The 230,649-nt window shown below is 42.9% G+C and overlaps 1 protein-coding gene across 1 annotated transcript; it reads left to right on the forward strand.

Moving 5' to 3' along the window:
- Window positions 1-14,911: 14,911 nt before the first annotated feature.
- ATXN10 (ataxin 10) lies at window positions 14,912-184,219 on the forward strand. Its single transcript, XM_012449460.2, has 12 exons — window positions 14,912-15,257; window positions 31,626-31,817; window positions 35,158-35,240; window positions 43,459-43,555; window positions 45,422-45,580; window positions 63,198-63,278; window positions 74,938-75,103; window positions 84,409-84,517; window positions 86,005-86,174; window positions 147,983-148,046; window positions 179,695-179,882; window positions 180,368-184,219. The coding sequence occupies exons 1-12, from the start codon at window positions 15,142-15,144 to the stop codon at window positions 180,368-180,370; spliced, it is 1,428 nt and encodes a 475-aa protein (XP_012304883.1). The 5' UTR covers window positions 14,912-15,141; the 3' UTR covers window positions 180,371-184,219.
- The last annotated feature ends 46,430 nt before the right edge of the window (window positions 184,220-230,649 follow it).

A 230,649-nucleotide genomic window follows, 5' to 3' on the forward strand; every position in this document is an offset into this window, starting at 1 on the left:
GCTACTCAGGGGGCTGAGGCAGGAGAATCACTTGAACTTGGGAGGCAATGGTGAGCCAAGATTGCACCATTGCTCTCCAGCCTGGGCGACAGAGCGAGACTGTCTCAAGAAAAAAAAAAAAAAGAAGGTGATGGACATCTTGATTTTAGCCCAGTGAGACCCATTTCAGTCTTCTGAACCCCAGGACAGTAAGATATTAAATGTGTGTTGTTTTAAGCCACTAAATTTTTGGGTATTTGTTACTGCAGCCTCCAGGAACTAATACACCAAGCAATTCCAACTGTGAACAAAGCCTGCTCTTTTTCCTTCTTCCTGTGATCCTAAGGCATTCCTGTCTGGTGGCCATAGGTGCATGCTTAGGGACACGTACCAGCGCAACAGAGGTGGATGACATGAGTTTGGGTCACTGGCTTGTGTGACTTACTTCTGCCCTCTGGCCTTGCCAGTTCTCAATCCCAGAGGTGCCACTTCCATCCTCTGGTGAATTGCTGCAGCACCTTGAAGGGTGTGATAGAATCCAGCTTGTGATGGGCAGTACTGGTCACATGGTCACTTGACAGCAGGGTCATGGTCTCCATATCTATCAGGGCTTGGTAGCATGCCAGGGTGCTTGTTTTCTTTAGAAGTTTGCTGACTGGGGCTGGCCACAGTGGCTCATGCCTATAATCCCAGCACTTTGGGAGGCCAAGGCGGGTGGATCACGAGGTCAGGAGATCGAGACCATCCTGGCCAACATGGTGAAACCCCATCTCTACTAAAAATACAAAAACTAGCTGGGCGTGGTGGCACACGCCTGTAATCCCAGCTACTCAGGAGGCTGAGGCAGAATTGCTTGACCTAGCGAGTCGGAGGTTGCAGTGAACCGAGATTGCGCCACTGCACTCCAGCCTGGCGACACAGCAAGACTTCATCTCAAAAAAAAAAAAAAAGTTTGCTGACGGGCTGGGTGTGGTGGCTCATGTCTGTAATCCCAACACTTTAGGAGGCTGAGGCGAGCGGATCACCTGAGGTTGGGAGTTCAAGATGAGCCTGGCCAACATGACGAAACCCCATCTCTACTAAAAATACAAAAATTAGCCAAGCATGGTGGCACATGCCTGTAATCCCAGCTGCCCCAGAGGCTGAGGCAGGATCGTTGCTTGAACCCGGGAGGCAGAGGCTGCTGTGAGCCAAGATGGCACCACTGCACTCCAGCCTGGGTGACAGAGTGAGACTCTTGTCTCAAAAATAAAAGAAGTTTGCTGACTACCGGTAAATTTACTCAGTGGCACAATCCGCATGTTCTAGAGCACTTCCATCACACCTAGTATTTCCATTTGTGGTCATTTGCCCTCTATCCCTGCTCCTACTCCCAGCTCCAGGCAAATACAGATCTACTGCTTGCCTGCATTGTTTCTGGTCTTTTCTAGAGATTTTATATAAATGTAATCATATGATATGTAGTCTTTTTCTCTGCTGTCTTTCTTTTATCATAATGCTTTTTGGGGATATCCACGTTGTATGCATCTATCCACTCCAACAGTCAGAACACCAGTGTCCCCTAGCCCTTGTGAGCCCTGGGAATCGTGAAGATTAGAGTTTCCTGACAGTTGTTCTTTGTCTTGCTCTGTGGACTCTCCCCCAGTGCATGCACAGTTTAATATTTAGTCCGAGACCCAAGCAGATGCCTATCTGATTTCTGGAGTTCATTCTCCGCAAAGCTCCCACCTCCGGAAATTCCAGCCACTTCGATTTGCAATCTGTGATCTCTGCCTCCTTAATTCATTGAGATTGTCTTGCTATCCTGGGCCCCTGCTTTCTGTGCTGTGATGTGGAACGTGAGTCCAGGCAGAAAGGCTGGGCAATCGTAGAGATCACCTGGTATATTTCCGTTCTCTCAGGGATCCCAGTCCTACGTTGTCTATTAATCAATGTCTGAGAAAGGGTTTTGTTTCTCATGCATTTTGTCCAGTTTTTTAGTTGTTTATAGCAAGAAGGCAAGTCTGTCACTAGTTTTCCTTCATGACCATTATTGTTGTTGGACTTGTTTTTTTTTTTTTTTTTTTGGAGAGAGAGTCTTGTTCTGTTGCTCAGGCTGGACTGCTGTGGCATGATCTCAGCTCATTGTAACCTCCGACTCCCTGGTTCAAGCAATTATCCTGCCTCAGCCTCCAAGTAGCTGAGATTAGAGGCACATGCCACCATGCCCAGATAACTTTTGTATTTCTAGTAGAGACAGGGTTTCACCATGTTGGCCAGGATGGTCTTGATCTCCTGACCTTGTGATTTGCCCTCCTCAGCCTCCCAAAGTGCTGGGATTAGAGGCGTGAGCCATCGTGCCTGGCCCTGAATTTTTTTTCATGATCTATTATTTATACACAATCAAATTCACCTATTTTTATTTTTTGTTTAATTAATCAATTAATTTTTGAGATAGGGTCTCACTCTGTCATCCAGGCTAGAGTAGTGCATACACTGGTGCAATCACAGCTCATGGCAGCCTCCATCTCTTGGGTTCAAGAAATCCTCCTGCCTCAGCCTCCCAAGTAGCTGAGACTACAGGCATGTGCCACCATGCCTAGCTAATTTTTAAATTTTTTCTGGAGACAGGGTCTCACTGTGTTGCCCAGGCTGGTCTAAAACTCCTGGCCTCAAGCTGTCTTTCTACCTTGGCCTCCCAAAGTGCGGGGATTACAGGTGTGAGCCACCAGCATGTGCTCAGAGGGTAACTGTACAACTGGTAACCACCATTACTATCGAGAGAACAATTCCCTTACCCTAACCCGTTTCCTCCTGTTCCTTCACGCTCCAACCTCTCCCCTCCCCTACCCCATGCAACTGCTTATCTGTTATCACTATAGTTTTTTTGTTTTGTTTTGTTTTTGTTTATTTTTTTGAGATGGAGTCTCCCTCTGTTGCCCAGGTTGGAGTACAGTGGCATGATCTCAGCTCACTGTAACCTCTGCCTCCCAGGTTCAAGCGATTCTCATGCCTCAGCCTCCCAAGTAGCTGGGATTACAGGCACCCGCCACCACACCTGGCTAATTTTTTATATTTTTAGGACAGACAGGGTTTCACCATGGTGGCCAGGCTGGTCTTGAACTCCTGATCTCAAGTGATCCACCCACCTTGGCCTTCCATGTTATCACTATAGTTTTGTCTTTTCTATAATTTCATACAAAAGAAGTTATACAGTACATGATTGTTCTTCATTTAGCATGATATTTTGAGATTCACCCACATTATTGCATGTGTTAGTATTTTGTTTCTTTTTATTGCTGAGCAGTATTTTATTATATGGCTATATCACAATTTGCTTGCCCATTCACCAGGTAATGGACGTTTGGGTTGCTTCTGTTTTGGGGCTATTATTAATAATGTAACTATGAGGATTCATGTACATGTTTTATGTGGACATATGTGGAAATGCTGGGACATGTTGTAAATATATGTTTAGCTTTTTTTTTTTTTCTGAGACAAGGTCTCACTCTGTTATCCAGGCTGGAGTGCAATGGTGCCATCATAACTCACTATAACCTCAAACTCTTGGGCTGAAGCAATTCTCTTGCCTCAGCCTCCCAACTAGCTGGGACTACAGGTGTTTACTACCACACGCAGCTAATTTTTGAAGCTTTTTGTAGAGAGGGGGGTCTCCCTATGTTGCCCAGGCTGGTCTTGAACTCCTGGGCTCAAATAATCCTCCTGTCTTGGCCTCCCAAAGTGCTGGGATTACAGGTGTGAGTGACTGTGCTTGGTAATGTTTAGTTTTTAAAGGTATTGCCATACTGTTTTGCAAAATGGCCATACCAATTTGCATTCTAGCTAACAATGTATACGAGTTCCAGTTACTCTAGGCCAGGCGTGGATTACAGCACTCCAAAAATTACAGCACACTCTCACGTGAGAATGTGACCAAAAAGGGAGAATTTTAAAAGAAAATTATGGCAGCCCATTGTTTTGGACTGAGCTCACGAACTAAGCCCCAGTGGACCAGACTAAACCAAAATGGAGTTATGCATGCTAAATGTGATGTAATCAAACTAAGACTTTAAGAAACACACAGATCCTAGAAAAGGCCTGATTTTATCTTTTTCCTGTGAACAGTACATTCCAGGATGTACCCTCTATTCTAACCTTTACAAAAAAATAACCTGAAGTCCTTGTTCCCAACTTACAAAACCCACTGTTTTGCTATTTCCCAGTGGGTTTCAAGACTAAGTACATTTATGATGGCGATAGTGACATCAATGACTAAAGTTTTGGTTGATCTCTCAAAATTGAGATGATGACCAAAGAGGGGAATTGTTAAATCAAGTTTAGTCTAAAGCTGCCTCCTTACATATTTTAAGTTTGGCCTAAAGGTTTCTCTGTACATCGTCAACTAAAGCCTAAATAGAGTTATGTGCCTACTGATGTGCCAATCACCAAGTTTTAACCAATCAAAGGCAGCCAACTGTTCAAGTCACGTCCAAACAAGGCAAACGCTGAGCTGTAACCAGTCTGGCTGTTTCTGTCCCTCACTTCCATTTTCTGTCACTTTCCTTTTTCTGTCCATAAATCTTCTTTCACCCTGTGGCTTTGCTTGTGTCTCTGAGCCTACTCAGGCTCAGGAGGCTTCTTAATTCACAAATTGTTCTTTGGTCAATTTAATTCAGCTTAAGTTTTTCTTTCAACACTACATAAGTGTGTGTTTATTTCTGGACTGTGTATTCTATTCCCTTGATCTATATGAAAATTTCACACTATCTTGATGACTAGTTTTATAGTATCTTGAAATCAAATAGTTTAAGTCCTTCAACTTTTTTTTTTTTTTTTTTTTTTAGATGGAGTCTTGCACTGTTGCCAAGGTTGGAATGCAATGGCACAATCTCAGCTCACTGCAACTTCCACCTCCTGGGTTCATACGATTCTCTTGCCTCAGCCTCCCGAGTAGCTGGGATTACAGGTGCACACTACTGCACTTGGCTAATTTTTTGTATTTTTAGAAGAGACATGGTTTCACTATGTTGGCCAGACTGGTCTTGAACTCCTGACCTCGTGATCCGCCCACCTTGGCCTCCCAAAGTGCTGGGATTACAGGCATGAGCCACTGTGCCCAGCTAACTCTGTTCTTTTTCAAAATTGTTTTGGATATTTTGGGTCCTTTGCCTTTTTGTATAAATTTAAGATCAGATTTTCAAAATCTTTTCACAAAGTGTGTTAAAATTTTAATTGGAATGACACCAAATCAATAGGTCAATTTGAAGAGGACTGACATCTTAACAATATTGAGTATTCCAAGCCACAAACATGGTGTATCTTTCCATTGATATAGGTCTTCTTCAATTTCATTTTGTAATGTTTTGTGTTTTGAGGTTTTTGTTCACTGAAGTCATGTTTTGTTTTACCTCATTTAATTTAGTTATAATCGTTGCTTTAAAATCTGTTAGTTCTCACATCTATTTCATCTCATGGATAGATTTTTCTTTTCTCTTGAGAATGTGTTCCAATTTCTTACTTGTATTTCAGGTAACTTTTGGATTGTATTTTGATATCATTAATAGTAAGCTGTGGGGATTCTGGATTCTGTTATTTTCCTCTGTTGAGTGTTGTTCTTTTGTTTTCATAGGCAATTTTCTTATGTGGGCTTGGACTGAAAACTATTTCTTCAGGGTTAGTTCCAGTTTTGCTTCAGATCTTTTGTATTTAGTTGAGCTGCTTTGTGTCTATACCACATAATTTGGTTTATTTAGTGGGCACTCAGCTATATGGATAGAATTAATTTGGGGGTCCCCTCTAAGTCCATTTTCTGCTGCTTGTAACAGAATCATCTGAAACTGGGTAATTTATAAAGAAAAGAAATTTATTTCTTACAGTTATGGAGGCTGAAAAGGCCAAGGTTGAGGGGCTGCATCTGGCAAGGGCCTTCTTGCTGATGGGGACTCTCTCCAGAGTCCCAGGGCAGTTCAGGGCATCACATGGTGAGGGGGCTGAGGGTGCTGGCTCCGGTCTCTCTTCCTCTTCTTATAAAGCCAGGAGACCCACTCCCAAGATAACCAATTAATCCATTATTCCATGAATGGATTAATCCATTCATGAGGACAGGTCTCAAAACCCAATCACCTCTTAAAGGCCCTACCTGTCAATACTGCCACATTGGGGATTAAAATCTCAGCATGAGTTTTGGAGAGGAGAAACATTCAAACCATAGCACCCTCTCTGAATATTTCTCTTTTGGGATTTTTCCATTCTCTTCAGTGTTCACATTTTCATACGTTTACTTTTATGTTTCCACAGGCTAGAAAGAATGCAGAGTTTTGTACATATGCCCCCAACCACTGCTGTGCACATCCATGTACTACAATTAGTCCCAGGCTAAAAGCTACAGAGATGTGAACTTACTTGTATGGCTCCCCATCTCCCTTCCTCCAAGTAAGCAGGTACTCCTTATCAGAGTCTGCTTCTGTTCACTCCCAAACCCTTCAGGTGGTTGCTTTTTTATAGTATGTCTAGGTTTTATGACCATTTACTATGGGGTACATATGCGTGGGGGTCATCAAGTAAGGTCTTTGTCCATCTTACCCAGAAGTGGAAGCTTGTCATGAATTGGTCCTCAGAGCACTTTGAATAGTACTGGCCTAAACCACTGTCTCAATGATGGCCCTATTCAGAATGACATTGCAAATTTCTCTTCCACAGTTTTCTACCAGATGTTTATCATTGAGGTTCAATACCAGATAGTGTCAGAACTAATACAGTAATTCCCAGTTCAGGCAGAGAGAGCACAAAGAGTACTAATATCCAAATACTTCTTGATATGGATTGACTTGAAAAAGCTGACTTCATAAAAAACAGTTCTGGCTTTTACAGACTGTTCTCAGTGGATTTCTCTTCTTTCCTGTCAATGGATTTTCTTTCTTTGCTGACCTTTGACTTTCTGTGATCTTGACTGCTGGGAAGTGTAAGGCAGAGGAAGTCCTTAGGCAGGAGATAAACCTGGGCCTGTGCCCACAGAGATGGTCTTTTGAGAGGCCTGAGAGCACTAGCTGGGACAGCAGAAGGCAAAAGTCCCCAGGTAGTGTTATGATGGTTTGGAGCAGAGCCATGTCATGAGTATTTTAATTTTTTATTTTAAACCTTATGAGACATTGTTGCTTTATGATTGTATTGTACTTTGGATGTTCATTTAGATGAAGTTGATGGTGAATACCATTCTCAGTGTTCTTTATTCCTTACTGTGTCTCTCATCTTCCATCTGGGATTGTTTTTGTCTCTAATTCATACTCTTTTGTATTTCCTTTAGCATGGATCTGTTGGCAGTTAGTTATATTTTTCAGCACATTGAAGATAGCATTCCACTATTTTGGTTTCCAGTGTTTCTGTGGAGAATGCAGCTTACTCAATTCTCACTCCTTTAAAAATAACCTGTCTTTTTATTCCCCTGTGGCTTCTTATCAGATTTTGTCTTTGTCTTTTTCCATAATTTCACTGGATGTGAATATATGATGTGTCTATATGTATTCTTTTCATGTACTCTGCTTTCTATTCATCGAGCTTCTTGAATCTGTGGTTTGGAATCTTTCATCAGTTTTGGCAGATTCTCAGCTATTATCCTATGTATTGCCTCTGTCCTGCTTCTCTCTCCTTTTGAGACTCGAGTTACATGTATTAGACTTTCTCAACTTACTTTCTGCATCTCTTGGCTCTTCTATTTTTTTTGTATTTTAATTTCTTCATTTTGGCTAGTTTATCTTCCAGTTCATTTATTTTCTCTTTATGTCTCTCTAACCTGTTTTAATCCTATCAATTGAGTTGTTACTGTGTTATTTCTCATTTCAGTTCCAGAATTTCTATTTATTTATTACATAAATACATGATTTCACTTTTTATAGTTCAATTCCTTGTTTGGACTTTTGAATTATTTCTTTGAACATAAGAAACTTGTGTCATTGCCATGTTTCATTCCAGTATCTTAAGTCTCTGTGGGCCAGTTTCTGTTGTATGTTGCTTCTGCTGGTTCTTATAATTTCCGTTTTCCCTGTAGAGTGAGTTATTTTTGTGTTGTTCATTCTATTTGAGAATTATTTGTAGGAATAATCTGATGCTTAGGATGGCACCTTCTTCCAAAGATGGTTTTCATCTGCTTCTGCCATATGACTAAGTGTGCCACCATTCTGGTCTGTCTTAATGTTTTGGTTGCTTGGATCAACCAGGTAACCATCAGATTTTTGAAATATTTCATTTGGGTTAAAAGTTTTCCTTATTCAGAGGATAGCTTTAAATAACTTGGCCTGACATTACCAGAAGTGAAGCTTTTTCTATTTTATGAAACTTCTTGTAAAAGGCAGGGATTACATCTTTCTCCACATATATATGGAGAAAATCATAAATCATATATAAAGCAAGCTGGTTTGAGGCTATATTTAGGTGCTTCATTTTCTGGAATGTATTTCCACCTTTGTCTAGTGCTCATATAATTATTTAAGATTCAGCTTACATGGTTTCTCTAGTTGTATTTCTTCATCTCTTCAGTTTCCTAGCTCTTTACACATCTTTTTTTCTGGCTTTATTTATCATGCTGTATCATCAGTATGTATTTCTGTATTCCTTTAATAGACTCAGAGATCATTGATGACTGAGGTATTATATTACTTGTCTTCATAAGACTAGGTTCTAATACAGTCCATGACAGATTCTCAAAAACTTCTGGTTAAATTGAAATACGAAAAATAAAATGTAAAATGGATTGGTAACAATCATAAGAAATAGGTTATTAACTTTACAAATTATATAGAAATCCTTGATCCCTACAATGCAACTATTACTAACATCAGAATGATCACCTCAAATACCAGTAGTCTATTGTCAGTCACTTATACCAGTTATATCTTGACCCAATCCACAATTTCCTAAGTATTTCCTACTGTTTCTCATTTGCCCAACCACCTAACAGCTTTTTTTTTTTGAGAGGAGTTTCGCTCTTGTTACCCAGGCTGGAGTGCAATGGCGTGATCTTGGCTCACTGCAACCTCCGCCTCCTGGGTTCAGGCAATTCTCCTGCCTCAGCCTCCTGAGTAGCTGGGATTACAGGCACGCGCCACCATGCCCAGCTAATTTTTTGTATTTTTAGTATAGACGGGGTTTCACCATGTTGACCAGGATGGTCTCGATCTCTTGACCTCGTGATCCACCCGCCTCGGCCTCCCAAAGTGCCACCTAACAGTTTTTGATCTCCTTGGCCACTTCATTCTTCCTATTTTCTCACTTTTACACCACACAGTTCAATGTTAATATGTATAGAACTAAGCTAAATATATGACAGACTCTGGATTGACTATCATCAGATCTTCACCTACTTAATTAAGTAGGTGCTATTACTATTCCATTTTACAAATGAAAAAAAAAAGGCTTAAAGAGATGATTACTTGTCCAAGTGCTAAGAGATAAAAGAGGGATTCACATCACCCAGGTCTGTCTGATTCCAGCGCTCATGTTCTTTACCAGAGGTTGGCAAACGTTTTCTATAAAGAACTAAATAGTTAATATTTTCAGCTTTGGAGATCATACAGTCTTTGTAACAACAAGTCACCTCTGCCACTTTAGTGCCAAAGTAGCCATAGACAATATGTAAATGAATGACTGACAGTTTTCAATACAATTTTATTCATGAAAATAGGTGGCGGGAAAAGTTTGGCTCATAGGTTATAGATTGCCAATCCCTGCTCTGAACAAGTATACTACTCTGTTATTTTTCTCTCCTGTTTCTCAATCTCCAGAGTTCTCTGTTCAACACATATTTACAGCATTGCTTCTAAGCACAGGGCTGTGATGAAGATGAGAAAATACCTGTCTCGAGGGACCTGAGATGTGAAAGGGGAGTATATAAACGAACATCTATAGCACAGGCTGACTATGGAAAGTCAGTGCCAAAAGAGAGGCACAGGCTGACCAGATATTTTTTTGATGAACACATGAGGTCTTGTGGAGTTGGTGGCATATGACAAAAGTTTTCTAGCAAGAGCATCATAGGCAGAGATGCTAAGAAGGAAGTTTCCAATAAAAGAGCCAGCATAAACATACATTTTTCTATGTACCTGTCATTCATCTTCTATTCTCTTTACCAGTATTCACTTACTTCTCTTTTCCTCGCCAAAATCATATGCACTTTGATCCAAATCTCTTTTTGCCTTGCACCTCACCTACTTTCTTCTCTGAATTTCCTTTTTGCCTTACTTTTTTTTTTGTATTTACTTCTTTCTTGATTACTGAGTCACTGCTGATTCATTTCTGCAGTGGGCTCAAGGTACAAATTTATATCATAAATTTCATTTGAGTTGAATTCACGTACCTCAACATGGTGGCATGTTCATCTGGTTCATCTAAGTCAAACAGCTATATAATATTAAAAAGAAGTCATTTAGCCCTAGTGAAACATTAACTTGGTTCTGTCAATTCAGTCAAGGTTGAAATCCTCTAGTCGATTTTGGGCAGTCAATAACAGCCACTGTTTGAGCAGTTGAATTTTCTTTTGTTTCTCTTATGCATATTTCTACTTTTTGTCTGTCCTGTTAATCTGTCTCTTTTAATCTTCTCCCTTATAATTTTTTTCTTTTTCTTTTTCCATCCTCCTCCTTTCCTGTACTTTTTGGATTATTAAACTTCTTCTACAGGCATGCTATTTCCTTTCTCCTCTCTGCAGATATATATATATATGTTATATATATATATATATAATATATATATATATAAAACATAATATATATGTTATATATATATAACATAATATATATGTTATATATATATAACATAAATATATAACATCATAACACATATGTATATATGTTGTATATATAACATTATATACATGTTACATATAACGTTATATATTTATGTTATATATATATAAAATGTTACACACACACACACACACGCACACAAAATGTTATTTATTTATGTATTTGAGATGAAGTCTTGCTCTGTCACCCAGGCTGGAGTGTAATGGTGCACTCTCAGCTCACTGCAACCTCCGCCTCCCAGGTTCAAGTGATTCTCTTGCCTCAGCCTCCTGAGTATCTGGGATAACAGGTGCCTGTCACCATACCTGGCCAATTGTTTTTTTGTTGTTGTTTTTTTAGTAGAGATGGGGGTTTCACCATGTTGGCCAGGCTAGTCTCAAACTGCTGACCTCAGGTAATCCACCTGCCTCCGCCTCCCAAAGTGTTGAGATTACAGGCATGAGCCACCATGCCTGGCCTCTGCAGATATAGTTAAAAAGATTCTTTGTTCATTAATTCAACTTTTATTGAGCAATTATCACATAGTAGGGCTAGTTTCTAGGTGCTGGGATGGAGATACAAAAATAACCAAAAGAGACAAACATCTATACCCTTGTGGAACTTATATTCTAGTAGTAAGGGAAATAGAGAAGTAACAATAAACAGAATAGAAAAGTAAATTATGTAATATAGCAAGTATTACGTGCTATGGGGAAAATTCCTGGGAATCAATCAGGAATTTGGGTAGGCTGTTACAATTTTAAACAGATTGATCAGGAAGGTCATTAAAAGATCATTTGAACAGGTAGTTGAAGGAAATAAGGAAGCAAGTCATGAAGATGTTTGTGAGGAAGTGTTCTATGCAAAAAAAAAACCCAAAAAACAAAAAACTCCTAGCATATACAAAGTCCTAAGGCAGGAGAGTACCTTTCCTGGTGGAGTTGTGGGGTTAAAAAAAAAGTAACAAATAAACTTTATCTGAGGAATATGAGCTCCTTTAAATGACCAGGCCCAGAGAAGCACTGGAATGAAACAGTGGTCATATCACTCCTCCTTGAGCTAAATACTTACCTCTTTTTAAAAACAATAATAATTATTTTTTAGAGACAAGGTCTCACTCTATCACCTAAGCTGGAGTGCAGTGGTAGGGTAATAGCTCACTGAAGCCATGAGCTCAACAAATCCTCCCATTTCAGCCTCTGGAGTAGCTTGGGACTATTGCCATGTGCTGCCATGCCTAATTTTAAAAAATTTTTTTTCAGAGAAATGGAGTCTCACACTATGTTGTCCAGGCTGGTCTCAAACTCCTGGGCTCAAGCAGTCCTCCCACCTCAGCTGCCCAAAGCACTGAGACTACAGGCATGAACCACCATGCCTGCCCCAATTACCTCCTGAAGCCACATTCTATTTGGGCTCTAGACTAACTGATGTCAACTAGCCACAAAATGGCTCACAACCTATAGTACAGCCAATCACTAACCAACACTGTTTCTTAAACCAATGAGAATTCATGACAAACAACCTTTTAAATCACCTCTCAACTGATTCATTCTTTCTTCTTGAAAAAGTTGAGCTTCTCTTTTGTTCTCCATAGCACTCCCCAGGGCAACTTGGATGTGTGTCCTGGGCTGCAGTGCTCACGTTGTCCCAAATAAACTCTTTATATTAATTTTACCTCAGCTTCTTCCTTTTAAGTAGACAGAGGACAATAGGACAATTTCATGGCTGAAATGCATTGGAAGAGGAAGAGGCTAGTAGATGTGATCAGAGCCCATGGGGGCTGGGGGTGATAGCGAAGGAGGAGGCAGGTCATTTAGGGGCTTTTCTATTGGAAGAGCTTGGCTTTTACTCTGAGTGAAGTGGAAATCCATTAGAGGGTTTTGGGCAGAGTTAAATGTTGACATATTGTTTAAAGGATCTAAAATGTAAGGAAGTAAGAGCAGAGAGGCCAAAAGACCAATCAGGAGTATGCTGCAATATTCCAGGCAAGAAGTATGAATATTATGGGGAATGTTTTTCTGGGAATGTTTACTTTTTTTACGTTAGATGGTAAGAAAACTAAAGTTCAAGGGTTTTGGTTTTGGTTTTTGAGATGGAGTTTCCCTCTGTTGCCCAGGCTGGAGTGCAGTGCAGTGATCTTGGCTCACTGCAACCTCCGCCTCCCGGGTTCAAGTGATTCTCCTGCCTCAGCCTCCCGAGTAGCTTGGATCACAGGCATGTGCTACTATACCCAGCTAATTTTTGTATTTTTAGTAGAGATGGGGTTTTGCCATGCTGGCCAGAGTGGTCTCAGACTGGACCTCAAGTGATCCACTGCCTTGGCCTCCCAAAGTGCTGGGATTAGAGGCGTGAACCACCGTGTCTGACCTATAAAGGTCAGGATTTTGATGCACAAGTACATTTTACCATCCTCTGCTCCTCAAGGGAAAATTGGGAGATCTTGCCCTGCCAGCTTAAGGATTGTTAAACATTTTGCATTGTCTTGAGCATTGCTATTAATAGGTGATCTAATGGCTAGCACGTAGCACACAGAAATATTCATGGAATGAATGAATATATAGTCAATTAAATGGATAACCTAATGACCCTATCAAGTAACTTGCTTGTGCAGCATTCATTTCTTTTCTTTCTTTCTTTCTTTTTTTTTTTTTTTTTGATACAGGGTATCATTCTGCCACCCAGGCTGAAGCGCAATGGTGTGATCACAGCTAACTGCAGCCTTGACCTCCTGGGCTCAAGCAATCCTCCTACCTTGGCCACCCAAAGTGCTGGGATTATAGGCATGAGCCACCATGCCCCATCAGGATTCATTTCTTCTGCATGCTCTGGTGGTGTTTATTGTATCTTTACATTCTATTTAGCAAAGAATGTTAAAATGCCATGTTATAAACACACTCCTACCCTCCCAGCGGAATGGAGAGGGTCTGCGTGCATTCACATATTTTAAGTGGTCCCACAGCAATTTGTCAGCCATAGCAGTTAACAATTATACTCAGTTATGTTTGCTTGTCTCCTTAATAGTTTGTGAGGTTCCTTCAGGTTTCGAACTATCTTTAATTGATCTTTATATCACCACACCTAGCACAGGGCTTAGCAACAATTTTTGTTAAAATAAAGAATATACACTGTAATAAAGGGCAGTGGAAAGAAAATATGTGAGTTATCAACACCACCAGCTAGAGAAGTCTTGTCTGATTGCTGTGAAATATATTCGTTTCTCTTAGGAAAAAACAATTCTTACCCTACTGCTGTATAACTTGGCTTCTTGACTCGGAACGGTATTTGAAGTCTTTGAAGAACTGGAGCAATGTATTCTCCCCCTAGGCAGAGTGCCTGGTAAGTGGTCTGGTATTGATTAGCAAGTCACCAGTAAGTACTGGGAAGTGAGTTGTCAGGGTCTGAGACTTGCAAGCTGGTGACAGACTGCTCCAGCTTCCAGTGGGCCCGGGGCCGGGGGCACTGATCAACTCACTTGAGCGGTGGGATCAAGGTCTTCAGCCTTAGTAGGGGGAGCCTCTGCCTGGCCCCCTTCACTCCAGAGCCCTTCAGCCAGCGTCTCCTCCCAAGAGGGTCCCTTCCACCCAGAACCTCCTCCCTAGGGGAGATCGCTCTGTCTGCGGGCCCCCTCCCATAGGAGGGCCCCTCTTTCTCAGGATGAACCTCTGTCCCTGATACCTGCTCACAAGACCGAGACCCAGTTAGGACCCCACCCCCACAGGCCCCTCCCTTCCCCCCGGGATCCCCTCCGCTGGAGGAGACCCCTCTATCCTCGGGCCCCATCCCATAGGACGCGCCCTTCTTTCTTAGGATGAACTTCGGTATTCAATACCCGCTCCCAAGACCGAGACCCCTTGGTCCGCAGGCCGCCTCCCATAGGACGCGGCCCTCTTCCTCAGGGTGAACCTCTGTCCCTGGCACCCGCTCCCAATACCGAGACACTGTTACGGCCCCCGCAACACGGGCCCCCTCACCCTGGCGTCTCCTCCCCTTAGAGGAGCCCTATCTGCAACGCCTCCCAGTTAATCATTCCCCGCATCCCTCCCCGCCCTCACACAGCACTTCCGCCGCGCCCCCTCCCCTCGGGCGGGACTTCCGCCGCGCCCCCTCCCCTCGGGCGGCACTTCCGCCGCGCCCCCTCCCCTCAGGCGGCACTTCCGCCGCGCCCCCTCCCCCGCGGCGCCATCCCCTCCTCCCGCCCGGGGCGAGCTTGTGCTTAGCCTCGAGCTCTCCGGCCGCGGCGCAGCTTCAGGGCAACGCGGGCTGCAGCGGCGGCGGTGGTCAGGGCTGTGTAGGGCGCGTCCTCCTCCTTTTTCCTCGCTCTCTTCCTCCTCACTCCTCGCCATCCTCCTCCCTCCTCCTCGCCTTCCTCCTCCTCTTCGTCAGGCTCGGCAGAGCTGCGAGCGGCAAGATGGCGGCGCCCAGACCGCCGCCTGCCCGGCTGTCGGGCGTCATGGTGCCGGCGCCCATCCAGGACCTGGAGGCCCTGCGCGCGCTCACGGCACTCTTCAAAGAGCAGCGGAACCGGTAACGAACCCGGCAGGGGGCTGCCCCGGGCGGGGGAGGGCAGCCGGGACTCCCGCGGCGGCCTGGCCTAGACCCAGGCGCCGCCCCCTCCTCGTTGGAGACGCGAAGGGCGAGGCCTGCGCGGGCTGCCGGAGCGCCACCCAGGCCTCCCGACTCCCAGGCACCGCCTCGTCCTCGTGGGTCCCCGCGGGGCCTGGAGCGGGCACCCGCTTACCCCCCGCAGCTCGTCCGGGTGTGAAGCCGCGACCCCGGGAGCCCTTGGCCGTAGCGTGCCAGTGCTGTTGACCCAACACACGCTTAGGCCGCCCGTGGCAGGTGCGAGGGCTGCGCCAGGCCCTGCTGCGAGCAAGACCCACGCGGCCCCCAGAGTCATAGAGCGTGTGTTTTAGTGGGGGACGACGCGTGTTAGGGGCGTGGGAATTGGACATTTGTAGGGATGCCAGTCTCTAAGCGTGGAGTTGGGACTGACACTCCTTCCTCCTAGGCGTTTGAGCCCAGGCTGCACTGTCCCCTCTGAGGGCAGCGCTCTCTGCGGTGTGGAAGAGCACGGGCCTGGAGAGACCAGTCCAGCCCTGATGCCACTGAGGGGCAATTGGTGGTACCCCATGTGTCAGCTCTTGTGCTAGGTGTTGGGGTGGGAAGATGGCAAGTCCTTGCTCTCTCCTGTACTAGTATGTACAAGATAACATACAGCTGTGGGGGTATATATGTGCGAAGAGCAGAGGGAACATTGAAGAAAGAAAGACTTAGATTTGAATTGGTCTAGGTGATCACTAAAGGACTTCCTCTCTTTAAACTAGACATCTGGTCTGAGCACTTCCTTTCCCTCAAATCACAGTGGGAAATGTGGAGCTGCTGAAAGAATGCCATTAATAAAAGTCCCTGGTACTGCTCCATGAGCCTTTGGGGAAGATGCATTTATTGATTTAATGCTTAGGCATATCTGTACCATGATAGACCCTCCTTTTAGTTAATAACCCAGTCATCAACCATTTATTGAACACCTTCTATGAAACAGATTTTTTGTTAGGGGCTGAGGGTACAAAGATGAATGATGTAATCCCTTTTATCAAGTATATTTGGGAAATTTTTTTTTTTTTTTTTTTGAGACGGAGTTTCGCTCTTGTTACCCAGGCTGGAGTGCAATGGCGCGATCTCGGCTCACCGCAACCTCCGCCTCCTGGGTTCAGGCAATTCTCCTGCCTCAGCCTCCTGAGTAGCTGGGATTACAGGCACGCGCCACCGTGCCCAGCTAAGTTTTTGTATTTTTAGTAGAGACGGGGTTTCACCATGTTGACCGGGATGGTCTCGATCTCTTGACCTCGTGATCCACCCGCCTCGGCCTCCTAAAGTGCTGGGATTACAGGCGTGAGCCACTGCGCCCCGGCCGGGAAGTTTTTAAATAAACACATTCACATTGTAATGGAAATTTATGCAAGAGGTGGTGGCAGAGGGGAACATGTGGATCTCTTGGAAGATTGGTGAGCCAGGAGAGGCTTTAAGATTATTTCAGGTGCGTGGGTTATATAGATGAGAGGACTGGAAGAAGGAACAGTGTCTGCAAAGGGGCCATATGTTAATTTTGCAAAGCCGATGAGACAAAATAACATAGATAAGGTTTCTGGTACAGAGGAGACGTTTATTCAAACATCAGTTCCCTTTTTATGACTTGAAGAAAATCCAAGCCCCTGAGCCAGTTTAGAAGACCCTTCTTGACTCTGTCTCTTGTGAGGGAAGAAGTTTCTTATCTTGAAAACGGGATGATGGTAGCCACTTTGAGGGATTATTGTGAGGATCTGTAATATGTGTAGCACAGTGGTTTATACATAGTAGATGCCATTTATTTAGGACCTGTTATTAAAATATAATAAGGTTATAAGTGACCAAGAGCCCATTTGTGTTGAATCTCCTGTCTTATCAAAAACAAAAGTTGAAGCTATTTCTGGAAGACAATTCTAATTTTGGGGTTTTCAGAAAAAGGGATCCCAGGATCTCATTACCATTTTAGCAACCCCCAAGTAAAAGGAAATTCTTACATCCCATTGTGGTGATTTTAAATATGTCCACAAATTCTTTGATACTCTGACCTTCAAGTGGAGGAAGTTAATTCTTTTCTCCTTGAGTTTGGGCTGAACTTAGTGACTTGCTTCTGAAGAGTAGAATATGGCAGAAGTGACAGTGTGTGACTTCTCAGACTAGGTCATAAAAAGCATCGTAGTTGCCTTTTTGCTAGCTCTTTCTGGGATCGCTCACTCTGACTAAACCAGCAGCCATGTCATGAGGATACTCAAGCTCCATATGCAGAGAGCTGTGTGGTGAGGAGCTGAGGCCTCCTGCAACAGCCATGTGTTGAACTACCTTGGAAGCAGGTCCTCTCAGCCCCAGTAACATCCTCATCCTCCTGAGACACCCTAAGCCACTCAGAACTGTGTGAGATCATAAATGTTATTGTTTTAAAAATGCTAAATTTTGGGCTAATTTGCTGTATAGCAATAAATCATTAATACACCAGTCTAAATTCTCCATGCTCTGTATTAAATGTATTCTGTAACCCACTTCTTTTTTTGTTGTTGTTGAGGCGGAGTTTCGCTGTTGTTACCCAGACTGGAGTGCAATGGCGTGATCTCGGCTCACTGCAACCTCCACCTCCTGGGTTCAAGCAACTCTGCCTCAGCCTCCTGAATAGCTGGGATTACAGGCGCTCACCACCATGCCCAGCTAATTTTTGTATTTTTAGTAGAGACGGGGTTTCACCTTGTTGACCAGGATGGTCTCGATCTCTTGAACTCGTGATCCACCTGTCTTGGCCTCCCAAAGTGTTGGGATTACAGGCATGAGCCACCGCGCCCGGTTTGTAACCCGCTTCTTAAACAGTGTCTTGGTCAGTAAAATTATTTAAACATTGCCTATGGTCATATAATGTCAGTATTAAGATATTCCTCAGCTGTGTCTTCTCTGTGTAAGGTAATTCTTTTTTCTCACATTTGTTTTATACTTTTTGTTTAATGTAGATATTGGTGTATTTCACATTTGCTTAACAAGTTGTCTTGCTGTGAGTGTTTGCAAGTCATGTTAAATTCTTTTTGAATAAGTAAGACGTATACATTTAAAATTCCATTTTAGTTGCTCTTTTATCTTTTTGTTTGTTTGTTTTGTTTTCAGACAGGGCCTCACTTTGTTGCCTCAGCTGGAGTACATTTTTCCAGAGAAGGGGTCTCACTATGTTGTTCAGGCTGGTCTCGAACTCCTGGCCTCAAGTGATCCTCCTGCCTCAGTCTCTCAAAGTATTGGGATTACAGGCATGAGCCACCGTGCCTGGCTAGTTGCCTTTATGATGCTTTTTTGAGGGCTGTTCAGACCCCACAAAGTGTAGAGCGAGGCGAGATTGGTTGTCATACTTCATATTTTTTAATTTTAAATTTTATTATTATATTTTTAGAGACAGTCTCATTCTGTTGCCCAAGCTGGAGTTCAGTGGCACGATCGTAGTTCACTGCAGCCTCGACTTCTGGGCTCAAGCAATCCTCCTGCCTCAGCTTCCCCAGTAGCTGGGACTACAGGTGCACACACCATGCCCGGCTAATTTTTTTGTTTATTTTCTGTAGAGATGGGGGTCTTACCATGTTGCCCAGGCTGGCATTAGCCATGTTTTAAGAGCTCAGTGGCAACATGAAATTGTGACAGTGCAGGTATAGAATATTTCCATAGTCACAGAAAGTTCTGAAGATAGTGCTGTTCTGTAATTTATTGTTTTCTATAGGGGAGATTGTGTTCTGACTTGAGTATGAAATAATGGAACATTTGGATATGTTTCTATAAATTCATCTCTTAAACTAATACCTCATTGCTTCTCCACCTCATAAGCTTCTTGAATAAAGTGGGCACATCACATTTACTGTATGCCTGGCATCTAGCATAGAGTTGATAGTGGCAGATGCTTAACAGTTTCTTGTGGAGTTGCTGCTATTTCTGTAACTTACTACTCATTATGCTTGCTTGGTCTGTTACTTAGTCACTTAGACAGTAATTTCTTTTTCAGCTTCTATCAGTATAGCTCATTTTTTCTCTTTTAATCTGTTTAGACAAAACGAGGTTTTTTGGTTAGTGTTTAATTTAAAAGTTAAAAAAAAATAAATTCAGGCCAAAAGGTCTTAAAAAAAAAAAAAGAAAATGAAAAGGCGAGTCCTGGACTTAGAGAAGTATTTACAATATGTATGACAAAGCAGTTCTTTCAGAATATATAAAGTTCTCTTATAACTTAATAAGAAAGACTCCTATCACTCAATTTAAAAATTAGGCAAAAAAGTCTGTGCTTTACAAAGAAAGAAAAATGAAGGCCAATAAGCATATGATAAAGTGCTCCAAATCATTAGTCATTAGGGAAATGCAGTTAAAACCACAGTGAGAGACTACTGCATACCATTTAGGATGGCTATTATCAAAAAAACGGAGAAGAACAAGTATTGTTGAGGGTATGGCGATAGGGAACCCTTGCGTGTTGCTGGTGGACATGTAAAATGGTGCTGCCACTATGGAAAATAATTTGGTGGGTCCTCAAAAAGCTAACCACGGAATATAGCCAAGCAGTTTTACTCTTAGGTATATAGCCGAAGAAAATGAAAAAGGACAGATGTATGATTCTGTTTTTATGAAATACCTAGAACAGACAAACTTGTAGAGACAAAGTGGATTAGAGGTTACTAGGATTTGGAGACGGGGGAAATGGGGAGTTACTGCTTCATGTTTACAGAGTTTCTATTTGAGTGTTAAAAACATTTGGAAATGGAGGTGATAGTTGTACAACATTGTGAATATAATTAAACCCACTGAACTGTAGACTTATAATGGACAAAATGGCAAATTTTATGTTATATATGTATTTTACCGCAGTTAAAAAAATTAATAATGTAGCAAAATCCATTTAATTGTACACTTTAAATGGGTTACTTGTGTGCCATGTGAACTCTTATCTCAATAGTGCTGTTACAAACAAAACCATAATAAGCTACCTCTGCATGCCTATTAGAATGGCTACAATGAAAATGACTGACCACTGAATTTTGGTGGGCCTGTGAAGCTATATATTTACAATGAAAAAAGTCACATTGTTTGGAGTGGAGGGGAGGTGTTGTAAAGTATGAGCTCTTCCCTCACTGCTATTTTTGCTTCATAATAAAATAGCATTTTATGTATCCTTTTTCCTACTCAATAGTGCTTTTCTTGAAAGCAGAGACTTTATGGTGTTTCTTAGCAGGGTGCCTGGCCCATTTTGGATACTTTGTAAATGTTGAACTGAACTGAATAGAGCAGTGAGGAGCTACTGCAGTAGCTCCAATGAGCTGATCAGTAATTACTCAAATTGCTAAAATGCTATTGATTTACTTCCTATGTAATTCATTCATTGAGTCATGGCACACATGATATATGTAAGATCTGTGCTTGGTGCTGCAGCTGTGGTCCATATGATAAAATGAACTAGTGTGGCTTACTTTGAATTACTAACAGGAATAGCTCAAATGCTACTATTAAATTTAATAAATTTGTAATTTGTTAAAAATATATATTTATAATTTATATTTACAACATAAATCTATAAATTTGTAAGTATAACTGTCTTAAGCCTTCATTCCTTTGCTTATACACACTCTCCTGATTTTTCCCTCGTGGTCAAATTATTTCACTTCCTTTTGAAAGTGGTTTCCGACCTTCAGGTGCCTTTGCCCTGTGTTCCCTTGGCATTCTGTGCTTACCTCTTTCGAATAACTTAACATAGAGTATTACGGTCACTTAATTACCTACCAGTCTCACTAGAGTGAGAGCAGCCTGAAGACAGGATTCTTACTTATCTCTGTTTTCAGTACCACTTTCAGACCTAGCACGTAATGAGCATTCAATAGTATTTTTATTATTTTAACACCTAATTTTCTTGAGCCATGAGAGATAAAAGGAGAGCATAGAAGAAAGACTTTAATTAGGAGGGGACAGGAAAGGTTAAATATGACAGATGACTGATTTCAAGGGGTAAAAAAATGACTTGGTGTTGTTACTTGCTTCTGTAAATATGTTGACTAACCTTCATAAAGAAAGTGAATAGATTAAGCACTTTTGAGGTCAGCGTACCACAGAGGTAAAAAATAAACCTATCCATCTGTGTATACACACTTATATGGGTTTCCCCCAGACATTACTGAGCCTCCGGCCAGCAAGTGTCTTTGACTGCACCGAAACACACAAAAACCTAAAAAACAAAAACCCACACGAGTCATCAGCTTGGCTAAGGATGCCATATGGCGTTTTGACTCAACCATGATTCAGCTCAACTTTGTTGAGAGAGAACATCAATTAAGTTACACTATAAAAAGCACATTTTAGAGTGTGATGGCAATTTCCTTTATTTTTACCTATGCCACGAGCTGAAATACTACATGGAATTGTTTGGTAAGGTGTTCTGACTCAGCTTCAAAATACAGAAATGGTCAGTGTAAGCCACCTCTTACATTCAATTATCTTAAATGCATGAAGAAGACAGGAAAGAGTTTGAACCAGCCAATGAAAATAAGTAAGGGTAGGATTGTGACCACCAGTACCCTCAGAGCAGTTTCTCAGCTCTTTCATTCTTCCAGTCTTTCATAGCAGCCACTGGTCACTGGACTGTGAGCAAGGACACTGCAAAGCAAAGGAGCTGTGAGACTACCACTAGGCTGAGCTGGGCCCTCTGATGGCCACAAGCTTAGAGAAGTTAGATTAGATTAACAGGATGATCCATAAGTGAGGGATGCTCTCTCATTATAGCTGTTGAGGAGTTTGTGTGCTGCTTAGAACGGTGCTTGGCACCTAATAGACACAGTTGAAAGTGTTACCGTTGTTGGTGTCATTGTCATCATCATCAATGAGAATATTATAAAACTATCCAAAGACATTTAAAAAGACTTAAATGGTAAGAAACAACTTTGTATTATAGGAAACCTCAAAGACATCAATACTTCCCAAATTGATCTATGGATTCACTGCCATTCAAATTAAAATTGCAGCAGTGTTTTTGCTAGAAATTCACAAACTAATTTTTTAAGTTATTTGAGAAACTCCTAAATTTTCTCTTACTCTCGGAACTCTCATCCCTTTAAGGGTTTGTTTGTTTGTTTGTTTATTTGTTTTTGAGATAGAGTCTCACTGTGTCACCCAGGCTGGAGGGCAGAGTACAGTGGTGCTATCACAATGCCACCATGCTCTGCTAATTGAATTTTTTTTGTTGTTGTTGTTGTAGAGTTTAGGTCTCACTGTGCCCAGGCTGGTCTTGAACTCCTGGGCTCAAGTGATTCTCTTGTCTCAGCTTCCCATAGTGTTGGGATTACAGGTGTGAGCCACTATGCCTGGCACCCTTTAAGGTTTTTACATGAGTCCTTTTCTGACTCCCCAGTTCTTAAGATTCTTCTTTGTGCCCTCAGCAAAATTCCCTGTATCCTGAACTCTTCTGTAAACACCCATTTTCATCTTCTTGATCTAAATGACGTATGGCTCACTTCTGAGGAACACGCCTTTCCCAGAGTTCTTGAAAGTGGGAGACTGTTTTCTCTCCTGCACTCAGTATTCTGCTTGGCTTAGAGGTATGGTAGTTCTCCTTGTCATTGTTGCTTTCAGACCTTTTTCCTCCATAGACCCCTCCAACGCTTAATCTCCTGACATCAGAGTATCACTGGTTTAATCCCTTTTGTAGTTAAAAGAGATCTGTGGGTCAGTCTACCTCATTGCTTGAAGAGTTTAGCTCTGGTTCACTTCTTTTCACTCTATTACGTCTCCTGTCTTAAATCTTGGTTATTTCATTATTTATGTAGATTATCCTTATATTATCCTGGCCTGGAATTGCTTTGACTTTCTCTCCTTCAGTGAGCTTGACCTCCATCTCATCTCAGCCACATACTGCCATACTTTACTCAGGCCTTATCCGTAACCATAGCCGCCTTTCCCCACAATTTCAAGAGTTCCACTCCCTGTTTTGTCTTCTCTTTAGGGCCCCTGCTTCTTCAAATCTTTTTTTTTTTTTGAGACAGAGTTTCGCTCTGTAGCCCGGGCTGGAGTGCAGTCGTACGATCTTGGCTCACTGCAACCCCTGCCTCCCGGGTTCAGGCAAGTCTCCTGCCTCAGCTTCCCACGTAGCTGGGATTACAGGTGTGGGCCACCACACCCAGCTAATTTTTCATTTTTCATAGAGACAGGGTTTCACCATGTTGGCCAGGCTGGTCTCAAACTCCTGACCTCTGGTGATCCACCCGCCTCAGCCTCCCAGAGTGCTGGGATTACAGGTGTGAGCCACCGCGCCTGGCTGGCTCCATCAAGTCTTTAACCTCACCAGGACCTACAGTCTTTTGACCCTGCTTCCTATTTACTACCCCTTTTGTTCTTTATTCCCTTCTTCATGTTCACATTGCTGTCTTGATCTGGCTTAGATCCATGGATGAGTAATGAGAGCATTTTCTTGTGTACATCCTCAACTCCCCTGCCTCCTCTCTAAACGTTGTTATGCTTGCCTGGTAAAACTCCAGCTCTGCTTAAATCCAACTTGCTGTTTCCCTCGTGCCAGTACCCAAATAGCTGAAGAAAGCTAGAGAAAAGCGTACAGCCACGCAGACTGTCTCACTTTAAATTGCTCATCACTAAGGTGGCCCTTACTGCGACCTGTCCGTCCTGCTGTTTTCCCTAGTCCCTTAACTCTCTTGCCTACCTAGTCAGGTATTTCATGCCCTGTTCTCTTCAAACCTCCATCCCCTCTCACCCTCACTCTCAGCTTTCTATTTACTGAGAAAATAGGAGCAATTGGAAGATAATTTCCAGGAACTCTTGTCACCCTCTCTGCCCACCTGCTTGTATCTGTGCTATCATCTGCCTTTGCTTCTGTTCCTGTGGATGAGCGGTCTTGCTCTGAATGTACGTTCCCCATAGGTTTGCACTGAATTCCACTCGCTTTTGCACCCAGCTCTAGCAGTCTTCTTTTCTCCTCCTTTTAAAAAATCATCAGTTTTACCCTTTCTATGGGATTGCACTCATCAGTTTATAGATCTGCTGTTAATTTTTCCCATCCTAAGAAAAATGTCTCCCTCCATTTCCCTGAGTGATAATCCTTCCCAGATCTCAGAACTCCGTCCTCAGGCCTCTTCTCTTTTCTGCCTGTATTTACTCTCACAGTATTCTCACTCAGTCTTGTGGTTCTAGTAACTTAGTTTGCTGGTGACTAACATTTTTCTCTAGCTGGACTTTTTTTTTTTTTTTTTTTTTTTGAGACAAGGTCTTGCTCTGTCACCCAGGCTGGAGTGCAGTGGCATGATCATCACCCACTACAGCCTTGACCTCCTAGGCTCAAGCAGTTCTCCTGCCCCAGCCACCCTTGCAGCTGGAACTACAGGCGCGCAGCACCACACTTGACTAATTTTTAAAATTTTTTTGTAGAGACGGGGTCTTACCGTGTTGCCCAGGCTGGTCTTGAACTTCTGGGCTCAAGTGATCCTCCTGCCTTGGCCTCCCAAAGTGCTGGGATTATAGGCATGAGCCACCGTCCCTGGTTTAGCGAGACTTTTCTCCTAAATGCTAGGCTTGTTTATTCACCTGACTACTTCACGTTCTACTTGTATTTCTCCTAATCCTCTCATCCACCGGATATCCTCAGATTAGGCTTTGTTTCTGTAAACAATCAATACATCTTTCAATTTATGTCTCAGGCTGAAGTTTTGGGGTCATCCTTCACTCCCCTTTTTTAGACACCCCTCGTAAGAATTCAGCGTGAAGATAGAATTGGCTCTATCTTTAGAATATCCAGAATCTGATTTCTATTTACCATACCTGCTGCTTTCCCTCTGCTCTAAAAACAGCCTCCTAACTGGTCTCCTGCTGTTTTCTCTTTTCTCTTTAAGATTGATTCTTTACGGAGCAGCCAAAGGGATCCTTTTAACATGTAAGTCAGATGCTGTCACCCTTCTATTCAGACCTGTAATCCCAGCACTTTAGGAGGCCGAGGCAGGCTGATCCCTTGAGGGTAGGAGTTTGAAAGCAGCCTGACCACTATGGTAAAAACCCATCTCTACTAAAAATACAAAAATTTGCTGGGCATGGTGGTGGGTGCCTGTAATCTCAGCTACTTGGGAGGCTGAGGCAGGAGAATTGCTTGAACCTAGGAGGCAGAGGTTGCAGTGAGCCGAGATCCTGCCACTGTACTCCATCCTGGGCTACAGAGCAAGACTGTCTCAAAAAGTGAGAAAAAGAACCTTCCATGGTTTCACACCAGGCTAAAAGCCAGCGTCCTTCCACGGCCTCCTTTGCCTGTGCTGGGGGGCTCCGTCTTCTTTCTCTGAGTGGCACTTCTCTTTTGTTCTCTCACTGGGGTTCATCCAGGCCAGCCCTGACCTCCCTGTGGCGTGCTGTGTAGGCTTTTGCCTCTAGTCCAAGCTCTTCTCCCAGGAAGATGCATAGTTGGCTCCCTCACCTTTGGATCTGTGCATAAGTAATACTTTTAAAATAGTTTATCCCTGGTGGTCTAGTGGTTAGGGAAAAAAAAAAAATAGGGTTAAAAAATGTCTTATATACAGCATCTTTCTCTAAGAATATAAAGACATTCTCCATGTATTTTCTTCCAAAGGCTTGCAATTTTGTCTTCCATATATTCCTAAATCCATCTGGTGTTACTTTCTGGGTAGTTGTAAGTAAAGATCCAATTCAGTTTTTTTCCTTGTAGATTAACAGTTGTTACAGCACCTCTTAGAACACAGTCCATCTTCCCCAGGAGGTCTTGAATGCTATTGATAAATGCCATGTATCAAGTTACCACGTATGCACACTTCTGTCCCTGGATGCTCTATTCTATTCCAATGGTTGATTTTCTGTCTCTGAGCTAATTTCACCTTTTCTTAGCTTCTCTTTCTTTCTTTTCCTGTATTTTTAGAGACAAGGTCTCGCTCTGTCACCCATGCCAGAGTGCAGTGTTGTGATTGTAGCTCACTATAGCCTTGAACTTGTGGATTCAAGCAATCCTCCTGTGTCAGGCTCTCAAGTAGCTGGGACTATGAGGCACAGACCACTAAGCTCAGCTAATTAAAACAAGTTTTTTTTGTAGAGATGGGGTCTTGCTATGTTAGGCAGGTCTTGAACTCCTGGCTTCTGCCTCCCAAAGCACTGGGATTATAGGCATGAACCACTGCGCCTGGCCTTCTTAGTTCCTTTCATTTAACACAGTGCATTTGTTCTGATGAGAGATGGATTTTGAATGTGATGAGGACAGTGGGAAAGAGGAAGCATGTGGTTTTTGGGGAGTGGGGAGAGGACTGGTATGTTTGAAACCCTTTAAAGCAGGGGTTGCCAAACTATGGCCAGATCTGGCCCACTACTTGTTTTTTTTATGACCCATGGGGAGTTAAGAATGGTTTTTTACAGTTTTAAATGGTTGGGGAGATAATAAAATTCCATGACACATGACAATTATATGAATTTTAAATTTTGGTTTCCACCAACAGAGTTTCGTTAGAGCCCAGCCATGTTCACTCGTTTAGGTGGTACCTGTGGCTGCTTTTGTGCACCAGGGATTGAGAGTGTGACAGAGGCTGTTTGGCCATCAAAGCTTGAAATATTCACTCTATGACCCTTTACAGAGTAAGTTTGTGACCCTGCAAAATGGATTGATCTGGGTTGTCAGGAACCGCTTCAGAATCCTAGATGTGACAGAAGAGGAGAGAAGAGTCTAAGAAGAAGTTTGCGTTCTGTGCAGATTCCAAAATGTCGCCCTAGGCTGTTTGTGGCAGGAGATAAAAATGTTTTTATTTTCTGTTTTTGTTCAGTCCTGTCCAGTCAAATCAACAAGATTTATGGTTTTAAGTAACAACCAGTGATTGTTATTTTAATCTCTGAACTTGTGTGTATTTTAATAGTTTTTCTCACTGGCATTTGTTAAACTACTCTAAACCACATATGCCAATTTTTAAGTAAATCTAAGGTATTAGAATAAATCTTTTAACAAGTAGGAAGATCTTAGTTGTGGCATTACAATGAGTAGCATGTAGCTTTCTTTTTCAGTAGGAGGTCCCACCTGATAATTTAACTGTAAAATGTGTATACATACAGTATATTAGACCTATCTAACCCGTTACATAGAATCACAGGTAGTTTTCTTTTAATTTTTCTCAAATAGGACTTGCCAAGATTAAACCCTACAGATCTGTTCAGACTTGAAGGAAATGAAATTCTATCTCTTGTATAATTCAAAGGATTTTTTTTGGTTCTGTAATGTAACATTTCATCTATACATTGTCTTCAGGGTATGCATTCCTTTCTAATAGGAATGTCTAACGGTTGAATTTTAATTGTCCTTGTAAGTACTTTCTGTCTTCTGTGAATGAAGTAGCTAAGCTTTTTAAAGTCTCTGCGATTATTTTTTGTTAGTTTGGTTAAAGCAGAAATGACAGCAGTTATTATTAATAACATTTGTGATACCGGAGTATTGGTCTTTACTATTTCATTGTTGTTAGTCATTACGCATATTTAACTGCATTGCCTTACAGTGAACACAGATTTTTACAGACAAGACATTAGGACTACTACGGATCTGTAATGGCAAATAGTTTTCTTTCAAGGCTGTAGAGAAGGTAAAAATGTATAGAAGAGTTAAATGCTTTCATAGTATTTACTGTTATTGAATAAAAGCTGTTTGTCCTCATCTACTGAAAGTTGTTAATGTGTTTGTGGTAAATAGAAGCTATAGCTATTTATTGTATGACTCTAAAGGAACAGTTTTTACTGCCATCTTTTATAAAAGGAAACAGACATCTAAAACATGTTCTTTGTTCTTAAGATATTATTAAAATACAGTTAATTGGGTTACAACTCCTCCCAGACCTGCAACCACTGTATCATTTAAAGGGGAAGGAGAAATTCAATATTTGCTTAATAGCAATCATAAAATATCTACATAATATTCACATCTAGTTTCCGAGTTGAGGTTATATGGATTTCTTAATGGGAAAGGGAGAGTTGAGTGGATGCCTCAGTTTTCCCTTCTTTCAGTTGCTGACTCAAAGAGCACTGATCTCACTGCTCATGTCAGGCCTGATGCCTGGGTCTGAGCACAGGCTCGGTAAGTGCTTGGATTAGCAAGGTGGTGATGCAGTCAGGGGCCACTGAGTGTGCGAACAGTCTCCTCACTGTTTAAAACTTGAACAAAGTCAATTAGTGGGTGCCAGTTCTGGGCCCTAAAGATAGAGAAAAGAATAAAAGATAGTCTCTATTTTTCAAGGACTTACAATCTAGCTGGGGAGATAGGATAAGTAAATATTATCTGATATGGACAAGTTATTCCAGTCTTATGAACAGAACTCCAGGGAGGCATAGAGGGAGTCTCTTTGTCTGGAAAAGAGGAGGAGTTTCACCAGGCCTGTGAGTTTTCCAAAGGTTTAAAAGGAGATGCAAGTTTCTCCCAGGCAGAGAATTGGGAGATTTAGAGAGGACTTTCTTCTGCTGGTGGGATGTGTTTGAGCAAAGACCAAAGATTGGCGGTATCGGAGTTTTCAGGAATCCATGGTGTACAACCTAGGGAGAGCATATGACAGTGATCACAACCCCACATTAGTTTTCCTTTATACCACAGACATGAATTATTGTGTGCCAGATGGATGCTGTCATGATTACTCTTTAGTCGCTATTAATAGTTATTTGGATTTCAGGAATCTTTTGGTTGGCCTTAGCTCAGTTAAATGCTTTTCATTTGGTTAAAATTATAAAGGCATGATGCATATATAACAAATTCACGCATAGCATTGGGAATTATTCACAACATAATTCATAAACTTAGTATTTATTCTGTGGTCGGGATATCATTTTTCCAGTTTTCTTTAAGAATATTGCTTTTCTTCTGTCTTGTTTAGTCTGCACCATAGTTTGATTCCAAAGCTTTTGCTGTGCAAGGTACCAATTTTGAGTGAAGCAGACATTAAGATCGCAAGGAATGACTTCAGGGAAGACCACTCCCAGGGGAAAGGTGGTGCCCATGTGAGAGGCAGATGGCAGAGGATCAGATGAAAGAAAGAATTCTCACTGCTTTACTACAGCTGTGAATACACTTTTCTTAGTCATCTTAGTAGGAAAAGAGAGGCGTTATTGCAGTTTATTCAATTGCAGAGCTCTGCTTTTATTTGACTACAAAATTAATACATGGGTTCAAAACTTCATGCAGATGGGGCAGATAGAGGTGATTAGATTTGTTCTTTGTCCTAGAAATTGTGATCAGCCTTAGCATTCTTCACAATGTTTTAAACTCCTGGGTATTTTCTTAGCTTATTAGTGTCTACAATGTATTTAGTACTTTTTAAAGCTACCTTAAGAGTGTTAGTGACTTGGCTGGGTGTGGTGGCTCATGCTTGTAATCCCAGCACTTTGGGAGGCCAAGGCCGGCAAATCCTGAGGTCAAGAGATCAAGACCATCCTGACCAACAGGATGAAACCCCATCTCTACTAAAAATACAAAAAAAATTAGTTGGCGGTGGTGGCATGCACTTGTAGTCCCAGCTACTTGGGAGGCTGAGGCAGGAGAATTGCTTAAACTTGGGAGGTGGAGGTTGCAGTGAGCTGAGATTGCGCCATTGTACTCCAGCCTGGCAACAGAGCAAGACTCCATCTCAAAAAAAAAAAAAAAAAAGAGGGTTAGTGAATATTCTTCTTCTTTGGTCACTAAATATTCTTTAGTGACAATATTGTCACTAAAAATGGCTTATATACTTGTTTCATACAGTTTATTTAGGCAAGATTAGTGCTGTGCCCTTGAATTTTTATTTTTTAATTTGGTCACATCACTCAGTTGTTGAGACGCTGAGTCAAAATTTCATCATCTACACTCAGAGGGCTGACTAGGGGAGACATAGACAAATTATTTTATGTGTGGTTTCCCAGTTTTTAATTAATTTATACTCTGCCTCTTTCCAAAACCGAATTTAAGATGCCTTAAAAAATAAATACAATGAGAAAAAGATAAGGGAGGAAATTAGGGAGAGTGGAAAAACCAGACAGAAAAAGTAAGGATTCATATTGTTGTTATACATGGTCATAAATTTGACTCCAGACTTAAGAAAGGCCCGGACAGAGAGAAAACTTAATGAATAATGTGAATTCTATTGTCTATTTGTAAGATAAAAACCCACATCACTTGGTGTATAAGAAGTCGTGGTACTGAAGTTCAGGGAGAGAAGTATTTCCTCTGGCCCCAGAGAAGGGGCCTCCATAGGTGTCTCCTGCAGCAACTGAGCAGCTCTGTAATCTGGGCAGCTCAGTGTCCGAGTTCTAAATGAACATGTGGCTCCCTGCTGGTCTGGCTCAGTCCAAGGGCGAAATACCTTTTTCAGAGAAACAGCACGGTGATTCTACAGCAAGAGCAAAAGCAGAAAATTCGTATGATCCAAATCATTTGCGAGATACACTTAAATTGTCCAGTGTAGCAATTTTCCTTCTAACATTAAAACAGATTGCTGTTTCTTTAGGGGATTTATGGAATGAGGAAGTTGGCTTGCATTTAGGTGCCATGTTGCACAAAAAAATTCTTATCTTCAGAGCTCTGGAATGATAGCCAGTGTAGGCAGTACTCCTGGCATGAGAGGCATGCAGAGACTAAGATGCCCAGAGGGAACAGCCACGGGCTCCTCTTTCTCCCTGGGCATACATTCTTGGTGGAAGAACGGGCACACTTTACATTCTCTCTCCCTCCCTCTTTCCCTCCCTCCTTTCTCTCCCATCTGTGTCGCTGACTGTAGAAGTCAGGTGTGTGTGTTGTCAGCCTCACAGTGTCTCCAGAGTAGATAGTATCCTTGTCCTGTAGGAATATTGTCTTACAACTGAACTTAGGTACATATTGGGTGACAGAGGACCAGGCTATATTCTCTGTCTAGAACATTAAGTATAGGTACTGTGTTCTGATTAAGGGCAGATCCATAAGCACGAGCAGTCACCGGAACTGGGATTTGAGTTGTCATGGGTAGTGACATGACACTGCAGGCCAGAGTGCCTCAGTTAGCTTTGTGGCTCTGCCAGTTATCGGCTGATGATTTGGGCACGTTACTTACCATCTCTACTTCACTTACCTTTTCTGTAACATGGAGAGAATGGTGTTGGCTTCATAGGCTGTTGCAAAGACCAAATGAGAAAATACATGAAAAGGGACAAGAACAGTGCCTGGATGCGTAGTAAGTGCTCAATATATGCAGATCTTTTATTTGGTGTTCTAAGTTAAGAAGCTAGATCAGATAAGCCTAGTCCCTCTCCCCGCAATAGTAGATCAAAGCAGTTTTCTGAACAGGACATTTGGAAATTATAGTCTTTTTTCTGGTTTATAACAATTTTATCCTTTTTCAGAGAAACAGCACCCAGGACTATCTTCCAAAGAGTTCTGGATATCCTAAAGAAATCCTCTCATGCTGTTGAGCTTGCCTGCAGAGATCCATCCCAAGCAGAAAATCTGGCTTCCAGCCTGCAGTTAATAACAGAATGCTTCAGGTGTCTTCGAAATGCTTGCATAGAGTGTTCTGTGAACCAAAATTCAATCAGGTAGTATTCCTTGTAGTTACACATGTACCTTTGATTCTGTTTCTTTGTATATGTACATGCTGGTTCTGTTATTTGGCTTATCTGTTAGAAGTTGTTTGGGCTGGGCAAGGTGGCTCATGCCTATAATCCCAGCATTTTGGGAGGCTGAGGCAGGAGGACTGCTTGAGTCTAGGAGATCAAGATCAGTGTGGGCAGTATGGCAAGACCCTGTCTCTACAAAAACAAAAACCACAAAAAATTAGCCGGACATGGTGGCATGCATCTGTAGTTCCAGCTACTCAGGAGGCTGAGATGGGAGAATTGCTTGAGCCCGAGAGAGGCAGAGGTTGCTGTAAGCTGAGATTATGCCATTGCTGCAGCCTGGACCACATTGTGAGACTCTGTCTCGGGGAAAAAAAACAACAATAAAAAAAGAAGTTGTTGTTTTGATATTTTAGTATCAAACACTGTTATTGCAGGATTGTCCTTTACATCTGCAGGAAACAAGAGGACAGATGTAAACTACTGATTAAAACTAGTAGAAAAAGTTGTTTATTAAAACTACAAGGAAGTTAAACTTTAAAACAGAAAACAAAGAAGTGAACATCTAACATACTGATTTTTTTAAAAAGAAACTTAAAGTCCACTATGTCTAGCAGGAAGAAGTCCGCTGCAGGTCCTGCCATTGGAGTCTTTTCAACTAATATATAATGGGACAACATGTAATAGAGTCTGTTTAACAGTAGGGGCTACATTTCTTATTTGTATTTATGTTTTGAGGTATTTGGTTCTTTATAGTGTTTTGAAGCTGATTTTGAGTCCTTGTTCCTAGATTTTACTTGCTTAAGTTTACATGCAGTCGTTGACCTCACGTTGTAAATATTTTAATTACTTTCAATGTTTTAATTTGTTCCTCTTGTCTTTGAACAAGAAGCATATTTTGTAAATGTACAGCATGACTTGTCTTTCCTAAAGATCGTGTAAAGTTCCAAGCTATGCTTCCTCTTATTTTATGATGTGCACATTTTTAAAAGTAGTTAAAACATGAGCAGGCAAGCTGTCCAGTGCTGTTCTTTGCTTTTACATGTTGCTCTCTCCTCCCAGAACCCAGAATCTTTCTTGTTTGATTTTATGGAATCTGCCTTTTATTAAAAATTTTTACTTGAAGTCAGAAGCCACAAACAGGATGCTCACTTTCTTTCCTGGAATTGAATGTGGACAGAGCCTCCAGGCTTCCCTGTCACCGCTGTGACGGGTGAGATTGGGCTGGTCCAGAAGCCATTTGAGGGACTCCCTTCGTTTAGACACATATACCCGAGGCTTTGATATGATTAATGAGATTTTTAAGATCAAACGAGAGGGGGTAAAAAGTGAGTCATGTAACTTCAGTACTGAACCAGACTGGCCATCCATTTGCAGATACATGGATAGAAACAATAATAATCTTGATAGTAATAGTCAGCATTCTAAAATGTAACTAGTTATAAGCTAGAAGCATTTGACCAGAAGGCTAGTTTCTTCTGTCCTTTTCCAGTCAGGAGATGCTGTAGTGTGATGGAGAGGGAAAGGAGAGCCTTAGAAGTAACTTTGGACTGTGGCTGTCAGGTATACCTTTGTGCCTGGCTAACCTTGGTGGGGAAGGGAGCAAGCGTTTGGTGAGCCTGCCTTTGGCATCGGGCTTTGTCTCAAGTGCTTTACCTGTAGTATCTTCTTTAATTCTTAGAACAAACTCAAGAAATTTTTCCATTTTTACAAAAGAAAAAACTGCGACTTGGAGAGGTTAAATAACTTGTCTGAGAGTCACTTGTTAAGTGAGAGAGACTGGGAACATTCTCTCCATATCCAGACATCTGACTCTAAAGCTTAAGCTCAAAAGCAGTCTGCACTTACTGTCCTGAGCTTAAGCTCAAAAGCAGTCTGCACTTGCTGTCCTGAGCCTTACACACTGGTCCTGTTGTGGATGACTGCTCCATCCTTACATGGCCATGTGACCCTGGACAGGTGACTTGGTCTTCCTGAATATCAGTTTTCTACTCTGTAAAACTGGGTGAGCAATGTCTTCCAAACAGGCTGGTTATGGGATGCAAATGAGATTACTTATGTAAATGCCTAATGCACATAGTGTGCTCAGTAAATGTTAAGTGCACATAGTGTGCTCAGTAAACATTAAATGTTTCTGCCTCTGCCTTAGGAATGAATATATAATACAAGTTTATGTTAATACTACTTTCTTTCAAGGCAGTCAATTTTTATTTTCGGTTTTGAGTAATATGTGCAAACTATAAAAATTTAAACATTACAAAAATAAATACTATGGCAAATAAGTTATCAGTGATCTTTTGGTAGGGCCAGCAAAGCAATGGCTATGTTGTTTGTGATAATATCTTCTTATTGCATGCAACTTATGGTTGGGCTGAAATGAAAATGAACATTTAAGGGTGTTAGTTTTTCTGCCTCTTCCCTTCTAGGATTGTGTTATTATTCACTATTGATTTTTAAAGGAAAATTTCAACCATTTAGGGCAGCAGTTTTCGGAACGTAATTTTCTAGTTAGAAATACAACACAGAGGCCGGGTGCGGTGGCTCACACCTATAATCCCAGCACTTTGGGAGGCCGAGGTGGGTGGATCACAAGGTCAGGAGTTCAAGACCAGCCTGATGAACATGGTGAAACCCCGTCTCTACTAAAAACACAAAAATTAGCTGGGCATGGTGGTGCACACCTGTAATCCAAGCTACTCAGGAGGCTGAGGCACAAGAATCACTTGAACCCGGGAGGCGGAGGTTGCAGTGAACCAAGATCTTGCCACTGCACTCTAGCCTGGGCAACAGAGTGAGACTTCATCTCAAAAAAAAAAAAAAAAAGAAATACAACAAAGATTCTAGTAAAGACTTTGTGGACAAGCTTAACTAAGGCCAGTATTTCTGAGCCAGTCAGACTGCGACAAGTACATATTTTTCTGATGTTTTATTTTAAGTTGTTAAAGAGTTAATCAAAAGGTGTGATGCTATTAAGGCCTAGATCTTTCTGCATCTTTTGCACTTTGTGTGGACTGGGATTGTTTTTGCCAAGAATGCATGGAATGGGGCATAATACAATAAAGCAAAGAATCTGAGTCATAGGAAACTTCAGGAAGTACTTAAAGAAAACTGTTGAAGGCAGTTGGCTCTGCACATAGATATAACCCGTGCTGATAGGATTGCTGTACTTTTCCTGTAAGGAGCCAGATAATAAATAATTTAGGCTTTGTAATCTCTGTCAGATTTCTCAGCTCTCCCAGTATAGTGCAAAAACAGCCATAGACAATATATGAATGAGTGAACATGTCTAATTTTGTCTTTTTTTAAAAACCTGATATAGGAACTTGGATACGATTGGTGTTGCTGTTGATTTGATTCTTCTGTTTCGTGAACTGCGAGTGGAACAGGAATCTCTATTGACAGGTAGCATGCAATATAATTCATGGATTATTTATATCTTTATAAAGGATTCAAAACCGGTACTTTGAGTATTAACAGCGTTCATTAAAGCACATGTTCTCTATTTCATGAGATCGGGAAACTTTAATATTAAAGAATTATAAAGTTGTAGCAAATTCCGTTCCTGAATGGCTGAATTTTGTTCCTCCCACATTTGTATGTTAAAATCTGTCTGTTCTGGTTGCTATAACAAAATGCCTTAGGCTGGGGAGTTTATAAACAACAGAAATTTATTGCTCACAGTTCCGGAGGCTGGAAAGTCCAAGATTAGGGTACTAGCAGATTGGGTGTCTTGTGGGGGCTGCTCTCTTCTTCCTAGATTGGTGCCTCTTGCTTTGTTCTCCTGTGGTGGAAGGTGGAAGGCAGAAGGCACAAACAAGCTCCTTGGGCCCCTTTTATAAGGGCACTAATCCCGTTCACAAGGGCTCCACCATCATGACCTAGTCACTTCCCAAAGGCCCCATCTTATACTAGCATGTTGGGGATTAGATTTCAGCATATGAATTTTAGAGGGGCACAGATACTCAGATCATAACATGGTCCTAACCCCCAGTACCCAGAATGTGATTGTTTTTGGAGGTAGGATCTTTAAAGAGGTAATTAAGGTAAAATGAGGGTATATGACTAGTGTCCTTATAGGAAGAGGAAATCAGGACATGGCCATGCACAGAGTAAAGATCATGTGAAGACACAGGGAGAAGACGACCATCTACAGGCCAAGGAGAGACACCTCAGAAGAAATCAGCCCTGTTGACACCTTGATGTCGGACCTCCAGCTACAACTGTATACAAATAAATGTCTGTTGTTTAAGCTGCCCAGTCTGTGGTAAGACTAATACGCCATCTTTTATATTTATGAATGTGGCAGGCCCAGGCCCTAGTCTAGGTTTTGGATGTGAGCCAAACAGTGACCAAAACTGCCAAAAAAAATCTCTGCCCTTAGACAGTTCACATTCCGTTGAGGGGAGCCACATGTTAAGTGTCTAAGTCAAGTATCTAGTGTGATGAAAAGGGAACTTGGCTCTGATTGTTAATGGTTGTTGACTTGGGATTAAGAGAAACACCAAGCTTTTCTTTAGACTCATTGGTAGAATGGTTTTGGTCTTTGTTCTTCTAGCATCAACACCTTTCCATTGAACGGGGGTTATTATCTTAACATAATGTTTTGAAAAAACATAGATTTTTAATGTATGATCTCTTTGTCCCAGGAATTGAAATACTCTATGGGTAAACCTAAATTATTTGATAATAAAATCTTTTTTTTTTTTTTGAAAGAAAGAAAGAAAAAGAATAAAGAAGAGGAGGAAAAAGGAAGAGAAAGAGAGAGAGAGAATGGGAGTATTGCTTTCTTGCCCAGGCTAGAATGCAGTTTAGTAATGGGTATTGAAAACCTCTTTTATGCCAATAATTATACTTGATGTAAACAGGAAGGAATAAGGGAAGAAAATAACAAACGAGCAGCCAACCAATATTTCATTTAAACCTATGAAATGCTATGCGATTACCGAGGAGTGATTTACTTCCAATTATGTAGTCACTTATGGAATAGGTGTGAGGTGGTAATGTATGTTTTATGTATTTGAAGTGGAGAGTTCTATAAATGTTTATTAAGTTTACTTGTTCCGGGTCTGAGTTCAAGTCCTGGATGTCCTTGTGAATTTTCTGTCTCGTTAATCTATAAAATTGTTAGCTCTTCTTGTTACATTGATCCTTTTGCCATTATGTAATGTCCTTCTTTGCCTCTTTTGCTCTTTGTTGCTTTAAAGTCTACTTTATCAGAGGCGAGAATTGCATCTCCTGCTTTTTATTTGTTTATTTTTACTCTCTGATTGGTTGATAAATCTTCCTCCTTCTCTTTGTTTTGAGTCTTTGTGTATCGTTGCATGTGAGATGGGTCTGGATGCAGCATACCAATGGGTTTTGGCTTTTTATCCAATTAGAATATATATAACTTTAATACTGGCATTTGATGCTAGCTGGCTGTTTTGCCCATTAGTTAGTGTAAATTTTTCGTTGTGTTAATGTTCTTTTCTTTTTGATATATTTTTGGAAAGGCTGATATTGGTTGTTCCTTTATATGTATAGTGCTTCTTTCAGAAACTCTTGTAAAGCAGGCCTGGTGGTGGTGAACTCTCTAAGTACTTGTTTGTTCGCAAAGGATTTAATTTTTCCTTCGATTATAAAGCTTAGTTTGGCTGGATAGGAAATTCTGGGTTGAAAGTTCTTTTCTTTAAGGATGTTAAATATTGGTCCCCACTCTTTTCTGGCTTGTAGGGTTTCTGCTGAGAGATCTGCTGTAAGTCTGATAGGTTTCCCTTTATGGGTAACCTGACCTTTCTCTCTGGCTGCCCTTAGTATTTTCTCCTTCATTTCAACCCTAATAAATCTGGCAATTATGTGCCTTGGGGTTGGTCTTCTTAAAGAATATCTTTGTGGTATTCTCTGTATTACCTGGAGTTGAATATTACTCTGCCTTGCTAGGTTGGGGAAGTTTTCCTGAATGATATACTGAAGAGTATTTTCCAACTTGGATTCATTCTCTTCATCACATTCAGGTACACCTATCAAACGTAAATTAGGTCGTTTCACATAGTCCCATATTTCCTGGAGACTTTGCTCATTCCTTTTCATCCTTTTTTCTCCAATCTTGTCTTCTCGTTTCATTTCACTGAGCTGGTTCTCGACTTCTGATATCCTTTCTTCTACTTGATCAATTCGACTGTTTAAACTTGTGCATGCTTCGCGAAGTTCTCGTGTTGTGTTTTTCAGCTCCATCAATTCACTTATATTCCTCTCTAAATTGTCCATTCTCATTAACATTTCATCAAACCTTTTTTCAAGGTTCTTAGTTTCTTTGCATTGGGTTAGAACAAGTTCTTTTAATTCACAGAAGTTTCTTATCACCCACGTTTTGAAACCTGCTTCTGTTATTGGAACACACTCGTAATCTATTAAGCCTTGTTCCGTTACTGATGAGGAATTGCGATCCCCTGTAGAGGGAGAGGCATTCTGATTTTGAGTATTCTCTGCCTTTTTAGGCTGATTTCTTCCCTTCATTATATATTTATCCGTCTGTTGTCTTTGTAATTACCGACTTTCTAACTAGGTCTCTGAGCAGACGTCCAACTTTTGATTCCCAGCGCCGAAATCTGAGCAGTCCACTGCGCCGGCCAAAATAGCGGTGTTAAGATTGATGGTGCTTTTCTGCCCGGGAATCTCCGGACTCTGCACCAAAAACTGGCGCGCTAAGGCACCAGCAAAACCGCCGCGCCGGCCACAAGAGTTGCCCTGGCGACCCATGGGGCTCCTCTGCTGGGAATCTCCTGGTCCGTGTGCAACAAATATTCGTCTGAAAGTGTGGCGTCCTCTCATTCTCTGCGCTTTCACTGGGAGCTAGGAGCCCGAGCTGCTAGTGATCAGCCATCTTGGATCTCTCTCTTCGGGGTTTCTACCTGATAATAAAATCTTAATGTAGGCTGGGTGTTGTGGCTCACGCCTGTAATCCTAGCACTTTGAGAGGCCAAGTTGGGCAGATTGCTTGAGTTCAGAGGTGCAAGACCAGCCTGGGCAGCCTGGTGAAACCCTGTCTCTAAAAATATACAAAGGCCAGGCGTGGTGGCTCATGCCTGTAATCCCAGCACTTTGTAAGGCCAAGGTGGGCAGATCACTTGAGATCAGGAGTTGTAGACCAGCCTGGTCAACATGGTGAAACCCCTTCTCTACTACAAATACAAAAATTAGCTGGGGTTGGTGTTGCATGCTTGGAATCCCAGCTACTCGGGAGGCTGAGGCAGAAGAATTGCTTGAACCCAGGAGGCAGAGGTTGCAGTGACCCGAGATCATGCCATTGCACTCCAGCCTGGGCGACAAGAGCAAGACCCTGTCTCAAATAAATAAATGAATACATAAATAAAATTTTAATGTAAATTTCCAGGTGGATAAGTTAGATGTACTAGATTATATGTTAAATTTTGTTGTTGCTGTAGTAATAACTTTACCTTATAAGTCAATGAATATATCCTTTAAATGATAAATCGCGTTTAATTTAAAATATGATTTGACTTACAATTTGTTTTGTATACAATTTTAATGCCTGTACTTTGCATGTAACATGAGGCATATTCCTATTAATGTTAATATGTGTGCTTCTCTTGGTAGATAGATAAGAACTAGAGGTGATGGTCTTTTTTCACAGGTGAAATAGGCTAAATTAGCATGTTAGAGGCACTGCCTGACTTGGTTTGATTTCTGTGATTTCTTAATGTTTTCATTTTAAACTCAATTTGCTAAAAATTTTTGGATCTCGCTATTTGATTTTGAAGCCTTCCTTTGGGAAATGGTAATTAAAATGAATTACATCATTTAGGAATTTACACACACAATACATCTCCAAGCATCAGTAATTTTAAAAATATTCTCAAGAAATTGAAAGGATGTAGGATTTAGCTGTGAAATGTTTTTGCGATACTATATATTTAAAGATAACTTCTGTAGTTCCATTTTATAATAAAATGGAAGCATCAGTACTCAAAATTGGGGAATTATAAATTAGCAGTAAAGTCTGTGTTTCACCGTGTCACTTGGGAGGGCAGCTATTTTGAGATCTCTGTGTGGTATGGTAATTCAGTAAGAAAGTTCAGAATGTACTGTGTCTTATAACTGGTAATCCTGATGGGGCAGGCAGTGTGGCACTCCAGAGCTGAAGCACTGTGGTGGGCAGAAGGAGGCTTCTCTTTGAATGATACATCCTAAATAAAGAAGCAAAGGGGAAGTGCTGTCCAAATGCTGTGATTAAATAACTATTAGAGGGGAGCCAGCCCCTCCAACATGTCCTGGATTTCATCACCGCTTGCCCACGCAGAAGCTTTTCTCCTGAAATTATCCCCTTGCTCTCAGGCAGCCTCTTTTTTTCCTCTTTACTCCATCATTTTCATAAGCATATAATATGCTCTCCTATTTTTCATTTAAAAATACCTTCTTTTGACTCCATATCCCCCTCAGTCCATTATCTCATTTTTCTGCTCTATCCTAAATGTGCTTCAAAAGATTTATTTAGTTTTTACAATATATGGTAGAAGATTACTTCATCCTTTCTTCACAGGATTAATTTTCACTGAAGCAGGTAGATGACCTAAAAAAAAATTTAAAGGAACAGATATCTGAAACTGCTTTTATGAACCAGTTTGTCATTGAGGAATAAATGGGTTGTTTGGTTGTTGGCTTGACTGTTTATTCACTCATATTCACTAGTCAGGGTAGATTCTTACAGACCTGTTACATGTTAGGTGTATTAAGAATTGTTCTCACTTTGGGAGGCCGAGGCGGGTGGATCACGAGGTCAAGAGATCGAGACCATCCTGGTCAACATTGTGAAACCCCGTCTCTACTAATACAAAAAAATTAGCTGGGCATGGTGGCGCGTGCCTGTAATCCCAGCTACTCAGGAGGCTGAGGCAGGAGAATTGCCTGAACCCAGGAGGCGGAGGTTGCGGTGAGCCGAGATCGCGCCATTGCACTCCAGCCTGGGTAACAAGAGCGAAACTCCGTCTCAAAAAAAAAAAAAAAAAAAAAAAAAGAATTGTTCTTAATTTAGGTAGTTGCTTTTGTATGAGTTTAATTATTTTTTATTGATGTGAGATTCATATAACATTAACCATTTTAAAGTAAACAGTCAAATGGCATTTAGTACATTCACACTGTTGTACAACTACCATCTCTACCTAATTAAAAATATTTTTATCATCCTAAAAGGATACCCTATTTTCATTGAGCAGTTGCTTTCTTTCTGCCTCCCTGTAGCCCCTGGCAACCACCATTTTGCATTCTGTCTCTGGATTTACCTACTCTGGATATTTCATATAAATGGAATCATAGAATTAATTATGTGACATTTCGTGTCTGACTCCTTTCACTTAGCATAATGTTTTTAAGGTTCATCCACCTTGTAGCGTGTATCATTGCTTCATTCCTGTTTATGAGAGAATAATACTCCATTCATCATTTGTTGGACATTTAGGTTGTTTCCACTTTTGGCTGTCATGAGTATCAATGCCCCTGTGAACATGCTGGTACATGTATTTATTTATCTGTTTTTAATTCTTTTGGGTGTATACCTAGGAATAAAATTGCTGCGTCAGATGGTAACTCTGTGCTTAACATTTGAGGAGCTGTCAGACTGTTTTCCGTAGCAGCTGAATCATGATTGTTCCCATTTCTTGCATCCTCACTGACTCTTTCAGGATTGTAGTCATCCTGGTGGGTGTGAAGTGGGGGCACTTCATTGTGGTTTTGATTTGCATTTTCCAAATGCTCAAGTAGTTCTTGGCCATTTGTAAATATTCTTTGGAGAAATGCCTACATGAGTCCTTTGTCCAGTTTTTAATTGGGCTGTTTGTCTCTATTTCTTGTGGAGTTGTAAATGTTTTTTATACTGGGAGATACTAGGGATCATACTGAATCTATAGATCAGTTTGGGGAGAATTGCTGTCTTAACACTATAGAGTTTTCAAGTTCATGAATATGGAGCATCTCTACATTTATTCAGGCTTTTTCAAATTTTTCAGTTGTGTTACTGTTTAGTAGATGGTTTGTGTTTAGTGACAGATAGTATCGGAAGGATGTTACTGAGGCAAGAAGGAAAATGGAAAGGAAGTAGTATTTCTCATCACCTTCTTGAAAAAGTCAGCTAGTGAAATGTCTGAATTTTAGTTGGAATTCAACAATGAAATTTGGATTCAACAGTGAAACTTAGAAAACATTTTATGGTGTGTTAGTTCAAACTTAATACAAATAATCTTTTAAAAAGTATTCTGGTTCCTAACAAAGCGCATATACTCTTTTGACTCTGTGAGAACTTTATTCTAGGTAGATTTTTAGCAGGGTATGTGTGCCAGTTTTTTGTTACCACACTTGAGGTAAGAACTGTAATTACATTGTCAAAATAATATTTAGAGTATTATTTTCAGGGAATAATTGCAGTGGTGTGACGAATATATTATGCTCATCAAATTTTTTGTAAACACAAGCATGAGTTATTTTAATTGAGTTATTGGTGTTGTTTTTGGCCTTTATTCTTTCTTAATCTGTAAAAATAATGTTGGGATTTTTGAGGGTCTTTATAACATTTGTGGTATTTACATAAAGATCAGTTGGTAAGCTGTTTGGTAAGGTAAACTGTCATTTGTACCTGTCTGGAGTTTTCTTTTCTTGTGTCTAGGACATCTTGAAGTCTTTTCCTTTTCAGAATTGTGTTCTGATCCTGAGTATTAATCTTAGGTGCCTGATGATTTCTTGGGTCAGTTGGTTTTCAGATCAACCTATACTATTGGCCTTTTCTGCATGTTAAGTTTTACACAGATTTGAGTGTTAATATTCTAAAATATTCAGTAGAAATTTCTTTTTTTTTTGAGACAGAGTCTCAGTCTGTCTCCCAGGCTGGAGTGCAACAGCTTGATCTTAGCTCACTGCAACCTCTGCCTCCCAGGTTCAAGCAATTCTCTCTGCCTCAGCCTCCTGAATAGCTAGGATTCCAGGTGCCCGCCATCATGCCTGGCTGATTTTTGTATTTTTAGTAGCAATGGGATTTTACCATGTTGGACAGGCTGATCTCGAACTCCTGAACTTGTGATCTGTCCCCTACCCTTGTCTTCCCAAAGTGCTGGGATTACAGGTGTAAGCCATTGCACCCTGCCAATAAGTTAATTAATTTTGTATGCAGATTATATTGTTTTGGTAAGGCATATTAATTTTTTTTTTTGAGATGGAATATTACTCTGTCACCCAGACTGGAGTGCAGTGCCATGATCTTGGCCCACAGCAACCTCTGCCTCCTGGGTTCAAGCAATTTCATGGCTGAGTAATTTTTTGTACTTTTAGTAGAGATGGGGTTTTGCTGTATTGGCCAGGCCGGTCTCGAACTCCTGTCCTCAAGTGATCCACCTGCCTCCGCCTCCCAAAGTGCTGGGATTACAGGTGTGAACCACGGCGCCCAGCCACGGCATATTCATGTTATTTCCAAAGTGACGTTGTGGAGAGAGACCTCAATTTTTAAAAGAAACAAAAAAGAAGCAAGCAGAAACTTTCTATTTAATAACATAGAGAATATTTCTTAAGATGTAATTATTTATTCATCGTGTTTAATCATTTATCTTTTTTTTTTTTTTTAACTTTTATATATTCTTAGCTTTTCGCTGTGGCCTGCAGTTTTTAGGCAACATTGCTTCACGGAATGAAGATTCCCAGTCTATTGTTTGGGTGCATGCTTTCCCAGAACTGTTTTTGTGAGTATATTGATAAGGATTTTTCTAACTTGAGGAAGATTGTGGTTATATTTTTCCATTTTATATAAAGTTCGAAAATAGGAAAAACTAACCCACTGTAATGGAGTTCAGGACAGTAGTTGTTCCTGGTGGGTGGGTACCAGCTGGGAGAGGGCATTAGGGAAACACCTGGGTCCTGGAAGTGTTAGTCTACATCTTGACCTTGGTGGTGGTTACATGGATGTGTACGTATCTAAAGTTTGTTCATTGAGCTGTATGTACACTTAAGATTTGAGCCCTTGAGCCCTTGATTGTATGTCAGTTTAATTTTAAGATAATAAAAGTCATGGATAAAGTAAGTAATATTGTTAAGGACACTAAAATTTATGAGAAACATTAAACATAAAACATCAAAGTGTGGGCAGTGAATTAAAATTCTTTATATATTGAATACCTATATGCTCAGCACAATGCTGTATGTTTGGAAGATAGGGAGAATTGTAAGATATGGATAAACAATCAGTTTATCAGTGTAAGAAGTGGGTAACCAGTTCGTTTATCAGTGTCAGATGTGGATAACCAGTCCATTTATCTGGATTGGATTGAGACCATCCTGGCTAACATGGTGAAACCCTGTCTCTACTAAAAAATACAAAAAATTAGCTGGGTGTGGTGGCATTCACCTGTAACCCCAGCTAGTTGGGAGGATGAGGCAGGAGAATCGATTGAACCCTGGAGGTGGAGTTTGCAGTGAGCTGAGATCATGCCACTGTACTCCAACCTGGGCGACAGAGTGAGACTCTGTCTCAAAAAAACAAAAAAACCCGATTTTGGACAGCTAATATCTGCCAGGTTTTGGGATAGGTGATTGGAATATGGTGGTAACTTATATATTCATTATTCCTGAAGATATCATTCTTTTGGTTGGGGAAATAAAGGAACAGGCACGTAGGTTGTGATGTAAGAACTAAGGTAATTAGGGTAAATCCAGGGTGTAATAGAAAAATAAGGGAGAGGCTTAAGTGTAGGACAGTCAGAGAAGTCTTACATATTGCTTTTAGTTGATCTCATTTGATCATCACAAAAACACTGTGAAATAGAGAAGGTTTTGTTATTGTATTTCATTTTTTATATCAGAAAACATATTAAGAGAGGTTCTTTGCTTTCACCCTTTATGCATTTATGGGACAGATGTAACCAAATTTGAATTCCAGTTTTGTCAGCTGCTGGCTTTGTGCTATTGGGCAAGTGAAGCTAACAGATTCTTTATCTGAGATATATGAATAATACCCCCTTCAGAAGAGTATTATGAAATTTAAATGAAAACAAAATTCTGCCATCTTGTGTAACCCATGATATAATTGACAATCAATGTGTCAGTGACCTTCCCCAGGTCACCTGGCTGATAGCCAGAGGAGCTAGGAGTTACAGCGAGGCTCTGGACTCCAAATTCTATTTCTTGCCCCACTGTACCATCTCTCCTGTAGACATCTTGCTCCCAAGGACTATTAAAGCAGTGCCAGCAGTCATTAAGGTATCATTTTGTACCTGTTGAATTTTTTCTTCCTAACAAGAATGAACATTATAGTGTTTTATAAATGTAATCATTTTAATCTTTTTCTCTAATGGTTAAGTTATTTGCTTTTTGCCTTCTGAGTTCTAAGTCAACTTCAACTTTAATATTTTGGATACTTTTTATTGTGACTAAGTTTATATTTATTATTTTTACAGTAAATAACCTACTTATTTTAAAGTGGTAAAATTCTTCCATAAATCCTTAAAAGTATTAGTATGTAGTGAATTTGCTAATGGAATCACTGTTATTTTTGTGTTTTATTTTGTCATGTTACTAAATTGGGCTAACAATCTCATTTCCTTGTTTGGAAGGTCTTGCTTAAATCATCCAGACAAAAAAATTGTTGCCTACTCTTCAATGATTTTGTTTACATCCCTTAATCATGAAAGAATGAAAGAACTGGAAGAAAACCTCAATATTGCAATTGATGTCATAGATGCTTACCAAAGGCATCCTGAATCAGAATGGCCGTAAGTATCTTGTTAGAAGTTTGATTGCTTTAGGACATCCTGACAGATCACGTTCCTTGTAGAGGTTTTAAGTAAAAATTTGCATTGTGATAATTGAACAATAAATTAAAACTTAACACGTGTTGACAAAATTAGAAACAGTTTTGAGCAGAATCTAGAGAACTTGTAAAAGAGGTGAATGAAGTAAGGCTTGAGTTGGGCCTTCAAGGTCAAAGAGAATTCTTTAAGGGGGTGAGGAGTAGGAAAAACATTCTTGGTGTACGAATAAACAGTTATGAAATGCCCAGGCACCTTTGGAGTATACAGATCAGACTGTTGTGGCTGCAGTAGATAGTTCATTAGATCAGAGGTTGGTGTGAGCCTTGTGAGCATCTGTGCAGATGAGATAGTCATTGCCATTTAAATTGCTCCCCCCATACATAATACACTGCCACCCCTCATACATAATGTATTATTTCTCTCTGATTGCTTTTAAGATGTTTCGTTGTCTTTTCAGAGGTTAATTATGGTATTGGCACAGAATTTTTTGGGTTTACTCTTTGGGGTTTCCTCAACTTCTTCAATCAGTAGATTTACGTCTTTTGCTAAATTGGGAAAGTTTTAGTTGTTATTTGTTTGAATACTTTTTTCAGGCCCTTGTTCTCTCTACACTTCTTCTGGGACTTCATGTTTTAGGTCCACACACAGTCCAAGGCAGGGCCAGGGCTGTGCCTCAGCTGTTGGGACAGTGAAAATTACACAAGATATAACAATCTACTTTTAGGTTTAGACAGTTTGTTACTTATATAGACAGAAAAGAAGAAGCCAAAGGGGCTAGCTCCTCCTGATTCTTGTCCCAGACACCACAAGGACATGGATGATTAGGATGTGAATTGTGAGATACCCCATTCTTGAGGAGCCCTTCTTGACTGCTTAAAGATGCTTTATATGCTGAAAGGGGCAGGGCAGAAAGCTCTGTACCTCATTAGCGCAAAACTTATCAGAACCTGTCTCACGACAGCCTCCCTTAGGAGACAGAAGAGCAAAAAGGAGACAGCCCCAGAAGCCTCAGGCCTCCCATCTCGTGTTCCAGGAGGATTACAAGGTATTCATGCAAGACTCAGATTAGCCACTGTTCAGGCTCTGGCATGCATGGTATATATGGATATGGCCAAGGTCACCAGGGCACTATGTAGAGCTGTTCCCCTATACTCTGAACATACAAGTGTTAGTCTTCTGTTGTTGTGTTGCAAGTCCCAGAGGCTCTGTTCAGCACTTTTTTTTCTAGTCCATTTTCTCTCTTCACCAATACCACAGTGTCTTGATTACTGTAATTTTATAGTAAAATTTGAAATCAGGAAGTGTGAATCTTTCAACTTTGTTCTTTTTCAGTTTTTTTTTTTTTTTGTCCTGGATCCCTTGTATTTCCATATTAATTTTAGGATCAACTTTTTAATTTGTTTTTTTTAAAAAAAAAGGGCTAGAATTTTGGTAAGAATTGCATGAATCTTTAGACGAATTTGGGGGGATATTGCCATCTTACCTCGATTAAGTGTTCCTATCCATGAATAGAGGATATTTATCTATTTATTTAGGCCTTTTAAATTTTCTTCAGTTATGTTTTGTAGTTTTTAGTCTATAAAAGTATTGCATGTCTTTAGTTCAGTTTATTCTAAGTATTTTATTCTTTTTGATACTATTGCAAATGGAGTTGTTTTCTTTCATTTTTGGATTATTCATTGCTAATGTGTAGAAATATCACTGATTTTTGTATATTAATCTTGTATCCTGCAGTCTTTCTCGCTCAACTTATTTATAGTTGTTAGTATTTGTGTGTGTGTGTGTGTGTGTGTGTGTGTGTGTGTGTGTGTGTGATTCTTAGGATTTTCTCTGTACAGGACCATGCCATCTGCAAGGAAATAATACTTTTTTCTTTCCGGTTGGGTTACCTTTTTTTTCTTTTCCTTGCCTAGTTGCCCTGACTGGGAATTCCAATACAGTATTGAACAGAATTGCTGAGAGCAGACATGTGTCTTATTTAAGATTTTAGTGGGAAAGTGTTCAGTCTTTCAGTCTGTTACTGCCTGTGGGGTTTTCATAGAAACCCTTGCTCAGGATGAGAAACTTTTCTACTTGTACTGATTTTCTTTTACCTGTTGAATGTTTTTATTATGAAAGTCTATTGTATTAGTTATATTTTGTGTCTGTTGAGATGCTCATATGGCTTTGTCTTTTAGTCTCTTAATATTTTGTCCAACAGTTATTTTTATACTTTAAATCAACTTTGCATTCCTGAAATAAATCCTGCTTGTTCATAGTGTATAATCCTTTTTATATGTTGCTGGATTCGGTAATATTTTGTTGGGGATTTTTGCATCTATATTCATAAGGCATATTGGTTTGTAGCTTTTTCTTTTTGTGATTTTCTTATTTTGGTATCAGGTAAATACTGGCTTTACAGAATGAGGTTTGGTTTTGTTTTGCTTTTGCAAGATTGTGAAGGATTGGTATTCATCTTTAAATATGTAGTAGAGTTCACTATTTAAACACCATCTGGTATTGGGCTTTCTACATGGAAAGAGTTTTGGTTACTAATTCCATCTCTACTTGTTACAGGTCTGTTCAGATTGTTGTCTTCTTGGGTCAGTTTTGGTAGCTTGTTTGTTTCTAGGAATTTGTCCATTTGGTGTAGGCCAGGGATCCTCCAGCCCCCGACCTGTGGACTGACACCTGTCCGTGGCCTATTAGGAACAGGCCCACACACCACAAGGTGAGCAGCAGGGAAACGAACATTTCCGCAGGACTTCACCTCTTGTCAGATCATCAGCCACGTTTGATTCTCATAGGAGCACGAGCCCTGTTGTGAACTGCGCATGCGAGGAATCTAGGTCACACACTCCTTATGAGAATCGATTACAACCAATGCCTGATGATCTGAGGTGGAACACTTTCATCCTGAAACCATCCCCCACCCCGGTCTGTGGAAAAATTGTCTTTCACGAAACCAGTCCCTGGTGCCAAAAAGGTTGGGGACCACTGGTCTAGCGTATCTAATTTGTTGGCACAAATTGTTCATAGTAGAAAACTCTTAGACTCTTTTTTATTTACGTAACGTTGATAGGAATGTCCCCTCTTCATTCCTGATTTTAGTAATTTGAGTCTTTTCTTTTTTCTTCTTTGCTTTAGCTAAAGGTTTGTTAGGGTTTTTGCTCTTTGCAGAGGATGAACTTTTGGTTTTGTTGATTTTCTTTACTAGTTTTATATTCTCTATTTGATTTATTTTGTCTTTAATCTTGATTATATTCTTTTTTCTGCTTGCTTTGGGTTTGGTTTGCTTTTCTTTTTGTAGTTTCTTAAGGTGGAAGGTTAGGTTATTCATATGAAATCTTCTGTCTTTTTTACATAGGCATTTACATCTACAAATTTCCTGGTAGAAACTGCTGTAGCATCCCATGATTTAGTATTCCATAAATTTTGATGTTTGTGCTTTTATTTATTTCAAATTATAGTCCAATTTCCCTTATGACCCATTGGTTATTCGGGAGTTTGTTTAATTTCCACGTATTTGTATATTTCTTAAATTTCCTTTTGTTATGGATTTCTGATTTTATTCCATGTGGCCAGAGAACACAGTTTATATGATTTCATTCTTTTTGAAATTACTGAGGCTTGTTTTATGGCCTGACAGATGGTCTGTCATAGAGAATGTTTCACATACACTTGAGAAGAACGTGTATGCTGCTGGTTTTTGTGGCATGCTCTGTAGATACCTATTAGGTCTGGTTGGCTAGTTGGTTGGTAGTGTTGTTTAAATCTTCTATTTCCTTGCTGATCTTCTGTTCTAGTTGTTCTCTTTGTTATTGAAAGTGAATTATTGTCCATTTTATTCCTTCAGTCTGTCAGGTTTTGCTTCCCCTATTTTCAGGCTCTGTTAAGTACACACACACATAGACAGACACGTACGTTTGTATGGTTGTTATGCCTTCTTGATGCATTCACCCTTTCTCAGTATAAAATTTATCACAAATTTTGTTGTTTATGTTTTAATAATCTCCCTTTTTAAAAACATCTGTTTTTACATATGTTTTGCACATAGTGGTTAGGTTGTGATTAGGGCACAGATTTTCTCCAGGGAGTAATCCCGGAGCTGCATGTAATCCCACTTGCATTCATAGGTGAGGTATGAGCTTTTTCAATTTTGGCTTATTTCAGTGTAATCTTCTGTCATTCTGTTGAAATTATACCTAATTTTAAAATTATTTATTTTTCTGATTATTCACTTGTATTTCAATTACAATTTGCAAACAAACAGAAGTTGGTACATAAATATGATGTGTTTGACTTAGAAAACTTCCCTTTGTATGCAGATGTAACATGACAGGATCAACCATTAGAGTCCGCTTATAGAAATTTTCTGTAGCTGAGTTCTGTTTTATTTGTTAAGTACCTTGCGTCTGTATTTTAATTATCTGCAGTTATTTATTTAGCAGCTTGGAATAAAGGGCAAAAGGTCATAAAGGGCAAAATATAAAATCTATTAATAGCTTAAGTTAAAGTTATCAGAGACCACTGGAAGGAATTAAGAAAGGGACAAATGATGAATGTAGTAGCCAAATGATCACTTCTGCAGGTGCAGAATACTTTGATTTTGTAGTGAGAGGAACTCTGCATTTTGTAGTAAGCAATGAGATCACAGAATATCCAGAGGCTTCTGACAAAATTGTTTTTGCTGTTAAATATAACCTCATCCCTGGAAATTGGAGAAAACCCACTTTCTGCCTTTTCTCTCCCCTGCATTTTATGAGCTAGGTGGCAAATGGTACAAAACTACATGGTCTTAGAATTCATGGTTTTGTTATGTTTTCTTTCCTTCCTTTGCTTGTTTCTTAGAAAAGGGCAAATGTGATTCCAATAACTTTGGGTTTTTTAATTTGAGTATGCTAGAGACACAGGAAAGTGTAGGCGAGAGAGTCTTTGGCACTACTTGGTTTGTATTATTGGGTTAATGTCTTTCTAAAAATGTCTGTTCTTTTGTTTGTAGGTGTCAAAGATGTTTTCATGCTCTTAGATAACCCTGGATGAATCCAAGGGTTCTATTTTGAGTTCATCTAAATCTGAAAGCCCAGTAAATGTGCACTGGTAGGTTAGGTCAGTCAGTGCGGAATTACATAGTAGAGGAAGAGGTAGGACTGCCTCGTGCTGATCCTGTGATGTGTTGGTTGCTTTGTCTGTGTCATCTCATTCTCACATTGCTGTCATCCTGTGAATTGTATTTTACCACTATGTACATATGAAAGTTAAGCAGAGTAAACCAGCTTGACCAAGGTCACACGACTAGCATATAGCAGAGACCGGATTGCAAGCGATGTGGAACTCATGGGCCTGTTCTTTTTTTATTAATACCATGTCATGTATTATGAAAATTATCAATTTTCAGAGAGGAGTCTGCATTTCAAAGGTGAGGCATGAACTCTTTCAGTTTTAGCCTCTTTTGATATAAATTTTTTTTTTTTTTTTTTTTTGAGACAGAGTCTCACTTTGTTGCCTAGGCTGGATTGCAGTGGTACAATCTCGGTTCACTGCAACCTCCACCTCCCGAGTTCAAGTGCTTCTCGTGTCTCAGCCCTCCCAGTAGCCGGGACTATAGGCACACCACAATGCCTGGCTAGTTTTTTATATTTTTAGTAGAGATGAGTTTTCATCATGTTGGCCAGGCTGATCTTGAACTCCTGACCTCAGGTGATCTGCCCACATCGGCCTCCCAAAGTGCTGGAATTATAGGCGTAAGCCACCGCCCCCAGCCTAAACTTTTATTAATCCATTGAACTTTTACTCAGTTTCACTACAAAAATGAAGTTTTAACTGGGAGCAAAGCCTTCTTTTTTGTCAATATTTGGTTTATCTAGTTGATTTATTTCGTATGCCCTAGGAATGTGTCTTGCCTTATGCATATACATTTTATTATCAGCTTAAGTATAAAGATATTAGGAAGATAACATAATTGTCCATCCTCTTGCAGTCTGAATCTGTTGCCCCTCTTTTGTTCACTCACAACAGCCATGCATTCCACTTTCATGGCACTTAGCACATTTAATTGTTCATTAGACTGTGAGCTCCCTGTGACGGAGGATTTAGTGTTGTTTGTTATTAGATCCTTAGCAAGATAAATCTGGTATGTGATAAGCATTATTTTAGTCATGATTCTTCTGAATCTAAGTGACTGAAGTCCACTTCAGATGGTTTATGCACATAAAGGAATTTATTGGCTTATACAACCGAAAAATCCTAGGGTCACTGGGTGAAGGCACAGTGAATCCAGGGGCTGAAAGATGTCGTATCTGTCTCATCTTTGTCTCGTTTTTCTCCCGTGCTGGCTTTGTTGTAAGGCACGTTTCCTGCTTCCTGTGTTGGCTCCTGTTCTTGCCTGCTCAGGGTTGGCATGGCCCGCGGCTGGTCCTCAGACCACTCTTCATTATTGCTCGTTCTCTGGGTGATCTCACCTCATACCACAGCTTTAAATACCTCTTCTGAATTGATGATTTCCACATTTATGTCTCTGGCCTTGACCTCTTGCTGAGGCTCCAGATTTACATTACAGCCTCCTATTATGTGCTGCTAATTGGCATCTGAAATGTATCAAGGCTGCATCCAAACTTTTGATTTCCCCCACGCATAAAACCTGCCATTGCTCCACCAGTGTTTATCGTTTAGTAACTGGTATCATCATTTACCCATTTGCTGAGGCCTGGAACCTGAGTCCTGATTTTCTTTCATGCTCATCCACTTAAACTCATTAGCCTTATCTTCAAAATGTGTTCCACATTCACCTACTGCACACCTCCTCTGCCATAGACATCTTTCATTACTACTGCCAGAACTTTCTCACTCATCTTTCTGTCTCTCCTCTTGCCCTCTGAATCATCACACAGTAGACAGAGTGACCTTTTAAAAATTACTGTAACTCTTGTCACTCCTTGCTTAAATAAACCGTCCAGTGCCTTCTTATTGTAACGTAGAAGCAAATCCAAAGTACTTGTCGTGTCCTGGCTTCTGACTGATGACCTCATCTTATTTCTTACTACTTTTACTCCTGCTCATTAGTTCCACTTGGTCTTACTGTTTTACTTTGAATACCCCAAGTTTGTTCTGTCCTGAATCTTTACACCCGTTATCTTTCTGCATGGAACCTTCTTAGATCTTTGCGTGGCTAGCTCTTTTATGTCTCTGTTGAAATATCTATCATTTCTACTGAGAGACCTTCCCAGCACTTTATGTTCAGTAGTGTTTCCTCTAAGCCTGTATCTTTTTACTTTTATTCATTTGTTTAATTAGATAATACTACTGAACATTATATAAATCTTAATTGCTTTCTCGTTTATTGTTTGTTGCTAGAATGTAGAACTAGCCCCATAAGGCCCTGGAGTTTGTCCTGGTCATCACTCTATGCAAATCACCTAGAACATGTGCTATGAAACTATGGCTCATGGTCTAAATCCAGCCCACTGCTTCTTTTTATAAATAAAGTTTTATTGGAACACAGCCAAGCTTGTTTAGATACTGTCTATGGCTGCTTTTATGCTGCAGTGGCAGAGCTGAGTAGTTGTGTTGGAGACCATTTGGCCTGCAAAGTCTATTTTACTAACTGACCCTTTATGGAAAAGTTTGCCAACCCCTTCCATAGAAGGGTTTTTGGTGGTAGTATTTGTTGAATAAGTCTAGTGATTGGTGGCATTGTTGTCTTTCTGTCACTTCAGGCTTATCTGGTTGTCTGTGACTTCGGTGAGAGACCCCCCTACACAGGGTTCATATTATTGTTCTCTAGAATTCTATACAGACTTCTTCATTTAACATCAATAATCTATTTCTGAAAATCATCTACATTCTGTGCAAAAAAGTGACTGAGAGCCTGTTTACTTCTTAAAAATGGGGACATTATAAAATGTTACATGTCTACCCCCAAACCCCAGTCAATGTCTTAAAATAGAATCAAACTAGAATGCTATTCAGCAATAAAAAGGAACAACTCTTGGTACAAACTGTAACTTGGGAAAATCTCATGGTAATTACAGCAGAGTGGAAAAAAAAAAAAGCCAGTCAATCCCCAAAGGTTAAATAATGTATCATTCCATTTACATGACGTTCTTGAAATGACAAAATTATAGAAATGAAGAACAGATTAGTGGTGGTCAGGGATTGAGGAAGGTTGCTTCACTGATAGGTGGGTGTACCTATAAAGGGCTATGTGGGATCTGGAGGTGCTGAACTGTACTGGATCCTACCTGTGAGAGGGGAACTGTGAACCCACCATGATTAAATCACACAGAGCTAAAGACACGCACACAGCTACTCATGAGTAAAGGCACCAGGTAACCTGGGAAACCTGAGTAAGATCTGCACATTGTGTCACTGTCAGCATCTGGGTTGTCAAATGCTATAGTTTTACGAGATGTCACCATTGGGGAAAACTGGTTAAAGGGTACACAGAATCTCTCTTGTGTTTTGTAAAACTGCATGTCCATCTACAATTATCTCAAAATAAAAAGGTTTAATTAAAAAAACCCAAACTTGGTAAAGCACCTGTATATGTAACAGACTATTGTGTTAGGATGTGCACTGCTTAAAATATTTCTTTTTGATTGCCATACAATTAGCATAGTTGTCAGCAAACAGTTGGCTTTGTATGCGGTAACATGGAGTCTCTTAATGCCACCATCATGACGGAAGTGCTTCTTAAATGTCTGTACACAGTTCTGACTTTTTACCAACTGTGTGTGGAATGCAACTTGTGATTTTGTGTATATGTGCACAGCTTTTTGTGAAATGTTGTATGGAATACTTTAGAATATTAAAAAAAATTTCTTCTGTAAATATTGACTGGCAAGTGTATTGAGAAGTTTGGGAATTAGAAACAAAGACTTATAACCGGATGGATATATATGAGGTGTGCAAGTGGCCCTTTTTGGGTTGCATTGTCATCCCTGGGGCAGTGCTGTTTGTTGGGGTGTGCAGTCACGTGTTCTCTCTAGGGGCTCAGGCTATCAGGTTTGGGCTCATTCTTGAAGGAAGAAGAATTCTTGTTATCCAAAGAAGGGAAAAAGGGGATGCCGAACAGGGGAAAATGTGGCAGATATCCACAAGAACTGTCAGTGTTTGGTGAATGCATGTCCTTTTTATCATCTGCTGCTTCTTCAGGAGGCAAATATTGTTTAATATCTCGATTTTTGTTGGAGTTGAATCCTGATGTGTTATTACTGGAAGCAGGAGAAGCAGAATACGTCGATACTGAAGGGTAGACAGCGTTGCTGTCTTGAGACTCAAGCCCAGCTCTTTCTGAGACCAAAATTTGTGCTGTTAATCTTTACACCCACTGCCTCCCTTAGAGGACAGCATTAAAGGAAGAGTGGCTGGGATGTGCATGTGTGTAATGGCGTTTCCGCCAGTGCCTAGCAAATCTATTTATGTATTTTTCAGATTATAACTCATTTATTTTCTAGTAGAGGAAGCATCGCCATTGAATCAGTGGACTGATATTTCTCTAATTTAATGCTACTCACGTTTAACCCGTTGGAAATGTTACTTAACTGTTTAACAGGAGAAAGGAGGTTATTTTCTAGAGCAGCTTTGTAAGCTTTGTCCAAATTGTTGTGTTAAGCAACTGTGGGTTAGATTTCCCAGATCTCGTAACAAAGGAGAATGGCATTTATTTTACATAGTACATTTAAATAAAAATTTTTTATGAGGTATAAAAACATTTTCCAGGTTTTTGAACTGAATGAGATCTGCTTTACTCATGTTGTGAGTATAGTGTTGCCGTTGTATGCATGTATGAATGTGGATGATAGATGGCCTTCATTAAAAAAAAATTTCCCTGAAACCCCCGGCCTTTAGGACTGTCTCTGTTTACCAGTGATGAGATGGCCTTTCATTATCTGTTGGCATGTGCTCCTCAGTGCCCACACAGGTGACCTTTACTGTCTTCTGTTTTGTATATCAGCATTGTAATGCAGATGCTGATTCATCTGTCTGCAACTGTTCACTTATTTTAAAATCAATAATAAATGAGAAAGATTGAGAGAAAGAGTTGGGAGGAGAGACCTTCATGCGTTTTGTTTTTTAGTAAATGTGGAGAATGACGTAAAGTGTAGTTAGTGCTTTGGCATCAGCAGTGTGATTTGTGAATGTTAGCTTTTCTGTAATGACATTTAAATGATGAATTTCAAGATTAGACTGAGGAGTTCTACCCCTGACATTACTGGGATGGGTCAACTCTGGCACCCGAGGCAGAAAGTAGCAACAGAATAACCAGATCTCCTGTGGAAAGCCTGTTACTCTTCTACAGGCTTTCTGTATGTTTTCTACACACGTTTACTGCATATTCTGTTGCAGAACCCCCAGTGGCCACTTCATGCTCACTTCATGTAAATGAAGTGTCAGCCTGCAATCAGTCTGATTGGTTGCAGAAAGCAGCCAGCCAGAGGCTGAAGTGAAGTTACAAAGGTCAAACTCCTGTGCAAACATCTGATTGGTTGCAGAAAGCAACCAGTCAGAGGCTAGGTTGGAGTGCCAAAGTTATGTGCAAGCAAAGACACCACCCACCTTCAGTCTGATTGGTTGTAGACAGAAACCATTCAGAGGATGGAATGAAGTTACAAAGTTGCAAACAAAGCCTCTGCCTGTCAATCAGTCTGATTTGCTGCGGGACAGCCAGTTTCCCCTCTGCCTGCAGAAAAAGGTCAAAGGGAATATTTTTCCATTTGTTTGTGTCCTCTCTTATTTCCTTGAGCTTTTGTTTGTAGTTCTCCTTGAAAACATTCCATGCTCATGGATAGGAAGAATTAATATCATGAAAATGGGCATGTTGCCCAAAGTAATTTATAGATTCAATGCTATCCCATCAAACTACCATTGACTTTCTTCACAGAATTGGAAAAAAACTTTAAATTTCATAGGGAACCAAAAAAGAGCCCACGTAGCCAAGACAATCCTAGGCAAAAAGAACAAAGCTGGTGTCATCATGCTTCCTGACTTCAAACTATACTACAAGGCTACCGTGACCAAAGTAGCATGGTACTCGTACCAAAAGATACATAAGCAAATGGAATGGAACAGAACAGAGGCCTCAGAAATAATACCACACATCTACAGCAATCTGATCTTTGACAAACCTGATGTAAACAAGCAATGGGGAAAGGATTCCCTATTTAATAAATGGTGTTGGGGAAACTGGCTAGCCGTATGCTGCAAGGTGAAACTGGATCCCTTCCTTACACCTTATACAAAAATTAACTCAAGGTGGATTAAAGACTTAAACATAAGCACTAAAACCATACAAACCCTAGAAGAAAACCTAGGCAGTATCATTTAGGACATAGGCATAGGCAAAGACTTCATGACTAAAACACCAAAAGCAATGGCAACAAAAGCCAAAATTGACAAATAGGATCTAATTAAACTAAAGATCTTCTACACAGCAAAAGAAACTATTATCAGAGTCAACAGGCAACCTGCAGAATGGGAGAAGGTTTTTGCAATCTGTCCATCTGACAAAGAGCTAATGTCCAGAATCTACAAAGAACTGAACAAATTTACAAGAAAAAAAAACCAAGCCATTAAAAAGTGGGCAAAAGATATGAGCAGATACTTCTCAAAAGAAGATATTTATGCAGCCAACAGACATGAAAAAATGCTCATCATCACTGTACATTAGAGAAATTCAAATCAACACCACAATGAGATACCATCTCATACCAGTTAGAATGGCGTTCATTAAAAAGTAAACAACAGATGCTGGAGAGGATGTGGAGAAACAGGAACGCTTTTACACTGTTGGTGGGATTGTAAATTAGTTCAACCATTATGGAAGATAGTGTGGCGATTCCTCAGTGATCTAGAACAAGAAATAGCATTTGACTCAGCAGTTCTATTACTGGGTATATACCTATAAATTACTGTAAAGATACATGCACACATGTGTTTATTGTGGTACTATTCACAATAGCAAAGACTAGGAACCAACCCAAATGCCCATCAATGATAAGACTGGATAAAGAATATGTGGCACATATACACCACGGAATACTACGCAGTCATAAAAAAGGATGAGTTAGTTTCCTTTGCAGGGACATGGATGAAGCTGGAAACCATCATTCTCAGCAAACTAACCCAAGAACAGAAAACCAAACACCACATGTTCTCACTCATAAGTAGGAGTTGAACAATGAGAACACATGGACACAGGGAGGGGAACATCATACACTGGGGCTTGTCCGGGGGCTGTGGGTGAGGGATAGCATTAGGAGAAATATCTAATGTAGATGATGGGTTGATGGGTGCAGCAAACCACCATGGCACATGTATACCTGTGTAACAAACCTACACGTTCTGCACATGTATCCCAGAAGTTAAAAAAAAAAAAGTCGAAGGGAGTAGCCTCTGGTCCTTTTGTTGCTTAGACATGGAAAGTTAGGGTTTTCCTTCTAATTTAGTTCTAGGAAGTCGGAGTGAAACAGCCTTAGGTTCCCTGCCTCCAGACCCTATTCTCCTGCCTCACAATTATCTGGTTTATGTTTTAAAAGATCTCTCTGGCTGTAGGAGAGGTTGAATGTGGGGGGATGGGGCAGGCGAGGGAGGGGAGAATGGAGGATGGGACACCCTTTCGGAGGCAGGTGCAGTTGTCTGGGTAAGAGGTAACAGTGGTGGCAGTGGGATAAAGAGAAATGAATTCACTAAATTTGCTATGTAGGGATAGTGGATGAGACTTCATGGTAGTTTCTGTTTGTGGGATGAGGTGGGAAAAAGAAAGGCAAAGGCAGGAGCCAGACTTTGGCTTGTTTGAGTGAGGTAGGTGGAACAGTGGGCGGTGGGGCTGGGGGAATCGAGAGCTCTGTTTTGGCCATGGTAGATTTAAGAGGTAGCTGTTGTGAAAGTTCTAGAATAGGAAGCACAGAGTGCCAGGGGAACGTTTGTGCAAGAGTTCACCTGGTCTGCGGGGAGGGATGCCTTCTGAGACCACGGGACCGAACAAAAGGTGGGAAGAGGGGCTGGGGGTCCGGGAGAGGGAGTGGCATTAGGATTGTGAAAAAAGATACATATTTTGGCAGTGTTTAGGGTGTGATATGATTTGCGTTTACGGCACTCTTTGCAAAGAAGTAGTGAAGACTACATTTTAGGGACCAGACTTTGACCTAGATTTTAGATGACCTGAATAATTGTGTCACTGAGTTGCCTGTGATAGAGAAGTGAAGTGAATTAATTTTTCCTCTGTTTCACTTTATCTTGTTTGAGAAGATACATAGATTTTTAAGTTATTTTGGAGAAATTACTGAACTTTGCCTGCCCAGAAATAGCCACTGTTAAGACTAAACTTAGTTGAGTTTTCCAACCTGAACGTCCCTCATCCTTGAAGCCTGAGGAGCCAGGTTCGTCTGAATGATGCTTCTACCAAGATACTGAAATAATGTCACTCTTCAGCAGGATGGTTATTAAATAGAATTAAATGTGAGATTACTTTGCCTGTATATATTGCTTAAATTACATACTGATTTTTTTGGTAGACAATATATGGTTCAAATATCAAAATGCATAGTTACTCCCCAGCCATCTACCTGTTTCCTCCGAGCAGATCTCCTACTTCTCTGCACACTGTTGGATTTTTGCTTTTCTCACTAAATAGTAGATTTTTGAGATCTTTCCATATTCTTATGTAAAGACCTTCCTCATTTGAAGATTTTCAATGTATGAATATACCAGGATTTTAAAAACCAGTCTCTTCTCGATGGGCAGATTGTTTCCATTTTTTCACGACTAGAAAATCCTGCTGTGACTAGCCTTGGCTGCACGTGTCTTATTGCTCGTGGACAAGTATGATTGTAGAATAATTTCACAAGTGCAATTACTGGGTCAAAAAGAATGTACTTTTATAATTTTGACACCACTTCCAGGTTGTCCTTCAGCTCTTGTGCCAGTGTCCACTGCCTGAGTCACACCATTACTAACAGTGGTAGCAAGGTTTGCATTTGCCAGTTCTGCCAAGGTGTCAGCCAGCCGCCTTGCACAGTTTTATTCTGTGTTTTTCTTATGAGTTGGAGAACCTTTTTTTTTCTTTTATGTGTCTTCTAATTTTCTTTACCTGTTTTCTATTGGGATGTTGATCTTTATCAGTGTATAGGAGTATTTTCTAGATTAGGGATATTATCCTTCGTATAAAATAAAATACATATATTTTTCTGTTTTTGTATTTGGACTTTGCTTGTGGTACTTTATTTTTTATTTTTTTGAGACAGAGCGTCTGTCACTCAGGCTGGAGTGCAGTGGTGCAATCATGGCTCACTGCAGGCTCAATCTTCCAGGCTCAAGTGATCTTCCCACCTCAGCCCACTGAGAAGCTGAAATCTCAGGTACATACCACCACACCCAGCTGATTTATTTTTTAGTTTGTAGAGATGGGGTCTCACTATATTGCCCAGGTTGGTCTTAAAGTCCTGGCCTTAAGCAATCCTTCTACCTTGGCCTCCCAAAGTGCTGGGAATACAGGCGTGAGCCACTGTGTCCAGCCATGTGATACTTTTTTTTTTTTTGAGATGGAGTCTCACTCTGCTGCCACAAAAATTTGTGAACGTGATTATAACATGAGTTTTTTGTCTGTGATTTTTGTTGTTGTTAAGCTCATCAGCCATTGTTAGTGTTAGTGTATTTTATGTGTGCCCCAAGACAATTATTCTTTTTCCAGTGTGGCCCAGGGAAGCCGAAAGATTGGACACCCCTGATCTAGATGATCTCGGTAGTACTGTGGTAGGTAGCCCCCTTCACCTGAGTAATATTTGTAGACCTTCCCTCAGCACTTCCAAACTCTACTTTCTTTTCACCTACATATGTCATGTTCACCAAGGCAGACCATAGGCTGCGCTGTAGAATAGTCTCAGTGAATGTGTTAGGGATTGAAATCATAGAGTACTTTCTCTTATCCATAAGATGATTTCTAGAAAAATCCCAAACTTTTGGAAATTAGCACATGTAGTTGATTTGTCAAAGAAGAAATCACAGGTAAGTTAGAAAATACTTTGAACTGAAGTATCAAGTTTTGTGGGATAAAGGAAAAGCAGCCCAGTGTGGTGGCTCATGCCTGTAATCCCAGCACTTTGGGAGTCCGAGAAGGGAGGATGGCTTGAGGCCAGAAGTTCAAGACCAGCCAGGGCAGCATAGTAAGCCACTGTCTCTACCAAAAAAATAAAAATAAAAAAAAGCTGGGTGTGGTGGCACATGTGTATGGTCCTATCTACTTGGGAGACTGAGGTGGGAGAATTGTTTGAACCTAGAAGTTTGAGGGTACAGTGAGCTATGATCGTACAACTGCACTCCAGCTAGGGTGGCAGAGAGAGACCCGGTCTCTTAAACAAACAACAACAACAAAAAACTAAAGCAGCGCTTAGAGGAGAGTTTGTTGCTTGGAATGCTTTTTTTTTTTTTTTTTTTTTGGAGACTTAATCTGTTATCCACGCTGGAGTGCAATGGCACGATCTTGGCTCGCTGCAACCTCTGCCTCCTGTGTTCAAGCAATTCTCATACCTCAGCCTCTTGAGTAGCTGGGATTACAGGTATGCACCACCACATGCAGCTATTTTTTTACGATTTTGGTAGAGATGGGGTTTCACTAAGCTATGTGACCAAGCTGGTCTCAAACTCCTGGACTCAGGTAATCTACCCACCTCAGTCTTCCAAGTGCTGGGATTACAGGTGTGAGCCACTGTCCTTGAATGTTTCTATTAATAAAGAAAAGTCTGGGGATGAAGACAGCAAACCACCATGGCATGTGTGTACCTATGCAGCAGTCCTACAAGATCTGCACATGTACCCCAGAACTTAAAGTACAATTAAAAAAAAAAAAAGTCTGACATCAGTGATCCACAGTTCTACTTTAAGAGGATAGAGAACGAAGAGGTTAGTAAGTCCTGAGTAAGTAAGAAAGAAGGACATAAAAGATAAGGGCAGAAGTCAATGAAACATAAGACAAAAACAGTGGAAAAAATTCACAAAGGCAAAAGTGGTCCTTTGGTCAACAAAATTGATCAAGAAAAAAGAGCACTAATTACCAGCATTATGAAAGAATATGTAGTTACCACCTCAGTCTTCAATAAACTCAGACCTTGGTTGAGGCAACTTTCCTCACCTGAGACACTCTGAAGACCCATGCTTTTGAGTCCTGGCTTCCTTTTGAAGCCCTAATAGTATTTTGTTGCTTATAGTTCCCTAGACACACAGCTGCTCTTTCCTTCTTGATGTTTTTCTAAGTCCTTTCTTTCCTTTTCTAGGAGTGCTGTCTTCTTTTCCTTCTTCTAGGGATTGACAAAACAGCTCCTCTAGCCTCTTTGATCTTCTTGCCCCCTGTCCATCACCCCCTCTTGCCCCCAGACTGTTGGTTAGATACATTTGTTTCTATTATATAATTCTTAGTGTGTGTCTGCCAGCATTTAACATGTTCTTCTGTAAATTATCTGTCTAAAAATGGGTGTTTATTATTTGGAAGTATGACTTGTGACTTGGAATATTGTGTTTTTGATGTTCCTATGGGAGAATGCTTTGAATTTTAAGTACCTGAATTATGAATGAACTTTAAGATCTCAATTTAGTTTGTGTATCCAGCTTGGAATGCATGGATTTCTGTTGACCTGCACAGATCGATAGGAATACTGTTTGAGAATTTCAAATATTATCCATTATTGTTAAGAATGTTTTACATCAGAGTGTTGATCAGCTATTTTAAATGCTGTAGAGGAAATAGAATATGTATTTGGATTTCACTTTTCTGTGAAGTGACGGTGTATTGTAGTAGTTAAGGTACTTCATTTGGTTATCAGACTGAATATAGTTTTATTATATTTTATTTGTTAACAAGTGGTTCAACTATGTGTCAATGTATTTAATGCTTACAATTTTTATTACTATAACCTGGTTATAAACGGTATATTCCTTAGTTCTTCAGTCTTTCCCTCAGATGTCCTCTGGTAAATAGAATTCAGAATTAATTAATAATACTGTTCAATCTTTTTAGTTGTCACAGGGGTACTTTGAAGAACTGTGCCTATAATCTTTGCCTTGGGGTTTCCATAAGTTGATCTCTAAGTTTAGATGAGTGCATAGCTTGACAATGAGGGTGTTTTCTTGGTAACTTGAGAATTCTTAAAGGTGAATAATCAAGCCAGTATTCATCACTGTGTTGTTGGCGTATGTTTAAAGGGAAGTGTGACAAGTCTTTCTCTAGTTCATTATGGCAGCTGGCTTCTGACTAAAACAATTTAGTATGTTTTTTGTTTATACCTGATCTTGTTGCTAAGTGAAGAATTTTTCTTTCTCAACCTAGATAAAAGCTATAATAGCCCTGTCTTCTAGTTGAGTCAATTTAATTTATTTCAATAAAGCTTTCAGAAGTAAAATTGGAGAAAAATATTTTTAAGATTTATTTTCCTGTTAGCTGCTAATAGATTAATAATATGTGAACCTTTTAAAATATTTACGATTACAGCATATCAAAAATTCACAGAAAAGAAATGCTTTTGTGTGTAAGCTGTGCTTATAAAGTAGATAAGGGCATGTCTGTCTTACTGTGTTTCTAGTAACCAAACTCCTCCTCTTTTTTCCCTAGGTTCTTGATTATTACAGACCTCTTTCTGAAAAGCTCGGAATTGGTACAAGCCATGTTTCCCAAACTGAACAATCAAGAAAGGTAATCCCCCAACCAGCGTGGTTTTGAGTATTTAGCATTCCATATAGGGTATTCTGTGCACAGGACTGAAAAGCTGTGCGGTTTCTGAGTTGGCACAGAATCTCTAAATACATGTTTCTGTGTCGGTAATGGTTTTAAATTGGTTGGTTAACATTATAGCTTAGCCACAATAGGCAGTGATTTATGGAGGGGTGCAGAATCCAGGTTGGTGTCATTATTCAGTAAATGCATGTTAAGAAAAACATTAAGAACAAGATCTTATGCATGTGCTTGGATTTTAGAATAGTAATTTATGTAGCTGTGTATTAAGTTGCATACTTGAGGTGTGCTCATTTGTTTATGTCATGGGTATGATTATTTGTGATGCACTCTGCTAGGTGTGTAGGCTTTTGATGGATAATTCGGACTGAAATAAAATTGATACCCACCTACAATGTCACAGTTACTGTAGTAGGAAAAGCAGTGACCTAGGAGTTCTGAGACTTTGACCCGTGCCTTGCTATGATTATAGTTCTTTATGTGACCTTGTTGGGATTCAGTTTCTTTCGTGTGTGTGTGTGTGTGTGTGTGTGTGTATTTTTTTTTCCTAAAACTCCATGGTAAGGCGCAAGGGATTCAGTTTCTTGACCTGTAAATGAAGCGGATTGGATAAAATAATTTGCAGTACACTTTTCATTTCAATAGCACACATTTTTCCTTACCTTATAAGAAATGTTGCCTTAGGAAAATAACACCATTTATTCAGAAACCTCAGATCTAATGATCAGAATCTTTTAAAGGTGTTAGTCTTTTGATTGTAGTCACAAGTTTTAGTGGTTTTGGACTTTTTACTTTGTATTTAGGTTGCAGTAGTTAAGCTTTATGTACTTTTTATAGTCTTTTGCTAATTAGGTCGTATTTCTTCTTTAATATCTTTAACAAAAAGGAAAAGCTTATGTTTTTAACGTCATATGAAATACCAGGTTTATAAGTCCAATTCCAGTGCTCCTTTCCCTATATATATATATATCCCCATTGTGGATAGAGAATTATTTGACCTAAAAGAAATAATACGATACACAGTGCAAAAAATTAATAACTTTTTTGCAGTAAGGAACACCTGAATACAAGAAGAATGCAGTTTAATTGCATTTTAATAGTCAAGCTGATTATTTTCCATAGTCTATCTAAATTAATGATTTATTACATAACTGCATGGGGATGGTAGACTAAAAATGTTCTGTTTTTATTGATAACGTTGTATCAGGTGCATCCTTACTTCATTCAAGGTTCTGCTCAGTTGTCACCTCCCCTTGCCCCTGCTTTATTTTTCTTCAGAGGAGATGGGCTGTCATTTAATCACATCATTCATCCATCATGTAATGTCACATACCTGCTTGTTATTGTAGCACATTTCCATTAGATTGTTGGTGCCCTGAGGGCAAGGATTCATCCCTTTTTATTCGTCATTCCACATTTCCAGTCAGTGATTGGCACATAGCAGGGGCTCAAAAAGAAAAAAAAGTTTTTCAGTGAAAGCATGAGTGGATGAATGAATATTCTTACTCAATAAAGTGTTCATCTAGTATACTGATTAATATTATCTGCTAAGTTGGAAACCTCAGGGTTATCCTCAGCTTCTTCACTTTTAACTTTTTAGTTCATGCTGGTCAGTAAACCTTATCAGTTATACATAAGACCATCTCAAGGTCTTATGTATTGTATTCTCTTTTTTTGTCGCAGCCCTAGTTTACCCTATGGAATTTTTGACTAGATTTTGACAATAGCTTTTGTCAAAAAATTGTGGTAAATCACACATAATACAAAGTTTGCTATTACAACCATTTTTTTTTTTTTTTTGGAGAAAGTATAAGACAGGGTCATGCTCTGTTGCCCAGGCTGGAGTGCAGTGGCTACTCACACGTGTGATCATAGTGCACTAGAGCCTTAAACTCATGGCCTCAAGCAATCCTCCCACCTCAGCCTCCCCAGCAGCTGGGAGTACAGGCATGGGCCACCATGCCAAACTGTTATTGTAACCATTTTTTTTTTTTTTTTTTTTTTTTTTTTTTTGAGACGGAGTTTCGCTCTCGTTACCCAGGCTGGAGTGCAATGGCGCGATCTCGGCTCACCGCAACCTCCGCCTCCTGGGTTCAGGCAATTCTCCTGCCTCAGCTTCCTGAGTAGCTGGGATTACAGGCACGCGCCACCATGCCCAGCTAATTTTTTTGTATTAGTAGAGACGGGGTTTCACAATGTTGACCAGGATGGTCTCGATCTCTTGACCTCGTGATCCACCCGCCTCGGCCTCCCAAAGTGCTGGGATTACAGGCTTGAGCCACCGTGCCCAGCCTATTGTAACCATTTTTTAATGTACAGTTCAGTGGTGGTAAGTATGTTCACATTGTGCCAACCTCTAGAACTTTTTCATCTTGTATATCAGAAACTCTGTACCCATTAAACGACAAACTACAGTGATATACCACTTGGTACCCATTAGGATGTCTACTATCAACAAACTGAAAATAACAAGTTTAGGCAAGGATATGGAGAAATTGGAACCCTTGTGCACTGTTTATGTTTCCACTGGTGGGAATGTAAAATGATGCATCCACTGCCTTAGTCTGGTTTCTGCTGCCGTAACAGAGTATTGGAGAGTGGGTAATTTACAAAGAAAAGAAACTTATTTATAACAATCTGGAGGCTGGGAAGTCCAAGAACATGGGTCTTTGTTGCTGTGTTATCCTATGGTGGGAGGTGAGAGGGCAAGTGAGTGTGTGTGAACATTACTGAGACACAGTCCCTGCCCTCATGTGAGGGTAATAACCATGCATTGTTATGTACCAGAATGAAAGTGCTGTGTAAATTCTTAAGCTTTTTTCTTGTGCTAGTTCTTTTCATTGTTGTCAAAATTAGTTGACTTCTTCACCTAGAGGCTGGTAGTCTGTTTGGGCAGGTTACTTGGTGGGGAAAATTTGGATGTAGACCAACCATTAATTCATGTGGCATGATTCAGCAAAAATGAGAGCCTACATTTACATACTTGTCTGGTCTCCCTTCCAGGTGAATTGAAGTGAATATTAACAAATTGGACTAGCTGCTCATGGTAAACAGCTGATGTAGTTTTCAGGTTTATAATCTGTATGTACAGCACAGTAGTCGAGGACAGATGCTAGTGCTGCCACTTACTACTTTGGTCAAGTTAATGAAGATAATAATAGTAGCTACCCCATGAAATTATTGTGATAACTGATTGAAATGTGTGTAAAATTTGACTTTGGCATCAGAAAGAGTTCAAATACCACCTCAGTACCTCTGTAACCCAGGGCAAATACCTTGACCTATAACGTGAACTATTGCTATTTCTGCTTCCGTGCTATACTGCTATTACTGCTATTACCGCAACTACAAGTATACCAACTACTACTGCTATGCTGAGGACCTTGCCTTTTTCTCCAGGCAGTATCACTGTTATGTCTAGAAGGCACCATGTAGCCCTTGTCATTTAATCCTCACAAACACTGTGAAATAGGTATTATTCTTGCCATTTTCCATATAGGAGTTCTGAGGCCCATAGTTCCAGCTACTCGGGAGGCTGAGCCAGGAGAATCACCTTAACCTGGGAGGCGGAGGTTGCAGTGTGCTGAGATCATGCCACTGCATTTCAGCCTAGGCAGCAGAGCGAGACTCCATCACATGGAAAAAAAAAAGAGGAATCATAATTTTAAGGCAGACTGTGTAAGTACTGTGTTTAATCAGGAGAGAATTTGAAATAGAATGCTAATGACAGCCAGTGGTTGAGAGAGAAAATTATGGCTGCTTGGCTCTGCATGGAGGAGTGTGTCTGGTGAACTCAAAGTAGCCTGAGTGATGATTTCTGGGTTAAGGGAGCAAGACTTTCACACTGATGTGTAATAATTCTAGACAGCTAGCCTCTAACCCCTTTAGCTGGGTCTTTCCTACTTTTGCATCCTTCACACCAGAGTGAGTAAGTCAATGAGTAGCCAGCGTTAGTTAGACCACTTGTATTCTGTTACATTTTCAAGGAAGAGGTAGAGGGAGTTGGAGAGTTGGGTGAGGTGTCTGGTGGGGAGACCCATATCCCAGACTAAAGAGCTTTTAGACTCATTTCTTAATAGCGGGAACCATTAGAAGTTTTAAATGGCAGCTGACTTAATCTAAATAGGATCATTTAATGACGGATAGTCTATTCTGAGGTGATACTCAAACTTAGTTTGTACTTTTATATTTTAAAGATTCGTTTCTGACTTTGCCCCCTTCTGTCCTTGAAATCACTCAGTACCGACCTTGTTAGATCTCTCATCTTGTAACCATATAAAGCTGCATCATGCAGGCGGCATCTGCTTGGCCAGGGAGATGTTGAGCCAGAGGAGGCTGGCCTGGGTGTCACTGTGTAAGGAAGGCAGCATGTGCTTCCACCTATCCTCTCAGCACTTGCACCTCTCCCTGCGCTTCATCCACTTGGAACCCCGGAGTGTCCTGTTGCTGCTGAACAACTGTGATATCCACCCCCTTGGGGCCCACCCTTCTTACCCTCACCTCGGGACTGCCCTTTTGGGATCTGCCCCTGATTCAAGATCTGCACTGGTGTTGGGTTCGTTTCTCCAGCTGTAATCCATCTGTTGTCTTTCTCATTTCCCTACATTCCTATCTGTGGATACCTTAACACTCACAAATGTGATAAAATTATTTTCTATTTCATTACTTATTCAAGTAGTCGTGAACTAGGTGCCAAATTCCCTGAAGCCAGGGATCCTGACTTCTTATACCTAGCAATAACTGCTGCATTATATAATCCAATTTAAAAGGAATATATTTAGATCAGGCATTTGGGTCACATGGTGGCCTCTTTCTTAGCATTCCTTGAAAGTTATACGTGTGTATATATATGTAGGTAGGTAGGTAGGTAGATTTACTTGTGATAGAGATATGTATAGATAGGTATATCTATATTTTATATAGATGTAAAATTTCAATAGTTTTTGGGGTACAAATGGTTTTTGGTTACATTGATGAGTTGTATAATGGTGAAGTTGGTGATTTTAGGGCACCTGTCACCTGACTTGTGTGTGTGTGTGTGTGTGTGTGTGTGTGTATGTGTATATATATATATATATATATAAATTTTGTTTTTTCTTTTTGAGACAGAGTCTTGCTCTGTTGCCAGGTGCCAGGCTGGAGTGCAGTGGCGCAAGCTCGGCTCACTGCTTCCGCCTCCCGGGTTCAAGCAATGCTCCTGCCTCAGCCTCCCAAGTAGCTGGTACTACAGGCGTACGCCACCATGCCCAGCTAATTTTTGTATATTTTAGTAGAGCTGGGATTTCACTGTGTTAGCCAGGATGGTCTCAATGTCTTGACCTTGTGGTCCGCCTGCCTCAGCCTCCCAAAGTGCTGGGATTACAGGTGTGAGCCACAGCGCCTGGCCTGATAGTGTATATTATACCTGGTAAGTAGTTTTTATTCCTTACCCTCCTCCTAACCTCCCCGCTTCTGACTCTCCAGTGTCCATTATACTACTCTGTATATCTTTGTGTACCCATAGCTTAGCCCTCACTTGTAAGTGAGAATGTATGGTAGTTGATTTTTCCATTTCTGAGTGCTTCACTTGGAATAATGGCCTCCAGCTGGGTGCAGTGACTCAACCTGTAATCCCAGCACTTTGAGAGGCTGAGGAGGACAGATCACTTGAGACCAGGAGTTTGAGACCAGCCTGGCCAACATGGAGAAACCCCGTCTCTACTAAAAATACAAAAATTAGCCATGCGTATTGGCACATGCCTGTAATCCCAGCTGCCCGGAGAGGCTGAGGCATAAGAATTGATGGAATCCGGGAGGTGGAGGTTGCAGTAAGCTAAGATCATGCTACTGCGCTCCAGCCTAGGTAACAGAGCGAGACTCAGACTCTAAAAATAAGGAAGAAGAAGGGCCTCTAGCTCCATCCAAGTTGCTGCATAAGACGTTATTTCATTCTTTTTTTGTGGCTGAGTAGTAGTCCATTCTGTATATATATCGCATTTTCTTTATTCATTCATCAGTTGATGGATACTTAGGTTGGTTCCATGTCTTTGCAATTGTGGATTATGCTGTGATAAACATATGTGTGCAGGTGTCTTTTCCTTTGGGTAGATACCCAGTAGTGGGATTGCTGGATTGTATGGTAGATCTACTTTTTAGTTCTTCTGAGAAGTCCCCATACTATTTTTCCATAAAGGTTATACTATTTTACATTTCCCCCAGCATTGCATATGCGTTCCTTCTTCACCACATCCATGGCAACATCTATTGCTTTTCTGACTTTTTAATAATGGCCATTCTGGCAGGGTAAGGTGGCATCTTATGGTTTTAATTTGCATTTCCCTGATGATTAGTGATGTTGAGCATTTTTTCATGTTTATTGGCCATTTGCATATCTTGAGAAATGACTATTCATGTCATTTGCCCACTTTTTGATGGAATTATTTGTTTTTTTCTTGCTGCTTTGTTCGAGTTCCTTGTAGATTCTGGGTATTAGTTCTTTGTCAGATGCATAGTTGCAAATATTTTCTCCCATTCTTTTGGTTGTCTGTTTACTCTGATGATTATGTCTTCTGCTGCACAGAAGCATTTTAGTTTAAGTAGGTCCCATTTATTTAGTTTTTGTTCCATTTGCTTTTGTGATCTTACTCATAAATGCTTTGCCTTGGACAATGTCATAAAGTGTTTTTCCTAAAATTTTTATGGTTTCCGGTCTTAGATTTAAATCTTCTATCCATCTCGAGTTGATTTTTGTGTATGGTGAGAGATCCAGTTTCATTTTTCTACCTGTGACAATTCAGTTTTCCCAGAACCATTATTGAATAGGAGGTTCTTTCCCCAATTTATGTTTTTGTATGCTTTTATGAAAGATCAGTTGATTGTAAATATTTGGCCTTATTTCTGGGTTCTTTATTCTGTTCCATTGGTCTGTATAGCTACCTTTGTATCAGTACAATGCTATTTTGGTTACTATAGCCTTGTAGTATAATTTGAAGTTGGAGTAATGTGATGCCTCTAGAATCGTTCTTTTTGCTTAACATTGCTTTGTCTATTTGGGCTCTCTTTTGGTTCCATGTGAATTTTAGGATTATTTTTCTAATTGTGTGAAAAATGATGTTGGTGTTTTGATAGGAATTGTATTGAATCTGTATATTGCTTTGGGCATTATGGTCATTTTAATATTGATTCTTCCAGTCGATGAGCATGAGATGTATTTCCATTTGTTTGTGTCATCTGTGATTTCTTTCAGCCATGTTTTATAGTTTTCCTTGTAGAGATCTTACATCTTCTTAGTTAAGTATATTCCCAGGCATTTGATTTTTTTTTTTTTTTTTTTTTGCAGCTATTTTAAAAGGGATTTTGTTCTCGATTTGTTTCTCAACTTGGTTATTGTTGATGTATAGCACTGCTACTAATTTGTGTACATTGATTTTGTGAACTTTGACTTTACTGAATTCATTGATCAAATCTAGGAGTCTTTTGGTAAAGTCTTTAGGGTTTTCTAGGTATGTGATCATATCATTGGCAAACAGAGATAGTTTGACTTCCTCTTTTCCAATTTGGATGCCCTTTGTTTATTTCTCTTGCCTGATTGTTCTGGATAGAACTTCCAGTTTTATACTGAATAGAAGTGGTGAAAGTGGGCATCCTTGTCTTGTTCCAGTTCTTAGGGGTGATGCTTTCATCTTTTCTCCATTAAGTATGAGATTGGCTTTTATTATTTTGAGGTATGTTCCTTCTGTGCCTAGATTTTTTTTTTTTTTTTTTTTTTTTTTGAGGCGGAGTTTCACTCGTTACCCAGGCTGGAGTGCAATGGCGCGATCACGGCTCACCGCAACCTCCGCCTCCTGGGTTCAGGCAATTCTCCTGCCTCAGCCTCCTGAGTAGCTGGGATTACAGGCACGCGCCACCATGCCCAGCTAATTTTTTGTATTAGTAGAGACGGGGTTTCACCATGTTGACCAGAACGGTCTCGATCTCTCGACCTCGTGATCCACCCGTCTCGGCCTCCCAAAGTGCTGGGATTACAGGCTTGAGCCACCGCGCCCGGCCAATTTTTATCATAAAGTGATGCTGGATTTTTTGAAGGTTTTTCTGCATCTATTGAGATGATCGTATGGTTTTTGTTTTTAATTCTGTTTAAGTGATGAGTCACATTTACTTGGGTTTGTTGAACCATCCCTACATCCTAGGATGAAACCCACTTGCTCATGGTGAAGTATCTTTTTGATGTGCTGTGGGATTCAGTTTGCTGTTATTTTGTTGAGGATTTTTAAATCTGTGTTCACCAGGGATATTGGTCTATGGTTTTCTTTTTCTGTTATGTCCGTTCCTGGTTTTGGTATCAGAGATAATGGCTTCATAGAATGACTTAGATAGGATTCTCTCTTTCTCAACCTTTTGGAATAGTTTCAGTATGCTTGGTGCCAATTCTTTGAATGTCTGGTGGAATTTGGCCATTTATCTGTCTGGCCCTGGGCTTTTTATTTTTTGGCAATTTTTGTTATTACTGATTCAATCTCACTGGTTGTTATTGGTCTGTTCAGGCCTCCTAATTCTTTCTGATTTAAGCCAGGAGGGTTGTATGTTTCCAGAGATTTGTTCATTTCCCCTAAATTTTCTAGTTTGTTTGCATAGAGGTGTTTATAGTGTCTTTAAATGATCTTTTGTAATTCTGTGGTGTTAGCCGTAATGTCTCCATTTCTGTTTCTAATTGAGCTAATTTGAATTTTCTCTCTTCTTGGTTAATCTAGTTAATGGTCTATTGATTTTATTTATCTTTTCAAAGAGCCAATTTTTATATTTTGTATTTTGATCTTTTGTTTCGAGTTCGTTTAGTTCTGCTCTGATCTTTGTTACTTCTTTTCTTTTGCTAGCTTTGGGTTTGGCTTGTTCTTCTTGTGATTGGGTCGTGCTCTGTCACCCAGGCTGGTGTGTGGGTGGCACGATCACTGCACCCTTGACCTTCCCAGGCTGAAGTGATTCTCTCATCTCAACCTCCCAAGTAGCTGGGACTACAGGCATGCACCACCATGCCTAATTTTTTAATATTTTGTGGAGACAGTATTTTGTCATGTTGCTCAGGCTGGTCTCAAACTTTTGGGCTAAGCAATCCTCCTGCCTCTGCCCCTCAAAGTGCTGGAATTACAGGTGTAAGCCACCACAACTGGCCTAGTGTGTTCTTGTTTCTCTAGTTCTTTGAGGTATGATGTTGGATTGTCAACTTGTGATCTTTCGGATTTTTTGATGTAGGCATTTAGCACTATAAACTTTCCTTTTAGCACTGCTTTTGCTGTATCCCAGAAGTTTTGATAACTTGTATCACTGTTATCATTTATTTAGAAGAACTTTAAAATGTCCATCTTGATTTCATTGTTTATCCCAAAATCATGCAGGAACAACTTATTTAATTTCCATGTATTTATGTAGTTTTGAGGGTTCCTTTTGGAATTGATTTCTATTCTGTTGTGGTTTGAGAAGATACTTGATATAGTTTCCCTCCCCTCCCCTCCCCCTCCCCCACCCTCCCCTGCCCTCCCCTCCCCTCCCCTCCCTTCCTCTGCCCTCCCCTCCCCTCCCTTGCCCTCTGCTTGCTTTTTGACTGAGTATTGTTCTCTTGCCCAGGCTGGAGTGCAATGGTGCGATCTCAGCTTACTGCAACCTCCCTCTGCCTCCCAGGTTCAAGTGATTCTCCTTCCTCAGCTTCCCAAGTAACTGGATTACAGGTTCCTGCCACCACTCCCAGCTGGGTTTTTATTATTTTTTATTTTTTTTATTTTTAGTGGAGATGGGGTTTCACATGTTCAGCAGGCTGGTCTTGAACTCTTGATCTCAGGTGATCTGCCTGCCTCGGCCTCCCAAAGTGTTGGGATTACAGGTGTGAGCCACCACGCCTGACCAATGTATTTCGATTTTTAAAAAATTTATTGAGACTTGCTTTGTGGCCTGTCATGTGGTCTATCTTTTCTTAGGTCTAGTAATTGCTTTGTGAATCTGGGAGCTCTGAATTAGGGGCATATGTATTTAGGATTGTCTTCTTGTTGGATTGATCCTTTTGTATTATATAATGGCCTTCTTTGTCTTTTTTTTTTTTTTAACTGTTATTGCTTTAAAGTCTATTTTATTTTATGTAAGAGGAGCTATTCTGCTCGCTTTTGGTTTCCATTTACATGAAATATCTTTTTCCATCCCCTTTACTTTTGTTCTATAAGACTCCTTATGTTTTAGGTGAGTCTCTTGAAGACAGCAAATATTTGGTTTGTGAGTTTTTTAAATCCATTCTGCCAATCTGTATCTTTTAAGTGGAGCAGTTAGATGATTTATGTTCAACATTAATACCAAGATGTGAGGTATTGTTCCAGCCATCCTGTTGACTGTTACCGGGATATTTTGTGTTCTCCACTGTGTTATTGAGCTGTGCATTTTATGCTTTCAGGAGATTCCATTGTGGCACCTGTTGACCTTTTATTTCAAGCTTTAGAACTTTTAGCCTCAGTTTATTTTTAAAGATTATATGGAAATAAAGGAAAACAGAAATTCTCTAATATTGTGCACAACTGAGTGAACTGTATATTTGTTTTATTTTGGATTAATTTATTGCCACAAGAAATCTGTGGTTTTAGGAGTTTTGAAAATTTCTAAGTTCTGTAGGTGATTTTTCCAGACTGATGATATTTCCCATCATTTGGCCACAGTACAGGAAGCATTTGGTATAGTTTTATTTCTTACTTGAAGCAGTAAATAATTCAAATTTTGTCTTGGTAAGAAATGTTCCATGCCTAATTTGAGTGTATTTACCTTTATTTACTAAAAAGCAGTTTAGATATTCGTACCCTTTCTTCTATAGAAATAAATGAGAATTATACATACAATCCCAAATCAAAATATAATTTTGAACGATGTCCTAATTGATTTATTCTAGATAGATTGACCTATGTATGATTCATTTTTCCTAGGAGAAGGAAAGAGATAGTTGAAAAGAAATATTTATTTGGTAATTTATATATTGACGTAACAATGGCACAGTCTTGGTCTTTAGATTTGTGTTTTTGTAAAGTAAAACAAATAGTAAAGTTTCACAATGAAGACTATCAAAGGAGTGGTTAAAGCACCTGGCTCAAGGCATAGATTGAATCCTGGCTTAGACTCTCAGTGGTTCTGTGGCACTGGACAAGTTAATTAACCTCACCAAGCCTTATTTACCCATCTTTAATGTGAAACTAATGACAGTACCTGCCTCATGGAGTTTTTGTAAGGATTAAATGATACAGTGCTTAGCTCAGTAGAAAATAGTGGATAAACGTTAACCCATTTCACTTTGCTGTTGCTATTATTGTAGATGTGGTTATACAAAAAACTGAGCATTTCTAAAATGTTGACTTAATGTTGAAAGTAATGGATATAAAAGGTGCATTAAACAATTCTAGTTTCTGTGGCCAAGTCACATCAAAGAAACTAAAATTTAAAAAATAGGTGATTGATGAAGATTAACTTTATTCATAAAATGTTTTTTCTAGCTAGACATTATAAGCAAGGTAAGGAATTTAAAAGAATAATATTCCCTGAAAGTTGCTTCCCTAGGTATCTTTAGCATTGTGTAATTTAAGTATTACAGATTGATGCGGAAATCCTTTATGTTTTGTAGAGTTACACTGTTAGACCTCATGATAGCCAAGCTAACGAGTGAGGAGCCACTCACCAAGGATGACATCCCTGTGTTTTTACACCATGCTGAGTTGGTCTCAAGCACCTTTGTGGATCAGTGCAAGACTGTGCTCAGGTTGGCCTCTGAGGACCCTCCAGATGATGAGGTAAGGGAGACATATTTCCCAATCTTGGGTAAAAGAGAATGGATAGATTTTCTAGCTCAGCCAAGTTGTCTATGAGAATTCTTTTTTAAAAGCTTTTAAAAATATTATGTAAGTAATGTATCCATATATGAGAATAGTTAGAAAATTTAGATAAAGGAGAACAGTGTCCTTATTCTTACCATCCAGAGTCAGTGACTTAAAAAAATTCTGGTTAATGTATTTTTCTAAGCAGATGACATCAAATATGTGCACACATACATAGACACGTGCACATATGTATTTATTAAAAGTGGGGCCTTTCTATGCCTTCTATTTGCAGGTCCCCATTTTCTCTTCTGAATGTAAGCTCTAGGAGGGCAGAAAGTTTGACTCTTTTGTTCATAGTACTGTGTATATGGTAGGCACTTAATATTTGCTGAATGAATAAATAATACATTATAAATGTCTTTTGAAAATGCCAACACAGTTTGGGCATGGTGGCTCACACTTTTAACTCCACTTCTTTGGGAGGCCAAGGCAGGAAGATCGCTTGAGCCTAGGAATTCTAGATCATTCTGGACAACATGGTGAAACCCCATTTCTGCAAAAAACACAAAAATTAACTGGGCATAGTGGCACATGGCTATAGACCCAGCTACTTGGGAGCTGAGGTGGGAGGGTCACTTGAGCCCAGGAGGTTGAGGCTACGGTGAGCCATGATTGCCCCACTGCACTCCAGCCCTGGTGATGGAGTGAGACCCTTATCTAAAAAAAAAAAAAGCGAACGTAACATTTCATAAAGAATTTCCTATTTATTTGACCATATCCCTGTAGCTGGACATTTCGGTTGTTTTTGTTTTTTTGAGACAGAGTCTCGCTCTGTCACCCAGGCTGGAGTACAGTGGCGCAATCTCAACTCACTGTAGCCTTCGCCTCCTGGGTTCAATCATTTCTCCTGTCTTGACCACCCAAATAGCTGGGATTGCAGTTGCGCACCACCATGCCCAGCTAATTTTTGTATTTTTAGTAGAGATGAGGTTTCGCCATATTGGCCAGGCTGGTCTCAAACTCATGACTTCACGTGATCTGCCTGCCTTGGCCTCCCAGAGTGCTGAGATTACTGGCATGAGCTACCACGTCTGGCCTAGGTTGTTCTTATTTCTACTTATTTTAGATAATACTGTACTATGTTTTTATAGTTACATCTTTGCACATTTCCACAGCTATTATCCTAGGGCATAATCTTAGAAGTGAAATTGCTATGTATAAGGATATCACATGTTTAAAGCACTTGATACATGCTTCCAAACCACTTTCTAGACAGTTTGCTTCTTCTCTCTTTTATAGGAGATTCCTAGTTGTATACTGTCCGGGTTAATTATTTAAACTATTGTTTTTTTCTCCTTAAGCCTGCCTTAGATCATTCAGGTCTTGTTTATTTAGGACGTGGAAGTGAGCTTATGTTAATTCTCTTTCCCTCAGAACTTTCCATTTTTATCTGTTCTCCCTTTCTTCTGTCATAAAGTTAGAATTGTTCTTTCTCTGGACCACTCAGCCATAAAAAGGGATGCACTTGTGATACAACAACAGGGAAGAATCTCAGAAGTGCTGAGGGAGAGAAGCCAGACAGACTGGAGAACATGCTGATTCTATTTCTGTGGGTTCGGTGACAGGCCAGACATATTGGTCATGATAGGAAACAGATGAGATGTCACCTGGGTCTGGAAATGAAGGAGTGGAATTGATTGCAGAAGGACATGAGGGAACTTTCTGGATAGTAGAATGTGACACATAGCTGTATACCTTGACACAACTCTATACTGCATACTTAAGTTGGATGTATTTCATTATATGTATATTATACCTCAATAAAGCTGATTTAAACACATTTTAATAAAAGATGATAGAGAATTCCTTTGTGTGCTGAATGAACGGTCAGGTGGAGAGGGAGTGATTGATGCTGGAATCACTGTTGGCAAATAGATGAGACTGGAGGAAAGGGATTGGAATCCAGAGTGGATACTCATTCACTGTTCACAGAGGGGAAGGTAGAGAATATGATCCATAGTGTTTCCTGGAGAGTGATGTGTAATACTGTGAAACTGTTAACTCCTTTTGTAAGTACAGCTCATGGTTATGACTGCTTGGCCACGAGAATGTATTTCCTTTTTTGTGGATATACTTTTGTTCAAGACCATTTTGCTGTTGATTTTCTGTGCTTTGTCGTGTTGACCGTGTTAGGTCTTACTAATCATGCTGCTGCTTTAGTTCTCATTTTCTGTGATAGGAAAGAAAGGTCTTTATTCAGGGGCTTGCATTTACTTTCTGGAGATAGACTTGCCTTTGTATCCAGCAGGAGGAGCAGTGAGTCGTGCTTAAGAAAATTTTAACAATTCTCTGGGAGACAGAGAAAAGGCAGATCACATCTTTAAACTTTTCAAGGCACCTCTGTTTAAAGTATAGGTGATTTTCAGTATTGTAGTGAGAAATTCCTGGATTAACCTTTCATATTTAGGAAAATTTATATATTTTCTTCAGACATTTTTTTCTCTAAGCTGGGAGGTATTTTTATATATTAATGGAATGAAAAATTGTAGACTGGGAATAGTGGCTCACACCCGTAATCCCAGTACTTTGGGATGCCAAGGCCTGGGAGGATTGCTTAAGCCCAGGAGTTGGAGACCAGCCTGGGCAACATAAGGAGACTCCATCTGTACAAAAAACAAAGAATTAGCTGGGCGTGGTGGTATGCGCCTGTGGTCCTAGCTACTTGGGAGGCTGAGGTGGGAGGCTTGCCTGAGCCCAGAAAGTTGAGGCTGCAGTGAGCTGTGATCGCAGTACTGCACTCCAGCATGGGGAAGAGTGAGACCCTGTCTCAAAAAAAAAAAAAAAAAAATTGTAGGCAGTTTTCTTTTGCAAAGCCAAATTAATTTGCTTTTGGAAGTTTATTGAGCTATACATTTATGACTTGCGCATATTACTGTAGATATGTCATATATATATATTTTTAAAGAGGACCCCTATGCCAGTATTTAAATATGCCAAAGACCAAGTGTTATACTGGAGCTGGCCTGTGGTGACTTCTAAGAGTTGATGATTAAGTGCTTAGAAATTTGTGAGCCGATTGTTAAATTGTTGCTACCTTGAAATCATCCATGGTGGAAGTAGTTCTGCCATGGAAACCAGCAAATGCTACAGATCAGGGCTTTCTACCTGCCTCGTCCTCCCCAGCCATCTTCTGCCAAACCACTACATTTACCTATTTGTGATCTTTTTAGAACAAGATAGATATTCAGTAAAGTTCTCAATGCTATGATTGAAAAGTGAGAATGGAAACGGTTGTATTTATAGGATGTTTTATGTTTTGTTTAATTTATGTAGTTGTTTGGTTTTAAAATCCCAAGGTTTTCTTCATGTGTTTCTTTATAAAAATAGTTTTGGGTTCTCATGTTAATGTACTTATTCCCGTCCTTTGATACGTTTTGTATATTGTTTCCAGTTTTTGATATATTTTTGTCAGTTCTGAATCTTGTGCACTTGTAGCAAGCCTTGCCTTTTCTCTGAAAGCTTAAAAAACATTCTTTTTAGCTTTGTATTTTCTGATACCTATATATTACAAGAATTGTCCTCAGGTTGTGGGATTCGCATTCTATTTTAATTTTTGCAACCCCAATTTAGGCCATACTGTAGTATCTGTTATGCAGTAGGCGTTTAATACATATTTAATACAAATTCTGTAATACTGTAATTTTTCCACGTTAAGGGCTCGAATTTTGGTATTATGCAAATAATATTTGCTTTGTTGTTAAAAATTATTTAAGCTGAAGTCAGTGAAACATAAAGTTACAAAGTTTCAGCTGGGTGTGGTGGCTCATGGCTGTAATCCTAGCACTTTGGGAGGCCGAGGTGGCAGATTACCTGAGGTCAGGAGTTCGAGACTAGCCTGACCAGCATGGTAAAACTCCATCTCTACTAAAAATACAAAAATTAGCCAGGAGTGTTGACAGGCATCTGTAATTGTAATCCTAGCTACTCGAGAGTCTGAGGCAGGAGACTTGTTTGAACCTGGGAGGTGGATGTTGCAGTGAGCCGAGATCATGCCATTGCACTTCGGCCTGGGCAACAGAGTGGGACTCCATCTCACAGGGGGAAAAAAAAGTTACAGTTTCCTGCTTTTTGCCCAGCCTCCATTTGTTTTCTACAGATCTATCTGCATATCCTTTTTTTGTTTTCTTTTCAAAGGTCTTTTTTTGTATATACATACCTGTACATTTTTTGTTTTCATTTTTTACACTATTCTTCAACACTGTTTTCACTTATTTATGATATAACTTGTACATCTTTGCACTTTAACATGTATTCATTGTATGTTTTTAATAGTTGAATAATATTTAACTTTATAGATGCATTGTAATCTTTTTCATTTGTTCCCTGTAGACATTTCAGCTGCTTCCAGGTTGCTTTTTTTTTTTTCTTTTAACCTTTACAAATAATGTTACAGTGAACATCCTTGTACAAATTTTGGGCAAGTAAATCTGAGATTATCAATTCCTGGAGTTGAATTGCTGGGTCAAAGAATGATGTGTATTTAAAAACTTCAGAGAGATTTCTAAGTTGAACACAGATGCAACGCAGGATTGCATGAGCTATTTCTCATTAATGTTTTTAAGTGACCATTATATTTGTTTTGCATATTAGGTTACCTTTAAAAATGCATTTATTAAAAAGCATTTTCTGGAAATTAATCTTTCTGTCATACGTATAGTAAACTTTTTTTAATGTAGTTAATTTTTGTCTGAAGTTATTTCTGATGTTCTCTTAGTCTTTTAGTTGTTTTTGGTTCGTGTTTAATCAGTTAAGCTTATCAATTTTATCCTTCTGGCCTCTGGATTATTTCTTTCTTTTTTTTTTTGACAGCTGACAGCCAAGAAGATTTTTCTTGTTGTTTGTAAATTCTCCACTTTGATTGTAGAAATAACACCTCTGTAGTCTAGTTCTTTCAGTACTTAGTCCACAGTTTTTTATTTATCTAGAATTTATTTTTTAGTAAGGAATGAATTATGGATCTAAATGAATTATTTTTGTCTTTCGACTATCCAAAATTATAAAATATTTGGTGTGAGACTGACTGAGTTTGAATCTCGATTTCTTCTTTAACAGGTGTATGATCTTGGAAAAGTTACTCATCCTCTCTCTGCCGTTGTTTTTCTTAAAATGGGTTGTATTATTATTATTATTATTATTATTATTTTTCTTTTGAGATAGAGTCTTGCTGTGTTGCCCAGGCTGGAATGCAGTGGCACTGTCTCAGCTCACTGCAACCTCCATCTCCCGGGTTCAAGTGATTATCCTGCCTCAGTCTCCCAAGTAGCTGGGATTACAGGCACCCACTACCATGCCTGGCTAATTTTTGTGTTTTTAGTAGAGATGGGGTTTTGCTGTGTTGGCCAGGCTGGTCTCAGACTCCTGACCTTGGGTCATCCACCTTCCTCGGCCTTCCAGAGTGCTAGGATTATACGCATGAGCCACTATAACCAGCTGGGTTGTATTTTAATATAAGCGTTTAATGTGCTGATTGGTACCTAGTTAACGTTCCCTAAATGTTATCTGTTTGTGGTTGTTTCAGTACCATTTAGTGAATAATCGTACCCTTTCCACTGATTTTTTTTTTGAATTGAGACAGGATCTTGCCCTGTTGTCCTGGCTGAAGTGTAGTGGTGCAATCATAGCTCGCTGTGTTCTCCAGCTCCTGGGCTCGAGGATCTCTCATCCACCTATATCATGTCCTAAATTCTTCTATTTATTTGGATCAATTACTGGTTCCCTCCGAATAAGTTGGAAGGAACCAGTAAGATGTTAACAGCTGGAGAAGGGAGAATTCAGAGAAGTATGTGTTTATGTGCAATAAAGGAATGCTGAAATGAACATAGAAGTAAATGCAAAAACTGATCTATGCAGAAAGCAGTTGCAGTCCAGGCAGATATAACTAATTTGCATTTTAATGGGCAGGAATAATTCTGTATTATTATAAGTTTTCTGTAACTTACAAAGCTGTAAAATTGTTCAAAGATACTATATGGCAGTGTTAACTGAGACAGGTGAGCTAGACAGGAGACTAATCTTTTTTTTTTTCTTTTGCTGACTTCAAAATCTTTCACAATGTTCCCTTCATTTGCTTGTTTTTTTTTTTTCCTCTAGTGCCTCATTTAATTAATATAGTTTCATAAGACTTTTAAATATCTGGAAGGGGAGTTTACTCATTAATCTTATTTTTTAAGAGAGTAATTTTTCCTGGCTATTCTTCCATTACTAATTTCCAGATGCGCATTAAAAACCCTTTATTAATAAAAGGATTTTAATGACTAAAATTGGGAATGTGTTAGGTGGGGATAGATTAATTTTCTTTTAGGTTTATTTTAGTTAATATCATAGAATTTAAGAGCTGGAAGGAAATTTCCATTTAATCTCTTCCAACCTCTAATTTTATTTCTGTCATTTTAACGTGGAAATTTCAAACATAGACTAAGAAGAAAGTGTACTTAAACTCCATATGCCATCCCCCAGCTTCAGCAGCTTCTCGTTCATCACCATGCTTTTTTCCACCACAGTTCCACTCATTCTTATGCCAGTTGCTGTGGACCAAATCAAAGCTCCAACGTATTTCGTCAGTTACTCTAAATAATAAGGAGTCTTCAGCCACAAGTGTAATTCTATGAGGACATCTAAAATAACTCATAACATGAATTATTAATTAATATTCAGATTTTCCCCATCATCTAATAATCATTTTCAAGTTTATTTTGTTGAAATAGCATATGGATAAGGGGCCATATATTGCAATTGATTGACCTAACTTCACTCTAGTGTATAGGTTTCCCTTTCCTCCTCTTTTTTTCCTTTTTGCTACTTAATTGTTGGAGAAACTAGGTTGTTTTTCCTGTAGACTTTTCTAGATTTCAGATTTTGATGAGTATGTCCCCAGGGTGGCACTTAACATATTCTTCTTTACCTTGCATTTCCTGTGAATGAAAGTTAGTTCCCGAGGCATATTCAGATTTGGGTTATTTTTGTTTGTTTGTTTTTGCAGTAATGTTTCATTGTTGGTGATACTACTTTCATCAAGAAACACACGAGGCTTGGTTATCTCTTTGTGATGTTAGCAGTTGTTAATTACCTAGATCCGTGAATTCTCTAGGTGTTGGAAAATGGTGGTATTTTAATGTTATTGTTCATTCTTTGTTTATTAGCAGGAATATTTTTTAAAGAGAAACTTTCCCTAGTAAATTCTTGGGTTCTGTGAGGTACACTGGATGAAGAAAGGCAGGATAAGTGCTTGTTTCTCCCTTTGATTACCAGTCTTCAGAGTAATGAGTTGGTTTGGTGGCATCATCTGAAGATGACCAGCAAGTTGGTTTTTTGTTTTATTTTCATTATGAAGCCATAGCTTCAAAACAACTTGCTTTGCTTTCAGTCTGTTGCTGTTGTGATTCTTTCTGACGTTTAATGTGCCATCGCTGTCCAGTGTGAGCCTCCTCGAGTTGTTTCTGATTCCTTCCGATGTGACCCTAGTAGCCTGTAATAGCTTCTTTGTTACCTGCTATGACAAGATATCCAGGGTTACTTTGTACATGCTCTGCTTCAGGTCTATTCTTGAAGGAACAGTGGTATCTCAAGATAACAATCTGGGTAGCCACACCTTTACAAAAGAGGATGTTGAAACCTTGTGAAATTGATGGATTTACTCAAGACTGGTTTTAATATGGTACTAACTTTAGACTTCTAATCTAGATTTTCCCCCCTTAACTCTTTAGCAAAAGAAGACTATGATATAAAATTAAAGATCCAAGACATTATATGTGTTGTTTCTTGCTATTTATTTTGAGATTTCAGAATACTGTAATAAACTATTACCTTTAAGTCTCCTGATTAGAAAACAGTAAATACACATTTAGAATTAACAAGGAAGTAATTTATCTTTCTTTCTTTTGAAGATGTTATCTTTTTTTTTTTTTTTTTTGAGACAGTCTTGCTCTGTTGCCCAGGCTAGAGAGTGCAGTGGTGTAATCTTGGCTCACTGCAACCTTTACCTCCTGGGTTGAAACAATTCTCCTGCCTCAACCTCCCTAGTAGCTGGGATTACAGGTGTCCTGCCACCATGCCTGGCTAATTTTTATATTTTTTTTAGTAGAGACAGGATTTCACCATGTTGGCCAGGCTGAGCTCGAACTCTTGACCTCAAGTGATCCCCTGGCCTTGGCCTCCCAAAGTGAAGAATGTTATCTTTATGGACTAACTTTATAATCTCTGCCACATTTTGTCAATGAATAGGTACTTTAAAAATGGGGTTCAGGCCGGGTGCGGTGGCTCATGCCTGTAATCCCAACACTTTGGGAGGCTGAGGCGGGTGGATCACCTGAGGTCAGGAGTTCAAGACCAGCCTGGCCAACATGGTGAAACCCCATCTCTATTAAATATACAAAAATTGGCCGGGTGTGGTGTCGGGCACCTATAATCCCAGCTACTCGGAAGACTGAGGCAGAGGATTGTTTAAACCCGGGAGGCGGAGGTTGCAGTGAGCCGAGATTGTGCCACTGCACTCCAGCCTGAGCTACAGAGGGAGACTTCATCTCAAAAAAATAAAATAAAAATGGGTTTCACAATCCATACAAAAGTTACATTTATAATTTTTATATAGACTAATGCTATGCAGTTGGTACTGGGTAGTTTCTTGGTCATGCAGTGTATTTGATAAATTATTTAGTAGCTGTGTGAAGTAATGTTTTCAAATAACTCTGTCTTTCTCATCTACCAAGATACTGCGTAGAAGTTCATATTTACCCAGAAATTATGTAAGTTCTTAAAGCCGGAGTCTTTTCAACCACAGCATTTTACAGGATTTCTGTGGACAAGAAATTAATGTATTTCGTGGGATATTTGTATCTTTAAAGTGGAACTTGCATGCTGGGAATGCTTTAAAAAGAAAGTATTTGCATAAATGTTATGTATGTAGCTAGTAATTTTGAACACTTATTCCACTGTTGGAATATCTTTTTGCTTGAATAAGAACTTTTCTGACTCTTTGCTCCAAGAAGACACATAATGACACATAATCTTGCATTCTGATGGCAGATGTCTGCTGTTAGTGAAAATGACGAGTCATTTACATATTTCATACTTCGGTTTTGTTCTTCATAGTTTTGTTTCTCTCTCTAGACTTATTACAAGCACTGACTCTTTAAATTTATTGAAATATTTTCTTACTGTTATTTATAACAAATCATTTCACTTCAAATACTCTTAAAAGTTATGTTTTCTTTTCTTTCTAGGAGGCACTGGCTACGATTAGGCTTCTCGACGTCCTTTGCGAAATGACTGCGAACACCGAGCTGCTTGGCTATCTGCAGGTTTTCCCTGGCTTGCTGGAAAGAGTGATTGGTGAGTGAAATATCACACATTGTATTTTTAGCTAAGAAATCTTTGGCCTGTCATACTGTAATGTAAATCCAAACACAAATCCTGAATTTTCAGTGTACTTTTGGGAATTTTGTGAATATAGTATTTTGAGAGGAATCACAGTATTGTAACAGTTTGGGCGGGGCCAGATAAACCTGAGCCCACATTGTTGTTCAGCCCTTTCCGTTCTGTTTAACTGAAGATTCCTTCTCAGTAACATGAGGATAACAGTGCCTGTTACGCACATAGTAGATGTTTCATCAATATAGGATGTGATGAAGATGGAGGGGCAGGGGAGGTTTGCGATGATGATAGTGGTTTTATATTACTATAGCTTTGCAAAACGTGGCAGTGAATTTTTCTCATTTACATTTAGTGAACACATAGAATGATGTTGTATACGTATTATATATAAAAATCTTATGAGAAAATGGTTTAAACAAGAAGCCATTGTTAAAAGTATTACCACCCTTGCTAAAAAGCTGTTTGCAAAATAATTCAAGTAGAACCTGTTTCTTGTGGCTAACCATGCTTAGGTTTGCTATTCATTATTCACCATTTTTTCCTTTAAAGAGATGATACTTACTCTGGAGACCAGTGTATTGAGAAAGATGGCTTTGTGTCTAGCAGTATAGACGAGCTAGCAGTGAGCTGTAGAGGAAGATCCTTAGAGTTCCCATCAGTGTTGTATTTTGAGTACAGTGCTTTTAGTGATAATTCAAATACAACACCAGGAACCTGGGACACTGAGTGATTACGGACAGAGCCTGAGTTTGGAGCCAGGGTCAATGTGTGTTGCCATCCCAACTCTGCCAAGTACCAACTTTTCTGAGCCTCTTTTCTTCATTTTAAAATTGGGAAAGCGATACCTTCCTATATAGGTTTGTTGAGAGGGTTAAATGAGATAATGGGGAAACACTGAAATACAGTTCCTGAAAGATTGTCTGTTTTCATTGGCTGCTGGGAGGTGCTCATAGAGAATAGCAGTGGCAAGTTCTTTCTCCTGAATGTAGCTGAAGTGAAGTATGTCGAACACATGCTGCCTTCTGATGATATGGCCGATCAGATGAGGGGGAGGAACAAGCACTCTTGGTTTCTGTCATATGCGTCATTATAGATAGATACCGTGTTTTAGACTTCACTGACTAAAGTTATTAGCAGAGATCTTTCATAAAGAAGTTGAGATTGGAAACCTTTTTGTAAGAAGGATGCTAGCAAATTTTTGGCTAACTTTGTAGATAAAAAGAAATTCTGAGTTGGGACAGTCATTATGGCTTATGTCTCTAAAACTAGAGTAAAAAAATTTAAAGCAAAGGCAGAAGAGCCTTTGAATCATTGTTTAAAGACAGCTTTCTGTGCTCTATCTTTATTCTAGTAAAATAAATTAGATTTGTTTATAGAAAACTGGTAGTACAAAATACTGAAAGTTACTTTTCTATGGAAAATGAAGTTTACTCTTTTGGTTATAGATCTTTTACGGGTGATTCACGTAGCTGCGAAAGAAACCACAAACATTTTCAGTACTTGTGGTTGCGTGAGAGCAGAAGGTGACATCTCCAATGTGGCCGAGGGGTTTAAGTCTCATCTCATTCGTCTGATTGGAAATCTGTGTTACAAGAATAAAGATAACCAAGACAAGGTAAGAGGATTGCTTAGTATGTATTACACATACATGGCTTCATTTAGAATATAGTCTTTGGAAGACATTCACTCTTTTGGAGTGAAAGCCTGAGGTGCTTAGAAAGTAGCTTAGAGAGAGATACATATTTTATATGTATACACACACACACACACACACACACACACGTATGTATATATACATATATATTAATATATAGGCTCTTTGTAGCCTAGACAGATTTCTAGCACATAGTAGATATTTAATAAACACTAGTTATTATTGCCTGTTATCTTAAGAAAAAATAAAACTTATAGCCTGTGTTTATGGACGGTAGCATCATAAGCCTTTTCTTCTAGGTGTTTTAAAATGGATATAAAAGGAATATAATATTTAAGTATGAAGTCTTTGAGGATCCAGTAGGCTGCTTTTAGAAATCTCTTATGTGTGGATGAACTTAAAGGTAATTGTATCGAGAATGTGAGAGAATGGTAAGAAAGATCTCAGGGCAATTGGACTACATGCTTCAGATCGATCTCATCTTCCTGTATTTTTCTGGAGTTTTACTTTGGGTGACATTTGATTTGCCTAGTTAAATATGAATTAAATTTGTACCAGATTATACTTTTTTAAGATGATGGCACAACGTCTTGCATTTTACGTGTGTTTTTGCAGTATGACTTTGCCACTCCCCTGTCAAGGGGTGGCATCTATTTGTCCATCCCCTTGAATCTGTGGCTACTGTGAGCAATCAAATACGTGATCCTATACAATTTCTAGCATATCCCTTAACTGGTCTAGCTGATTCTATTTCTGGCTTCTTAGAAGCCGGTCACCACGTGAGGAGTATAGATTCCCTGAGATGACCTTGCTGTGAGTTGCTGAATACACGTGGGAAAGGCTGGAAGATAAGATACAATGAGGAGAGAGGAAAAGTCTAGTCAAGGAACATCAAGGCACGAGGCGTGTGTGAGAAACCATGTTGGGAGTAGATCCAGCCTCAGTTTCTTACTTGCCCAGCTGATGCCACATAGATCAGGGCCCCCCCTACTGGTCAAAACCCTTTCTGAATGACCTATAGTATTGTGAGAAAAAGTGAAAAATAGGAAAAAAAAAAAAAAAAAGGTGATGTAGGTCCTGTTTCTGTTAGTAGCCCAGTCAGTTACTGTTGGTCTGATTCTTCTGCAAATAGCAATTATAAACTTTGGACAAACAACAGTCATGTGAAGACACTCGAATTTGACACAAATGGGCATATTCTGGACTGCAGTTGACACCGGAAGAAGGGAATGACACAGGGAATGTGTCATTCAGGGCAGTGAATGTATGTGAGTGTATGGCATCAGGGCAGTGAAAAGTCAGTTACAAAATCTTCAGTCTTTCTTTCTAGCTTGAAGAATCAAAGGACAGTTTGAGGGCAACCATATCATTGGAAAGTGAGGGGGGAATTGTGGAAAGTAGAAAACAAACCCAAACTCTATGTATCAACTACCTAAATTTCTGCTAATGTCCGAGTCACACGTGTGGGGCAGGCTCCAAGCAACTAAACTAAGGATGAAATAATCATATTAAGATTTAGAGCACCTACCCTAGAGTTTATAGTACAAGTCCAACTTATACTGTAGATCATTGATAACTGCCTTCTAAAAGAAAAATATCAACACCCTTTTTTTTTGAGATGGAGTCTTGCTCTGTTGTCCAGGCTGGAGTGCAGTGGCATGATCTTGACTCACTGTAACCTCCGCCTCTTGAGTTCAAGCGATTCTCCTGCCTTAGCCTTCTGGGTAGCTGGGATTGGTGTGTGCCACCACACCTGGCTAATTTTTTGTATTTTTAGTAGAGATGGGATTTCACCATGTTAGCCAGGATGGTCTCAAACTCTTGACCTCAGGTGATCCACCTTCCTTGGCCTCCCAAAGTACTGGGATTATAGGAGTGAGCCACTACGCCTGGCCTAAATATGAACACTCTTTAGAGGAACATAATAGGATCCAGAATTGCTACAACATAATGTATTGTGCAATGTCCAGGATATAGTTTAAAATTACTTAGGCCGGGCGCGGTGGCTCAAGCCTGTAATCCCAGCACTTTGGGAGGCCGAGGCGGGTGGATCACGAGGTCAAGAGATCGAGACCATCCTGGTCAACATGGTGAAACCCCGTCTCTACTAATACAAAAAATTAGCTGGGCACGGTGGCGCGTGCCTGTAATCCCAGCTACTCAGGAGGCTGAGGCAGGAGAATTGCCTGAACCCAGGAGGCGGAGATTGCGGTGAGCCGAGATCGCGCCATTGCGCTCCAGCCTGGGTATCAAGAGCGAAACTCCGTCTCAAAAAAAAAAAAAAAAAAAATTACTTGATGTACAGGAAAATGTGATCTGTTCTCAGTTAAAAAGATAATCAGTGGAGACTGTGAGTGAGAAGACACAGATACTGGGTTTAGCAGACAAGGATTTTAAAGCAGCAAATGTAACCATGCCCAAGGATGACAAGGAAATATGCTTCATAGAAATGAAAAGATAGGATATCTCAGCAGAGAAAGAGAAACTTCAGAGAACCAAATGGAAATTCTAGAACTGAAAAATAGAGTATCTAAAAATTTTAAAAATTACCAAATGTGCTTAACCTCAAGAAAGATCACAGAAGAAAGAGCCAGTACACTTTAAGATGTATCAGTAGAAATCATCTAGTCTGAAAAACAGAGTAGAGGAGAAAAATTGAAATAAAATGTCCATTTTAAGATGCTAAATTTTGGGGTAATTTGTTATGTAGCCATTGATAACTGGAATAATTCCCGTGAGACATGGCACAGAACCAAACTCTAGACACCTTGCACTTTTAGTATATGGCACATCATTTTGTCACTCCTCATCTTCAAGAGTTTGAGACTACTTACTGGACTCATTTTTGCAAAAGAAAGATGATAGAGAATAAACATTTTACCTTTTTAATGCTCAGGACTGCCTTTCTTGAGCCCAAAGAGGTGGTTTTTCTTGTGTTTAACTCTTCTTTTGTTGCTAATTTGGACTGGCCTCTTACAGGAACAAAATGTAGTAACCCTTAAAAGTCTTGTGAAATAACTCACTGTAGTCAGGACCAGATTGCACCATGAGTAAATATGGAGTGTGCCCAAGTGCTGCTGTGTAGAGGTCACCGGGGCGCACAGGAAGTCGGTGGTGTGTCCTGTCACTTGTGTGGTCGCTAATAGCATTGCCGATTTCTCAGCAGACAGTTTAGAGGTTATGAAGGAGTTCATTCTTTGAGTATCAACTCAAATGCCTCTGTTTCTTCCAGTTTCTTACCTGCATCAACAAAAGGCCTGAACCTGAAAGCATTAACTCTGGGATTTTTTTTTCTCCTCCCAAAGACTCTGACACAACACCAAAATCTTACTCTGGATGCGCTGGAGTCTTCTTTATTCTTGTAGTCAAATCCTGAGTCCAGCTGGGTGTTATGAATATTTGCCTTGCTCATCGTTGCCTCAAGGGATGGAGTGCACTAGCACTCAGATGACTTTGGTTGTAGTTTTGGGAAAATGGAATGGATGGTTATGTAGCAGGTCTTTATCAGGGGGCCAGTAATTCTCAGTGTTTGTCTTGATAGGTTGTCCCACTTCTAACCCAGCTAAAGGGAAATTTGGCTCTGTCTCTGCTCCAGGACTAAAGATCTGAGTTGAGGGGGATTTCGTATCATCTAACCTAATTTGGGTTCCTCCTTTGCTTAAAAGACAAAAGGGACTGATGATTTATTGTTTAGTGTTTACTACGTCCCAGCACTGTGCTTAGTGAATTACATATATTATCAACTTTAATCTTTGCATCAGCCTTGCAAAGCAGGTTCTGCTAACCACATTTTAAGGAGAGGCCATCCAGTTAGTGAGGTGCAGAGCCCAGGGTAGAATTGGGATTTGTTTGCCTATTAAGTTCCCAGGGCTGTGCTTACTTCCCTGCACCATGGTGAGAGCTTTTCGAAGGGTTGAAGGAAAGGGTTTAAAGTAGACTTTCTGAAGGAATTCCGGCTGGAGGCTGGTCAGTCTGGGTCTCCTAGGCCAGCTTGGCCCCTTAGACTCCCTCCTGGTTGAAGTCTGGAGCTCTGGGGGTCCTTTCATCTCTGTTTCTGATTTACCCGTTCATCAAATATGAATGTTCCCAGCCTTGGGGATCCTTTGATGGGTAAGTCAGGCAGGTATATCTTCTGTGAAGCTCCCATTTTGGGAGCATCTGGGGACCATGCTTGCCTCTTTGAATCAGAATCCCAGACTACTCATGACACAAATTTTCCTAAAATCTTTGTGCACTGCCTGATTCCTCTGAATTTTGAGCAAGAGTCTTTTAAGCCCAACTGGGTCTGTGTTGTTTGTATAACTTCATCCATTGCAGTGAGTATGGTGCCCACCTGCAGGATGGCCCCCTTAAACTGGTGTGGCCCTTTCCATTTTCCAGAATTGTTTTCATCTGCTTTAGTTTGTTGGAGCCTTATGAGACCTCTGTGGAAAGGGCTGAAAAGGTATTTCCAGCATCATTTTCTAAATGAAGAAACCAAAGCCCAGAGACCAAGTGTGATTTAATTCAGCTAGCACTTGCTGAGTGGAAAATGCTGTGTGCTGCATGCTCTGGAGAAGACAGTCACTTTAGTGGGGGGAATGACACACGTGCACTTGGAGCTGTAGCAAAAGCCCGTGTAGTGAGGCCTGTCAGAGAAGAACAGGTGGGTGATGTGTCCTCTGGGCTGGCTGTGCCAGGAGCATTTCTCTCTAAGAACAGGCTGGACTGCCAGGGGCATGGTATTAATAGGGGTAATCATCTTTCTTTGAGATGTCTGTCTTTGGGCAAGATTTAAGAGAATCAAGGTACCTGGCCTCAGATTGAAAATCTTCACAGAAGTGTACTTTACCCCAAATTCTTATGAGTCTTTAATGCTTAAGTCTGTACATGTGGTAGATGTAGTGTTTCCTGAATTGTAAAGGAATTGCTAGACTTTCCTTTCCCATGTCATGGTAGGGAGGTGTCAAATCCTTATTGACTTCTTTTCTTACCTTGTTTTTTTGTTCTCAACGTGCACAGTAATTCCTTGCTACAACTGCAGTGATTAGTTTACTTCTAAACTTTTGTGGACCTAAATGGAGATTCTGTTTTGGTTTCTATTGTAAGAAGCACAAAGATGCTGATGCTGTAAATACGAAGAAAGCATTCTTCGACTTCTTCTTTGTTAAAATAAGGAATGTATGGTTTACCTTTTTCTTTCCCATTCTTCTTTTCTTCACTATTGTCATAACCTCCTTAAGTGAATCTTCATTAGGAGAAAAAACAAACATGTTTATTTCATAAAGCTAAATGCAGTTTTCAAATCGGACAGACAGATTCTAGTTTATCTACCTTTCCCCCCAAAAGAAATTGTATTGACTAGATTGGGCCATATGTCTGTTCAGCTAGAGGTTATGGTAATGTCGTCGTCGTCCTCCTCCTCCTCCTCGTCCTCCTCCTGCTCGTCCTCCTCCTCCTCCCCCCCTCCTCCCCCCCTCCTCCCCCCTCCTCCCCCCACAGCGGTCACATACTTGATGATCCCATGCCAGATATATGTGCCTATAAAGCTTTTATTACAAGCAAAACTTAAAGTCTGTACTGTATGGAAAATTTCAACATGAAAAGACAAACTTTATTTGGCCCCTTCAGTTCTCAATTTTGAAGGCAAGTTCATTTATGTTCGTAAAATAATCTTGTAATACATTTTTCATTAACTTTGTGTTGCTCATCATGTTGCCTCCAGCATCTGAATTGTACCTGGCACATAGTAGGCATTCAGTAAATTTTTCTAATTTTTCTTGAATGATCACTTACTTTAAGTATTTGTTGAATGTCTACTACATACCTTTTAGGTTCTGAAGATATATAGCAAATAAGACACAGGTCTCCTGTTCGAGGAGTGTAAATTCTACAATTTTCTGACTATATTTACAAAGAATAGTAAAAATAAATTAACTTTTCAAATGAAAATTAATGTTCCTCTAAATTTCTGAGATCTGTAATAATTTTTGAAAGTCTTTATGTTCGAATATATTCTGATTTACTATAATTTGCCATATTTTTATTTGACTTATCCACATCATATATATTTTAGATTGTAACAACATCTGTAATGTATAATATTTGCAGGTAATTTAAAAATATTTTTTAAATCCCAGATTTAGGCTTTGTAGATCTGATTGCAGTTTTTTCATCAATCTTAAATAAAATTTTAAGACTGAATTTACAGTTGTTAAACATTCATAACATGATCAATTTTTAGTGGTTTTTTTTTGGGGGAGGTGGGGTGTGCTACTTTTCAACCTTTTGTATCTAGTCATGGAGAGCCAAGAGCAGGCAAATTATTGACTCCTTTATTATTTCCTCCTGTCTGAAATGTTTTCAAGCAGCATATTTGCCTGTTAAATCATGAAACTGAAAAAAAAAATCTATGGCTACTTCCTATTAATTTTTTTAGATTGTTGCTCTTAATGAGGATTAGTACCTATTTTGTACATCAGTACTGGCTGACTTGTCAGTTACTCAGATAATTGATTGAATGATTGTTCTGCAGAGAAGTAAATAAATGCTGAACATTATAATAGGTGTTAGTGTTTTTCTTTTTGCATTTGTAAATTAGGCCAGGGTGGCATGGCCCTTGGTGCTCATGCAGGGCCAGCTTCTATATTCTCGGCCTATACTAGCATGGTGTGGACTTCCCAACCTTCATACTTACCCTGAATGACCTTAACTTGGCCTTCAGAACTCAAGGTGACAGGTACCCTGTTGACCTGTGCAGAAACACTTTTTCTTCCACACTCCTCACTATACTCTCCTGCCCATTCCTCACCCCCTGCCTTATACTCTACCTATGATCAGTTTCTGTGTATAAATAGGTCATGGGCTGTTAATTCTGATGCTTATTTCAGTATACATGTGCTGTTGTTTTTGGTTTTACTTAATAAGTCTTTAGTGTGAATACACATACATAAGCTGATCACCAGCAAAACTGTGACATATGAAACATTTGATAGGGGTATCACCCAGTTTTACTTTAGCAACCTCCATCCCTTCTTTGTTATACCACCATTACCACCACTTTCGTCCTTGCTCTTCCCTCGATGTTTCGTCTTTCATGAAACCTTTCTGGATGATAATGGCCTAATTCACTCTCCTTCCCAGATACATGTTTTTGCTTCTTTATAGGAAGCTTCAATACCCTCACTGTCTGCCTAGTTGGGGAATTTTAGGTAGGCTATTGAAAGTGTCTGGGGGGCTGGGTGGGGCATTGTTTGATCTCAGAAGTTGGAGACCAGCCAGGCAACATAGTTAGACCCCCATCTCTACAAAACATTTAAAAATTAGCTGACTATGTTGGTGCATGCCTGTAGTCCCAGCTATTTGGGAGACCGAGGTAGGAGGATCGCTTGGGCCCAGGAGGTCCAGGCTGCAGCGCACCGTGATTGTGCCACTGTGTTCTAGCCTTGGTGAGCGTGCGAGACCCTGTTTTTGTTTTTGTTTTTTTTTTAAAGAAACAGAAAATGTCTGAGCTGTGGATTCTCCTGTCACTGACTCTTCTGTCATTGCTTGGCTTGTAACATTGGATCCACATGTGTGCTGTTCATAGAGAAACCTTACAACAGGCAGAGAGCTTATGAGACTTCAGAGTTCAATAAACTCTGAGTTGCCTCTTAGTTGAGCATCTACTAACTGTTTAAATTTGGGCAACTGTCTTAACCTCTCTGAATTTCAGCTTCTTCATGTATAAAAGAAGGGCATTTGTACCTCCTTGTGGGGTTGGGAGGATTAAATGTCATCATGTGTATAGGAAGTATCTCATGTCTGTATTTCTAGTACTTTCGGAAGCCGAGGCAGGAGGATCACTTGAGCCCAGGAGTTTGAGACCAGCCTGGGCAACATAGTAAGACCTCCCATCCCTAAAAAAATAAAAATAAATAGCTGGTATTCACAGCTACTTGGGGGGCCAAGGCAGGAGGATCGTTTGAGTCCAGGAGTTTGAGACCAGTCTGGGCAACATAATTAAGACTCTGTCCCTAAAAAATTAGCCAGTACTCCCAGTTGCTTAGGGGCTGAGGTGGGAGGGTTGCTTGAGCCCAGTAGGTCAAGGCTACAGTGAGCAGTTATCATGTCACTGCACGCTAGCCTGGGCAACACAGCGAGTCTCTGTCTCAAAAAAAAAAAAAAAAAAATATATATATATATATATATATATAATGGATTGCCTTATGTCTCTAACTATAATACGTCCCTGTCCCTCCTCCTTCTCCTTCCCACTAGTCCCTCTGTAATTGAAAAGATATAGTTCATGCCAGTGTCTCCCCATTGTATGTATTTACATAGGAATTTGCAGACAACATTTCTTAGGGATTTGCAGAGTTCAGAGTAATCCTCATATTCTGTATTGTATGTGTATTACTTTTTCTAATAGATGGGCTTTATGGAGGAAGTAAAATGAAAACAAATACGAGAACTTTCTTTAGGATAAGAGTCATTTTTTTTCTTGTCATAAATGCTTTCTGACTTGAATTTCTCTTAATGTTATTATCTAGTAAAGAGCTGAAGTGTTTTCTGCGTGAATTCCAAAATCTGTTCTAGCTCAATTCTGAAAGTATATTAAGGAACTTTTAAATTACAGGCATATGTCTTACCTCAATTGGACTGTGTGTTTTTCCTCTTGTCAGAAGCAAGTTGCACCAAATCTCAGCTTATTGATTTGAAGATTGAACGTACAGGCAAGATCTGGCTTGCTTAGAATTCCGTTTCTTTGTAATGTAATCCCAGTTCAAGAAATATGTCAAAATTCATAAATCAAACTGTCACCATTAGTTTCCTGAACTTACAGTTCCTGTAACAATAAATGAAATTAAAATTCCTATCTAGAGGAAACCTATCATGGTTTAGTTTGTTGCAGCTGTAAATTTTTTTTTTTTAAGACTTAAAGGATGGTCTACCGTTTGACTCCAAATACTCCTTTTCTGTGTCTTGTTATACAATAAATGACTTAGTCTTACGGGAAATGCATAACATTATTTAAAAAGAAGAATGACACTAATTATATAATTGCAACATTACAGGGTACTATTGTGGATTAGCATTACTATTGCAGAGTAACTAGGCTCCAGGCCCTTGACCTGTGCTTCGTCATGGAATTCCTACCACCTTGCATTCCTCCCTAGACTTCAAGAGCCTTGAAGGCAGACACATTACATTTGGCTTACCACCTGCTGGAACACCTGGTACATAGCGTATTGAAATTAGTGGGCGCTGGATGATTTTCCCTGCTTTAGTGATGAGTCAAGCTTAGTGCGGTTACTTGCTTGGAGCAGGCCAAAGTCTGACTCCAGAGCCCATACTTTCCCTGTTATCATCCACCGCTTCCACTGTCACCGCTAAAGGAGATGTTTGAGACTTGTCCTTTGAAATCTATGACCAGATTTGTGTGAATCCTTCAGGGGAGGGCATTGTATTACAGCGTAGTCCACAATTCTTACTGAACTTTTTTCATTACTGTCTGAAGTGTCTAAGTAAATGTGGTTTCTTTTTTCTTTTCCTTTATTTTCTAAGAGGTGCAGGCTGGATTGCAGTGGTGTGATTATATATAGCTCACTCTAGCCTTGAATTCCTGGGCTCAAGCGATTCTCAGACCTCAGCCTCCCACATAACTGGGACTGCAGGCATGTGCCACCGTGTCCAACTACTAAAAATTTTTTTTATTTTGGTAGAAAAACAAGGTCTCACTATGTTGCCCAGGCTGGTCTCAAACACCTAGCCTCAGGCAGTCCTCCTACCTTGGCCTCCCAAAGTACTGGGATTATAGGTTTGAGTCAACTTGCCTGGCCTGAATATGGTTTCTTTAAGTTTCATGTCGAGGGCTACGTTTCAGGGACATGCGTATTTCTGAGAAGCATAGTTTACCCCATACTGTGGACACAGAAAGGGAGACACTGGGGAAGTAATGTGCTGCCTGGGATGACTTCACAGTTTATAAAGTCACAAATCCAGTTTCCTTAACTGCTACTCAGTTTTCTTTACTTACGCCATATGATCAATTTTTAGACAACAGACATCTTTTAATTTAATTTAGTTTGATTTTTGAGTCAGGGTCTTGCTTTTGTCACCCAGGCTGGAGTGCAGTGGCATGATCACAGTTCACTGCAGTCTTGACCTCCTGTGCTCAGGTGATCTTCATGCCTCAGCCACCCAAGTAGCTGGGACTACAGGTGTGTGCCACCATGCCTGGCTAATCCTTTTTTTTTTTTTTTTTGTAGAGGTGGGATTTTGCCATGTTGCCCAGGCTGGTCTTGAACTGCTGAACTCAAGCGGTCTGCCCACCTTGGCCTCCCAAAGTGCTGGGATTACAGGTGTGAGTCACCATGCCCAGCTGACAGCAGTGAAATGGATTTGTGTTTAACAGTAAAAACAATTACTTCACAGTATCCAAGAGAAGAATATCTGAGACTTAGGTGAAGGGAAAACCAGCTATATATACTGAGAGATGTACCTTGTTCCTGTATGGAATATGGTAAAGATACTAGTTATTTTTAAACTAATTTTTATTACTTGGCCAATTAAAATCCCATTGTGAAAAATAAGCCATAATTTTGACTATAAAATGAAAATAATTGAGGAATTATCATATCAACATTAAAATATACTTTAAGGCCAAAATAATCAAAACATTGTACAAAAGTTTATAGATTAGTGGAGTTGAACACAGTTTCGAAACAGACCCAGGAGAAATTATAAAAAGTTACTGTGTGGTAAGGATAATCCAGTAACCCAGGGAGAAAAGGAAAGCTTATGTAAAAGATGAACGAACCGTGCATAACTGGCTAACTCCTGGGGTGAAGCTAGGCTTACCTATAGCAAACATCAGAATAATATTTAATTGATTTTTCAAAATAAGCCAGAGTATTTTGTGGATTAGAAACAATGAAGATTATCGTAGATTGACTACAAACAAATCAGAAACTCTGGCTCTGGAGCCAGCCTACCTACATTTAAACCTGGGTTCTGCTAAATAATAGCGGGTAACCTTTAGTAAGTTATTTAGCCTCCCTGTGACTCAGTTTACTCAACCAAATATGGAATAATGTTAGTAGTTATGGAATAGGGTTGTGAAGAATAAGTTAGATAGTTAATAGGAGACATAATAAGCACCTAGGATCAGATACATTTATAATTATGCTTATTTCAGCATTGTTGATATTAAGAACAGTCTTCTTTTCCCATCAATGGAAAATGTGTTTTTAATAAATTATGGTTAAATGTTATGCAATAAAATCATGTTTTCTAAGAGTATTTAGTGTATTGTTATAGTGCTCATGATGTCATAGTAAATGGGAATTCCAAGCAGGAGACAGCGTGTGTCTGATAAGTCCCTACTTGTGTATATTTTATATCTATGTTATATGTATATTTAAGGTACACAAAGACATATGTGTATGACAAAATGACCCAAAAGAAATATAGTACAATATTAATAGTAAATATCTCTGGCTGAGAAGATTAAAGATTGGTTCTTTTTTTCCTGTATACTTTTTGTGATCTCTACAGTGAACATGAATTATTTTAATAACAACAAGGTGCTGTTAGAAAAGGAAAGGGGTACATGTCTAGAACGCCTGTTTTTCTCTGTGATAAGAGAACATGCTCGTTCATTAGTGATTGTAGTAATTTGTTCTTTGTTCTACTTTCCTTTTTTTTTTTTGAGACGAATCTTACTTTGTTGCAGGCTGGAGTGCAATGGTGCAATCTCAGTTCACGCAACCTCTGCCCCTGAGTTCAAAGGATTCTCTTGTCTCAGCCTCCTGAGTAGCTGGGATTACAGGCCTGTGCCACCATGCCTGGCTCATTTTTGTATTTTTAGTTTCACCTTTTTACCCAGGCTGGTCTCGAACTCCTGACCTCAAGTGATCAGCCCACCTTGGCCTCCCAAAGTGCTGGGATTACAGGTGTGAGCCACCATGGCCGGCCTCTTTGTTCTGCTTTCATAGTATGTACACCTCTTAATCCTTCTTTGGCCAAGATGTGGGGGCTTTAGCAATGACATTTTCAGTTATGCCTTCAGTTGAAAGATTTTTAAAAGTAAAACATTAGCACTGGATCTGGAGAATTTTGCTAACTGAGATAATTAATAGCTGGGCTGGCAGTGGTAGGGTGTGTGTGTTTTTGAGAGAGTGAGAGGAAGGGACAGAGAGAGAGATGGAAATATAAAGATCATTCTTCCACTGTGTTACGTATTTTTTTCCTCCTTTAAAGGAATAGAATTTGAATTTCCTCTCTGTTGTCAGGTGTTCTGACTTGGGTACATCAGCTCTTACTGAGTGCTTGAATGTTCAATATTCTATTACATATCAATCTAATGAAAATCTGACTGTGAAATGTCTTTATCTCCTCAGGCTTCATTTCCTTGGTTAAATGAGAAAAGTGTTGTTATTTCAAATGTTGAAGAGTAGCTCTATCCTTTTCTAAAAATAATAATAATAATAAGAAGAAAATGGAAATGTCTGTCCCACATCTAAAACAGTTTTGATCTTTAGCATATTTAGTTGTTTTTTTTTTTTTCCTGGCAGCAGCTGAAAATTAAGAGGATCAAAGTTACGTTCCTATAACACTTTTTTTCAATCAGCACTTGAAGGCATTGTCTGACTCCCCCCATCCCCACCTTTTAAAAACTGATTGCTTATCTTATTCATCTGGAATTTAATTTCATACCCAACATATTCTAATGAAACAAAAATGATACTTAGTTTCAGGCTGTGGGTTTTAGTTCGAATTCAAACCTACTGCTCTATATTGCAGTTAAAATTGGGAATATTTTTTACTCCAAATAGAAATGAACGTGCTATTTTGGCATAGTGGGAAGAGCTTATAGTTCAATTCAACAAGTATGTGTTTGCCATATGCTATGTACCAGCCAGTATTCTAGACACTGGGAATGCAGAAATGGATTTGGCCCAGTGTTCTCTCGAGGAATTCACAGTGTAAAGAAGGAGACAGATGTAGAAACTATCATTTCAATGTCGTAGAGTAAGTGGTATGCGACAGGATTGAGAGCCCGTAGAGAAGTGCCTAAGTGCTTGGTATAAATGACTCGACTTGCAACTTCAGGAAGAACCTCCTGGATCCAGGCCTTGAAGGATGAATGAGAAAGAGGCAGGTAGAGGAGTGGGTCAGCCTTGCAGGCGGTGGGTTAGCAGGTGTGTGGGACAGTTGCAGGACCCAGTGGCACCTGAGGGCTTGGCCTTGGCCTTGGGCTTGGGGCTGGGGCTGCGCCTGAGCCAGAAAGCCCCCTTGGCTGTGTGACAGGCTCTACACTCACTGCGAGAGCTAAGGGTTTGGCCAGTTTCAGCCTTAGTAGATTCCTTATTGTAGTTCTCATTTCTCAGAATTATTTTCTTTTTTTCAGATCCACTTATTCTTTTATTGTGTTGTCTGTCTTTGTCTTGAGTCATTTAAGACACTTATTTTCTCTTGGAGATTTTTATTTCTAGTTTTTAGGGTACAGTTTTTGTCATTTGTTCTTTCTCATTTCCCTCTTCCCTTAACCCCTCCCCTCCTACTCACCCACAGTTTCTTCTCTCAGTGATTTTTATGTCCTTTAACTTGACCTCATCTTAGGAGAACCTTTTTTCTGTGGAAGTTCCATAGGCCCTGGCTGTGGACTTGTCCTCACAGAGTGATTTGCTTTTGTTTTCATCTCCCGGGGTCCTAGAGGGTCCACCCACCTCTTACCATTTTTTTTTTTTTTTTTTTTTTTTTGACACGGAGTCTTGCTCTGTTGCCCAGGCTGGAGTGCAGAGGTGCTCACTGCAACCTCCATCTCCTGGGTTCAAGTGATTTTTCTGCCTCAGCCTCCCAAGTAGCTGGGATTACAGGTACCTGCCACCACATCTGTCTAATTTTTGTATTTTTAGTAGCGATGGGGTTTCACTAAGTTGGCCAGGCTGGTCTCAAACTCCTGACCTCAGGCGATCCACCCACCTCAGGCGATCCACCTACCTCAGCCTCCCAGAGTGCTGGGATTACAGGTGTGAGCCACCACACTCAGCCCCCGGCTCAGTTTTTATATCAATATAATTTCTTTACTTGGGATTCTGGTACCACACTGACAATGTGAATTTGGATGCAGTACCTGCCTGTGGTAATGGTCTTGCCTGGTCTCCCACTGAGATGTCTGAGCAACCCAAAACCTTATTAACTGTTACACAGAGAGTTTTAAAAAGTGGCAGCCTGTGATGGGGTCCCATCCTAGCCTGGAGGTTTTCATTCCTCGTCTCTGCTCTTTGTCAGCCAAAAGCCATGTACTTGTTTGCAGTCCCTAAAACTCTACCTCTAGGGACCTTGTCCTGGTTGGATATGGATGCCTCCACTCTTGTCTGCCTCTCTGGCTTTTGTTTCTGGCCTCTGAGAATGATTCACACTGCCCAGTGGCAGGACCCAACCCGGGTTCCTGAGCCTTACGGCATTAAATGCAAAAGTGAGTCCTGTCAGCTAAGCAAGAGCTGCTGAGAGACAACCCACGCAGGTGGGCTCCAGCCGCTTGGCATGCTTACTTTCATGGTGCATGGGAAATTTTGATTTAGGGGAAAAAACAGTTTAAATTCTATTATCTTCTTGCTTTCTAACCAGGCAACCCCTCACATGTTGACTTAACTTGTGAGTCTCCTTTTCTTCATCTGTAAAGTGGAGATAATTTTACTTGCCTCATGCATTTGTTGTGAGGATTAAATTACTATTGATGACAGCAGTCACAGTGACCTTCCATGAATGCCTCCTGCATGGGCTTGAGTGGATGTTTCAGAGGTGTTTTATCTCACCCTCTCCAGAGCCTGTGCTTACTGTGTCACTCTCCTCTCTAAGTTAAATGTGCAGGAAAGGCCCCCTCCAAGCCACTCAGTGGTGGGAGTGCTCTCTCAATAGTACTGCAAGCCTGTAATCCCAGCACTTTGGGAGGCTGAGGTCAACGGATCGATCATCTGAGGTCAGGAGTTCGAGACCAGTCTGGCCAACATGATAAAACCCCGTCTCTACTAAAAATACAAAAAAATTAGCCGGGTGTGGTAGTGCATGCCTGTAGTCTTAGCTGCTACTTGGGAGGCTGAGGCAGGAGAATCATTTAAACTCTGGAGGCAAAGGTTGCAGTGAGCCAAGATCACGCCCCTGCACTCCAGCCTGGGCAACAGAGTGAGACTGTGTCTCAAAAAAAAAAAAAGAGTCCTGGGCCCTTCTTACAACAGGCTGTTGTGCAGGCAGCCCCCATCATGAAGGGGTGCTAAGAGTGTAAGAAGCATAGGGTCCATGCCATTTCCTTCTCTGCCTTTGAGCTGTGAGATCACCCCTCAACACACAGGACCGACTGGCTCTCTCTCACAAGCCAGCATTCTGGTGCTCAGGAAAGCCAGGTGGCAGGGCCCGGGGAAGGAGTACCACCTATGGTCCTGTGCTGGTCATGTGTAGGCCTCAAAGCAGATCTCTTCCCACCCTCCAAACCTTCCAGTGCCTGCACAGTGCTTGTAAATCCTGCAGCAAGCGGCCCATTCACATAGGCAGAGGTGTGGCCTGATTTCTCTGTACTCTCTAGCCTCCTGATGTTTTCATTGAGCTAGGAATTCCACTCTTAACTTTTCATTTCCTTTAGTTCAGATCTATGTCAAAATGCAAACACACCTTAGAGGAGAAATGTTTGAAGCCCTCATCTTTCCTTTACATATTTGTGTGGATGTAGTTCTCACTTTTCCTGAGAGCAAACTCTGAGTCTACTCAGAGTCTACTCAGAGACCAAGGAGGAGCAAAAAGAGGTAAGGTTCTCTGGCCACCCTGCCTTCTCACTGCCTCCTAGGCTCTGCTCCCCTCTCCTTCCCACCTCCTAGCCGTGCTCAGTTCTGGGGTCGGTTACTGTCATCAGTATCTTCTTTGTGTTCGTCATGCTACTAATAGTAATAGTGTGTGTACGTTTGGAAGTACCCATGTGTCTTTTGCGGGAAAGGTAATATTAACTTGGTTGCTTATGTAGATAGGAAAAATAAAATTTTGAACCTTATTCAAGACCCTGAAAGGTAAACTGCTTCCAAAATGAATAATAGTGACCACAGCCACAGTAATGCAGGCGAGCATTGAATAGTGCTCACTGTGTGTCAGGCACTCTTCTCAGCCCTTGAATATATCAGTGCATTCATCCTCACGCTGCTTTCTAGATGGGAAGATATTATCCCCATTCTAGACATTTGTGAACCGGGGCACATCAGGGTTCGGTAGCTAATCAAAGGGTGCAACCACAGAAGAACCCAGGTGGCCTGGCCCGGACCCATGCCCTACACCACTACACAGCTTCCCACTTACCTTCTCCTTCCTCCATGTTTGACATGCACTCCGCCTTGGCCAAGTCTCTCAGAGAGGTGACCTCTGGGGGATGTCATTAGCCAGAGTTTTCCATGTTAGTGTTAAATTAAGTTTGAAATAGAATTCTCTTTGTTTACCTAGACTATTTTTTTTTTAAGAGACAAGGTTGTGCTTTGCCACCCAGGCTGGAGGGCAGTGGTGTGAACAGGCTCTCTGCAGCCTTAAACCCCTGGGCTCAAGGGATCCTCCTACCTCAGTCTCCTGAGTAGCTAGAATAGTAGGTGCCCACCATCATGCCTGGCTAATGTTTAAATTTTTTTATAGAGATGAGGTCTTGCTGTGTTGCCCAGGCTAATCCCGAGCTCCTGGGCTCAAGTGATCTTCCTGCCTCACCTCCCAAAGCAGTGGAATTATAGGCATGAGCCGCTGCACCCAGCCCCAGACTGTTTTTAAGTACTTGATATTCTGTGTACAGCCTTGAAAGACTGACATTTCCAAAAAGATGAATTTATTACAGGAAATTTTTGTACCAAATTTAAGAAAGAGAATATGTATGCTTTAATTGTTTGAGGGAAATGAACTATTCCTTGAAAAGAAAATAGCTAAATTAACTCTGTTGAACTTTTCCCAGTCCAGCTGAAGCTGTCCCTCAGAGTTTTACCGTGGGGTGCGGATGGAGGGTTGTGATTGTCCTTTTCAGGTTGAACTTTTTGTATTATTTGTATTAATTGTACATCTTATGTTACAAATCCTTCACTTAGCTTGTATTACTCTCAGACATTTGAATAACTGGTTTAATGTGAGACTACTTTCTGGGAATGATTCATTGGTATTTACTTGACATGTTTGAGAGACAGTGTTGAATATATCCGCTGGAAAAATCCAAGAGGAAACTTTAAATGAAATTATTTCCATGACAGAGTTGGGGGCAAGAGAGGGAGTTGGAGTTGAGTTCTCATCGTGTGAACCCCACTCGATCGGCAGGTGGAAACTGAGGAAGAGGGAAGGAGCAGAGAAGAACCAGACGAGAGACACGGCTCCAGATGCTTTCCGAAGTGGCTGTGCCCTCCTTTTTGTGGAGGAATGGCTTTGGTCTGCACCTGCAGCTCTGGACGGACTGCCTGGGGCTGGGGCTGTGGAGGGGGAGGGCTGGGGAGTCTGATGGGAGGCGGGTGGCAGGGGTGTTGACAGGAAAAATCCGACTGGTGGCCTCAGGGAGCTGAGAGAGGAGAGGGCGTGTCCTTTGCCTGTTGGAATTCCAACCCTGGTGACTTTCAGCTACACCCTCCTCCCTCCCCCAACCCCACACAAAACAAAAATTCCCTAAAGCAATCCCAGCTGATTCTAACAGTGTGGCCCAGCAGTGCCTGCTGGCTGGGAGCAGGGGCAGAAAATGCCTGAGGCTCCGAGGTGGGAGCCCAGCCTGGAATTTAGGATTCTGCTGCTCCCCCTTTCAGGCCCCTGGAGAATGTTCCAAAGGGAGGCGTGGAGGTTTCATTCAGTACTTTGGAGGGAGAAAGAAATGGGTTCTTTCTGTATTCTCTTTAAGATAGATTTGTTCTTAATCTTGAAAAATCATTTCTAGCCATTTTAGAAAAAAAACATTAGTACAGTACTAGTAAATATGGATAGGATAAAAGTTTTTTACATACACATAGGATTCAATAAATTTTTCATATGCTGACCTTGTAAGTCAAATTATTTTGAAATTATATTTATTTAAAAATGTGATTAGAGTTATATTAATTGATATTTGATCCTCTTTTAAGAGTTTTTCTCTGTTAGTACTTTTCATACATGATTCAACTTGGACCTTTTAGAGAAATAAACTCTGGTACACTTTCTCCAAACAGTCATATTTGTTTAGCCTATATTTATAAAATTGGCATTTTATTGGACCTCTGCTGTGGATACTATTTTTTTTTTTTTGAAATTTTTAAAAGAAGAAAAAAAAGTTCAGCCTTTGTGATGATACACACAAATTCAGACTAAATTTGCTGCTTCCAAAATGTATGGCAGAGACGGACATAGCTATTTGTTACCAGAACAGTGGGCCCAGGAGGCCCTGCACAGTGGGCAGGGGACACCTGGTGCTGCCTCCACAGCCTGCCCCAGTCAGCCCCTGTTGTCCTGAGCTTCCTGGATTCCCGCCTGACCTTCAGCTTGGAGATGTCCATACTGCTCGCCTCCCTTGGCTGTGGAGCAGGGCTACAGTCTCTCCGTGGGGTTGTTGCGAGTTAGCTGAGCCACCGTGTGGGAAGCACAGGTGCTCGACAGACCACCGCTGCCTCCATGGAGCACCACCAGCATTACCGCAGGCTTTCTAGCCACTTAGAATCTGTGTGAAGACTCAGAAAAACTCACTTTGACTTTTAGGAAATTACATATTCATGGCTTGAGCTATACCTACTGGGTTTGTGCTTGGAACAAGATACATAATTATTTTTGGTTCAAAAGATTAGATTCAAATTATTGATCATCAGAGACTAAAGTTTCCTAAGGCATATCACATGGAATTCAAGGTGGCTTTGATGTGTTCCTGTGCTAATCCACAACCTTGGAATTTCCTGGTTAGTGCAGTGTTTCATGCTCTGACAGCTATCTTTAAGATGTTGTTTTTGGGTTGCCACGTGTTCACTGAAACACACTGGCCATGTGTTTGTACACACACGTGTGCATACACACAGTGACTGTGGAGTGCCAGGAGCTGTGACTGAACTGGACTTGATAGAGCAGTATGAACATTTTTGTCTTCAGGGCAAGCTCTTGATGCATAGCTCCGTGTGATGTCTCCTTGATAACAGCCTGAAGCATCAGTAATCTTTATAGCAAGAATACTAGTGCTCTGTTCTGCATACCAAGCTTGCCATTTATTCTGCCCGGTAAATATATGGCTTTTATGGAGTCATAAATCATGACAGTAGGAGTCATACCAATCTAAAAAAGAGAAGATTTAAATCTTTAGAGTCAACAATAGCTAAGGTAACGTAGACATTATTCTTACTTAGAATTACCATTCTTACTTAAAGGTAGTATATCATATCTTTAAAGATAACTTTAGAGACACACTGCCGGAGAAACAAATATTGATTAAGAGCACACTGTGTGCCAAGCATTATGCGAGGTGCTGGAGAGAAGAGAGGGAAAGAAAAGCTCCTCACCCTCAAGCAACTTGAAGCTTAGAGGATGATGCTAAATAGTAAAAGATCCTAGAGGCTGGGCATGGTGGCTCACGCCTGTAATCCCAACAGTTTGAGAGGCCGAGGCCGCTGGATCACCTGAGGTCAGGAGTTCGAGACCAGCCTGGCCAACATGGCGAAACCCTGCCTCTACTCAAAATACAAAAATTGGCTGGGCACAGTGGCTCACACCACCAGCACTTTGGGAGGCTGAGGCGGGCGGATCACCTGAGATCGGGAGTTTGAGACCAGCCTGACCAGCCTGACCAACATGGAGAAACCCTGTAGCTACTAAAAAAAAAAAAAAAAAAATCAAAAATCAGCCAGGCGTGATAGTGCATGCCTGTAGTCCCAGCTATTCAGAAGGCTGAGGCAGGAAAATCCCTTGAACCCGGAGGCAGAGGTTGCAGTGAGCCAATATTGTGCCATTGCACTCCAGCCTCAGCAACAAGAGCAAAACTGCGTCTCAAAACATAAAAGGAAAAAAACACAAAAATTAACCAGGCATGGTGGCACATGCTTTTAATCCCAGCTACTTGGGATGCTGAGGTAGGAGAATTGCTTGAACTCGGGAGGTGGAGGTTGTGGTGAGCCAAGATTGCGCCACTGCGCTCCAGCCTGGATGACAGAGCAAGACTCTGTTCTCAAAAAACACAAAAGATTCTAGAACGGTCTGACCAGGCTGAGGGTTCCGTATTCTTTTCGTGCTGTGAAGCAGGAAGAAAGGCCTCCTGAGTCAGCTGAGGCTGCACGAGCAAGAACAGGGTTTCGTAATGTCCTCCAGAGGCTGGTGTGCAGAGCTGCGTCAGCTCCTCCCTCCTGTCCACCCTGCCCTTCATAAGGCTCTAGTTTTGCAGGTGATGGGTGGGTTGGAGGGGGGCACACCTCAGCTGCTGGCATGAGCTAAGGAACCATTTTACAGTCAGCACTGTCCACTGCTTGCTTCTCTCTCTCTAATTTACATACAGTTAAACAGATTTTTAATGCATGTCTGATAAGTTTTGACAGATGTCTGTACCTGTGTAACTATCACTCCAGTCAAGGTACAGAGAGCACCTCTGTCCCCTCAAAGTTTTTGCCATGCTGGCTGTTATGTGCCAGTGTGCCAGGACAGCATGGGGCAGAGGAATGATGGCCCTAAGAAAGGAAGGAGGAACAGGGCGAATATTGAGTTACATTCTTTCCCCACGTGGAGATAGATGTGTGCTAGTTCCATATTGTGGAGCATCCTCCTTTCTTTGCTTAGACTTCCCTGGGAGCAGTAGCCCATGTGCTGGTGGCCTAGCTCACATTGTGGTGTGGTTCTGGTCCGGTAAAGCCATAAGTCTTTCCCACCTACAGATAGCATTCCCTATCTTCACTGTGTGCTCTTAGTCAGGTTTTCTGTGGGCCAGATATATCTGTGAGTGTGCCCTCATTAATATGGGACTCTGTGTTTGTTCAGCACATGTGGGGTTTATTCACGCACCAGTAATTATTATTCAACATTGTTTCCTTTAGTGCAACAAGCGCTTACTGAGTGCCATGCGCCACTTTTCTGTGAACCTCTGCAACACCTGAGTCAGATGTAGTTCTTATTCTTAAGTAGCTCATGATCTACTGTGGGAGACAGATGGCTAGATTATATGGTGTAGTCATATCCCATTATTTCTGATACCCCAAATCTTGATCAAAAGCCTTGACAGAAGCTAAGAAGGCTTCTGATCAAGATTTGCGGTATCAAGAATAACAACGACAACAATAATAGTTACTTATTGAGTGCGTCCTGTGTCCTAGGCACAGTTCTGAGTATTCATCTCTTACCTCATTTAATGATGACACCTCTCCCACGTTGCAGATGAGGAGACTGAGGGCCAGAATGATTAAGTATGTACCTGAGACCACACAGCTGTTAAGTGGCATGAGAAAGAAAGAAACTTTCATTTTAAGCCACTTAGATTTTTGTGGATTGTTTGTTACTGTAGCACGAACTAGCCCATCCTAACTGATAAGAGCACCAGCATGCAGGCTGGATCCCTGAGCCAGTTAAAAGGTTGCTACAGCAGTGGAGGCCTGGTTGGAGTGTGGTGATAAGCCAGGAAATAAAGGGACATATTTGAGAGACAACAATTTATAAAGAGTAATGAAAGAGGAAGCTTTCTTTCTGGTAGCCTATTCTGTTTCATTATGGTTATCATTTTGGTAAAGAAGTTGAATTTTCATTGTTGCCTTATGTTTTCAAGGGTGACCTCAGTATTTTAATGTTTTTATGTTGGTGATTTTGAGCAGAGACTATATTACCATAAACCACTACAAGCCTAGCATGTAAGCTCCATGTCTGCTTGCTCCTCATGCTCTCTAAGGCCCCTGGCGTAGTTCTGGGCCCACAGTGAGTGCTCTGGAAACTTTTAGGGATGAATAAATGAATATTCTTAAATCTGTTCATTGTTGGCACAGTTAAACTTTTCTAAGCGCTTATGTAATACTGTGTTTACTTAATTTTCATTTCTCACCAACCTTTATGGGAGACTAGGTGATAACTGGTTAAATTGTAATACAGAATCATAGGTATAACCTTGAAAAGGTAAAAATTAAATGTAATGAAGCATTATAAGCCAGTGACTGGAACATTTTATGCAAGCCTTTGCTCTTTATTTATTTATTTTTAATCATACACCTCTTCCCACTTTTTGCCTAGTCCTCGTTAGTAGTTACATTAAGATCTGTTTTAAGTTCCACCTCAGGGAATATCGAAAGTTGGTTGCTTGTCTAAATGGCCTTTAATTAAAATTTTTAAAAATTAGACCATTGTGTTAGATTTTTACAAATGTTGGCTAAAACAGAAGAAGTTGATTTAAGTGCAGTTAGGCTGAAGCTATACTTAAGTAGATTAAAGTAGAATCTGGCTTTTAAAAAAAACTACATCTGTGTGGGATGAAGTAGGTGTGGTCTTACCTGAAGCAGGTGAATGGACCAGATATACCTTTAAGAGCCTTCTGACTCCCAGGTTTTCCGATCTTTAAAAACTTCCTATTTCGTCATATGTTTTTACTTCACTTTATGGTTTTAAGTGAGCTGAACAACAAAAGTTAATCATAAAAGACAGTATTTTACTTGTAACAATAAAAAAAAGCTTGACGTTACAGGTGAAAAGGAAGTCAGTCACATCTGCCCCCGTGTGTTTCTGAGATCGTGTTTGTATTTATTCGCCTTTGTCCGTTTCCCCTGACCAGCCTGTGTTTCTTTCTGGAGGCGCAGCTACTCAGCTTATTTTCTCTGTCTCTGCATTGCCTGACAGAGGGCCCCACCCAGGGTAGGCACTCCCGCTTCATGACTACATCCCGTTTCTTCTTCATCTTTGTGATGACAGGTAGCAGATAAAGCAGGTTGTTTCAGCAGAAGCAGACTGTAGCAGTAGGATCGTTCCCGGTGTATGTTCTCGCTCATTGTTGATGGGCTCCACCCTAGCTGAACCTGCGTCCGCACACCTAGGAGGCTCCCAGACACGCTCCTGTCTGGCCAAGGCGCTTCCTTCTCGCTCCCCAGTTGGCTGAAGAGAACCTGGGTTAGAGTGTATATGTTAAGGCCACAGGGAGAGCACAGACTCCTAGAGCGAGAACCAAGGGGCTTCCAGGCCTCAGGGACTGTCCCATGGTTCCTCATAGGCCACCTCGCTCTTACTCCTGTCTCTCCAGTTGGTCTTGTTTTGCTGATGGCCTCTCATGGCCCCAGCCGTCTCTCTACATCCTCCCCTCTCTGCTCTGGAGCCCCCACTGACAGATGCCTTCCCCCTGTGTTCTGGCTCCAAATTCCAAGTGAGAGTAATTGCGTGGCCTCCCTCCATCCTTGTTGTAGTCCCTCACAGCCCAGACTGTGGACTGCAGAGGCATCACCCAGGAGCTTGTCTGAGATGCAGATCTCAGGCTCCACCAGAGACACCCTGAATCAGAGCGTCCTCAGGGGACTGGAATGTACAGAAAGCATTTAAGAAGTGCTTTGTAAAGCTGTGCCCTCTCCTGCACAAAGAACTGTGTAGTCCCTTTTCCTGGAGTAGGAGGCTGTGGCTACAGCATTTTCATCTGGAAGTAGGCCTAGGAAATGATGTTTCTGTGGCCATCCTGCCCGCTCTCCTGTACTCTGGTTAGACTCTCAGCTGGGGAGGGTTGCTGGACAGTGTTCTGGGGGCAGGAAGGTGGTGCAAGAATCTGGAGAGCTAGAGAGAGTGCGGTGGTGAGGTGGGCCTGGCACTTTCAGGGCAAAGAAGGAGGGAACGTGGGAACTGGCTGGAGAGACTTGCAGGGCTCCTCAGAAATGAGGCTGAGTGGGAGTGAAGGTTCCGTCAAGGTTACAGAAGGCCTTTGAGTTCTAGCTGAGGCCTTTGGACTTGCCCCCTTGGCCGCTTTGCCCGGAGGCAGACAGCTCCTTTGCCTGAGCCTCTGTGCCTGCGCTCCTCCCCCAGCCCCTGGTCTCCAGAGTGTGTGGCTGCTGTGCCCTCAGGTGTCTGCTCATCTCATCAGAGGCCTTTCCTGCCCTCTACCCATTAAAGTTGGCTCCGCCACATCCCCCACCTCTCTCTCCCTGCTCCTTGGGCCCTTCCTTTGCCCCAGGTTGGGCTCTTGCCTTTTTCTCTGTTCCTTCACTGCCACTGCTCAGACCGTCTTCACATGCACGCATTTACAGGCACATTTGTGGTTGATTTTGTCTGCTCTGCTCTTTGCAACCCTAGAATGTAAGTTCAAGGAGGACAGTCAAGGACCATTTGTTTCTTCACCATACAGGTGCTGGGAACAGCATAGCATGGTGGTGGAGTAGGCTCACCGAGAGAGTGGGTGAGCATGGGCTGTCTTGAGGTGCTGGCTGTGTTAGGGTCTTACCCCTACCTCCCTCCACCAAAGAATAAATTCTTTGGGCTTTCAGTTTGCTTTGCTCCATTGCACCAAAGCATGCAAGGGTTTGATACCAAAAAAGAGAAAACCCTATCTTAGCTTCAATTTACCCACAAAGGATGACTGGGGTAAAAAAGTCAACGTAACTACCACTGGTAAAGGCGGTTTTATCAAGGTTATGGAAGGCCTTTGAGTTCAAGCTGAGGCCTTTGGACTTGCCCCCTCGCCTGCTTTGCCGGGAGGCAGACGGCTCCTTTGCCTGAGCCTCTGTGCCTGCACTCCCTCCCACCGCTCCGCAGCCCCAGGTCCCCCAGAGTGTGTCTGCTGCGTCCTCGGGTGTCAGCTCATCTCATCAGAGGCCTTGCTTCTTTTCTCAGGCTGCTATGTGTTACTGGAGAAAATTATAATACCCGACTCATGAGTTCCATTCCAGAATTCAGCTAGCCAGTTTCTCCCCAGCCTCTCTGGCAGCCTCTCTACTTCTCCCTGATCCTGCAGTGCATGCTTGAAATCCTTCCCACGGTGCACACTCACCTTCAGTGCTGCAGCATCGGACACTGACTTTAGACACTTGCTAAGTCCAGATTCTCTGCAGGAATCATCTTCTTCTCCCATTGCAGGGGAGTTCCCTCTCTGCAGGGCTAGACCCACACCCCACCCAACTCAGACAAGCCTTCTTGCCCGAGGCCTAGACTCCTCAGACTCCCTCCTGTCACACTGCCTTCCTGCTCAGCACGTGATGAGGGCACCTGGTCAGGTTCCGTGGAAGGGTTTCCTTAGCAAGGCTTCTGTTCTATAAAGTGTTTACAACTCCCCTCCCTTCCCCATGAGTTTGAGTCTCATCTCTCAGAAGACATCTCCCTTGTGTCTGGCTAATCCCGGTTTGTTTGGCCTTGTCCTTTCAGACTGCAAAATCCAACTCCTTCTTCACGAGCATTTGTCTTTTCCCAGTGGTAGTTACATTGACTTTTTTATCCCAGTCATCCTTTGTGGGTAGATTGGAGCTAAGATAGGGTTTTCTCTTTTTTGTTATCAAATCCTTGCATGCTTTGGTGAAGTGGAGCAAAGCAAACTTTGAGCACCCAAAGAATTTATTCAGAACGGTGTAAAATGAGACACTCTGGATGGAACAAATAACAACATTCCTAAACCACACACATATTTAGTAAGCTGCGGAGTTATTGGAAATTCACAGGCGCTTCTGCCCCACACACATGCTGTTGAATTCTCAGCATCAGACAGCTAGGATGTCAGTGCTGTCTGCTAGTGTCCTAGCAACCGTGGGGACATTGTCTATTTTAAGTTGTATGAGGTTTTTCTTCTGAGCCTCTTCACATCTTCATTTTTCAGTCAGCTAATTCCCAACAATCATTGGCATCCGTAATAAAGGATCGTATGACAAACTTTTTATTTTATAAATGATAAAAATCCCTTTCAGGTTTCTGATGAAACCTGTTTGAAGAAACATGCTGGTCGGAAAGCAGTGTAAGGTATGCCCCTGTGGAAACACTGCTGGGAGCCAAGGGGTTGCCGTGTCACCTTGGGGCCAGTCCTAGAAGGCACTTCTTCCCCAAGGCAGTGGCAGGAGGAAAGACTTGACTTAGTGTGGGGATGACAGAGAGCAGGAGGTTGCAGCACGTCGTCATAGGAAGATACAGAGTTGCTGCGAGGAGTAAGACAAGTCTGAAAGCCAGGATGAGGGAGACAGAGTGCTAGGGAGGCTTGGCAGGCTTTGTAGTAAAGCTAAACTTTGCCAGTCATTAGGAATTAGTTGAGAGGCATTAAAATGCTGCCCAAATCTTGGAAGATAAACTTGTGTGCTGGTGAGTTATTCCTCTCTGTCTCTCTCCCTAATTCCTAGTTGTAAGAAGTTGCTCTAGAATCACCTGGGACTGAGGGGTTGAATGTGGTGGATTTGCTCCTCTCCTCCACCTGCACCTGGGCATTACCTAAGTTCTCCCTTACTGGGTGCTCACATCTTTAGTTCAAATATTTTAAAAACCCCCATGTCGTAAATCACTCCTTAAATATAAATTAATTCCTAAAAATCGGAAATCTTACTCTTGCTGTTCAAAATATTAGTTGTTTTCATGAAGACCCTACTAAGATGGAAGCAGCCTACATGAAAATTGTCCCTATTCATACCATGTGCTTAGATAAAAAGACTCGATTTCATTCAGATGGCATTTCTCCTTATATTAATTTATACATTTAATATGATCTCAGTAATACCCTCAGGGTTTTTTTTTTTTTTTTTTGAGCTAGATAAGTTGATTCTAAGTTTATTTAGATAAATAAATGAGCAGTAATAGCCAGGAAATTCCCTGAAAAAGAAAAATAACAGCTAGTTCTACCAGATATTAAAAATGTTATACAGCTTCTACCATTCAAAAACAGCCTGGCATTGGCACATGAAGAGGCTGACAGGCTAATGGGATAGAGTAGAAAAATCCAGAAATAGATTCAAGTGTTTTTGGAAATGTAGTGTATGATAAAGTTGGCATTTCAGATCACTGAGAGGAAAAGAAAGATTATTTAATAAGAGATATAGGGACAAGGGTATTGCTACCTCTAGATCAGGAGTCCACCAGCCCCTGGCCATGGACTGGTGGACTGGTTCTGGTCCATGGTCTGTTAGGAACCACACCACACAGCTGAGCTCTGCCTCTAGTCAGGTCAGCGGTGGCATCAGAGTCTCACAAGGAGTGTGAACCCTGTCGTGAACTGCGCACGTGAGGGATCTAGGTTCCGTGCTCTTGATGAAAATCTAATGCCTGATGATCTGAGGTGGAACAGTTTCATCCTGAAGTCATTCCCCCAACTCTTCTTCCCCCAAGTCTGTGGACAAATTGTATTCCATGAAACTGGTCCCTGATGCCAAAAAGTTTGGGAACTACTGCTTTAGATAAAATTGGATTTATCCCTTATAACATACACCAGTTTGAATGAACTCCAAATGGCACAGATATTAATGTAACAGCACCTGAACCCATGCAAGTATTAGGAGAAAACATGAATGAGTTCCATTAAGTAACCTCAGAGTCTAGAAACAGTAAGAGAAAGGGTTGATAAATTTAAGTGCATTAAAAAAAAAGTTGGACGGCAAGAAGCAAATAAGCACATAAAATGATAAAGAGAAAATAGGGGAAAAGATTTGCAACTTAAATCACAAACAGAAAGCCTAATATCCATAATTCAAAGAATTTTCAAAAATAAAGGAAAAAACCAACAGCCCTATGGAAAAATGGATAAAAGATACGAATAGACAATTTACAGAAAAATAAATGCAAAGGGCCCTAAACCAGTGAAACAATGCCCAGCTTTGCTCATAAAAAGAAAAATACACGTTAAACTACTTACTGAAATACTATTTTTCATCTGTTTGATAACAGATGTTGTTGGCAAGACCATAGCCAACAAATATTCTCTTGCTGTGGTGGAAATGCATAATGGAACCATCTTTGTAGATAAGAATCTGGTAGTATCTGGTAAAATTCATATGCATTTGCTGTTTGACTCAGCAGTATTGTTTAGGACTCTATACCAGAAGCTAGTAGAAGAGCATTAATTGCAACATTATTTCTTATTCCAAGGAGTTAGAAACAACCCAGGCGTCCATCAGGAGAGGATTTCTGGTATGTCCATATAATGAAATACAATGCATTGTAAAAAATGAATGAAGTAGGCCAGGTATGGTGGCTCATGCTTTGTAATCCCAGCACTTTGGGAAGCCAGTGTAGGCAGATCACAAGGTCAGGAGTTCGAGACCAGCCTGACCAACATGGTGAAACTCCGTCTCTACTAAAAATACAAAAATTAGCCGGGCATGGTGGTGCATGCCTGTAATCCCAGCTACTCAGGAGGCTGAGGCAGGAGAATTGCTTGAACTCGGGAGGTGGAAGTGGCAGTGAATCAAGATTGCACCATTGCACTCCAGCCTGGGCAACAGAGAGAGACTCCATCTCAAAAAAAAAAAAAAAAAAAAAAATGAAGGTAGGCCTCTATATATTCTGCAGAGAGATCTGAGTGGTGTATTATTATGTGAAAACAACAACTGCAAAACATTTTTATAGTATGCTATGTCTTTTGTGTAATACAGAGGGAGAAATATGAATATATATACATATTCATATATTCATAAACATGTACATGCATATATATACACACATACATACCCCACACACATTTTTTTCTATATAATTTAAAAAAGAAACCATAGAAGAATAAACTAAAAACTCTTTGTAAAAATGGTTAACTTTAAGAGGAAAGGCCAGGATGGAATAGACAGGGATAGAAACTAGAATTCTTTGAGTGTGCCTGTTTGAAATCATGTATATGTTTTACTTAATTAAAAAATTAAAAAGGAAATGAAATACAAATACATCTCTTCAAGAAAGAAAGAAAAAGAAGAAGAGAAAAGGAAGAGGAGAGTTAGAGGAAGGAAGAAGGAAAAAAGGAAGGAATCATTGTATATCTCACAGAGAGGATATTTGAACTGATTTTAAAACATCATATTTTGACAATGTAATTCTAGTGGAACATAGCCTAGGAACAGAAGAGCCGCAGAGAAACCATAAACTGTGTTCTGTTAGTAGCAACATTGGTATTGTTACTCTGAAATACTTATGCTGTTTGTACATATTGTTGCTACATACTTTGCATTTATTATAGAGAAAACTGATTATTTAAAGCTGTTGGGAAGCAAGAATTTCAGCATAATATAGATACAAAGATAAAAGCAAAGAGGTGAAGTTTAAAACCCTCAGTTTAAAGTTTGAGTTGGAAATAACAATCTGAGTTCATGATTAGTTTTTTTCTTTCCAGAAAGTGCCTATTTCCTAGCCTCATTAATTGAAAAGAACTAAAATCATTGAGCCCTGGTAACATCCAAATTGCGTTTTCTTAATACCATTTTTCTCTATAGGGAACTAGGGCTCCTTGGAGATTTGACTGGTTCTAGGTGGGTCAGGAATTAGGCAAGGTGGACCTCGGACGAGAAAGTTGCCAAAGTCCCCCTGCAGCTATGTCACAAGGACACAAGATCCTTGAAGGGTTGTCCATTGTCCAAAGCTGGGGTGGTTTGAGGATGAAAAATAATAAATGACTGCAGTGGATTGAAACATAAAACAAAAAAAATCCATACGTTCATAACGATGCTAAGCATGTAAAATTCTCTTTAATCACTATGGAAGATTACTAGAGCACCAACTCATTCTTCTGAAAATTGATAAAGGGAAAGAATCAAGCATTTACCCTGCCTTTCAAGTGTGAACTGCATTTCAGGTAATCAGAGTTGTTGAAAGAAACTTCTTTATAGAAAAACTCCAGCTAATAAATGAAAAAAGGATGATAGTATTAGAAAATCATCATTTCACAATTGCATCCCATAAAGGAATTTTAAATTTAGATAGCTATCATCAGTGGCTGCTACAGCTCACCAGGGTGATAGGTTGGTAGGGAACTATATAATGACTGTATCAGGCCCCTCCATGCTGGAACCCACTGATAAATCACTGAAAGTGAGAAACAGATATTGTGTACCTCCTCATGATACTATGCAGTAAATATTATACCACCTATGAAGTTTTCTTGCTAAAAGAAATTAATTGCAACCAAATCAAACCTAGATCTAACTGCCAGTTTAGAGAAAATATAGGCGAGAGAGGGGCATTTTAAAGAAAACGTAGTCACCAAATCCAGAGGGCAAAAGAATTTACAAGACAAACAGCCAGCTTGGTTAGTGATGCATAGCATGAAAAGAGTGGGGAGGAACATATCTTTACAGATTAAAACGATTTAGGAGGCACAGCAAGCAGATGCTCTGTGTTGACATTGTTGCAGCGCTGATTTGAACAAACCAGTTGAGAAGGACATTTTTGAGATGTCGTGGATATTTGAACATGGACTGGCTCTTAGGTAATATTAAGAAATTGTAGTTAATCTTTCTAGGCAAAACAACGGCAATCTGGTTATTTTTTGTTAAGGTGCTGTTAGAAATACTGAGGTATTAGCTGGTGAAATGATTCACTGAGATTTATTTTAAATACTCTTGGTGGGAAAATGTGGGAAAAAGACATGAAAATGTGGGAAAAAGACAGATGAAACAAAAACCACCATGTTCAAAAAACATGGTGGTTTTTGAAGCAGAATGGTGGGTGTATGAGTATTATACCTCTCTCTCTCTCTCTGTATTTTGTGGTATGTTTGGAAATTTTCATTTTAAAAAATGATTAAAAATTTTTAAAGAGTTGTCATCATTGTTGACCCTAGGTCGAGAACTCTTGGTAGGTAGGGGAATCATCATGGAATCTGAAAGGCAGCTTTATCAACAGAGTAATATGTGCAGATGGGCGCCATTTACTCCCCCTTCCCCATTAGACGCATTTTGTTGTTATATTCATAGACCCAACAGACATTTCTACAGAATCTGCTTGGTGCAGAGCCCTGTGCTAGGTAGATGGGAGAATCAAGCATGAAATGGGCAGAATCCTACACTATGAGGGCACAGAAGGTCCCCAGTGCCACAGTATAGGGGGAGTGGAGATGGCATGGAAAAGAGGTCGCCACGGAGTTGGAACTTGAGGAAGGGTGGGTAGCAGTTATGTGGTGATGAAGAGAATTTTCAAAAGGAATGAATTACACCAGCAGAGGTACAGAGGAAGAAAGGGAAAGGGGCAGTATAGATTTGGCGGAAGCTAGAGAGAATCTTGGATACACGTGGTCAAGGAAAGCAGACCAAGGCCGATTCCCCAGGACCTTGAAGCCAGCCTTGAGCATCTTCCTGGCCAGGAGCCACGCCTGTTTTCTCTTGCCTTCTTGAGTAGCCTGGTAAGATGTCTGCCAGGTGCTCAGAAAATGTCTGATGAATGAATTTACTCTGAATGCAGTAGAGTATGATCTGAACAAAACTCTTAAGAGTGTCAGGGAGTTAGAAAATATAAAAAAATTTTCTGATGGAACGTAAGTTATAAACATGTTGGTTGAATAAAAATTAAATGTTACCACAAGTATTTTGTCACTCTATAAATACAGTTCTAAATAAAGGTTCCCAGATGCAGTTTCACAGAGCAGGCTGTGGCCCAGATGGCAAGACTAAGAGCTGAAGAAGGGAGGCTTAGAGTTTCTAGACCAGTAATGGCTACTGTTTCTTGAGAAGTGATTATTATCAAGCTCTGTGCTTTCTGTATGCCATTTACCTAGGAGAGGCTTTACTCCTGTCTTACACATAAGGAACCAAAGTCATAAAAGCAATTTGCCCAGGCCATTTACAGCAAATATGATTGAAGCTCGTATCTGTTTAAATTTCATCTTAAGCAGAGTTTTTTAAAATGTGGGTTGCATTCTATTAACAAGATATGAAACCTATTGTATGGTCATAGCCAGAATTTTTTAAAAATGAGACAAGAGGACAGGTGCAGTGGTTCTTGCCTATAATCCCAGCACTGTGGGAGGCCGAGGTGGGTGGATCATGAGGTCAGGAGTTAGAGCCCAGCCTGGCTAACATAGTGAAACCCTGTCTTTACTAAAAATACAAAAATTATGTGGGCATGGTGGTGCATGCCTGTAATCCCAGCTACTCGGGAGGCTGAGGTGGGAGAATCACTTGAACCCAGGAGGCAGAGGTTACAGTGAGCCGAGATCGCACCATTGCGTGCCATTGCACTCCAGCCAGGGGGACAGTGCCAGATTCTTCTCTCAAAAAAATATAAAAATAAAAAATGAGACAGGATAAGGGCACATTGTAATAAGTACTGCTGCTGGTTGGGACAGGTGATGTGAAAAAGAGGGGGGTATATGTTGAATATATACATGGATGGGACACACACGTGTCCATGTCCATTAGGTTGCAATGCAGATATGTTTCTTATAATGAGATAAAGTCAGAGAAAGTTTAAATAACATTGCCGAGGGGGCTCTGGATGAGCTGGATGATAGGCAGACCTGGGCTCTGAGGCCTTCTAGAATGGACCAGACCTGAGGACTTCCCACAGAGCCATGTCCACATGTGCAAGAGCCACTGATGGAGCTCGGCCATTCTGAGGCAACAAACTTGTGAGCATGAGACCTCCTTGTAGCTGGGCTCAGCCCAGGATCTCAAGAGGGTTTCTCAAGGAAAGGGAAGCTAAGGGCAGGATCCAGCACCTCACACTCCATGCCTTGCTGGGACCCTTTAGCCAGTGAATTGTTTCATTTGGTCCCATGGCCTGGGAGTACCCCCAAATTCGCTCCCTGATCCCTGTTGTAGCCTTTCAGGACGTGCTCACTTGGAGGGAGAGGACAGGACCACAGAGCCTTCTCAGACAGAAGAACTTAGATCCATCCTGGGAGCACTCTAAGCCAGCCCTTTTGACTCTCTGAGGTTGCCTTCTTCCCTCCAGTGCCACTCTGGAAAACACCTTGGCAGTTTCCTATAAAATTAAATGTATACTATCACACAATCCTTCAGTCGAACTCCTAAGTATTCACCCTGGAGAAGTGAAAACAGGTTCATACTAAAACCTCTACACACACTGTTCACAGAACTTTATTTATGGCAGCCAAAAGCTGAAAACAACCCAAATATTCTTTAATGATTGAGTGCATAGACAGTGGTATATCCGTACAATGGAATACAACTCCTTGTCAGCACTTGGTATTGTCAGTATTTTTAATCTAATAATTCTAGTAAGTGTTAGTGGTATCTTATTTTGTTGTAGTTTTTATTGCCCTAATGGCTAATGACGTTGGATGTTTTTCCGTATGCTTAATTTGCCATCTTTGAGTCTTCTTTTTTTTTTGAGGTGGAGTCTTGCTCTGTTGCCCAGGCTGGAGTGCAGTGATGTGATCTTGGCTCATTGCAACCTCTACCTCCCAGGTTCAAGCAATTCTCCTGCCTCAGCCTCCCAAGTAGCTGGGATTACAGGCACACACCACCACACCCAGTGAAATTTTCTATTTTTAGTAGGGACAAGGTTTCACCATGTTGGCCAGGCTGATCTCTAACTCCTGATCTCAAATGATCCACCTGCCTTGGCCTCCCAAAGTGTTGGAATTATAGGTGTGAGCCACTGTGCCCCACCTGAATCTTTTTTGGTGACATATCTGTTCCAGTCTTTTCCTTATTTTGAAATTGGGTTGTTTTCTTTCTCTCTTAATTTTTATTTTTTTAAAAGAGAAGGAGTCTTGCTGTGTTGCCCAGGCTGACTTCAAATTCCTTGGGCCTAAGCCATCCTCTGGCTTTGGCCTCCTGAGGAGCTGAGCCTACAGGTGCTTGCCACTGTGCCCGGCTGGATTGTTTTATTATTATAGAATTTTGAGCATCCTTTGTGTATTCTGGTTATAAGTTCTTTGTCAGAGATGTGATCCACAACATTTTCTTCAGTTGGTAGCCCACATTTTCATTCTCTTAGCAATGTGTTTGGCAGAGCAAGGGTTAAAATTTTTGAAGTTCACATTATCTTTTTTTTTCTTTTATGGGTCATACTTTTCATGTCATTTTAAGAACTCTGTCCTTAATTCAAGGTCACAAGAATTTTCTCATGTTTTCTTCCTAGAATTTTGTAGTTTTATGTTTTATGTTTAGATCTAGGATCCATTTGAGTTAGTCTCTCTATAAGGTGTGAGGGTCAGGTCAAGGTTCATCGTTTTGCATATGGATGTGAATTATTCCAGTACCGTTTGTTAAAAAGACTATCCTTTTTGTTCATTGAATTACTTTTGCACCTTTGTCGAAGATCGAATGGCCCAGTTTGTGTTTGTCTATCTCTGGATACACCATTCTGTTCCATTGATCTTCGTGCCTGTCTTCACCAATACAGCATTGTCTTTGTTACCATCGATTCACAGTAAATCTTAAAATTGAGTAGTGTGAATCCTCCACCTTTATTTTAGCGATTTAATCTTCTTCACCCTTCCATGTAAATATTAGAATAGCTTTTCCATAACTCTACAAAACTCTGCTGTGATAGTGATTGGAATTACATTAAATGTACAGCTCACTGTGGGGGGAATCCCTGTCTTTACTGTGTTGAGTCTTCCAATCCATGAACAAGGAATGTCTTTTCATTTAGATCTTCTTTGATGCCTTTCATCAGTGTTTTCTCATTTTCAGCATGTAGATCCTGTATATGCTTTGTTAGATTTATTTTTAGCACAGTGGTTGCTTGGTACCCATGGGGTATTGGTTCCAGGGCCCCTTTGGCTACCAAAATCCATGGATGTCCAAATCCCTGATACACAATGGTATAGTATTTGCATATCACCTCTGTACATCCTCCCGTATGCCGTAGACCATCTGTAGACTTCTTTTAATACCTGTTACATGTAAATGCTGTGTACATAGTTGTTATACTGTATTTGTAAAAAAATTTTTCCCCCAGATACTTTGATCTGCAGTTGAATGAGTCTGAGGCTGTGGAACCCAGGCATATAAAGGCTGGCTGTGTGTAACGTGGTGGGGGAGCTACTGTATATGTAACTTTTTAAAAACATTCAGTTCCTGTTCATCTCGCATGTGGAAATATGGTTAACTTTTGCATTGACCTTGTATCCTATGGCCTTGTTTGACTCATTTATTCTAGGAGATCTGAAAAATGGATTCTCTGGGATCCTCTACATAAACAGTCATATCCTGTGAATAGGGATGAAGTTTTATGTCTTCCTTTCCAATTTGTGTGCCATTTATTGCCATTTCGTGTCTCATTGAGCCACAAGCCTTAATTGATCATGCTGTGATGTCCCTGCCTGCTGCCTTCTCTGCAGGGGCTAGATGGGAACATAACCCACTTTTTACTGAATGAAGAATTATATTTATGTGTGTGTGTGTATATGTATGTGTGTGTATATATATATATACACATATTAAGTATATATATATACACACATATTAAGTGTATATATATATACATATTAAGTGTGTATATATATACATATACATATTAAGTGTATATATATACACACACACACACACACACACACACACACACATATTAAGTGGAGCCACTGTGGGCACAGGCATCCGTGGCCACTCCACTGCCCATTGGTCCCATCCTTGGCCCACACAGGACCTGTCTGCTGGAGGGTGGCCCAATTCAGAGAGCCCGGGGCTGTGCATCAGCAGTCTTGAGCATGTCCTGTTACCTTTCTGAACTTTAGTGTTCATGTCCTCAAAATGAAGATGGTGATACACTCTGTAAGCCTACGGTTAACCAGAGGTAATATTTTGCAGAATTAAAAAAACACCCGTTGTGTAAAGGCTTCAGTGATTGTTTCCATTTCTTTCTGTCTGAAACAACGTGGACCATGGTTTACCTTAATGATAAACCACCCATTGGTTGGTTTGTTAATAAGAACTTATCTTTTGATAGCACTTTCCATTCTGTAAAGCACTTTCCTGTGCACATCACTGAAGAAGGTGTTTTAAGCCAAGGTGATCGTATCTGCAGCTGTGATGCCTGACATGGATATTTTGTTTGACCAACCTTCGTTTTCTCCCCCCTTAAAGTTTTTCCCCCTTAGGAAAGTTCATACACCCACAGCCATACAAAGTTTTTCATACAATTTGCACTCCGTGGTACCTTATTTTTTTGAAATGTCAAAGTTAGAACCCTGCTTTAAGGGAATTAAACTGTGATATGGAAGAGAAGGTTGGACTTGAAGGCCAGGCAATCAGTTCTGAAGTCTGCATGGTTCAGGTGCCCACTAGGTGTGTGATCTGGGGCAAGAGTAATTGAGCTCTAGCTTTCTCAGTAGAGAAAATAAAAATGATGCATGCATTATGTCTTGCGGCATTGCCATAAACACAAAGATAATATATGTAAAGTACATCATGTGATGCTTGGTATATGAAAATCACCCAAAATACTAACTGCTGCTGCCACTGTTTTTTTAAGCATTGGTATTCTAATTAAATTATGGTTTTTTGCCAGTGATTCTGAGACAAGAGTTTTTTGAAGTTTCTTCATGGAAGGAACTATACAGTTTTCAGCTTTTTATTCCTCTGCATCATTTTTGCACGTAATTTCTCAGTGAATGTATTGAGTTGAACTTTTTGAGGCAAATAATATTTATGTCATTTGAATAATGGACAGTGTTGAACTTGAATGATTTTATGCATATGTGAGCAGTAATTTTAAATAGCAGAAAGCTACTATTATATTTCAAAAAACAATTCATTTGGGTTTTCCTGTTCAAAGTTTGCCATGTTACTTCTAAGTGATACCTTACTTATTGAGATGGATCAGCCTTAGGGAAAGGTTGTCATACTTTGTTATACACTGAATAGCCTATCATTATCGAGATTATATCCAGTTAGCATAAAGTGCTGTTTAGTTTCTGTTATGTCATTGTTACCATAGCTGGAGTCAGGTGGGTGTTTAAACCTTTGTGGACCCAAAATTCTTTAATGATGATGGAATATTTCATGTTTTAATATTCTCTTGATCCAGATTATGTGTTCAAATGTTTTACCAGGTATGTGTTTTTTACGGGTTCATATAATATATAAAATGCATTTCTGTTCCAAGAAAAATACAAGTGGTAAACAGTTGGGAGAGAGCTTGCATATTTTCCTTTCTTTTCCTGTCTGATGATTAATGCATTCAGCAATGTTCAGCCTCACGTTTAACCAGGTTCGTGTTTAGTTTGGTTAGGCTGTTTTCCTTAAGAGAACAGAAATGGCCAATCCTGTGCTCTGCCTGCCTTCCAGATGGAGTCTTTGCATTGTTTCCAGATCACAGTGCTTAATGTAAGGTCAGATTTTCTTGTGAAAACAGATTTTGGATTAACTATGCCTGTGCACTTGCACGCAGCCCTTCACACCTGCCTGTGCACTTAAGCTCTAGCTGCCTGCTGGAGTCATGGTTCTGATTTCAAGATGCAAATGAGGATGGAGATTCTGCTTTATAGCCTAAAAATGCAAAAGCAAATTCTTACTGCATGGTTGGTCTGCAAGTCTCCCTTTCATAGAGGCCATGAGGTGTAGTGGAAAGAGCTTGCTTCTTAGGAGGATTTAATGTAGGAGTTGGCAGATTATGCTGTGGGCCTCTATTTGTAAATAAAGTTTTATTGGAACATAGCCATGTGCATTTCTTTAATATTGCCTATGGCTGTTCTCATACTACAATAGCACAGTTGAATGGTTTGTGGAGTCTTAACCATTTATTTTCTAGCCCTTTACAGAAAAAGTTTGCTGGCCCCTGACTTAATGCAATAAAAAAACCAGTAGTTTGAATCCTTGCTGTGTTATGCAATAGCCGTATGACATTGATCATCATGTTCTGTAACCTCTTTGTACCTTAATTTTTCCCTTATTAATGTCATTTATCCATTTACTCAATGCATGTGTATTATGAACTTAACTATGTACCAGGCACTGCTCCAGGCTCAGGAAATACAACAGTGAACAAAACAGAAACAAATATTGGCCCTCATGGAGCTTGCGTCCCAGTGAAACTTACCTTTATGAGGATAATTGTACATACCTCGTAGGGAGGATTAGATGAATTAATATGTGATACCTGTAAAGCATAAGTAGCATACATGCTCAGTGATGTTTGTTATTATTGTTATGCTAAATGTAGGATTGTTAGTGTGTGAAACAAAGTAGAGCCTCAGTTCAGATCTGGAACCCTTATAATTCCATGTTTACTATTCTTGAGGTTTTTATTGACAGAATGAATGATTAGAAGTAATAGGTATAATTAGCCTAAAAAAGAGAGAGAAGAACTTGTATGAAGTTAGGATTCTCCATTAAGTGAATAAAATAGCATCACTGAGTTCCCAGCTAAGAGCAGTCTGAGATTAACAAGATTGTTCTCGGTGCACAGGATGGCTCAGATGGAAAAGATGAGAACAGGAAAAGACAACATTTGATTAATATATGTAATTAATGCTAGTGTCTTTGTATACATTAAAATTGGTTAATATAATTAATTTGCTCTTTGCACAGAGAGGTCCTAGGATGTGAGGACTCTCCAGCCTAGTACTCAGGTGTCTCTGGTGAGTGGAATGAATACGTAATATCAGAGGATGCAGAAGCTCCTGATTGTATGAGTTGGGGAAAATAATTTTGCTATGTTCCCCATTTGTAAAGTAAGGAGATCGGGCTGAGTTTTTTGAGGTTCTTTTCAGCTCTGAGTATGAGATTTGTGAATTTTCTCTCTCTGTGACCAGATTCCCCAAGGTAAAGCTTTGCATTGTTTTTCTATTCTGCAAGAAGCTGCCACTTCTTCCTTTCCATCATGAAGCAACACCTCTATTCCTTCATGTTTCTACTCACAGAATGCGTAATATGGGCGTAACAGGGCCCTGCTCGTCTTGAGAAATTATCAGTTTCTTCAAATTCTTAACGAGTATAATTTTCTTTCATGGGCCTGCTCTGTAAGTGGAAGTATGATTTTTATTGGACCACATAGTCACCGAAGGCACTTTCCAGTTCTGGCATTCTGAGACTCCAGAATGTAATTCAGAAGACTAAAGATGGGAGGAAGAGGGTTATGCTGAGTTTTTGTTGTTGTTGTTGTTTTAAGGAGGGAAACCTCCACAGCTGGGAGCAAGACTAGACTTGCTGTTAGGGTGAGTGGCTGTCTTGCAGTACCCAACCACAGGTAGTGATTTCAGGCCTCAGTAGGCAGCTTCGTCATTTTTATGTGGTGTTTATGTAGTATCCTTTTTCCTCTAAGGCTCTTCCTTTGGCACATAACCCTGTAGGAAAAGTTTAGATCTTAAAGCACAGATGCTGTGAAATGACCAATTCTATGTTGCCTTGCATGGTTACAGACAAGAAAACTGAGACTTGAAATCTGTAGTTTGTGGTTTGTGATCTAGCAGAGATGAAATAGAATTCATACATACTTATTGAGAGTACAAATAAAAAGAATCATTCGTACTTTATTTGGAAACATGCCATTCTTCTGGAGCTCTCATTTTTAAAATATTTAGGAATTAACATGTTTTTTGAAAACAAAATCACTGGTTGATAAAGAGGTAAAGTGGAAAAGTATTTTTTACCGATCAGGAGTCTTCACTCTTAAACATTTAAAGTTCATATTATCTATGATTTTTAATACCTAAGTATCTACATTCATGAAATTCCAAATAAAAAGGCAGACAGACTGTGTCATCTTAAGCTATGACTGCTCTCTCTTTTTTTTTTTTTTGGAAACAGAGTCTTGCCCTGTCACCCTGGCTGGAGTGCTGTGGTGCAATATTGGCTCACTGCAACGTCTGCCTCTCAGGTTCAAGCAGTTCTCCTGCCTCAGCTCCAGAGTAGCTGGGATTACAGGTATATGCCACCACCCCCAGCTAATTTTTGTATTTTTAGTAGAGATGGGGTTTCACCAAGATGGTTAAGCTCGTCTTGATCTCCTGACCTCAAGTGATCTACCCGCCTCAGCCTCCCAAATTGCTGGGATTACAGGCGTGAGCCAATGTGCCTGACCGACTGTTTGCTCTCATGAGAGCAGGGTGTGAGTGAAAGCCCCCTTGTTGCCCGTTTCAGAATTTATGCACTGTGATGGTAGGAGGTCTGGCTGTAGAGTCAGGCAGACCTAGGTTCAAGCCCTGGCCCTGCTGTGGAGTGGACGTGACCATGTGCCAGCCTGTTTCCCCCTCTGTAGAATGGGATAACAGGAAGTCCTGCCTCACAGGCTTATAGGGAAGATTAAGTCAGATACAGCATGTAATGTGAATAGTGCTGGCAAATGCTTAGTACATATCAACTGCTTTTATTTTTGTTTGCACAAATATATCCTCATCTTCTGAAATCTAAACCTGGATCACAGACTTCTGTCTTCATTTGCTAATGGAAACCCTTTGGCACCTTAAAAACAAATCATGAATTGGACATGGGGTTCTGGATGATGGTGCTACAGACACACTTCCCTGCATCTCTCCAGTTAAATACATCCAGAACCCTGCTATCATATGTGAAACAATTGTGGAAACACTGACAGGTAGGGAGAAGGCGGCGTACTGGCAAGGGGCCTTGCGACTCAGAAATGACAAGGTGGCGAGTTCCCTGGGTTTTCTCAGGCTGGTTGTTAGAGAAGTTGTCAACCCAGAAACACCAATGGGTGGAGACCAGAAAGCCCTGAGGAAAGCTCACTCTTTCCCTACAAAGGGCAACTTAAGACAGAAAACTTTTAGACAATAAGTGCCCTATTTCAGCCAAACACCATGGAAAAAAATGTGGCCCCAGCCCATCAACAAAGGCTGAACGGGGAGGCTAACCAGAAACTTTCCCCTGGTTATAATGAGACACTCCTAACCCCTGCTAGGTGGTGTCAGAGAAGACAAGCTAGGAGCCAGGTTTTTGTCCCTGCTTGGCTATAATGAGGCATCCTCCAGTCCCTGCCCAGCTGTGCTGTCACCAGAGACTGAGTAGGGAGCATGAACAGCCAGCTCTGCCCAGCAGTAGTGAGGCACCTCCCTCTCCCCAGGTGTCAGAGGAGGTTGATTGAGGGACCTGGATCTTCACCACAGCCTGGCAGTGGTGAGCTGCTCCACCTTCCACCGTCCTAGTGTTGAACAAGCTCTGCTAAAAGCTTAAGATTCAGTCTTCTCATACCACTATACCCAGATGTTTAGAGTACAATTAAAAATTATGGGTTACACTAAGAACCAGGAAAATCTTAGCCTGAGTGAGCAAAGGCAGTCAACAGATGCCAATACTGAGATTATGACACGAATGTTGGAATGATCTGATGAGGATTTCAAAGCATACATCGTAGAAATGCTTCTGCAAGCAATTGCAACCACACTGGAAACAAATGAAAACATCTCAGCAAAGAAATAGAAGATACAAAGAAAAGCCATGTGGAAATTTTAAGACTAAAAAAGACAGCAACCTGAAATAAAAAGCCAAAACTCAGTGACTGGGTTCAGTGGCAGAATGGAGATGCCAGAAGAAAAAAAATCAGTGAACTGGAGGATGGAATAAAAATTACGCAGTCTGAACAACAGAAAGAAAATAGACTGTAAAAAAAAGTTAACCAAGCTTTGGGGATATGTGGGACTTTAATAAAAGGCCGAAAAAGTGTTCAAAAGAATAATGTCCTCAATTTTGCAAAAACAATAAACCTAGAAATTCAAGAGGGTCAAGACCAGATCGAGTTTTCTTGGTATAGTTTTTGAATAGCAAATGACTCAACTCTCTGGAAATTTCCATGATCCTCTTATCAGTCTTTTATTCTTAATGACTCAGGCCTATTTTCCTTTGTCCAGGATACATCAACCAGCATTTTCAACGAAAGTGATAGTGTTTTTGCTAAAATTTTGTTCTGCTAAACCAGCAATTACATGGGTATATATCCTGTAGAAATGAGTGCTCGTGTCCACCAAAAGCCATGTACACAAACATTCATAACAGCCTTATTTATAATAGCCAAACACTGGAAACAACCCAAGTGTCTATCACTAATGGAGTGGATAAATACATATGGTATTCATACAGTGGAGTAATACACAGTGGTGACAGAGGGAGCTTCTGGATGTGTAGTAGCTGGCACAAGACAGTGCCTACTGTGTGACTCCATTTATCCAAAATCCCAGAAGTGGCCAGGGTAATCTAGGGCGACAGAGGTTAGAATACTAGTTGTGAGGGGTTATCAGCTGGGAGAGGACACAAGGGAGTCTCTGGGTGCTGGAAGGTTCTCTATCATTACATGAGTGGTGGTTACACATGTGCCTACATATATAAAACTTGTATAAGCGATACACTTAAGATTTGTGCACTTTACCGTAATAAATTAAATGTTAAAGTAAATGCAGTCATCTCTTCTTATCTATGGGGGATGTGCTCCAAAACTCCCAGTAAATGTTGAAACCAAGGATAGTACCAAACCCTGCATATGTGAGGTTTTGTCCTGTGCATACGTACCTGTGATAAAGTTTATCAGTTAGGCACAGTAAGAGATTAACAACAATAACTAAGGATAAACTACAACAATTGTAACAATAGATTGCTTACAATTTCACAGATAGAAGATTTGTTCATACTATTGATCTTAGCAACCTCAGCATACAGTTTTTTTTTTTTCTTAAGTCTAGAACTTTGACCTTTTCACTTAAAGGAAGCACGTTATGACTTCTCTTTGGCATTTTCATATTGGCAGCATCACGAGTCTTGTTAAGTAAAAGAAGGGTTCCTTGAACACAAGCACTGTGATACCATGGTGGAATGGCTGGGGAGCATAGTGTGGATGTGCTGGACGATGGAGGATTCAAGCCCTGGGAGGGATGATGAGAGAGTTTATCATGCTCCTCAGCGTGGTGCACAACTTAGAAAACAGGAATTGTTTATTTTAGGAATTTTCCACTCAATAGTTTTAGACTATTGTCTAAAATGAAAATTGCAAAAGGTGAGTCCTTGAATGGGGTACAACTCTGTGTTCTTCTCTGAAGCACAAGTCTCTGTAAAATCTTTCTATTGCTTTCAGGACAAAGTTGAAACTGGCAAGCTTGGCCTTTAGGGCCGCTCCCGATTGGACCTGCCTGGCGGGGTGGTGTCCTCTTCTGTATTCCCATGTACTCTGTATTCGTGTTCTCCTCCAGTGCTGGATGTGAATGGTGCTTTTCGCTTGTCCGTGGGGCCTTTTCTCTCCCTTTTCCCCACCCACATCCTGACGTTGGTAAGAGCAGTACCTGTGTCTGATTTAGTCCCCAATACAAGGTCTGTCATGAAGTAGCTTTCGTTTATCAGATGAATAAATAGAAGATTAAAAGAGGTGCCAGGTGCCAGGTGTTAGCACACAGAGAAATGGGTCTTGGAGAAAGGGCCTGAAAATGCTGTGGTTGTGTTTGTGTTGTGCTCATGGCACACTTCCCGAGGGCCCGGAGGAAATGGGCAGACTTCTTCTCTGTAGGTCAAGGCTGGTGAGGATTTGGCACTAGAGGTCTCTTCCTAGGTCTGCTAAGGCTGCCATTTGTCTCTGACAGCTTTGCGGGCCAGCCCTTGTCCATAGCAGGCCAGGTCTGTCTCATTGGCCCTGCCTCTCTCCTTCTTCATCCTGAACACCCTCAGTTGCACACTTTGAGGTTTTCCAGCACATTTAATATTATTTCAGCCATTCTTTCTTTTCTGGAAACCAGAAATGTTTACCTACAATTTGTGTGGTACAATTTTTTAAAAAACACATATATTTTTAAATTAAGCAGATCTGGGCTTTGCCACTCACTAAGCTCTGTGACTGTGAACAAGTTAACCCTTACAGATCTCATTTTCTTTCTCTGTCACATAGGAACATTATTTTCTACCTTGCAAAACCATTAGGGATGCAAAATATTTGCATGTAAGAGATTTGTGATAAAATAGGATACTTGGTGTATGTTTCCTTTCCCTCTCCTATTTTCCATTTCAGGCAGAGCTAAGTTTCTAAGACACATTATCTTGGTTTAAAAGACATAGTCCCCTAATTGTAATCTGTGCCCCGAGTATCACATTGCACAGTCTGCCTCAGGTAACAGTGGGGCTTTCACATGTCTCGCCTTGGAAGTCTGGCCAGGCTGTCAGGAGGTGTGGATGGTGAACAGGGGAGAAGGGACAGGACATTGGCTTCCCGTGGGCTTGCCTGTCGGCTCCCTCCCTGTGCCCAGAAGACACACAGCTTAGAGCACGGCCCAGATGGACATCCTGGCTATTCTTTCACATTCCAGATAGTCATCCCGAGGGCTGCTGTGTGGCAGATTCCCAGTGCGGGCTGGACACTGGAGCTCCCAGCAAGCCTTTTATTTTTTTATTTTTTAAACACCACGGGCAAGCTGATCAGCAGTCTCCAAGGCATTATTTATTGATGGCAAGGAGCTCATCATAATACAACAGGCAATTGAGATTCTGTCCATGGGTTAAAAATTAAAGACTGAACGTGTCTGGGACAGAATTCTGTTTGTTCAGGCACTGAAGTGTGACACTAGATGATGCATTATGGGTGGGGATTGTACCCCAAGTAGCAGAGGCGAAATGCATATTTTTAAAAACTTGCTGTATGGGTTATTTTTGTTCTAAATGTAGCTGTGCGTGTTAGCACAGATGTGCCGAAACCACTTTTCAGAGCTGCTTTGTTTTCTCTGCTGCTGCCATGGTTTACCCATCCCTTTCTGGTATTGTTGCTTTCTCAAGTCATATCTTGTGGTACTTTCAGGAGGCTACTAAATGGAGTGGAGTTTTAAGTAGTGTGCACTCAAGTACATTAGAGATACATTCACTTCTTGATTTATATTTTCTCCTGCTTCTGCTTAAAAATGGGGATCTTTCATCTAGCTCTTTAAATACTTCGCTGGCCAGCTTTTGACATTTTGCCTAATTAAACCGTCTTGAAGAAATGACAGTAATGGAAAACTAACACTGTGCTTATACTTTTTTTCTTATGATTCAGCTAGTTTAAAGTTCTTTAGAAAGAATGCAACAAAAATGCGCTAAGTAGAAGGGCAAATAAAAGATAATATTAAATTCTCCCATTTTATTGAGCACTTTCTAGAAGCCAGGTATTGTGCAAGACTTTCCGTTTTCTTACCGTTTACTAAAATGACACCTTCTGTTTGCAGTAGAGCTTTCTGGCCTGTTTTTCATGAGGCCAAAATGACTCACCTAAGTTCACATGGCTGAGCAGGTGGCAGTGCCAGGCTTAACTCAATACTCCTGTGCCTGTCTCTGCTTTCTGGCCATTACGCCTTGTTCTGTGGAAGTCTGAGGAAGCCGCAAGGCTGAGAGTCAGAGACGGTGCCGTGCAAAGGGTCTGCACCGTCCTGCAGGAGGGGTGTACACCTGGCAGCCTCTGAACCACATGCTTCCGGACCAAACATGGGAAGATATTTTGCATTCCAAATCAGTTGAAAATACCTTTCTGACATCTAGCTGTAAGGTTTCTGGTTGTTTTGGACAGAGCAGACAAGTTTTGTAGCTATGCAGTGATTCAACATTCATTCACCAAATATTTTTTATACTGTAATCAGAAATATAGTTAGCTTCTTAAAAATCAGCTTATTTTGTTCATTATTTAAACAAAGATTTTATCTGCTAGGTGAAGAATGTATGAGAAAATTGCACTAAATTCAGATGTAAATGTTAGCTAAACAAAAGATAGTTGTTAATTTTCCTGGAATTTGGTAGTTGAACTCAGAGAATATATTTATTACTCACATTGTGTTTTTTACTTCTGGGTACTCTAAGGGCCTCTGCTCTGCATCTTTATTTTGTCACGAGAGCTTGGGGAATGCTACTTACTACTTTACCCTATTGAGTTTTACTGTGGAACTGCAGTATCATTCTCCTCTCTGGATTCCTTTTTTTCTGGAGGTGTCGTGGGGAGCAGGGTTAGTTTACGGGATGCATCTCTGACACTGTCGGCCTTGCTGTGTTCCTGTGTGGCCTCTGAGGCTCCATGCAGTGGTGCAGTCCTCATGTGAGAAGCTGGGCGCCAGTGCAGCCCACATTTTGTCACCCATCCTGCCTGTGCATTGCTACCTGGTCAGAGGGATTGTTGGTTCTTCGTTACTCAGGTCTCGTACCCATCCAAGTGCAGTGCTGTGGGCACATCTCAGCTGGTCAGCAAAACTTATACTGTTAACTGCCTTTATCTCATAAAATCTTAATTTATAAGATGTAGGCAGCTGGAGGAATGCTCAGCCTTCCTTTACTTTAGGGCAAAGGAAAGCCCTGAAGAACATTTTTTACCTATCAAAAAAGCAACTAAAAAAACCCTGCAGCATCAGTCAGAAAAAGGGAAGCACGGACAGTTCTAGGGGTGCTAAGAACTGGGAGGACCCTCTTGGGACGCATTTTAACAGTATGTCTCAAAGAGATTCAAAGACGGTTTGGTTTTGGTTTTGTCCAGTAATTCTCTTGGGAATTTCTCCAAAGGAAATAATCAGTGATGAAGTTTTAAAAATTGTATATATAGATGTTCATTACATTGTTGGTGAAAATTTAGTCATGATGCACATGTCATGAAATGTTCAGTAAATTGTGGTAGATTGTAGCGACTGAATAGAATATACCATTAAAAAAATCACATTTTCAAAGAATTTTTAGTGTATGGAAAGATCTAAAATACTGTAGTATAAAGATGATCTTCATTTCTAAAAAAATTAAGAATAAGTATTTAATATATGTGCATTGAAAAATGCAGAGAATGTTTATGGATAGGATCTGTCCCCATCTCAGGGTTGAGGCTTGGCCCCTCACTGAAGGACAGGGTCAGACCCTAGAGCATCAGCTGGGCTGCAGTGAGATTTGAGGGGGACAATCCTCTAGCTGAAATGGACTCTAATTCTCATTGACTCCAAAACTGGAGTTCAGACCTTTTCCTGTCTACCCCTGCATCTTGATCTGCCTCCTGGACCCTTTACCCTTAGGGCATTAGGGAGCTAGGAGGGCCCAGGAGATGCTGAGTGTCCTGGCAAGTTTCCTTTCTACCTTCCAGCCTCCAGTTCCCAAGTCTGGCATTTGCTTCTTTTGACCTTGGGCGCTCAGTAGACTTACTGTATGGGAATGCTGTCCATTCATCTTGAGTTGAACTTTCTCATCAGTACTTTTGTGGTTCTTCCCATATCCCAACTTTGGACAGAATAGTCAGTTGGAATTAAAATAATTTAATTCAGTTTAATGAGGTATATATGTCTGTCTGTCTGTTATTCCTATATAATCTTAACAGAACACAGTAGGAAATTTGCATATTTCAAAGCACACAGTTTGGAAATAGTTTCTAAAAGAAGTTACTCTGAAAAACAATCATTGGGTAAATAATCTGATGATCTCCGTAACTTTTAAAGAAAATCTTGTGCAATTTCAGTTACTGATGATCTTTTTCCAGGAACAGAAATGTTCATATCATCTACAAATTAATCTATCAGGAATGAGTGTTTACATTTGCCTACAATATTTAGTGTTGGATTACTCAGATCTTTTGGTTGAGTAATACTTGGTGCCAATGCCAAGGTTATACAAGGAGCACCAGGATTTCTCTCCTGAGACCTTTAAATGTCCTGAGCCCTTTGCTGTCTTCATTTCCCTCCTTTAGGAGATTTACAGTGCCCAGGATTTAAGGGCCATTTGTGCGCAGATGACAGCAGAATGCCTGTTGAGCCCAGACATGTCCCTGGGGCTCCACACTAGGGGACATAACTGCTCACATTCTCAACGTATGAGATATGGAAAGTATATAACTGCTGACGTTTACTTAGGTGTCTCCTCGCTAAGTGCCTCCCGCCAGATATGCCCAAACTGTACCCTTGAGTCCGGCATCCCCAGATCTTTTCTTTGCCCTTTCAGCAAATGATCCCACCACACATCCAGCTCAACCAGACTCAGAATCTTCCAGTTGTTTCTTTCTCTTATCACCACTGTCTAGAGAGCAGTTAGTGTCTGATCTACCTTTACCATGTGTCTTACATCCACCTGCATCTTTCTGTCCCCATTGCTGTCACAGCCTTCAGGCCTGCGTCACCTTTCATTCAGCGTCCGCAGCAGCTTCCTCACTGGCCTTCTTGGTGCTGCTTTTGCTCCTTTCCATGCAAATCTGAATTTTTTCCCTGATCTCCAAGACTTTATATTCTACCCTTCTGTGTATCTGAATCACCTAGGGAGCTTTTGGTTCATTAGTTAGTTAGAGACGGGGTCTCCTGCTGCCCAGTGCAGTGGCACAGTCAAAGCTCCCTGGAACCTTGAACTCCTAGGCAATCCTCCCACCTCAGCCTCCTGGGTAGCTGGAACCATATGCACATTCACCACACCCAGCTAATTTTTTATTTTTTGTGGAGATGAGGTCTTGCCATGTTGTTCAGACTGGTCTCTAATTTGTGACCTCAACTGATCCTCCCACCTTGTTCTCCCAAAGCACTAGGATTACAGACATGAGCCACCATGCCCAGCCAGGAACTTTAAAACTATAAGTTTGTGCCAGGACTATCACCCCCAAGATACAGATTAAGTTGGCATGATGTGGGGCCAAGACATGGGTAGTTTTAAAAGCCCCACAGGAGATGTAGATTCACAGTAAGGATGGAGAGTCGCTGCTCTGTGTCAGTGCTTCTCAAAACTGGATCAGTCTGAAAGACTCACCTGACCACCCCTCAAAGTAGTCTCCCTGGCCACTCTCACTCTCCAGTAGATCATCTTCATTATTTCTTTTATAGGAATTACCATAATATGTAAATGCATTTTTAGTTATTAATTTACTCATCTGCCTCCCCCTGGCCAGGTTTCATTCAGTATATATCTGTTGGTTATATTTGACCCCTGCAAGGGTGGAAGGTGAGCTTTTGCCTCTCACATACATATATATTTTCTCAGAAATCATTAAGTATCTTGGGACCAGACAAGGGATGCAAGGATAGTGACATGGTGCTTGTCATTGAAAGCCCCAGAGTCTAATGACAGAGTAAGACAGGTAAATAGCTGCTCTGTATACCATGGATGCCATACAGCTTGACTCAAAGAGGGATTCAATTGTGACTGCCCTGGGAAGGGGCCAGTGAAGGGCCTGGAAAAGTTGGGGGATAGTATGTTAATACAGCTCTCTCCACAACATGAAGAACAGAGGGAGAGCCTTCTAACCCATCCAGCCACTTTGTGGTGGTGGTGGTGCACTGATGTGTCTGGCTTTAGCTCTGGCCGTTAGGGATGTAGGAGTGTGTCCTTTCTTCAGAGAGAAGCTCAGTTTGTCAGGACCATCCTGCTCCCACCTTCGTGAGGCTGCTTTGCCAACCACGCTCCTTTTTTCACTCTTGGACCACTGGTGAGGAGTGGAGATTTTACCCCCAGAAGACTCTTAAGTGGGTCAGAACAACACATGAATCTAATTAACTGCAAAATCACTTTGACCTCAAGGTGGAAAATTCATTCCATAATAAGATACTCCAGTGAAAGGCCTAAATTCATTGTAATAATAAAATGCCCATAAGAGACATTCCATATTTGAATATTAATTCTATCTCATTATCAAATTCCCAGAGAGATATTAAAATCCAAAGATTACAATTATTTTAAATTAAAGTCCAAAGGCATTAAAGTCCAATTCTCTTGCCCATGTATGTTCAAATAAATTGAAATTCAAAATATATTCTCCCTGATTTCTTATTCTGCACAATCCCAGTTAGAGGGGCTCTTTTTTTTTTTCCTTCCAAAATACTTTTATTAAAAAAAATTACAAACAATAAAAAAAAAAAGCCACCACAAATTCTGCCTTTCTTTTTAAATAACGTGGCATGGAGCAGTTTGGTTTCCACCCTATTGCACGTGGTCCAGCCAGGCTCTGAAATCAGGAGGCTACTGAGACTGGGGTCCTGCCAAGGAAGTGGGGTTCAGCCTGGAGGGAGGAGACCAGCCCTTCCCACCCTACAGGGGCTCTTAATGCCTGTGTAGGGTCAGGATTTTTTTTAGCAGCTGTAGCCTGGACTGTCTCTTGCTGGAATGTGTGTGGTTCTTTCAGGAACACCCAATACCAAACCTCTGATATGCCTCACTTCTTAAAATTAAAAAAGTTAACAGGACACAGGATTATCAAAACACTGCCTCCTACCCCCTACACACACCAAAGTTAGAAAACAAGCCAATTCCTGGTCTTTTAATAGTTACCCCAAGCAAAAGCATGTCCCAGAAACCAGCACTTCTTACTTGTTGCCAACTAGCAGACCATAGCAGAAAGTCTGATATGAGGGAAAGATGGAGAAAGTCTTCATTTCTGCTTCACCAGATTTCACTTCATCTCTGACAGTTGGTGGCTAGACATTTGGGAGCAATCTCCTCACTGATTTCTTGGATCTTGCTGTCAGTAATTCCGGTGACTCAAGACCATGCCTTTCTTCTCTCATAGGTTTTGTAGGGCCCAGTCACAGTTTCTGTTCTAATAGCCACTGAAACATCTACTCTCTTCTTTTTTCTTTTTAAATTTAATTTTATTTTTTTGAGACTGAGTCTCACTCTGTTACCTAAGCTGGAGTGTAGTGGCACGATCTTGGCTCACTGCCACCTCCACCCCAGAAGTTCAAGCAATTCTGCCTCAGCCTCCATAGTAGCTGGGACTACAGGCATACGCCACCATGCCCGGGTAATTTTTGTATTTTTAGTAGAGACGGGGTTTCACTATATTGGCCAGGCTGGTCTTGAACTCCTGACCTTGTGATCCACCTGCCTCGGCCTCCCAAAGTGCTGGGATTATAGGCGTGAGCCACATCTACTCTTTTCTAAAATTCACTTTCAGTGTGTTAGGACACAGTGCCTTTTCATTCCTCTTGATATCGTGACCTTCTAGATGTTATTTCCCATTTCATTTAGTTTTATTGTTTATTTTTCAAGACAGGGTCTCTCTCTGTCCCCAATCTGCAGTGCAGTGGCACAGACATAGCTTCCTGTACTCTTGAACTCTTGGGCTCAATCCATCTCCCTGCCTCAGCCTCCCCAGGAGCTGGGACTACAGCCATGCACTATCACACCCAGCTAATTTTTTTAAAAAAAATTCTTTGTTGAGATGAGGGTCGCTCTGTGTTGCCCAGGCTGATCTGAAACCTCCTGGTCTCAAGTAAGCCTCCCTCTTTGGCCTCCTGAAGTGCTTTTGCTCCAAAACAAAACAAAAAAATTTACTATTTTCCAGCTTAAATCAGCCTTATTGCTTTAGTTTGTTTTTATTCTGCCATTGTTTCTCTTCTGATAGTAAGGCTGAAATACTTTTCATATCACTCTAGTTTCTCTTTGATTTTCTGAGCATCCTTGATTTCTAGAGATACAATGTTCCAGACAAAGACCTTTTAAAATTATGATATTGAACTTATTTTTCTGTGTCAGTGCTGGGAGACAGTATCGTGTTTCTTTCTGGTCTCAGCATCTGTGTAAGCTTTTCTTTGCTGGTGACTTTACTGTAGGCTCCTGACACATAGCCTTTTTCAAGTTAAAAAAGTCATAGATAGGGGCTAAGCACGATCGGGTGCTTTTCCTGTGATGGTTGATACTATCATGAGTACATTAATGAGGTTCATTGTAGATTTTCTGATCCACTTGAATCTATTCTTGCATTTTTGAGAAAAGTCACCTGATCATGATGGATTATTGTAGCATGTTTAATTTACTTATGCTAATATTATTTCTAGAACTTTTTAGAGGAAGGGGATCTGTGTTCATAAGTTCAAAAGGCCTTTAATTTCTTGACAGTGGTCTGTCTTTCCTGGTTTTGGAACAAAGTCATACTAGCCTTGTAAAATGTTGGAAATCTTTTCTTATTTTTCTGTTGTTTTGGAACAACTTGTATGTAAAATAGATGTTCTGTTTCTTGAAAATTGGGTGGAACTCACTTGAGAGCTGTTTGCGTCTTTGTGTTTGTCATTGAGTCTTGGTCATTTTAATATCTTTAAAAATTATTGTTCTTTTAATTTTTTTTAAATCTTCTCAGGCACATTTTATTTTGGAATTCAAATAAGAACTGACACTTATAAACATTACAAACGTTAATAAACATTTTTTCTTCAAGGCAGGTTACCTTTTCTTAAGATCAATTTGAGTACTATCCTATGCAAAAACAAAATTTTTTAAAAAGTCTAAATAGATTAAAATAGGAGAAGTCAACTTGACCTTTCTCATGGTAATTATTCTGAAAGAATTAGAAGATTCAGTGATACAGGCTGGGCGTGGTGGCTCATGCCTGTAATCCCAGCACTTTGGGTGGCTGGGGCAGGCGGATCATGAGGTCAGGAGATTGAGATCATCCTGGCCAACATGGTGAAACTCCATCTCTACTAAAAATACAAAAATTAGCCAGGCATGGTGGCAGGTGCCTGTAATCTCAGCTACTTGGGAGGCTGAGGCAGGAGAATGGCTTGAACCCGGGAGGCAGAAGTTGCAGTGAGCCGAGATCACGCCACTACACTCCAGCCTGGGCGACAGAGTGAGACTCCATCTCAAAAAATAATAATAATAAAAAAATTAAAAGATTCAGTGATATAAATCAGATTAAGAGGAGGTAGACTTAAGTTTACTGCCTAAGATACAATTATATTTCACAAAATAAGACCTTTATTCTTCTGAAGAGGTCCTCTAAGCTGGCTTTTATTCTGCTGTAGTTTCATCTCACTAAGAGGAAGGGGAATAAATAAACTAGTTTTACCAAAAAGTTTCCACTTTTTAGTAGTGAGCGCTCTAGCTTTGGGTGACTTAGAAGTTTATGTTCTTCTCCTTGGTAACCACTTTTTCTCCACTGTTCCTGTAGTTGTTGTAATAGAGCCCCGGTTTCTGTTCCCTCAGGAAATGCCCACTTTTCTGGTGTCATGCCCACTGAACAGGAAATGGAGGAAGGGAGCACAGCTGCCTTTCCTTTTGGGAACAGTGCTCTCCTTGGTTCTTCAGTAATTCACATATGTGAGAAGTCCCTGGAGGCAAGTTCCCTCCAGTCCCTAAGAAAGCCTTGGTAGGGTTTCAGTGGCTCTGAAGTATCTGTTGCTTTCATTCAGTCTTTTTTATTTTTAACTACAAATAAGACAAGGTTTTTCTCTTCTTTTGAAATTGTCAAATTCCATTCCAATTTTGTGACATTCTGTACTTGGAATAATTAAGCCACAGAAGTCACTGGCTTTGGTGAAAAACCTTCGACATTTTTACTGACTTTGTTCAATTCTTCTGAACTTGCACTGGCAGTTACACCTGCAGAAGGAGCCACATCAAGATGAATCAAATGATGTGCATGTTTACTGACGAGAGCTTTTCTAGTTCCGCCCAGTGCATTCTCCTAGTACCCCAGCCAGGCCTTTTGCATGCTGTGCAGTTGCTTCTCAGGACCTTGGTCACCAGGCTTGTCTACACTTCTCCCACAAAACCTGATGTATCTTAAAATTCAAAAATGATTTTCTTGTACTCTGTTGATGTCCAACAGACTTTTCTTGTTTTTAAAAATCTTCATAACCATTAAATTAGATAAAGTACCATCAAAACCTCAAGACATAGAATGTATAGCTAGAGAGCTCTGTGTTCAGCATCTCTTAGTCAGTTGTAAATTTGTCCTCAGCGTGTCTTCCATCAGTGACAGCATCAACCCAGAGTGTAGTAATTTCAAAATTGTCTTCACGAAGCCTGGCAATAATTGTTCTGTGTTTTTCTTCTGTCCATCATTCAAATACCAGCCAACTGAAACAGCTCCTGCATTTGAGTAGGGATAACAACGGTAGCGAAATCCACATCTTGAGGTCTTATGCCATTTAATAAATCCCTCACTGCTCCTTCTGCTCTTCTGAATTCGTGATTCTCTTTAACGAAGAATTCTCTCAGGCTCTTCAATAATTCTGTGACAAAAGACTAGAATTCTGGAGCCTGCACCTTCATTGTAGGCAGCTATTATTGCTTTAGAAGTTACAGTCTATTCCACCAGCCTTTGCCAAGGATGCAAGTGCCCCAGCATCTCAAGAGAAGTCAGCAAACATGCAGCTCCGTGCTGACGCCCTCTTGCCTGCTACTGAGGAGGTCTGGTCACTCCCAATTCCTGCCTTTCCCCAGTGATACAGGACAGGCAAGCCCCAAAATTGGGGCTTAGTCTGGGAAGTTTCTTGGCTTTGGCTGGGAAATAAATTGCCTAGGTGAGTTTGTGGTGTTAAACAGCAACTTTTTTTGAAGCAGCAGTGTATAGCAGCAGCAGAGGTGCTGCTCCTGGCAGAGCAGCGTTGCCCTGTAGGCACTGTGCCCAGAATAGCAGCTCAGACGCAGGTCTGCACTCATATTTATACCCGCTTTTAACTATGTGCGAATTAAAGGGCAGTTTATGCAGACATTTCTAGGAAAAGGGTGGTAACTTTCCTAGAAATTTCAGGTCATCAGGTTGTTGCTTTGGAAAGGGGTGGTAACTTCTGGGTGTTGACATGGCAGTGGTAAACTGACGTGACATATTAGTGGGTATGTCTTACGGAAAATGGCTTCTGCCCCGATCCACCTGCTTTACTTAGTCCTCAATTGGTCAGGTGTCTGAGCCCCACCTCCTACCTCACCATGACGGGGGGAGTAGCCTGGCTGGCCACCTTAAAAAGGACAGCTCTATTCAAACCTTTAATTTTTTCTGTCAATTTTAACACTTTTTTTCTGTCAATTTTCCACTTTTCTCAGAAATAACTGTTTCATCTAGATTTTCACATTTTTTCATAAAATTGTTCATATTTTAATATTTTATTTAGGTTGTCTAAACCTGTTTCTCCCCTTTTATTCTATTCTTTCTGGAAAAAATAAAGGTCTCTTTTTTCTTCCTCAGTCTTCCTGGAATTTTTCCATTCTATTAATGTTTACAACTAACTAGCTTTTGGTTTTGGTAAATCATCTCTGTAGTGTCGTTACTCTAATTCACTGACTTTCTTGCCTGTCAGTTTAAAAGAACAAAGATAAGAAAATGAGAGAAAATATAAATGACCTCTATCAGCAGTGAAAAGGAGGCATCATTATAGATATTACAGACATTAAAAAGATAATAAGAGATTAGTATAAACAACTTGATGCCAAAAATTTTTGACAAATTAGTTGATATGAACAGTTTTCTTGCAAGAAACAAAATCAAAACTGAATCAAGGATAAATAGAATATGCATATAGCCTATATTTTTAAAAATTAAATTTTTAGTTTAAAATATTTCTACAACAAAATTGCCAGGCACACATAATTTTAGCAGTGAATTCTTCAAGCATTTAAGAATAAAAAGAGAATATACCCAAACTTTCTCTTTCAGAAAACAGAGGAGAGAACACTTCTCAACTTATTTTATGAAGCCACCGTTACTCTGTTCCCAAATCCGGACAAAAACCTTAAAAGGAGAAAAAAACACAAAATAACTACAGAGTAGTGTCTCTCATGATCAGAAACATAGAAACACTTCTCAGAATATCAGCAAAGTGGATCCTGTAATACAGAAAATGATAATGTATCATGAACTATGATAGTTTATCTCAGCCATGCACTGTTGGTTGAATGTCAAAAAAACAGACACTTTAATTCCCCCTTATTAACAGAATAAGAGGAAGGAAACAATATGATTATCTCAATAGAGGAAAAGTGTTTGGCACAAAATTTACACTCATTCATGCTAAAATTTGCCACAAACTAACAGCATAAATGAACTTTCTCATCCTGAAAAAGGCATCTGTGAAAAAAAATCAACACTTAATTTCATACTTAATGATGAAAGATTGCTTTGTGTCTGATATCAGGAACAAGGCAAGAATTTCTGCTCTCACCACTCCAGTTAACAACATGCCGAAGGTCCGAAGCAACCCACTGCTACTCTTACTGCTGTTACCCCATTTGTTGCTGCTCTGGCATTGTGGACAAAAGCAGCAGCTCAGGCCTGAAACACCCACCGCTGAGCGGCACAAAACACCCTGGAAACAAATGCAACACAACGATCAGTGGCACTGTATTTTTGTGAGACTTAGAATTGCTGTGTAAGGCTAAAGGCAGCAGAAGAGTATGGATGGAAATTACGAATCCAGACACACACCCAGCTCATGAGGCAGTCAAGAACAACACTAACTTAGTGTAACCCATACCTACTGAATTGCTTGTGATTGTAGAAGTTTGTCTTTGCATATTCGAACTTTGCTGAAGGACAGCTAGTAGTTGGCGAGGATTACCATATCCAGCTCTTTTCAAATGTGGATGGTAAAAGAAACCTTTAGATTCTCCCAGCCAAGTGAAAATATAATACTACAAATCATTGCCATGTCCTGTGGTCTCATGATGTGCTGGGCACCGTACTGAATGCTTTCCCTCTTGTTTCATGTAAGAAAATTTAGACTTACTGAAGTTCAGAGACCTCCCCAGGGTCACACAGTTAAAAGACTGAGCAGGAATTCTCCTGTGTATGTGTCTGCCTCCTAGAGCATGGCATTCCCTGTGCATCGGAGGATGGTGAGTGAGTCCTCTCAGGAGGCCACTGCTTTTATGTCTCCTGCGAGACAGTTTCCCCTAGCAGCTGCTTCTGGGCTTCCAGCTTTCAGAGTTGGCCCTGGGCTTGCCCAGGATGGCCTCACACCTCAGTGGAAACCTTGCTGGAGCATTGTCACACCCTGCCTGGTCATTTGTTCCCTTCAGCATGAGGACTCTGGTTGTGGTGTTTGAGTCTGTTTTATGGAGCTACGACTTAAATACATTTTTACCAAATATCATTTAGGCCGGAGTCAGTGGAGGAGATTTGGGTCCACCTTCGTTTTGTACTCTTGCCTTCTTTCTGTATTTACCACTCAGTGTGAGAGCAACCAGAATAATTGAAGCTCTGTTTTCTGTCAACCTAATGTTTTCCCAAAGGAGTTTAGTTATTAGAGTTGGGCCTGTACCCTTTGCAGAGTGCCTACTCTGGCATTATTGGCTAATGTGGGAAGGCACAGTTAGCACATGTGTTTGTTGTCCTCTGTTTAGACTTCATTTCCCCAGGCTAAATGTGAACTTGTTTAAGCCAGGCTTACAGTCTCCTGGAGATGCGCTACCACGTGAAAGTGTTGACTGAGCTTGGCTCCTCAATGTGAACTGTAACTTGTGACTCATTAATTACAGGTCTGCAATCACCTCCCAGCATGTTAGTAAAGAAACAAACAACTTTCTTGTTTAATTAAGTGCTGACAGAAGAAAACTTAATTGTTTCTCTCCTGCCCCCAGCATGACCTTGACACTTGTAGTTACAGCAGTAAACTTAGGCTTTGTAGTAACAGAATTGTATTGTCAGTCACCCTTCCTGAAGGTGTTGTATTGGTGTCTACTGTTCCCAGTGACCTTAACCAGTGTTCATTCTTAAGTATATAATTGTGTATTTGTCATAATGCCACTGTCATCCTTGTCTAGAATAGGTCATTTATATTGTAAACATTTAATGAATTTCTATAAATGGTTCCCTTGTATCCTTTCCTAATGCAGCTGTATGAATAAGAAATATTTATCCAGAACGTATACCCTCAATTCACCCACAACTCCAGTGTAACCATGGTTTTAAAGAACTCTTTAGTTCACCCTTATTACCTGCTTAAATATCAGTTTTTAGTGTGTGATTTCATTTCCTTCAAAGAACGTCTTACCCATTTAGCACATCTCAGAGTTTTACTTTCTTTTTTGTAGAAAGTGAGATGTTTCCTATGCATTGAATAATAAGTTCTGAATACTTTTATTTCTCACTTATCAAAAAAAAACTGATTTTGAAAATAAATTTGAAATTTTGCCTAATGCAGAGAGGAAGTATAAATTCAGCTCTGTTGAAGTTATTATTCAATTTCGTCATGCACTTAGGAGCTACTGCCCAACTCCTTGCTCCTAAATGAACTATTTGCATTTAACACTGTGAATGTTGCCAACTACTGCCATCACTCCCAGTGCTCTTTACCGAGCACTTACTAAGTGCTAAACACATTCACAATCACTATTTGAAGTAGGCGCTATCATCCTCATTTTACAGAGGAGGGAACCAAGTCTTAGGGTTCCATGACTTGGCCAAGACCAGCTGGGCTCATAGCCAGGCTTTGACCCCAGCATCCTGGCTCCACAGTGGTTACTCTTAATCCCCATGCTGCACTGCCTCCCAGTTCCATGAACATCTTTCATCTTATCTTCCAGCTTTTGCACATGCTCCTCCCCCTGCCCAGAACACTCCCACAGTCCCCTTTGTCTTATTTAATTCCTGTTCATTCTTCTCAGCTTACACTAAATGTCACTTCTTTAGGGAGGCCTTCTCTGTGAGCCCCATGCTATATGTTCTTCTAGTAGAACAAACCATGAACGTGAAAACCAACCTAAGTCTGGCATGGCGATGCACCCATGTTGCAGAAGGGTTTGAATCACATATTTGCGGAGAGTTGGTGAGGATCAGCTGGATTCTTTCCTCTCAGTGCCACTCACAGGGCTCTTACTTCTTTTCTGGATCTCTCCTTATCTTCACGTCAGTATCAATCGGCACACGGCAAAGGCATTTGGCATCTCTCCTTTCCCATTTGCAGACTTCACTGTGCATACCCCATCCTGCTGGTAGATGTGGGGCAGGTTATCAGAGGAGAAGTAGGGGTGTGAGGGTTTCCATGAGAAGCTTTGGATACAATCTCAGGTGGGGTCATGACTGACTTGGCCATAAAACTCTCCTCTGTGCTTCTCAAACACATGATCCCCCTCCAAGACCCTCTCTATAGTGGCCTAACCCTCCATCCCAGTGCTTCTTAAACTATCTGTGGCACAGATTCAGTTCTCTTTCCCTCAAACCATCCTGGACCTATATTTGTGTAGAATATAGTATAAAATGAACTACTTGAAAAAAAATCTAAAAAAAGACATAAGAATTCAAGACCAAATTTTATCTTAAGATTCAGCCGACATCACATGGCTGTCATATTGTCAGTATCTCAGCTCCTCCCCTCAGTGTCTGTTCATACAAACTGACAGTGGTCTCCAGACCTCGCCTTGAGTAGCATTTATTAGGTAAGTGACCACAGGGAGGGGGACTTCTGAGCCTCACTTATTATCTGTAAAAGGGAGCCAATAATATTTACTCTAGCATTTCAGAATTAAAGCAAGTCATTAAAGCATCTGATTGCCAGGCATATGGCAGGTATATCAGTATATATCAGTATATACCAGATATCTACTAAATAGTACTTCATTTCCCATCACACCTTCAGTGCCTGGAAAAAGATAGAAATTCGAGGATTACGAACTAATTTATTCTCTTCTTCCTGGCCTTTGTAAAAGTAAGGATCATAAATAGATTCCTAGCAAGTCTGTGTATTAGAATCAACTGGAGATCTGGTTTCTTTCAGTGGGACCTGGAGTTTGGAATAGTTAATTATCAGAGGACTGAATGCAGTTTCAGGCTTCTATGTGCTTCTGTACCATCTTAGGTTATGTACATCTCACTAGGGATGTAACGTCAAAGTACTGCTGAATTCTGAAAAATAACATTGTTTTATATTTCATTAATTTGTATGTTTTCAGTTTTTATAACTTTAATTTTTTTAAATTACATAAAACACAGCAGATTCCAGTCAAAATTTATACAGGGCATATTCATAGAGTCTCCATTCCTGTTTCCTCCACCCCATTCTTCTCTACCCTGTGGGTAACCATTATTTGTTTTTGGTTTAACCCTTCATTGTTTTCTTGTTCAGAGTATTTTAAAATATCCTTTACTACACATAAGATTCTCATATAAGTCTGTTAACATGTTATATTGTGGTTACATCCTGGCTATCCTCCCACAGCAGTCCATCAGCAATCTTCACTCATATTCACAGCCCTGCAGCAGTCTACTGTGTTCGTACCGTAGTTGATTTCAGCAGCCCGTCGGTGGAGACTTGAGTTGTTTCATAATAAGTTGTGCTGCACCCAATATCCTTAGTCCTCAGAAATGTGCATCAAAACCACAGTGATACACCACTTTACTTACACTGGAATGCCTAATAAAAAAGAGACAATAGCAAGTGTTTATGAGATTGTGGAGATGCTGGAACCCTCATAAGTGGCTGGGTGAAAATGTAAAATTCTGCAAACACTGTGAAAACAGTCTGGCTGTTCCTCAAATGTTTATAATTGTCATATGATCTAGCAGTTTGACCCCTAGGTATATACCCAAGAACAATGAATACTTACATCCACTCGAAAACATGTACATGCACATTCATAGCAGCATTATCATGATAACCTAAAGGTGGAAACAACACAAATGTCCATTAGCGGGCGAACGGAAAAACACAATGTGGCGTATCCCTACAATGCACTGTTCACATTACTCAGCCATGAAAAGGAATGAAGCACTGACATGCTACAACAGGGAGGAACCTTGAGTGAAAGAAGCCAGGTTCAAAAGGCTACATAGCGTTCAGATTCTAGGACCCTGTGTATAGGAAATGTCCAGAATAGGCAAATCCAGAGCGACAGGAAGTAGACAGATAGTTGCCAAGGACTGGGAGTAGGGAAAAATAAGGAGTGACTGCCAGTGGGTATGGAGTTTCTTTTAGGGGTGAGAAAATGTTTGAAAATTTGGTCTTGCTAATGATTATATAACTCTGTGAATAGACTGAAAACCACCAAATTGCACACTTTAAAGGTGTGAATTTTATGGTTTGTGATTATGTCTCAGTAAAACTGTTATTAAAAAATGAACTGGGCCAGGTGCGGTGACTCATGCCTGTAATCCCAGTGCTTTGGGAGACCAAGGCAGGAGGATCACTTGAGGCTGGGAGTTTGAGACCAGCCTGGGCAACATAGTGAGAACTCATCTTTACAAAAAATAAAATGACAAACTGTGCTGTAATGAATAACCTTGTGTCACACACTATTTTATGTGGTAGTGTGTTTTTGATGTGTAATTTTAGCAGTGTGTTTACTGGATCACATGTCATTTTGCTGCTTACACCCAGTCCCCTTTCATGGGAGTTGTTCCATTGATCATTCCCTCCAGCAGCGTAGGAGAGTGCCTGTTTCCCTGTGGCCTCACCAATAGCATTTCCTGTCAGACTTGGTTATTTGTTAGTCTGGCAGGTAAGAAACGTGTGTAATTATAATTTGTCTCCATCTTACGAGCAGGTTTGAATGTTTTCTGATGTCTTTGTAGTTTATTTGCATTCTTTTTGCTGCCATTTCTATTTCATGTGTCTCATCTGTTTTTCTATTGTATTGTTGGTGTCGTTTAAATTTTTACAAGTTCTTTGTATATTAAAATATTAATCCTTTGCAGTTATCTTCCAAATCTGTGATTCCTTACAAATAGTTTTCCCAGTTTTCATTTGCCTTAAAAATAAAAAAGGCTGGGCACAGTGGCTCACGCCTGTAATCCCAGCACTTTGGGAAGCAGAGGCGGGTGGATCACCTGAGGTCAGGAGTTTGACACTAGCTTGACCAACATAGTGAAACCCCCGTCTCTACTAAAAATACAAAAAATCAGCCGGGCATGGTAGCAGGCACCTACTAGGGAGGCTGAGGCAGGGGAATCACTTGAACCTGGGAGGCAGAGGTTGCAATGAGCTGAGATTGTGCCATTGCACTCCAGCCTGGGCAATAAGAGTGAGACTCCGTCTCAAAAAAAGTCAAATTTTAAAACCTTTTCCCTGTTGCTTCCAGATTGAATCATAGTTAGGAAAGCTTTTCCTGTTACGAGCTTAGAAAAGGAATACACCCATGTTTTTTTCTAGTACCGATTTTTTTCATTCTTTAAGTTTAGATCTCAGATCCATCTGGAGTTTATCCTGGTGAACAATGTTAGGAAGTGATCTACTGGCATTCTTTTTTATACAGCTACCCAATTGCCCAACATTTTTTTTTTTAATTCCAGTGAAAAGAAAATGAAGTATCATTTTTTGTTTACATGTCTGTTTTATATAGTTCTGGGTTACTATAGGTATTTCAGATAATTGTGCAAACAATATTATAACATTGAGTGAGAAAACACAAAAGGAGCAACAAGTCATCTATAATCTCTGACTATAGCCATGCTGTTTTCAGTGTATAACTCGTCTTCTTTCTCTCTAGGTCAATGAGCTGGATGGTATCCCGTTGATCCTGGACAACTGCAGCGTCAGTGACAGTAACCCCTGTATCCTTGCATGCGAATGACCATGCACTAGTCTACAGCCAGGGCCTTAGCAAAACAAGTCCCTTTCCTTGTGTTCTTTCAGTATGTAGCTGGCTGCCTTGCTTGTTTACTTGTCCTGAGAACCAGATCATTTTCTCAGAGTTATGGTGCTAGAATATCACTTCTATAACCTTTGTACTATAGTAAGCTAATTTCTTCAAGGTGAGTAAGACATTTCAAATGGGCATGTGGCTGAAAAGCACTTAAAAACCTGGGGCAGAGGCAGCCCATGCAAGGCCTGTGCAGCACATCTCCAATGTCACCTTTCCCGTGTGTGTGGTCTTCAGAGCAAACGTGAACAATTGTGTATTGTTTTGCTGTAGAGATTCTGAGTATTCAGTCCTTTGGAAGAACTATTTTAACAAGGGTTTCGCAACATAGAAACATGAGGAGCACTCTGGCTCCCTAGCAAGAGGAAGGAGTACTTCAGTGGTGCTGAATTCTTGTCTTCAGAGGGGTGGTCCTGCAGCCCTCTGCTGCAGAAGCTGGGAGCTTTGGCTCTTGCCCTAGCTTGAGGTGGCCACCCTTGCTGGAGGGTGTTCTGCTGGGACCCTGCTTTTTTCCTACCATTTCAAGTAATTGTACTATACAAAGCTAACCTGGTACAGTGGTGAGTAACCAGGGACCAGATACAGCTTGTTTAGATTTGTTAGAAAACCTACTGTTTAATTTCATGAACTTCCCTGGTGAGAGCCAAACTCAGCTGTGTCCCTCATCCTGGTCACTGCATGGTCCTGTGCTCATTACCTGAGGGTGGGGTGGGACAGGGGGGAATAAGGCTACTACAAGGACTTTAGGAGTGTAGCCTGCGGGAGGCAGTGAGGAGCCCAGCCTAGCACTGACTGAGGAGGGGGTCATTTTAAAAATCAGACTCTCTGCGCTATGGCTTCTGCCAAGAAGAGAAAAGGAGCTGATGAAAATCATGTGTTTCAAAGTAAGTAGACTGAGCAGTGCTTATTGTTTGTGCTGTGATACTGTCATTTGTCTGATTAGCAATAGAAAACAATCTTATTTTAAAGAGCAGAGTAGCTTGTAAGTTCAGTCAGGAAAAGACAAATACACAGCCTCAGAAGACTCCTCTTCAGGGTAAAGCGAGTTGGTTCAGTGCCTGGCGTTGTGGTGAGTCCCTGTGGGCTGTGTTTATTAAAGAGTGTTGACATTGTTTTAGCCCCCAAAAAAGGAAAGAAAAAAGAGAAAGCTTCTAGTCACAGGAAAGCAGTACAGTAATATTCAGGTACAACTGCAGATGTTGCATTTCCCAGTGAAAAGGATGATTTATTCTGAAAAACGAAATTCACTCACAGTTTACTTTGAGTGAATTCCCTGAATTGACCTTAAGAACAAAAAATAAAAACCTTCCACGTTACGGTCCTCCTTGACAGATGGCCATTCGTTCATTCACTTCTTCCTCCAGGAAACTTTTATTCAGTCCCTCTTGTGTGTTTACACCCATTGCCTTATTGAACCCTGACAACACCATGAAGCAGATACTATTATCGTCATCCCTATGTTGTAGATGATGAAATAAAACTGAGTCTCTAGCCTGCCCAGAGGTCAGAACCAGATTTTAAACATGTAAGTGCCTGACCCTTAGCCATTTCCCCACACTGGCTTCTTACAAGTCACTGGGAGGAGGCAGAGCGCATGCAGAGAACCACATAAACATATTCATGTAGTGGAGAAATGATTCAGACTTACACATTTAAAAATGCATATGGATATCTGTATCGTTAGCTAGATAACTGGCTTTTAGAATGATAATCAGTGAAACATTGCAAGATCACGGAATCTCCTCTGAATCATTAAGAAAAGATAAAATACCACAAACATCTTTAGTGCTAATGTGTATTCAGTAATTCTTTGGAGTTTTATTTATTAAGCCTACCAGATTTTAAAGGCATATAAAATGTAGTAAGATAGGAGACACATAGTGAAATATCAGCACAAAGGGAGAATGACAGTTGAATGGTCAGAAACGAAAAAGCATTACAGCCTAGAGATTCCATTTTTAGATGTGAGCTCTAAATTAAAACCTGGCCTTCATAGTATTAAAGCAAATAAGGACGTGATACAGATTACAAAATTTACCTTATTCCATAGGTAAATCCACACTGATGCTCCTTCCAGACTATTCTCAGAGAATTATCCAATGATTCTGACTTTACTCCTCACTTCCCATTCACTCTTTTTCTCCGTCTTGTGCTTTTTTCTTTTTTTAAATTCATGAAAATAATACATCTATATGGGGGTTTTTAAATATCAAAAGGTATTCCGTAAGGGAACAATGTCTCTAGCTCCGCTTTCTACACTTTTTGATTCACTCTCTTCTTCTAGTAGCTACTTTTGTATATCTAAATAATATGCTTTACTGCTTTTTCTTGATTTATCAAGTTTCGGTGTGACCTGTTTATATTTGATTTGAGCATTGAGCTTCTGTACACCACCTCCTCCCCTCCCTACCTCGTGCTTCCACTAGAGTTAGAAACATCCTGTTCCCTGTTGCCCACACTGGGGATGAGGCTTAGCATCTTCTAAAGCGTTTGCTATTTGAGGGGTGCATGTGTGTGTGTGTATATGTGTATGTGTATTTTACAGTGTGCTTGGTCAAACCTTTTGCCCATTGGGATATTTTTCTTTATTATTTGTTTGTTAACACATCTTTATATATTCTAGATTGAAGTTCTTTGTCAGCTATATGTATTGCTTATATTTTCTCTTTCCTGTTCTGTGATTATCTTCTCATTTTCTTTACAGTTTCTTTTGAATAACAGAAGTTCTTAACTTTTATTCAAATTCATCACTTTTCCTTTATGGTTAGGGTTTTTTGCACATGTATTTTGTTTTAAGAAGTACTTCTTCACCCTGAGGTTATGATGTCCCCACGGGACATCTGCAGATAATATATTATCTTTTGAATGCTTTATAGTTTTACCTTTTATATAAAAGTCTGTAATTCATTTAGAGTCAGCTTTTGTGTGTGGAATGTGTTAGGGTCTATTTCTATTGTCTCCACATTCAGGGTAATTGTCCTGGCCCTAGTTACTGAAAAGAACATGCTTTTGTTCCCTGTAGTGCCCCCTTTATCAGAAATATTCATATAAGTTTGGGTCTGTTCGTGGACTCTGCTTTCTTTTCCATTCATCTTTTTTGTCTATCTCTGCACCAATGTGATGGTCTTAATTACTATAGCTTTCCAACATCTGTATCCACTGTCATTCTCCCCTTCCTCAGCATTCCCCAGGCACACCGACGGTTTTGTTTCCGACAAAGGTTCCCGCATGAAGGCGCATCTCTGCCTGTGCTCCTCCCGGGCTCGGTCATCCTCGTGCTTCACACCCAGCGTCCTGTGTCTCTTCTCTCAAGTCCCAGCCCACACAGCGGCTCCTGCCAATCCCTGCCAAAACTTGCTCTGTTCCTTCAGCTCGTCACAGGTTATTGTTAAATATGTGTGCATTTGTGTCTGGATTACCTGCTGGATTAGGTTTTTAAGGACAGGGATCAATTTTTCTATGTTTCTCCTCAGTATAAATATACCATTGTCTCTCATGTAGTAGATAACCAAAGAACATTTCTTAGATAGATACCTGAATGGGAAAAGGAAAGAACAAATAAATGAGCAAACAGCAGCTTGGTGAAAGATGTGTGTGTGTGTGTGTGTGCGTGCGCGCGCGTGCACATGTGTGTATTTATTTATTTATTTATTTATTTGGCGGGGAGAAGGTGGTTCTAAGCCCAGGAGAAATTTCTCCCATGGGTTCTTTGACTCTGGTAAATTAAGTATTCTTGGTTTGTCAGTCATATTATTTAAAATTTGGTTTAACCTATTTTTCTAGTAATTAACACCAAGCTTTCATTGTACTTTAATTTTATTATTTTGTGTTAAAAAGTGATAAGATATTTTGGGCATGCTAAGACTAGGAATCAGTGTTGATGTTGAATATTCACTAATAACAGTATCACTCTTCTCTGAGCACTCTGGATAACATCCTCCTTGGAATAAGGGTGAGGCCTGGGATGCCTTTGGATAGAAGTCCACCCGTGCCCCACGGGACATCTGCAGTCAGGACTGTGTAGAAGATTCCTCTTTCTTGGCCACCCTAGGGGTTAGGAAATCCAAGCTGGCCTATCAGAGCAGACTCGAACCAAAAACTGCCCCAAGGTAGGGGTGGGGCTAGAAGGGTTCCTTTTCCATTTCTTGGAGGTAGCTTTTAGAGACTACTGGGGATTTCCAAATCCAGGGAAAAGGCACCAGCTCTAAGGGGAAGCTTAACTCTGAAGGACCGCCCTGGCTGATGCTGCCTCAGGGACACAAGCCCAGCTAGTGACCAGCTGTTCACTCACCCAGCTCACTTTTGGGTCACCCACAGTAATGACACAGTAGCCAGTGCCATCGGAAAATTCCAGCTCTGCTACCACAGAGGCAATTTCTTATTTGTCAGTTTATTGTGGGATTTTTTTGTTGTTGTTGTTTCCAAATAGAAACAGCTGAACTTTATTTGAAGTGTTTTTCTTTCATTCTTTTTTGATCTGTGTTTTGATCTGTTGTCCTTGATGTGGGGTTTTTTTTATATTGTTTTTATTGGGGGGAGGGCATGGGGACAGGGATAGAATGAGAATCCAGACTGGGTCACTCTGGGTTTGTTTTTTTTTTTTCTTCATTTCTTTTTTAAATTGAAACACCTAATTTGTAGGAAAATAGAATTTACTTCCATACAGAAATGTAAGTTTATGGGAATAATCACTGAACAGTAGTTTTCCCAGTAATTCTATGCTGAGGAAGAATGGCACAGTGGCAAGGGCATTAGCCCTTTGGCCGGGCAGACCCACACTCAAGTCCTGCCACTCCTTAATTTCCGAGCATTGCACCCAATCTCTGTATGTTTTAGCTTTGTCTGTAAAATGGGACCTACCCCGACAAGGCTATAGTGAGTGTGAAATGTTATCATGCTTATAAAGTGCCCAGAAATAGTTTCTCAACAGTTAAGTATTTTTGTACAAATATCCTGTGCAGCTGTTCATTCCTATGAGAAAGGTAAATTTTCATCTGTGATTGCACTGTGGATCAGTGGTGAAACTCAAATAATAGTATCACCAAACAGAATAGAGTACAGAAACAGATTCACACACACCCAACAAAAGCCTCACTGAAGTTCACTGAGAAAAGGATAGTTTTTCCCATAAATGGTGCTGGACCAATTTAATGTCCATAATGGGGAGAAAATGACCTGGGACTCCTAACTCACACCATTCAGAAATGTTAATTCAAGAAGAATTATAGACCTCAGTGTGAATAGTAGAACAAAAGAGTTTCTAGAAGAATCACAGAAGACTTTGGTTATTATTTTGGATCGGGCAGAGGTTTCTTAAGGCATATAAAGCCTACCTAAAAAGCAGTAACTGTAAGAGAAAAGACTTTGAAATTATGTTTGCATTACATACATCTGACAAAGGATAAGGACTTCTACAGAACAACAGGAAAAGAAACAATTCAATTTTAAAAATGGACAAAAGACTTTCATGGCATTTCACAAGAGAAGAAATCCAGATGGTCAGTAAGCATATGGAATGAGTTCAGCATCATTAGTCATCAGGGGAGTGCAGATTTAATCCACAACAAGTAACCACTAGACCCCACCAGAATGGCTAATAAAAGCCTCAGTGGTACTCAGTGATGGCAAGGATGTGGAGCAGCCTGAACTTTAGTACACGATGGTGGGACGTGAATAGGAAGAATTGCTTTGGAAAGCTTTTTAGTTGGGAGTGTCTGCTAACGTTAAACATATACCTGTCCTATGAACCAGCAGCTCCACTCTAGTATATACCCCAAGAGAAATGCATATACTTGTTTATTAGAACAAGAGTCCCCATCTCCCCAGCCGCAGATCTAGTACTGGGCAGCACAGCAGGAGGTAAGCGAGCATCACCACCTGAGCTCCGTCTCCCATCAGATCAGCAGGAGATGAGTCAGCATCTCCACCTGAGCTTCATCGCCCATCAAATCAGCATGAGGTGAGCGAGCATCACCACCTGTGCTCCATCTCCCATCAAATCAGCACCAGGTGAGTGAGCATCACCACCTGAGCTCCGTCTCCCATCAGATCAGCACGAGGTGAGCGAGCATCACCACCTGAGCTCCGTCTCCCATCAAATCAGCAGGAGATGAGTGAACATCTCCACCTGAGCTCCATCGCCCATCAAATCAGCATGAGGTGAGCGAGCATCACCACCTGTGCTCCATCTCCCATCAGATCAGCAGATGAGTGAGCATCACCACCTGAGCTCCATCTCCCATCAAATCAGCACAAGGCGAGCGAGCATCACCACTTGCACTCTGTCTCCTGTCAGATCAGTGACAGCATTAGATTCTTAAAGGAGCATCAACCCTATTGTGAACCTGCACATGTGAGGGGTCTAGGTTGCATGCTCCTTATAATGCCTGATGATTTGAGGTGGAACACTTTCATCTGAAACCACACACCCTCAACCTGTCGAGGAAAAATTGTCTTCCATGAAACCAGTCCCTGGCGCCAAAAAGACTGGGGACTGCTGCATTAGGAGATGTGCAGGAGTGCTCACAGCAGCCTTATTCTTCAAGCCCCAAAGTGGAAGTAACCCAGATGTGCAGTGGTGGGATAGGGAGTTTAATTGTGGTGTGTGCATGTCATGGAATACTATACAGCAGTAAAGAGGAGTGATACTAGCCTTAAACTGAGTGAAAGAAGCCAGATTCAAAAAGACCATGTACTGTACAATTCATCTACGTGAAGTTCAGGTAATAGAAGTCAGAATAATACTTATGTGAGGTAGAAGTGTAGGGATTGGCAGGGGAGGAGGGTGCTGGACGTGTTTGAAGTCTTCCTCTGGGAGTCACGTGGAAGTACGCATATGAAAGAACTTAGGTGAGCAGTGCAGGCAGGACGTTCTGCTGCACTCATATTAAAATTGTTTAAATCATTTGTTGAATGCTTTCTGTAGGCCAAATCCTGTGCTACATTTTCAGAATAGTTCTCTGGGTTTTTTTGTTTGTTTGTTTTCACATCGTCCCTACCTCCCTCCCTTCCTCCTTTTCTTCCTTCTCCCCTCCCCCTTTCATGATGTCACTGAAACAGTCCTCTTGGTTGGGAAAACTTGTTTCCATTTTACAAGGGAGAAAATGAAAGCTCAAAGAGTTGCAGTAGCTGGTCCAAGCTCTCCCAGCTTGTGTTTGATGGCTAGGGTGTAAGCCCAGCTTTCTCTGACTCCAAGGCTTTGGTCCCAATTCAGCCATCTAAACTCCACACAGGTCCTTCATTCATGTGAAGGATTAATGTCACGGTGTTTTTTTCCATTGTAATTCCTTGAGGGACAGGTGACTACACATCTGTATTGGATACAAAATCTTTCATTAATCCTTCTGAGCATCTAGCACATAGTAACCACTCAATAAAATTCACTGTCTGGCCGGACATGGTGGCTCATGCCTGTAATCCCAGCTCTTTGGGAGGCTGAGATGGGTGGGTCGCTTGAGGTCAGGAGTTGGAGACCAGCCTAGCCAATAAGGTGAAACCCTGTCTCTACGGGGGAAAAAAAAAAGCCAGGCATTGTGGCATGCACTTGTAGTCCCAGCTGCTTGGGAGGCTGAGGCAGGAGAATTGCTTGAACCGGGAGGTGCAGGTTGTGGTTAGCTATTGTGCCCTTGCACTCCAGTCTGGGCATTGCAGCAAGACTCTGTCTCAAAAAAAAAAAAAAAAATTCACTGCCCTGTTTTGATCTTCAATCATAATCAGAGGAGAGTGCTGAGCACTGAGATAGTAGCTTCTTGGGAAACAGATACCTCTCCCATTTCCCACTCTTCCCTCCTTGTAGACTTGGATTATGTATGTCTTCCTCTCAGAGTTCTTCTTAGACCCCTTCAGTGAACTGAGTGCCTCCATTTGGTGTGTTATGGTTGGATTGGGTTTCTCTGCCTTTCCCTGAATACCCAGATATGTAAACTTTCCCCCCAGGAAAGTTTATCTCAGGCAGGAACTGTGTCGTCTTGCTCCCCCACCCTGAGAGCATTCCCGACATTGGACTCTGTGAACCCAGGGGACTGTTTCCAAAATGTGCTCCAAAGCATATTCTGTCTGTAGTATCTAACAGGTAACAGATAATATATGGGAGAAGACTTCTTTTAATAAAATGTGGGAAAGCCTGCGTAAAGCAGGTGTTCTGGCTTGCAGAACCTCATGGAGTCTTTATTAGTCACAGGTGCTTTTTGGAGCTTCCATTTGGGAAATTCTGGACTGTAGTGCCAGATCTTTGGGAATGCAGGAATCTTCGAATAAACGTAGAAATGTGTTCTGTTCTGTACTCTTCTTGGTGGAGAATGTAGCCTAGTATCGGGCCTGCCAAACAGCAGCCAGAAGGAGGCTGCTCAGGGAAGTGTCTTAAACACCTTGAGATGGCACAGCTGGGTAGGCTCAGTGTGGTTTGTAAAAGATGGCAACAAATTTCCATGCCAGGGAGCTCCTGGTCTGTGTTCATAGAGCAATGTGTATCTTCTTTAATATCTCACTTTGCCCATCTGGACTTTTTTTGATGCCGTGAGTGACCAGAACATCTTCTTGCCAAAGCCAGCCAGCCTTCCTCTGGAGGGGAGGCCTCTCTTCTGCTTGTTTCTACATTGTCAGGATTAAGCAGCTGATAAACACTATGTGTTAATTGTTCAGTTACTGAAAATCCATTAGTGCTGTTTTGTTTTTAAGAAATAATCTTTTGGTATGGCGTCCCATTGATTTGTTTTTTGTTTGTCTGTTTTGCTTTTTGGGATTTTTTTGTGAGACTGAGTCTTGTTCGGTCACCCAGGCTGGAGTGCAGTGGTGCGATCTCAGCTCATTGCAACCTGTGCCTCCCAGGTTCAAGCCATTCTCGTGCCTCAGCCTCCCGAGTAGCTGGGTTTACCGGCACGTATCAACATGCCTGACTAATTTTTGTATTTTTAGTAGAGACGGGATTTCACCATGTTGGCCAGGCTGGTCTCGAACTCCTCCTGACCTCAAGTGATCCTCCTGCCTCTGCTCCCAAAGTTCTGGGATTACAGGCATGAACCACCGTGCCCAGCCTTAATTTTTTTTTTTTTAAGTTGTATAGTAATTTTCTCACCCTCAACTAGTATGATTTATTTACATAAACCAGATCAATGAAGACAAACAGGTGCATACTCTGAAGGTGATTTCACAGGTGAGCGGAGGCCTCCCAGGGCCCTGTGTGAGTGAAGGGAGTTGATTGCAGGGGGCAGGACTGTGAGATGAGTTGATGCTGTTCCCAGCCCAGACCAGTAAGAGTAGCCCACCGCCACCAACTGCCTCCACTACCCAGATGCAAGAATGACTATTCAAACAGACCCATCCCCAGTGAAAGAGTGAGGAGGACCTGTTTCAGCCAACTCTCCTAGTAGTCCCGCAACAGGCTCCCAGGGCAAGAAGCTGGAAGTTGGAGGAGAAGGACATGCTGAAATGCATACGCGTTCAGAAAAGGGACTTCCTTTCCTCACTCAGGTGTTTTGGCAGTTAGTCCTAACTGTTTTAAAATGAGACTGTACAAGTAAGTATTCCAAGTTGTGCTCCTTCAGATTTTGTCTACATAGCTTTTAGTTTTGTGCCCCTCATTTTCTTACATCTTCAGAATCATGGGCTAGAAGCTAAAGCCATATCAGCACACTAGAGTTTTGCAGTGTACAGATTAGCAGACAGCCTGGCTTCACTGTGGAACTGTAACTCCTGGGCTGTTTTCAGATTATCATTCCTATCAGGAAGTGTTAATTCTCTGTACCAGTTATTGTAGGACCATTACATTAAAAAACAAAAACTTCTTGGGCCTGTTGGATTCTGTGAAGGATTATTTGAAGGAAGATCTCCACTGGGATTTATAAGCAGGCACTCCTTATTTCCTTATCCAGGAAATGGAAAGGCCGTGTGTTACAGTGGGATCACCCAGCTAAGGAAGATACAAGCTCTGATCACCGTCTGGTTGGAGAAACAGGCCATAACAACACAGGACAGGATGCTAAGGGGTGGTGGAAGGAAGCCCGGCCTGCTCAGAGGCTCTGACCCAACCTGCACATCTCTCGTTTGTGTTTCTTCCGATAAGCAACTTGGACTCTGAGAAACTTGCAGGGAATTCGGAGGTCTGCTTTTCTGCCTGGAGTTGACTGCTTCCTGTGGAGTAAGATGGGTGACTGCAGGGAAAGGGAAGCCTCTGGCTGCTTTGAGCTTTCTGATCCTTGTGGTTTTGTGGATCCACATTATCCCTTCTTTGGGAGAAAGTATAAAAATACAGCTTACTTTTAGATGTGCTCACCTTTTCAACTCTTCCCATTCTTTAGTCTTAAAATCTCCATTGAGGTCAAGACAAAAGATGTTGGACCCTGTGGCCATGGGCATTGCCAGAGTGGTTTGCATACCCCGGCCATCCCAGCAATGGTGGTTGGTTTTTGTGAGCTGCCGGGAAAGGCTTCTTGGGGAATGGACAGACCTTTTCTTCAGGGTTAACTGAGCACAGCTGAAAACAGACCCTATGCTGTGAAAGAGCCTCATTGGTGGACAGAAGCCAGGGAAAAGCACGAATAGAAATGGATCGAGTTTCGACCACAAGGACCCAGCCTTGCCTTTGAGATTTTTCACATGAGTATGACGAGCCTTAATTTTACAAGAGACTCTCGCCTTTGGAAAACGGCCTAACCTTAACGTTAGGACTGATGACTAACACTGATGACTTTGTCAGATTCAGATAGAGATGTGCACTTTCTGAAGATAGGAAAAACCTGAAGAAAAGTCAAAACATTTTCTCAGTTTTACGAGAGAAGCCAAAATATATCGAATCAAAACTACTTCCTTCGTGTTTCTCTCCTAAAGCACTTGTGGAAATGAGAACAATTGCCAGGCACAGTGGCTCACACCTGTTATCCCAGCTACTTGGAGGCTGAGGCAGGAGGATCACTTGAGCCTGGGAGTTTGAGAGCAGCCTGGGCAACATAGTGAGATCCATCTCTTTAAAAAACAAATGAATCTAGCACAGATGTTCCTCCAGGCATAATTAGGAAGCACCAGGAAATCCTAATGGGTTTTCAAGAAGAAAATGATGATTGTGAAAGACCCCAGACTCCTCCCTCTGCTGGGTTTCTGATGCAGGAAAGGGACCTCACAGCAAGTCAGGCACCTGAGCTGGGAAGGTGCTGCACATCGTGGGTGACATTTGCGAGTCACCACAACAGTGCAGTCCACAGAGTTAGAGAGAGTTTGGGGGGCTTGGTGTTGGGGTGCTGTGTTTCTTGGTGCTGTCTACCTGATGGAACCTGTGAACTGCATTTGGCAACTTCCCCTCACACTCCAGGTCTCAGTTCAGTCATCCTAGTTTTTTAAAAACTTCTTGTGTTTATTTTGAAATGTAACATGCATACTGAAAAGTGAAACGAATATGTATGTATACACTTGGCAAATAATTATAAAGCAGACATCCACCTACCAGCACTCGACCAAGGGGTCAAGAGGCAAAAACACTGCCAGCCTTCCCTGAGGAATCCATCCAGTCTTCCACTGGCCTGACCAGCGCCAGGCCTTCCCTGCTCATCCTTAGCGTCAGCTCGAGTGTGTCTAAACGATGTCCGGTAGGTTGGCCATCTTTGAAATTCATAAAATGGAATCATAGCTTGCATTCTTTTGTTTCAAAATCACGATGGGGAGATGCGCCAAAATTGTTGTGTGTGTTCTATTGTATAGCATTTCATTGCAAGAAAATTTCCCATTTTTGCCTTCTACTGTTGGTGGACATTTGTCATATTTTCACTCCGGGATTGTTGCCATTATTGCTGTGGACATCTTGGTACAGTGTATGTGTCCTGCTACACATACATATGGGTGTTTTTCTAGGCATATAATTCCTGGGTTTTAGGACTTGTATATCTTTACTCTGGATGATGCCAGACTCTTCAGAGTACTGGTACCAATTTTCCTTCAGCAGTATATGAAAGTTATCTTCATTCGACTTGCCAACACTTGATGCAGTCAGACTTTTTAATATTTGCAGTTCTGATGAGTATACTACGTTGTGATTTTATTTGAATTTCTCTCTTTTTTTTTTTTTGAAATGGAGTCTTCTCTGTCTGTTGCCCAGGCTGGAGTGCAGTGGTGCGGTCTCAGCTCACTGCAACCTCCGCATCCCAGGTTCAAGTGATTCTTCTACCTCAGCCTCCTAAGTGGCTGGGATTATAGGCGCCCACCACCACACCTGGCTAATTTTTGTATTTTTGATAGAGATGGAGTTTCACCATGTTGGCCAGGCTGGTCTTGAACTCTTAACCTCAGGTGATCTGCCTGCCTTGGCCTCCCAAAGTGCTAGGATTGCAGGCGTGAGCCACAGTGCCTGGCTGAATTTCTGTAATATTAATAAACACATTTTTGTGATTTTTGGCTATTTGGATTTCCTGTGTTATGAAGAGTTTGTTCTGATTTTTTTTGCCCATAATTATGTTAGGTGTTTTAAAAACTGATTCTTAAGAACTTTTTTCTATATCCAGGATTAAAATTATTTGTTCAGTTGTATGTGTTGAAATAGTGTTTCCCATCTACCTTTGTTCTTAATTTCCTCATGGTGTCTTATTATTTCATTGAGGTATAACTTACATATAGTAAACTGCAAAAGTTTTAAGTATACATCTAGACATAAGGACACACCGATGTAAACATCACCCAGATGGAAATACAGAACATGCCCTTCTCCCTAGAAGGCTTCTTGAGTGTCCCATCTCCCTCACTGTTAATCCCCAGACCTAACTTCTGTTCTGACTTCTATGGTGCTTTAAGGAATAAAAATTTCCAATTTTAATGTCAAATTTTTCAGTCCTTCTATGGTTAGTGAATTTTGTGTCTTATAGAAGACTCTGATGTCATAAAAGTATTCTAAAGGCTTTATAATTTTGTCTTCTACCTAGATTTGTAATCTATCAGAATTGTAATTCTTATGTATGGTGTACAATAGAGATTTTTTTTTTTTCTCCTTGTGGTTATGCAGTTGTTTCAGTATTTAAAAACCTTCCTCCCCATCTCTACTAAAAATACAAAAAATTAGCTGGGCATGGTGGCGCCTGCCTGTAATCCCAGCTACTCGGGAGGCTGAGGCAGGAGAATTGCCTGAACCCAGGAGGCGGAGGTTGCGGTGAGCCGAGATCGCGCCATTGCACTCCAGCCTGGGTAACAAGAGCAAAACTCCGTCTCAAAAAAAAAAAAAAACCTACCTTTCACCCATGGCTCTGCAGGACCACCTTGTCATAAATCATTGTCCAACAGGCATCTATTTCCTGTGCTCTGTTCGCTGTTCAGTATGCTGATCTTTTTCTCTATCCCTTCCCTGATACTATTTTAATCACTGTGACTTTATGATCTTGGTATCTGTTAGGGCAAATTTTGAATGTTAACCAACCTTTCATATATTATCCTTCTTATATGTTGCTGGATTCAGTCAATTGCTTTATTATTACGTTCATTTATTCAGCAGTATTTATCAAGTAGCTGATATGTTATGTGCTGCACACTGTTCTTAGCTGTTAGGGATATAATAGTTGATCAAAAAAGAGACACTGTCTGCTCTCTGAAGGTTTCAGTGTGGTGGGTGGGCACACCACGTACTAGGCTCGGGGGCAGGTGCTCAGGTCACCTGGAAGACTCTGTGTCCTCAGCATGTTTTGACATGCCCTCGCTGGGTCTGTCACTTGTATTTTTTGGTGAGCTCCTTGAGAGCAAAACACATCATGTTTACTTTTTTGTTTTGTTCTGTTTTGGCAGTCCCTGGCACATAGTGGCAGAGTGGGTATGCAGTAAGTTCTGGAGCAGGGACTTACCTTTCTACCTTCCTTTGCCTTCCCCACGCTCTTACCTGCTGAGTGTAGTCAGCCCTTCCTATTTTCCCTTCCAGCACTCTGGTCTTCCTCTCCTGCTATCCCACCCTGCCCCTGCACCTCACAAAGACCTGCAAATGCTGTTCCTCTGACTGGAGTCCTCCCCTTTCTACATTTGGCCAGCTCCTACTCACCTTTCAGTTTAATTTAAATGTTATTTATTTAAGATAAGTTTTTCATGATCCGAACTCTTAAGGCTCCCTTTTTATTCTTTCACCTTATCCTGTAATGTAACATTGTAGCTTTTACAGTACTTTGTAATTATGTGTTTATTTCTCTGCCTCTGACTCCTGGAGGCACTGAATTGATACTTAGAGTAAACATAGGCACAATCTCTGCTCCCTCCCCCTTCCATAGTGACTGTCTTTACTTTTCATTTCTTAGTTGAAAATTGGTAAAGGGAAAATGAGGAAACTCTAAGAATCATGTCATATTTAATGAAATCTTCAAGTGGCATCAGATGCTACAATGACTTACAAAATACATGAAACACATCACTTATCCATGGGTGTATGGTGGCAGTCAGAAAACAAATGGTGTTGATAACTGAATTGATAGAGGTTTTTATCTATGGACAGAGGTAATGTGATCTAGCTTTTTCTGTGATCCCCAGAATCTGTAACCTGTCTTGTTAACATCAAGGTAAATACCTTATAACAATAACAGTAATAACAGATTTGTGTGGGAGATGGTTCAGGGAAATTCATGGAGTGGGAGGTTCCAGGAATCTGTCTTTTCACCTAGACATTTGTACTGAGTCTGATGTAACTGTTTTGGTAATCTGGAGTCCATTGAAGTCTTGCAGTGTCCACAAGAAGGCTCGAATGGCAAAGTGCAGTTAACTTCAGTCAATTTCAGCTCTAGCACAGGGGCAGCTGTTCCTCTTCCATCCCCAGGCCTATGGCAGACATCTGTACACTGTTCCTAGAGCATCTTGCAAACAGCTTGTGGGAGCCAGGTAGGGTGGGCAAGAAGGACCCTGTCCTATAAGTATCCGGGGTCAGTGCTCTGATGACTGATTTCAACTTGGGATCACAGAGGTACAGGCAAAGGAGTGGAGACCATTATTGTTGCAAGTCCTTCCACCTCTGGCTGAAGTGGCTTTCTGGGAATTTAAAAGGCCAACCCTTCCCTTTATTTTTCCTTTGCATCTTTTGGGAACCAGGCATTAAGTACTAGGACATTGAAAAAAACTGTATATACCGGGAAAATTAGAAAGTTACCATAGATGCCCAGGGAATAGCATAGGCTCAGAGAAGACCTGAGAAGATCTTAAATTTACACCTCAGGCTTATCTTTGGCACAGAGAAAGCCTACAACAATCCAGAAATAATAATAATGAACAGTAACTAAAGTAGTAAACACTTCAACTTAGAGTCTGAATCCTAGAGTTACCACATTATTAGGGTCAGATGTCTCATTTGAAAAACAGTCATAAGGCATACAGAAGAAATAGGAAAGTAGGCCCATTAAAGTGGTGGGAAATGAAACAAACAGAAACTGTTCTTGGATTCATCTACTATATTTTAAAACATGTGTCTTACTAAAGATGCCCAAGGAATTAAAGGAACGTGTGTAGAAAATCAGTAAAACAATATATGGACACACCCAGGCTCAGTGGCTCACTCCTGTAATCCCAGCACCTTGGAAGGCCAAGGTAGGCAGATTGCTTGAGCTCAGGAGTTTGAGACCAGCCTGGTAACATGACAAGACCGCATCTCTACAAAAAATACAAAAATTAGCCAGGTGCGGTGGTGTGCACGTGTAGTCTCAGCTACTTAGGAGGCTGAGGTGGGAGGATGTCTTGAGCCCAGGAGGTGGAGTTTGCAATAAACTGAGATTGGGCCAGTAAGCTCTAGCCTGGGCAACAGAGCCAGACCTTGTCTCTAAATCAAAACAAAAAGCCCAATATGGACAAAATGAAATGTCAACAAAGAGAGGACCTGAAGATAAAGAGAAATTCTGGAGCTGAAAGTACCATACCTGAAATAAATTTAATAGAAGGATTCAAAGAAAGATTTCAGCAGGCAAAAGGAAGATAGGACTATGGAAAATAGTAAGCCCAATAAGCAGAAAGAAAAATGATTCCAGAAAAGTGAACAGAGCCTGAGGGATATGGGGAACACTATCCAGCCAACCAACATATGCATTGTGGGAAATAAGGAAAAAGAGAGAGAGGGGCAGAGAGGATATCTGAAGAAATAAGGGCTGAAAACTTTTCAAATTTGATGGAAGTTATGAATATATACATCCAGGAAGCTCAATGAACTCCAAGTAAGATGAACTCAAGGAGACCTACACAGAGACACATTGTAATCAGTTTTTAAAGACAGAGATAAGGAGAATCTTAAAACTGGCAAGGAAGAAGCAGCCCATCACATGCAAGAGATAATCCATAGGGTTATCAGCAGTTTTCTCATTAGAAACTTTGGAGGCCAGAGGGCAGTGGGCCAAAATGTTCAAAGTGCTGAAAGAAAAAACTGTCAGCTAAGAGTCCTTTGTCTGTCCAAATTGTCCTTCAAACATGAGGGATAAATTAAGGCATTTACAGATGAACAAAAGTTGATGGAGTTTGTTACCACTAGACCTGTCTTGCAAGAAATTTCAAGGTAATCCTGCAGGGCGAAATGAGAAGACAACAGACAATAACTTGATGCTATATGAAGAAATAAACATCTCAATAGAGATAAATTCATGAGCAATATACAAACTAGTTTGTAACTTCACATTTTGTTTTCTAAATATTTTAAGAGACTAATATCTTTAAAAGGATTACTAGTTTATATTTTGGGGTATACAACGTTTAAGGATATAACTTTTTTAGTGTTAACCGAAAGGAGTAAACAGAGCTGTAAAGGAGCAGCATCTTTGGATGTTATTGAAGTAAAACTGGTATAAATTAGAATTAGAGTATTATAACTTTATTAAATGTAATCCCCATGGTAACCACACACACACAAAAGGCTATAGAATATACACAAAAGGAAATGAAAAAGGAACTTAAACATTGCGGTACCAAAAATCAACTAGAAAGCAGACAGTAATGCAAGAAATAAGCTATAAGGCATATGGGAAACAAATAGCAAAATGACAAAAATAAGTCCTTCTCAGTGAATATGTAAATGTAAATGGATTGAACTGTAATCAAAGGACAGAGATTAACAGAATGGATGAAAACACATCATCTAACTCTGTATTGTCTACAAATGATTCAGTTTAGATCCAAAGACACAAATAGGTTGAAAGTAAGATAGAAAAAGATAGTATAAGGAAATAGTAAGAAAGAGAGAGCAGACGTGACTGATATCAGACAGAATAGAGTTTAAATCAAAGGTTGCAAGAGACAAAGAAGAACGTGATATATTACAGGTTCAATACAGTAAAAAGATATAACAAATATAAACATTTGCACGGACCAGTAACAGGCCAAAATATATGAAGCGAAAACTGAAGGAAGAAGTAGGAGTTCTACAATAATAGTTGGAGACTTCATTACCCTACTCTTAATAATGGATAGAAGAACCAGACAGAAGGTAAGTAAGGAAACAGAGGACTTAACAATAAACAAACTAGGTCTAACAGACATTACAGAACACTCTACCCTACAGCAGCAGTATATACATTCTTCTCAAGTGCGCGAGGGCATTTTCCAGGTTAGAGCATGTATTAGGTAACAAGTCTCCACAGATTTTAAAAGGTATCATACAAAGTATCTTTTCTGACCACAACTGGATGATGTTAGATATCAGAAATAGAACTAAAACTGGAATATTCACAAATTTGTGGAAATTAAAGAATATACTCTTAACCAGTACATAAAAGAAGAAATCACAAGAGAAATTAGAAAATACTTAGAGGTCAACTGGGTGCAGTGGCTCATACCTGTAATCCCCGCAGTTTGGGAGGCCAAAGTAGGAGGATTGATTGAGGTCAGGAGTTCAAAACCAGCCTGGGCAACATGGTGAAACCCCATCTCTATTAAAAATGTAAAAAAAAGAAAAAGAAGAAAGAAAATAGAGACAAATGAGAAGACAGCAGAATTTAAGAGACAGCAAAAGTAATGCTAAGTGGGAAATTTATAGCTATAAATGCTTACATTAAAAAATAAGAAAGTTCAAGAAACTAGAAAAAGACAAAGACAAAGTAAACCCAAAGCTAGCAAAAGGAAGATGATAAAGATTAGAGCAGAGATAAAACAAACTAGAGGATAGAAAAATAATAGAGAAAATTTTTAAAACAAAAATTGATTTTTTTAAAGATTGACAAATTGACCAACTTCTAGCTAGGTGGACTAAGGATGAAAGAAGACTAAAATTACCAGAAATGAAAGTAGGGACATTACTACTGAGTCTACAGAAATAAAAAGGATTGCAAGAGAGTACTGTGAACAGTTGTACACCATCATTTTGGATAATATAGATGAAATGGACAAATTCCTAGAAACTCAAAACCTATCATAACTAAATCACAAAAAAATCAACTAGTAAAGCAGTTGAATCAGCAGTCTCACAAAGAAAAACCCTAAACCTAATGCCTTCACTGGTGAATTCTACTGAACATTTCAAGGGGAACTAATACCAATCCTTCTCAAATTTTTCCAAAAAAAATTGAAGTGAAGGGAACACTTGTTTTATGAAGCCATCATTACCTTGGTACAGAAGCCAGACAGAGACACTACAAGGAAACTAAAGACCAGTGTCCCTTATGAACATGAATTCAACAGCATACTAAAAGAATTATGTACCATGACCAAGTGGAATTTATTCCTGAAATGGAGGGATGGTGCAACATACTGAAATTGACCAGCGTAATATAACACATTAATAGAATGAAGGGAAAGAAACACATGACCAATTCAATTGATACAGAAAAAGCATTTGACAGAATTCAGTATCTCTTCATGATAAAAAACAAAATGAAACTACCTCAACATAATAAAAGCCATGAACAACCAACAAATGAAAAATCAACAGCAAACGTATTCCATGATGAAAGACTGAAAGCTTTTCTTCTAAAATCAGGAACAAGGAAAGGATACCCACTTTCATCACTTTTACAGTATTCTACTAGAAGTTCTAACCAAATCAATTAAGCAAGAAGAAAAGGCATCCAAATTAGAGGAAGAAGTAAAATCATCTTTTCACAGATGATACGTTCTATAGAAAACCCTAACAATTCCGTCACCCTCATACACAAAAACTATTAAAACTCATGTTTTAACGAATTCAGTAAAGAAGTAAATGAATTCAGTAAAGTAGCACTATATAAAGTCAACACACAAAAATCAGTTGCATTCTGTATACTAATACTGAATGCCTGGAATGGAAATTACAAAAACAATTCCTTTTATAATAGTCTCAAAAATAATAAAATGCTTAGGAATTAAGAAATGAAAGACTTGTATGAAAACTATAAAACATTGCTGAAAGGAAACATAAATGGGAACACGTCCCATTTTATGTGTTGAAAAACTATTGTTAAGATGTCAATACTGCTTAAAGCAATTACAGATTTAATGCAATCCATGTCAATATCCCAGTGAAATTTTTTGCAGAAATAGAAAAACCCATTCTAAACTTCGTGTGGATTCTCAAGGGACATTGAATAGCCAAAACAATATATAAGAAGAACAGAGCTGGAATACTAACATTTCCTGATTTTGAAACTTATAATAAAGCTACAGCAATCAAAACAGTGTGGTACTGACATGAAGACAGATATCTGGACTAGTGGGACACTCTACTTTCTGTCTCCATGATTTTCACTACTCTAAGTACCTCTTATAAATAAGCTGACAACGGTATGACTGACTTATTTCACTAAGCATGAGGTCCTCAGGGTTCATCCATGTTCTAGTGTGTGGTGGAACTGCCTTCCTTTTAAGGCTGAATAATATTCCATTAAATGGACACCTGGGTTGCTTCCACCTTTTCGCTATTGCAAATAAATGCTGCTAGGAACACGGTGTACAAATACTTCTTTGAGACCTTGCTGTCAGTTCTTTTGGGTATATACCCAGAAGTGGAATTGCTAAACCATATATATAGTAATTCTATTTTTAACTTTCTGAAGACTTGCCAAACTGTTTTCCACAATGGCTGCACCATTTTACATTCCCATCAGTGATGCACCGGAGTTCCAGTTTCACCACATTCATGCCAAGACTTGTTCTTTTTTATCCTTGTTTTGGATAGTGGCCATCCTAATGGGGACTGAGCTTCAGTTTACGAGACAGGAGTTGCGGAGATGGATGGTAGTGATACACAGCGTTGTGAATGCATGTAACACTGTCAACGTGTACTCTTTAATATGGTTAGGATGTGAAATTTTATGTGTACATTACCACGGTAAAAAAAAAAAAAAAATTGGAGAAAAATAAATGTAGGCAGCAGCCGTACCTTAGACATTTCTTGTATGTCTCAGATCCTCATCAGGGGCCTGAGCACAAAATAGTTTTCTAATTAATCATTCTTCAGGGTCAGTTTAAAAAAAAGCAAGCAGTTCTGTCTGTTTAACAGTAGTATCTGACATTGGGTGCCTCTTTAATGCCAGGCGTTGTGATCTTGTTTCATTTTTGTATCCATCCTATGAAACAGTATTTTTATCTTCATTTTAGAGAGGAGGACATTGAGGCAAATAGTTTATAACTGGCTAGGGCCACTAGCTGGTTGGCAGCCTAACGGCAATGCAGTTTGAACCTCAACTTTTAGCCCCCAAGGCCCAAGAACATGATTTCTTTTCTATACCTTCTGTTTGACATAGAGAGATCATCTTGTCTCCCTGTCATTGGCGAGGAAATGTGAAGTCACATGCCTGATAGAGGAGCGTGGTAGCCTAACCCGCCCAGGGCCTGTGCCGGAGCTCAACTGCATCCATGGCTCTCAGGTGCACCCAGTGTGTTGTGCACATGGCAAACACCCCTCCTGCCATCTGTACCTATGACCTGTCCAAGTTTACAAGTAGAACAACTGCCTTGGTGAAGTTGTATAGATTGCCCAAAGCCATGTGGCTTGTAAAATGGCAGAGCTGGAATTGAACCTACGTGTTTATTATTCCAAAATCCTATTCTTGCCATTATAGACTCCTGATTGGTCCCTTGATCCACTCTCCACGCAGCTGCCCACAAGAGTTCTTAATTTTTCTACTTCGCTCTTTCGATGAGTTCTCATTATGTTAGAATGCAGTACAACAAGCTCCTGACCGTGGCCTGAGAATCCCTAAAAGATCTGGCCTTGACTGACCTCTACTTAATTTTATCTATTCTCCCTCACTCAGTCTTCCAAGCCACACAGGTATTTCTCATCAGTGTTCCTCCATGTGGAGGCTTTGCATGGCCTCCTCGAATCCTCAGCCTCTTCCTCAGCTCTCCAGGGGTCTGGTTTCTTTTCATCCTTTGATTTCAGCTCCCATGTTAATTCCTCAGAGAGGCCTTCCCTAACCACCCTCTTCCCCAAAGTTGTCCTCTTGTAATTATGCTCTGTCACCCCTTTCAGGCTTTGTTTTTTGGTTTAGGGCCTGCCTCAGCAAGTGCTAGAATGTAAACACCCCAAGGGCAGGGACTGGACTATCCTGTTGTTGTCTTACCAGTATTGAGCATTTTGCCTTCATATTTGTTAAATGAATGAATAGATCGCGATTAAATTCTTAAGAGACATTCAGATGTAAGATTAACAGTTTGATTTTTGTTCATATCTAAATCCCTTGCTCTAGTGCCAGTCTAAATACCAAGAGGTGTACTGTTTCTAGAGAAGAGGAAAACAGTATTAAAGTATTAATTTTCTGTAATTGAATGATTTTTCTCCCCAAAACGAAATAGTCAGTACTTTAGAAATTTTTCAGAGAGATATGTGCCAAGGAAGAGTTTTAGAACTTAGTGTCATCACCGTGAGACCACTTGGCTTTTAAATAGTCTAAAGTGTTATCGTTATTTGTGCATTATACATTTCTGCTGAAGGTTGTCCTGACTTTAAATGGATATAGTAATGCTCCCACCTGATGAGGATAGAATTAGAGATCTCTTTTTTGAAAGAAATCAATCAGACTGCAGGTAACTCTTGAGTCACTTATTACTGTTAGAAGTGGAAGCAGACAGCATGCAATGAGAACCTCCCTCCTGTGTTGACTTTGCAGCATAGTAGAGTCCTTGGGAAGTGCACGCATCTGTTATCTGTGCCTGTTCAACCTGCAAGCCCTCCCCACCCTTGACCACTGACTTCCTGGGAGCTGCTGGAGGTGGAGGGGGAGGTGGAGTGGGAGGTGGGGTGAGGAGGCAGGTCAGGACGGCCATGGTAACTAGTGCTATTGGAGCAAGCGCTATCAGATGCTGAGACACTGGTGTGTACAGCGTCAGAGCGCTCCCTGACTCCTTGGGGCCTGTTGTGTCTTGCCTGTTCTAAAATCGCCAGAAGCTCCACCCTGTTCATGTTCTTCATTTAATCCTTTGTAACTCAGAACTATTTTTGATCCTTGGCTGTACTTCCTTAATTTTGAAATAGCAGTGCTAGACCCAATACCAATGTCTTATAATTTAGGTGGGTTTACTTTTTCTGCTCCAAATTTTTATTTCATTTTGAATTGTTAGCTTATTAGCTAATTCTAAAGGTATTTTACAAAGATAGTTACTCTGACTGCCATCTGCAAGTTTATTTTATCACTTGGGATTTCTTTGAAGAGAAAGGGATGTATTTCATGTATCACAAAACCTACCTTGTGTTAGCTTTTGTGATACATGAAATACATCCTTGTACATGAAATACATCCTTGTACTGGTTTGCAGGCATAGCTCAGAAATGTACAGTCACAGCATCCCGGAAGAACTGCTCTGCCCTCCAGAGGTCTCTCTGGATGGACTGGTCATGAGAGTGTATTTATTGCGGTCAGGGGAGCAGACACGGGAACCCGACTGCCTGTTTCCAGATTGACCTCGAACACATCAAATTGCAGTCCTTGGCCATGTTTGTCTCCATGTGTCTTAGTTTTACCATCAGTAGAATGAGGACAGTAGAACATGTACCACTTAGAGAGCGGACTGAATACTTTCACCGTAGAGCAGCCCCTGGCACATCCTGTGTCCCGGAATGTGACAACTGCTGCTATTACCTTTACTAGTTTTACTTGTGTTACTATTTTATGAAGGTAACTGACAATCCCATTTTCAGTCTTGGCTTAACTGAGAGACACTTACATGTACAAAGCTTCGTTTACACTGAGAGTGGCAGTGTGCTCCAGGAACAGAAATTCAGTGAGGCCAGCTTGTTATCTGATCACTGATCCCGAAGAGCACCAGGTACTTGGTAAACATCCTCTTTACCTGGCAGGCGAGGCCTGGCACTTCCCTGTTTCTACTGTGTTTTCATTGACTCCCATTCATAAATCCCCTATCATCAGGGCCTCCCCTGCCACCATCTGGGCAGTGAAGCTCTGCTGGTGTGCTACTGGCTGCGTCCCCAGTTGTGTGTGGGGACACTGAGCACTGTTGTTTTCTTTAGAAGTTTATTATTGTCCCCAGAACACCACTCCTCCACAAGTGTCTCCTGCAGCAGGAAGGCTGACATTGCATCGTAGCTGTTTATCCACGTGCATTTATTAAATCCCCCCTCCCTTACAGCCCAGATCTGACAGAACTCCGGGAGCCACCCCCTCATAAGTAGATAAAAGCCAAACACCAACGGGCAAGTATTTTAAACACTCGTACTACTGCCAGGAGCTACGAGGACCAGTTAGATAGAAGTCTGAGCACACGGTGAGCACACATTCTCTGGAGTCAGAGCTCGAGCACTGTGGCCTGAGTGTCTGCGGTGTGCATGGGTGTGCCAGGCACTCTGCTAACCATGCTGCGTGCAGCGGCTCCTTCCGAGTCTCAGATGCGACATTGGAGTGCTGCCCCAAATCCAACTGGAACTACTTCATGGCCCCACAAGCCTTTCGTGTGGTTTAAGTTAGAAGTGGTATTGGTTGTTTCTGACCCTGAAACCTGTATGTGACGGGGATGACCAGACTGTGATGCTTCGTACCACGCTCTGCTTTGAAGTGGTTAGTAAAGTGATTCCAGAACATGTCATGTACAAAATTAGTTTCATTGCCACAGGATCCTTCACCACCAAAACCCCGTGAATGTAAGGTACCTGTGAGTGCGGCCGTCCATTGGCCACAGACGCTTTTGGAGTGGGCAGTGTGTGCAGTGATTGTGCATGGCACAGGTCATCTTCCCATGACTTCACTGCCAGATGGACGGGCCCACGGGTCCTGCTTGGCCTGGCATGGGTGCTTGAGCTTTCACATCTGGGACGTGAGGGAGGGAGAGCACACGCCCAGCAAGGCCTGGAGGGCGCACGGGTGCCACGGCCCTTCGCTCAGCCCACGGGATGCAGTGGAGGAAGTGTGAGCCTTGTAGAGAGAGGTCAGGCTGCAGAGAGGAGGCCTGTGAAGTCAGGAACATCTCCCCTCTCCCTTTACAATTTATGGAAAGTACATTATGCAAAGCAAGGACAGTGAATGCGGCTTCCACTTCAGCATCTTTAATAAAGTGCTGATTCGGGTTATGCAAAGAGGTAAAATCTCTCTAGTGGACAGAAGTGTGAAATGTAGTTCTGTCAGAACTCAGTGGTGTTTGATGGGGCCTTTGTACCACTTCCCACTAAGGGAATCTTGGATTTCCCTTACGGCCTAGAAGCCGAGAAGCAGCCTCAGCTTTCAGTGCAGGAGTTTCTGAAATGGCTTTTCCCCTCAGGAAAGACTGAAACTTCCTTCTAGTAGTGTGTATGAAATGCAGGTGTTATTCTATATTCTTTGGATTGTAACCTATAATTTACAAATCTGACAATTATTTTTCTCTGCCTTCTTTTAGTATTTAACACTTTTCAGTATTAGCAATTAGCCATTAATTGGTAAATTAGAGGGTGTACATACTCATGATTTTACCTTTTATTTTTAAATGCTATTAAGGCATAACAGGCTACAAAACATAGAACAGTACATACAGCACTGCATGGAAACATTTGAAGCACAGATGTTCTCTCAGATTCCAGTATAAAAACTCAGAGGGAAATTAGATACCAGATAGACCAACAATTTAGAGAAGGCAGAGGGAGCCAAAATGGGTGGCTTGTGGTGGGTATTGCACACACAGTTTCCAGTGTGAGGCAGGGAGACCTTGTGTAGAATCTGCACCATAAATTCTACTTTAATTTTCTGAATGAGAAGAGTATGCAGTGGGACGAATGTCATCAAAGAGAGTTGAGAACAAAAGATAATCATAACAGATGAAGGTGGAAGTAAAATGAACTTTAGGAAGCAATGAAAATATCTCTTGACATTTGAGCTTACTCTGAAAAACTTGTGGCACCTTGCAAAGTAAGGGGATCTTCAGACGCATCTCTGCCGCAGGACCTCCATGGTGTCTGGCCGCCTCCGTCTCTCCGCCCCTGCCTTACTCTCCAGCACCCTGTGAGCAGGACCTTTTCTTTTTGGAGGTGGTCCCAACAGGTAGCCCAAGTCCCATGAAACTCCAGGAAGCGTGGGGGTCCCTGGGCAGCACTTTGGGAAATGTCTTTTTACCTCTCTCTGGAAGAAAGTTCTTAAGAGAACAGGGCCAAGGTCAGTGAGGAATTCCCCGCTGGGGATGCACTGGTGTGTGATGGGGTGAGGGGTTGCCTTTTCAGGGCCACACTCTTGCTTATTTTCCTCTTTGGCTGACAGAAACTGGCATATTTTAAAGTATGTTGGTTTTTTGCAATAAAAGGCATTTTGAGAACAATTTTAAAACTGAACTGCTACTTTGCACTCTAAATACTCTACATTTTTACCATGGTCCAAGAAGATGTTTGTTTAGATGTGACAAGGGATTTATGAAACATCTTCATCTAGGAAAACCTTTTTCTAACAGGGCAGCTAATTACACAGGTTTTTAAAAGCCTTAGTGGAGGCAGCCTACCTGTGCTGACCGTCCTCTGTGCAGGCCAGCTCTGGGAAAGGTTCTGATTGTGCGACCCTCCCCGCTCCACAGCGTCCTTTCCAAAGCCCTGCAGTACACAAATCCCTCGCCTTTGTGGGTTTGTTATCTAAAAATAGTTTTAAAATATAAATCCTGGATGAAAAAACTAAATACAGACATTACATGTATGTGTTTGTTATACGGATATTCTGTACGAAGTCCATGTATGTCAGAACATCATAAAAAGTCTTTGAACATATTTAAATCATTTAAATTTACATATTGCATGTTTTTTCAATGCCGGTACTTTTTAAGGTTTATTTACTTATTCAACAAATACTCACTGGTGCTTCCCATGTTCTGGGCCAGAAGTTGGCACACCTTTTCTGTGAAGGGCCACGTGGTAGATATTTAGGCTCTGCAGTCCACGGCATCCCTCCGCAGCTCCTTTACCTGCCCTTGCAGTGCCACAGCAGCCGTGGACACAGGCAGGTATGGGGCATGGCTGCCTGCCGTACAACTTTATTTATGGATACTGAAATCTGAATTTCAAATAATTTTCATGTGTCACAAATCAGTATTCTTTTGATTTTTTTCCCAGTCATCTAAATATATGAAAACCATTTTTAGTTTGCTCTCATAAAAAGCACAGGCCATCATTTGCTGACTCCTGTTCCTCACAGTCTTCTAAACACCGACAGAGCCGTGACCAGAACAGAGTTCCTGTTGTCATGGGGCCTACATTTAATGATGTACAAGACTTTTAAGTAGCACTGATTTCAATAGCTGGAAGAATAGTTTGTTGGAATCTGTCTCATCATACAATTCCAGTTTTAACATTTCAGCTCACCTGACTGTACTTTAAAAGTGAGCTTGGCACATCGATCTGCCGGTCATTAATACCCTTACTGTTTCTGTATCATGCGGTTTCCCGGCCTGTGTTCTTCTCCCCTGCTAATATCTGGTCACCTTGCTGGTACGAGATCACCCATTTTGGTGCTGAGCCCTGTGTTGAACCAGCTGAGACCCAGGGCAGTGCTGCCTCGGCCATTCAGCAGTACAAGGTGCTTTCCTGCCGCTGTGGTCTTGGTGGCCTGGGTCAAGACCCCAGAGTCCCCTGCTGAAGAGCTGGCCAGCACTATCAAGTCCCGCTCTAGTGCTGATTGCAGGGTTCTTTCAAGGCAGTTTTGCAACAAACAGGCTCATGCCTTCTATTTGTAGTAGCTATGGAAACGTTAGAAGCTCTTTCTAAAGCTAAGCAGACAATAAAGCACTTCAGATGTTGGTAGGATTAGAGACTTTAGAAGATGTTTAATTTTCTCCCTTACTCTTTCTTTCTCTCCGTCCCTTTAGAGAGGGAACAAGAGGGCAATGTGAATATTAACTGAGACTTGCTTTAATCTCTCTCGTGACACTTCAGACTGTCTAGGTCTGCAGAGGCTGCACTCTTAACAAGGAGAGGCATGCATATTCATGACCCACGGCTGCGGACCAGACACGGTTCCTAGGGCTATAGTTTACAATGCTTTTATTTTCAACTCAAATTTAGTGAAAGAAACAACTATGAAAAATTGATTTTGTAATTATTATTAAGTCCAAAACCCAAGATGGCAGTGCTAAAATGTTCTCACTGGAAATAGGAACAGATTAGAGGAGGTTTATGTGGTATTTGATTTACAGATAGACAACACAAACCCCAGAATGTTGGTGCTCACTTAGAGGGGGCAGTGGAGCAAACTTCACATCTGCCTAAGAAGAATGCATAGAGGTTCCCCCTTCGTAAAGTCCTCCTTACACAGAAAGGAAAGACGAATTTCACTTAAAATACCTGAGAGCGTTAAATGTACGTTTAAATAAAAAGTGTTGAGGTTTGCTATTATTGGCATGGTTGTTGTTTCTGATTTTCAAGGCACTGAAAGGGAGTTGACTCGAGTGCTCTTGTGGCCATATTTCTTCTCAGCCTTTCACACTTCTTTGACTTACATCTTTTTGCATTTTGGTTACTAATTTTGAAAGAAAACAAAAATGCTTTTTCTGCTTTGGGCTTTGATGCATCTTCTGTTAGTTTGTCAGGTCAGTGGCTACGCCAAGAATCTGCTCCTTGTAAAATATTTGACTGTCACATTTTGTTCCTGAGGTGGTATGCCTGAAGCCAGAGGCTTCGGGGAGCTGAGCAAGACCCATCACCCCAGCTGTGAGCTGTGCCCCTGTTTGAGGGAGTCACCTGGCAGCCCTTCATCCCCAAAAGGGCTTTTCTCCAGTCTCATTCCTTCAGTGCTCCTTTTGCCTTATATATAAAGTAGGCATTGTGTATGTTTGTATTCTACAGAAATTACCTACCAAACACTTTGGGGGAGCAGGGGTTGCTATTAAAATACCACAATAACCGTATTTTCACAAAATGTGACAGAAATGTTGCCCTCCAACCCCAAGACGAACATGATTAAAATCCACTCTTTGATCCCATCCACATGGGCATTCTGGTGTTTTGTTGTCATAGACCTTTTATTTACCCAGTCCAGCCTCCTTGCCTGGGTTACATTTATATTGGTTTACTTTCATCTAATCTCTCAAACCCTGAAAAGCCCTGGGTAGGGAAACCACCACACCAAGAACAGGAGGCAGAAACACAGCCTGTGGGTTGCTGCAGTGCTGCCATGGCCCACCCTGTGGGGAGCGGGAGATTGCATGCTTGCATCTGTGCACTTAGCAAATGTTTCCTGGCACCACGCTAGGGACAGAGCCCAGAGAAGTGAGTACCATTGGTCGTGTTGCAAGAGGTTCACGGTGCATTAGGACGTACAGAAATACAAACAGTTGTAGCTTACATAATTTCAATAAGGCTGGGCTCGGTGGCTGTAGTCCCGGCTATTCGGAAGGCTGAGGCAAGAGGATCACTTGAGCCTAGGCATTGAAGACCCAATTTCAACAAATGTGTATTGAACATCCACTTTGTGCTGGGAACTAGACTCGCTGCTAGGATAGAGAAGTCAATTAGATAGGGCTCCTGCCCTTGAGGAGCTCACAGACTCAGAAACAGATGAATACAGTGCAGTGCGATGAGAACTGTTGAGAGAGAGAATGCTTTGGAAACATACAGCAGGTGCACCTAATTTAAGCGGGTGTCCCTAATTTAAGCAGGTGTCGAGGGGTAGCTAAGACAGGGAAGGCTTCTGGCTTTCGGTGATGCTTGGCTGAGTCTCAAAGCCTAAGTGTGTCCCATGAGAAAGGAAGCAGCAGTGAGGGGAAGCACATCCCAGGTCAGGGATTCGTGTGTGCAAAGACAGAGGCGAGGCCAGTGTTGCGACACTGCCAGAGCCTGAGGGGTGAGGGTGCCTGGCAGAAGAGGTTGGTAGTGGCTGTCTGGCAGGGTCTTGTGTGCCCTAGAGTGGAGCACTTCCATAGTCCCTTTCCTCCAGAGACATCCTGTGTTTGCCGCTGGCAGTGACAGTGCTGGCACCAGACTCTTCAGTTCCTGAGCCAGCCTCCCCTCTGATCTCAGGAGCTCTGAATGCATTCTTGGGAATTTCAGCTTTCCTACTTTAATTATATTTAAGTGAATAACCAGGACTTTTCAGATAGAAGAAGTGTTATGCTTCTTTCATTTACCATTAGATAGTTATACTTATGAAGAAAAATTCCCCAGTCTTAGACATTTCTTGTTCCTTGAGTCAGTTCTCCTCATAATCACTGCCTCTTTTTCCTACAAAATGTGAGAAAATGAATTTGTATATTGACAGTGTCATCCTGGGTGTGAAATTCATTGCAGCAAATAATTCATTGTTGAGAAATTAATGAATATATTGGGAGTGCTTGATACCTGGGCTCATTATCTTTATTCTCTATACTGGCACAAAGTGGGGGTTCAGTGATTGTGGAAAAGAGGGGGTCATTCAAATTTGGGTTTTATGCATTTGAATATTGGAATAGGTTCTGTCTCCAGAAAAATGCAGCCTTATAAAGGTCCTGGACTGTGTCACAAGAGAATGACAGATAAATGACAATGAGAACATTTTCCCCACCATAGACGGATGACCAATGATAGAACAGCATCAGCTGGGCACTGACAGGCCTTTCTGTGCCATCTGGAAAAGGTCAGTCATTATACCCACCAGTGGTTTCAATGCTAAACCTCTGAAGACTATCAGGTCATTCACTCAGCACATGTTGGCTGGTCCTTTGCTTTGTGCCAGACTCTGTGTCGAGGCCCCAGGAACACATGACCACAACCGCTGCCGTGCAGGAGCTGGGAGACGCAGGCTGGGAGCATAAGTGCTCTGCGTGGGGAAGCAGAGAGGATCCTGAGCCCCACGGGGAGTCAGGCAGGCTTGTCAGGATTGCCAGCTCACCGGGTGCATATTGGAGGGACTAAGATGGAGCAACCTTTTCAAAGCCCAAAAAACACTTCCTGAGCATACAACTGCCTGTATTTAGTACGTTTTCATTGTCTGTCTTCAGTGGACAGTGATTTTTACTGTTTTCTTTTGAGGCTGTTGAACTAGGGAGAGAAACTGTTGGACTCATTTGCTTTCCCAGATACAAGAAGGAACACTGACTTTGTGAATGTTGAAGTGCTCCCTGTGCTCCCATGCCGTGTTGGGGGAGCTAGAAATGTCTCAGAACTGGTCCACAGCATCACACAGGGCTGTCCAGGACTGGATCAGAAGGCTTGGCTCTTTAGCTGTAGGGTTTGATACATTTTGGGGACACTGACACCCCGCTTCTGGCATTGGCACTGCAAGAATGGGAAGCATCTGGTAATCCTCAGGAGACAGGACTCGTTTGTCTTGATGCCTCCATCTGCTCATGGGCGGGGAGGCCTCTTTCTTTGGAAAGTCTTTATTCCACCCTCGGTTTTTTGTTGTTCCCCCTGGATCAGGGTGCCAGGCCCAGTAGGGACACATCCTTTCTTGGCAGTCTCTTATATATGTCCCTGCATCCAACCACTGAAGACTGGCCCCCGCAGTAGTTTTTGTACAGTCCTTTATACAGCTGCATAGAGTAGCAGTTGAATGCCTGCATGAGGCTTACACAGCGCTTGGTGATTAAATCAGATGTCCCGGTCAGTAATGTAGCAGTGCTAGCCCAGGCTTCGTAGGTGTCTCTGGTCTCCTGCCAAGCGGAACGTGCCAGGTGAGCGCCTGGGCACAGTGAGCCCCGATGCTTTCAGGAGCCTGAGTATTCAAACCAAACACTCTGAAGGCAAATCCTTCAGAGGCCTTCCAGCTTCATCTTTAGAATCCTGAATGCGGGAAATTCCACGGAGACTCCTAGGAAACAATTCTTTATAACTGGGCTCACATTAAACACGATGGCTTCCCTGATTCTAACCTGACATCTTTGCGACTGATTCTTTAGTGCTTCTCTTATTCTTTCCCTGTGAGTCAGTAACATAATTATTCAACAAAGGAATGTGTGTCTGCACGCACGCACATTTGCCTGTGTGTGTTCTTGGATTCATAAACTTCAGTTTGAGCTACTCTAAGTCTCTGCTCCTTGTTCATTCATTCAACAAATACTGAGTAAATCTCTGGGTGCCAGTGGCTGGACATCACACATACATGCTGGATGTATATGTGCATATGCATGCGTTGCCGCTTTTGAATGTGTTTGCACTTCAGATGCATATTCAGAGAATGCATCCTCAAGAAAAACTTGTTCATTGATACTGGATTTTCCGTGTTTCTGTCCTTTTTTCTGATAATTCTTATGTGAAGTTATCAAACAGGAAAGTATGTTGGCAAATTCCTTCACTCTGGCTGCAGTTCTGACCCAGTGGGTGATATATGCCATCCGAAACCTTACTGAAGACAACAGCCAAAACCAAGATGTGATTGCAAAGATGGAGGAACAGGGGCTGGCAGACCCATCCCTCCTTAAACAAATGGGTTTTGAAGTTGAAAAGAAGGGCGAAAAGCTGATCCTGAAATCTACTAGAGACACCCCTAAGCCAGTAAGTACCTTCAAGGGAACTGTCCTTCCCCTTTGGTTTGTAGAAAGCTGTTCCCACTTCCCCATTGCCTCAAGCAGGAGGCTCTTTGTAAGAACATGGGTGGGAGAATTGTGCCCTCTAAAGTGATTTACCAAGGAAAGTCCTAAATACAGCTGCGAACAATTTTTTGTTCTGGCTTTATGCTGCCATTTTCTTAAAAGAGATAAATTTCTAACTCATCCTAGGTGAGAAATATAAAAAGCATATCAAAATTTATACATGATCTAAAAGTAAGTTACTCATAGTTATTAGATTTTCTTTAGAAGACACTTAACGTTCACTGTAGTTTTAAAAACAGAAAACTCCTTGAATAATATTGCATGAATTGTTTCAGGTTTCTCTTATTTATGATCACTGACCAAAGTTCTGGGTTTTTCCCCTTTTTTCTGATGAATCTTCTGAATAGATTTGTTACATCTGTGATTTTGTTTCTTTTTTCTTCTTAGTGAGTAAACTGCATCCAAATACCTGAATTTTTGGGATCTGTTTCATGGATTTTCCATCTTCTGCAGTATGTGAAATCGCAAGTGTTTGAAGATTTATAAGTACAAATTTGGGAACTTAGGAATCTTTTAGGTAGTAGAATTTAATGTGCATAAGCTAAAAGTGAAAGTAACTAAGCGGTCTCTTGTTTCTTTGCTTTCATGTAACTGCGTGGTTTGCCTTTGTCCCCTGGATAGAATGTGCATTTAAGTAATATATTGTACCTTCCTGCAACAGCAGATAATAAACCAGTCTCTTGGAGGGCAATCCCTTTGAAAAAACTTGGATGTCTGCTTGGACTCTGTTTGTCCCTTCAGATGGCAAGTCAGCATCATTCTTTATATTCCTCTTCTCATTGGGTTTTCTGAACGCTGGCAGGCAGTTGAATTAGTTTCTCACTGTGATTAATTCTAGCAATCTCTTTTCACCCCTCTGCCTTTCCAAAACATTGACAAGACTCATTTCCAGTTAATTAATTCGAGAACCCTCCCTCTTCATTTTAGGTACTGGGCTGTCTTGTCACTGAGCCCTGTCCCTTTGGAATGTGGCAGGGAGCGAGACTGGTGAGAGAACATGTGGGCATTTAACCCTTCTTGTTCCAGTTCGTCCCAGAAGTAGACATTCCCAAGACCCATTCTGTGTAAAGGTGAATGCCTGCGTTTTCCCCAGCTTTATGCCTCTGTCATGGGGGAAGGAACAGCTTATGTTCTGCTCTGGTCCAGTGCCACAGCATTTAAAGTACATTTCTATCTTCTTTGGTTTGAAAAGCACCAGTCTCATAAAGGTGCTACTCAGTTGTAGCTGTGTCTTCACTGGAATTAGAAAAGTGCTTTTAGAGAGCAGGAATTTATTTGACATCTAGCTGTCTTACCTGTCTGTCTAGCTATCTGCTATATGAGAGGTAGGACTGATTAAATGAACACTGAAGTAACTTAACCCAGATCATTCGTAGAATCACAACAAAAGCTCTAGGGGGAGGTCATGTTGTGAATGCTTCAAACATACTGTCTTCTTCAACAACCATATCACTAAACTAATATATCTAGAGATTTTGCCCAATTCATGTTGAACCTTCCAAAAGAAAAACAATAAAAACCCATCCAAAAGTTTTACAGAAATACTGATTGCTCCCAAATAAAGTGCTTCTAAGTTTTGTGGAGGCATACTTAAAACTGGTTTGTAAAAATAGCTGAAGCCTGTTGAGAAAGAAAGAAAAGTTTTCCCACGTGCTATCTAATGTCCTCTGTGTAACTCCGAAGACACATCAGCTTCTAGGGTTGTAGCAATCTATGAATAACATTTGTTATCTCATTTATGACTTCCCATCAGTAAAGAAGCCATTGCAAAATTTAAAATTACACAAAGGAGTCATTCTCTCCTGGGACATAAAGAGTTAAAGCTCTATCCTCTAAATAGAAGCCTGGCCAAAGGGAAAAAACAGTGGGAGTCCCTTTTCCCTTTTAACAAGTTTGCAATAGACACTTCTTTTTTCCTGTCTCAATGGATGTGTGCACACCAGTGGAATCACACAAACATGTCGGTATGAGCTATATAATAACAAACACAAATAAATAAAAGGGAGCCTTGTGAGAATACAGAATGGGGCAATGGTTATGTGTTTTCTAAGTAGGAAGTGTGGGGCCTGCATAGTGAAAACATGCTGATGACTGCATTGTGGCTGCCTTTGATTCCCTCGGATGGATTAATTCTTGAGCACAACAGCTTTCCTGTCCTCTACCGTGGACTCGGAGCTTCTGAGAACCTTGTTTTACATGCTATAGAGGATTATTCACCACCTCAATCAGGCATTTAGAAGGAAGAAAAAAGCAGGCCAGCTTTACAAAATTTGTAAAGAGACAGAATGGTCACAGCAAGTTTTGTGACCATATTATTGCTTTCAAGAGCAAGCTGACAAAGCTTTTAGCTGGCTTCACTTTAAAAGATAGAGGAGAAGGCTTCTCTGCTTGATATTGAGTCCAAGTATTTGCAGAGTGATTATTTTTTAATACCTTAACAATGGACGTGAAGATTTCAAAAATACTTGTTTTTGCAATCTTAAAACAGTCAGCTCTCTGTATCCACAGGTTCTGTGTCCACAGACTGAACCAACTAGGGATCGATAATGGGAAGAATAAAGTAACAGTACAAGTCCAAAAAAAATACAAATTTTAAAATACAATGTAAAAACTATTTCCATAGCATTTACATTGTATATTCGGTGTTACAGGTAATCTGGAGATGATTTAAAGTATGTGGGAAGATGCAGGTAGGTTACATGCAAATACTGTGCAGTTTTATATCAGAGACTTGAGCATCCATGGCTTTTGGCATCTGAGGGAGGCTCCTGGAACCAGTACCCCACAGATTTCAAGGGCCAGCTTACTGAACTCTTAGGATTTGTTCATATTAAGGCATGATTCTGTTTTTGTTTTTAGGAGCTAATATTGAGATGCATTTTTTTGTTCAGTAACTTCACAATCCAAGCACAGGGCTTTGGAAACTGCTAAAACATGTCCTTTGAAAAATAGGATATAGAAAAAATGATTGAGATGATTTGGGCTACCAATTAGTAAATCTTTAAATCAAAAATTAATTTTTTTAATATATTCATCTTATGTCCATTCTCTTTTGAAGTCATTCATGTGCTGCCCTAAGAATAACTGGCATTTAAATGTTATTTAAATGCTTCTCTTTCTTTCCTTCTTTTTTCCTTTCTTTCCTTTCTTTACTTTTCTTCCTTTCCTTTCCTTTCTTCCTTCCTTTCTGTTTCTTTCTTCCTTTCTTCCTTCCTTTCCCTTTCTTTCTCTTCTCTTTTCTTTCTTTCTTTCTTCTTTTCCTTTCCTTTCTTTCCTTTTCTTTTCTTTCATCTTGCTCTGTCACCCAAGCTGGAGGGCAGTGGCACAATCTCAGTTTAGTGCAACCTCCGCCTCCCAGGTTCAGGCAATTCTGCCTCAGCCTCCTGAATAGCTGGCATTACAGGTGTGCACCATCATGCCTGGCTAACTTTTGTATTTTTAGTAGAGACGATGTTTCTCCATGTTGGTCAGGCTGGTCTCAAACTCCTGACCTGGTGGTCCTCCCACTTCAGCCTTGCAAAGTGCTGGGATTATAGGTATGAGCCACTGCACCGGACCTTAAATGATTTTTTTACTGTCCTTTAATTTCTGTTCTTGAATGAATAAGCCAAGATGTTAGAACAAAAATGCCATCTTTGCAGGAAGGAAACTTTTTTTAAAAAAATCTTTAATCAGTGAGTTCTACACATAAGTGCTTCACATGTAAAGCAATAGAATTGAGACAGAATTTTTAAATGCAGAAAAGGTGAGGAAGAACCTTACCATTTAAGATCTAATATAAAACCAAGCCTTTAGGGGGGAAAAAAACAAAATCCCGCCCTCTCGGTGCTGTCCAAGGTTCTGATCATTTTAGCTGTATTGGTTTGTCCACATGAAATCAATTAAAAACTTTGTTTTCAAAATTTAGATTTTTAAAACTATATTTGCATGATGCAATATCTGTTTTTCTCTTTCCTACACATTTCATATATTTACTTAGACTTTGAGGTCAAATATGTTATACTTTACAATATGAATTTGATTCACCATTCACAGTATACATGAATTTTTAAGCTTTTGCTGTAAACACAGTTGTTATGGTATTAACACATCCATCAGACTTTCCTCATCGCAACCAGAGATATTCCTGTCAGTGGAAATTAATTTTCAGAGTTTTCCCTAATTATTTATTCTTGCTTAAATTAGAAATGTTGTATTAAATTAAATGCTTCATTTTGTTTAAACAACATCGTATACATCATTCATTTACTTACAAATTTCTATGCTTATCTTACATCATTGAAGCAAGGGCTTATGTAATCTTTATAATATGGATTTAATTTTTCCGACACTTTGTAAAATGTATTGGCCAAGAATATCAGCTCTGAAGCTAGAATTCCTGGGTTCCAGTCCCTGCTCTTTGTCCTGTGTAACCATGGGCAGATTCTATAAGCTCTGGCTGTCTCATTTTCTCATTTTCAGCCCCACTGAAAATGGGGCTCATAACACCACCTGCCTTATCAGCGCATAGGAGAGCCCAAGCAAGTGATTATGTGTAAAGTGCTCAGTCCTGGTATTAATCCCATTATATGAATGAGGAGGTTGAGTCACAGAGAGGTTATGCCCAAGGTCACACAGCAATAAATGCTTAGTGATTAATTGGTATAGTTAATTGGAAGAGAGTGAATGAGAAAAAATAGCTTCTTCCCCCAGAATAGTGGAAAATTAATGTAGCAGAAATTCCTGGACTGTGGCTTCAGACATTGTATTAGTGTGTTCTCACGTTGCTGTACAGAGCTACTTGAGGCTGTGTAATTTATAAAGAAAAGAGGTTTAATTGGCTCATGGCTCTGCAGGCTATACAGGAAGTACGGCTGGGAAGGCCTCAGGAAACTTAGAGTCATGGCAGGAGGGGAGGCAGGCAGGTCTTACGTGGCTGGAGCAGGAGGAAGAGAGTGAGGGTGTGTTGGGGGGGTACTACACAGTTTTAAACAACCAGATCTCATGAGAACAGCAAGGGTGAAATCCACGCACATGATCCAGTCACCTCCCGCCAGGCCCCCACCTTCAGCATTGGGGATTACAGTTTGACATGAAATTTACACAGGGACACAACTCCAAACCATATCAGACATAGAGCAAGGAGAGTGCTATGGGAAGAACATAGCCTTGCAATTAGAAAAACCCAAGTTCAAATCTCAGTTTCACTTGCCAGCTGTGTGGCCTTGAGCAAGTTGCTTAACCACTCTGAGCCTAAGTTTCCCCCTCAAGGACTATACCACACACTGGGGATACAACAGTGAACAAGACAGACATGGTCCTTGCTCTCATAAGGATTATCTTCTGGTGAGGGTGACAGAAAGTTATTAATAAGTGAACAAATACACGAAACAAGAGCATTGCATATTGTAGTAAATGCCAGGAAGAAAATAGGCAAGTTGATGGTAACTGGGATGTTCTTTCTGAGCAAAGGCCAGAAGGTTGAAAAGGTACATCAGAGAGAAGTGTTCTGGAAGAGGGAGCAGCAAGTGAAGAGGCCCCCAAATTGGAAACGCTTCACCTGGTCGGGGACCAGGAGGGTGGCCGGGGAGAACATCATGAGACCAGGTCAGAGGGGTCAGCAGGAATCAGATCATGCTGGGTCTTCAAGGCCATGGGAGGCATTTGAATTTTGCGTGAAGTGCATTGGGAAGCTATTGAGCCATTTTTAGCAGAGGAATGCAAAGATTCAGCTTGCAGTTTTAAGTGACTACTCTTGCTGCTGTGTGCAAAGTAGATGAGAGAGGAGAAAGAATGAAAGTAGAGAAATCACGTACGGGGCGATTGATGACGGTGATCTAGACAAGCATGGTGGCAGTGGAAATGGAGAGAAGGACTTGAATTAGAACTGTGTGTCTGAGGGAGGGTTCGTAGGACTAGCTGAGGGTGGGGTGCATGAAGTCAACAAGAGTAGCTCCTAAGATCTGTTGAACAGCTGGGTGGATGATTATCCATTCCCTGGGGTGGAAAAGTTTGGTGTGAAGATTAGTTCTTGTGTATGTTTTATTTGTGGCAAAGAGAATCCAGAATTCCATTTTGGTCAAATGAAGTTGGAGATGCTTTTGAGACATCCAAGCGGAGATGATTTTAAAAAGTAATTGGACCTACAAGACTAGAGCTCAGAAGACAGATCAGTATCGGAAATAGATATCTGGAATCATTGATTTTATGTATGAAGCAACCCAGTGAAGCTGTGGAATTCAATGAGATTATCTAGGGTGAGGTGGTAGAAAGACTAGCGAAGGAGGCCTGCTGTCAACGTGTGGCTCACAGTCTAAACTTGCTCTCAGCATTAGAGGATAAGGCTCTTCGATATGACCCCTCAAAAAAATTTTAATGGCTTTATCACAAAAAATGTACCATAATAGACTTGAGCATTCCCTTCTCTTTTTTATATATTTATGTATTGGGAGGAGAGGGTTTTGCTGTATCACACAGACTGAAGTTTAATGCCACAACCATAGCTCCCTGCAGCCTCAAACTCCTGGGCTCAATTGATCCTCCCACCTCAGCCTCCTGAGTAGCTGGGTCTGCAGGCGTGAGCCACTGCACCCGGCTGCCATTCATTTCTTGTTAGACATTTTGTGTTTCTCATCATTAGAAATGCTGCAGTGAACATCTTAGGGAATAAAGCCTTATCTTCGTGTTAGGTTGCATAGTGTGGGAGGTCAAGGAAGGAAGATAAGTGGTTAAAGAAGATTTGTCTCAGAAAACTACTCATATCAGAAAAGATAAGGAACTTCCAAATCTAGTGGTGGTTGACTAGGTAGTTTTGACCAAACCTCTCTGAAGGCAACTGAAACACAGCGCAGGATAGTTTCAGCTACTGTTCAGAGGTACCAGGGAGCTAGCAAGACACAGTGAGGAATTCCGGGGCCAGGGTCTGGGAGTGGAAAGAGGCCCCGGAAGTTGAGCGTATCCGGGTTGCTGTTTCCTCCGAGAGTATTTTTCATTTCAGAGGAGGAGGCAGAGAGGCTAAGAGGCCAAGGAGTGCTTACCAGAGTTTTGGGAGCCAAGGGATGTTGTACTGGTGAACCTCCATTGCTACAGCGGGGACCCAGTGGGCTGAGGCAGAAGAGTAGCAGTGAACAGGAAGTAGTTCCTCCCAGAGACCACACTCGGTTTCCAACCATTTCCACCCCGGAAACTGAACTAAAGTCACCCTCGTATGCTGACATGTGATGTCGATGAAGCACTGTGTCCTGCAGTATTGCTAACCCAGGCGTCTGGCAAAAGACATCTCAGGAAAACGGAAACAGTCCTTGGTCTTACATTATTTGTATAATTTTTTATAATGTTGTCTCAAAAATAGGAGGTGACAAGACCACACGACATGAAAGTCAAAAGAAACGATAACAAATAGAAACAAACAGAGGGGCTCCTGATACTGGAGTTGTCAGGCAAGAATTTCAGACAACTTTGTTCAATATGTTTAAAGAGACAAAGGACAATATTGGAAACGTCAGCAAAGAAAGGACACACTGATGGGGGAACCAAATGAAAATTCTTAAACTGGAAAAATAGAACCAAAATTAAGAAATCGATGAATGGATTTAGCCACAAAAAAGATAATAGCAAATGGAAGGAAAATAGGCCAGTGGAAAACATCCAGAAAGGATTGCTAAGAGACCAAATGATGGAAAATAAAGATGATAGAGTAAAAGACATTCAGGATGCAGTGAAAGGTTCTATATCCCTATTTAGGGTCTGAGAAGAGAGGGAAAAAATGGGTGCTCTAGTTTTTAGTAATAATACCTGAAAGTCACCCCCAAACCTTGGTTTTGAATGCTACCAAGAAAACAGTATTGAGGGAAAATTCACATGAGCATCATGTAGCTCAGACAGGTGATTCTTTTACTTCCTTCAATAAGCCAAGCAGTAATTGTGAGCAAGGAGAAGAGAAGGGCTCCATTTCCAGAGATGGGTCAATCAATCAATCTCTCTCTCTCTCTCTCTCTCACTTGCAGGTTTCTTGCCCCAGCCAGCATGTCTAGTGACCACCACGTAGAAACTTCTCTTCCCAGCCTGCATAAGGGGCTGCAGTCAATATGTGGTTGGCATGCAGCACTCTCTCAGTCAGCTTGGTGCACTCTAAAGAGACTCGAGTGGTCAGTGCTCACTCGGTCCTCCACATGCTCTGACAGGCTGGGCTTTGACTGGGTATCTGGGCACTTAGTGGCTTCTTATCCTATAAGCTCACAATTGCATTATGCTGACTAGTTACGCCCACACTAACCTCCTCTGTTACATCGTGGGTTAAGGGAGTTATTTCCAGCTTATGAGTATAGCATAAGCTGTCTGTATGTCTCTGGGTAAGGTAACTATGTTTTATCTCGACACAACCTCTCACAAACAGCATATGCTTATCCCAACAGGGCAAACACGATGTTGGCAGGATTTTGAGTAGAAACATGATTTTCACCTCTTTTAAGACGTTCTTTAGTACAATTCAAGTGAAACATGTTTACAAGCAAAAGGACATTTTGATGGGTGTTATAGCCTGAATTGTGTCCCCCCAAAATTCACATAATAAAGTCCTGACCACAGAATATGACCATATATGGAGCCAAGGTTTACTAAGTTAAAATAAAGTCATAGGGTGAACGCTAATCCAGTATAACTGCTGTTCTTATAAAAAGAGGGGGTTTGGACACAGATACAGAGGGAAAACCATGAAGAGACACAGGGAGAAGACAATCATCTGTAAGCTGGGAGCAAGGCCTCAGAAGCACCCACCCTGCCAACACCTTGATCTTGGACTTCCAGCCTCCAGAACCGTGAGAGAATAAATTCCTGCTGTTTAAGCCGCTCAGTGTGTGATACTTTGTACAGCAGTCCTGGCAAACTAATAATATGGTGGGAAACTTGTTTGCCAGTTTGTTTGAAACAGCAAATATACCTGATGTCCTTTGTAATGGATGATAAGGCATATGCCACAAAGATTTGTTTCACACGTCACAATGGGGCAGAGCGTCTTGGAGAGATGCTAGCTGAGAATGTTCCAAAACGGAGATAGACGTCAAGCCACAGACTCAATGATCCCAGTGAACCCCAGGAAGATTGTAAAATTGCTGAAAATCAATGAGAAATACTTAATCTGTAAAGCAGCTTGGAAAATGCAGACAGCAGCTTCTGAGATGACTCCTGCAATTGTACCTCATGCCTTCTGTGATCCTCTCTTGAGCATGGGGTGGACCTGCTAAATTGCCTCTTACAGAATATGGCAAAAGTAATGGATATCACTCGCATGATTAGATTTTAAAAGAATGGACTTTCCATCTTACTGGCACTCTGGCCCTCTCACTTGCTCACTCTGATGAAGCGAGCTGCCATATTGTGAGGTGTTCACATGGCAAGGAATTGACGGAGGTCTCCAACCACCGTCTTATGACAAACAACCACCTGAGTGGTCCAGGAGGCCAGACCCTGCCCAGCCAGCCCCGAAATGACCACATTCTTAAGAGAGACCCAGAGCTAGAGAAACCAGCCAGCAAGCTGCATCTGTATTCTTGCTTCACGGGAACTGACAGATGTTCTTATTTTAAGCCCTTGAGTTTGAGGATAACAGCAGTAGTTAACTTACACAAGAAATAACACAGGTTACCTTCAGAGGAGTAAATATTAGACTGACAGCTGACTTATCAACAGAAATATGTAAGCCAGAAGGAAACAGAATGCTATCTTTGAAGGGTTGCAAGTAAGTAATTGCCAGGCTAGAATTCTATATCCCTGCCCTGCCCCCTCACAAAAAGAAAGAGAAAATGAGAAATGAAAAGGGAATAAAGCTATTTTAGATAAGATCTAGTGGATCATCACCAGCAGATTTCACTAATAGAAATACTAAAGGGCATCCTTCAGACAGGAAACAAAAAGTCTCAGGGAAGATGTAGTTTAGGTAAGGGTGATTATATCAGTATGGAGCATAGCTTTAAAGTATATTAAGCAGAAATTGACAGAACTAAGAGGAAAAGTAGAGAAATCCACAATTACACAGTGGAAATTTTTAATAAATTTCTCTTAGTGCTAGAATTAAGCAGGCAAAAATATCTAAGGATATTAAATATTTGAACAATGCAATTAGAGTTAACCTTAGTAGACATATTGAACCCTGAACCCAATAACTTTTAAAGCATGGAAAAGCCAACCTCATGCATGAACATAAATCCAAAGGCCCTAAACATGATATTAACAAACTATGTATTTTAGGGATGTAAGATTGATACAACATTTTTTGGAAGTTCGTAGCTGGGCACAGTGGTATGTGCCTGTAGTATCAGCTGCTCCAGAGGCTAAGATAGAAGGATCACTTGAGCCCAGGAGTACAAGACCAACCTGGGCAAAACAGCGAGATCATGTCTCTAAAAAATAAATTTTAAAATGTTTTAAAAAATGTTAAAGTCAATTAGAGAACCACCATATTAAGAAGACAAAATCATGATCAACTAGTATGGGAAAAAAGTATAATAAAATTCAACATTCAATTGTGATAGCAAAAAGAAACTTAGCAAATTGGGAGTGGAAGAGAACTGTCTTATTCTGAAGAATACCTGTGAAAACTCCTACAGCAAACATTGGATTAGATGAAGAAATGTTGAAAATTTTCTTTCTGCTGTTAAGAACAAGGCAAAAGTTAATCACAGTTCACCGCTTGCATTTACCTTTATGTTAGATAGGTGAAATAGCCAATAAAATACAGGGGGAAAAGGAAGGTGGAGAGTTAATCATGGGAAAAGAACTAAAACAGTAGGATTATTTACATAGCTAATGCAAAAAATAAAAAGTCTGCATAAATTGTTAGAATGAAGAAATGAATACAGCATGGTTGCTGGATACAAGTTTAATATACAAAGGTTCACTGAATTTCTACATACTAGCAACAGAGTTAGGAAATAATTTTTTAAAACAAATTCTAAAGTATATAACGAAATGCAACAACAAAACCAAGAATAGCCAAGACACACCCAATGAAGAACCAGGTGGAGAAGTTGCTCTAGTAAATATCAAAACTATTAAAAGCAAGCTTGGTTTAAAGAGCATTGTACTAGCACCAGGATGGATAAGTAGACCACAGAATAGTGTCCAGAAACAGACACATATGGGCACAATATGTTTTAAAAGGTAGCATTGCAGAGCATGGGGTGGCAGGCAAGGAAGGTGGTCATTTCAACAAATGCTGGGACCACTGAATATTGGGGGCTGGGGACAAGGATAAGTGATCCTCCCTTACACCATATAAAAATATCAATTCCTAGATGGGTTTTAGATCTGACAAAATGGTAAATAACATTTAGCAAAATGCTAAAACTTAAAATAGTCTCATGACTATATAAGGTAAAAATTTTTAAGTATGTTACAAAAGCCCCTAAAATGAACTTCATAAAAAACTGAGAAACACCATTAAGAGAGTGATGTTCTCCACAGAAATCAATAGAAATATATGTAAAATAAGGAATTTGCTCACAAAACTGTGTAGACCGAAGTCCCACAATCTGCTGTCTGCAAACTGAGGACCAGGAAAGCAGTGGTGTAAACTCCAATTTGAGTCCAAAGGCAGAGAACCAGGGGAGTCAGTGGTGTAAGTCCTAGTCCACAGGCAGAAGACCGATGTTTCAGTTCAAGCTGCAGGCAGAGACAGCATTTAACGTTCCTCTACCTTGTTCTTTTCAGGCCCTCAGCAGGTGGGATGATGCCCACCCACCCTGGGGCGGACTGTCTGCTTTATGCTATCCAGATTGCAAACTGCTCTGGAAATACCCTCACCGACACACCCAGAAATAATGTGTAACCAGATATCTGGGCATCCTGTGGCCTAATCACGCTGACACATAAAATTAACCATCAGAAGTCCACCCTTTGTCAACTTGGCACCCACACCTATCTCCATAAACCATACCTAATCTCCAAATGAAGACAATGACGAAGTCATAATTGTGCCTGAATGATACAGATATCCCAAGTACAACTGAAAAGGCACTAACCCCTTCACCTGAAGAGGAAGTAGAGTCCTTAAATGTTTATTCCTCTCCTTGATATCCTATGACTTAAGTACTGTGATGTAAAATTAACAATACTTAAATACTATACTGTAAAGTCAATACACCTACATTGCATGGTTATGCTTTATAGATACACACCCACAAACATATTCATCATAAGATTGGTCATGCGGTTGCTGATATTTGTAACTACCTTCTACTACTGCATTGCATGTAGGGAAGGCAGTTTACCCAGAGTGTCTGTTTCAGTAAAGACAAAATGCTATTCCTTCTGTGATGGGAGCAGTCCTTGTCCTCTGCCTGCCACCAGGTAGCTGGTCAGTCATCTTGGGGAGTGGTGCCATATTGGGGCTCAGTGTTGGTCTCTGCTGCTGGCCGACTGGATGTTCAGTGGTGTTCAGGCAGCCTTGGTGGGTGGAATTCCATGTTGCCGAACCCATGGCCAGCCTTCATCACTGCCACTATGGCCACTTTGTTCATGAGCCCATTGGACAATGACAGGAGTGGCTGGGAAACAGGCTGCCTGGCATCCCCACAGCGGGTTATTCTCTCCACCAGATTTTTGTAAATCCTGCTTTGCTGAGGTCATCTTTTGGTGGGCATTCTCATGGAAAAACATTTTTACATTTTTTTTCCCATTCAGGTCTCCCCACAAACCTTTTCCCGACTTCCTTGTCCCCAGCCTTTCAATCATGCTCCTTCCCTGTTCCCGGCCACCCAGCCAGACCTTTGTCAACAGCTCATGAATTGGTAGATAATCACACATCTGGCTGTCTCTCCTTCCAGGCACTGTGCACAACCAGGTGCCCACTGAGAAGGTTTCCCTTCATCACTCTCCTTCAGGGGTGCCCCAGAAAGGGGATGTCACGCTACGGCCATCCAACTTCAGGTGGTGCCTGTGAATCACGCATAAGCGTCTGGGAACCAGGCCCAAGTCCTCTCTTCTGTCAGCTGATCATAGGACACTCTCTGAAGCTGTCATGCAGGCTTCAACACTTCTCTCTCTGGGAGAGAGAAGGCAAGGTAGCAGAAGTGGGGCCATGGTCATTTGGGCCACTTCTTCGGGGAATTTGTGCCTTCAGGGTCTGCTCAGACCTAATCACATATACACCAGTTCCAGTTGATGATGGAGTACTACTGTGCACGTCCAGCTTTGTGGCTTGGTAGGTCAGATAACACCCAGGTCATGATGGACAGCTCAGGTCACATGGTGACTTGATGGCCCCTGGTTCAGTGTTCTGTCTGTGCTAAGGCTCAGCAGTAGGCCAAGAGCTGTTTCTCAGAAGGAGAGCAGGTATCTTTGGAAGATGGTGGGGCCCTGCTCCCAAATCCTGAGAGCCTGAGCTTTGATTCACCTATGGGGCCTGCCACAGGCTCCATGCAGTGTCCCTGTCTGCCGCTGACACCTCAGCACCACTGGATCTGCTGGGTCTTATGGCCTGAGTGGCAGAGAGTCTGCTGCAGAGCCGCCTCCTGCTCTGGACCCCACTCAGAGCCAGCAGATTTATTGGTTACTTGGTAAAAGGGCTAATACCACCAAATGAGGACTATGTTGTCTCCAAAATCTAAAGAGGCCCACTAGGCATTGTGGCTCCTTTTTGGTTATAGGAGGGGCCTGATTTAACAATTTATCCTTCAACTTAGAAGTGCTGTCTTGACATGCCCCCACACAACTGGATCCCCTAGAAATCTCCCTGAGGTAGAAGGCCCCTGAATTTAAGTTGGCTTGACTTCCCACCCCCTGACACAAAAATGTCTGACTAGTAGGTCTACTGTCATTGCTACTTCCTGCTCACTAGGTTCAGTCAGCAGCATGTCATCTGTGTAGTGGATTCATGTGATGCCTGGTGGAAGGGAAAGGTAACCAGGATCCTTGTGAACTAAATTATGATGTTGAAGGGAGGGTTGCTGTGCCCCTGAGGTAGGGCTGTGAGGCTGTGAGGTAGGGCTTGCTAAGTGAAAGCACATTGCTCCCGACGGTCTTTACTTAAACAGGTGTCAGAAAAGAACACTTGCCAGATCAGCAACTGCCTGCAGGAGATGTGCTGATTTGCTCAAGCAACGAAACCCTTTCTGGTAAAGCAGCTGCAATTGGAGTCATTGCCTGGTTGAGTTTATGATAATCCACTGTTATTTTCTAAGATCCAACTGTTCTCTGCACAGGCAAATAGGTAAGTTGAATGGATGAGGGTGTGGTGGGAATCACCACCCCTGCCTCCTTTGGATCCTTAATGGTGGCACTCATCTCCACAGTTCCTCAGGAATGCAGTATTCCTTTCAGTTTACATGTTCCTAGGTAGAGGCAGTTCTAGTGGCCTCCACTTGGCCTTTTCCACCGTAATAGCCCTCATTCCACAGGTCAGGAAACCAGTATGGGGATTCTGCCAGCTGCTGGGCCTGTCTCCCAATTTTGCATCTGGAATTGAGAAAATAACCACAGGATGGGTTCAAGGACCTGCTGGGCCCACCAGGAGATGGACCTGACCTAAAATTCCGTTGGTCACCTGACCTCCATAAGCCCTGACTCTGTCTAGTGGACCATAGTGATATTTTGGGTCTCCTGGAGGACCATGGTGATATTCTGGGTCTTCAGCAGGGCCCACAAAATGTCTGCTTATTTCCTTTTCCTCACTGCACCGTTACTCTGTTAAAAGGCCCTGGGAGAATTCTGAGGCCAGGTTTTACTCTATTACCCAAGCTGGAGTGCAGTGGCATAATCTGGGCTCACTGCAACCTCCACCTCTCAAGCTATCCTCCCACCTTAACCTCCTGAGTAGCTGGGACTACAGGTACACACCACTGCATCCAGCTAATTTTTGTATTTTTAGTAGAGACAGGGTTTCACCGTGTTGCCCAGGCTGGCCTTGAACTCCTGGGCTCAAGCAATCCTCCCACCTCAGCCTCCCCAAGTGCTGGGATTCCAGGAATGAGTCACTGTGCCCAGCTGAGAAGTATTAGTTGTATAAAATGTTGGTAGGTACTGGGGTCCTTCCTGAAAGGGACCTAGCCTGCCTTTCACTCTAGGGGTGCTGGGTCCGTCAGCTGGCTCAGGTATAAAAATTGAGGGGCATGGCCCTCGTTTCTGTGATTCAAGTTAGACTTGTTCACTTGACCTGGAACGTTTCTGTTTATGCACGCACTTGGAAGAATTGAGTAGCTGCCCTATCTGTTGCCCTTGTCACAGTTCTGCGTGAGTCAGACCCTATCCCTGCCTTGGGTCTACTGTTCATTACGGTGGCTGTGCCTTCCCTCCCTTTGGTGGGTAAGGGCTGCCACTTGGCCCCTGCCACCCTGGCATTCAGTGGCACCCACTGCATTTACGTTACCCAGTTCACTGACCACACTTCCCACAAAAGTCTGGCCTACACAGAAGAGCAACACAGAGCTCCTCAAGGAGTCAGCGCCCCTCAAAATTCTGCTCAGTCGAGGAGACAGATGTGTCTTCCAGACCCTCCTAGGGTGAGCGAGTGGATCTCCCGTGGCAAATCCACTCTCAAATTCCAGTCTCCCTGCACCTTTGATTCTCTCTGGGCTCGACCTGCTACCTCACTCTGCAGGAACCCCAGCAGGGCAGTGACCATTTGCTCAGCATCCTCTAAGAACAAGGCAGCCTATAGAAAGCCCCAGATGGAATCCCTCCCTTGGATCTGGTTTGCTGGAGAAGATGTTGACCTTGGTGCTCAGAGATGCCGAATAACTTGCTGTGCACGCCCAGGTGGGTGCGGAGCCCGGTCTGCCTCTTCCTCTTGGCCAGGTTTCCTCCCACCTCCACCCTGCAGTGCCAGCTTTGTGTCCCCAGTACATCTGCAGCCACCAGAGGGATCTTCCTTAAGTGGGAATCTCCTTTTGGGGGCTCCCATTGCCCTCAGAACATGGCCGAGGCTCCTTAGAGAGGCACATGAGGTGCCTCCCGCCCCCTCCTCCAGCCCTCCCTCCCTGGCAAGATGACCATGCAGCAGCCGCAAAGGACTCGGTGGGTCTTTTCCAGCTCGAGGCTGACGCCCACTTGAGCCCACACCTAGAACCTCCCCAACCTGTGCCCACTGGGTGCACTCCCAGAAATCTCCAGGAAGGCTTCCCTGAGCAGCCCTCTGCTCCTGTGCCGGCTCTGGGCCCTTTCATGTTTGCCTTTCCACATCGCACTGAGCTAACTGAGGGCCAGGGCGAAAGCACGCTATTGATTCAACCTTCAGCAAACAGTGGGCACTAACTATGCACTTGTATTCGTCAGCTCGGGCCACCATAACAAAATACCACTGACTGGTGGCGTAGGCAACAAAGTGTTTTCTCACAGTCTGGATACTGGAAGTCCCAGGTCCAGGTGTCGGCAGGGCTGGTTTCTTCTGAGGCCTCTCTCCTTGGCTTGCGACCTCCTCTCTTGGTTGTCCTTCTGTGCACGTGGCCCCTGGGGTGTCCTTGTATGTCCACATCCCCTTCTCTTATGAGGACACCGGTCAGGTTGGGTTAGGGTTCATCCTAACGCCCAATGTTAATTTAGTGCCCTCTGTAAAGGTCCTGTCTCCAAATGTCACATTCTGAGGTCCTGTAACACGTGAATTGTGGGGGCCGTGGGGGGTCACAATGCAGCCCACCACAGTAGGAAATATGCACAGGGGTCATAGGAGAGGCTCAGTCCCTGCTCTTACTAGTAGCCCAGAAAGGTGCAGACTTTGAACATGAGGTTCATGTGGAGCCCAGGTGAGCGACTGCCAGGCCTGGGTCCCTTCCTCGCTGACCAGCTGCAACCTCATGTTTGTCCTGATCCTTCCTCCTTTCTATTCTCCCTCCCTGCTGAGCCTTGCCTGCGCCAGTGCCCCCGTGTGAGGCCCACCCGTGTCAGTGCTCCTGTGCAAGAAGGTTCATGCACATCACCCCTGCACTTGTATCCTCATGGGACATGAGTGCATGATGGTTCATTCTGTGTCAGCTTGACCAGGCCATAAGGTGCCCAGGTATTTGTTTAGATATTATTTTGGGTTCATGAGGGTGTCTCTAGATGAGATTAGCATTTGAATTGAATTTGAATTGGTAGACCCCATAAAGCAGAGGGCCCTCCCCAACATGAGTGGGTCCCATCCAATACACTGAAGGCCTGAACATAACTAAAGGCAGCCCGTCCCTCCAGCAAACCAAAATCGAGGTCAAGATACCATCCGGTGGGCTTCTATAGTGTGCCTTGCTCTTAGAAGATGCTGAGCAAATGGCAGCCGCTGTGCTGGGGCTCCTGCAGAGTGGGGTGGGGTGAAGTGCACAGAGACTCCTGCTCCAGCAGAGGATGGCAGAGCCCACCCGCTTCCATCGGCAGCATCTGTGTGGGTCCTTCCTCTGGGCTTTTATTCACATTGTTCTCCCCCACCAAAAACCTGCTCTAGCTTTAAAGCCCTGCCACAGTGCCCACCCTACCCCCTCCCCGCCCCAGGAAGTTTCCAAGGACTCGGGCCCGCCACAGTCTGCACCTTCCACTAACCCCTGGGACGTGTCCCCACTGCCGTAGACTGTTTCATGTATCAGGACAAGTCATTCAGAGCAGGCGCCGGGAGAGAGATGAATGGGACACCTGTGGGAAACAGGCAGCAGGTCCCTGCAGTCTTGAGCCTGGTCACGACAGCCCAACCTGGCTTTCCCACAGCTGTGCTTTGATGATGCCTGGGCTCATGTGTCCAGCCAGCCAGCCCTTCAACAAATACCAAGCACCAGACCCTGGGCTGGGCACTGGGACAAGACAGTGGCTCTCAACCGAGGCACTGAAGAAGCGCAGCTTTGATTGTGACAGGGCCTGCAAGAGCGTCCAACAGTCTCATATCACGTGCTTCATGCCATCAGCACCTGTGAGCCCTGCAGGGTTGAAAACCTGAATTCTGCCCAAACATCTGGCCCCAATCTCCTCTCACCTTCTACCTCATCAGGACCTTTGAGCAGCAACTCCCTCGATTTCTCACCCCCAAACCTTCCAGCCTGCACCTGCACCCACCTGTTCCTCTATCCCTCCTGATACAGTGAAAGAAGCCCACCTCCTTCCAAGGCCAGCCCCTCCACCTGTGAGCAGATGCTGCCTGTTCCATGTCCACAGGGACCTCACGTTCGGAAAATCCTGTCTCCTGCCTCTTCCACCTCTCCCTCCCTGCCGCCTCCTTTCCCATAGGCTCAAGCCTCACCTGTCCTAAAAGAAAAAGAAAGCGCCCCAATGCCAGATACCTTGTTATCCATTATTTAGCTAAGTTGTCTTCAAACATTTTGTCTACATCTCCCCAAAGAATATTGAAAAAAATCTATATCAACCCATCAAATTGATTTGTAAATGTTTTCATCTCAACTATTTATAGATGCAAATAATATAATTTTCAATAAATAGCTGAGATGCTTTAAAGTAGAATAATTACATCACTCCCTCAATGACTTTAATAGAATTCAAATACAGAAAAATATAGTACTCACCATTATCCATTTTGAAATGGAACATGCTTTCTTTTAATGTTTGGAAATACAGCTGGCCCTCGAACAACACAAATTTGAACTTCAAGGAGCCACTTGGGATTTTTTTCAAACATAGACTAAAAATGCAGTATTTGCAGGATATGCCCAAATATACTGAGGGAAAGCTATATTCTTACTTTTTCTTTTAAAACTGCATTTTCATGTCCCTTTACTCACAATGTTATCCTAAGGTAGTATGTTTATACTTGAAATTCTAGAGAATAACTATGATTTCACATACAGAACTAAATTAAAATTATAACAAAAAGATGCCTGGAAAAATCTGAATATTTGGAAATTGAAAAGCACTTTTATGAGTAACCTATAGGTCAAAGAAGACATTAAAAAGCAAATTGGGAAAAAGGAGAGATCCAAGATGGCTGATGATTAGCAGCTCGGGCACGTACCTCCCAGTGAAAGCGCAAAGAACGAGAGGACGCCACACTTTCAGACGAATATTTGTTGCTCACGGACCAGGAGATTCCCAGTGGAGGAGCCCCACGGGTCGCCAGGGCGACTCTTGTGGCCGGCGTGGTGGTTTTGCTGGTGCCTTAGCACGCCAGTTCTTGGTGCAGAGTCCGGAGATTCCCGGGCAGAAAAGCACCATCAATCTTAACACCACTGTTTTGGCCGGCTCAGTGGATTGCTCAGATCTCGGCGCAGGGAATCAACAAGTTGGACATCAGAGACCCAGTTAGAAAGCCGGTAATTATAAAGACGACAGACGGACAAATATATAATGAAGGGAAGAAACCAGCGTAAAAAGGTAGAGAATACTCAAAATCAGAATGCCTCTCCCTCTACAGGGGATTGCAATTCCTCATCAGTAACGGAACAAGGCTTAATAGATTACACGTGTGTTCCAATAACAGAAGCAGGTTTCAAAACGTGGGTGATAAGAAACTTCTGTGAATTAAAAGAACTTGTTCTAACCCAATGCAAAGAAACTAAGAACCTTGAAAAAAGGTTTGACGAACTGTTAACGAGAATGGACAATTTAGAGAAGAATATAAGTGAATTGATGGAGCTGAAAAACACAACACGAGAACTTCGCGAAGCATGCACAAGTTTAAACAGTCGAATTGATCAAGCAGAAGGAAGGATATCAGAAGTCGAGGACCAGCTCAGTGAAATGAAACGAGAAAACAAGAATGCAGAAAAAAGGATGAAAAGGAATGAGCAAAGTCTCCAGGAAATATGGGACTATGTGAAAAGACCTAATTTACGTTTGATAGGTGTACCTGAATGTGATGAAGAGAATGAATCCAAGTTGGAAAATACTCTTCAGGATATCATTCAGGAAAATTTTCCCAACCTGGCAAGGCAGGGTAATATTCAACTCCAGGTAATACAGAGAACACCACAAAGATATTCTTCAAGAAGACCAACCCCAAGGCACATAATTGCCAGATTTATTAGGGTTGAAATGAAGGAGAAAATACTAAGGGCAGCCAGAGAGAAAGGTCAGGTTACCCATAAAGGGAAACCTATCAGACTTACAGCAGATCTCTCAGTAGAAACCCTACAAGCCAGAAAAGAGTGGGGACCAATATTTAACATCCTTAAAGAATAGAACTTTCAACCCAGAATTTCCTATCCAGCCAAACTAAGCTTTATGAGCGAAGGAAAAATTAAATCTTTTGCGAACAAACAAGTATTTAGAGAGTTCACCACTACCAGGCCTGCTTTACAAGAGCTTCTGAAAGAAGCACTATACATATAAAGGAACAACCAATATCAGCCTTTCCAAAAATATATCAAAAAGCAAAGAACTTTAACACAATAAAAAATTTACATCCACTAATGGGCAAAACAGCCAGCTAGCATCAAACGCCAGTATTAAATTTATATATATTTTAATTGGATAAAAAGCCAAAACCCATCGGTATGCTGCATCCGGGCCCATCTTACATGCAACAATACACAAAGACTCAGAGAGAAGGAGGAAGATTTACCAATCAAACAGAGAGTAAAAATAAACTAATAAACAAAAAGCAGGAGATGCAATTCTCGCCTCTGATAAAGTAGACTTTAAAGCAACAAAGATCAAAAGAGGCCAGGAATGACATTACATAATGGCAAAAGGATCAATGCAACAAGAAGAGATAACGATTCTATAGATCAACGAGATAGAAAATTAACAAGGATATTCAGAACTTGAACTCAGACCCGGAACAAGTAAACTTAATAAACATTTATAGAACTCTCCACTTCAAATACACAAAACATACATTACCACCTCACACCTATTCCAAAGGTGACTATATAATTGGAAGTAAATCACTCCTCAGTAATCGCATAGCATTTCATAGGTTTAAATTAAATATTGGTTGGCTGTTTGTTTGTTATCTTCTTCCCTTATTCCTTCCTGACTACATCATTAAGTATAATTATCAGTATAAAAGAGCTTTTCAATACCCATTACTAAATTGCATTCTAGCCTGGGCAAGAAAGCAATACTCCCATTCTCTCTCCCTCTTTCTTTTCCTTCTCCCTCCTCCCCATTCTCTCTCTCTCTTTCTCTTCCTTTTTCCTCTTTCCTATAAAAAAAAAAAAAAAAAAGCAAATTGGAAATATGTGGAGCTGAATAATGAAGAAAATAACAGTATCTGGAAACTTTTGAGATGCAGCTAAAGCAGTGCTTGAGGGAAATGTACAGCTTTATGCTGTGTTAAAAGAGAAGGGAGACTGAAGACTGACCATCTAAGTTCCCACCGTAAGAAACTAGAAAAACAAGAGCAAGCGAAAGACAAAGAAGAAAACAACAGCTGGAAAAGCAGAATCAATGGAACCGAAAATTGTCCAACAATGGAAAATCAATAAAACCAAAAGCTGGAACCTTAAAATGGTCAATCAAGTTGCTAAATCTCCAGCTAGAAAAAAAACCCACACTTGATGGAATCAGCACTGACAGATGGGACATCACTACAAGTCCTACAAACATTAAAAGGGAGACGAAGAAAAATTATGACTAACTTTATGCCAAAAGTGTTGATAACTTAGATGAAATTATTTCTGTCAAAGACATGAATTATTAAAATGGACACAAGAAGAAATAGAAAATCCAAATAGCCCTATATCTATTAAAGAAGTTGATGCTGGGCTCAGCACTTCACACCTGTAATCAGCACTTTGGGAGGCTGAGATGGGAGGATTAGTTGAACCTAGGAGTTCAAGACCATCCTGGGCAACAGAGCAAGACCCCATCTCTACAAAAAAATAATCAGCCAAGGTGGTGGCTCATACCTATAGTCCCAGCTCCTCAGGAGGCTGAGGTGAGAGGATTGCCTGAGCCTGGGAAGCGGAGGCTGTAGTAAGCCATGATTGTGCCACTGCACTCCAGCCTGGGCAACAGAGCTAGGCCCTGTCTCTTAAAAAAGGAAAAGAGATTGTCTTCCCACAAAGAAAATTCCAGGCCTTAACCATCAATCTTACCTTTCTCTAAAGGATGACTCACTAGGCAGCTGGAGTGATCTTTCTGGAGTGCAGACCTGTCCTGCCATTCCCCTACCTGAAATTCTTCAGTGTCTTCCTCCCCAGGATGGCATTTGAGGCAACTGGTGATCCAGCTGCTGCCTTTTGACGCAGTCATCTCTAACCACCATCCTTCCCCACTCTGCCCCTCACTCACACCCACACACACTGCACACTACTGCAGATTCAAGGCAGTAAGTTTGTTGGGCATTTGTTCAGAAAAGTTTTCAAGAACTAGCATTTAAGCAGCGCCTCAAGTGCTGAGTTGGGTGAGCCAGAGGAAGAAGAGGTGGAAGAGCTCCCTGCAGAGCTAACTGCAGGTCTAACCTCCTTCCAGAGGTGAGAAAATCCCCACACGGGATTATCCAGCCCCGCAGCTCTCTGGCAGCAGTACCTCCTCTTCCCGCCAGGGGGCATTTGGGAATATGTGGGAGCGTGAGTTGTCAGTCACTACGGGATGCCACTGACATTTAGTGGGCCCGAGTGTTTGACATCCAGCAGTGCCCGGAACAAGTCCCACAGTGAAGAAGTGCCCTGTTCTCTCGAGTTCGCCTCTGGAAGGAAGTTAGAGGTGCCATTAGCTCTGCCAGTAGCTCCTCCACCTGCCCCCCTACCCCCACCTGCCCCCTACCCCCCACCAGCATTTGACCTCTGCTTTTCTTGGAAACTTTTCTGAACTAAATGCCCAAGAAACTTACTACATTGAATTTGCCTCCCCCACCCCCAGCTTTTCTTAAATAGAAGTCAAGTTAAATTCCAGGAGGAGAGACTTTTAACTTGACTATACTCGGAAAAGCACTAAGAAGGAGGGGAGAGGAAATGGTAATGTTTACTCTGTAACCAAGGCATCCTCCCCACTCCTGAGAGAGGCTTTCGCCCGCTCTTGGTATTCCTGAGCTGTACGCGGTTCCCCTGGAGCTGCTGGCTCACACCTGGGCCTGCACTGTTGGAGCAGCTCCCCGGCGCCCTCTCGCCTCTCCCATTCCTGCCTCCCCCTGCCCCATCCCCATTCATCTTTGCTTTTTATTATTTTAGCCCATCTTCTGTCGGAAGCTCCAGCACTGGTCAGACTCTCCCCCTCCCTGCTCCCAGGCTAGGAGCGCATCTACCTGAGGACCCTCGGCCCTGCTCCCCAGGAAGGTCCTTGGGAAGAAAGGTGAGACTGCACTTTAACCAAGGGAAGGGCAGGAACTGTCCTGGAGCTCGCCCCATCTGCATTTGCCAGGACATGTGGCAAAGAAGCACTTAGCCTCCGTCTTGGTATCTTTTTTTCCCCCTTTTTTAAAAAAAAATATATATGTGTGTGTGTATATATACGTGTGTGTGTATATATATATACACATATATATATATATAAAATAAAGATGGGGTTTCACCATGATGGCCAGGCTGGTCTTGAACTCCTGACCTTAGGTGATCCACCCACCTCAGCCTCCCATAGTGCTAGGAGTACAGGTGTGGTCTTGGTATCTTTTTAAAAATTTTTTGCATTAGTAATTATGGGTTGTGGTGTTACTGAAATCTGAAAAACTCAAGAAGTCCCCCTGCGCTGTTATGGCTGATTCTTTGCTTCTTTAAATGTACGGCTGAGTCTAAAGGCTTGTCAGTCAAGGCAGGAAGATTAGCCTCACCCATGTGAAGGGAAAATTGGTAAGAAAAAAAAAAAGCCTTGTCTGAACTTGAAAATAAAAATGCTGATGTGGTTTTTATTCCAGAAACATATCTTACTGATTAGGACATGGAGCGCCACTGGCTCCTGGGTGGGCCAGCTGTACTTGGCCTCCCCACTCTGCCGGGCCAGGCTGGCCGCCCGCAGGATGTCAGAGGCAGCGGGCTAGTGGGTTCTTTGCTGATGGGTGTGGCGTATGCACACGTGCACACACAGGCACTCAGACGGTGCCCTTGGTCAGCACATTCACCTTCAGGCAGGGGACAGAAGGCAAGTCCCTGTGGAAGCAGCATGGACCCGGAGTCAGACCGGGTTGGGTTTAAACCCAGAGCTGTCACCGGGCGAGTGACAAATGCTTCGAGCCTTTGTTTCATGGTCTGTAAGACAGGGATCATAGCACCCACTTTGTTGAGATCGATGGGATAATGCATGCACAGCCCATGGCCCAGCTGACACATGATAGACACTCCATGAAAGGCCACCATTCCAGGGGCTAGTGTGGTGCATCGCCAGACCGAGAGCCTCTCCACCGCCCCCCTACCCACAACAACCCCCTACCATCTGAGGCCGGCTTCAGCCAGGTAGCCTTTCCCTCTGGGTTCTGTGCTCTGGGTTTGGGCTGAAGGAGAGGCCTTAGCCTTGGTGGACCTCAGTGTCCGTGACTGTGAAATGGAGCTGACACCTCTGCAGCTTCGACCACACAGGGCTTGTGGCTTGGCGTGGCCACAGACGCCTGCCAGGCAGGCAAGGCCCTTCGCCAAGAGCTGGAATCCTCCTGGCCCGGCCCGGCTGGCATTCTCTCCAGTTTCATTGGGTTGGGTTCCAGAGCGATGGCAGCGATTGATAATGCCGTAATTGGAGTGACTTGGGTATTTTCCGAGGTGCTACCACGATGACTCATGCTGGGCAAGCCGAGGGCCCGCACTATCCAGCCGGAGTCGGTTACAGACCCTTAGCTGGCTCGCGGGCTCCAGGGCATGGGTGTCTGTATGTGAGGCCTGGAGTCACCGAGACCCCACACTCAGGAGATGCTCGCGTGCGGCGTTTGCTCACAGCGGCCTGCGGGGATGGGGCTTACTCTGAGGCATTCAGCTGGCACCGAGAGCTGGCATTGAGAGCGTTTCCAGCTGCAATCTGTTCCCAGCAATTAATAACTGTAAATAACAAGTCCTCTCCTCCGCCTGGCTCCCCGCTACTCTCCGCTTCCCTCCCAGCCCCTCAGCTGCTCCCCTTCCCGTGCCCACCCTCCCTCTCCTCCCCCTCTTTCCTTCCGTCGTCAGGGGTCCCTGCCCTCCCTTCTCCAGGTCCCTCTGAGCACACCCAGTTCCCTTCCCGCAAGCCAGGCCTTGGGGGACAAGCTCTGGCGCGGGGCAGACGGGTGCTGGGGAGGTGGAGACAGCGCGCTCTCGAGCCCTCGGCCACTCCCCCTGCCCCGTGCAGGGCCGGGCTCCACAGCGTGTGCTTCGGCTTGGACCGGGGAGACCCGCAGTCCCCACAGTGGCCGGGGAGGACGGTCCGCACCTTCCACGACTTCCCGCCGCCCGCGTGGCTGCAGCGCCGTGGCCCGGGGACGCAAGGCCACAGCCCGGGAGCGAGGAGCGCAGAGAACCGGCCTGCGTGTGCCCCGCAAAGGGGGCCCTTCCGAGGCGAGCTCCCCTTCTTGCGTCTCCTGTAACCGCCGGGAGCAGGAGGACCCCAGGCCCGCCACGGCCGCCCCATGCCCCAGCCAGGTCCTACAGCGCGGGAGGGACCCCGCAGGGGCGGGGCCAGACGGGCGAGCAGGCGGCGCGGGGTCAGGGACAACCCGCTGTCACAGGGTCGGGAGCCCACGCGCCCCCACTGCGGAGGGCGGGATTGCAGCCCGGCCTCCCCGATTCTAGCAGTGGGGCCTGGGGCGAGGGGCTTCCGTTTCCTTCTCTATGAAGCGGGGCTGAGCGACCGCGTCTCGGGGCTGCGGTGAAGGTTCTAGGCGAGAACCGCAGCTCCGCGCTGCCGCTGGTGCCGGAGAGCCGCCCGGGCAGCCGAGGCCGCTTGTGTCCAGCGCCGATCCTGCACTGCCCTCTGCGGGATGGCCCGGCCCGGGCCTCGGCCCCCAGCCCCTCCGCCGCCCGGCCCCGCCACCGTCTCCACCCCGCGCGCCCAGGCCGCTCTCGCGGTGGGTCTCGAAGATTCTCCCGCGCTCAGGGGTGTCCCGCAGCCCTCGGCTCCCCTTTCTCCACAATGACCATGAGGCGGACCCTCCCCAGCGCCCTCCAGAGCTGCGGCGATAGTTGTTTGCATTTCACGGAGGGAGAAGCTGAGGCATGGACAGCGGCTTCCCGATCCTCGCTCAGCCTCTCCCGAGCAGGGCACGGCCTGAACGCGTCCTGCCAAACGCCAAGCGCAGCCTCCTCCCCAGCGCGCCCGGGCCCTTTCCGCAGCCCCACGTGGTCTCCTCTCAGGTTAAATCTATCCACTCGCACGTTCCTTGGCAGCCGTGACCGCGGCCCCCAAGCCCTCGCGCCTTCGCCCACGCAGCTGTGGCCTCCCCTGCGCGCCTGTCCCCTGCCGGTCCTTTCCCTGTCCCTCCTTCCAGCTCTGGAAACAGCAGCACGGGAAGCCCCTGCCCCAGACCCACCGCCCACCTCCGGCCGTGCTGGTTGCCAGCCGAGCCCCTTGGGTCTCTGGACCCCCCTTCACTCCACAGCCGCCCACAGCAGGTGCCCAGGAGCTGTGACTTCACCCATCTGAAAATCCCGGTTCTACCGCCCTTCTCTGCAACTGCCCTGCGTGTCTCTGCTCTTTTTGAAAGTAAAGCCCCTGAAGTGCCACCCACTTGCGTCTCCCATTGGGATCCCCTTTCTCCCACCCCACGGCCCCTCCAGTGTCCCTCAGTCTGGTTGCGACTCCTCCCCCCGCCTCCTACTGGGTTCCCTGCTCTCCCTGCTGGCTGCTTCACCCCTGTGCTCTCCACAGGGCTTCTCTTTTCTACACTCCCTGGAAACACATTCAGTTCTTCAGACACCAGTAATTCTCCCACGATCCCCAAATATGTGCAGGCTGGACGCTGCCCTGAGCTCCAGATTCCTACATCCAACTCCAGGCCACCCCGATGGCTCGCCTGGCACCTGCCCCAGCCCGGACCTGCCCCTGCCCAAAACTTCCCAAACTCAGAAAATGACAACTCCTTTCTTTCCATTGCTCCCCACCAAAACTTTAGACTTGTCCCTCACCCGCTCTTTCTCTCCAATCTCAACATTTATTCCATCAGAAAATCCCACGGCTCTACCTTCCAGACATGGCCAGAATCCCGCCTCCCGGGTTAAGCCACCGCGGGCTGCCTTTGCTCTTTCTGGTGGTCACAGCTGTGCCTTCCCTGGGCTCCCTGCCCCTGGTGTGGCCACCCCAAGTCCCCACCCATCATCCTTTCTGACCTAAGTCAAATCACGTCATTCTGCCAAAACCCTCTGAAGACTCTCAGCTCACTCAGCACACGGCCCCGTGTTCCTGGAGCCTGCGGGAGCGTACTGCCTCAGCTTCCCCTTCTGCAGCTGTGGCCGCCGAGGTGCTCCTCACTCAGGCCCAGCTTCCTCCTGCTTCAGGCCCATGGCACCAGACGCTTCCTTCACCCGGACACTCTGCCCTCAGACATCTGCCCCCTCAGTTCCACACCTCCTCCCAGTCTCTGCCAAAATGTCCCCGTCTCCATAAAATTGCACCTGCAGCCTCCTCCCTGCAGTGGCCGGTCTCCCTTTCCCTGTTTCCCTGTTGTCTGGGGTTTGCAGCCATCTGGCTGGCCCCGGGTCTATTACATGCACTCTCTGGCTCACAAGGGTAGCATGTGGGCCCCTCTGCTCACACTGCATCCCTGTGCCTTGGGCAGCCCTGGCACATGGCAGATGCCCAGCAAACATCTGCTGAGCGAACAGCACATGGACAGCCCCTTGCTCCTTTCTCAGAAGCAGGAGTTGCCACAAGGTGGTCCCAGGGGCGAGTCCTCTTCTGTCCAGAGCACTCCAGCCTTCCACTCCCACTGCCTTTCATCCAGGGCCGGAGCGGGTGGTCCTGACCTCAGCGCCCTGGATGGCCAGAGGGTCAGCATCAAAGCCGGATTAGCTCCCCAGCTTAGCCCTGGCTGCCACATTCTTGTGACAGTTGTAGAACTGGAGAGCATCGGCAGGCCCAGTCTCAGCCTTGGACTCAGAGCTCTGGGAGTCCCTGCTACCACACATGCTCACACTCACATGTGCGCGTGCGCGCACACACACACACACACTCACTTGCTGCTGCTGCCACCGGTTATGGAGCCAGAGGTCCTCAACTTTGCTACCAACTCCTTGCAGCCTGGCAGGAGACTGAACCCCGGGCGGGCACTTCCTGTCAAAACCCTCTTGCGTTGCATCTCATCTACAGGAAGGAGATGCCTTCCTGCAAAGGAGAGTCAACAGGGTTTCTGCTGCCCATTCCATGGGCAGGGCTGGCTCCGCTGTGCCTGCTCAGCCATGGTGAGGGAGAGTCCCTCCTTCTGGACAAGCATCAGCTTCTCTCAAATAGGAAGTCTACGAGTGACCCTACTGCTCACCATGTAGACCAAACAAGGTAACCGTGGGGATGCTCAAGGCATAGTGGCTCTCAGGGACCAGGTGGTAATGACCGGGGCTGTAGTTAGCATAATTCCCGGCCTGGCTTGATGCAGCCCGAATCAGTCAGACCCTCAACTGGTTCTTATTTTATTTTGCCCCCACCTGGGGAAATTTGTTCTACCCCTTCTTCCTGGCATGTGGCACCTTGGACCTTTCTTGCTGGGTTGCCAGTCTCTTTCTCCAGTTCAAAGGGAAACTGCTCTCTGAACAACAATCAGAACCATGAGCTAGGGTTCCAGGTTCTCTCAGTGCTGGCACTGCAGAGAGAGTGAAAACAGGCTCTTTGGTCTGCATGAGCAAAGCCCCAGCATCCCACCAGGAGGTTGCTTCTGGCTTGCTTGCCTCTGTCCAGGTGTCCTGGTCAGCCCAGATACCTAGTAACCTGTGTCAAATCACATTTCATTCTCTTTCTGTTAAAAATTACTGCCTGCAGTTTTCCCCATCACTGCTACCACCAATCCATTATCCCTCCCTTGGGTGGCTGTCAGGACAGGGCTGGCAGTTGAATGGCTTTGTGTGGGGGTCACGTGCCCTGCAAGTAGGAGGTAGCCAATTCTTGATTTAAAAAGAGAGCACACTTCTGCTTCTGGCCAAAATGGAGTAACAGGTGCTTTACCCCACCTGCAACAACCGAAAGAATCAGAATATATGAAACAGTGGCTTCCAAGACCTGACATCAGGCAAAATGAAATGCAGTGATCCCAGGGAGAAAGGAAACAAGCAACGTGAGCCCTCCAGTTGCCCCAGATTTCTGCCTTGAGAGAGTCCCCCGGCCATGGTGCAGGCAGGGGGAGGCCAGACAGATACCAGAAGACTCCCCAGTTGCAGAGGTGGGGCTGAGAGTCCAGGAAGACCAAGGTAGCTGCTTAACCAAAGAGAGTTAAGCGGGGAGGGAAGTGAGAGATGTGCAGAGGGTCCTCTTCAAGTGTCCCCAGAATATAGATCACTGCAAAGATGGGAGGAAAATAATTGAGGCTTGTGGAGAGAATCATCTAAAGGATTAAAGAGAACAGTACCTGGTGCTTACACAGGCCCAGGAACAATGTCTATTTCACCAGCCAGACTGGAACAATCTGTAATTCTGGTGGGGGCATTTGGTATATTTGTGGCTGGGGTTGGAAAGGGGTGGGTGGAGTAAGAAAGGCCTTGCCTCAGTAGTGGAGAATAAAATGAATCCTAGACTGACTACTTATCCAGACCTGCCTAATAAATATGTCATGAAGAATTAGACTAATTCCAAGTAACTTAACCGCATCCCAGAACAAAGAATATTAAAGCAAAGTTATCCACTGTTTTACCAAATGTCAAATATCCAATCAGAGATTATGAGACATACAAAGAAGCAGGAAACATTATTAACACTGATATAATGAGGAAATGATTAAGCAATCGAAACTAACTCATGATTGACACAGATGTTACAATTAGCAAAGAAGGACATTAAAATAGTTATATGGGCACAATGGTTCACACCTATAATCCCAGCACTTTGGGAGGCCGAGGCAGGTGGATCACTTGAGGTCAGGAGTTTGAGACCAGCCTGGCCAACATGGTGAAACCCTGTCTCTACTAAAAAAAAAATACACAGATTAACCAGGTGAGGTGGCACACACTGTAACCCCAGCTACCTGAGGCAGCAGAATCACTTGAGACCTGGAGACAGAGGTTGCAGTGAGCGGAGATCATGCCACTGCACTCCAGCCTGGGTGACAGAATGAGACTCTGTCTCAAAAAAAAAAAAAAAGTTAATCATGTTACCATTGCCACTTCTATCTAGTTTGTGAAGTATGTTTCAAAGTCAAAGGCTAAATAATGACATTTTAAAACACAAAAGTAGGGGGGAAATGTATTGGCAACATATTTGCACTATTAAAAAAATGTTAAAGAAAGTACTCCTTGCAGAGGAAAAATACCAGATGGAAATATAGATCTACACAATGAATGAAGAACATTGAAAATGGCACCTCCATGGGTATGTAAGATTTAAAAATTTTTTTAATTCTCCTTAAAAGATAGTTGAAAAGAATGCTTAAATAAATGGAAAAATATCCCGTATTCATGGATTGGAAGACTTAATATTGTTAACATGGCAATACTGCACAAAGTAATAGATAGATTCAATACAGTAGCTATCAAAATTTCAATGGCCTTTTTGCAGAAATAGAAAAACCCAATCCCCAAATTCATATATAATTGCAAGGGGTCCCAAATAGCTAAGAAATCTTGAAAAAGAACAAAGTTGGAGGTGTCACACTTCTGATTTCATAACTAACTACGAGATGATAGATTTAAACCTAACTATATCAACAATCACATTAAATGCAAATAGTCTAAACAGCCCTGTCTTAGTCCCTTCAGGCTGCTATAACGAAGTATGTTAGGCTGAGTAATTTATAACCAGCAGAATTTATTGGTCACTGTTCTGGAGGCTGGGAAGTCCAAGATCGAGATGTCAGCGGATTGGGTGTCTGGTGAGGATTGCTGTTTCAAAGATGGCACCTTGTAGCTGTGTTCTTACATGGTGGAAGGGACAAACATCATGAGATTAAAAGTAAAAGGATAGAAATAGACGCACCATAATAACAGTTGTCACAAGAAAGCTGGAACAGCTATATCATCGAAGTAGATTTCAGAGGAAAGAATATTACCAGGGATAAAGAAGGCCACCAAATAATTATAAAGGTGTCAACTAATCAACAAGACACGACAATCTCAAATACCTATCTATTTAATGACAGTGCTTCAAAGTGCATGCACAAACTGGTGGAACTGAAGGAAGAAAGACATCACAATCATGGCCAGTGATTCCAGTCACTGATAGAACATCTATCAAGCATCGACAGAACAAATAGACAATCAGTGAGGATATAATAGAAGATCTGAGCAACGTTATCAGCCAGCTGGACCCAATTACAATTTGTAGAATGCTCTGCTCAGTCACAGCAAAATAAACCTTCTTTTTAAGTGTACACGAACATTTACCAAGACAGACCATATTCTGGTCCATAAAATGTACAAGGACTCAGCTTACACAAAATATGTTCTCTGACCATAACGGAAATCAGAAACACAATGATTAATGATACATTGAAAATCCCCAAATATTTGGAAATCAGATGACATACTTATACTCCATTAGTCAAAGAAATCAAAAGGAAAATTAGAAAGTATTTTAACCTGAAGGAAAATGGAAATACAGCACAGAGTTTGTGAGAAAGTCCTAAGGCAGAGCTGAGCCTAACTTCAGATGCTGCCAAATGCCTATATTAGAAAAGATGAAAGATCTCAAATCAGTGACCTCAGTTCCACCAGAAGAAACTAGAAAAAGAATAAGTTAAACCTAAAGTAAGCAGAAGAAAGGAAATAAGGATCAAAGTGAAAACCAATGGAATAGAAAATAGAAAGGTATTAGAGGAAGAAAATGAAACCACTGGCTGGTTCTTTGGGAAGATCAATAAAACTGATAAAATTCTAGCCAAACTGATCGGGGGGGGAAAAAAAGAAGATACCAATTACCAATATCAGAAATGAGAAAGGTAGCATCACTGCAGAGTGTACAGATGTCAAAGGGCTAATAAAGGAATATCATGAAGAAATTTATGCCTATCCATTTGACAACTTAGATAAAATGATTGGATTCTTTGAAAGACATGAGCTTCCAAAGCTCATTCAAGAATAAATAGAGAATTGAACTATCCCAATATCCATTAAAGAAATTGAAATTGCACAAAGGAAACTTCTGATCCAGATGCCTTCACTAGTGAATTCTAAGAAACACTTAAGGAATTCTATACAAACCCTCAAAATATTAAAGAAGAGGATATATTTCCCAACTTATTCCATCATACAAAATCAGAGACAGACAGAATAGAACTACACTGTTCAGGACTACAGAACAGTCTCCCTCACGAATGCAGATGCAGAAATTCTAAACAAACTTTAGTAAGTTGAATCCAACAATATATGAAAAGAGTAATACAAGGACCACGGAGGGTTTATCCCAGGAATGCAAGGTTGGTTTAAAAATTAATGTATTTACCATACTTTTTAGTTATCAAACGTGGAAAAAAAAAACTCACATAATCATCTCAATAGATGCAGAAAAGGCATCTGACAAAATCTAACATCTAATCCTTATAAAAACTCTCACCAAACCAGAAATAGAAGGGAACTTCCTCAATCTGACAAAAGACATCTACAAAAACCCCACAGATAACATCATACTTAATGGTGAAAGACTGAATGTTTTCCCCCTGAGATCAGGAATAAGAGAACGATGTTCACTCTCACCACTTCTATTCAACATTGTACTGGAAGTTCTAGCCAGGGAAATGGGTCAAGAAAAATAAATAAAGGAGGAAAGGAGGAAACAAAACTGTCTTTATTTGCGGAAGACATGATCATCTATGTAGAAAATCCAGTGAAGCTACAAAAAGCTACTAGAACTAATCACTGAATTTAATAAGACTGTAGGAACAAAATCTATACACATAAATCAATTGTGTTTCTGTACACTAGCAACAAGCAATTGAAAATTAAGAAATACTTAAGGATAAATCTGACACAAATGTGAAAAACCTGTACGTTAAAAATACACAGCTGAGCGCTACACAAATGGAGAGGGATGCTACATTCGTGGGCTGGAAGACTCCAAATTGTTAAGATGCCATCTTCCTCCCAAATTGATCTATAGAGTCAATGTAATTGCAATAAAAATTCCAACAGGCTTTTTGTGTAGAAACTGACAACCTGACTCTAAAATTCATATGGAAATGTGTGGAAAATAGAAGAACCAAAACAACTCCTTCTCTTCCCTCCCCTCCCCTCCCCTCCCCTCCCCTCCCCTCCCCTCCCCTCCTTTCTTGCTCCCTTCCTTTCTCTCTCTCTGTCTCTCTCTCACTTTCTTTCTCTCTCTCTTTCTTTCTTTCTGATGGTGTTTTGCTCTTGTTGACCAGGCTGGAGTGCAATGGTGTGATCTCGGTTCACTGCAACCTCCACCTTGAAGGTTCAAGTGATTCTCCTGCCTCAGCCTCCCAAGTAGCTGGGATTACAGGCACATACCACCACTCCCAACTAATTTTTGAATTTTTAGTAGAGACAGGGTTTCACCATGTTGCCCAATGGGCATTGCTGTGTTCAGTAGAAGGAAATGCAAACCTGGGCCGGGTGCGGTGGCTCATGCCTGTAATCCTAGCACTTTGGGAGGCCGAGGCAGGTGGATCATGAGGTCAAGAGATCGAGACCATCCTGGTCAACATGATGAAAGCCCGTCTCTATTAAAAATTCAAAAAATTAGCTGGGAGCGGTGGTGCGTGCCTGTAGTCCCAGCTACTCGGGAGGCTGAGGCAGGAGAATTGCTTGAACCCAGGAGGCAGAGGTTGCAGTGAGCTGAGATTGTGCCACTGCACTGCAGCCTGGGTGGCAGAGCGAGACTCCATCTAAAAAAATAATTAGAAACGACCAGGGTCCACTGGTGGCCCAGAGGCCACGAGAGGGAAAGCGGAGCTGGATCTGGGCTTTGCCCTGGGCAAGTCCCCTCCCCCAGTTGACCCATATTTCCCACCTATAAAGTGAAGGCAGGAGCTGGACTCTAAGGCCACGCTGAGGAAGTCTGGCCGCCGTGCAGCCGGCTGGGGTGGAAGGTGTCACTGGTCACCCGTGCGATTTTGATGCTTGCCTTGGCCATGTGTGGGAACCTCTTTACCTAGTTTGTCACCGGCTCTGGCTCTTCCTCACCCACCTGTGACCCAGGCACATTCTCGTGACCTCTCTGAGCCTCAGTTTCCCGATCTGTCGAGTCGAGATCACAGCACTGACCTCCAGGGCTCACTGGGAAGTGGGGGTGAGGGGGTGCCCATCGATCACCCAGTGCAGTGGCTGGCACCGGCTGTAAGCTCAGAACATGGTGGCCAGAGCTGTCCACCAGCAACTTTCAAGCCAGAGCCCTCTCCAGGCTGCCTGCCAGCTGCCAGAGACCAAGCTCCGGGTGACCCCTCTGCCGACTGCGGTCTCCCCTCCGCCTCTCGAGCACCAGGCAAGTCCATGGCCGCCCTGCTCTGGAGTGGGTCCCAGGTGGCTGGCGGGGGTAGAGAGGATTCAGGGTGCTGCCTTCTGTCCTTCACACCCTGCAAGGGGCCCCTTCCAATCAGAAGCTGTTTCCATGGCAACGCTGCTGGGCCCCATCCTCGCCTTTGCAGCCAAAGACTGCTGCGGGCCGGCCTCGCCACTGTCCCTCCTTGAAGGCGTGATTGGTCTGTTCTCCCCTGTGAATACGTCCAACAACACGTTTGAACAGAGTCGCTTCTCACAGCCCATCCTCAGAGCCAGCACCGAGGCCCCACACCCCGCCCCCCACGCGCCGCCCCTCGCTCAGCTGTGGCCCCCGCCTGCGCAGCAGGGCAGATTGCCTGGCAAGCAGTCAGCTTGTAATTAGCACTCATTAGCGCTCCAGCAATCTGCAGACAAGTCACCTGTGGCCAAGTCCCTTCTGAAGGATTGAAATGATTCCCATGGGTTTCAAACATCAAAGCGTGCGGAGCTGAGCGAGAGGCAGGCGGCGGCCCTTTGTGCGGATTTCTGCCCCTTCCTGCTCTTCCATCCCGAAAGTTCTCATCTGTGGAATGGGCCGGCAGGGAGGGTGGCTGAGGTGGCACTCACAGTGGGGCCGGGGAGCTGGGTGGGGCTGGGTCCTGGCCCCTCAGCCAGCTGTCCTTCCTGAGAAAGCGTCTCTGCGAACACGGTGTGTCCACGAGGTCCCTGCGGGAGGAAAGGAGGACACCCACGTCCAGCAAGGAGAGGAGGCTGCTGTGCAGTGGGGGTGGGGGGTATAAGCAGGGAGGCGTCATCCTTGGGGAACTCACAGCTGGGGAGAGGCAGAGGGGTCCTGGGGTGGACCCAGGCCCCAGCATTTCTAGAAGAAGAGAGAGCTGAGGGGCTGGGGAGGCGGCCAGTGGTCCCCGCACAGGGAGAGCAGAGCATGTGCAAAGGCCCACAACAGGCATCTGAGCCGTGACTGCACTGACCAACCAGACAGGGCGGCCTCCCCACTGCAGACACCCTCTGGCCTTCCCTCCCTCTTTCCTATACACCCCCTCTCCTTCCCTCCCTCCTTCCTACACACCCCTCCCTTCTTCCCTCCCTCCTTCCTACACACCCCTCCCTCCTTCCCTCCCTCCTTCCTACACACCCCTCCCTTCTTCCCTCCCTCCTTCCTACACACCCCTCCCTCCTTCCCTCCCTCCTTCCTACACACCCCTCCCTTCTTCCCTCCCTCCTTCCTACACACCCCTCCCTCCTTCCCTCCCTCCTTCCTACACACCCCTCCCTCCTTCCCTCCCTCCTTCCTACACACCCCTCCCTCCTTCCTACACACCCCTCCTTCCTTCCCTCCTTCCTTCCCTCCCTCCTTCCCTCCCTCCTTCCCTCCCTCCTTCCCTCCCTCCTTCCTACCCACTTCCTCCATCCTTCCTTCCCTTCTTCCCTCCCTCCTTCCTTTCCGCTTTTCTTCCCTCCTTCCCTTCCTTCCTTCTTTCCTCCTTCTTACACACTTCCGCCTTCCCTCCTTCCCTCCCTCCCTCCCTCCTCCCTATCATCTGGTAGGCAACAAATAGATCCTACTTTAGAGTCAAAGACTCTTAGACCTCAAATGCTCTGGTCCTGGGCTCAACTGGCCTATTTCCCAAATGGGAGAACTCCGCAACAGGGATTTGCATGAATCACACTGCGCCTGGCAGAACCGTGATCAGAACCCAGACCCCTGGACTCCTGCGCTGTGGTCTTCCCATGACACAAAGCTGCTGTGGCCTCTGCCTCGGTGCAGGGGCAGGGAGTGCTCTCTCTCTTGTTTCAGAGCCTGCCACATTTCTCTTCTGCTTTCAAATTGATGTTCCGAGAATAGTTGGCTCTATCTGCAGAGTAGGTCCCTGTCCACAACGCAACCTTCAGAGATAGGAAGGACATGCTGGCAAATCCTCCATCCTCTTCTGAAGGACGCTAGGGGACAGGAGAGGGTTCGGCCGACAGGACAGGCTCTGGGACGGCTCTTGGTGTTCCCCTGGGGTGGGGACCTCTACTGTGCCTCGGGGGACGTGTGCAGCCATACAAGAAGGGCAGCTCAGCTGCTTCCACCACGACAGCTCCTGACCGTGCCATGACTGCTTAAGAGTGGCAGCTCCTCAGGCCCTGGGAACAGCAGGGAGGGGGCTGGTGGCTTTGGGGAAGGCAGGCCCCATGGCCTCCGGCCCGCCTGGATTCAGCCACCTGCGTGACCTCCCTGTGTCCAGGCCCCAGGCCACCCAGGGATGACTACTGGCAGCTCTGGGCAGTGGTCAAGTCCTTGAGGAAGAGTGGAAGGGGTGGCCAGGCTGAGGGCACCCAGGGCTGTGGGGGAGGGGCAGACCCCGGGGACACGGCTGAACCCTGGCCAGGGTCTGTCTGCTGGCCGCCCACCTCTGAGGATGGTCTGGCTTTCCCAGCACGGTTTGTCAGGAATGGGGTCGGGGCTGGGGTGCATGTATTTGGGTTCATCAGATATCCCTGCTGCGCGGTCTGCCTTGGTACGGGAGAGGATGTTCGTTCTGGCTGCACCCCATGGGTTGTGGGGGTGGAAGGAAGAAGAACGCACGGGAACCATCGATCCCATTGATTTCCCGGGGCTGTGGGAAGAGGTCTCTCTCCTGCGGGATTTTTGAAGCGCAGTTTGGCTGGGCTTGGGAGTCTTCTTCAGTAATTGAATTCCATTTGTGCCAGAGAGAACAGAAAAAATACTGTTTGGCTGTGCCGGCCCCTCCCCCTGCGGCGAGGAGGAGAAGGAAAGTGTGGATGGGGAGGACGCCCTTCAGGCCGTGTGAACAAGCCCCAGCCGTGGTGACCCGAGTGCCCGAGGCTCGGCACAGGGCAGGTGTCCCCGGGACAATAGCCCCCAGCCCCCCAGGCAGCCTTCAGGGGCAGTGGCAGGCACTGGGGATGGGAGGGGCAGGGACCACCCTGGGGAGAGAATGCGGGAGCCAGCCGGGGTCCTGGGGGCAGGGCCTGAAGGAAGCCCCAGGCCACCACCCTGAATGCCGCCTCGGTGAGAAGCACCCGTGTGAATCCCCATTAGAGCGGAGTCCTTGTTCTCTGGAGTCCGCTGCCTGGGCAGCCGCAGATGTCCCAAAGCAGAGAGGACGATTCTGCAGACACAAAGGCGCTTGTCGGGAGCTGCTGCTGTGTTTTGTTTGGGTTTGGGTTTTTTCAAGCCAAAGCCAGTGAAGTGAGGGAGGCCTTCGCTTCAACTTGACCTCCTGGGGGCTCCCAGCACCCCGCCGGATGACTGCAGTAAGACAGTGAGCCCGGGCCACTGGGATGCCGCCCAGCCCCAGCGCTCCCATGGCAGCTGCCCTCCCAAGAGCAGTGGTGACCAGGGGAGTGATTGTGACAGTGGCGGAGCCCTGTTCATGGCCATTCACGGGTGTCTTCTCATATCCACGTTACAGATGAGGAGACTGAGACCGGGAGGCTAAGCGGCTTGCTTCCACACTCGCACAGCCCCACAGTGTCCAGGGTGGGTGCTTCCCGCCCGGGCTGTCTCTTGGACACCCCTGTGTCCAGCCCTGTCCTGGCACTCCTTAAGGGGAGGAAGCTGGGGCCATCCAGCTTCTGGGGCTCAGGGCCTTGCCATCCTCGGGGGGCCTGTGGCCGGCGGAGACCTCCCATCTCAGAGCCAGGCCTCCCTACTATCTGTCACGCCTTATAGGGTATAGGCCCACTGAAGACTTTACCTGTGACCAACGTTGTTAAAGATGGGAGATTGAACCCCAGTGGACACTCACGTCCACCCTGGCTCTTACGGCTGAGAATTCAGCAGATGCCATCATTGGTGGTCTGACTGGCCTGGCCCTGGCAGCTCACAGGTCCGTATATCTCTGGGCCATGTTGGCTCAGCTGCACCCAGCAGTTTTATGAACATGAGCAAACATTGCACAGGAGAAGCTGGCAAACACCCTCCCGCCAAGGGCCGTGGTCCAGGTCCTGGGGGGCTCACGCTGCTCTGGCCGCTGAAGATATTGGGAAGCCCCCAAGACCAGTGACCCTTTATCCATGCTGTGGGGGACTAAGGAGAAGGGGACTCGCCTCAGGTAGCTCCCAGTCCAGTGATACCCGACCCCCGGCAAGGGTGCGCCTCGTGTGAAGTGGGCTAATGGAGGTGGCCCAGGGAGCACTGACCCTGAAACAGACAAAGCGACCACTGGCTAGGCGTTGCACATTGTCACCGCGACAGCCTGATGGGCATTTGCCGGCACTGGGCAAAGCACCTATGACTTCGACAGAGCCCCAGCACCCGCCCCAGAGGACAGCACTGACAGAGAGGAACCAGGAGCACAGAGACATTAACTGACTTGCCCCTGTCACACAGCGGTAGAGGAAGGGGCCCACGCAACCCCACCCTCCTGGGCTCCCAGCAGGAGACGGATGAAGGATGAGGGGGCACCCAGGGAAGAGGGCAGGGACAGGAGGACCAGGAGCTCAGGCTGGGAGCCGGGAGGAAGGCGGCCGGCGCTCGAGTGAGTGTGGAGCCAATGCCGGGGCCCAGGTGTGGAGTCGGGGAGTCGGTGTTCTAGCTCCAGAGCCAGGACTCACTCTGCAGGGGGAAGCGATGGGGAGGGTCAGCACCGGGAGCCAGGTGTGGGCAGTCGGAGCGTGTCCCTCTCCAGGCCACCCCACAGGTGGAGTGTGGGCGGGCAGGGCCCAGCAAGGGTGCTGCTTTCCTGGGCTGAGTCACACCCAGTGGCCGCGGGGATGGGGAGATGGGCAGATGTCAGGGAGAATGTTGAGGCTGGTGATCGGTGACAGCCATGGCCCAGCCAGCTTGGGCCCTGCATACACCGTCCAAAGCCCAGAGGCCCGGGAGAGGAGCCGGCCCAGTGGGGCGGTTGGTGGAGAGCCAGGCCGGGCAGCCGGGAGACCAGGCGGCAGAGCCTCAGGGCGCCCCGGCCTTCTCCAAGGGTGCCCAGCATGGGGGCTCCTCCCAGGGCCAACACAGCACTCCCCAGGGATTTACTCTCTGGAGTGGGACCCTGACATTGCCCCTGCCACCCCACCTTCCTTGCCACGGCCTCACGCAGCTGAGAATGATGACATGGTTGATGATTGCAGCCACCATTATCCGGCACGTTTCACATGCTGAGCCCTCAACTCCAGATACACATGCCACCTGCCGCCCTGCCCCCGCGCTGTTCTTACCCGCGAGGTCCCTGTGCAAGTGGCACTTGGTAGTTCCTTTGCATGTATTTTCTCTACTCCTTGCAACAGCCCTGTCCCCATTTTACAGATGATAAACTGAGCCACGCAGAGGAGAAGTAACTCCCTCCTGTCCTCGGAGTGTCCTAAAGACCCTGCTTTGCCTGGTGAGTGACACACCGAGCCCCTCCTGTGACAGCTCAGGTAAGTGGCACCCCTCAGACCCGCCTCTCTCTGGGCAGACTGGCCCAGCTGCGGCAGGCACTTCCTCACCCAGCTGTGGGCACAGGCCAGACCCTGAGCCCAGCGGCCCTGTAATTTCAGATGTAGCTGGGCATGTGTGTGCTATCGGGTGATACTTAAATCCTAACCTTTTCAAAAGCAAACCCAAGTAAGTACATATTTGAGAACCATAATTCCAAGCTTGGAGGCCTCCCTCAAGGCGACGGGGAGTGTGGCATCGTGACCGCTAACCCGGTCCCTCCGTGGCCTTGAGTTTGAAAGTGTCTGTGTCCGGCCAGGAGATGAACTGCCAACCCCAGTGCCTGTCCAGCCCACACCTCTGCGTAGCAGCGCACAGCAGGACTCCCGAAGCTCGTGTCGAGAGCAGAGCCTGGTCTCCACCCGAGACTGGGTGGTGGGGAAACACTGCCTCTGGCCCCAGTGAGCATGGAGGGGCGAGATGCCCGGTGGCCCATGCCACCGAAGGCAGAGATGAGGGCTGGTCAGGGCGGCTGGGAAGGCTGTAGACGCCTCGGGCCCCAGAGCAAAGCCTTAGAGGGAGCCCAGGGTCCTGACCTGGAGCGGTGCAAGGCCCCGGGGTACAGGAAGAGTGTGGGAAGGGTCCCCGCTCACACCAGCTGCACTCCGTGGGCCGTGAGGAACTAAGCGATGTGTTTCAGGAGTAAAACAGCCTAGAACCCCCGGCAGCTGGCAGGGAGTCCCCGCCCTTATCTCATTGGAGGCTCCATGGTGCCGTCAAGGGCGCTGAGCCAGGCTGCCTCTCACATGGGGAGCAGGGTGAGGGCCTGGCCCAGCCTGGGGACCAACATGGTCTTGCCAGGGTTTGTTGTGCAACTGGGTAGCGGCAGCGCCTGCCCCGAGCCCTGGGTCCAGTCAGTGAGGGTGTGACAGCGAGATGAGTCAGTGGAGGACAGTCTCCCTCGGCACGCAGCTGTCCTTGAGAGGCCACCAGGATGTGGCTGTCATTGTCCCTGTCACTGACAACTGGAAAGAATGGCCAGGCTGTGGGCAGGGCAGTGCGGGAAGGGGGCTGGGCGGGAGGTGCTGGGACGGGGCCAGGCTCCTTCCTGCTGGCTTTCCTGTGGATGAGTGGGCTGACTGTTTGACGGGGTACACGTTTTCTTTGATTAAGGCAGTGATAGGTTTGCATAGCAGAGATTTCAGCAATTTCTGGAAGTGCGATTATGTGCCAAGAGCCCTTGCCTGGGAGCCGGGACACAGCCCGGACCAAGCCATGGTGACCAGGCGCCCCTCCTGAAGCCTGGGCTCCCCACTCAGCCTCAGTGCCACCATCCTGCAGGTGGCCACCCCTTCCCTCCTTGAATTCGTCTGTTTCCCCGCCCACCCTATCCCATGCTTCATTTGAGGTTGGGTCTGAGCACTGCCCCACAGCCTTCCTGGCCCCAGCCGGAGGCCTCTGCCCCACTGGGAACCTGCTGGGGGGCCTCGTGGGCGTCCATGGAGCTGGACGGGGAAGGGCTTCCCCTGCACCCCAGTGCAGAGATGGGGAGCCTGGCCTGGGGTGACCACCTGCCCCTACCCCATGGAGCTCATAGAGTTGGCCAAGGTGGCCTCCTTCCCACAGGGGCTGCACAGGGCTCCACTCCCCAGGGACGGGGACTTGAGGACGGGGGACATGGCCCAGGGCAGTGGTAGGCAGGAGGTGGCCGGTGCCACAGCCCCTCTCACCACACCCTCTTGGCCTCACACTGGCCCCCAACCCCTATTCCTCCCCTGCACTTCACGCTCATCTTCAGGGTGTCCCCTCTGTCTCTGACTGTCCCCTCCCGCCACCACTACCTCCTCAGCCATCTCAGCTCACCACACCCACTGCCTGGGGGGTCTCCCTGCTGGGCATGAACTCGGGACGATGGGGTGGGTGGAGGGGTGGACATGTGCCCTTTCCCTGTGTCGGGGGGACCTGGGGAGTCAGGGGTGGAGGGAGGAGCCTCGTGCCGAGGCCTGGAGGGACCAGCAGGGGCCGTGGGGTCCTGGGCCTGTGGTACGTCCCCCCCTTCAGTCTGAACAGGACCTGCCTAGGAAGCACTTGGATTTCACTGACTGGGACAATGTCACGTGACCGTGACTCAAGTGCCCAGGGGCCTGGGAGAACAAAGGCTGCCGAGTGGCCAGCAGCAGTGACCGAGCATCCCGGGCTGGCCGCCTCTCTCCAAACACATTAGCAGGCTTGTGGGAGATGCACGCTGTCTCCTCCCTCATCACTCACGACGCAAATGCCATTCCCAGGTGGCTACGGGCCAGACCGGCTCTGCTGGAACACCGGCTGAGCAGGTCCCAGCCCCAGACCTGGCGGTCCCTGCCCCCTGCAAGCCCAGTGCTGCCATCCACATCTCGAAGGGGGGCAGAGAGGGCCCAGGGCGCTGACGGGCACTGGGCTGGGCCACCTCCTTGTCCAGGGCACCCTGCACCCAGCCTGCCCTGAACACTTGGGCCTGGCACATCTTCCAGTGCCTCCCATGGAGGGTCCCGAGTGGCGGGGGGGCATGTGCTCCTAGGCCCTCCACGTCTGGTTCTAGGGAGGGAGGGCCTGGAAGGACTCTGAGCCACCTGACTCAGGGCACCTTGCTCAGGTACCACCCCTGGCCCTACCCACCACAGCACCCTTTTTCCCGCCAGCTCCCAGCACAGGTTGCTAGATCCCACACACAGACACAATGTTCCCCCTAGGCCTTTGCACATGATGGTCCCACTCCTGGCAGTTCTTCCCTCTCTCTGTCACCCAGACCCATGAATGTTCTTCCTATGCATTTCACTCAGATGCTCCCTCCTCCATGAAGCCCTCCCTGACTGCACTCCAGACCAGCACGCCCAAGGGCTGGCCATACTTTAGATCTCACACACACACACGTACTCACACACACACATACACACACACAAACACGTGCCCACACACATATGCTCTCACATGTAATCATACACAGTCACACATGCACATACTCACATACACACATGCACACACATTCACACACGCACACACACACTCCTGGCCCTCCGAGTGCCCTCCAGGTGGTCCACAGACCTCTGCCAGGCCTTTAGTCACATCCTGGCAGAAGACTGGCTGGAGCCTGGTGGCCAGGTCGGGCAGGTGGCCTGGGCAGCCTCCCTGGGCACCACCTGATGGGGGCTGGACCTGCCCAGTTGCTTCCTCATCAGGACCCGCCCTCCCCACTGGGGTGAAGCCAGGGTTTCCTCCCTGTCCCCATGGCTGCCACAGGCTCTTGGCCGTGGACAGAGCCGATGGGCCCCAGATGGGAGTTGGGGCAGGCCTCAGAGGGTCACAGGGTCAGGTGATGCTGGGGGCCCCACTTTGGTTGAGGGAAGATGACCCAGTCCTGGCTGAGGCCCAGGCACTTCCCCACAGGTCCTGCACCTGTGTCCCTATGGGACAGGGCTGAGAGTCCCTGTGGGGACAGCGTGAGCTTCCCTCGGGATGGCATGGGGTCTCAGGATGAGCTGTGGGGTCAGTCCCAGCTGAAGTGGGGCCCACCCTGGTCCTAGCTTTGGCTCTGGTTAGTTTCCCTGGGTGTAATGACATGGCACCCACAGGGCAGTTTTGCGGGCTCGGCAATGTAATCATCGCATGTGAGAGGCTGGCGGGCAGCGGGGCTACCCAAGTTCCTAGAGCTCGCTCTTCCAGCCTCGGGAACATGCCCCTCCCCAGCACAGTCCCCTTGCTCAGCCCCAGACCCAACCCTTCTTCCAGCTCACCAGGCACCCCGGCTACCCACCGCCTCTCCCCTTGAATAGACACCAACTGCCCTCACAGGCCCCAGAGCACTTCATTCCATCTCTCTCTGGATAGCTCGGGAAGAGTTTTCTAAACGCAGAAATGAGCCCACGCCCCCTGCCCTCGGCTCCCACCAAGCCCCTGGGTGTTCTTACGGCAGAGGCCCCACCCACCCAACGCCCACTCGCACGTGTCCTCCAAGACCTCGCTCCTTCCCTTTTCCTGCCTGGCTCCTCAAAATCCCACACCTGCTGTTGGCCTGAGGCTGCCCGCTGTCCCGCCTTGCTCAGGTCGGCCGTGGACCCTGGGCACAAGTATGGGGTCGTCTGCTGACAGGCCCAGGGCTCAGTCTCTGATCCTCAAAAAACCCTCAGGCAGGCAAGGACCGGGGCAGCCAGAGGCCTCCTGCTACGGTCCAGCTCCACCTGGCAGAGCTGGGCCGGGCTCCAGGGCTCCTCCTCTGGGCCCCCCTCCACCCCACCTTCCCCTGCATCTCAGGCGTCACTCTGACCCCTGGCACAGGAGCACTCTGCCATCTGGAGCAGAAGGTGGTCTGTTGGGGGCCTGGCTTGGCTTTTGGCCTGTGGTCACTCCTTGGCCACCTATGGCAGGGAAGTACTGAGTCCCCAGGACAGGCCACCCCTGAACAGAGCAGTGAGGATGAGGGGCTCCCAGCCATGGCCCCAAGGACCACCTGCTACCCCACCTCGACATCCTGCTGTCCCCTCTGTCCCTGAAGCACATGGGCTCTTTCTGAGACATGGGTTTCAGCATTGCTGGCTGGGTGCCTCTGAGGGTCACTGACGGTTGGGCTAAGGGGGTCTTGCCCACTCAGGCATGGAGACGCCGGCCAGGGATTTCAGGTCCATCTGAGTAGCCGGGCATCATCTGGGAGGCAACACCCAGCCTTGGGGCCAGGCTGGGTGGGTGCTGATGGCAGCAGGGACCTGGGTGTCTCTTGCTGTTCCTCTCAGGCCTCTTCTGGGGGCCGGGGGGACTTTCAAGGATGGAGGGGACCCTCAGCGAGCCGGCCCGCCACATTTTGTTCCCATCCTGATGGGAAGCTCCAGTGGGGCCCCTCGCCCTCCCGGCAGGGCCGTGACTAAAGCCGAGCCCCGCCCGCCCCAGTGACTGGGCCTGGCTTTGTGCGCTGGCCTTTCTTTCTCTGCCGGACCATGGAAAAGGCGGCGTCAGCGCCCGCTTTGTCTGGCCCCTCCGCGCCGCTGTTCTCAGGCCGGGACAAAGCCGCCCGGTTCACAGCCGCCCGGGCGGATGCAGCCATTCACTGTTTGGATAATTCGACCACAAAAAGCGTGTGGCCCTTTCGCCTCCATCAGCGGGACTCAGCGCCCCGCCCCCACGGCCTTTCAGGGCTCTCTGGAGAGAAAATTCCCACAGGTTCCCGAGGCAGGCGAGAGCCCTGGAAACAGCTGCTTTGGCCTCTAACGGCCCCTGTTTAAATCCCGGGGCTGGCTCTGTGGCCGGGGTGAGGGATCGATTCTCCATCAAAAAACAGGACAAGAGCCCCCCATCCCAGATGCAGGGTCCTGGGGCCCTGATGAGCTCTGCCCTTCCACTCTCCCCTGTGAACCAGTGCGAGGCTCCGGCCAAGTCCTCCCTCCCTCGGGCCTCAGCTTAGTTTCTAGAGCTGCAAAACTTGGGGATAAATCATGTTTGTGTCCCAGGGGTCACAAGGCCTGGGTCGGATCACTGGACCCAGAGCTTGGCACATGGTAAGAACTGGAAAGCAGCCAGCCCTTCCTCCCACACCCACGGGGTGCTCTGTGCCCCACAGGCTGCAGAGTGCAGGGCATGGGTGTGAGAGGCGGAGGGGCTGTGTGGGCATGTGTGCAGTAATCAGGCTGCCACACTGAGAAAGGGACGCACCGCTGGACCCCACAGCTGAGGGCCTCTATGTCCTGCCAGACCTAAAACCAACTTTCCACCCAAGACCGGCTTCATTTCTCCGGCGGACCTCGTCTGAGAAACCCTCTTCCTCCCGGCCCCGATCTATCCCCAGCTTCGGCACAGCCTCACCTCCCTCCTCTGGGAGTTCAGGCGGCCGCCCAGGGCTCTCCCATATCCACCATTCTCCCTGCCCATGTCCAGCCTTCAGCAAGCCCCGCTGGCTCCACCTCTGTGCCATGTTCAGAATCAGATATATCCACCCCCAGGTCCCAGTACTGCCCGCCCTCTCCTGGCGGCTGCAACGGCCTCTACCCACACTCCCTGCCTGCCTCTGCCTCTCTCCCCCTCCAATCTGTGAGCCCCTGCGGCCCCCACACCAGGCCAGACAACACAAGGGCCACCTTCGAATGCGGTCTGTGGGCATGGAATGAGCAAATGATCAGTCTGAGCCCTTGCCCTGGGGGGTCAGTGCCTGCAGGGCCTCCCAGGGCCAGATGCACCTGGGCAGGTACCTGGGCCCTGGACCACTGTGGCCTGTGCTTCCGGAAACTAAGCAGGGCAGCTTGAGGCGAATCCTGGGATGGAACTGCAACCACCCTGGCTGGGGACAGCTGGGACCACACCACCAGCAAATTGTGGATTGCAACAGCAGCTAGACGTTTTCACCAAATCTGTGCAATCAAGGTACAGCTTTTAGAAGCTGATTCTGTCTAGAGTGACTCATTAGACGTGATTGTGAATGCTCTTGCAAATTCAGTTGAAAAGTTCAGCACAAAGGCACAATTGTTTGTTTTTGCAGTGATGATAGACATACAAATTCTGTGGTAAAAGCAATGTTCTCATTAAAGTCAGACACCAAATGGGGTAGAGACGAGCTTGGTGGTGACGCTCACGGAATTCCTAACTGCAGCTGACCAAGCGGCAAAGCAGAGCCTGGGGTTATTCACCTCTGCCCCCGTCTTCCCGTGTGCCCAGTCACAGGAGCTACACGGCAATGCGTCTGAGACGACGCAGTGTCGCCTTCAGAGAGCTCCGACAACCCCATCAAAAAGTGGGCAAAAGATACGAACAGACACTTCTCAAAAGAAGACATTTATGCAGCCAACAAACATATGAAAAAAAGCTCATCATCACTGGTCATTAGAGAAATGCAAATCAAAACTACATTGAGATACCATCTCACTCCAGTTAGAATGGCGATCATTAAAAAATCAGGAGACAGAGGCTGGAGAGGATGTGGAGAAATAGGAACACTTTTACACTGTTGGTGGGAGTGTAAATTAGTTCAACCATTGTGGAAGACAGTGTGGCAATTCCTCGAGGATCTGGAACTAGAAATCCCATCTGACCCAGCAATCCCATTACTGGGTATATACCCAAAGGATTATAAAACATTCAACTATAAAGACACATGCACACGTATGTTTAATGCAGCACAGTTCACAATAGCAAAGTCTTGGAACCAACCCAAATGCCCATCAGTGATAGACTGGCACATATACACCATGGGATACTATGCAGCCATAAAAGAGGATGAGTTCCTGTCCTTTGCAGGGACATGGATGAAGCTGGAAACCATCATTCTCAGCAAACTGACACAAGAACAGAAAACCAAACACTGCATGTTCTCACTCATAGGTGAGTATTGAACACTGAGAACACATGGACACAGGGAGGAAAACATCACACACCGGGGCCTGTTGGGAGGTGGGGGCTAGGGCAGGATAACAGCGGGGGGAGGATGGGGGAGAGCTAACATTAGGAGAAATACCTAAGGTAGATGATGGGGGGATGGGTGTAGCAAACCACCAAGGCACATGTATGCCTATGTAACAAATCTGCACGTTCTGCACACGTACCCCAAAACTTAAAGTATAATCATCAAAGAAACAGAACACAAAAACGAGGAGCTGCCCCGGCACAGAGACTCCAGCCCTGCCGGCCTCTCGCCGCCCAACACAGAAGCCTCCAAAGCGCGATTTCGAGGATGAGCCCAGGCGACCCTGCGATGCTCACGCCTGTCTTTGCAAACAGGTTCTCTCAATTTTGCTTGTGATTGGTTAAAAAAAAAAAAAGAATCAGTTAGAAGTGTAATCAAAGACTTCAGCAAATGAAGCACCCAAACACTTCAGCTTTGAAATGTAGAATTGCGATGATGAGAAACACAACTTGCAAACCAAAAGATGTTAAAATTCCGCCATCCCTACAGAAGCCAGACAGGAATTGACCACATTAACCAGTGAACGCTCCGAAGTGACAAGATTTCCTCTGGGAATCGTACCAGTGTCCTCGGGAGTATCTTGACCCTTGGGAAGCACCTGCTCAAGGAGTTCCTATTATTAATTGGGTAAATTGATATTCTGGATTGAAATGGGTTGGAATTAAGTAGACCCACGGTTTTGCAGCACCTGCATTTGAAGAAACATTAAAAATAATCACAGAAACAATTTATTTGATGAGATTTGTCTTGTATTCAAGAAAATTCATATCCAAATTCAACAAATATTTGCACTCTGAACAGAGGCCAAAAGACAGCACCTGTGGGAACATGTGGGCTAAAATATTTACACATTTCAATGCAAAATATCAGAACTGAGACTATGCTGTGTGCTCACAGGGCACCCCAACCCTGCAGAGAGAGACGGTTTTCTTAATCCAAATGTCATGATCTACCCAGAAGTGTCCATTGATAGCTCACATTCACATTTTGGGGCCATTAAAACGTGAATGTGTGCTGTCAATGGACACCTCTGAGGAGACCATGACTTTTGGATTAATGAAGATTAATCCAGGCCGGGCACGGTGGCTCACACCTGTAATCCCAGCACTTTGGGAGGCTAAGGCGGGCGGATCACTTGAAGTCAGGAGTTCGAGACCAGCCTGGCCAATATGGTGAAACCCTGTCTCTTCTAAAAATACAAAAATTAGTCAGGTGTGGTGGTGAGCACACATAATCCCATCTACTGCAGAGGCTGAGGCATGAGAATTGCTTAAACCCGGGAGGCAGAGGTTGCAGTAAGCCAAGACCGTGCCACTGGACTCCAGCCTGAGTGACAGAGCAAGACTAAAAAAAAAAAAGAAAAAAGAAAAAAAAGATTGGTTGAGCAGGCAGGCGTGGTGGCTCACGCCTGTAATCCCAGCACTTTGGGAGGCCGAGGCAGGTGGATTGACTGAGCTCAGGAGTTCGAGACCAGCCTGGGCAACACGGTGAAATGCCATCTCTACTAAAGTACAAAAAATTAGCCGGGAGTGACAGCATGCACCTGTAATCCCAGCTACTCAGGAGTCTGTGACAGGAGAATCGTTTGAACCCAGGAGTCAGAGGTTGCGGTGAGCCAAGATTTCACACACTCCTGTGCTCCAGCCTGGGGTGAAAGAGTGAGACTCTGTCTCAAAAACAAAAACAAAAACAAGAAATTACTTGGGCGTCGTTGCAGGTGTCTGTAATCCCAGCTACTCGGGAGGCTGAGGCAGGAGAATTGCTGGAACCTGGGAGGCGGAGGTTGCAGCCATGAGCCGAGATCACGCCACTGCACTTCAGCCTGGACAACAAGCAAGACTCCGTCTCAAAAGAAAAAAAAGATCAATTCAAACTTTGAAGACTGCAGGAAAATAAACTTTAAAAATAATAAGTCTATATTTTAAAAATATGCTGTACAGAGAAATACCATGAACATAGAGACAGATGAGCTCAAAAATGTGAGTATGACCGAGACTCAATACTCCACGTGTTATTTTTCAAAGGTCAGATAGTCATATATTGGCACTCACCGTGCGCATGCCTGGCCCTTGGAGAGGATCCTGCCCAGCCCCTGCAGAAACCACACGGTAAAGTAGTAAACACCTCAGGGTGGCAAGGGCCCTCGGCAGACTCCAACCTGCCTTCCTCCATAACTCCTTCCTGCCTCCTTTTGACTTAAACTTCTGCTCCATTATCACCTCCTCCAGGAAGCCTTCCCGGGCCCCAGGCAGGGTTCCATGGCCCCGGCCTTGCTCATCAGGGCCTTGCCCAGTAAGGAGGCAATGAAGCCTTCTGGACGAGGGGGCCTGGAGCTTTGTCTTGGAGGTGACAGGAGTCTTCGTGGCAGAGAAGACAGGCGAGTCCCCAGGTGGGGTCTGAGATCAGTCAGGGAAGCTGGAGGGTGGAGGACGTGGTTGGGGAGAGGGCTGTGGTCTCAGCAGCACTGAGGTTGGTGGCCCCTGTACTTGCAGCAGACCTGGGAGGGACTGGCCTCTGAAGGCCACAGGGAGAAGCCACCGGTACCAGAGCCAGGCTCAGCCCAGCCATCCTGCCCGCCGTGGTCCTATCTTCCCCAGGATGCTGAGCTCTGTCCCCAGAACCAGGGAGGCTTCATGCTGCAGATCTGGCAATGGGAGGGCTGGGAGCAGAGCCTGCACAGACTCTAGCTGTGGATGAGGCTTTTTTAGCCCAGGGAGGACAGCGGGCCACACAGCCGTCAGGGCAGTTGGGTAGAGAAGGACGTAATGGCATGCCCCTGTCTTACAGATGGAGCTCTGGAGACCAAGGTGCTTGGCCCAAGAAGCTGCAGGTTGGAGACAGAGCCCTGAGCTAGGGGTCCTGAGCCCTCGTCCTCCAGGGCTCTGCCCTTCACACGGAGAACTGCATCCTCAGCCATCCAGGGCCGAGCTGCTCCTGCGGCCCCACGGAGCACCCATGGTTGACCAGGCTGGAGGCCCTGGGGGTGCAGAGCTGGATGCCAGGAAGAGCTGATTCCTCCCAGTTCAGTTTTACAGAGGTGGAAACTGAGGTCTAGAGAGATGCCGCTGGCTTGCCAGAGCCCACAAGGAGGGCAGCTGCTTCCCCAGAAGCCAGGCCCCCGGGGCTGGAGAGGGGCCTCTGGGCAGGGCCCTTCTCAGGAGGGAGCCTGCTGGTGGCTCTCATGGAGGAGAGTGGAGGGAGGAGGCAGGAAGGGAGGAAGGCAGGCCCTGTCTGACCATGCAGCTTCTTGTAAAAACCGAAGAAAAGCTGCCGGGAAACTCATCTGCAACCGGTTTAGCCAGTTCCTAACATCCTCCCCGAGCACCGGGGTTCAGGCTCACTGGTGCTCAGCTCTTCTCCCAGGCCTGCTGTACGCGGGCGGCCGGGCCTTACAGCGGAGGGGCTCCCCCATGGACTTCGTTCCCAGGCCTGTAGCAGGAGGACTTGTCCTCAGGCGCCGAGAGCCCCTCTGGTCCTAACATCCTGGACATGGCCTGGCGCTGAGCCCTGGAGAAGGAGCGAGATGCCGAGCCCTCCCTGGCCGCCTGTCCAGCACCCAGCAGGGACCTCATGTCCCCCC

The sequence above is a fragment of the Aotus nancymaae genome, unplaced genomic scaffold, assembly GCF_030222135.1.
Source record: "Aotus nancymaae isolate 86718 unplaced genomic scaffold, 86718_ANA_hifiasm-v0.15.2.pri h1tg000076l, whole genome shotgun sequence".
Taxonomy (NCBI): domain Eukaryota; kingdom Metazoa; phylum Chordata; class Mammalia; order Primates; family Aotidae; genus Aotus; species Aotus nancymaae.

Excerpts from the sequence above, each read along its gene's own strand:
- ATXN10 (XM_012449460.2), top strand. The coding sequence starts at position 15,142 with ATGGCGGCGCCCAGACCGCCGCCTGCCCGGCTGTCGGGCGTCATGGTG. Across the intron at positions 15,258-31,625 it reads TTCAAAGAGCAGCGGAACCG|AGAAACAGCACCCAGGACTA; the intron begins GTAACGAACCCG and ends ATCCTTTTTCAG. Across the intron at positions 35,241-43,458 it reads ACAGGAATCTCTATTGACAG|CTTTTCGCTGTGGCCTGCAG; the intron begins GTAGCATGCAAT and ends ATATATTCTTAG.